Below are 288,358 nucleotides of genomic sequence, written 5' to 3' on the forward strand. Positions count from 1 at the left end.
GCGTTTGCTGCTGAGCTGCCTATCCCAGTCCCACCAGTCCCATGAATGGGGTTCTCCAGAAAAAAACATGGCACTGTGGCCATGGAATCTTGCTGGTTCTTCTTTCTCTGCTTGCCCCAGCTCCTTGCTGTGTGAGATGGGAGTACCAGCTCCAGTCCATTTGCTCAGCACAGAGAGTTCTGTACGTCTGGCAGTCTCCCAGAGCACATTTTTGTGTGCCATAGTCAGGGGCTGGGGCCAGGGCACTTTCATGGCACTTGTCATTGTCCCCGCAGGGCTGCCCCCCCCCGGGACCAGCTGTGCAGCTTGGCAGCGCTGGAGTGCAGCAAAAAGGAAAAGCCATGTGGCTCAGTCAGGAAAGTGAGTGATTACTGGCAAAGCACTTTAATCTACATTAAGAATTCTGCAATTCTAAACATACTGTGCATTGTACTAATCTCTGATATTCTTAGTATTATGTGTAAATACCTCGGGGTTAATTGTGATTTTAACACATAGCAGAAATATTTCCTGAGGATGAGAAAAGTGCTAGATTTGAAAGCCTGAAAGCTTAGTTGGCACTAAGATATGATGACAAACCTGCTTGTATTGCCCAGTGTCCTTTTCAGATTAATTGTATTGTGTGTTTTAGAACTGATTTCCCTAAGACCTCTTGTACACACTGTGGTGCCCAGTGATGAGGGTGATGCATGGCAAGGGCAGCAGAGTGACTGGAGGTCATTCACTGCTTCCCTTCTTACTTGCTATGATTTTTGGAGTGTCCTCTGGTCTCAGTCCACACTGGGATAGCTGTTCCTTCAAAACAAGTTAAGGAATTATGTTTGTAGGTGCAGGAACTTGATGCTTCTTGGCACATTACTCTGTATGAAAGATCCAGTTGGTGTTGGTTGCACATCTCAAGCATCTCCAGTCCTGTAGATGAAAAATGCTTCTTGTAAGAAAAAATTCCAATTCTATGTAGTAAACATCACCACTTTGAAGGTGCCTGCTGTCCACCTCACACTAGTATCTTCAGTCTCAGCCTACTGACAAGAATAGTGCTGGATATGCTGGGTGCATACAGGTTGTAAGCTCTCAGCCTCTCAGAGAAAAGCCTGCAAACTTCTGAAAGAGCTGTCCTGCAAAGGACATTGTGTTTTGTTTCACTCATGTCTCAGTGCTGTGGCCTTGTTCTCATCCACTGTGATTCTCTTGCCTCAGCAACCCACAGAAATGCTGCATTGTGTGTCTGATTTGGGGGCTTGGTTGCTATTTTTTAATATATATATTACTTATTCTCACTCTGCATATCACATAAAGCTGCCGGTGTGGGGTGGTTTGGTTGTCTGAGTAAGGTGATGCCAAATTCTCTTCATTTATTTCCCTTTCGTAGCTTCTTAAAGTTAAGAGGAATAAGCCTGATTTTCTATATACATCTATCCTTTGTTTTCCCAAGGGAGAAGGAAATACACAGTGACACAGATTCATCATGAAATTTTAAACCAGTAGTTCACAAATCCAGATTAACAAAATCCTCTCTTGCTTTGCTCCAGAAGCTTTTGTGAGTGAATCATACAGCTGGTTCTCTGAGCAAAAGGCGAGAAGCAAACTGAGCAGATGCAGTTCCCTTGATTGGCAATCATATATTTAAATCTCTTGGAAACACCTTTTGCAAAGGCCTCTGGAAGAAAGTCATGCCTACAGAGATAATATTTAATTATTTTGCTGGGAGATTAACAATACCCAAGTTAAAGATCTAAATTGGTATCCGAAGACCAGCAGTAGGTATATGCCTGGCATGGCAGTATGTGATGCTAAGGGGAAACTCAGAATCCTAACATTCAGTCTTCCATCTCATCTCATCCCACCCCTCACTGATTTAGAAATGTCTTTGTAATCCCTGCAATTGATTGTGGAAGCTGAGGATTTCCCTCTAGCAGATTATTCACTGATTTCCTCCTTGGCTTTGCAGATTTCCAGGTTTTGTGGTGTATTCTCTGAAACATATTTGCAGCCAGAGCGACTGCTTTTCCCAAAGCCATCTGCAGAGTTGGCTTTTGCATTTTATTCAATATTTATATGCCATTGCTTTGAGGAATTTTGTTCTGGCATGGTCTCTACTGCTCCACTTCAGTAAGACCTGCCTTCTCTTTCATGTAGTGCAATTAAATCAATTTGTTTATACAGTATCTTTCTCTGTTAGTTTCTTACACTCATTTTAAAAGTTGTGGTAATAGAAGGATTTTTGTTGCCTTTTCCCTGCTTGTGTGTTTCTGTGTTGTCAGTAACAGACAAGATTCCACAAAGCTAGAAAATTTGACTTTTGAATGAACAGCTAAATTCAAACTCGGAGCAGATGAGGGATTTCATGGGAGAATCCAGGGGCATTTTAGAAGATCATTACCCATAATCTCTGTGATAAACGTAGCCCTTTGACAGGGGTCCAGCACAGATTGCTGGATTTGAAGGTCTGTTTTGAACTCAGCTCTTTGGTATGTGCTGCAGGATGCAGGTTGGGAAGTGCAGTGGGGAGGTAGCACAGGTCTCAGTTTCCAGACTTGCACTCCCAAGTGTGTTTTGAGGGATTTGTCCTAGAACAGAGCAAGGACATCTGCGAGGCGTGAGAGTGCAGAGCTCTCCATGCCTCAGCCTGCCCTGCCCAGCCCAGCCCCGGTGCTGCTGTCTGGGATTTCCCTGTCTGCAGTTTGCCTCTGGGAGCCCCCTCGCCGAGCCAGACTGTGGTGTCATGCCCACAGGAGCAGGAATGTCGACAAAGGGCAGCCACACCGCTCAGCTCGTTTCACACACAACATGAAAGCATCCATCAAGCCTGTTACCCTGTCAGAGCTAGGAAATGTGGAAGGGGAAACACTGGGCAATGTTTAAAACCTTCTAATAGATAAAGCTTCAGTATTCTTGAAGAAGTGTCTAATGCAGTTTGCTAAGGCTTACTCGAAAAATGAAAACTATTTAAAATTGGCAGTGTGGCTGGTCCGACAGAGGGATGGTGTGGATTGCCTGTGAACAGAAGGGAAGTGCTGTGCAAGCGTCTTTGCTCACCACTGAAATATGGGAGCTGCCTGCCAAATCAGGGCTTCTGCAGACTTCAGCCTAAATGGCCAAAGTATCAAGAACAAACACATGGAAGAGGAGACACCTAGAACAGTGTTTAATAAGAAAAGAAAAACACTCATGCCTTGGCTTATATTTCAATAATCAGATGAAAGGAAGCACAGCTGACTTTCTAATTATGATGCCTATTATATCATGCAAATATGGTCTTTCAATCCCTGACAGAAATCCCATAGCCAGAGTTATCAAAAACTCAGCTTATTCCTGTGTGTGGTTTTCTTTGAGAATCAAAGTCTATTTGGTTTGTTCCCCTCAGTGTGGAACAGCTGCTGTTCCTCCATTAACTTTCAATCAGAAACGAACCACTTTCCTTCCTGGCATCTTAAGAGGCTGCTATGCTGATCTGTCAAGCTAACAATCTTCGCTGCAGAAAGCATGAGCAGGAAAAGCTCAGAGGGAATATGTGTGCAATCAATCATACTGCCTTGTCAGGTCACAGACCCGCTGGATGAATCAGCCCCAAAGTTTGATATTTGAGAGGCTGCACAATTCTCGTCCTGGTTTGATACATGAGCCCATTGCTGCCCTTGCTTGCACTGTGTTTAATTCACAGCTCTTTGGTGGTCTAATGGTTTGAAGTCTGGTAAGCCAAAAATTCGCTTTGTGTGCATTGGATGCATGGCCGGAGATGCTGCAAAAAGAAAAAAGAATAGCTCATTACACTATATAGCTGTATTTTGCATACAAAATTATAAAATATGTTGGCATAGCTGTAAAATTACATACACACCTACAGTACACAATCTCCAAACAGCACATACAGCAATCAATCGAAAATAACTCTTCCAGAAATGCAGTACTACTTCTGACACTTCATTAAAGTAAAAAAAGCAAACTCTGTAATTTAATTTAATGAATTAATGGAGCATCAAACTTTACTTTTAATAATATAACTTTTTCTTAGTGTTTCAGCTAGCAGAAGTTCTATCCTTATTTTTATTTGCATGCCAATTGCCATTCACTAAAAGCAGTTGGAAAAAAAATCAACCCATAAGCTCTTTCACATAATTGCTTGTTCAGCAACTGAGGGTTTTTGGACAAAATACTTCAACTATTTGGACCCCATACAGCAGAATCAATTCCTTTCCCTTCTTGCAGTAAGTTCCCGTCTTCCCTTCAGGCTGGTTTGTCTCATGGTACCCATAGGAGAAATTTTCAGGAAATCTGTTCTTAGGCAGGGGGAGACTAGTTAGAAAGGACCAAATATACAGCAGTGAACACACCTAAACAGCAGGTAGCCTAGATCCTTACCATTTTTTTTGGAAAAAATTATGAAAAATGGGTCTGATACAAAAGGAAAAAATATATGGAAATGATGGAGTTAGCTAGCGTCTCTTGCTTTTGATGGAAGAATTTTCAATTTTTATCAGAAGTATAGAGCTTATGTATCTGCAAGTATGTGGACAAGTGAATCACGGGCAGTAAATGATTCTGCTATATTAAACATAAATAGTGTCCTGTGAACGTCCCTGCTTTTTTGCTAATGGAGACGTATACGGGAAGCAAGAATAAGCATCATAAGGAGCATTTAAAATATTATCTCAAGATCTTATTGACAAAGTTAATTTAGTTCAAGCTGGCAACAACAGAGAGGAGACTGAAAATGGGCTGCAGAATTTTCAACACAAAGCAATAATGAAGAGTGAGCTACCAAGCACAGGTGTGGGATGAGGTGTCTCAGCAACTTTTTTCATGATATTAGATGGCAAGATAAAGGGCAAATTAATTGCATTTTTAAAGATATGCCAGATCAGGAGATTTATGAGCTTCAGTTTGATGGGGAGGTGATTCAATAGCAAATATAAGGAACTAAGAATAGTAGCAGAAGAATAAAATGCTTTGTCTATTCTTGGAAAATATAAGGTAATAAATAAAGATAAAAGGTACAGACCAAATGTTTTGGTGGGAGGAAATGTCTCAGCAAGCAAAACTGTGACTGTAAAGCCTTCAGATACCTGCTGAAAAACACACTGGTGCTAGCTAACCCTGGGTTTTGATGGCATTTAGCTGATGTTTTGGGGCTGAAACTGTAGACTTTTCTCCAGTAGATGTCACTAGGTGACATTTTGGAGACATCTTGGGGTACTATTTTTTTAACCAGTTTCAACCTATTTTTTTTTCACCTGTTTTGTTCAGACCAATGTATTTCTCTTTTTTTTTGTGTTGAAATTTCTGGAAACTAGAGAGCAGTATTGCATGGGATTGTTTACAGCAATTTGGATGGTTTTTAGTGCCTGAGGAAGGATCTGAAGCAGGCAGAGCCCAATGAAAATAACCCCATCCTGTCTGGGTCTTGGTAAAGCAGAGTAGCAACTTCTGCCAACTTCAAGCTCTGCCAATGCAGCATCAGAACCATCACCCTGATTTTTGCTTCCAAAAAGCAACACAGTTCTGCTGCAAACCCATGCATGACCAGAGAACTCCTGCCTAAACTCTAAACTCAGTTTGCACAACTGAATGCAGCAAGCAGGACATTGCTGAGGGTGAGTATCTCAATATTCACTGGTGTCAATGTAAACAGGTTTGGGGCTAGGTGGGATTCTCTTCCAGACTTGTTTTGGGCGTAAGCCACATATTCCTGCACACAAATTACTTGACTTGTCTTCCTCACTGACAGGACATGCATGTGTGCCCACAGAATTCTTGCTATGCCAAGCAAAGCAAAATTGGAAATGGTTTAGGCAATAATTCATATTTCAAGCCAGTTCTTAAATTATGTCTTGACCTATATTGAAACGTTGTGGGAATTACTTTTTTTTGTTTATAATTCCTATACAGATTTACAGCCCATTTTGTAGGAATAGAACCACTAATGTATGGCTGCATAGTGGAAGCTCATTGCAGCACAAACTGTGCCTCAAAGTAAGATGGATTGGAAGTTCTTCCTTGCCTGCATCCTGCTACTGGAGTGACACAAACACACTTTGATTTGTCTCTGTTGCTTCCTTGCTAAGCACCCTCTTCCAGGCACACAAATACATATGTATAGTGCAGTAAGTGTTTACCAAACTCATCATTATTCTGCATTCATGCACACTGAGCTGTCTTTCTCAATAATTAACTTTGTAATGATCAAAGACATTCTGTACTGACTTGCATTCCTCCTCGTTTTATTGTTCCTCCATCTCTCCTCTCTTCTTAGGTTACATTTTCAAGGTTGTTTTTATTGATAGCCAAAACAAAAAGGCAAAATTAAAAATGAAAAGCCAAAATGATTACTTTAGTATTTATTTTGCAAAGACGTATTAAAATGAACGTGGTTTTTGTTCGATGTACATTCTGTGCTTTGCTAAATAACCTTGAAGACTGTGCTGCCAAGTCAAGCATCACTATTAGCAATACTCGTTATGTAGTTCAAAAGTGTTCTGATAATTTGTTCCTCTACATTTAAACTCTACCTTTTGAGAAAAAAAATCAAACACATAAGAAGTGCTGCAGTATTGTTGACAGTGAAGCATTTGCTTCCTCTTTCACATGAGTAAATTTCTGGCAAATGTATCATATTAAAATGTACTCTGTCCTTGGATGAGGAAGAGGGCTGGCAGTAGAGTTATTAATTAGAGTTGGGTCTCCTCAAAACCCCACAACTTCCCAATTCTGGGAAGCGAGAATTTCTTTTACAGGAAGCTTAACTGCTACATGCAGAGGTTGGATTTTGCATGAAAGGCTGGACAGTGAAACAGAGACAGGTATGAACCGCAGGGATCCTGGTTCCTCAACCCCTGCCTCAGAGACCAGTCCAGTTCCCCTTCTTTGCTGGAAATATCTATGGGAAGATGCAGGTTTTGTGGAGCAATTCAGTGCTTCTGCAATCAGCAGCCCAGTGAAATGCTTTAAGTGCTCTGGGGAAGCCAGCTGTGCAGGCCAGGGTGTGAGGCTGTGAGTGGCAGTGCTTGCTGCTGCTCCCACTGGATGCTGGCTTGACAATGAAGATGTGGTTCTCCGTGTTGGCAGCAGTTGGTGCTCACACATCTGAGGGAAGGGAGACAGCTTTTCCTCGCTGTTCCTCCCTCTCCCTGTTGCTTTATGCCTTACTGCTCCTCTGAACAATGCCCTCGCAGTTTGAACTCATTTTCTTTGAACTGCAGGCACTGCATAACTCATACTTCTGCCTGCTATTCCATCCCTAAACATCTGCCATTATTTATCTGGATGGTTTAAACTCTTTATGTTCGATTTATTAATCTCTCTGAGAATTACCTCCAGTTTTGTGTGGAAATATGTTCGGCAGTGGAAACAGCTGCAGGGCTCCCCACTCTCTTGTGGCGGATTCCATTACAAGGCGACCTCCACCACTCAGAGGGTGGGTTTTGATGACTGTTCCATTTTCCTGGACAGAGGCCCCAGCCCCATCCAACACAAGCTAGAGCAATCTCTTTTACCACCCAGGTGTTGAGTGAAGGTGCCTTTAATGCAGATCCAGAGGCAAATGCCACTGGTGATCACCTTTCCTCAGTTATGCTGACAAAAGAGCTGCTGTTCTCCTGTCCTGCTGGATGTGCCACAGTGGGCTCCCACCACACAGCTTCTCCAGCATGTCTGGGGACATGGCTTTTGTGCTGCCAGCAGCTGTGGCAACTTGTCCTCACTCAGCCTTGTCCATCATGGACTTAAATGTAAGGAAGACAGAGGGGGAAGGGGTTTAGAGCCTCACACAGATTAATGATCTCTTCTTTTTGGTGTCTTTTCCCCTTACATTTCAGACTTGTGCTAGGCTAAAATGCTCGCTTCAGGGCTCCATCTTGCCCAGATCCCCAGATTTCCTTCAACTGTCAGTTACCAAAGCCCTGGTTAGGTCACGCCACATTCTATGGCGAATTAGAGCATCCACAATGTTCGTGGAAAAGCTTGATTTGGATGGTTAATTGTGAGTATCAGTTGAAAGCTGGAGGGTCATTCATTCCTTCTGCTTAAAGCTCATTGCACAAGCAGCCTTTGAAGTTCAATTACTTCGAGGCCCATATACCACCCAAATCTGTCTGTGTCTCTGCTGTAAGGTTTAAAATGCACCACAGTTTTCTATAGCATCTTGCATGCCATCTGTTTTCCAAATCACTTTCCTCAGCTGCATAATTTAATTACTGAGATAAGAACTAGGGTAGGGGGGAGGATATGGAGAAAAATGGGAAATTTGTTTGCGAAGCCTCTGTATTCAATTCTCCCTTGCAGTATGTGGGTACTAAAAGATGTAAAGTGGCACTTCAGGAGCAAAGGGGATTTGGTCACACTAACAATGCTCTCAGGTTCCCCATCTTCCTGGAGAAGGTTGATGCAGGGAACAAAGTCTCACCAGGCTGGGCTTTCCTGTTCTTGGAATAACACAGGACATGAACCAGTATCCATCCTCCCCCTACTATCCAGATCTTTTCCTTCACTTTCTCTGGTCCCTTCCTCTTCTGAGGCTGGTACCCAGCCATTGGTCATACTTGCACCCATGGGAAAGTCAGTGTTAGCCTAGCTTTTTTTCAAACCCATAATTCGTGTTCCTCATGGGGATAGCTGACAGTTTGGGGGCTGAGGTGGGTTGGAGTCTCATTTTTCGGGGACAGCCTGGAGGGATTTGTGAGTGGCAGATCATGCTTGGCCAGAGCAGCTGGACCAAGAGAGTGAGAAAAGGTCTGATAAACAAAGAAAGTGATGTCTGACAACCCATGCCCTGTGAGCATGGCCATGGCTGCATGAAAACCTCACTCTGTCTCCTGGAACAAATTGGGGAGATTAAAAATAGCTATTTGTTTTTGTTGATGACAAGGTAATTTTAACACAGGTCACTTCCCCAGTCTGCTGCACTGAGCGGCAACAAGCAGAGAGATGTGGGAACAAGTGGACAGCACAGGGGGTGGAAAGGAGGAGGTGGGAGAGAGCCACTTCCTTGGGGACAGCAGCATCCCACACAGACAGCCGCAGAGTGGCTTTCCCTGGTGAGGCTGAGCGAGGAAGAAGTGTGTCTCCCCTTGGTGCAAGGTGAGTGTGCTCCTGCTCTGCATGATCTCGTCAGCTCAGCCCCCTGCTCAGAGCACAGCAGAGACCATCCCCTGTGATCACAGCATATGGTCCTTCACCGGCTTATTTCTCTTCTGGTCTCTGACAATGTGCTGGATAGAGAAGGGGAAATAAATAAAAGATGTCACCACAATACTGTTGGAAGTCTTTGGTGGCTTTATTCTTCTTCCTAGCTGCCTTCCCAGCATGGATATATGTGTGTTTTTCCCTGCTGAAATGGATGCATCTTCCTTAGACAAGAACAGAAAAAATTCACTCACCATATTTTTTGTATTTTCTTCTTTTTCTCTTACGGACTGAGTGCAATAAGATGTTTATACCTAATTCCAGCAAAGCAAACACAAATCCATGGTGAAGAATATTGACAGGTCAAGGATCTGGAATTTTCTTACCTGCCTTGGTTCAACAACCACAACATAGTTGACACTAGCATTTCTTTTTGCTTTTTCCCTTCTCCACTTTTGTAATTGAAAGCTCTGGCATTTTAGAGGCAAGATTTCACCCTGGGAACTGCTGGAGAGTGCTGGGGGAGTTGCTTGCTCACCAGAATGTTTACAGAAAATTTGTCACAGCCTGACCAGATCTAATTGGCATGATGTGTAAAGAAACAGGCTCCTTGGATATTTTTAGTACTCTCCAACCTTTCTAGCACAGAACTGTTGGGCATTAATTAATTCCAGTTGTCTGCCAGTTCAATCTCTCGAAGTTGGATTCTCACAAATAATTTGGCTCCAGGTGTCTTTTAGTTACAATCATAAGACAACAGGATGTTGGCATTTATCATATGTGGTGTCTTGAGCATTTATTTTCTGATGTTTGATACTTTGGACATTATATATCTCTTTATTGCCTTTGCAACTATCCGTCTTTTCTTCCTAGTGGTTTCAATACTGCAACTTTAGTCATTGACAAGCAGGAGAAATGCCCCAAATTAACGCATAGACCTTTCTATAGCTGTCTTTTATTTGTTGAGCATTTTTTCCCTAGCTAAGATGCATGGAGCTTTCTGCAAATCTTCACTTTTCTTTCTGCATCCAATTATCTTTACTCTGTGTTTTTACAGTGTAGCTCCATTCATACCAAACCTATTTGGAGAGCTTTATTACAGACCATATGGCCTGTATTTGATTTTCCAGGAAGTTTGGGTGTTCTTATCCAGAATGCCCCTAGTCTCTTTTTTAATTTCAAGATTCTTTACTCTCTCTGGTATGGAAAATAGAATTGGAGGGCCTTCTTCCTGTGCTGGCCACACTACAGCCTCGAGCTCGATGTGGGCAAAAAGTAGATGCATTTATCCCACGCATCCAACAGGACTGGGAGAGATCTTGTGATTATAGTGGGAAAAGTTAATTTTAAAATATTCTATTACTAAGTTTCCAAAGTAAAAATTTCTGGGCTAGGATCTACCAGGATTTAGAGGCAAGAAAGAAGTACCAGATCAAAGCCAAATTTATGCTCCTCATAACCCAGCAAAGGTTTTTTATGAAGGTGTTATAGTAGCCTCATATCCAGCTTTCTTCTGCCCGAGTTTTGGACCTATGCATGAGGATACATTTGGACATTTCTTAGTAAAACAATTATAGTTTTAATGCTTTGTGCAAACCAACCCAGCCTAGACAGATAGAAAAACATCCATGAGATGCAGCCTCTGAAAAAGGGCTACTGTGAGACATGGACCCCCAGGAGGGGTTCACTCAGCTCACCCCTTTATACCTGCCCTATAATGGCCTCACTGATGTGGGGAGGGCAAAACCTCTGCCTTTATCTTTGGTAAGAAGTAGCTGCTCCACCTGCTACTGGTTTGATTTGGCACATCAGCAAGCCCTCACCAAAGGCAAGCAAGGACATAGTGTGTGATTTGGCATGAGTGTGCGAAAAGCTGTGTACACTGATGTCTGGCCAAGCTGCTGCAGCGGCACTTGGAGCCTGGCATTCGGCTGCTGCTCAAGGCCATGGCTGTTGCCCTCTTGGCCTGGCTCTTGGCACTGAGCTCATGCTCTGGGCCTCTGGAGTGTACAGATCCCTGTGAGCCTTGGGATGGGGGCACTGGTAGAGCTGGTGTGTCCCCATCACATGCCTCTGCATTCCCCCACAGCTCAGTGGTGAAGGCCTCGGCATGGAGGGAGGAACACACCAGTGCTGAATCCCAGCTGAGCTACCTCACCATTTCCCCTCTCCTTGAGGCCTGAAGCTGTGTGCAGCCACCTGGAGCACTCTGTTGGCTAGAACACGCTTCTGCCAGCCTTTCCAACTGGGAATCGGAGTCAGGAGGGGTGGGGGGGGCAGTCTGCAATTGGGCTTGGAGTATACCCTCCCCATGCTGGCAGTGGGGACCCTGCCTGGTCAGTGGGAGCCCTCAGGGGAATTTTAGCCTCTTTTGGGGGCCCCAGGACTTCCGCAACAGCAAAGCTGTGCGTGCTGAGGTGATGTTTTCCCTGGAGACTTAAAGGCTTTGAGGTCCACAAAACGTTTTTCCCTCTCGGACCAAGGTACCTTCACGCCTGCTCTGTGCTGCTGACTACTCCAGATCTCTGGGAGCTGGGACCATCTCTCATCCCAAGGAACACTGCTCGTGGTAGCAAGGTTCTGCACAAGGCACTAAGCACCCAGCTGGGGTATAAAGATGATGCCAGGCACCTGCAGGAGCCAGAGCCCAAGAAGCTGCAGCTTTGGCCTGAGGAGAATCAACAGTAGGTCAGTTCCAGGGGGAGGCCATGCAGGACTCGGTGACCAAACCAGCCCAGCCACGCCACTGCTGCCTCCTGAGCCCACCATGGCCTGTGCAGCCACTGCACAGCATCTGACCCTGGCAACAGCAGAAGGGCTTTTGCTTTCTTTTTGGATCTCCACAAATTAATTGAAATGCTTTTTTTGCCCCTCTTTTTCTGCTGTGGTGTTTTACGTTTGTTTTTTTTTTGGGGGGGGGTGGTGGTTGTTGTTGCGGTTTTTTGTTTGTTGGTTTTTAGGTTTTTTGGTTGTTGTTGTTGGTCTTTTTGGTTTTTTCATAGATTAGGAGTGATATTGTACCAGAGCTATGTGCAAAGCCCTGGCTAGTAACATCTGAAAGTTTCACTCGTGGCATTTGCTGACACACTAGCATTGCCACATCCTGCCTGCCATAAAACATCTAAGCAGTTATTTCTAGGTAGTGAGGACAGGCACAGACAGAAAACTGAGATTATGGAACAGGAGATGACTTTATCAGACAAAACCACCAGCTTGTAGACATGAAGCCAAGGTACAAATCAAGGGCATGTAAAAATATGAGTTAAAAACTAGATTCTGGGGATATTTTAACAGGAATCAACAACAGTGTTCTTGTTTAACTAGAAGAGACTCTTTAGTTTCCTTGCTGTACCTTGTAAAAACATTTGTATCTATCCTTGTCTGCAATATTGGCCTTGTTTCTCTTGTGTGGAGATATTAACTGTACACTATTTTATTTTTATCACTTCTATTTTGCATCTACACTGGTCTCAGGACAGAGCAGAACTCAGAGATAAAATTTTACATTACAAAGAAAAAAAAAATCTCACAATTCCCTCAGCCTTCACTACACATCTCCTCAGCAAACAGTTCACAGTACAAGTCAATAGATCATTCCTTCCTTTAAACAAACTTGTCTTAAACACTTATGATGACCAATAAGAAGTAACTGAGATAGAGCATTGGCAGTAAGCTTGTTACTGCCAAGTACCCTGACCCCACAGGTCAGTTTATAAGAACTGTGGAGAGCAGGAGGAGAAGAAATACATTTGTTAAAAAGCATGGTTCAGATCCTCGAGGGAAGGCAGCAATGGAACTGTAGTGTGGTGCTAATTGGTACAACTGCCGGGTAAAATGTCTCTAAAATAACAGGCACTCAAGTTCAAGACCCACTGTGGTTTCAAATACCCACTGCATACCCCAGACAGTATCTGGCATATTAAAGGAGGGCACAAGACCAGGGAGGAGAAGAGAACAACGGTATCTTTCCACATGGGCACTAATCTGGCCAGCTGGCAACAACAGAGCCTCTTCTCCCCCAGCAGGCTGAGGCTTCTGATGAATTTAATGTTCTCTGAAGACTGTCTCAATTGAAATCAAACTCACTTATGACCTTTTCCCTGAGCAGCAGGACAACAAAATTCATAATGCAAAGGCAGTCAAACAGAAGACAAGAATATTATTTTTTTAAATGAACGTTTTATTCATGAAGTATTTATAAAAATGTGTATAATACACTCAAATATATTTGATTTGTTGACTGTAGCTAAAAATATAAAAATATACTTAAATGCATAAATTAAATTGACAATAATAGCACAGTTCAGTGTTCACCCAGTGTTTGTTAGGAACACAATTATAAGTAATTATATTGCATACGAGCATGGAATACGTACTGAAGATGTTTTTCAGACACTTTACTCCAGGCACTGGCAAAGAATTTATGGCTAGCCACATTTCAAAATTGTGGGGTTTTCACTATAGCATACTGCCCTGCTCTGGAGAAATATATATTTAGTTTCTTAATGTTACTTACAGTATTTCTTTAGCTTTCAAATAAACCAAGAAACAACTAAACTGTCATAGATATTAGACTACCGGCATTGCTGACACTGTATCCCAATTCCACAGTTTTTTCTCAATTAACTAGTCCCTAGTCTCCAGTATTTCCTGCTAGACTTAAAAAATAATCTATATATATATTCCCAGTTTGAACCAGCTGTTGATCTGTGAGGTCGCTGATAACAGACCAGTTTGCTTTGGCCATAGTGGTGCTACCAACAGGTCAGGAGTTGGATTTCATCATTGTGAGGGAGACAGTAAAGGGCACGGGGTCTATAGCAAGTTGCCCAAATACTAGGGTGAGCACTCATTTCAGTTCAAAGTTCCAGCATCCTGGGATTATAGGTCCCAGAGCTCACAGCTCCAGAGCCCAGACATCTGTGACAGGGCCACGAGGAAGCAGTGGTCATTCTATATTGCATTTTATTTACACAAACTGTATGTCTGAAGCACTGAAAGAAATCTGAACAAATGTTAAGCACCTGCCAAGGCACTCCTTGGACATGAAGCTGTGGCTGTGGTAGGCTGTATCTCTGAGTGTCAGGTGCATTTCTCTGATCTGTGACCTTGGAGAGAGATGATGATAGAGTGCTTTGATGGCTATTGTTCTCATCCCTCTAGTCCATAAATTAAATCTCAGGCTAAGGAACACGGCTAAGTGCTCATGTACTCCTATCTGTCAAAGTGTTTAACTTTCTGCTTTCAAAGTCAAAGTGTAAATAACCATATACAATACATAATACAAACTTAAAGCTCACACATTTTCTTTTCTCTGTTCTACAATTGAAAGGAAATTCATAGTATATTATGGCACAAAGTAATATTTCTGGCATTTTAGGCATTATTTATTGCTAAATACCTATAGCAGCAGAGAAAAATGTATAAAGTTGCACTTTTTGACATCTTCACAGTATGCCTTTTTCTCTTACCCACTTTTGTGTTCCATTAGTAACAAAAAATATCATTTATCAACTCCAGCTATGTAAAATCTTTTTTTCCTACAATCGCTAGTGGATCTTGTAATTGTATTGCACAGACTAAAAAAAATATTTATTGCAATTTTTTCATTATTAAATAACTTTTAATACAAAAATTTGAATTAACCTAAAAGCCCAACCCTGCAAGTGCTTCAGAAGTGGAATGGTATTTTCTTCAGGCAAGCATTCCAGTTGACTTTCATGAAAGTACTCACGTAGCTTTGTAGACAATGCAGAGATTCGAAGGATGGGCTCCAAGTGTGCAAATCTTAGCTTATGGATCAGCAACAACACTAGCCTTGCTTTCTAACATTATTATTGGGAAACATCAAGAAGGGAATTCTGAACATCATCAAGGACATTCAAAAGATGTCTTCTTCCGTAAGAGCTGTTTTTGTTCAGCACACAAGCTCCCTCAAATCCATTCTTGCTACATTAACAATTTCCCATCAGTCCTGTTATTCAGCTTAGAGGCACAGTAAATGTAACTACTTATACTGAGAAGTAGGTGTTGTATATTAACAAAATGCTACATATATACTTTTTTTCTTTTCCTCAGTGGATTAAGACTGGTTTCATATGGGCAGAATTGGCTAGAGAGCAGAACCAGAGCAATAATGTATGTATACAGTCTCATGTGTGACCTGCTTGGGCAGAAATGTAAAGCTGCTCAAGAGCACTGTGCCAGAATGTTTAAGGTCATCTGTCATGTTATGAAGTGATGAGGAGGAAGAGGCTTGTGAACTGTGTCCATTATTAGCTGAGAGAACAGATGAAACTAGCTGTCTGCTATGACATCATCATTTTGGGTACACATGTGAACTCTGTAGCTGCAGACAGGGGAACTGAGAGTGATAAAATAAACTGCAGAATGAGGTGTGTCTTTCTGAAAATGATGAACAACTTGCATACAGAGCAGACAATCAGACTTTTGCCCTAAGATCATATAGTACTGAGTGAGCTCCATTTCCCTCAGCATTAAAAAATGACACAGTGATATGCAGTGTGAGGTAATTTATAGGGTACACTTGGTGTGTCTTAACAGTATAATTGTACTGCTGGTAACTAACGTGATGATCTTCGTTCCTCAGCTACCCCTGCAAAAAAGAAAGGACCAAATGCAGTGCATGTAACACAACAGAAGTTTTCATGATGCCTTGAGTCCAGCAGTTACTAGCACGATCAACAATCCATCTAAATAAAGCTGCCATGCTTGTTTGTCCTTCCTTGCTAACCTAGTCATCTAGCAAAGGAAATAGAGAAAAGAAGGCATCTGCAAAAACTGTGCACATTTCTTTGCAGTTTTGCCTAGACCTTCATCTGTGAAAATGTCTTCCACTCTAATGCTAGTTCCCTTCTTCTTCAGTTTCCATAAAGTGTGGTGAATTTTGAGGTTTGTGTGGTGCCAAAGAAGGATGCAGGAGGGATGAGCAGTATCTCCATATAGAAACACCTAAAAAGAGTAACCAAGTTTATATGTTTTGAGCAGATGTGACAGCTGATTTGAAGGCTGCTTGCTAAGGCATGTGAGAATATTTGGTCAAGAAAGGATGGGATTCCAGATGGAATAGGAAGAGTGACTATGAGGCTTTTACCTTCTCTCTAGGAAAACTAGAGTGACATGGATGTCAGCACAGTTCTGCTGAGTCACAGGAGTTCCTCAGTTAGGCACTTAGTTAGCTACTTACTGATCCTCAGAGGGCCTTCAGAAATATTTATTTTTCTCCAAAACAGAAGTGGAATTTAGGTACTAGTCTTTAGCAATAAGCTGCTTTCTCTACGAAAAGTATGGGTAGATATATGAAAGAAGAACTATGAACTCCTTTTCATGGTGGAGAGGAACTGTGTACTGTCTCTTCACTATTTGTTTGAGGAGCATTTTATAAAGACAGTAATAGCTGAACAGTGTTTAGACCCTTGAATGAGACGCCTCTTTGCAGAGGAGAGAGAGGCTGTGCATAATCCACTTGGCTGGGCAAGATACCTGGTAAGTGCTCTTCCATTGTCCTTCGTGCTAATCACCACATGTTTTCAGTAATGAGTCCCTGCCTGAGGGCATGGAACTAGATGATCTTTAATGTCTCTTCCAACCCAAAATATTTGATGATTCTATGATCAGCACAGCTCTGCCAGCCTACATTCCCTGATGAGCCTTTCTCCATTCCCCTGTAGTGGTGACATCAGGTAACATTCCAGTGGAGAATACTTTCTTACGCAGACATGCTGAGGCCAAACTGTCCCTTTGTGAAAGCAAGTGGCATTTGAAGGATACTAACACTTGGGGAAAAGGCTTAAGGCCACTTGTGTAAACTGTGAGATATATACCTTTATATGTCTTTGTTTCACTATGTTTGCAATCTCTCTACTTTTTTGGCTGTCACGGTACAGCATTGCTCTGTGGAAATTGCCAGACTTCATATCCTCATAGGTCTATTAACAGAAATGTCAGAGGTGTTTCCTTGAGCATGTTTCTGTGGAAGTACACAGGCACAAGCTGTGGTCTGATTCTGCTCTCTTAAACCAGTGTAAAGAAATCAGAATGTGACCTGTCTCCCCCCAAAGTATGTGGTGGGAGAAAGGTCTGCTAGACTTCAGTGCAGCATATGTTGTTTGATATTTTTCTACTATGTCACACTAGACTGAAACAGCTGCTTCTAGTGAGGTGAAACCTATTTTGCTCTGTTGTTAATGAGTTCTGTAAAAAGGTATTCCACTGTGATATGGGTTACTGCCATTTTTGTCAGATGAAAAGTGGTAAGTTTAAAGTGTAGAGTAACATTGTAATTCCTATACAGGACTACTGTTGCCTTGCTTAATAGTAGCTTATTTCATCTCACAACTCAAACACTGAAATATTTTTTAAAAATGAGGTTATCCGTATAGGACTTTTCCTGTGTCATGCCAATAGAGCCCCAGATGCAACATTCCTGTTAGCTATACAATTTAAAATAGTTTATGTAGAACAGTTTATAAAAACTGTGATAAGAAAAAATAGCATTATCTGAAGCATAATATTAATATAAACAATATAGAAAAAATACATATTTACATAATGCCAAAATACAATTATATACATTAACATCTATTACATTTAAATTATATATCTTAAAAAAATCACCAGGCCAATAAATTATACACAGTCTCAACCAAAAGGTCTGTCACCTTTCTGGTGCATGAAATACATACATAAAAAAAAACCAAAACAAAACCCCTGGTTAACAAATGTGTTCACAAAAGCAGATATCTCTAACATTCTTAGCGCCTTGAATAAACAGCATCTGAAAGCAAGGAAAACCGAGATTAGAAAAAGCAAACCAACAGAGATTCAGTAGTGATCTGAGATATGGCTGTGCGGCAGCAGCACTGGCTGGTGACTGATGCAATAGCTAAAGATCAGATCCCACCTCTGCTTTGACTCTCAGTGTGTGGAATCTGGATATTTCAGTTCTTGGCCTCCTCCAAGCCTGCTCTACCTGTTAATGACAATTTTGATTTCTACAGGCTCAAGAAAAGATCAAGAAAATTATTTTGATTTCTTATCATATAATCCTGATTCTTAATGCCCAAATTTGTGGAGCTACTGAAATTCTCCTGTCTTGACCTTAAAAACTTCTACATCCCTTAAGAATCAGCTTTACCAAGGCACAAGGTCACCACTGCTTAAAGCTTCTCCACATCAGTCCTCTGGCCATGGGCACAGGAGGCGAAGGGCAGTGCTAATGCTAAATTTGCTGCTCCTGCAACTCTAATCAACAAGGGACTGGATGCAGGCTAGGAAAAGGAGCCTACAAGGATGGGGAATGTGGAGAGATAGAACGAACATAGCCTAGGACATCTATATTTTTCAGTCCAGGCAGATTAGAAGTCTCCCAAGGCTACCTATATTGTCAACAGCAGATGAGGGTGATGCAGACAGAATTGAACACCGTGAATGTCAGAAGAGCCCAGTGAGTGCTGTCAGTGGCCCTTGCTTATGGATGGTGTAAAGACTTATAAGGCAAAACCAACATCATGATAAGGAAAGGGGTTCAGTTCCCTTGACAGCATAGCAGCCATGAAGTGTGAGACAGGGAGAGCATAAAGGTAAGGTGGGAGCAGGAAGTGATGTTATAATGACTACTAATGGAGACAATAAAGACACAACTGCAAGAAAGGAAAGAGAAGAGGGAACAAATGAAGGTCCAGGAAGTAAAGAAATATCGATGGTTAAGGATAGCACAATTCCCCCTCAATTACACTGTCAGTGAGCTACTACATTTGAAACATGCTATAATTTGATAAACTTGCAGTTACCTCTGTGATACTCTGGATTCACATTTTCATATATTGGAAATAAGGGATTTTCTTGTTCACTGCGAAGTTTTCTGGCTCTTAACACATCTCTCACACATTGATGTAGATACACATATTGACACTGCAAAAAATTTGTTTTAAGACATTGAGGAATTTTGCAATTTAATTTTCTGTACTGTGAAAAATCATTACAACCTAACTCCCTCACAAAATCAAGGGTGGTGTTAAGAATCAAAATATCATTCTTAAATTAATCTCCTTTTCACACTAGTAATATAGTAAACTTTTCTGATCACCTGTCTTTAGAAATAACACCAGTAAAACATAAATGAACACAGTGTCTTTTGACAGATCATGCCATTAGTGAAAGCTTTAGCAACTGTAAAGTTCATGTGGTGCTGTGTTGGATAGCTACTACATCTGAATGCTTTGGTAAAAAGTATATGTAGAAGATTAATATGTACAGGGCAGCATGACAAGCAATTTCCTGAATTTTCTTTTTGTTCTGAACAGAAATATTTTTCCACAGATTTTTTATAATAACATATAAATATTTCAGACAACCGTGAGAAACCTAAATCTGAAAAAAAATCAGAAAATCTCTGAAAAAACTATTTTTTGATCCAGCGTAAATTCTAAGATTGTTGCTGATTAAATAGCAAATGACAGTCTTTTCTGAAGAGTGCCTTTCATAAAATAGAGCTAAGATGACATTCACAACCAAAGTAAGGAGGGTCAGCATGTTACTGACTATTGACTACTCACCAAACTGGCTTGACAGAATAGATTATTAAACTTTCATGCTTTGCTCTTCTTTGTGGTTTATGATATGGGTCATAATAATATTTTGGTTAATGTAACATGGTACCCAAAAGTCAGGCTGAGCATGTTTATATATCAAGGCATACCTTTTTAACATTATCTCAAAAACATAATTTCTCCAATGCATGTATTTTCTCCCCTCACATCTTTGGCCATTGCTCTGTGTTTTTTTCTCAGTGCTCTGGCTCTGGGAAAGTGAGGATATCTGCCTTTATGCACATGCAGCTACTCCCTCTGTGGAGCAGAACCCTGCATCCCACCCACCAATGTGATGGAAAGTTGGCCAAGCATGGAGACTTTCTTTGGCAAAGACCATTTTCAACTGGAATGGTTACAGCTGCTGTAGCATGCTGCGTTTTGAGCCGAGGCACAGTTTTTCCTTGCATGTCTCTACTTGCAGTCCCTTGTCTTAAACAATGTTGAGCCAAGTCTGAAGCAGGAGCATTGTTTTGTTGCTGCTGTTTTTCTGTGACTGAATATTGTCAAGTATGATGGTACTGTGGCCTTTGACTTTTATGTGGCTCTGGCTGCCTTTTGACTTAGACGCCATGTGAAGCTCATGCCAAAGGCAGGTTTTACATCACACAACTTTAGTTGTCTATAAGTCAAATTTATGCTCTTGAGGTAGTTGCCTCTTTTTTCCAGCTAGGGAAAAGGAGCCACTCTCCTGAGATGTCTGTCTGCCATTGTGGACTATGGATGATGGGAATGTAGGAGGATCTGTCTCTAAAGATGTCCAGACCAGGCTGGGAATCTGTCTCCCCTCCAACGGAAGGATTTCTGCGATTAAGATATTTCCAGGAACCCCTTTGTTTTGTGTTCCCAGCTGGGCCTCTCTTTATACCCATGTAAGACCTTTACATCTATCAGAAAATGCTGTCACTGACATATTGGTTTCCAAATTGCAGCAAAGAGCTCCTTTAGTATCAAGCTACAGGCAGACCCATCAAACTTGTTCTCATTCTTCTATTAACAGTTCATAGGGAAAATGCAAAGACTACCTCCACTACACACCTTTATTAAATCAGCTCCTAAGTGTTTAGCTCCTATCTGTATAACATGATTTTCTTGCCGTTTTAAAAGCACAGAAAGAAGTACAAAACATTTACCTTTTCTGAACTTTGAGAACAAATGTACTCGCTTTTCCATAGTATGTTAGGAGAATGCCAATCAATTTTCCAAAATCATTTTAATGAAAATGACAGAGCAAGTCAATAAAACAAACTGCAAAGGCACAAGGTCACAGTGGCTAGAGTTTTAAAATTGCATATATGTAATTTTCTTTGTCCTGCATTCCTCTTTCCTATTATGTCAACCTATCTGTATGGTTTAGGCTTGTCTTCCAAACTCATCCCTGAAGGATCTATCTCCACTTAAAGCTCATTTGTGGGACTGTAAAGCAACAGTGTACTGTTAAATGTCTGCTGCATAATGCTGCTGGAGTGATTGTGGGCCAGGGCAAAAAAAAAGGAGAAATCTACAGGAAGGATAACTGCACTTGTTATGGTTTGGACCCTCTCTAGGAGAGCCAATGTAAAAAAAATCTGAACTGGAAATTCTCACATAGCTAAAATACATCTACCTAGTATTTCATGGTGGAGTAAGTACAAAGTGCTTTAAGAGCCTTTAAGATGAGAGACTGATTATTATATACTGCAGCTGTTGTCACTGCATAGCAGGCTATCCAAATCTTACCTCTGTCTGAACCATGTGAACACGGTGAAGCCTTAGATCATGCACTGCTGCATAAATGTCAACAGTATCCTTCGAATCCAGCTGTTGCAGAATTCGGTCCAGTGCAATGAATGTGCCAGTCCTGCCAACACCAGCACTGGAAAAGAAAACAGCCCAAGAGATATAAAAGAAGATGGATCAAAGCATTCACTATCTTCATGTGATACTTTTGTAAAGTTCAGCTCTCCAGGGCGAGAAGCAAATTATTCAAATAGCATCTTCGGGCCTTTATAACAATTTATAATGGAATTTATTTAGGAAGGAGGAAAGGATAGTAATGGCAGAGGTATCTCTGCTACTGCCTGCACTACCTTCTGCTTTGGATTAACCCAGTCATTGAGATACACTGAAAGACTGCATCCAACTCTAAATTTGAAACCACTTCTCTACAGAGATGCAGCTGTGGGACACAGTAGACATCTGACATGCTGCAGCATATGCTGTAGGCAGGTAAGACATGAGCCTCAGCCCATATAATGGTGGAGAAGTCAGATACTACAATCAGGTACTACCAGTGAAAAAATGGCTTTCTCAGAAGATACAGCACCAGCCACACTCTTTCTCTCTCGGTAGCCCTAAACTCTGCTGCTATTGGCTAGTGGATAACAGATCAGGAAGTTCAATTTTGTTATTTTTTATGCAAGTGTAGGGTGGGACCACAGAAGTGAGGGAAAACTGCAGCTGAAGCCCTGTGACTGCCAGGGATGGAAAAAGCATAAGAGCATGAAAAGGCAGTAAGGAAAGGGAGTCTCAGTCATAATAGGGGAAGGATGGATCTGTCAGCTAATCTCAACATCCACACATAGTCAGATTCATACTGGGTGTATCTTACCTTTTAAAACACCCCTTTGTGATTCAAATGTTGGGCCACAGCAGCAGTGCATGGGCAATTTAAGAATGCAAAAGCTTATGAGCAGTGGCAGCTGCTGACACTTTCGTGCTCTTCAGTGGTACCACAGAGACACAGTGGTTCCCTAAGAATAATTTTCAAGGCATCTCCAGGGTGAGGTTGTAGGTAAATGCATGTGCCTTGGGAATACTGCTCTGATGTATCTGGGAATTTAAGATCAGCTATCTCTCAGATGCTGTGGCTGCCCATAGTCTAACAGGGATGAAGATTTGGGATCTTCCCAAGGACAGGCACAAGGGCTCTGTGCCATTGACCTTTTGCTGCTGCACATACCTGCAGTGTACAATACTTGGTCCTGTGTCTGGGGTCCTGTTGATATAATCTCTTACAGTTCTGACAAACTGAATCAGGGACTGGGTGGTCTCTGGCACACCATGATCTGGCCATACAGTGTAGTGGAAGTGACGAATGAGCCTTGTTGAGTCAAGCTGCTCTTCCTGTGGGTCATCAGGACAAGAGAGAAAGGGATACATAAAACAGGTACCTTCAGAGAAAATGCTACAGCTTCCTCCACAGGGGAGCCAGGCATGACACAACTGTGGTATGGCAGAATTAACATTCCTAAATTAGCATTGCAAGTGTTTTAAGCCAGAGTAATCAGAAAAAAAATTCAAACATACACTGCAGATTTTAAACTCTCGTATTGTCCACTCTGGGAGCACTGATTCAGACAGCATCTCAACGATCAGGTCTCCATAGTACAAAGAATCCTGGTCATGGGGCCAGTATTGATCACACTTTACCTGCAGAGACACAAGGAAAGACAGATTTAGGGCTTGAAACAGCTATAAACAGTGCCTCCTTCCTGCACTGGCAGAAGGAAACTTCAGATCTCTTGTGTCTGAGAATGAAGGAAGAAAGGCAGCAGCTGAATTCAGAGAGAGATGCCACTCTCTGCCCTGTTAACAAACAGGGTCTGGCATGGGAATGGGTTAGCATGGGGGTGGGGAGTGGAAGTTCTCGTAATTCATTTGTGATGGGGGGAATGGGAAGCACTTCACTGATGCCCTTTTATAGGGTATATTTTCTTTGCCAACACTTCTCAAATCTCTGCTTAGATCAGAGCAATTCCTCCAGTACGCCTTCCTCACCTCTTGCTGAGACATGGCAGGAGGGTCCCATTTGGAACCAGTAAGATGCAGAAGGACACAGATCTTATTCTGTGTAGGCTTTCACCCTCGTCTCAGGAAAAAAAGCTGAAAGGAACTGACCATATATGTGCCACTAGAGGATCACTACTTCAAGTCTGTTTAATCTTCTTACCAATCTAGTCACAGTCTTAAAAGGGCACAGGATGTGGTCATACCTGGGGAGGTATGCTACACCTGCACTCAGGAAGAGTGTTAAGTGCATGAGTGGTCTCTTTGCTAACTACATCAGAGCTTATATATCAGAGATAATTTGATGTATTTACTGATCAACATCTGCTCTCCCGAGCTTGTATTTAAAGTAGAAGTTGATCAGAGGTGATGTGATAAACAGGCACTTTTTTTTGGTGGTTCTCCTGCACGCTGAAGAGAGCTGTCTGGTGAGCAAAGTCCTGGATTGGAGACCAGGAGCACTGAGCTCTGTTCCTGATTCTAGCCTTGACCTGCTGCATGATCTTGAGACAGTCTGTGCATCCTCACTTCATGTCCTTAATCTGTCTCCAGTGTTTATATTATACCTTTTCTTTCATGCTGTCTATCTTCTTGACTGGGGTGTTTTTGGCTTTAGTGTGATGCAAATAAAAAGCAAAAACTTTTAATAGATGTTAAAACAGACATTAATAATAAAGAAGAGCCACTGCTTACCCGGCCCTTCTCAACGCACTGGGTTACCATGACAATATTGTGAACATTTTGCTCCCATGCCATCTTCCAGAACTCATCTTTGGTTCCAGGCAAAGGGCCCTGAGTTGCTATGTATTCCCTGCGGAAATTATTGCCCTGCAAATAAAGAGAACTCCATTAGTTTCTAAAAAGGAGAAAAAAAAAATCTTCTAACAACTGAACAGGCCTTGGGGTTGCAGCCAGGGCTCTGCAGCAACCCTTGCTGGGACAATAGTTTTGAAAGCTGAATTGTTGCCTTGGACCTGGAAGCAAGTGACTGACTGGAACAGAGAGAAGAGACTGTGGCAGTATATTTAAATACTGTTCCTTTTGTGACAGTCAAATCTTTCCATTGTTCTTTTGTGTTCAGCACTCTCAAGCAATTTTAAAATTGCTAGGGTTTTTTTGTTTTATTTATCATTTTTAATAAATTAGCTGAGTTCTGGCTTGAAATCTGGATTGCTAAAGTCACTGCTATTGTCAATCATAACTCTTTGGCAAAGGGCATTATTTTAATTTCAGCCAGTTTTATCACCCTGCAAGGTGCCAGTGCTGTCAGGATGAACTACAGCTCCACAGTGAGGATGCCACCTGCAGTGATAGCTACAGACGTTGTGGACATTGTATAAAATCAGCGACCTTTAAAAATACGTCCTTGGCCAATTAGACTTGCTATCTTACATAACTATAGGGATGCAAGAAAGTGTCCTTAAGTGCTGGGTAAATCACTCACAGTTAACTTAATGGCAGTCAGACACAGTCTTTCAGCACACCCACAAAATGAATTCCCAGTTTTTTAGCTGAAGTGAATCAAGGAAGGGGGAGGGGAGCCTTAACCATCCAGCTTTATATTCAGCTTTAGATGAAGGAAAAATTACCACTGGAAGGAAGACTGTAAAACACCCTTGAGTCACTTACTGGTATGTAGCTTGCATTAATGTAGTCTGAGCAAGGGTCATCATCCACATTGGAAAGCTTCACTCTTGATGTATCATCTAGCAAGAAATTGATTACAAGAAGCTTAGGGCTAGGTCTTGATTTTCAGTCCCTCTAGGTACTTACAGAAATGCATTTGTGAAAGGACTGCCAGTACTATTAAAATATTTTTTATGAAGAGCTAATTTATAAGGAATAACTGCTGGTTTTACTGCCTCTTTAATCCGTGAGTGCTGTGGAGTGTTCCAGAGACCAGGAGATAAATGGGTAAGAAGGAACCAGTAAATATACTGAATTTCCTCTGCTGAGCTGCATAGGATTTGTTATGACAACAAAAGGGCCAAAATAGCATCCTCCTTTGATCCTAACAGCAGTGTGCTGTACTGGAAAGCAGCGCCCAGCTCTGCCCTTGAAAGAACAGTTGCACTTCAGTGATATTCCAAGCTAGTGCTGAGCAGGCCAAACATCTTCTGTAGGTGAAGGGCCCTCTGTACAGAGACACATAGTGCCTGAGCTGCCAGGACACTGATTTGTGAGATAATGCCATGGTGGATCTCAGTCAGGTGTCATTGCTAGCATGAGCAGGCAGGACTCAGGAGAGACAGTGCTGCAAGCACATGCCATGTCCATTAGTGGGGATGTGGAGCAGTGAGTTATGTGGTGCTCCTCCTCAGTGTTCTACCTCCAAAATGACAGGTAGGAGATTAAAGGGGGAACAACAGAGAGGTCTTGCTTGAGAAGAACAGAGTAAACTTGACACATGTGTCTTACCATGCAGAATCACACTAGCTCTACATTGCATTGTAAGTTTGCTGTGTTCCCTGAAGAACAAAGATTTGGCAAGGTTGTCAAAGAGCACTGAATGGATGATACCCCATATGTAAAAGACCCTGCTGTTATTTCTACTATCCTAGTTATCAGCAGTGACTGAATGCCCCCAATAGCTGAAGCTTTTTCTCCCTGGACTGAATGCTAGTCATTACACCTCTAGTGTGAAATTAAATTACTGGTATGTCTGAAGCCATTCAAGGCCATGCATCATCTGCCTCCTAGCACAAGAACCTGAGCTGGCAGAGATATTTCATCTCAGATGGAAAGGAGGGAAGGGATTGGCTGCACTCTTTTCCACTAGGCTTGCTGAAAAAAAAGTGAAAAATAGCTGATGTGATGCAATATTACACAACCAAAGCTAAAACTCACAGGGCAATATATTATTGTATCGATTTTTCCCTCTGTTCTCTGGCAGAAGTGCTATGTCACATGTCTGGTTTCGACCCACATCTTTCAAGTCCTGCAAAAAAGGAATAGGAATGAAATGTGAGGTAAAAATAATTAAAAGACAAGACAATACAAAGGGAAATAGTGCTCATCAGGTCTCAAAGGCCATGGACAGAAAATAGGTGTTTTTTAAAAAAAACAAACTGAAATTACATAGGTAATCCTACTGTTTTAAAGCAAGCACATAGCAGGCAGGTACTTTCCATACTTTATCACACAGATGTGCCATAGAAACAAACACTCCTGATCTCAGCCAGACAGCCATCACACAGAGGCTGCCGACCAGAAGATGCCAAATGAAGAGTTGGTTTCTGCACATGGACAAGTGGAGTTCAAATGAAATGCTCCACTTATTTGTACTTGTGTGAATAAGACAAACAAATGCAGGCCTTTCTAATACATTAACCAGTTGATTCAGTCATCCCACCCCTTCACAAGGAAAGTCCTTTGCCTAGGTTAGTATCCCACCTCATACTCCTTGGACAGAAGGTAGTTGGAGTCTGCTTGAAGTTTGGTGAAGTGTGCTTCAAAGTGACTGACTTTGATCGGACTGAAATATTCAACAGGAGGAAGAAAATCACAGGATGAATCACAGTCATTATTTATCCAGTTGGTTACCAAGAAGTTTTTTAGGTATTAATTTTTTTCTTTTTACCTGGAAGTTTTCCGGTACCTGGAAATGATTTCAAAAGAAAAAGAAACACTTCATCAGTAAGTGATCAGATTGGTCTGTTCAACCACAATGCCATCCTAAAAAACCAAACTTTTTACATTACCCTTTTTGCCCCAAGTTCAAATGGACTGACAGTGGCCTGTCTCTGCGAATGTTCAGCCTTGTTGTAGATCTCTCATGGCCATTGCTGGAACAAAAAGGAAGGTATTCTGTTATATCATTAAGTTTTGAAACTGTTAAGTGTTGGCAATGACATAACTTATACTTTTTAAAATTTCTTTTTTTCCAGTTCACTGTTTTCCAGTGTGTTTCAATTTCTGGGTCTGATCCTGTGACATTGCTCTTAGCTGAGGCACAGAGTTTTCTTGTATTTTAGCTTGGCAATAGTGATGTGGAGAGTATGCATGGCAAAGGTAGTAATGGACTCTAAATCAGTTCATTCTCTACATGTAGAGGAACATGTAGGTAGATTTTTCAGAGCTGTTAAAGGTCTACAGCTTCCAGCACATCCACTCTGCAGACCAGGTCTATAGCAGATGCCCACGTTCATGGCAGGAGTAAGTGGCAGAACCACAGCAGGCTTTGGGAAAGCCACAGAAGTGGTACTTACTTCACACAGCTAGTGCTGCCTTTCATCTTATTGCTGCCATCTCTTCCTTCAAGACACCTCCCTTAGAGAACACTTTCTCTTTATGTGTGATGTGGGAAAAACATATCAGTATTATTGCCATCCTGCTGGGTATATAACTTACAACAAGAAATCACATTCTATACCAAAGTTTATCCATTTTGACTAAAACCTATGATCAGTCAGAAAATGTTTTTTTTCAATCTGAAATTCTGGCATATGGAAAGCAAATTCAAAATCATATCAGCTTAATTAAAATAACTGGATTTCAGACTTCCAGTGTTTCCCATGCACTGGAAATGTTGAGGTTTTTTTCTAATTTCAGAAACTACAAAGAATTTCAGTCATGCAAAATGTTTAAATGGATAAAGATTTTTTCAGTTGAGATACGGTATTTTACTTTTTAAAAAGATCTAAGTTCACTATTTAAGATTCATCTATATTGTGAAATATAAAACTATCACTGACAAAAAATGAGAAGCAAAGTTTGAGCTAATCTTTTGAACACTGAGGTAAAGCCAAATCTCAGTATCTTTTAATTGAAATGATAAAGTCTAAATAAACAGTTCCAAAAGCTTCCCATCTACAATGCAGATGCACTTAATCTAATACATTTCATTTTTTGACAAAAGACATTTTTTCCCAGAAGATAAAAGTTTGAATGGTAAACCATTTTTTATTCAGAACTATTCAGAGTCCCATTGCAAACTAAAAGTTACAAGGATCCTCTATGACATAATTCTGACACCGTTTGAATTAAGTATATATAGATTTCTTAATATGCAAGTCATTAGTTGTATTCTTAGTGTGTACAAAATTTGGGGGACATAGATTTTGAACTGTTGAACAGTTCAGTGCATCCATCCAACTTCTAGCTATGCCTGATCAATTGTATTACTTAAATGAATATAATTTGACATGTCTTCAATAACAGAGACTGATAAAGGGAGTCAGCTTACCCAACTTTTTGTCTGCAGACAAATAAAGCAGTAACAGCCACCAACATCACAATCAGAAACAAGCCAGCACTCACACCTTCAATAACTCCAAAGAGAGGCTCTAGAAACAAAACAGTGTATTTATATATCTTGAGAAAAGTATCAGAGGAATCAATAACTTTCAGGGGATCTGTTATTATCAGCTGAAGAAAATGGCTAAATACAGGGAAATGTAAGGCATTAAAACACTTAGCTAAAACCTGGCCTTGATTTTCTGTGCTCATTTTTTCAAACCATTAAACAAAATGTTTCACTCCCAGCCACACTAAAAGAAAGCACAACTCCATTATATGGGAGTGGTTCTCTTGCATTTAGAAGCTTTCTTGATGATAGTCTCATGGAGCATTTTTCCTTTTCTCTACTTTCAGCACCTCTATCAAGCAGTCCTCTGAATTTTCCAGTAAAGGTAGATAAACCAAGGCTCCAGCTTCCTCTCAGAGCAGCCCTCAGGACATGCACAAGCTTTGTTCCACTCCTTACAAATAGTTCTAGATGCCAGAGTATGCTTAGGTACAATATATAATCACATGGCACAGTCACTGATAACAGCCTGAAACTAACCTGCCTCTGTAGTGATCGGTAAAGAGAAGAAGGTGTCTGCAAAGAGCGGTTTAGGCAGCTCCTTTGGGTCTTCACTGAAAAGCTGAGTAAAAGCTCGTATGCTGATTCTAAAAAAAAAAAAAACAACCAGTAAAAATGGCTCATCAGATGCTCAGAACCAACAGCAGAAAAGTAAAAACTCATTTTCCCCTTTGAGATGACTAAAACCTTTCCACTGACCACAGATAACTCTTAATACAGATACCTGAGTTAATCAGCCTTCTACTTAATTAATAATACTGAGCCCTGAGTTAAATACGGAAGCCCAGCCAGTACAGGTGGAGGGCCCTGAGGTACCCTGGCAGAGGTAACAGATGGGGCTCTGGCTGCTGGCACACACAGTCTGACCATGTCTGAAGACAGGACTAGCAGAAGCTGCAGAGGAGAGAGGAGTCACTAATGCTCCTCAGGGGGGTACACATTTTCCCTTCACTTGGCTGGGCACGACTGTACTAATGGATAAATGTCCTCTTTGTTCTCCTGGCAACGTGGGTATTTCCCAGACTGAAGTTTTGGGAAATGTGCCCTAATGAGAGCAGACTGTAGTAGGCTAGCACTGTTTTAATGATGATGAAGCTGAGAGGCACAACGGGCACTCCTTGGCATGTGCCTTCTGTCCATATGCCTTTCCAGTGAGCAGCTTGCAGATCTCTTGGGACAGTATTTGCCTGTGGGAGGGGTGTCCCTGAGCCACACTGGGGCTCATGTTTGGTCTCACAGCCAGTGTAACTGCTGAGGCTGGTCTTCGCAGTCACCCTCTTCTACACGCTACAGCTAACCTGGACCTAGCTCTGGAGCCTCAGGATGGTGCCACAGGACAGAATGGCCTCCAATGCTTGTTCCAAAAGAACAAGTGGGGTAGTTCTTCCAGACTGAATGAAGCATGCTTGCCTTCTTCTGTTAAGTACTCTTCTAACTTAGCCAATTGTCTTCAGTCTTTCCAAAGAAATGTTGAGCAGCAATAGGAGAGCTTCCAGTCAAGTTGAGGTAAATAAATAATCTTATTCACTGCATAGAGTTTTGTGCATAATTAATCATATCATTACCATACTAGTGAATGACTGGTTCTTACCTATGGAACAGGGGCATGGATGAAGCTTTCATAAATTTGCAGTGAAGTACAAAGAACATTGTAAAACACAGAAGGTTAATAATGTACAGAAGCTCAAGTGGATCAGGCACTCAGATGACACCAAGCCTAATATGCAACAGGGCACAACTACCAATGTAAGTCTAACCTATACGCAGTTCGAGGCTTTAGAGGTCCATCGCAGAATTTCTGGTGATCTGGATCACACTTTCCTCCCAGATTTTCCATTTCTCCTCCAAGCTTAATGTCAAAGCTTTTATAGTCACTGTCGGGGTTTTCAGCACAGGTACTGGCAAAATAATTTGTCTGGTAGATGCGTATAGTGTCGTTGTGTTTGTACTCCAGGTAGGAAGGTAATGGGTGCTGCTCATCAGGCTTTGGTCCTTCACTACCTATGTCATGTGCACAGAAAGACATAAGGTTAGTTGCCACAGCCATTAATGTGATGAGGTTTATAGACTCAAGCCTATAAACAGACATATTCTTATCCAATTTTCTATTTATTGGAGGCTACCTCATGAATACAAAGCTACAACGGTTAGGGTACCCTGTTTCTAATACCAACCTTTCTATTATTTTTAAGGCAGATTTCCTCACAAGTCTTCAGTGCAACTTTTGCCACAATAGGCATGCACAGGTTGAATGATATAACATTTTTTCCTGTGCTGTTGGTGGGAGTTTTTGTGATCCAGATTCCTGGATCCTACTACTAGATATTTCAAAAAGCAAATAAAAAACCCCACAAACTGACAACTCTACTGTATATAGAGAAAAAATAAAGTAGGAAATTACAAGGGTCCCTTGAATGCAAATTCACAATACTGGATAAGAGACTCATTTAGGCAAAGCAATAGCATTGAGTTGTCTCTTTCTCAAAGAGCTTTATAGTTTGCCCAAACATGACAAAGCAGACAGTGGAAATATTATCTGGGTTTTTTTCCTAAGAGCTGATGGACAGAGAGATTAAGAAACATCCATAAGGGTCACAAAATATGTCCTGGTACGCAATTAAATTAAGCCACTTCTAAAAACAAGGTATAAATTGTTGAGAACTGTATCTGATTTGCCAGACACATGTCAACAATAGGTCAGCTGTAGAAAGCGAGGTTTACATGCATGTCACAAGGACAATTTCTGCTCTGTTTTACGGGACTGCATAAAGTCATTTTCTTCAGTTAGCAAAGATCACCTGGCAGACCTGTGCCTTCTCAGCATGGCTTACTGAGACTCTCCAAAAGGGTTGCCTTTTAGTGTTTGCACCTAACATTTAAACTACCTTTTGAGATCTGTGCACAGCAAGGCACAAGTCTGTCTTGGTAATCACACTGGCAATGGCAATCAACATAAGCCTTCTACTATGGAAATGGTCTGAACATACATGGCCGTGTAATCTAGAGTACAGAAGCTAACTACTGCTTCTGTCTGAGCTCTGTAGTTGCTACAGACTTTCTGAGAATAGGACTGAGTTCCTACATCCTCAGGCTAGGGAGAAAGTATAGATCCAACACCTGTATGATATTCAGGCATTAGATGAGGAGAAGCCCCTTTGCTGTGCAGTGATAGGGACGTACTTCCCCATGCAAAATTTATTTGCTATAGAGAGAATAGCATTAAATCACGACACTTACCATCAGCTTCCCTCACAACCACAGTAAAGTACTTCACAGCTCCATTAGTATCACTGAACCAGCTGCAGTTAAAAGTAAAGTTGATGGAGGATTTGGTAATCAGCACCTCTTTTTTGTTCACCCGTATCTCTGGAGGTGGCTGAGGAGGACCTGAGTAATTAAATAAATAGAAAATAAACACAAAGTAGAGAGAAAGCTTTACCTGTGTGCTTGCTATGAGCTAGGCCTAGTAAGGAAAATTCAATTTGTAATAAATCTTGGTTGCCTGGACCCAAGTCTCTGATTCTATTCTCTTTGCAATCAAGAAAGTGTCTTCACCTCCCACAGTGAAATTGCCAAAAGACGAAAAAAGCCAGCAGTGTGTTCACCATAATAAGAGTGACACCTCCTCAGCAGGAATTCCTGCAGAAGCCCACATGGAAATGCATTAAAGTTGTGTCAAGCCTATGAAAACAGAAATTGTAGCTGCTAAAAACAACACAGGTTTAAGCAAACTATTTGGAGGCATTTAACATGCTCAGTACAGAAGTTACCTATTTTAAGCATCTGTATTTCTGCTTTCTTTTCCAGAGGAACAGCCAGGGTTAGCCAGACACAGCATTCAACTACAGAGCACCATTTTCTAGACTGACTGCAGAATTTCCATAGGAAATGTTCTTTGTATGATACAAAACTATACCTTGAACAGTGACACAGTAGAAGTAAACTGGAAGGTGAAGTATGCAGGGAAGAAAGTGCAGAAAAAGTTGGGATTTTAAGGATCTACATTGCTGATTCTTTTAAAAATCTGTAATACTGAAACTATATTGCACTTATGGGAAACAAAAATAGTGAGCAGGTGGCTAAATTTCAAAAGCTTTTAGAATGCCGAAAGAACCAAAAATTCATGCATGTATGTGCTTTTTAGCTAAACCTCTTACATCTACAAAGTCTAGCTGCAATTTTTTGTGTTCCCTTGAGGCAGGGCCTGGGAGAGCAGCAGTGTTCAAAACAAGTAAGCAACAATAAACAAACACAAACATAAACCAAATAAGAATAAACATGATCAGCAAACTTTCAAATAGGACTCAGTCTCACTTCTTGTGACATGAATAACTAGGTCTTACATGTGGATTTGTAGTATCCTTTGTGATAGAGGAAGGAGATCAAAAAGGAAATTGAGGGGCAAAGGAGAAGGTGAGTTGGTGACTGAACTCTAGCTCGGCTCAATAGCTCCCAAAGCAAACATAATTTTTATGATCTAGCATTTCACACAGATGTGGCTTTCAATAAACAACTACAGAGGCATCCCTGAATATAGGCCTCCTGGCTGTCCTCTCATTTTTGAGAGGTTAACCCCGGAATTTCTGGCCTCTGGAACCTGGAAGTTCAGGCCTCTGCATTGTGCTGTAGCACTGAATCCTGAGGTAATGCAAAATCTGGGGCAGCTCTAGGGTCAGCAATGGCAGGCTGTTGACTGCAGTGATGCCTGGCAGTGCAGAGGTACCAGCAGATGCTACTGATACACTCCACATGGGTAGAGAAATTGAAGAATCTGTTTCAAAGCACATGCTATAGAAATCTGGATCCTCCCTCAGGTAAAAGTCCTACAGGTAATTTGGTCAGGTAGCACCTCAGAAGAGTCTCTAGAAGCCAAAAGAGAATATAGTACTACAATCCAATGTCCTTATTGATGGATATTTGTGCTGAGGATGGCTACCATCTATGGGGGGAAACAGCCAGATACAGAAAGCCAAGTAGTGAGCATGAAGACAACTGAAGGCATGTGATAACATGAATGACCCAAATAATTGGGTCTGGCAATGTAATAAGAGGCAATACAGTCAAAATCCTGCATTGTCTGTCACAACAGGGACCAAAGAATGGGTTCAGTCTACTTTGGCCATCAATCCACACATTGGCAATTGTGGAGTTCAGAACTCCTTTTACTGTCTAACCAACATGAGCAATTGCTTATTGCTGCTCAGCGTCTCTCTTCAGGGAAACTCTGAATTTCACTTACGATCAATCATTGTGATGGTGCTGTCTTCAACCACTTCACTCGTCATGTCTGCAGAATGAACCTTGATGGACACCAGGTATCGCTTGTGGGGAACAAGGGTCATGATATTAAGTAGAGATTTGTCTTTTTCTATCCTTTTAGAAAATTCCACTTCACGGGTATCCATTTTCTTGCACTCAACGCTATACCCATCAAAGTCAGAATCGGGAGGAGTCCAGGAACACGCGATGGCAGTAGAGGTTTGTGGCCGACAGTGAAGGTTTTGTATCTTGTCTGGTTCTAGAGAAATGTTGAGAAGTTGAAGCTTGGTGGGAAAAGGGACAGGTGTCATAACACTCTGCTCACACTGCATCTCCTAGATTCCGTGTCAGCCATCAGATCAGAGCAGGAGGCTGGGAGTCAGAATTCCCAGCTATTCAGCAAATGCGTGCCGCCTGATTATTATGTAAGGCTGTCTAACTCATTTTAGCCATCTGAAATCAGATCTAGTGACATCCACCCCACTAGCATTGTGAAGCTCCAGTAATTAATTGTGAAAACAAGGAAGAATCTCCTACTTGATAAATTCTTAACATGAATAGAAACACCACAAAAAATGGATTTCTAGAAAGCTGTTACAACTCATTTGGAGGCTCCATATGGTCACTTAGTCAATACTGACACTGTTATATCATGACTGATCTGGTTTCCTGGGCAGCATATGATGTGTCCATATTATTAAAACATAACACAGAAATATGCTTCATCTCTGTAATATGGGAGCACCATTTATATGATATAACATGTAACAAAGACAGGATTTCACCCTTAGATGGCAGGCATCTACATTTATGTGATAATGTACAGGTAAAATTTTAATTGTTATGCTGTATTAAAGAGCTATACAGTTTAAAACATAGATGTCAATTTAGAGCTGAATCCCACCCCAAATGACATGAGGATTTCCCACGACTCAGTTATTTTTACAATTTCATGTCATTTTTTCAAATCTCTAACAACTGAGGTTGCTAGAGACAGCTAGAGATGAAACAGATTCACAGACTTGGGCAGAAATGCAGAGCAGTGAAACACTGATTCCAGTTTCAAATCTAGTACAGCACAGTTTCTTTCATCTTTCCTGTCTTATCATTCAGAAACATGATTATTTCAATATACTGCCATGAGAGAAGTTTGGATATTCAGCCTTATTTTACCCCTGAAACTGATTGATTCATGCTCTTCAACCAAATAGCTTGATTCTGGACGTGAAGATTATAAATGTATGTCCATTATCAGTCTTTAAACAGCTGACCTTGCACACAGCAAGGGCTTAGAATCTAGCTGAATTCATCACTGTCATTCATGAATTTATTAATGGAAATGACCGATTGCAGAAGGAATTGGCAATATTTTACAGTTTTGCATCTTCTTCAGCTGAGTGTTAGGGTGCAATGGAAATTTTTACTTACTTGTTCTCACACTTGCAGACTGTGACTGACTGTATGTCTTCCAGCTGTCACCACTGACAGTTCTGACACTGAACTCATACAGTCTTCCTGGTCGCAGGCCATAGATGATGCGTACTTTAGATTTGCTGCTGCTGTAGGGATTGAATACTGTGAGGGGATCCTTTGGAAGCCACTGCACCTCAAAATCATCATAGTCTGTCCAGTCTGGAGGACCCAGCCAAGTGATTGATAAAGATGTGTTTGCAACATCAGTAAATGACACAGTGTTAGGAGGGCTGGGTGCTATGCAGAAAGGGACGAAAAAAGGAGAGAAGAAAAACAGATTCTTAATAAATTTTTACACAAGACAAAATGAAACATGTATTATTTTCTTCATGCATCGCAAAGTAGCTTGTATTATCTTGTATACACAGCCATTTACTGCGCCTGTGCTGATGATGGTGACTTTCACAGTTGTAACATATTCCTGAGCCTTTGAAAAAGAAACAGTGCTGACTGCTTTTCTTTCACATTCCATTGGTTTAATACACTTAAGACTATTTTTCATCTTTATACCTTCAATGACTCTTACAATAAATCATCCCTCAGAGTAAGTCTGTTGCATAGCTGTGAACTAATGAATTCAAACAGATGGGACTAAAAAACAAATCCCATACCTGTTCTTCCTTCAGCATTTGCTGTGTTGGTCAGGTCACCACTGTGAGTCACCACAACCAAAGTGTACTTTCTGCCAGGAATGAGCCCCTGGAAATGCCACTCTTCCAGGTCTTTGCTTTGTTCAGTTTCTTTCTGTGTCCCATTTGGGTTGTAAAGATTCAGCTCGTAGAAGTCAACATCTCCTGCTGCTGGACCCCAAGTGAACCACAGACTGTCTGTCATGTTTCGGTTGGATGCCTTGAGACCAACAACTGGGGCAGGTACTGAAAAAGGGAGGAATTAATATTACTTTATGTAGAACATCCTTTGGGTGAGAAGAAGAAAAAGGGTCAAACAGATCTTATACTTGTCCTATCATTATAGTCATTTTATAAACTAGACAGCCACCACAGCTGTTTAAAAAGCAGAAAGTATATCTCAGTAGCTTCCTTTATTATTTTGAACTGCCACGGTTACCAAAAGAGGTGGCAGTGTTTATAATGGATAGTTTTGAAAATGTTAAGCAGCTTTTTCCTAGTCAGTATTTGGAAACAATAATTTCAGAAGTAGCTGAAGAAAGTGCACCACTGTGCAGACGTAGTCCCACAAATGGGTTCCTACATGACGCTGCAGGGGAAAAAAGAAAGGTTTCACAAAATGGCAGAACTACTAGAGCTGCTTAGAAAACTCTGCTTCCCACACATGCCTGAACAAACACAGAGCTGCAGTCACAGATTCCCATGGGAAACAAGTTTTATTTTACTGGTAGACAGTCTATCCCATTAACCCTACTTGCTTTGCCTTTTTGCCTTTTCCACTCAGGCCAATATTGCTTTTAGGATGGGAGACAGCCATTTTCCTGCTTAAGGAGCATACACTGGGATGTCTTTCTTCTGACATGAGCTCCTGGGAACTGTTGTAGGGTTCCTCACTTCATTTTTCCTGCTGTAACTATATAATTCATAATTTACCTTTTTATATAACTAACGCCTTTTACGTATTAGAGCCAATTTTGATACTTTCAATAGTTGCTCTAATCTAGTATGAGCATCAGACTCAGACCAGCTCACTGGTGTCCCCCAGGAGCACCACACAGGAGACAAATGGTTTTCTTAGATGTTCTTGCCTGTTCTTCCATAGACAGATGACTCGTTAGTGAGGTCTCCACTGTGTGTAACAATCACCATTCGATATATCCTGCCTTGACGCAGGTTCTGGAACGAACACTGCTGGAGATGCTGCTCTCCTGAAATCCTGTCGTGAAGGGACTTGTCTGGATTGTAGAGGAAGATGTCATATGAATCAAGCTCCCCTTGAGAGGTGGTCCAGCTGAAGGACAGTCGGTCAGTGGTGTTCTCTGTGACTTTCAGATTTGTAACAGCTGCTGGAACTGAAAAGAAGGATAAATGTGAGAGTAAATATCAGAATCTAGGCACTAAATGGAGCCTTTAACAAACTCATGGCTGTAACACATTTCAATTAAGCCACAAGTAGCTAAGTAATATCAAGAGCAACTGTCAGAAACAAGAGGAAAGCATTTATGAAATTCCACTGAGTCTCTCCAATACAATATTTTTATTTCCCAGAAGGCCTGATTCTCTAGACTCTGCTCAAACAGAACTGTCCATTAGCTTCTACAAGAAGCTTTAAATCAGTAAAGACTGCAAGCAAGACTTGGCCTTGTGTTTAGAATTGTGTATTCACATCAAATCCTGCACTAAGAACCTTGAGATTATGAATTAAAAACTTGATGACAATAAAGCATTCAGCTATTGCCACAAAAGAGGGAAGCATTTCAGCTTTTTGGTTTAATATCCTTATTAGGAACCATGGTCACATTATTATGATAATAAATTACAGATTCACATACAAAGCAAATATAAGGAAAAACGATGCATAAACAGCCAGAGTGTACCTTATTAGAATCTTTTCAGAATCAAGACATACAGATGGTTCATGTATTTAATGATATATGAGGGGAGTATAATTATACCAAGATGTTCTAATTACCTGTTCGGCCAACAGTTTCTGCACGCTTACTGAAGAGTCCACCACTGACTGTCAGAACTTGTATGTTATACTTCTTGCCAGCTAGTAAATCTTCAAATTTGTGCTGTTTGGCCGTAGCTGGCTCTGATTTGTTACTCAGGAGGATTCCTTGGTCATTCAAGAGCAGAATGTCATATCTTTCAGCTACACCAGGAGCTTTCTGCCAAGTTACTAACAAGGAATGACTGCTGTAAGCATGATGGGCTAATAATTCCTGGACAGAGGCTGGAACTGGAAGCAACAATTAAAGGCAGGATATTACCAGGTGAAATACAGACCATTCAACACACAAATCTGAATAAAGTAATTAACAGAACATAACTTTGTATTTTTTCAGGTTCATTTGTGGGAAAAGAAATGTCTGTTCATATGTTCATGCAAACAAATAATTCCTAGACATAAATACAAACAGAGAAAGTTACAGAGCATCATGGATATCTGAACTGGGAATGGAGAAGCAACAGATATATACAGACTATCATGAAAAGATGGAGAAGGAGAGTGAAATGAACTGACCGAAACAGTTAAGAAAGGAATATGAAAAATAAAGGAGTGGCAAACTGGTGCAAAATAGTAGCCCAGAATGGAAAATTAGTTAGCCAAAAGTCAAGGCCATAGATAAATGCAGGTGCTAAAGAGAGAGGATAAACTAAAAACAAAGTATTGCATTGTTTTGTATGCTCTGACACTCTGGATACTGGGGCAATGTGCTGTCTAACAAGCCTTGATCATGCAATAGGCTCTGCTAGAACACAATACTTGACTACATGGAGTGATGTGTGTCAGATGGGTACAGGCATAGGAAATGAGAGGGATCGAACTGCATTCATCCTATGAAGGAAGACACTGGGTTGGATTAGAATTCCATGCACATTCACCCAGGTAAAGCTACTGAAATGACTCATCTCACTGGTATTTACAGACCCATGTCTACATCATGACTCATGCTTCGAGATAAAAACTTCCCATGATTCTGAATGTCCCCATGCCCTATGGTACCTTCATAAACATTATTAAACAAGGGTCAGTCTCTGGGAAGATATAATGCAACTTTCTCGTTGTCTCAAGAGAAACATACTTGTTCTACCAAAAGCTGCTAAGCTGTTGTGCAAGGTGCCACTGTTAGATTGCACCACCACCCGGTACTGCTCCCCAGGTTCCAACTTGTGAAACGTGTGCTCAGAGATGTGTTTGGAGACACTCTGGGAATCAAGCTGATGGTTCTGCTGAAATATAGTCACTGTGTAGGAATCAACATCTCCACCTCCAGGGGTCCAGCTCACTTTCAGGCTGCTTGTCATGCCATTAGGTGACACATGAATGTTTCGGACCTTGCTTGGAACTGGAAAAAAACAGGGGAAAAAAAGACATCTGCTCACAAATTGACTCTTTGACTCAGGCTTCCTAATTTCTATCTATTTTATGGCCACAGAAAAATGATTCAAAAGAGAAAGATCATTTACAGGTGCAAGTAATGTCATTCATGGGTAAACACAAGTAAAACTGTAAACATTTGTGTGGGATTATGCCATTTTAGAAAAGCAATTCTGTGTGTAACCTCCCTCTTGTCTCAATGATGCATTAAAAACACCTCAAAAAGTGAAAGCTCTTCAGGTACACTCAGTCAGTTAGCCATTTTGCTGTTATCTCAATCATTCACTTCAGGTAGGTAAACAGAGGTGGAAAATAGGTAAGAGATTTAGCTAGAGACACAAAGTAAACAACTGGAATGCATGGGAATAACAGAAACCTAAATGCTGACATCTCAATACAATTCCCATGCAACAAATCAGTTTCTCTGCCAACAAGCAAATATTAGTAAACGAGACACTTATTTATTAAGCACAGATCATAAGTTGGCTGAGGTACTAGTGTGATTTTCAATGAGATCTGCTGTCTCTAAGCCAGCATTACAGGAGCTTGAATATAATCACGGCTCACTCTTGATTTTCAATGCTTCATTCTAGAGAAGCCTAAACATATTTTAAATACCACATTACTTCTTACTTGTCAGGCCTTCGATGAAAGTAGCACGCTGTGCATCTCCACTGATGGTCAAAACAAGAATTTTGTATAGACGTCCTGGAGTCAGAGCTGTGAACCAATACTCCTCAATGGTGTTTGCAAGCAAAATGGGTGGGAAGATCTTCATATCATTGAAGAGGAGCTGAATCTCATACTTATCAACATCCCCCTCAGCCTTTGACCAAGTTACCTGCAGATCTTCTGTACTCCTGTTACTAAGAGTCAATTCCTTCACTGACTCTGGCACTGAAGAGGTGAAAAGAAAGATGGGAAACTTCTCAGTACTTACTAGCAGATCACAGCAAAAAGCTAGCAGCTCTGAAGGCATGCTTCTGAGCTACAATTTTCATTAAGTTTCCTAGAAAAAGCAGTAGATTGCACTTATTTGGGTAGTTTGCACCCCATCTAACACTGGAAAGTCCCATTTCAGAACAGAAGTCCACAATCTATCAGCATTAAAATAATAAATAAATAAATAATAATGGAGCCTGCAGAGAGTTCACCTAGCCAACAAAAACTGAGTAAGATCTGCATGCACAACAAATACAGAGGAAAGTGGCCTGAGCTAATGCCAAGCCAAGGCAATACACCTGTGTGATGCAGCACAACAATGCAGTTTCCAACTTGTGCCAGACACAGGTGAATTATTTTTGCCCCATGCTCCATCTTTGTTAATAAACTGAGTTTCTCAGCATAGCTCCTTAACTCACATGCAGTGCTAGATGAAGATTGCACTCAGATCCCTGCTGGCTCCCAACTAGCCATCTTACCACTCTTGCCCCATGATCTCCAATTGCAGTGCTTGGGGTAGTTTGAATAGAGCGAGGTCTAGTCTATCTTCTTTCCTATATATTTCCATGATCAGAAAAAACTGTTCAGTGCATTCTGGCATAATTTAATTATAAATACTAAGATCACGTGGAAAACTGTACAACTCTTTTTTGGCTTCCAATGTTTCAAGATTTGCTTTCCAATTTAACAGCACAGGTCTCTTCTTTCACTACTTGTTTGTTTGTAACTTAAACACTGGTCATAAACTAAATAATGCTTTCTGTACTTGGAATAATACAATTCAAAGAATCATAGTCAAAATTCTGTGTTAAAAAATATATGTTAAAATGTTAAAATCATATGAGAATTTTCTTCCTGGGTATGGTAAAAAAAAACAAACAAAAAAACCCTGGGTGTCTCAGAATGTTTCCGGGTGCTTACTTACTTGTTCTGCCATAGACTCTTTCACTAGTTTCATATTTCCCACTCCTTGTGCTGACTGTGACACTGTACTGCCTCCCTGGGACCAGATTGGTGAACACACATTCATTTTCATCCTTTGGGATGCTTTTTGTTTGGATGAAATCATTGTTGTTCCTGATGATCACTTCGTAATTATCAAAATATCCAGATGCATGTAACCAGGACACCTTCAAGTAGTCACTTCTGGCTGAATTGCTGACAGTAAGTCCCTGGACACTTGAAGGGACTGAATGAATTAAAAAAAAAACACAGTTAAAGAATCAGAGAGCAATAACTTCCTGAAGTAACCAGAGCTGTGGTAGAGAACTACATTTGTAGTAGTTACCAGAGTTTTGTGAGGAAGTTGCAAAAAGACAACAATGTGGATTTAAGCAATAAAATAGTATCTGCAGTTCCAGGCTGCTTTACATCTTATGACAATACAATGGTTTGCCTTTCTAATTTTGGGTCTTATGGAACTTGCTCCGTTTTTGTAAAAGTAGTGAATTCCACAGACAAACACTGATCCAAAATTTGGTTCTTGTCCTTTCATAGCTGTTCCTTGGATTTTCACTTAGATCATGAGAAGACTAAATTTACACTAACTTGATACTCTGTTATTTTAACACTTCTTACAATCTTTTTTTTATTCTACTGGTTTAAAAAGTGTAAAGTCTCAGTTTTTTCAATTTTGGAGAAAGTTTTAAAAGGTTCTCCATCATTATTGCCATCCTGAGATTTCTCTATTCCTGTTATAATATCCTTGAAAATTGCATGATCAAAACCATAGACACATGTGTTACATTACCAAAAAAACAATTGACATGGGTGTTACTCATTATTGTGACATTTCACTAATATTTTACTAATTAGCCTATCCTATTCTGTTCTTTCAGTGAGAAATTGTCAGGAGATGCTCTGCAGGATATACTTGAAGGGCCAAGTAGAGGCATTAAGTGCAGAAAGACACATTTGAGCCAAAACTGATACATGATTTCTGTTCACTCATAAGGACTAACATTACTTTTATTCATGCTAAAGTACTTTTGCATGAAATAAAGCAGCAATGGGGGCATAAGAATAAAACGAAGTCTATAAAGCTGTAATTTTATAGTTTGACCCTCCAACCCCTACTCATCCATCCCAGTTTGGTCAGATATTTACAAATCATTGTTAATGGCTATACATTAGCCATTACCAACATAACAATGGCTACAGTGACTGTACTTGCCCAAAGCCTTTCTTTACCTGTTCGTTCCTGGCTGAGGGAATAGTTTTCATACTTTCCACTCTTTGTGGTTATCATCACATCATAAAGTGTCCCAGGAGTCAGGCTGTTGAAGGAGCATTCACTGAACGATTTGGAAATGGTGAGAGACTGAACAATCTTGTCATCATGAGAGAGTGTTACCAAATAACTGTCTACATCTCCAGAAGCTGGTAGCCAAGAAACACTGAGGTAGTCACTCCGACCTGAGTTATTTACTGTTACTCCAGTCACACTGGAAGGAACTGAGCAACAAAGAGGACAATACAAAAAAAATCCCATTAACTAGACAATTCTTATTGCTGTGAGAATCCCAGGAATGCCATCCCTGCAAAATAAGCAGTCTGGGACTCCTGAGAAGTACTGCACTGACTACCTCTCAGCAACATTCATCTGCTTTTTTAAATACAGCGAAGGAAATTGTCTTTGGTGGCCTGATCCTAGCACTTCTAAAATCCCAGAAGTTATCCTCTCAAATTGCCATTCCTCAGTAACAGCAATAACTGGTGAGGCTGGTAAGATGCTGAGGCCCACCGCTGAATGTTTCATTTCCAGTGGGCTCTCTGACGCCTAGTGGACAAAACATGAATGCCACTTGTTTTTCAAGCCAGCAAGGAGAGCTCAAAGGCTCCACATTGCCAGAACTATCATCACTCGGGTACAAAACTCTCAGTTATTACAGGGGTAGAACTTAGATATAATGAACGTCCAAATTTTCACTGGACCCTTCTGCAATGAACTTATTTAACTCAGCAGAAGGGCTGGCCAACAGCTGTCAGAGTAAGTTATTCTTCTCCATTTTTTCAGGTTTGCTTTGCCTTTTCACCTGAAAATAGTTGTTTTCACGGATAATATTGCAGAAAACTGCAGAGTGCCTGGCCTTTGCCAAATTCACATAATGGGTGAAATTGCACTATGTTGCCAAATTTTTCCTCTAAATATCCACAGAATTGGTATTACATGTCACGACTCTTTAAACCTAATGAATTTGATGAAACAGTAAATCTTGTTCTATGAAGTATAGAAGGACCTCATAATAACCAATTAGCTCTGGTGAACATTCTTTGATGCTGGAATAAAGAAAAAGAACGGGTTGTGAGAAACTGAGACACAAATTCACCCCACCACCTTTAGGCAGGTTCTTGGCACACATAAGGAGCAATCATCCTACACCACCACATAGCCAATGGAACAAGAAAGTCCCTTCCAAGGAGTGATTGGCCCAGCACAGTTGTTAATTGCTCTCAGGGCATATTTTTGTCTTCATTACAGAGTGATCCTGCAGTAGAGTTCCCACTGCAGTTAGAGCAGTTAGCTCTCTAAAGCTATATTTACACAAATCTAGACAGACAGTGCACACATATGGAACTATATGAATGAAACTCCTGTTTGTCTGAATTCTCAGTGCAGTGGCTTAATCACTTAGATTAAGTGATTCTTAATGACTCTCTTAGACAAATTCAGCTTTTAAGAACTACCAAAAAGCATGCTGGAGTGTTTTCCTTCTTACCTGTCCTTTCCTCTGCAATCGTTTGCCTTGAAGATATCCCTCCACTGACAGTGGTGACAACAACTGAATAGAGTCCTCCAGGTTTGAGGGGATAGAAGTGATATCTGTTGGTTTCACTGGGAACAGTTTCATTTTTAATGACAACATTCTCGTGAATCAGTAGCACTTGGTATGAGTCTACATCTCCCTGTGCTCTTGTCCAGTTAGTGAACAAGCTGTTGGTTGATCCCTGACTTGCCACAGTCAGACCTGTCACTTGGGCTGGCACTGAAAAGGAAATTGTCATACTGTTACTGAGAAGAAACAAAATAAAACAAAACAGAATCCCCTAAAGAGCACAAGTTTAGTCACACTAAGGAAGTGCATCAAAAGAACATTCCAATTTGCAGCCAGACTCAACAGGACTAAAAATACTTTAACTGGGGACTGCTTCCTGTCTAGGATGTGGTCTATGGGAAACTAACTAAGGCACAGAAAGGTCTTTCAGCCTTTAGCACAACTTTTCTCAGTCAGATGAAAATAATTCAAGATCAGGGAACTGAAAGAGATGGCATTTTATAAATACCATTAAATAAAAGTCATCAATTTAGGAAATCACTCAGGGTTTCTTTTATGACTACTTCAAATATAAGTCTGTGTCTTTCATTTTCCCTTTCCTCCCCCATTCCCAATCTTTGATTTCTAATAAATGACAGACTTGTTTGAAGAATACCTCAGGCACAGTCATCTATACTGTGTCAGACCCTTTAATTTTGGGGATAACTGAGATGGATGGTTATGGTTTAAATTTTTATATCAGAAGACCTGTGGGATAACAACTTTTATAGCATCAAAAGTTGAATTGTTAAACAAACAAAACATTTATCTAAGCATAAGCTCATGAACTTAGCCAGACAAAAAAGGATAAAGAAATAACAAAGAAATGTAATATGTAGCACAAATTTTATCCCAAATCCTCTTTTTAAAATTTGGTTTGACAATATTTCATCAAAGCATGGAAATATAATTACTTCTAAAGATTTGTTTACATCTGTTTACATGACCAAGCACAACTGAAATAAAGAAGATTCCAACTTTATAAAATGTGAATGCACTCTTCCGCTCTTGTTTTATATCAACCTTTTTGCACACATGGTACCGGTGTAGTAATCATTAACAAAAGCTAGAAAGTTAGGCATCTAGCTGAAGAAAATGTAAAGTTGACAAAAAACTCCATCAAAAATCCTTCCTGTTTTATAATGTTCTCATAACAGTTAGCTCCAACAAGACACTAAAATGTCACATTTCTGTGCTAAATGCTCTTTCAGTGATATTGCAGGTTTCACTGGAAGCTGACAGGTCTGGGATGGAAGATCTATTTCTGTCATATATACAGTAATATTTTTCAAGCCTAGTAAGCTGTTCTGCTGCAAGGAAGATTCAGAGGTTTGGAATGCTTATTAAAACCTATGTTCAAGTTAAATTATGTTTGTTCTTTATAACTCACTTTGAATGTAATATTGACACACAATCAGTGCCTGACGTGTTTTCAAGCATTGACTCATACTGGTGAAGTGGGACCTTTATGCCTGAATAGGTCCCCTAAAGGGGTGTAAGTCAGATGGAAGTGAAATTCCAGCTATCTAATAGCATAACAGAGAAATTAAAGTACAAGCTAAACTTCTAAGGCCTTGGAAGGAGTTTTAAAATTTAAGTAAGGACCACCATCAACCCTAGGCATGCTTAGATTCAGACACAAGCAGCTTGCTTTTCCCTGTGCTGTGCAAAGCCAGAGCTACATTTTAAAACTTTTCTTGCATTGAAGAATGTTTAAGTCAGTGCTTAAGCAGAGTAAAGCAGCTTGTATGGTTTAAAACTTGCACATGTGCACAAAATTAGCACCCTGTAGGGGGTGAGAATGGGACTTTCCTTGTGACACAGTCATTATCCTCAGTAACAAATTCTGGAACCTATTCTGGAATCAGAAGAGCAAAAAGATTCAAAATACATCTTCAAGGTCACATATGTTTTGTGTCTGTCAACCTTGGAATGTTACCCCTAAAGTAACATTTTCCTGTATGGTGATGTTTCTCTTTTTCCCAGATGATGAATGGTTTGTATCAAGGAAGTGACCCTCCTGAAAATACACAGTGAAAATGCTTCTTGTATGGAATCTTGTGCTAATGTAGATTGATTAGATGTGACATAATAATTCGGAAAACTGTTTTGCCAGAAATTACACATCTATTTCCCAAAAATCTTAAATAAACACTGCAAGATAACTGACAGTCAGAAATGAGAGACTCAGGTAACTTTTTTACTGAGGAACCTAATATAAGACCAAGACTTGAGATTTAGATACTGAGTTAATTAGTAAAGATTAAAACAGTTTGACAAGATGATACCTGTTCTTCCTTCCACTGATGTCCAGTTGCTTAAAGTCCCACTAATGGTAGTGATGATAGCTGTATATTTCCTTCCAGGTATCAAGTCAGTGAAAGTGAATTCCTTAGCTTCTTTTGCAAGTATTTTTTTTACAATTGGGAGATAACTGTGTTCCAGGGAAACCACATAGCTGTCCCATTCTGCAACAGGGGTCATCCACATGACACTAAGTGAAGATTCATTAGCATGCTTCACACGGAGCTGGAGAACAGGCTCTGGAGCTGGAAAAGTACACAGATATCACAACAAGAACAGGACTGTGTAGTGAGCACAGTCCTATCTCAAGCTGTTGTAAGAAATGTATTCTCTAAGACAGAAATGTGACAGCAACAGAGTATCTGTAATCAAGAGGAGATTCTTTACCTTTTTCTAGGAAGCCATTCTTACAAATCTAATATTTGTGCCCGTCTTCCAGTAAAGGACTGTTAGCAGCAGACTTCAGCAATGCACTATGGCTGTAATGCTTAGGTTTAAATTTACATCAGGATATATATTTTAGTGCAAATGGAAATGCAGGGAAGTCAGCGAACTTCCTCTTGAACTCTGGGTGCTGAACAAGGATATAAGACATTTGTACCATAAATCAGATCTGCACCAATGTACATCTAAAAAACAAGGATGCAAACTATTGGGTCCGAGTGACATTGATTTTGCATTGGTTTATACCTCAGTCAAGTTGGGAGACACTGCAAACTTACAGTGGCATAAAAGAAAGAATTCCATCAGTGAATTCCTGTGTGTGTTCATGCGTGTATCTGCCTGCACACCCAGCAAGCAAGACTTGCCTAATATAGTCCCTGATCTGATTTTGTTCCTGTCACATCAAAATACAACTCACTTTCCAAGTCTGTGGGTTAATGTAAGAGAAAACTGAGTCATGACAGGGCCTAATACCTATACTTAATAACAGACACATTATGCACCTCACAGTGGGTCAAAGACAGTCATGATACACCCACTGCTGGATATTATTTAATGGACCATATTCTCATCACAGAATCAGAGAATCACTTAAGTTGGAAAGACTTCTAAAATCATTGTGTCCAACTATTAATCACTTAGCTGAGTCAATTAAAAGTAACACCATAAACTTAAATTACTTGCAACATGTGTCAAAGTAAGGAAGAGGAGAATATATTTTGCTCTGATCAAGTTTGCTGCAAGTCAGAGAAAGCTTCAGTTCTGTAGCTTCTACTGGTCTTGCTGTTGTGCAAAATGAACAAAATTAAGTCCTCAGAGAATGACAGGTAAGGGTATAGTAGAAAAGGTAGGCCTGGGGAAGGGTGAAGATAAAGTAGAATGGCCCTGTCCTGTCTCCCATTCTTCCATGAGATAAGGGTTAGACTGGAGCCTTGCCTGTTATTCCTACTCCAAGTCATCCTTTCCTCTGAATTACACTTATTTTGCATTCACTGAGCAGGAGTTCTAACAGTTTTGTAGGACTTATTTTTTAAGTTTGAAGTAAATCAGATGTGGCTTTGACTAATACACTGCAAAAGAATTCCACTCATATCTCTGTAGTGTGCATGGATTTCCTTTGGAAACATAGACTTGAACAGACTAACCCATTTTCTTTATGGAGCACAAAAATGAGAACTGAGATATTATAGGACAGCTATACTAAGATACACCTTAGCTACATGGTTAATATTCCCTACATAGACTGGCAAGGAAACATACTGATGAACAATACAGGAAGGCCTATGGTGCTTTCTTTAAGACCTTTATAGGCTGCCCTGCAATTAGCAGCGAAAATATAGCAGTGAAATGAACATGCAATGTAACACCTGAGTTGTGGCAGAATAGTGATATAGTTCACATAGCTTTCACTAACAAAACATTTACTACAAAAGTAATCCCAAAAATTTACACAGAACTGCTAAAATTATTTCTATAGTATACAAGGAAGCTCCTTTCTACTATTAATTAATAGTATTAATAGTGACATTAATTTGTGGGTTCCCAAGTACTCTTTCATTGTTCACAGAGCTGAAAACCCTGCAGTCTCACAGTGCCTGGAGGAGCATGCTGACCTGTTCTCCCTCTGCAACTCGTCTTGCTCTGCAAATTGCCGCTCTCCACAATGACTTCCACGCCGTACTCCCTGCCTGGGATGAGGCCCGCATCACGGACGAGGTACTCGGTGGTGTCCTTTCCGAGGGTGGTGTTGAGCACCAGGGCCGAGCGGTTCCACAGGAGCAGCTGGTACCTCTCCCAGTCTCCCGCAGGGGGCACCCAGCTCACCCGCAGAGACCGCGGCCAGCCGCCAGCACCCGCCTGCAGCTCCAAAACTTTCTGGGGAACTGGAGAAGGAGAAAGTGAAAAAGCAATTCTGAAGTGGGCTATTTCTGGTGAGATGTACATGTACTGGCAAAACCTGTCTTGCAGCACAGCTATTGTACAAGTGTTTGCACCAGCTAAAGCAACATGAGTTATCTTGTTGCAAAGGTTTGCATTCATTTTAAAGACAATTTTTAGTCTTCCCCACAAAAACACTCACTTATTTTCCTGCTGGTGTCTGACATCAGAAATGGACAACTCCTCTTAGGGCAGGCAAAATCTCCCCTGCACACTTCTCAGATGCACCTTACAGTTTTCAGTCAGGTTCCCTGCTGTTTCCTGCACTTAAGCTTACTTAGAAACTGTCAACGTTGAAACTTCAATCACTATTGGCCCAGTTCTGGTATCAGCAGGAGAAATGCAAAGCCTAAAGGCTTCTTTCACAGAAACAGCTTCTTCCACCTTGTATGCCCTAATTCCTCCCTGCTCTATAAGGCATCAAGGTTAAGACAGTGGTCCATTAAAGCATCCACTCCCTCCTGTCCTTCAAGGATTTCAAGGATCCTGAATTTACATGCCTGACCTTCTCACCCTATACTCCTCACTCCAGTTCACATTGGACTACCAAAGCTTTTCTGATTTCCATGGAATAATTAAATATTAGCCAGACCAAGCAGAGATTAGAAGACAGGTACAGGCCCTTAGGAAGGATAACTCTAAGGTTCATATTAAGATACTCAGAGATCAGCATTGGAACCCTGAGACCATCCACAGTATTAGCTGTAAATTACAAAGCTAGCATCATGTTCTTATGCTTTATCTAGCTTAGTTAATAGTTAATTGCTCAATATGTAGCACAGGATTGAAATCTCTGTACCAGCATCACAAAATACTCACCAGCTTCACTTCCCATGTGCATAGCTGGATATCAGACCTACAACTCCCATATGCCAGTGAATATGGGAAATATGTTTCAATTTATGAGTGAGTGGATAAAAGCACACAGTGTATTGTTAGGAAGCACAGATGAACTTACATTATAACATATAGAGTTCAGCCTTGTCAGGCTGGCTGGACATCACCACACCTTAATGGCACAAAGTTTCAATCTCTGAGATGTCCATATTTCTCATCACATTTCTTGTCTGGTTCTGCTGCTGTAGGGACCCTCTCAATACACAGCAATTTGTGTACTATGTTCTTGGGCACCTGGCTCTTTCTATGAGTTACAGAGAGACCCTAAGAATCTAATCCCTTCATCATCTGCAGACCTGACAGTCTGGACTTACAAATTTATAGTTACTCCACAGAGCTTCTGCTGAAGTGATTGTTTTCAAAGCTCTTGATGTCTGTGGTAAAGGAAGGAATTGCATATGATCAGCACCCTTAGAAACAGGACTTCTAATCCCCAACTTTGAAAGCACTGGGTCTAAGTCACAAAGCTGGGGATCAGTGGTGTTGAGTGAGGGCCTGAAGTTAGATTGAAATGGTAATTTTAAAGGACTTTAATGGTAGGCTAAACAAAAAAAATCCAGACACACATATAAACCAGTCCAGCTTTGTACTTCCTGGATATGAAAGACTTCTAGAGCTCTTCCAGCCTGCACTGAGAATGGGGTATCAGCTAGGTATGTCAAGGATGTGACTTTCACATGAGACGTTTAGTCTTTGACAATAAATACTTTCTAAAATAAGTACTCTGCTCTCTTACACACACATTTTCTACCTTTTGGCTCTGGGCCTACTAGAAATTTATTATGCATTCTTCACTGTGTTAGACATTTTTTACCATCTAACTTTTGTTCAGGTTAGGCTGGTATGGAAAAGATGACACACCTCTAGGGCCAGTAATGCTGTGGGAGAATTATGCAAGATTTTTCATGTTCAGAACTCATACAAAAGATACCTGAAAGAAAATTATTACTTCTGGAAGAAGATAAAAAACTCATAACTCAGCTCTATCCCAGCTGCCACATGCTTTTGTTAATCCATGCTGTTTATAGTAAAGAAATCTGAGATGTAATCTTTTCTGGTTTGTAGATTTGCGTCTGGAAGAAGGAATAAGACTAGACCTTGCAAAACTACTTTAAAAACTGTTAATAATTTGACTACATGCACACTTCCCCATAATGTAACTCAGTTTATGTAGTATGCTGAGCTGAATTCAAGATAACAAAGTTGGTCAGAAGTGCAGTAGTATGCAACAGTTTTGTAACAGACTCACTCAACTATAAAGTCCAATAAAAATTCACGAGGGTTGCCTGCTCTCAAGATATGCTAGAGCTGCTTTTGGCTGTCAGATTAACTGTTGCCAGAGAGTTAGCAGGGGATATTCCTGAAACAGTATTGTGCTGATAATCTCATTTTGCCTGGAACCCAAATCATTTTGTCTCTTACAATGATTTGCTACAAGGCCAGTGTAGGCAAAAATAGCATTCATTGCAATGTTCTTACTGAAGCAGAAGACTTACATGTCCTGCCAGTTGCCATCCGATCGGTGAACAGTCCACCACTGACTGTGCGGGCAGTAACCTGATAAAGACGTCCTGGAGTTAGCTTGTCAAACTGGGTCTCTGTGACTGGTGGCAGCACAGTTTTGACTTCTTTAACTGATCCAAGATGAGACAGAGTGATATTATAGAAATTGAGGTTTCCTGAAGGTTTTCTCCACTTAACTTTTAATGCATCTAAGCTGCCATCGTTAGTCACCGTCAAATCTGAGACTTCAGCTGGGGCTATAAAAAGAAAATAAGAATGAGGATAAAATACATCCACCACAAAACTTATAAGACCTGCTGCCTCTCAAATTCCCATAGTTAAGTTTTGATTTTGAATAGTAGTATGAGATGGAGTATGAATGATTTTGCCTGAACAGTGAAAGGACAAAGTCTGGTCGCAGTGCAACTGAAGCCTGCCCTGTGTACGACATTGAACTTCTGAGAATGATGTGTCTTATGGTGCCCACTCTTTTTTCATGGAACAGAAAATGTTTCAGCTGCATCTGCACTCACACCGATCATTTTGACCACAAAACAGATCATGCACATGCTCCTAAGAAGAGATGCCTGCATACCTTTTGGTAAACATTACAGCATTACTGCAGCTATGCCTGATTTACACCAGTGTAAAAGGGATTTGAATAAGACTCCTTTATTCAAATGCTCCACCAAAAGAAAAACATAGACACCTCCAATATCTTAATTTCTCAGGCCTGGGGCACAGTAGGTACTGAAATGTAGGACCATGCTGCAAGCTATATGGAATGCTTTTATGCTCTAAGAATACTTGCGAGATTTAAAATTTTTTCACCCCACAACAAAAAGAAATAAAAATTTCTGAAGAAACAGAATTAAATTACTATAATCCCTAGAACAGCCCAGACAACAGCACTCATCTGTGCATCCTAGACATGACTATATTTTCACTTAATATTACACTATGTTTACATGATAAGATTTCTGTAGAAGAAATTGCATCTTACTCTTCTCAGAAATTAACGAGAGTGAAGGTATGACCCTTTTTTGCCTATGTGTTTTAACCATGGGACTCTAGTAGGATGTCATCTTATCATTATCTCTATGACCACAGAACTCTACCCTGAAAAATGTTCCTGAAAAAAAGATTTCTAAAACTCTAGTTCTGTGAATCAATGTTTCTTTGTGGAAAAAAAAAAATCCAACAATCCAGAAAACCCAAAATCAAACCAACCAATTAGGCAAACAAAACAAACAAAACCCCCAAATAACCCAAACCACCCCAAAGTTCTTAACTTACTTTACATTTTTTCCCCACTTCCCTTTCACGCATTTTCTACTTTCATTTTAGCCTCTAAGTTTGTTGCAGTGGTAACTTAGGGAAGTAAACAAGCTTATGGTGTCTCTAACTTGGAACATGAATCACTTATTTTTTTAAAATATGTCCAATAATACTATTAAGTTATGGCCTTAGCTTCTTGTTTTGTTGTGATGAATTCTGAAATCATACCTGTCCTGACTGTTTGAAAACTGCTGCTCTCCAATCCTGCAGCCTGGGTTATGATAGAGAGGTTATACAGGTGGCCTGCTGTAAGTCCTGAAAAAGTGTAGGAGGTCAGAGAACCTTCCTGGTGAATCTCATGAACTGTTTCATGATTATCCAGTAACAGCAGCCTGTAATGATCCACATGTCCAGAGCCAGAAGACCACGAAACACGGATAGTGTCTGTCTTGACACTGACTTGAATATTTTTCACGGGAGATGGCACTGTTGGTATAAAAAGAACACATGCTTAAGGTCCAATGGTTATCTCCATGATTTCAGCAATTTTGAATAGATGTATTCTTGGAATATGTTGGGTTTCTTTAGGGTTACTGAAAACTTAACTCCAAATACACAATAAAAATGACACTATTTTGAGCAAACAATTCTTTATGTCATTCATATTTTATTTCTACTTATAATCAATACATACTTACATAAATAAATAAATAAATAAATAGGCATGTAGAAGAATTATACCCATTTGCTAATTTCAAAATGCAGAAGTGCAGAATAAGTGTACTTATTCTGTAAGTACAACACTGTAAAACACTGTAAGTGTTTTTACTTAGATAAACCACAGGAAAAGAAGTCCTACCTGTGGATCCACTTATGTGAAGTTCTGGGGTAGTCTTATTTCCAGCAATGGCACTGAGGACAATGTTGTATTTATTCCCAGGAATGAGATTGGAAAATGTATTTTCTGTTTTTGAAATTCTTCCTGGTATGGAGACTTCTTGTATCTTTTTCTTATCACGATCAAATAATACTAGCTTGTACATGTCCACCTTTCCTGAGGAAGGATCCCATTGAACCTTCAAGCTTGTGAGTGTAGTTTTTTCCTTATTAATTTCCAAATGAGATGGTGGCAAGGGATCTGCAGTTAGGAAAAAAAAAAAAAGAAAACATAAACCATTTTTTGCTTTGAGATTGTCTGAAATTTTACACAGCAGCACAAAAAAACTTCCAAAATTCTCCCTTTATCATCATCATGCTGCCAATATTTTTCAAAAAGTTTTCTTTCTATTTATAAACACTGCATTGAAGCCAGTCTACAAGCGAGTCTTGCAGAATTCAGAAATATTACGTTTATCTATTTGTACATACTCACAAAGACATACACATAGCAAGACACTTCCACTGTGGATGTATATTGCAAGCTTAGAAGTTTGTTGATAGTAAAACTGTAACAACTTTAATAAGAAACAGTAAACATATAAACCCAGCAAATTATACTCAGTGCTTCAGTGTAATGTAGCTTTATAGATGGTAGCAACAGCTTTCACTTCCTAGCACTCACTCTAAACACTTTATCAGTTATGGGCATGAGCATTTATACAAATTTAAGGACAATGATCTTTTGCTTTTAGTATTAGCTTCAATGACTTGAAACAGATTCAGATAGAATATGCTTCTGCTCTGTTGTAGTACCCTTCATATAAACTTAAAAAAACCCCAAAAAATACATTGACTATAGCTTAAGAAACTAATACTGGAATTACTCCTCCCAACATTCATTATGTTGTTTATTAAGAAGTTCTCCAGTAAAATCACCTGTGAAATAAGATACACTCTAAAGGAAAGGCAAACTGACCAAACCTAAAGAATATGGTTGCTTTTATTCTCCAAGTATATTTCATCCCTCACAAGATCTCATGCAAACCACACAAAATGTATTACGTGTTGATGTACTAAGGTATTGATGTTTATGTCTTCCAATAAGGTTAAGGTAAATGCTTGTTAAGAAGGTATCATGAAACAACCCAAAGTAGTGAAATCAAGCCTTCATAAGTTGGGACGTTAAAGTTTCCCAACAATTTAGGAATAAATTTGCCTACTACAAGAGTATACTCTATGCTACTCTTTCCTAGCATCAGAGCAGGAGTGTAAGGTGCATCCAGGCTGAGAACTGTGGTCTCTGTATGAACAGCACCTCAAACACAGAAGAACAAGTTTTTCCAATGCAGTCATTGCTGCTTGGTTCCCTGAACAAAGGAGACCAAAAAGTGTCAATCACATAATTTAAAAATGCAATGTAAAGGCTGAAAGGATGAAGTTGAATCTACCCCCTGCAGACAAATCCATAAATAGGAGCACCTTAGGAGCCCTTAAGCTGCTTTTTCTTCAAACTCTGGGTGGTGTGGAAGGTTTATTCATTTCCTATAAAGCCCTGCTGAGAGCAGAGTAGTGCCAAGTTTTGGTGGTATACTTTGTCAATCAAATACATTAGGAATGTCAAGGAAGAATCTCCTTCCTTGGAAACATTCAAAAACTGACTGGACATGGTCCTGGGCAACCAGATCCAGGTGGCCGTGCTTGAGCCAGGGACTTGGGCCAGATGACCTCCAGAGGTCCCCTCCAACCTCAACATTTCTGTGACTGAAAAATACTGTGTCCCTTTGTACCCATGTCACTGGTTAAATTCAAATTCTTCGTTTGGACCACAGAGATGTTAGTTAATTTTATTTATTGATTTTGTAAATCAATGTGTTTAATTTTAATCTCTTTTTTTGAAGAGCACTATCTTTTCTTGACCACTTTCTTAAAGGCCAAACTAAGTCTGCTTAAATCTGAAAAAGAAAAAAGTAATATTAAAAATCAGCTCAAAGACCAAGCACATCAAACTTCAGGCCAAATAGTTAAAACTTCATCTAGTTACAGCAACTGAATCATGAGGTTTTAATGAAAAGTGTCAGGAAATCTTAACAATAGGCTTGACTACCAGCTCCACCTATAATATATACTAAGCCACTAAAGACTATTATGTTGGCAACAGTGAATAGTGGGGGTATAATCTTGTTCCTTGAAGGCAATTGTTCTAATCTGAAAGGTCAGACTTTGGAAGTCAGAAATAAATTCCAGCGCTATATATGGTCAGATGCAGGGCTAGCTGAAAAAGTTTTAATTTGACTGACATTGAGAGAACAGTCATGATAGCTGTCAAGAAGTTTAACCCTCTTTCTGACTAAGTTAGGATAAGGTCGACTGTTCTTTAGTCCTGCAAAAGTAATCACCATTGTCATCTGTATAATTTGCCAAATTTGACAAAAGAAGATATCTGCATTTTTAGAAGCACTTATACTGTCCTGGGTAATCTATCTTCTAAGGTGCATGAGCAAAGAAGAAAGTTGCGTGCCTAGAAGGTGAAGTTCAGAAATTCAGACTTTATCTAATCTATCTGGTCCAGAAAACAAAACACTCAGTGCTTTGTACATCCGCTAGAACAAAGGAACAATGAGACTGGGAAGTGCCTGGGCTGAAAGAGCCCTGGATGGAAACAAACACTTAAAAAACCATTTACATTGTTATACAAGTCTCTGTTGGCAATGATACAACACTGATATATCACAGAAATAAAATATTTTTATCAAGATATTTTTATACTATTTGACACTATACAAATGAACGTCCCCTGGTCTACAAAGGCATCTTTCAGAAGACTTAATGGTCTTTGAATTATAGAATTATATTGCAACTCCATTTTCACTTTTGGGGAAGAGGATATGCTTTGTGTACACAGCTGCTGCAGATCCAATTTACAGATATGGCTATGTCAAACTCCAGTGACATGACTACCAGATACAGCCTGTAAGCACAGAAACACACCTGCCTTATGCAGGATTAAAAATACAACAACTGTGAGGTATGAGCCCAGGACTTGTAACAGCGAGTTCCTGCCAGTCTCAGTCATCTTCCTACCATATTATCCATTTTTTTCCCTAGCTTTCCCTCTTCATAAAACAGTAACCTACTTTGTAAGCACTTTCCTGAAGATTATAAGTAAAGAGTCGATTTCATTGTCTTTACTAAGCACAAATATCGATTTCCTTGGGATGATATGCAACTTAGAGAATCTTTAAAACATGGTTATTTATTTTCTTCTTGTACTCTGACTCTGAAATGATGTTTATAACCATTACATGATTACAGATGATAGGATTATACAGCCTATAGTTAGAGCCATGTCATATGTTGTTCCTACAGATGGCTAATAAATCAAATTTGTCCCAAATAATTTGAAATTTACAGGAGTGAACACATGGCCAGGGTACGCTTCTGGCATCTAGAGAGTTACACATTACAATGACAAAACACTCCAACAGTCTGTGTCTTAAAAGATAAAATCATACCTTTTTTTCATTCAAATATTTAATGGATTTTCTAACAAAAATTTATTTACCTGTTAGTTGTCTCAGTACAGGAGGCTTGGATTAGGCAGTAACATAACATAGCACTGCAATATTTTTGTAGACAATAATTTTGAAAATGGCATTTATAAGTCTATTTTAGAAGATACAGTTGAAAGTGGAGTAATTGCCAAATTGTTTTTCGTGGCTCTCTAGACCAGTATCTCAAATCTGAATTTCAATTCAGAATTGAAAATTATAAATATAACTGTAATTTAGGATCTATCCATATACTACTCTTTTTAACTAGACCTAGTCATTTATTGAAATATAGTTATACTGGTGCACAGATATTTGGAGATTTGAGAATTTAAAATGTATCCTACTTGAAATTAGGAAAGGTAAAATCCTACCACCTTTTGCCATACATCATTTCCTAATCACAGAAATAGTTTTACTGAAAAAAACAAAGAATATAACATGGAAGGACTGAAAGGTGCATATACCAGCTTTACAATGTCAGCAGCATGCTGACTACTTGTATGGTTTTATGTGTTGTTTCATGTATATATATATATATATATATATATATATATAAAAATATATATATATGTATCTTAGAAAAACCCCAACACATTGTAAATATTAATATGAAGCAAATATACAGACTTGTGCCTACTAACATCTGTAATTTCATTTTTGCCATGGAAAATTTATCTGTAGCTCAGAGCTGATAAATGGTGTTATCAGCTTTTTCTTTCTTTCCTATTCTACCAAAATAGCACAAATGTCCCCACTGTGTGTGTTTCCATGTCAATGTATACATGGCTTATGAAGTGAATGTGACTGTATTTTCCATTATTTTTGGATGATCTATCTTAGTTCTGCTCTACAGGCTTAAATACTTGCTGTTTTAAATTGACAACCCGCAGATTAAAACTTCTTGAGTAAGTCACTTTAGAGGACTAGTGTAGATTCTTGTTCCACTATTTCACACATTATTAGACTTTAGATCTCTGTATCCACAAGTGAAATAGAAGCTGCTTCTCTACAAAAAGATTCACAAGGGTGAATTTGGTATTATTTGAGAGTTTATGGAATCTTGGTGAGCTGCAGAATTATTCTATTGGAATATCAAACTTGCAAACAACATAGACTTTGATTTTAATGTAACATTGTATACTCAAAAGGCCAATCTGGTCCTCCAAACTTTTACATTACCACTGCAACTGTGGCATGCATTATTTTATTCTTTCACCATAAATCCCTAGTCAGAAAAGACCATACTCAAAATTTAACCAAATATTTTGGATTTTATGTGCTTAGCTACTGAGGTACTTTGTAAAAGAAACTTGATGAAAACTTAACTCAGAACCGGCACACAAAAATTTTTACAGGACTGAATATAGGCAAAAAGCTAGTTTCTTAACTAGGTATATAAACAAACTTCCAATTTTCTCACACTTTCTCATGTGTATTTATGGTATCAAGATGATACAGATGTTCAAACATCGTTTTGCAAAAACAAAACATATGAGATGGGATTCCTTTCACTTCAACCAACTATACTTCAGCTTCCTGGTCTAACCTAGCCTCTTCTGACAACCAGTAGAGAAAGCACCTTCAAATAGCCCATCTTCTTTAGAAAAAGAGCTCAGGAAGGGATTCTCACTGAGTACCAAGGTCAGACATCATGGTTTTAGATGGCCCATGATAGCTCAGTTCCACTGTCATTGAAATTGGTGGAAATTTTGTTTACAATATGGCTGGAAAGACTGTTTATACTTCCATATTCAAAAGAAAATTTCCAGGAACGCATGCCTATAGACACCCAGGCTCAGTACGTGGTAAACTAAAAGTACAAGTCACAAAGGAACAGGTGAAAAACAGCTTCCAAGAAACTGGTTTAAAATGCTGCCCCTGGTGGAAACATAAGAGGAATAATCCTTCCTTGTTCTGCATTGAAAAGTTTAGTATGGACAATACAACATGGGTTATTCACAGGCATAATTAAGAAAAATTCTTTAGAAAAAACCAAAAGACAAATTTTGGGGCTAACTGTATATTTTGAACACCATCAAGAAATTCAACTCAAGGAAAGCAAGGAACCACAGAGCAATCTGAATAGCTCTCTGCAGGAAACATTCATGGCTCCTCTATTTTCATGCTTTTGACTGATCTCTGCTATCCAAAATCCAAATGTAAATCTCGCTTCAACTATGGTATACCAATTTTAAGTATTTCAACTTAAACTTTAATCAGACTTTTCTCTTTGATGTCAGCAACATAACATGACTCTAATGATCAGCTCTTCCAAACACTTTCATCTTATAGCCTTGAAAAATCTATTTAGTGATAAAAAAGTCATAAATGGCATGTACAAGCTTCTGTGTTAATGGTTACACATTAATCAAAACGTGCTCTAAAGTGGTATATTCTCTACTTCTATGTAAGTGTTCAATAATAGAACTTTACTATTCAGAAATGATGTTAATTTATACCTGTCTCTCTAATAATGGCTGATCTATTATTTCAATTTTCACATTACAAGTCACCAATATCAATATTAAAAGCAATCAGCATGATGCACAACAAATTTAAATCACTGTCTGCATAGAAACTATTACTCATTTTTACCAACTGACATAACTCGTACTTAGTGTATAGTTATGACACTAGCAGACTTATCAATGCATTTTTTTAAACTTGAGTTACCACAGCAGATTAATGGAGAATATTCAGCGCATTTGTATGGTTAATGCAGGAAAGAGGCTCTGACAGAAAGCAACACCTCTGAACAGGTAATGGTGAAATATTTGGCTGCTGTAATGTTCAATACTAATATCAAGTACCTCTCGAAAACTTAACACCTTAGGAGCAAGTCAGAGAGGCATTTAATGATGGACTTTATTCAAGACATCTCTGTTTTGGGTCTTGAACTACTACCTTTAAGAAGTTGACCAATATTATATTTTATCACCTTCAAAAAAGCACAAATACAGATAGAAAGAGGCCAGGTGTGCTACTGCAGCTGTTGTCATTCAGTGTTGTCCATTGCTTCACAGCTGAATTGTTCACATGCCCAGACAAATACGAATGCAGAAAGGGTGCTTCCCTTGGCAGCCCCCTGTCAGGCTGCTGGACCATTTCTCTGACCAGTCATGGATGTGTCACTGTAAGTGCTCTACACACAACTATATATCATAACAGCTCACTGGTGATATCCAAGGAAAACATATAGCAAGGAAGATTCAGCCTTACTTTCTAACTTTTAGACTCTGGTTAGACAGAATCAAAGTATGGAAACGGGCTGAAACCGTAAGTTATCCTTAAAGACGGTTTACCTGCTATGAAATAGATTGTATTTTAAACACGGTAAATAAACTGTCAGTTGAGGAACTATGACAACAATATGTTTGCATGAGCACAAAGAATGTTACGGGATACTAAAAAAAAAAAAAAATAAAAAATTCTGACTTAATATCCTCATAGTAGTTTCTTCTTTCAAGCCTGCTGGGTTAACTGTCGGCAGTAGCTACTTCTGATAATGGACTAGAGAGAACTCAAGCACAGGGCAGCAGCTACGTTCAGCAAACACTGTCCACTTGCAGTAGCTGTAAATGCATCGCTCTCCTCCTCCTGTTGGAGCCGGCCGAAGCAAGGGGAGGGAAAGGAAAAGCCCAGCGTCCCTCCCCGCGCACCTGCCGTGCCCGCGCCCGTACCTGTCTGCAGGGAGATGTTGAGAGCCTCGCCGCCGGCCAGCGGCTCGATGCGCAGGTGGTACCAGGTGCCGGCCTCCAGGTTCCGCAGGGTGCAGCCGTAGGTGCCGTTGCCCTCGGGGCCGGGCTGGCAGCCGGCCGCCTCCCCGTCCTCGGAGTGCCCGCTCAGGCTGAAGTTGCAGGCGCGGCCCGCGGTGTCCCAGCGCAGCCGAACGCTCTGCCCGGCGACGCTCCGCTCCGTCAGGTTGGCGCTGCATCCCGCCGCCTGCCCCGGCGCGGCCTGCGGAGAGCGGCGAGAGCGCTGAGAGATCCGCCGGTACCCCCGGGCTCAGCCCCCAGCCCCGTCCCCGCGCTGTGCCGGTGCGGAGCGAACCTGCCTGTGTGCCCAGGCTCGCCTGCGAGGGGCGACCCTACACCGCCCCCCTCCTCCCGGCCGCTCACCTTGGTCAGGGCCAGCGCCGTCCACAGGGCGAATCCCGCTCCATAGCTCAGCATCGCCGATAGTTTTTAACCCCAAAAACCCTCGCGGGGAGGGGAAAATGGGAAGGGACGGCGGGGTTGGGGGATCCGAAGAAGCGAAGTGGCGGCGGCGGGCCCCGGGGGCCCCCGCTCCCCGCCGGGCTCCGAGCCCTGTGCCGGGCCGCCCGCCTGCTGCATGCGCTCGGGGCTGCCCCGGCCGCCGAGCCGCCTCCCTGACACCGGCCTGGGCTGGGGGGGGCTGCCCGCCCGCGGCTGAGGAGGAGCGGAGGAGGCGGGGGAGGCGGCCGCGGCTTCCCACGCTGCCATTCTGACCCGGGCTGACTCTCCCGGAGCCCTTCCCGCCGACTTCCGCAATCAAGAGGCGATTTCCTCGCGTCTCGCTGCGGGGGGCGAAGCTCGGCGAGTCGGGCCCTGCCGCCCACCGGGCAGGCCAACGGCCCCGGGGTGCCGCCCCTCTCTCCTTAAGGATCCCACCTTCCTCCCAGCTCCCTTCCTTCCTCGCTCCTTCCTCCTCACGTCGGTTTTCCCCTGTGTCTTGTCATCCCAAGCGTTCCCCCGGTGCCGCTGTTGGGGGGTAACTTGTCTCCCGCTGGCTGCGCCTCACTTGGCGCTGCCTTGCCTTGTCTCATGGTTGCATCGCTTCACAATGTCTTGCCTCTGCCCCACCTCGCAGCTGCCTTGTCTCATGCTGGTCGTGCCTCATTCCCACCTCGCCTCTTGCCTGCCTTACCTCACGGCTTTTTTGCCTCCTGTGGCTCCTTCTCCTCCTGCCTGCCACTCCTCTTGCGCGCCTGGCCTCAGGCTTGCTTCATTCCATGGCCACCTTATCCAGCAAGCCTGCTCTCCTCACACCTGCCACCCTTGACAGCCATCCCACCTCCTGGCCCACCTTCCTCTTGGCCTCACCTATCAGTAACACCTATCAGTAGTCCCAAACTCTGATGTTTTTAAGGGTTAACCATGGACCGCCAAGGTCTCCATTCTCTCCCTGGCCATGTGGCACTGCAAACAGAGGCCTCGCATCCAGGAGAGTCCAGCAGAGCCCAGCTCTGAGCTCCTGCCTGCAGCAGCAGAGTCTGTCTGTAAGAAGCCAAGTTTTCCCCTTCTTCTCTTTCGACTTGTATCCTCTATACAATTCCTTCCCACATCCCCTGAATAACTCCTAAGCTAAAATTACTCACACCATGGAAAGCAAAAAAGTCTTCCTGTTTTCAGACTGCACCAATAAAGTTGTGTGCAACTCCGAGCTGGCTACTGCCAAAATGAAAACTTTCTGTCATGTATACCCGTTTCCCTCTTGTTTAAATTTCAGCCTCTGAAAACTTGGATGTAAGTGTGTACGTGGGGAGACAGAAGAAGTGTAGACAGAAGCATTTTGCACCTTCAGATATTCAAATACACAATAGCAGCCATGGAGTGAATTTAGAGGTGCACAAAAGAGAGGGAAATGGACATTTTACTTTCTTCAACGAGAATGGCCTTTTTCTGCATCTTTTTGTACTGCATTATGCATGTGGGATTTTAACGTTTAAAAGCAGTACTTCAAGCAACTTCAACACCATCTCTGTATCAATTTTGCCCTCTTGGAGGAAGAAAAAGGTTCTGGATTTACAAACATTAGCCTGCCTTTTAGGGGAGCTGCTGCTCTAGGATTTTTCTGGCACCAGACTGTCAAACAAGATACAAATATCTGAAAAACCTCAAGTCTCCTTCTTCTGTTCTGAAATCAAATGTCTGAGCACTCAAGGGCGTTACCTGCACCTACAGTAAACATAATCTGTCCCAGCAAAGCTCCATGCCTGGTCCTAGGGACATGGTGCTGAAAGTGTTGTGCTGCACTTTGCAAAGCGGAGGATTATTAATAACTTTATGATCATTGCCTTAAGTGACAATATGAATCTGTGTTGGTTATTATGGCATTCTCAAGTCCATAGAAGATCTCCCTTGGAAGAGATGCTTTACATATTTCAGACAGAAGGAGGAACCAAAACCCAAAGAGCTAGCACAGGGACAATCATATTGTTGATGGGAAACACAAGGTGTGTTTCCTAGACCTAAACTGGGACTAAAATGACATAGATGTCTTGTAATGATTTAAGATGAGAATTTTACAGCATGATTTCTTCTTTAGGTGCTCGTGCTTTTTCAGCTTAACAGCATAAACCACACCAACACTTTTCCATCACTGAAGAAGTGCAAATCTGAAGGCTTATTAGGATGTTTGGATTACTTCAAAACCCTCTCTGAAAATTAAAACATTCAGGGTTACCTGCCTTTTCTTGAAAAGGAGCTCACATTATTCTAAGGATTTTTGAAAACATCCATGATCTGAACTTGCAGGAAAGATATAATTAGGATATTTAGATGTAATTGTTTAAGTAGATGCAACAAGTGAAGGGAAAAAGAAGCATAATCAACACTGCAAACATAAAATTCAGGGAAAAACGTGGAATCTACCCCAAGTAAAACTTAAAGACTTTTGGAAATAAATACCTATTTGTCTCTTCTAGCTGGCATAAGATAGTTCAGGAAGGAAAATGATATTATTGCTTCTCAGAAGTGCTCATAATTCAGAAGTGCCTACTTTTTACTCCTATTCTTGCTATCATACAATTTTTATTTTTTTTTGTATTAGTAGGAAAGTACTGGCTTATTACAGGGTTTGACACTTCCGTCTGTATGTTATCCAGCAAAAGTTGCTACACCGGTAAGCTCTGACACAGATGCCTATGCCAGCACTGGAATAAAACATGAGGGGTCCATCATTCACTGGTAGCAATATATTTTACAGAATAGCCAACATAATGCAAGTAATTATTTCCAGACTGGTATTGAATAAATGGGCTTTTAGTAAATCAGCAGTCACAAAGCCTTTAACACTTACTGACCTGTGTGGCAAGCCAAGAAACTAATTAAACTGAAAAAAGAACTGGAAGTGAGTTTTGGGAGTTGCCGGACGTGTCTCTAATAGCAGGCTCCAAAGTCCCTTTCAGACACTTTCCCAAGGTTTCCTGACTTTTTTTTTTTTTAACACCAACCTCTCTGTCTCTCTAATCAAGAGGAAATGGGCTTTGCATAGCTTTTGTCATGGATTCAAAGTGCAAGCTGCAGTTTTACTTGAAATCCAAGGCAGTTCTAAACTAAACATTTTGTTCAATTGAAATGTCACTATTGTCCCCCCTAAAATGGGTATGTGCACAGCCAAATAACAACATGGCTTTACTTCTGCAAACAAGAGGCCCAAGCCTAGGCAAACACAGTTCATAGAAGGTATTGTCTTCCTCAAAACAATACTCAGCACTTAGTCTATGTGTTTTCAGAGTATTGTGTTAAATCCAGTTAATCCTTTAAACATCCCTGAAGTTGACAAAAAAAGTTTTAAACTCCATTCTAAAGATAGAAGAGGCAGAGATGGAGGCCAAAGATTTTAAGTTTGTCTAAATTGGTATATCTAGATTCAAAGCCAGTTGGAGGCTACAAGAGAAAGCTATTACTGATTTTTTTTTTTTCATAGATATGCTTAGACAGCTTATCTGTCCAGATATGAACCAGAATTCTGGTTTGAAAGTTTTGACCTAAGCAGCCTGCTAAGTGCAAATAATGTGATTCAGGAGGTAAAGTGGGGTAGACACACAAGAGGCAGTAGCTTCTGTTAAAATGGTGCCATTTTTTTTTTTTTTTGCTTTGACAAGATTATGTTGTAGTAGTGCTGAAGGCAGTTTGAGTAATACCTGATTTTATAAGACATTTCCATTTGGAAGGAATAAGGATTCTGTGCAGGATGTATGCAAATGAACAGAGGGCATGGGGAAATAAGCTCAGCCAGCATGGACTGAGCCAGAGATCATATTTAAAAAGAACTGCATCAGTTGTGGAGTGGGATGCAGTGGATCCATTCTTGGCTCAGTCCCTTCCCCTTATCAGCATCAGAACAGTGGTATTGGGGTCCATAAATGATCAATTTTATGGATCCTGACACTCTGTCCATAGCCTTCCCAAACATAAAACACATTTCTTAGTCTTATCCGCTTCAACACGCAGTAGTAACTGAAACATGTTTGCCTGCCCCAATACACTGAGTGTAGTGTGGTCTCCTGGAAGATAAGTCACAGGGAATTTAGAGGTTTTCAGTTCTAAACCACTGTGTGATCAAAGTAACACAGTGACCAATAATGCCCTTCATGCTTTAATTCCAACTGTCTCTACACATTTTGCCAGCTGTGATTCCAGATTTGCTCTCAGATTACTGAACTGAGTCTTGCAGAAAAGGAAGACTGGAAATTGATTTGGAGAAAATGGCCTGCCATGTGCTCCTTCTACAGCTGGGGCTGGCAGCCCCATTCACCTTCTCTGCCAAGGTGGAGCAGAGACCAAGAAATGTCTGTGTGTTTCCACTCTGCCTATCACCAGTACATAAGCTGACCATGGCCAAGGCCAGGGTTCCTCTTGAGGCCAGTTAAAGCATTTGGATTTCTCTTGCTTTGATCTGTAAACAATATCTATAATTATCTGTAAATAAGATCATTGCATACTGTAATTCTTAGCATGAAATTAGAGCTAGACCCTCACATCATGCAACAAACAATACCAGAGCCCGAGTCACTGAGAGCAGATGCCCGGGCTCCTGTGGGTCCTGTCACATCCAGGAGCTTTCCATTGCTTCCCACATATCCTGATAATTTCCCTTGAGCTTTTCCCAATGCAACATGTGCACCAGGATTGGGCTGTACAGAAGAGGCAGAATTTTTCTGCAGCTCTGCTTCTAGCAAAGGACGCTGTCAGCAGGAACATCAAAACAAAGCATCCCACCAAAAAAAGAACAAAGCTTAGTCCTGTAGCTAGTTTTTTTCAGGGTTTGGTTTGTTGTTTTTTTAAGCCCACAAAGCATCCACTTGTAATAGCTCTCAGGCTCCACAGAGTGGAGCAGGCTTAATAAAAATCAGTAATTCTTCTGTCTTACCTCTTCTGTAGTGCTAGAGTACTGAAGAGTGGTTGTTGGAATCCAGGCTGCCTCTGTTACTGCAGGTTTCAAGTCAAAGTAGAGGTTTTCAACAGGATTTTTACTGAAGTGTTCAGTCACATTCCTGATGAACATCTCTGTGCTACTCTTCAAAACATTTTCAGGCCTAGAAGTAACAGAACTTGAAGAGGGGGATGTAGTTCTAGTACTCCACAAAGAAGTGTCTGCATCTTCGAGATCTAAGACAAACAAAGGAAAATTATTATAATCAGCTCTACATTTTTACAAACAATTCATTAGATTCAATAAATGTGGCTGATACAACTTCCAAGTAGTTTAAGTGCACCTGTCAGTTCTATAGGTTTTTTTGTTTTCAGTGCAAACGTGTTTTTGCATCAATACCAAAGCCTGCAAAACACAATCAGAAAAAAAATTAATGTCCCTGAACACTCATACAATTAATTTTAAACGTAGTCTGTCAGCGATTCTGGAGGGAAGAGAAAGGTTGTACTTTGTCATTAAGGGCACAAGATTTTTCATTTGCAACTTTTCCACTTGCTTGTGTCTATCAAAATGACACACAGAATCAACCCTCTCCCCTCCTTTCTTAAGTGCATGGGCCAGATTCTTATCTGCCTTTGTTGGGGTAAGTTTAAAACATGGCTTTGTTCAGTAGAATTTTGCAAGATGATTTTTTCAATTTTTTTTTTTTTTTTTAAAACAACATATGTGTTCAAGGTAAGTTCCTTGTGCTCACATGGACATTTCTCTTGCTTTCTGAAATCAGTCCTATGCACACCCCATGCTAGTCCCTGACTGCTGCCTTCCCAAGGCTCAGCTAATGATCTATAACTTAACTGAAGCATCTGTAAATATGACAGTGGATTCGCTTTTTTAGTCACGTATCCTTCAGAGAAAGCCAAAGTTGCAATTAGAGCTCAGGAAAGATTTTACTACACATTTTTCCTCCACATTTTCCAGGTTCTTCCTCCCCATTGGTATGTATTTAATATCCTTTCTTTGTGGCAGTGAGGGCAGGGTTCAAGCTATGGTGGCCTCTACATCTGGTAGCATCACATTTCAGCTAAACTATTGGAATTACTCACTGGCCCCTTCTCACAAAAAGCTGTCCTCCCATTGCTGTAACACAGCTAGTGTGTATTGGCTCGATGCCCAAGACACTTTGTCTGTCCTTGAACTGGGGTCTACAGCACGACAGAACCTTGTTTTGCTGCTGAGCCACTGGGCTGGTTGCCATCTATAACAATTATAGCTCACAAATCCTTTAAAAACAAAGTAGTGACTGGGTTAAATTGCAGCAGAAGTTTTCAAATACAATTACTTGGTGTGCAGTTATGATGTCTTAGCTGGGCAATCTGTGATTACCTCTTACTCAAAGGAGCAGTGGGTGAGCTTCCATAAAATGAACATTATCAGGTTTTTTTTGTATATGTGTAAATATATATGTTAACATGTTTATGTAAAGAAATTTGCAGCACTCTGATTTGCTCAGAAAAGTGAGATTTTAAACCCTAGTAGGAGATATTTCCATGCAAGTGTTTCCTGTGCTTGACAGCACAGTGTGTTCACCTGGTACATGGTTCTGGCACTTTTTGAATAGTAGTGGTTTACTGGAAAGGTTTGGTATCCAGAGTAGATGTTTTCCTTCCTTTTATCTAGCTGTGCTTCTCTGGAAATGAAAAAAAAATCCAAGTCTCCATTAAATTACAAAATGTGTTGATCAAATACTTTTTCAAATCAAGCCAGTGAAAACACTACAGCTCTAATTCTTTCTTACACTTGTGCAAAGGGTTTAATGGAAACCTCAGGTCTCGTCCAACTCTGCACGATCATCTTCATGTTACTGCCTTTGCAGAACTAGAAATCCTAGCCTCGAGGACTTGAAAGAGCTCTATCCCTCTCACTATTTCTCAGTTCAGCCGGAAGTAGAACTTACTGATAACATAAAAAGGGTATATCTGCAGTCACCAATTGCTTAGGAAAAAAGGCCACACAGTTGGGTTCCTAAATATACATTTACACACCCAACATGAAAGCACACTAAAAAAAAAATCTTAATTTACAGAAAAATAGCAGTGATTCCAGCAGGAAGACGTTTGCAGCTGGTCCTCCATGCAAAGGAAGCTGGTGCTGTCAGTGATGTTTATGGGACTCAGCAGCCAGGGAATAACTGGCATTCTTGGTAGAGGAGCTGAGGGGGGAGCTTGACTGTCTTGGAAGCAAAACACTTAGTCCTCAGAAAAGTTCCACCATCCCACAGAGGTTCCATGAACAAGCATTTGGTCACTGCATGGCTCAACATTTCTTGTTAAGGTCCGGGCTATTCTGGGTTTCCAGGCAAAGGATCTTTCCCAGAAAATACTGGTTACAGTCTGTTACCTATGGATAGAAGTGAAGTGTGTATAGCACTATGCCATAGTGGAACTTCAGATATATGTACCAGTATTTTCCATATATCCTACAGTGTACTGATTAATGGAGTTCGTATCTGTTACCCACTTTGAGAAACTCAGAATCCATGTTTATATTTTAAGTAAAACCACTACCGTGATTCTAGCATAAGGATCTCATAGCCCTTCTTCAGTAGCAGACACTTAAAAAAGAAAACTGTGTATTAGAAGACTCATGTAGCAGATTTCTACACAACCTGAGTTCCAAATTTTTTAACCAGAGAAAACTCACCTACTCTCTGGACATTAGCGAAGTACGCAGAAATCTCAACAGTGGTATTTTTCAGATGTGTTTAGCATTATTCCAGGAGCCTCTTTGGATATCAGTTCTATAACTGTTCTTGGGAACAGAACAGCAGCACTGACACTGATGTTGATCACTAGTGGCTGCATGATATATAGTGTGTGAACATAATATTTTAATAATCAGTAGCACACCTAGGAGAAATGATGGTGTTCTGACTAAGTGCCTGTTTCCTCCACGGGGTGTACTGCAAACCACATCCATCCACACAGCTAGTTGTCAAGAACTGAGAACACCACAGTGGTGCTTTCAGCCTTAGCTGAGCTGGCACAGTGCAGCTTTCTGAAACAGCTCACACTGCACTGATCTGCCTACTCTGTTAGAGTACAGTTTCAGAAAACTAAGGCTGAACTGCTAGTGAAGCATAATTGAATCAGATATTTAGTGTATAAGATACAAAATACTCTATAACACTGCATCTAACTCATTGCAAGATTTGAAACAAGAAGGGGTTGCTTTAAGATCTTTTTATGTGCAGGACAAAATTAATTATCTTTTTAGCTGTCTAACTACTTGTAAATAAAAAACCCCCATAATTCAGATTTCGAGTGTATGTAAGAATATGGCAGAAGAACAAAATCCACTAAATGTCCTTTCTTTCCCGTTCAATGTGACTTTTAAAACCTGCAAAATCTGTGCTGCTTTTTACCTTCTTTATTTGAATGTTGTAGAAGTTAGTATCTCGTTTGTATCTTATGTCAGAGAGGTGGACTGTTTCCAAACTCCAGTCTAATCCTGAGCTGCTCTTTTACTTGCTTATTTTTGAAATGCTGAAGTAGCCACTGAAAGGTTCTTTCAGCATCAGTGATAGCAGAACATCCATGTAACCATGATGATAACACCATTGCTCTACCAGGCCTATTTCTGACACTATGGGTAGTTCCAGCTCACCCTGAAGCGAGATTTTGGTCACTGGAAGGGCATTTAGACTCCATTAACTCCATGGATTACACCTCTACTGAAGAGAGCTCAGGTACTCAGGAATTATGTACACACCTAGTCTTGGCTGAGTTGCCTAAACCTAGTGGAATATGAATTGCCCTAGGGCATCTGAGGCATCTGCCCAGGGCTCTCATAACACTCATGGGAGACTTTTGTCTTTCTGGGCTGGCAGCCAGAGATCAGGTGGAATATTGTGGAACACCTCAAATGACAAAAAGCACCTTGTTGAGATAAGTGAAATAATCCCTTCCTTCAGACACCTACGTTTAGACACCTACAAGTTCAAACCCGCTCCAGCTTCTACATGAAGGTCCACACAAAACAAAGGGAGAGAATGTAACCATGAAAAATACCAGTATAGTTGTTTGGAATTGGCGTCTTTGCTAGTACAAGCAGAAGATGAAATCATGAAGCAGGACTTGCCTGATTGCTCTGGGAAGCTGTGCCTATTGTTCCATTTTTTTCCCTGTGAAAGTAGCTGAGCTGGTTTTGTTCTATATTCTTTGTGCTGTGACTCATTGAGAATTTGAAAAATTACAAAACCCAAAGACTTAGGCTACACTGCAGATTTTTCCCTTTCTTTTTAGAAAATCTAAACCCACATTTATCTTTGAGCTTCTTTCAGTATGCTATTCGATTGAGTACAAGGTCTTGTAATTATGTCCAAGGATCTGACATTGACACTTCTCTTTGTCCAGGTGGAGGTCAGCAAAAGTGGTCAGCCATGTATTTCTTTGAAAGAAGATTCAAGTTATTTTTGATATTTTGATATTTTGATATTTCATAGGTTCACATAGATGTTAGCAAACTCTCATACTTACAAAATTCTATAAAATAACTTGGAGAGATAAAAATTAATTTCAGTGAATGTATTTTAGGAAAAAATGTTTTGGGTCAACTTAAAGGTGGAATGAAAATATTGTTTATCACTGTTCTAATTTATCCTGAAGAAAGTTTAAAAGTTACACACACAAAAATATTACAACCGGTAGTGAACTCATGGATGGATTATTGCAGTATCTACACACACTAAAGGTGTGGAAAGCTTAAAGCCTAAAGCTATTTAATTTACATGATTTCAAAAATAGGTAAGAGTTGCTGCCTCTTCTGTGCTTCTGCCACCTTCCTTTGGTGCTTTTCCACCTCCCCAAGAGGCCCAGGAAAATGCACGAGTCTTCCCTTCCCATGTTCTGCAGTTGCTACTGCTGGTCCAGAGGTTTAGAGCATGCTTGGAGTGTGCACTGCTCTGGTCTCTTCTGTGCTCCATCTCAGGCACTGAAGCATCAACAGTGGGATATGAACTTAATTAGAAGTTCTGATTATGAAGCAGCTAAACTGAAAAGGGGATAAAGAGAAGAAAGGAGCTCATGTGAAAGAAATGACACTGGACAAGAACCAAGGGTAGAAAAGTAGGAAGGAACAGCATGAACATCAGATGGCACATAAGACTTCCACTCATAGCTGGTATGTGGTATTTTGTCTATTTCAGGCTAGAAACAAAAAAGAGATAGAAAGATGTTCTAGTTGTTATTTGAATTCCTTGTACTACATGTTTCATATCTTTGTAGATCCCATTATGGTTCTTTAGTGCTTGGCACACAACTGTAAGTAAATCCACCACAAAATCAGCTACTTGATGCCTCGATAGCCACAGGTTTAGGGTTGTCCCTACCACGTATGATACAAGAGAAATGCTATGAAAAGCATCATATTACAAAAGTTCGTGTCACCTTCTGTATCCAGACTGCTCTACAGCCTGTGGGACAGTCTCAGTGCATAACTGCAGCATACAGCTTGGCCTTGTGTCTCCTCATTTGAAGTCATTATCTACTTAGTGAGTAATATTTGGTCAGCAGTGGTTTTGAGGTTTGTTGGTAATATTCAAGGTGCCACATAGCATTGCATCTGTTCTTAATTGGATATTTTATTGAAATTAACCTACCCAGAAGAAAAGAAGCTTGTAAGAATTGCTTATGCAGCTCAGGAGTAACATCAGTGTTAGTGTGTCAGCATTAATGGTGGACATTTGTTCCACAAGTGTTATTTACATGCAACAGTCTCTGTTCTTTTCAATTGTCCTGCCTTCTACCTCTTCACCTGCTCCATCTTTTCCTCTTTCCTGTTTCCATTCCTGTTCTTTCTAGTTTCTGAGCTTAGAGAAGCTCTGAACCCAAGAGTGGGCTGGTGAAAAGAAGGCTTTAGCATTACAGAGATTTTTTTTCTCCTCTGCCCAGAATGTCCTCGTGAATTTGGTGGGAAACAAAGTCTCACTTTCTCAAGGGATACTGATACCTTATGACCATTCTTCATGTTAGCTGTTTCAGCTGGTGGCCAGATTCAAACATGAGTTTGTGTGAGAAGGACTGTTTGCTGCTAGATTTGGAATTACCTCTGAGTGAGCAGAGATGGGTTATATTCCCAATTTGATCCTGGTTTCCACAGTCATTTAGGTCAGGACTGTTACAAAACATGTAAATCCAAACATATCTCAGATGGCTGATTTGAAATCCAAATCCAAGCTCAGACTTTCCCCAGGCTCAGAAAAATCATGTTTGATATTCGAGTAAGGTTCAGAATAAAAGGTAGTTGCAGTTATTTGGTTTGTAGTTGTACTCTATCTGGGCTGATGTTTGGGATGCAATTTAGTGAACTAGTCCTATGCCAAAATATAACTATTTTTATGAGTACTGTGAAAACAGAGGGCAAATGATAGCAAAATGTGGTCTTAGTCAGCAGTAGAACAACAGCTATTTCAGCTCCAAAGATTTTGCTCAATTTTTCACTATCTTAGCTAAAAACAGACCAAATATGTTATTTTAGGCTGATCCACTTCTGCTTGTACTGAAAGCAGATAAGTATTCTTGGAAGACTAATTTTACACATTCAGTATTGAAAATTTTGACATGTATATGGATGCCACAACCAGAATTGGGGGCATTAGATATTGTTCTCATAGTACTTACTATTATTTGAAAAATTAATCTCTTTGCACTACCTCCACTTTATGAGCTTCTTGTATTCCTACAATTCTTAGTTAGGTATTGAGGATTATAACGTTTTGTTGATTTTCCAGCAGAGCTTCCCGGAGTTGTCAAAAATAAGTAACACTCTTAGAAAGGATTTACAGGCCTGTCTACAGAGAGAATTTCAGGAAAATCAAGGTAAATTCATGTAAGAACTGAGCACAGTAAATAGATGAGAAGGTGCTATAACATCCCATGACAATTGTCTTAGTGCTTATTGCTCTTAAATTGCTTCTCCTCTGAGGAAGATTAAGAAATGCATGTAAGGTTTCTTTAACTTTGTTAGGCCACACTCTATCCAGCTATCTAAAGGAAATAACACTACTGTGTACCTCATCTGAACTGTTCATAGTGTCTTTGAATATGCAAGCCATATGCACCTCACAGGATTTCAAATTATTTTGCCTTTTTAATCTCTAACATATATGGGAGAGCTGGGATGGCATCATGGCCACTTTTCCATCCCCTGATTCTGCAAGCTGTCCTTTCATGCTTCCACTCAGGTAAGTAGTCCTGGTCCTATGAGTAGAGTTCTGCAAGTGTAAATTTGCTGAAAAAAAATATTGTATCCTGCCTTAAAATAATTAGGAGTTTAGAAAGAATGTGGATTAGGTCTAAATATTCTGAAAACTTGGCCATATGTAAGAGTTTTGGGTCATAAAATTTTTTAAACTCTGTAAAGACAAGAATTTACAGTAAAAAGATGTCTGCATGTTATTTACTATGAAGAAGTGCTCAATAGTGCACACGGACAGTACCAACAGGATTGCCAGGAAGGACTGGCAATGAGACATTGAAGAAACCACTGTACCTTCCATTTTGCCATGGATATGGAAACCCACAAATACACAGATACACTGCTACCTGTCTGTAGGTATGTGCACCTTTGCATTTCAAGGTACAATTTATTCCAAGAATTTCTGAGACTTTTGATTCAGTTCATTATTCTCGGGATTTTGAGTGTTACGTTTATGGCATCTAAGAGCAAAATTACACACACTGAATAAACATGTAAATGTGTAAGCCATGACTGTTCTAATCATGCATTTAGGGTAATCAAAGAAATAATTGGGTTTGATTTTCAGATGTCTTCTTGCTCTTGACAGACTGAATCTGGATTTGAATGATAAAATGAATGGGGAGGAGAACTTCTTTGCATCCACATTTTTGAAAAGTACTAGGAATCAGTACCCACAGTTTAGAAATGGAAAAAGGAAATGACACAATAATAGTAAGCTGAGATTACATATAAGCACATTGATCCAAAGATTGGGAGTAGACAAAAGGAGAGACAAGCTGAAAATATAAAGTGGCCTAAAAACTCCACCAGTTGTGAGAAAGACAGCACTCAGCTGATCTTTAATAGTTCTCAAAACAATTTTAAACCAAGAAAAACATTCTTCTCTATGAATAAAATATCATAATTTTTCACATTTGAGTTAGCTAACAGAGACATTTTTGTTACCAAAACTCCCAAGATATTTTTTTGAAGGAATAACTCACCTTGCTTTGAGCACAGATTTACATAAACAGGTTTTCCAGTCTCGCTGACTTTTAGTTGCATCCATGTATGAAGGTATTTTTTGCTCCACTTGGCCATTACCTTCTGACCTTGTTTTGTGAGGAAAAGAGAGCTGTTGGCCACCTTCAGGAGCCCATCCTCGTGGCAATTCCACCTGACTGCCTGGGGACAATCGACAATGATGCTGCGAGAGGACAGAGCAGAGAGTGTAGAGATGCTCAGGCACTGGGCAGACTTCACGTGGAGGAGCCTGTCATCTGCCATCCACTGCCACTTCTGGTTCAGGCTGGTCATATTGCACTTTTCCATAATGACTCCTCTCTTTTCTGAAAGACACTGCTGCTTCTGGACATGGATAATCAGAAACCCTTCTGGAAAAGGAAAATTCCAGAAAAATATTATAGATTACAAATTTACTTGACAAAAAGCAAATTCTCAATGATTTAAAATACATCAGCAAATAAATCTCTCTTCCCACTTTCTGTGTGTTGAACTTTTCATTAAATTTCCCATAAGTTGAACCTATTTTAAAAAAACCCTCCAAATACAGCACCCACGTGATGCATGTGCTGGTAATGTAAATAATGAAAATGCAAAACCCCAAGCTATTGTGTCAGGGTTATCTTGACTTTCATTATATATAAAATTAAGAAAAAATTAAACTGGATATAAAAGAAATCCAAGAGCTAGTAACTTCAAACACCAGTTCCTGATTTCCCCTGCTGGAAAGCATACAGAGATCTACACGAGTTCTCAGTCTCTGTTTCAGTTTCACAACACAGACTTTTAAAAATATCATTTACTGCCTAAAAGTTGTTTCAGTAAAATTCATAATGTTTCTGAGGGAACATATAGGAGAATATTCACAAATCAATGTGTCTCTCAGTGCCTGTGTTACAGGAATGGAGGTTCTTTACTGATAGGAAGTACATCTGTTTTACTGGATTTATTCCAATGTCTCTAGCTGTTAGCTTTGTGACCATTACAATTCACATAAGATTAGCTCTCTGTGTCACCACACTTAAAGATCAACACCAGCTACTCAAATGAAGAAAATTACAGTGCCTTAATCAAAACCTCAGAAAGTTTATGCAAAATGCATACTTGTTACAGGACACAGAACTGGTTCTTTCAAATGCAGCCTCCCAGCCATATCATGTTTAGGTTGTTCTTTGTTTTTAATCTCAGTTACTCAAACATTTCCAGCCCCATTAGTTACATAGTGCTAAACCAAATGTGTATTTATTGCCCTCAATTGATGTTGTCATCCCTCTGGTTTTTACAGACCTTTTCTACTACGCATTACAGAAAATTCTTGTCTCTGAAGTTTCATAAAATATTAATAAAAGATAGGAATATCCTTTCTGAAGGATTTTTCCCAAAACCTCAGCTCCTGGATTGTCTATCAGGAGATATTCTTAAAAAAAGAAGTATCTCCAGCATAGAAGAAGAGGTTTATTTTCCTTTGGAAAGGAATCTAAACAGAACGGGCTATGTTGGCCCTGCCCCTCATTCCTCTGGTATGAAGCCCAGAGAAGAGGTGACTCGGTTTTCCGAAGTCACTGGCTGTGCCAGAGGGCTCTGCTCAGTGGCAGAAAGAACAATTCAGCAGAGGGGAAGTGGGGAGAGACACTTACCTGAGAATGTCAAGGCAAGACAGGTAGAAACCAGGACGTGAAATAAAGAATCCATTTTCCCTCTAGCAACTCCCCATGCTTCTCTTAAAAAAACCCACCTCAGATAAGTGAAGCGAAGGCTAGGAAGGAAATGTGCCTTCATGGGGGAAAAAGTCAGTGACGAGCACTTCCTTCTATTCAATTGTTTTGGGGGGTTTTACAGCACTTTGTCCTTTTATATGATTCTTCAGTTTACTAGCTGGTTTATTTTGGAAAAATACAAGCAAAAGGGAAGTTTTCAAACACCTGGGAAATTAAAAGAGATTTTATTGAATCTCTTTAGACTAAAAGAAAGTGGATCATATTTTTGTGCAATTTGTTGCCTGTGAACTCTTACAAAATCTACAGGTCATCCAGATGGTGCTGACTAAGTATATTCTATATTATGCAGGGAAAACCATACATTTTTTGTAATTATACACAATCAAGCAAAATCTCAATATATTTGTAACTCCACAAGTTCTAAAAGTTAAGTGGAGGGTGGGGAGGAAGGGGAAGAGGAGGAGGCAAAGCTCTGGCATCTGTGCCAGGTCTTACAGAAACTCCCCCTGAAGAATCAAGTGATGCTGGGTTTGCCTTCCCATCAGGTGGTGCACCTTGCCCCATGTCAGCTGGGGATTGCCTGTGTCCTCTGGATTGGTTCCCAAGTGGTCTGAAGCCATGGTGGAGGCTGACCAAGTCGTGCTGGGCTGAGCCTGTTTATGGGGGTGCAAGAGTGTGTGTGCATGAACTACTCTAGGCAAGAACAGAGACTTCAGTTAATATTTTATATTAAGGGTAATTTATTAGCAGTATGAAGCAAAGTCAACATCACTGCATTAAAAACTCATTATACCCTGTAAACAGACCTCCCAGTGCTGTAAGTCATAATGCCAGCTTCGCATATCTCTTAAAAACAAACTTTTACAGAACAATAAAGGAAAGAGTCATAGCAGCATTTTCTTTCTTGTATAACCTGTCATGGAAGAGTCCATATCACTAAAGGCATCTATCTCTTACTGAAAGAAATAGAGCAGATAAACAACATATGCAAAAATTTCTGTATTAATAAAAGACAGACAAATATTTAAAATCCTTACCATTTAATATATGCTACAAAGTTTCTTTTAAAAGTAGAATGACTTACACAATTTACAAATACACTGGATTCAGGTCTGTAGCAGAAGCATGTTTTAAGACAATCAACAGTATAGGGTAAATACATACACACTGAATAACAGACATTGTGCTCTGCAACTGCTCTGTAAGACCTACAGTAAATACACATTTAATAGTTAATAGTATGAAGAACATATATTTCCATATAAAATATTTACTGCTTTTGAATATTTTCAAAAACAAGATTTTATTTTTTTATTATCTTCTTGTTTTAAACCATAGTTGAACACTTGCAATTTTAGCAGCAAGAATATTATGTGGCCAAGAAACAAGCTCACCACATAATCAGTAATAGCACTTTACAGTACAGTTGACAGTCCATTCACAAGACAGTTTGCAAACGTCAAAGCTTTTATACACTTGTTACACATTTCTTCTGTAGAAGTCCCAATGTCCATCTGACTGCAGCAGTAGCACATACATACATTCCATATGGCAGATATCAGCATTACAGAATTAAACCCACCTTTAGATACATACACAAAATCCATGTGTAGTTTCAGTACAGTGCCTTCTTTATAAATCATTTTTGGGAAGCTCACAATACATTCATATATAGTAAGGGTCCAGCAATCTCTGTACTTTTGCCAAACCGTCCACAATCCTTTCAGAAGTTGGCCTCAAAGCCGTCTCTCCCACTGCAGTAAACTCCTTGAAGAAGCTGCTGGTAGGTAATGAAGCAAATTACCTCAAGAGACTGACATTTGGTTCTACCCTCCTCGGCTTCACTGGACAGCTTCTGCAGAAAGTCTGCTTTCATACAGACTCAGTGCATGGTGCACAAATTCATACTGCTCGCTGGTCTGAACCATTCCACCCCTGGAAAGGAAGCACACTGCACTGAAATCTTGTTTCTTAAGACTGCAACACCCTCCAGCTCCTGCCAGCCCCATGACCACCAGATGAAAAAAGCCCTTTTCTCAGTTTTTGACGTAGTTTGCTTGAGTAAGTGGGAGATTTTCATCAGAGCAAAAATCTTCACAACTTATGCCATCCAGCACATGCCCAATATGAAAAATTCCCAGTTCCATCAGAGTAAGAATCAGAGAAGAAAACATCTGGCATTTACAGTGTTAAAACCTACGTTTCAAATTCAGTATATTCAAAGAGGATTTTGCTCAATCACTTGGGCAAGGAAGGCCAGATACATGGATGCAGCATTACCACTGATGGAGCAAGGAAGTAGAAGGATCTGGTCTTTCATTTTTGTCCTTTACTAAAAATGTAACCTTCTGTGACCTGCAGATGGCCTGTGCAGAGAACAGCTCTTCCTGCCCTCTTTCTAACGCCTACAATGCATCCTGTCTGAACAGCCACCACCTACAAAATTTCACAGTGGTGAATCACTTCACCACCAACAATGCAAAAGAGTTTAACCTAACCATAAAAAGAACTAGTTGCAGCCAGCTTGGATTAAATGCCTATATTTTATACCTTCACCTGATAACAACCATTTTTCAGGTCTGAGGATCAAGTCCCACATCTCCAGTGCCAGTCTCAAAGCGGTAGGAAGGGGATGTCCTACAGGAGGCGGATATGATAGTGTTACCATTTAGCTCTGAAATTAAACTGAGCCTCTTTCTGTCAATACTGAGGTACTTGAGGCCTCCCTTCTTATGGAGCAAGGCCTCAAGTTTACTTAATTTTACTTCTATTATCTCATCTGCCAGGGTATCCAAAGATATCTACTCTGCTTCTAGAAACAAGCCCCTGGTTCATCCTTAGTGTACCCTGGAGCAGCTTGTTATCTTTGGGATAATGAAAGACTAAATGACGTTAGTGAGAAGGAAGACATTAAAATATATGTCACATCTGGCTACAGTTAGATCTTGATTGAAAAATTTAAATTTGTAAGGTATTTGGATCCAGACGACTGTTGGAGCCAGATATCTTGCAGGAGCAGGTCCGAAAATCTCTTGAGATCCCTCAACAAATATGGTAGTAATATGCCAAGCTATTTGAAAAATGGTAAAATTTCCTCAACAAGTATTGTCCTTCAGTATTAAAGAAGGTTATTTACAACACAAGGTCCTTTTATTTTCTTCAGTGCTACTGGATGGCTAAATGGCTACGGCAGGAAAATAATAAAATAATACCTACTTCTTTAATCAAGCAACGAGTGGCCTGTGTTCCTCCAATGAGCTCAGGCAAATATAAAACACCTTTTAGTGAATCACATGGCTATTATTATATGCTATTCCTAGGAACAAAATCACAGGCCTTTAAATGGTTCCATCCAGCTCAATATTCAGCACTTACAGCTTTGCCAACAAAGACATCCACAAATTCATAACTTGGCTGCCTTTTGCCTTCAGCTGCTTTCCTCTGTGCTTGTCCCCTGCCTGGAGATGCAGTGAGATATAAAGGTGATGGGAGAGCTTTGCTCTGGTCCCCTGTGCTGCCTAGTCTCCTTCCTTCCTCCCTGCTGCTGCGTCCTGCTCTGCCCACGCAACTCCTTCCCAAACAGCTTCCCTCCCTGCCTTCCTAATCAGTGCTCTCCCAAGATGCTCTCTAAGGGAGTGCACTTCCCAGGTTAGCTCCGCTGTGTGGAAGGGGTGGAGGAAGGGAATGTGTTCAGTGAGAAGGACTTAGCAGAAAGGGCAGGTTAAAACAATTCTGGCTGCACTAGGCTCTCTGGTGGTGATCCTCACCCCTGCCTCTTCAGTGCTGAAGGACATACAAAACCCCCAAGAAAGCGTTTGTAAGACTGGTGGGGCCCCAGCCCAGCACCACGATGTCTGCCCTGTGTTAGCAAGCACAATTCAGAGGTTATGATGCTTCTGAACCTTGTATGGGCAAACAGTCCACATCTCTGTCAGCTTAAGGGCATATGAGTCTTATTCAGAGGTTCAGACAACTTAACCTTGCCAGTGCCATTATACATGGGATTTACTGAACCATAGTACCACAAAATGTTTTGGGTTGGTAGGGACCTTAAAGACCACCTAGCTGCAAACACCCTGCCATGGGCAGGGATACCTTCCCCTAAGACTAGGCTGCTCAGAGCCCCATGCAACCTGACTTTAAACAGTTCTAAGGATGGGGAAGTAAATAATTTCTCCCTAATAGCCAATCTGAATTTACTCTCTCTAAGTTTAAAATCATTACCTCTTGTCCTATCACTACAGACCCTGGTAAAAAGGCTTTCTCTGTCTTTCTTATAAGCCGCTTTTATATTGAAAGGCAGCAAGAAAATGTTCCCAGATCCTTCTTCAGGCTGAAAAGCTCCATCTCTGTCAGACTTTCTTCATAGGAGAGTGCTCTGTCCCTCTGACCATTTTCATGGCCCTTCTCTGGAACCACTGTAGCAGGGGATCCCAGAGCTGGATGCACCCCTTCCAGGTGGGGTCTCACCAGAGCAGAGCAGAAAGGCAGAATCCTCCCTGGCCCTGCTGGCCCTGCTGCTTTGGATGCAGCCCAAGATACACTTGGCTTTCTGGGCTGCAAGTGCACACTGCCGGCTCATGTCCAATTTCTCATCTACCAATATCCCAAGTCCTTCTTACCATTGTTCTTATCCAAGGCTCACATTTAATAGCAGGGGATTATCTGTGATCCCAAGACATTGATTTGTGGAAATGTCTGTGTGGAAGAGCATTTCAGGAGGAAATGCTCAAGGAGGGAGGTTTCCTCTCCCATGTCCCTAGTGCCCAGAAGGGATGTAGCCACAGCTACAGGACCTCTGGGTGTGCAGCCTTTGTCTATCTGCCAGCCTGCACTGCCAGCAATTCTATGAGCTGCTGGGCTCTCTGCTTCTTTGAGACTCTGGGCTGGTGCTTGGAAGAACAGACCCTGGTATCCTGAGGGCTCAGGGACTGTGACCATCTTGGCTTGGGTAGCAGTGGGTGCATAAAGGGTCCTTTACCCTGCCCTCTGGCTTGCTGCTAGTGCAGCTGCATGCAGTCTGCTCCAGAATGAATGTGATGCAGGGTTTGGGATTATTTTTTTTTAACCTGAGGCCATTAGTCAAAACACTTAAACAATGAATTGACGCACACTGGAAACTCTTTTCATCCTGTCTGAGGAGCCAAGAGCAAAGTTATCGGATGTCATTCCAAGAATGTGCCTTTAAGGTTAAGAATGTGCAAAGTTTCTCGATGTCACAGTAAGTCTTGAAGATGCCTCACATCAAACATTTCCTGTTTCTGTTACAAAATATTAAAAATGAACTGGGAAAAAAAGCAAGCTGAGCAGACCTCTGGGTCTGTCTTTTCACAAATTCACACAGACTATGGCTGCATTTCCATCCTGGGCCAATATTTTGAGTGGAAGGTCCATTTTCTCATATCAGCTCAGCACTGATGATTACTGTCAGATCCATTCACTCCTTAACTTACACTAAATAGCTAAGAAGGTACCTGGACATACCCTACCTAGAAACAGCTCTGTTCTGTCTCAAACCCTGTTGGAGTGCTATTTAAAACTCTTGTTTCCAGGGAGACCTACATGGGCCATTAATTAAACTATTTTCCAGCATAACTTTTTGCCACCATCTGCAATTTGTCTGGATGCTTGTTTGGTTTCCATTGAATATGCTGGTCAATAGGAATGTTCTGGTAAGTCACTACAACATCACTTGTGAGCCACTCAAGTCAGCTCTTTTTTCTTTTCCTATTGCTCGATTCGCTTTAATAGAAATGTGGTCATGGACTCATGTGATAAAAGGTCCATATGAGAGTGGACATCCCTGAGTGAGTTCATTCCATCAGTAAGCTGTGTTTGGAAGATGCAGCTCTGAGCACAAGATAGAGTCTCGAGGAACCTAGTGGTGATAGGATAGCAGGGATAAAATATTCAGTGTACCACCTAGCCAGGTTGCTGGATCCCAGGTAGTCAGATAAAAACCATCCTGTTCCGCTTTCTGCTAAACTCTCAGTTTTTTGTTTTTTGTGGTTTTTTTAGGGAAATCTGATGCACAAAGAAAAAACTGGAGCTCAGCTGCTGGCCAACATAAATGAGGAAGACAGCCTCAGCACTGATCCTGCTGTGCTCACAATTGTACCCCACTGCTAACATTGGCTGTGCTGGTGACTGCACTGCAACAGCACAATGGCCACAGCCAGTACTTGCAGCCAAGTCTAGTGGGTTCATTTAAGTTCATTTTGTCAGCTTCATGACATGTTTAATGATCCTGCCTCACACACCACCTGCCAATGACCACTATGTCAGGACTGTGACATGAGGGGAGGCCAGTCTCACTGAGCTTTGTCCATGTAACACTGACACTTGGCCACTTTATGGATCCACCATCTGATAAGGCTGGCAGTGGCTACTGCAGTCATAGGGGCTGCTAAGCTTTGACTTAATAATTGTGACTATAAACTGACTGCCAGGTCAGTGAGATTCATTCTGCAATACGGCCAATTGGAAAAAAAATGGAAAAGACAGGTTTTGGTTACTGAGTTTTACCCAGAAAAATGTCTTTAAAAATTACAACAGAGACATACTCTTTGTCTCAGGCAATGCCTGAGAATATGAAACAAGATCCCTTTAGTCTATATAATCTGAAACTTGAAAAAATATAGAAATGTACAAATCGCAATATCTAACAATTCTTGTAACAAGCTTTGTGTCATGGAAATTGCTGTTATGAATGTTATATTTGGGTCAGATTTCCATTCTTTTTCCAAGTTTATCTAGGATACTAATATGCAAAAGAAAGCTCATTAGGCAGATCCTCAATAAAATTGTGTTTTCAGTTAATAATGCTGAAAATCTGGGTTGTTTTTTATGTCTGAAATAGGGATATTAAAAGAGGCACCGGAGACCACTTCTCTATAATGGATTTTAAAAGCAATAAGAAAAAAATTCTCTCACAATAGAAATACTAAAATGGGAAAGAGAACTTCAAACCTTTCTCAGTAAGACAGACAGATATTCAGAAAAGAGGGCTGGAAATTTGCAGTTGGTAATTTAAAACAGAGTAAGCATTTTTCCCTCAGCTATTCCTTCTTATTTTGTTGCTGAGATTTTTAGGTCAGTAACTCCCCTTGGAGAATTTTACACTCCAAGTGGCTCATGTTGCCCTGTAAAGATCATATTACAATATCTAATATGATGAAGCCGTATGGGAAGGGAAGATAGAGGAGATGATCCATAAACACAGTCAACTATATGGATCCTGGTCTTTCTGCACTTCGTGGTTCCAGTACCTTTCAGAGCTCTTCACAGCACAAAAAATTCTGTATTAACCCTTTGACTTAGGCTCTTTTTCAGCATTTGCACCTTTATGGATTTTTTTCATTTAAGGAAGACATGCATGTCAGAAGCAATTAAGATACTTGCAAGGAGATTATATGACCTGTACCTACAGCCAAAGAGGAGACTCCTCTATTCTTGGTGTAATTCTGTTTATTTACTTTATACAAAATCCTGTTTCTCCAAGCAGAATAAGAAAGAAAAGTACAACCCAACAGTTTCCATTGCGCACAATACCCACATCCTCCTTTAAAACACAAATCCCTCTTCAGCCATGGTTTCACAAAACAAAGCACTCTGCAACAATGCTGGCTTACACTGTTCCTGCTCCCAAGCAGTGAATTCAGTCAGGGAATTGATCTGACTTCAGAAAAGTCTGGAACAAATGCCTTGGTATTTTCTTAGGCTGGGTAAATTTGCCAACTCAATTCAAAAGGACCCCCAGCACAGCTGAGGAAATAGCAACAGCACCAGATTTTTCTTTCTCCAGTGCTCAAAGAAACCACACACTCAGAGAGCCTGGACTTCTTTGTCAATCCAGTCTCAGAGAAAGCCTCTTGTCTCCAGATTGCCTCACCTCTCTTCTGTCCTAATGGGATAATGCAGACAGCAAGCAGAAAGTTCTAGGGAGGGAGAAATAAAAGTGACAAGTGCCAAGCAACTACAGGGTTGTCATTTGAGGTGGAATTTCATTCAATGGAAGTTTCACCCAGAAAAAAATGAGATTCCTTATTCAGGACCTAAATAAAAATGTTACCTTGAATACTCGGTTAATGTGATCATAAAAGTCAGCAAAAGCAACGGCAGCCTTTTCATGTAAAGTAACATTCAACTGTGAAAATGTTTTCAGAATCATTACTGAATCGTTACTGATCATTACCAAATTATTTTGGTAATGATTTCTGAGTCATTGACTGATTTGTGGTTCTTCTGGAACTTACCGATCCATTCGTAGCTGGCAGACAATGCTCAATGCATCTACAACTCCCTCTTCCTTTAACTGCTGACAACCAATGGCTGTGGCAATAAAACATCCAGTTCTTCCTATACCAGCACTGAAAAGAAGGCAAAATTTAATAGGGGAATGAAGTTCACAGATCAAGGAATTATGTGGAAGACACTAAATAGATATGAAAACATTAAAAAAATATGAAATGTAGAATTGCTAGAACCCACAGTTCTTAGGTGCATGTCCAGCAAGGCTGACTTCTCAGCTCACTTTCACAGAGGGAAATGAAAGTGTGCACTGTTTCAGCAGTCCACTTGTAGGTAATTGTGAGGCTTACATTTTTTCAGATTGCACACAAGAAAACCAAGCTCCATTAGCACTACAAAATCTGAGTATTCTCTGGCCCAGCCCAAGCAAATGGTGGAGATATGAACTGAAAAGGGAGAGAAGCCAACCTAAAGACAAAATTCAGTAGGGCTTTCTGTTTAAAGCCTTCAAAGTATACAGGGGTTCTGCTAACCATACCTCTAACCATGAAGGCAAAAAGGACCTAGACCCATGCTGATGAAGTTAACTCTCTCTCCTGTGATTCTGCAGGATGGTGAAGGATTTGGTGTCATAGCTCCCCAGGTTTTCTTGATGCTTGCTGGGAAACAGCCATTTTGGCATTATTTTTATCCCTGAGGCCTCATCAATTTTGAGAAACTCTGCCCCACGCTGTTTCTTGCTTAAGTAATTCAGAATGCAGTGCAACTCATTCATGCTGAATGGCAGGAAAATTGGAGGAACGTAGTTAAAGCATGAATTTGGGGTCCAGATCTTCATAGCCCTCTCAGACAAAAAGGGAAGAAACGGTCTGACTGGAAAATGGAATGTGAGATTTGTAGACCATAGTGTAGGGAATGTATAGATAGCTGGGTTATGACTGAAGAACTATGAATCTTAATCACAACTGGGATATCTTAATCACAATTGAGATGACAGCTCTCTTTAATCATCAATAAATTCCTGCCCATGCTTACGGACTTTACTGTCATATCATTCATCTCAGAAAGACATCCCATTCTTTTAAAGATTTTCACTACTGAAAATCTGTACCAGAAAAAGGGCAATCTCAATAGCCATCCACAGATTTCTGCATTGTTAGGGAAACTACAATTCCTGATAAATGCAGCTGCATAAAATTTGAGAAACCTGCTTACTCATCACATTCTAGTTTTCAAAAATATGGGTGGTTCAAATGTGTCTTCCATTTCTCTAAATCCCTTAAATATGGAGCTGGAAAGAAATTGTTCAAGATGAAAAGGTCTGATTTAATGTACTTGGATAAAAAAAAGTATTATCCCAACGCTAAGAGATGTATCATCACTGTTATGAGACAAACCAAGTAAGAAAACAATGATTTTAGTTTTATTTTTTGTTTTGCTTCATCTATTTATTTCTACCAATATAACAAATCCACTGCTACTTCCTGTTATTTAAATTGCAACATGGGGTAATGAATCAATATAAAGCAATAAAATAGAATTAAATTAGAATTATTAGAAGGACATTCTCTGATGCATTATAATTTATGTGAGTAAAATTCTATTCATGAGTACTGAATAACATTTTGCTCTTGAATATCCAACCAACTGCTTTTGTGAAAATGTCCACAAATTGTAGTACTGATGTGTTTTGTTCTCCAGATTTGTACCTGATGCTTGCTCTTCAAAAGTGACTTGCTTTGCAATATTATAGCCTACTGGTCACCAGGTACTGCATCTGAATTAGGTATGTAATCATGCAATAAGACAAAAAAGTAAGGAAATAATAAATAAGAAAGAAAAGGAAAATAATTTTTCCAGTTGGTCTTTCAAAATCAGAGTTCATTAGCAGAAACAGACAACAGTTCAGAAGAGATCTGCTAACAAGGGAATTTTCACCAAAGCTCATATCCTCAAATATGAACTGAAAAAGTCAATTAGCATGAAGAGGACGTGGGGAATTTTGCTCTTCCCCAAACACATTCTTTAAGAGGGCTATTTGATGCAGTTTGCTGTAGCCTTGCTTTAGGCAGTCACTTAAGAGGAGGACTGGCAAATTACCTGCAGTGCACAACGACAGGCCCTCTGCCTGGTGATTCCAGCCTGTCCTCTTCCACATCCAGCATGAGCTGCAGCAGAGGCTGAGCGCTGTCGGGGGTTTTGTGGTCCGGCCAGGACGTGTACCAGTAGTGCTTCACACTGCGGGACTGACTGCCTTGCTGAAAACAACACCGAGATTTTATATGAACAACTCTGACTGCCTTGCTGAAAACAACACCGAGATTTTATATGAACAACTGTCTTATTTTTATTTCTTATAATGTTATGGGTAAAAGACAGTAAAAATGTTAAGAGAGATGAAACAATTTTTTTATCAGACTTGGAGAATGTAACTGTAGAGGGAACTGATGTGCTTCCAGACACTCAGTTGTAAGAAGGGTTTATGCACCTGAAAACTTGCTTGTTTTTCCAGCTGTGTAAGTTCTGTTTTATCCATCTGACTACTGACTTCATGACTGTATTGTCAATTGGGAATTGTCAGAGGTCTGTGATATACCAGCTACAACATCTAGAGAGAATAGCTTGATGTGGGCTTCTGAATCTCTACATTATCATGTATTTCTACCTTTTAAGGTCATTATCATAAGGGTCTGATACTAAAATTACAAGGGTATTGAAGTTAAAGATGCAGAAGAACTGCCCTTTTAGATTAATAAGATATCCCAGTCTGTTCAGTTATTCTCTCCAAAGGAGTCTGCTACCACTTATTTCGACAAGGGGCTATATATGGGCTAGGGTAATTTGTATTGGATGACAGGACTTCTGCTCACTTCTCAGTGCTGGGGCTGAAACACCAAACAAATTTTCTCAATACATTATTTATTGTAATACAGCAGGCCAATCTGATAGCATGAGAATGTAATATGGGGAGTTAACTCAGAAAAGGGGCATCTGTCATTGCTCTACCTGCAAAAATTTATACCCTTTTTAAAAAGCCAACACTTTAACTTCATTTAACAATAAAGGAGAGCATTGTGAATGGTCTGCATTCTCAAATGCAGATTATTACCTTTATTGTAAGCTGTCGGACAGTGTAGTTTTTGCATTCTTGCACACTGTTAACAAGGACTTCAACCTTCCCATAGATTCCTCTTTTTTCTGGCCAATAAAGCACACATTTCTGGAAAGCAAGCATCAGTCATCAACAAACTGGATCCTGGAGTCATATTCATATCTATTTTTTATGCAGAATGTATTTTTCTGCAAAATCCAAATGAATGAATTCAACTGAAGTGTTATTCATGTCAGAGATATTCCTAAATAAGATTTTTCTTACTGAATGATTTAGGCCTGGTTTTCAAGATCTGAGTTTTACACTATAGCTCTCTTCCACAGAACAATTTGCACAGCTGTTTTTATTCTTAAAAGCTCAGTGAAGTTCAGTTATAGGAATTATGTTCCACATTCAAAATGAAAGAGTTTTTTTCCCTAGAAAACTCTAAAATTCAACTTTTGAAGTTTTGTCTTTCCAAATGGGATTTCCTTCTGAGTGAGAGATTCAGAATTTTTCCTCTGCTCACAAGACTTTTTACCCTATTTACTCTCCTGGGCCCTGATACAAGAAAGCATGTAAATGTGTCCTTAGATCTTACTAAACTCAATTTGATTTAGTATGCATGTTAAAGTATGTTGAAGAACCTGAGTTGTTTTACTATATAACTTTCTGGAAATTAGTATTAAAAATATTATTCAGTCTTGCTAGAGCTAAAAAAATTGTATACAGAATTCTCAATGAATCAATAGTGTTACACTATTTCAGCAGTTTATCTGACAAGCATCTACTAAAAAGGATATGAAGAAACAGTATTTACAAGGTAAATAATTTTATTTTTTCCCTGCAATAGTTTGCTTATCTTCCAGTCTTCAGTATTCATTTAAATTAGAATATCTCCATAGCCTATATGAAAACAAATATTTCTGTTGTATAAATACTTCTCTAGAAATGGATGCTTATTCTCTTAAAAATGTAAGGTGTTTGAAAGCCATGTTTTCTGAAATAATGCTGCCCAGTCCAACTCATTCATTAACTAAAAAGACATCCCAACACTTAAAGGAAACCTTCTGTTTTAATATGCAATACACAAGTATAAAAACCCCAACCAACCAACCAAATAAACAAACAAAAAACCCTAAAATGCCAAGAGAACAGTTCTACAATAACAGGAATCCCAGAAAGACCTTGTTTGTATTTCCTCACAAACTCATGCTGAAGCAACTGGTATACATGTAGATAGACAGTAGCCTACATTATGCAGAAAAATGAAACAATCTCTTTAATAGAATTAATTGTCATAAAGCATTACTTCCAGAAAATACTGCTAAAAATGATCCAGAAAAACAATCAGTGAAATGAAAGGCTTTACCACCTGGTGTGATATTTAAATTGCTACTCGATAACCCAATAGTGGATTGAACTGAATCACCTCAGTTGTATAAATACTTTTCTAAAAATAGATGCTCATTACCTTAATAGTGTAAGGTGTGTGAAAGCCACACTTCCTGAAATAATGCTGGCCATTCTGACTGGTTTCGTTCAAATCCTGTCTTTTGCAGAACTACTCGAACATCCTAAATTTGCTGTCTCCCCGAAGAGATCGAGAATGGCAATAAAATACTCAGAAATTTGTACAAAAAAGAGTGTTCACAAGTTCCACAGTCTACCCATGTGACACATACAGTTACTATCATCTGCCAGATCTGCAGTTCATGCCCCTCCCTGGGAGTGTAGTTTTCAGTGCTAATATGGGAAAAAGAAAAGTCTAAATACACAATTGTGCCCTAACAATCAACAATAGCTGAGCAAACTCCTGAGACTTCTTGATAAATGTGAGCATGCAATGTTCACTACAAAGCCTTCAGGCACTCCAGAATAGTATTTTTCTTGACTCTTTCCCAGAACTGGAATTGGCAACTTGTGGTAGGTGGACAATGAAATGAGACTGTTCATTAAAATGACTTTCATTTAAGTCTGTCTACATTTAGTGAGATACAATGGATTATTTTTAACACTGTTGCTGTGCATATTTTAAAAATACTATTTGTTGCTGCTTTAAAAATAGCCTTGAAAATACAGGTGGGATAAGCTGATGCATGCACTTCTAAAGAATGGGGAATTAACATGTTTTTGAAAGTTAACCGAAAAAAGGGAAAAAAGCTGGTGGAGGAGGGCTAAATATATAATATATATTATATATATTATATAGATATAAAATAATATATAATATATAGAGAACAATATATTTTATATATATATAGAAAATAATATACAAAATCTCAGGACCATAATAAAAAAAAGTAAACTGCCTCAAGCTGTTACTTGGACATAAAAGAAAATTCTTCTCTAGTAGGTACATTTTAAACCTGTTCAAACATCAGATATAGTGGATGAGGAGTCTGGTGTCCAGCCTCATGTGGGCAAGCAGTAAAAATTCACTGCACAAAGTATTTATCAGAAACAACCAAACATGGCCCCTCCTCACCCCCAACTAAACATTCCCTGACAAACAGGAAATTTATACAAGAAACACTCTCTCACATGACTTTTAATTGATTTCAGCCTTTGTCCTTCCCCCTTGGCTTGGGCTTCCTTGCACCCCCTCTCCTGTCTCCTGGCATGCCCTGTCCCATTCCCAGTGGGTGCCAAGCTCCATGGGACTGCTCCTGAGGATCTCCATGACTGAGTGGGATCTGCCCTGCCTTGGTCTGGGGCTGGCCCCTGTGATTTATCACAGTCATTGTTTTCAGCTTGCCACAACTGCGCCTATTGCAGCCTGCTCCCCAGCTCTGCCAAACGAGGAAGGCTGTCCCACATGGTATTTACTGCCTTTACATTCTCCAGATTTGGACCCCGAACAAAATTAGGTTAACAATTCTCAAATATTTGTGCAGTTGCTTTACTACAACTCTGCTTCTGGGGTATTTCTCCATACGTCTGTGCCTATAAATTTACACATTAAAGGTCCCAATAACACAACAGTAAAGAATAATAACAGCAAAGCTTCAATTCCAGAATCCCTTTTTACTCCTGCCTCTATTTACTGTCTCTACTAACTCAAGCATGAGAGGTCCACTTTAAGAGGGCTTAAAGGATGTGCCTTCATTTACTGAAATCCTCACAGTTAGCACCAAATCTTCCTAAGTTCTTCCAAAATCTATCTATGGTTATCAATACTCAACTAATAAGTAATCTTCAAAGAAGCTTATGTGAAGTCTGTAAAAGGTCGGATTTCTGAATTCCAAAATCTACTTGGCTGTACATGTATAAGGGTAGACCATATACAGACCGACTGGGAAAAAACATTACATGAAATATGACATGAGCTTTAAACAGTGAGTTAACAAGATTGTCCTAGATAATTACTGACAACAAGATTTGAATTATCTGACTAATCTGATGTATCAGGCAGTATTAGTTCTCTCTTCTTGCAGAATGCTGTACAAGATTCTTTCCTTATGCTTCCCAAAATATGTTTTCTCTTTACCGGCTGATGTTGCTAGTAAATTTTGAAGGCAGAAAATATGTTTATTATTGACGTAGTACATTGCTCGATGTCAAAAATTAGCTGATACAACATAAACTTCTCTATGAAATAATATATATCTATCTGAAACATTCTTATACCCTATGTATTTATCTAAATTCCACTGCTCAGTTGTTCTGACAAAACTCAGTAATCTATGAAAATCATATGTGCCTTGTGTCTAAAGCTTCAGAGGATTGTGTCCTAGAATATTAGTACAGAATTAGAGATGATCACCTTCAGTTAGTGATTTATCTCATTCTCTCAAATGGGATGGATCACCCTCTGGAGGTGACTACCTCTCTTCAGTGACCACAGAGAGAGATCACTAGATGAGATGTGGTTTTCCTCATACTAACCCCAAAACCATAGCCTAGTTTCCAAGTTTCTCACCAGTTATTTAGGCAGAAGCTCCTTTGCTGGACTCTCCTTGTAGGTAGATTTTCAATTTGTTCAGACATTGTGCAGTTTTGAGGCACAGGTTTTAAAAATTCTGCATGTTTTCTTTGTACAGCTGAAACAAATATTTTGCTCAGCACTCTACACTCATATCTTCATCCATCTTGCAAAAACTCATACTTAGCACAGCAAGGCTAAACCATTTTTCATCTAATACATGGAAGTAACTCTATATCAAGCTTTATGTACCATCATTTCACACAATTACCATCACTAATGCAAATTTGTTACATCAGTATCTTGAACTAGGACACTAATGTCCAAACTAATTTTTGTTATGAAAATTAAATTAATTTATTGCTGAGATTAAGGTTTTTCATATGTCTCTCATTTGAGAGCCCCTTCATTATACAATCCTTCATACATTACAGTACATCATAGCTCAAATGGAGGCTGACTGGTGTTATACCAACTGAGAAATACGGCCCATACATGAGAGTCAGCTGTGGAGGTTTATTTGTTCAGGGGTGAATGTGGATGAGTGGATAAATATTCTTGCAGGTATGAAGGTATTTGTATGTCTGTATACTGCAGATGCATCTCCCTGAAAACGATGGAAATAAAGCAGACCCCAGAAAGGAAAAAACACCAAGTGCTATTATGCTAAATAAGATCTGCTTTTGCCTTCTCTATAGAGAGCAAATATTTTAACTGAGAAGATAATATGCTGAGCATGGCCAATAAGAGTTTGCTTTCTTTTCAATGGCAAGCAAGGTTTTAGGAGGAACCTGCTGACAGTGGGAGAGCTCCTATGGTTTCTAGACAGGATAGCTTGCACAAACACAGCCTCTCTATATAGCCTGGGAACGACTTGAGATTCCTCACCCTTTCTGTGTGGAGGAAATTACCACTGCCAGGCACAACAATGCCGATAAACACCAGTGCCTAGAGCCTGTGTAACTCAGGTAAACACAGAGCTTCCTGACATGATGAAAACCACTGGGCACTTCTTTCAAGTCATTCTTCTTATGTGGTGTCAGATGTGAGTGTTTAAACAGTCAGCATTTCCTCAGTGAAATACTTACTCTTTTGGTCTATTAGCCTGGTCGATTGCTATGCTTTCATGATTAATCCTAAAAGTGGGATTCTGAACACCTTTGAACAGTCTAGTGCAAAATGGCACCTGGTGTGAGAATAGCTCTTGGGACATTTTACAGGACCAACCTACTTTTCATACACAGTTTCTTAAAATCTCCTGGATTTTAAGTTCATGTTAGAAGTCCAAACTCATGCTGAGAAACAGTGAAGCAACAGTCAAGGGCAGAAAAAAGAAGAGTATGTCTACTGAGTGCACATTTAAATGGAGCAGTGAGTTTGAGCCCTGGGAATGCACTCAGACTCTTGGTCCTTGATCACTCAGACTAGAAACTGCCTGAATAAATCTGTTGCTCTACCATCATGCATCTGAGTTTGAATAGCAGGGGTGTGAGTGAAAATAGCAGAGGTGTGAGGGGAAATACAGCCCTGCTGCTTACATGGCAGTGTGCTGAGACTTGATTGAGGCACCTACCTGGAGCTGGGAATCGTTACTAAGTCTGGACTCAAGAAAAAAGTCCATCTCCTTTATTTCTGACTCCTTCTTGTCCACAAGCCTGTAAACCACTTCTTTAACATTCAGTATTCCAAAACAGGTTTTGTGTTGAGAGAGCGATTTTTGTTCCTAATTTTTGGTATTTAGAAATATGGACTCTGGCACTATCAAGGAAAGCCTGACAAAAATTTACATGATTACTAAATAAAGATATTGAAGATATAGTTTGGAATTGATGCAAAAGTCATGGAATGCATGACAGGGAGTTAGTTGGTCATTAGCCACTAAGATGCAATTGTCAAGTCTAATTGATACCAAGGTAAAGAGTATTATTTCCATTCTGTCTAAGTTCCTCTGTGGTGTTGGCATCTGTGAGCCCAAACTGCATTTCTGGGATAGTCCAGAGGATTTGTAACATTGGGGATGGATTAAATCCCTGAAATTATAGCAAAGTGCAAAGTTCAGCTATGTCAGGAAACTGCTAATCATAACATTAACCATCTAGTCTTTATATACCAGAAAGTAAAGAGGTGACCAACAGATAAATGAGGTGTTTCTTAAAAAGTTAGGAACCCAACAACACAGATCTAGAAAATGGATTTTTTTTTTAATACATAATGGCTTACAATGGCTATGCTATTGCATTTGGCATATTTGGCTACTCCCTCATTATTTTTCACATATATTATTAAAAGATTATTTAAGAACCAGTTATCTGCTAGCTTCCTTCCATGTCTTCTGAAGTCCTTTCTATAGTGTGCAGCCATAGGAATAATTTCTCAGTTTGGCCAGTTGTCATACCTCATTTTTTTCTTTCAGCTTTGTGATCATAACAATGACAGGGCTGTCTTCTTGCCAAACCATCTGCCAGAAATCATTCACGGTATTAATCATGGGTCCCTGAGTTGCAATGAAAGCCTTCTCTTTACCTCCATATCCCTGGTTTAGAAACAGACACAAAAGCATTTACTTTAAATTCATGTGATCAATCAATATTTCAGGTGATTAAAAGAGCAGAAAGAGCAGAAAAATTAATCTGAAAAAAAATATTTTAAGTGAAAGAAGTTAAAACTAAAAGTAGAGCAGATCAGAAATTTTTCAGTAGAACAGTTTTTTCTCTGGAAACTGATTTGCTGAACCTAAATGGTCCTGAGAATACAGCAAATCCTCTCAAATTTCCCTGCTTACTTGGCTTTTTTTAGCTAATTCCATTCTTCAAGTTATTGGGACTTTCCTCATCCAGCGGTACTTTAATCTATAACTTAAATTGCAGCAGTGTTTACAAGCTAGTTTATAGTCAACAAGCCACAGGAAAGAAAAGAACTATAAAAACTGGTATCTACAAAGATTCATGACAGGAAACAACTTTAAAATACATTATTTCTTCTGGAGTCAAAGACTCTGCTATACATGTTTTCTAAGGGAGAAACATATAGAAACATGGAAGGACAACATATATAGGATTATAGGGAGTCCCAGGACACACATGAGCATTCAGAAGGTCAATGAAAGGTCAGGCAAACAGTGGAGAAGCAGAAGAGAGGGAAAGACAAGAAGAAATGGGAAAAACAGGACACATCTTCTTATTTTTTGTATGGAAAGGAGAAGTTATGATTTTGTGCAGTGACAGGGTGCCCAGCAGTCATGCAGGAGAGAGTCTGGCAATGTCTGAAAGGAATGAGTGAATGGAGAACAGCATGAGGTGGTGTGGGAGCCTCTAGCCTTGGGTCTTCCTTTTGGGAGCCTTTCTCCATGAGAGCTGTTACTCATTGCATGAACCAGTGGGATAATCCTCAGCTGCCACAATCTGTCCTCCTGCCACTCACCAATCTGCCTGAACATGCTTTGTCCAAGACAGGTCTGTCAGGATCCCAGCAAGCCCAATGATTTTGTATATATGGATGTGAAATTTCATTTCATTGCTGGGTTGCATTTTTTTCCACAGTTGCTGACAGTTCAACTGGTGTTAGTAGCAGGAGGAATCACCATATGTGAGAGAGAAGGGTGGTGGCATAAGGAAAAGGGAGACCTCAGAGGACTCAACATACAGCCTTGGCTCTTGGATATGATCAAATAGAACCACTCTGCTTAGTTACATGATGATATCTTCATAAGAAATGCTGAAAATACAGGATGCAAAGTGAGGCAGGGTAAAGGGCATAGTGCTGTGTACCTACATATTAATGTACTGTTAATTAAAGAAGCAACATCACTGTAGAGCTCTGTGGCCAGATTTCCATTGTGCTATTACCTTTATTCCAGCTGAGGGTCTGGATAATAACTCTAAAGAAAACATTTAATTTTGCAGGTACAGGACTACAGTCCTAAAATATGATTGAAGTAGTTTCTTTGTAGTCTATTCAGCATGTACTCTGTAACGAGTTCAAGAAAGCTGTGTGTGTGTGTATGTGTCTCTGTGTGTGTGATCAAGGACTATATAGCATACCTGACACTTAGAAACCCTCCTTTCCAACAGGGTTCATGCTGGTTTTGTCATTGTGTCATGTGACCAGTATAGGGAGTAAATTGAAAATACTGCTATCTGTCACTTTTAAAAGGTAACCCTCTTTTCTTTACTATAAGGCAGTAGGTCGATATGAAACAGTAAAAACCAAAGTAAACAGATAGTAATACATGTGTTTCTTAACGTTTTTTATAAACTATTTGATTTTTTTTTATTGCAACCATTTTTGCACATTCATGGCTATGTGACTGTTAGAAATGGCTCATGAAACTATTTCTCTACCACACATATGTGGACAAAAAGATTTGGAATTATTCATGAAGACAGGTAAGAATAAAATAAGTGACACCTTGGCAAAGCCAGGTATTCACATGGCAAACAAAATATTTTCTCAAAAGTACATGAAGAGTGTACATTTACTTACCCTAATGTAGTTAGCATTTATGTAGGTACTCAAGGAGTCAGATGGATTTTTTGGTTTCAAATACACTCTGCTTAGAGGATCTAAGAGCACAAGGAAGATGGAAATTAATAAGAAGTAGTTAGAAGTTAGAAGATTTCTAAAGAAAATCAAAGACTTCCTGAAGGAAAAAATCTACTGTTATTTGGGGTCTTCAAGCATTAAAGAATTATGCACCAAATTCTTCCCTCTGCAAAGGATCATGCCAAGGCACCCCTGTACTGCACAATGCTGGGCTGTGCAGAATCATCTCAGTGAGCTGTGGGCACTGCAGCAACGCTGTCAGCCCCAGGCAATGCTCAGTGAGACTGAGTCTGCCTGTGCTGCCTATCGAGCTGACCTGCCTAGGCTGTCTCTGAAACCTGTGTCCTATCCTTTTACAATGGTTCATAATTACACCAAGCCCTCTGAACTTGACTTTGGTACTTTTGCCTGAAGCTGTGTTGTTCAGTGACTGCACTGGACAGGTGGATCTAAATTAAGAAAAGATTCCTCTGTCTGGGATGAAATAAAATGTGTGTTTTATAACAATTTAAGTTCACTGTAAGGAGCTAGACTAGGTAATTCATATTCTTCCCTTCAGTCCTGTGTCCTCATCTGACACAATTTGTGACCATTTGTGTGTACTGGCCTGGAGACACAATGCCAAAATACAAGAACATTTCCCTTCACACTCTACTTTCCTTCAGTCTTGGATGCTCTAGAATGAAGTGGGGGCCAGTTCTATTGAGTAGAGAGCTGGGGGTTATTAAATCCCTCCTGGAAAGGAAGGTTTTGCTTCTTCATTTGTGATTATGTGACCACCTCCCCCCATGTAATACCATTTTGGAATTAAAGCAGTATATATACAATGTAACAGAAAGGAGGAAGCAGACCAGGAGTGAGATGCCCATGCTGTGGCTTTCTAGGGACACACTTTGACTTTCTTCACACTTTTTCTGAAAAGGTATTCTGCCACTAACAAAATGATATAGAAGTATTTCTGTGCTGAAAAAATATCTTTTATTCTGTCATTTTGCTTAATACTTAGTTATAATCAGCAGGGGCTTTTGACAGTATACAGACACCTATTGGTTTGGAAATAGTCTCTGGATAGCTCCTTTGCTGAGTGCAATCTAGGCAATGTATTTAAAGATACATATGTGGGCACTGAGCTGGAAAGAGATAAGAAAACACTGTTTAGTGTGTGGCCCTGCTGTTTACACAAAAAATATATAACTGATACATATACATATTCTGCAGCAAAACCTACTAATTTTCAGAGTTGCTTCTGGATTTCTTTTGTGACTTTTCATCCTGTTCCTAAGAACATGATAAGACCTTTGCAAATCAAAGGAAGAGGAGTGTGATCCCAAGGATACTTTATGTCCTTTTCCCGCTGAAGGTCACAGGAGCACCTTGGACAGAAGTGGAGCCTTTGTAGAACTCAGGATGATGTTTTGAAAGTATGTTTCTTAAAATATGCAAATGACTGCATGACTTCAAAGTCTGCACATGAAGTCTTATCTTCTGTGGTTAGTAGCACTATGTGAACCCTAATTAACTTGTGTTAAAATATCTTTGTATTAGCTTTCCTAACTTTTTTCACTTAGAGTTTTTTTTTTTTTTTTTGTCCCTTAACAATATGAGGACAGGAAACCTCTCATTTCTTTTCAGCACAGAGTGGTTATTAGCCATTTCCACAAATGCCTGAGGCTACTTGGCCTTGAAAAAACACCCGCTTCCTCTAGCTCACACAATGCCTCTGATTCGGGTGTCACTTGACCCCTACCTTAAAAAACCTCTTCCAAGCAGACTCAACATCCAGTTTAATTACCATGTCTTGAGATAAATCCCTCTGTTACTAGGGAGCAGCTAAATCAGCTTCACAATTTCTGAGACCTCCTTCCAACTCCAATCAATGAAATAAACACTGCTTCCGAACAGGAATCTTTTATAAATTAACAGTCATGATCACTCATGAAATAGGCAAGTGCTGTAAACTAAGCTCGGAGATGAGGAAAACCTGAGCAATGCTAAAGATCCAGAGTCACTAGGCAATCATCAGACACAAATGGAAGTCATTAGCTTCCTCCTGAATGACAAATAGCTTGGAGGTAATAATCTTATCCTTAAGGATGGCAAAGACTTGGAGTCTGAAGCTACAGCAGAAAGACAGATATTGACTGCAAGGTTGAATTCATCAATATCTGTAAAGCATCTGAAAATGGCACTGGTGCTGCGAAAAACTGATAATTACTAATAAAATATGTCTTCTATAGTTTCAACTGAGGCAAAAGTACTGCTGATTTTTTTCCATGTATCTAGGAAGTCTGGAATAGTTCTCTCAGTAGAGTAGAAGTTCTTCTAACTTCACCTTTAATAAATTAATGTTGTACTGAATTTATAACATTGGAGGAATAGAAGGGCATTAAAGGGACTGTAACTTGCCCCCATGAGAGTGCCTGGTGCAGGAAACAAGCAGGGTTATATGGTAGCAGTGCTGGACAACCTCCAATCATGCCCCAGATACTGGAGGATCATTCATGCCATGAACTCCATTGGTGCTTTCATTTGGGAGCAGAACTGGAGCAAATATGACTGTCTGTAGTCAGGACTGGGGAGTGCAAGGGAGCTCAAAAATTTCAGCCTCAAGATAATGGTTTTCCAGCATCTGTTTATATGCTTTCATAATAAAGTGCTTTGATCATATGATTTAACTTTCCCCTTGTCTTTAGTGGAATGTCAGAGCCAGTGCTATCACAAGCACTTCAAGCAACAGATTGAGGACTTCTGGGTCTGACCCCCTAAGTGGTTTCTGTCTTCATGTTAGTGTGAATCTGCCGTTCTGCCCAGGGTGTTTTCATAGACTTGTGACTTGAGGTAAGTCTTCAGAGAGGGATGGCAAACTAATGGATGTGTTGCACATACAAAGATACCCACAGAATAGTGTTAAACCACTTGTTCCTTTCTAAGCAAAAGTCCATACATACTCTGAAATACCACAGGAATTCTGCTTCTGGTTTGAGATGGAGAAGTGAGACAGGAAGGAGGAAAGATATAGGGCTGAAGAAGTAGCAGGAGATATAGGGAAGACAGTAGGAAGCTGAGGTCCTGCTGCAGGGACATGTAGTGGGGGCTGCAGGAGACAAGCAGGCAATGGTGAAGATGTGGAGTAAGAGGATGAGGAATGAGCAGCAGGGCTGCTGTTCTGCCAGAAGAATGTGGCTTGGGTGAGAGACTGGGAAATCTGTGTGAAGGATTGGAAGCCTGCTCAGAGGGTGTGAGAAATATTGTAGACTGGTGGCAGAGGGAATGCAGCTAAAGATACAGAGCAGGGTTTAACAGGAGCTGTGGGTGGAGTCACAGTCAGGAGGAAGGATGGAGAAACACTGATCTTAAGAAACTGCTTAGCCACTCGACTCTGATCCCACATTGGCCCCTCAGTAGTTGAATTAGAATATTATTGTAATGCAAATAACACTCAGAGAACTTAAAGTAGCAGCCTGGTGTTTGCATAAGTGTTGTACTTTGTAGTTTTCCATATAGAACAATTTTCAATAGGCATTAGTTGTATTTCACATGAGTGTGTCTGTCTGGGTGGTATCTGCTAAAATAAACCTGCCCTCATGCACCCTGTCACACAATTATCTCTTAGAAAATGAGAATATCCACTGCAGCATAGAGGGAGGAGCTGGCAGGACTGGGCATTTTTAGGACGTCACTTGTCATCACAGGTGTCCCGATTCAGGAGACGCACCCAGTGCTGGGAATGGAAAAGCTGATGTGGGTGTACAAAGCAGTGGGTTGATATAATCTGAGCAGGAAACCAGGAAAGCTGTTCTATTTAACCACTCAAATAATTTCCAAACCCTCTCAGACTGGGTGTGGGGTGTGTGAATATTTATTATGAGCATGTGCCTCAATCCTCAAAATATCTTCTTTGAAAAAAACTGGTGCTAACACACAACAGACCTTCTGATTTCTGTCAAGGACGGTTACAGAGTGCCTGTCAGTGGGTAGCTGTGGTGCACACCAGCAGTGTTCTTGGACTGGAAATGTGCTGTGGAGCTAGTGGCACATCCTGGCTAACTGGAGGTGAAGACATGCAGGTACGCTGGTTCTCAAAGCTCATCAGCATCAAGCATGGCCCAATTCAAAACGTATGCTGCAGTGAAATTGGACTCATTGCATTTGCAAGGTGTTGCTGGAGGTGAACCTGATAGTTGATGGGGCAGCCTGGACATGAGATGCTATGGGAAGGGAGGACTCCTTCCAAAAATCTGCCAATTAAGCAGAAGGGGGGCTGGTGATATCTTGTCTCCACTGCAGCAGATGGCAAAACTCCTGCTGTCATCAAAGGGGTCAGGATTTCACCCTCTGTGTACATCCTGCTGATGCTGGGCCTGAACCTAAAGGACAGACAATCATCTGATTGTTGGCATCTAACTTGCATTCAGTTACCTTCTGTCTTTAATTCCCTTCAATATTTCTTGACTGTACTCAGATGCACACTATTGGTTGTAATAGATAAACTAACCTTGAAAATTTTACTAGAGGCTGAAGAGAAGCAAGGACTCCACCACACAAGCTTCTTTCCCAGCTACATATCACATTTCTGAGATTAATGCAGAGGCTGAAGGCCATCAGTTTTCATTGAATGCAAAGCCTTGGTGTGATATGAATAAACTATAATGTTTTCAGGTTTGGTGAGAGAAATGTAATAATTTGTGTGAATTTGAATGACTAACATATAACACAGGCACACAAGAATATTCTAGAGAAGTTTAGAAAGCAAATTTCCAAGTGGATAGGATATGCTGTCATTTAAAAATGACAAACCTAAGCAAAGGATTTACATTCTTCTGTAGGAATGTTCTGTAATATTTTGAATCACTGAACTTTTTTACTTTGGTGCTGTCAAAAATTATAAAACCTCAACTATTCATGTCTATATTTCGTGTAATGTTAAAACTTCTGCAAGCTATTTCGAAACAGAACACAAAATGTCTAACAAAAGAAAAATGGAATATCTCATTATCCAACAATAAATGTTATGAAAATAGCTGCATTTCAGAGAAACGTATTTTGAAGGAAAACTATTCCACTGAAAAGTTTTCAATCACATCCAATTATAACAAAAGCAATTGTATATGAATTTGGGCCAATGAAAATACAGAAGCAGTATAGCAAGGCAGTAACGAGTTAAGAGCAAAGAAGAGGCAGAACTATTTCAGGAATGTAAACAGATTTCTGCAAAGCGAGTTTAGTGCGTGGAGAAGAAAAAAAGCAATCTAGAGGACCTTTAAAGATGGAAGGCCACTACAAAACAAGATAGGTTGCACTTGCTTTTTGTAGTCTGTGATTTTTTAGTCCCAAGTATCTTGACCCAACCAGAGGGAATTCAGTAACTGCAAGATGGTTCGGGCTATGGTGAGGAGCTACTGCAAGGCATGGCAGACTTCATTCTCCCCATCTGCCTGAGCTGCCTTTCAGGGAAGATCAGCATGAGCCAGCCTTGCCCTTCAGTACATGGCTGGGATGCTGCCAACCTGTGTACCCACTAAGGCATCCAGTGAGAGCTCTGCATTTGCCAGTCCTACAGCACTGAGCTCCTGTTATCTTTCTACATGGATTATAAATACAAGTATGAATGGGTACACATTAAGCAAATATAAAGAAAGATTTTCACAGCAGTACATTCTCAAAGCAGGACTAAATGTCATAGTAGGAAACCATGGACTAGCTCACTTACTTGGCAAAATTGTTTTATAGCGGTTTTTTGTTCCATGACTTGGGATGTCAATTTCTTTGGGATCCACAAAATTCATTGGTATTTCCTATAAAAAAAATAAATTAAATCAGACTGATGTTTCCAAAGGAGCCATGCAGGAAATTATCACCAGAAGGCCATCTGCTGTTACACAACTGTCTCTTAACATCAAAGTTATTAAGAAAAAAAGTGGTTCCCACCTCAAGCCTGTCAACACCCTTCCTTTAATAAACACAGGGAGTTGCATCTTGAAGGGGTGACTTCCAGGGAACACTTCTGATGAATTATTAAAAAAAAAAAAAAAAAAGTTTTTATGGGATTAGGACCAAGGTTAAAATGCACTATAGCTCCAGAAAAGTGGAGTTCAAAAGTACAGTACTATGGCAAAAAAGAGCAATACTTTTCATAATTGAGGAACTTTAAAAATAATTAAATCTTAATATATGGCAAACTTTTAAAAATTTTTGTGCTAAGCCCTTACCAATGAAATTCAAAGACCTCACTTGTCTTTAATTTAAACTACTAGAATGAAGTGCCTTAGCCTTTTGCATTTAGACTCAAATGTAATAAAAAATATGAACCTATTCCTTTTGTTTCTCATTTTCATCTTTTAGTGACAGATTTACATTGCAGATGTGCAAGTAACTAATGTGACAGTTTCCTTTAAGCTTAAAAAATACACAAATGATAAACTCCTCATAAACTTAAAATTACTGTTTTTCAAACTATTTGTCAGCATATAAAGTAAAAACCTACAAAACTTGAGTTGAACAAAATGTTTAACTCGTTTTAAGGGAGAGTAAGAACAATTTTGATTTTGAGGTCCTGAAACAATATTTCTACAGCTGAATAAAACTTTTTAAATGGCAGGATGAAACATACAGGGGTTGTTTGTTTCTTTCATGATTGTGGGGAACGTTTTACCAACTAAAATAATCTGGCAAAATCACATTAAAAATGCTTCCATTTACTCAAATCTTCGTTTTTATGCTGATTATTTGGCCACCGTCATTTAAATTGTCTTAGAGTAAGCTGAATTCGATCCTCAGTAAATTAATACTTCTACTTAAAAGAACAGTCATAACTAGAGACTTGAAAACATCATACTAGCCTAGGACACTTAGCCTAAGAAACAGTGGCATATTACATAATTACCTCTTAGAGACACATAGGAACATGAGGAAGATCTATTGGCTTGCATCACTGGAAAATTTACTTAAGGATTTTCCTCCAAAATGAGTTGGTTTCTACTCTGGAGGTGCAGGCCTGCCCAGTACTTAGAGAAGAGATGCATGGTCCCTGTCCTTCAGACACAAGCTCTGGTCCTGCCCAGCATGATTGACCTCTGCAGGGGTGTTTTTCAAAGGAACAGGGATGAGGTCTCTAACAGCTTGTCAAGCATGCACCCAACAGCAGATTCTTACATGGGTTCACCCAGCAGGGGAAGCTACCCTCTCACTTCACTGCTTGAAGAGATGGCAAAGTTCAATAAAATTTAGATGGTTCATACTGAAATGCTGTGATTTGTCTCCACCTTCCAACTTGGCTTCCAAACATCTTACTATGTGAGGTTGTTGATTTTTATTTTTCTACATTCTCTGCTTTATGCCCGTGCATTTAGTGGACCTTCTTTATTATTTCCCTCTCCCTCACTCAGTTTTTAGCTTGATCTCTTCTTGGTCTTCAGCTGGCTCCTCAAAATAATGACTTGCTGTGTCAGGCCAGCCAAAGTGCTGCTGCTAAGACACACCTTCCTTGCAGGTACTTCAGCAGTCCTTTTTCAGATGCTGTGCTGCCATCCGTATGATGGCTGTCCTAAGTACAGGATCTTCTCACTTCTAAGACTTCATTCTTGCATAAGCCTCCTCCCCACTACCTCAGGTCAAACGTGTCCTGTGTCTAATGCTGCTTCCTCATCCACAAAATGAGCTCCCATACCCTCCTCATATCCACCTCTGACTTCCACCACTTCCCAGAGGTGACCTCTGACACTCTTACCCTTGGGCTCTGAATTGTTCCAGCTGGCTGACCTAGAGCTTCCCTAGCTCAGTTTGGCTTAGCACAAACACCACCAGTACATGGCCTCTGAAAGGTTTCTGTGCTAAACTATGCACCAAGTGAGAGAGAGCAAGACACAGCTTGTGCTTAATGGGATCTCTGTCTGTCATCTGGAGACTGGAAAAAGTTGCCTGAGGAAGAATCCCCTGCCTGCCCAAGTGATGGTGGTTGGTGAGGGTCTTCCAGGTGCCTGGCTGTCTCCCTTACTATGCCTGCTGAAATTTTTAAATAGCTCATCATTTGGCGAGTTACTGACAGATGCAAAAATGCCACCAAGTTGAAAACAGAAATACATTTCTTTGGGCCAACCAGGACCATTAATAACATTAATCACTTACATCCTGTAAACACTTTCTAATCAGTGGTCTCCTCCCAGTAGTAAGTACTTGTGAGTCCAAGGGCACAGACAGAAATCTGACAATACACCGTGGATCACAGCCACAGACAAGTCACTTATTCTGAAACTGGCTGTGAGAAAAAAGAGATTATTCCAGAAAAAAAAAAAAAAAAAAAATCAGGATAATATGGCGATAACATTCCTGCTAACAGTGGAGCAAATAAGCCCAGCAGACTGCAAATAGCAGGAACATGTACAAACTAGTATACAAACTCTGTCGCTGTATAGGCAATATATATATATAATTGTTTTATTAACCATATATATTTAAATAATTGCAAATATTGCATAAACTGCACACATTCCTGTGCTCAGTCACTTGCATGCAATTATAGATGCATATGCACATTGTACATGGGCTGATTTCCCTCTCTGAGTGATACTTTCTAATAGCAGCTATTCTGGCTCACATTAGGTTTTAAATGCTGTTCATACACTTGAAGAGGTATGATTTGGATCTCTGAAAGCATTCAAGAAAGTGTGGCAAAACTCAGGAAAATTCAGGCAGGTAGTCATCCCTCCATTTTTATGAGGACCTAATTTTATAGATTTAATGATCAGGCACTTTCCCATGCAGGACTGTATTTCTTGATGTTCTGGTGTTTTGGGAATGAATTTTATGTTCTGTCACAAACTTCAGATATTCTGTCCTTTGAAGAGTAGCAACTCAGGCTATTAAAGAAAACATATATGCTGGGCAAATTATGTTTCTTCCTCTTTGCAAATCAGGTATATTCTCCCAACCAAATATACCCTTTAATTAAGTAATGTCCCTTTAATTGTTAATGAAAAAAAAATGGAAGAACTAAAAATAACCTGAACCACTCATGTTTCAATTTTCCACTGAAAACTTTGAACATTTCGCCACTTTTTCCACATTTGGAAGTTTTTCATGAGAGCTAATAATTCTAGTGTCCAGAAGACTGCCTTTCTGTATTTCTTTGGCTAGTTAAAATGAGCTGTGTGAGCAGAATGGCTGAGGGTTGTATACTGCGTTCTTTGCATGCCTCAAGTTCCTACTTGAGCTATTATCTGTAGCAAGGAACATAGTAAACAGATACTGTTCAACAGCTTCATCTTAAAACACATTTTAAAAAATGGTTTAAAAACAGAATAGACAAGTCATGACCTTTTCAATAAAATTCTGTGGAAACACTGAATGGCCAAAGTCATGTTGTGCCCCCCTAAGGGACAAATAAAATGTGACTCTGTCTCCCCAAAGCTGTGCACAACTGCTGTGTGAGACGATCTGGGTAAACAGGATTCTATGAGGTGCCAATTTGTCTGTACAAACTGTCTCCTAACATGGGGGGCTTAAGCATGATGAACTTATTTCTTCTGACTTTCTTGCCTAAGCAGCAGAATGGCAGACAACCTATGGCATAACGGGTGATAAAAGTATGTTGGATGATCGTAATTTTTTCTGTGTACACTGACTGTCCACATTGTGGTAGAAAAACAGAGGGATTTACTTTTCTTAAGCAAATGACTTTTACTATAAATCTTGGATTTTAAGGTAATTAAAAGGGCTGCTCCATAGGATGCAATTATTCATAATGAAAAGCTATTTTTAGAGTAAGATGGCACTCATCATCTACTGATTCACATGCACAAATTGGAAACAAAATGAAACGTAAGGGATCATGTACTCTGGCATGCTTTATTTTAATTCCTTCCAGTTTCTCTGATTTAGATATCAGATTTCTAGACATACAATTCTCCTGATCAATTCTGGAACTCTTCTGAAAAACTGCTACCTCTAGATCTCTGATTCCTCAGCTGCTGAAGCACAACTGCTACATTACACCTGTCCTGTTAATACATCAGTAAGTGCACATATGGACTTCTTTAGGACTCCTGGGTGACTACTAGCTTGTTTTTATTAATGTTATTGATTTGTTATAGAATCCCTTCCACTAATGCTTCAATATCAAACAGAACTTCTAGTGATCTGCTTGAACCTACCCCTGCCACAGACGTAGGAAATTTCCTAAGTTCCTCTGGGGCCAATGCAGATGCAAATAATGGAGTCACTTCTCACCTACTGGTTCAGCTTCCCCAAAGCACTTTTCTACCATTTGGATCATCAGTTGATGGTTGTATTCTTTAGTAAGCTTCATGCTTTTGATCTGTTTAAACATGAAGTTATGATTTTTTAAAATGCAAAACTTTTTTTTGCCCTGCCTTACTCAGCTTTCACATTCAAGTGGAATCAGTTTATGCTCTTTTGTATTTCCCTTGTAAAAAGTGTCTCCTTTTTTCTGACAGCCTTTTTCATTTAAGTGTTTTGCAATACCAGACTTTTTCAGGTCTTCCTAAAGTAATGTGTTTTCCCTGGCTGAATTTTTCTACTCTGATTTTTTTTCACCTGGCCACTTTTTTCATTTTAGATTCTTACCCTTTTTACTAATAAAAACACTTGTAAAATACTTCAGGAGCTTTTTTCTTGAGTATATTAGGCTGCTGTATGGCATGCTTGTTAAAGGTATTTTGGACCTTGGGAAAAAATTCCCTTTTGGGCAGGAACTGTGGGTGTCCCTATCTGCTTAAAAAAATATTTTACAGTGATTTAAAATTTAGTACTCAAATTGCAAACATACATGGTGTTTACATGGGAATAAACAAAATCTCCAATTATTACTGTGTTTTCACCATGATCTCTTTGAAACTGTCACAGTGTTACAGTTCTGACTATTTGCACTGTAGCTCTATTAAAATACTTAGCTCATCTATGATGGGACTTCAAACCAAGAGGAATCTGTATTATCCATGGATGTAACTGACTGATTTATCTGTCTTTAGTGCACAAACATAAAACACCACCTTGAAACTACCTAACCTACCCTTTGGAAATGATTTGAACCTTGACATTAAAGTGTTGCCTGATTATTTTTTTCCCCACAGTTTCTGTTGTGCCACTTTGTGTCAAAAATCCTAATTTCAAGCGTGTTGTTAAACTCACCATGAATTCTGTTTGAAGTAAATGAGAACATGCAACTGCATCCCGAAGCTGCTGCCGTGTGAGGACGCGGCCGGCTGACTGCAGGTATTCCATCGCCACTTTTTCCCGAGGGGTTGGCACAGTGACAAAAGGTTCAACACTTCCCAAGCTGCTCATATCCAAAGTCAGTGAGACATTGGATCCTCGTCTGCGTTAGAAAATAATTCAAATGGTTATACGAGCTGTGTTGCTGCAAATCCCATACTCATGAAGCTGACACTGAGTTATTCATGCACCCTGACTTTCTCTACAGTCACTGGTGGATTTGGGCAGGCAAAGACTGCAAGATTAGTTTCACTGGTACCACTGAGCAGACGGAAAATCAAGTACATCCTGCTTCTTCAATCTAACAACCAACGCTGCAAAAATGTGTGCTGGAGGCAACTATTTGAATTATTCTTAGAAGCAGAAACAGCTACTTTATTGTTATGAATATCAAATGCAAAAGTGGTATCTTGGTAAGGAAGAAATATTTCACAGAAAAAGCACAGAGGATTTATTTCTAACTGATACAAGTAACAATGTGAAATAAATTCACAGTTATGTCAGGTGTAAGTTTAAGAATTTACGGAAATTAAATATACATAATGGGGTGGGAAATTTTGATAAAAACCAGCAGAAATAAGTGAAAGGCAGTATAAACATTGTGACTACCAAGACAGTAGACAATGTCTCATATTAGGTAGAAGGGAAGGGAGAGGCAATAAACCACAATAAATTATCTATGTCTGAGGAGAAGGAATGGTCATAGACTTAAAAGGGGCTATTTGGAAGTGCCAAACATGTCCTGCAGGATTATAAAATTCGTAACACTTCAATTTTTACAGGAAACAACTTTGAGCCATGAAAATACAAACAGACCACACTTGTATAGAGCTTGGTATGAGCCCTATTCTTTTTGGGGCTTTCTCAAAATAACACTTAAGAAAACTGGCCTTTTTGTATTTTCAACCCATCAATCAAATATAATCTACTCGACCCTTAACTTTAGGCAATATGGATTGCAAAAAATCCATAGTCTGCAAATTGTGATGACTAAACACAAATCTGTAGGCATTTATCGAAGTTTTTGCGTTTACTAAGCAGCAATCAGTCCTATAACACTGACAGATTCAGCTTGCTGAGCTGGACTGCAGATGCCCAGTTCAGTTAACATTTACCAAGCAGCTGTGCATGTATGAAGATAGAAGAACACCAGTTTGATTCCTACCTCTGCACATTATTGTCTCTCCATTAAGTTGTGCTTATAAGGAATATCTTTGACTTCTTGGCTACTCTATCATGCTTGGATATACACAAACATAACATAAGATTGTCTCAAGTCTTTCCTAATAGTCATCCTGCCAGATTAGTACACAACTCTATGCCTTGCCCATTTGTAAAATCCCATATGCCAATGATTAACCATTTACTGGATAATCTATTATCCAGTGATTTCAGTTTTTCTGCTGAAACTCTGCTTGGTTGTGTGCATTTCTCTTCTGCAGGAGAACTGCTGGGAGAGTGTGGCTGCACACTTCTCTGAACACTGGACATTAAGATAAAACTGTCCCTTTTACAGTAGTATCACATTATATCATAAATATAACATAGACATCACCTGATAGTATCTGTGAGGCAAGTGCTACTAATGTTGGGGGAATGCTTTCCTCTACAGAGTCACAGAATCATTAAGGTTGGAAAAGACCTCCAAGACCAGTGAGCCCAACCTCTGATTGAGCACCACCATGCCAACTAAACCACAGCAGTAAGTGGCATGTCCAATTGTTTCTTGAACACTTACAGCAATGGTAAGTCCACCACCTCCCTGGAAAGCCCGTTCCAATTCTTGACAACCCTTTCAGTGAAACAACTCTCCTTAACTTCCACCCTGAATCTCCCCTGGTGCAGCTTGAAGCCATTTCCCCTTGTCTGTTGCTGATGGCTTGGGAGAAGAGGTTGACCCCTCTCAGGTTGTTGTAGAGAGCAATAAGGACACCTCTGAGTCTCCTTTTCTCCAGGCTCAAGATCCCCAGCTGCCTCATCAGCCTTTCAAAGGACTTGTGTTCCTTCCCCAGCTCCACTGCTCTTCTCTGGACATGCTCCAGCACCTCAATGCCCTTCTTGTAGTGAGGGGCCCAGAACTGGACACAGGATTCAAGGTATGGCCTCACCAGTGCTGAGTGAAGGGGGACAGTCACTGCCCTGATTCTGCTGACCACACTATTCCTGACACAGACCAGGATGCCACTGGCCTTCTTGGCCAGCTGGGCACATGCTGGATCATGTCATGCCCCTGTTGACCAGCACCCCCTGCCCTTTTCCACTGGGCAGCTTCCTAGCCACTTTACCCCATCCTGTGGTGCTGCACGAGGTTTTTGTGACCCAAAGGCAGGACCTGGCACTTCACCTCATTGAACCTCATACACATCAGCAGATGCTTCAGTAATTTTATTTTAAATTAAGTGATTTCCATCATGTCAGTCTACACGAATAGAAATTACTCCAGTCACTCACTTGTCACTTAGCAAAACACAAAGCAATAATGTCCAAGAGACAAGACCACCTGGTGGAATAGGTGAATCTCACATTGTGTCATTTCCTCACAAGCCTATTTCAGCTTAGGTGATGGGTGGGTGGCAGCAAGAGCTTTGCTGCCCAGGCCTGCAGATGGTAACAGTGAGTCAGCAGTGGGTGTCTGGCTGCCTCCAGGGGTAGATGGGGACAATTTCTGTTGGCACAGGGAAATGTGGGGTATGATTCTGCTAATTGTGCTAGAAGGTAGGCAGAGGTGAAGTGGCATCCTGAGCGAAAAATGATGGGTACATGCACAGACTACCAGTAGAGCTCTGTGCCTCGTGGCACAGCCTGCATGGTACCAGCACTCACACCCAAATCCAGAGCTGTGATAGTCTGGGAAGTGGGCACACCATGGTGCTGCTCTCAGCTGGACCCTGCAGGAGGGTGCTGGCTCCTATGCCCATCCCATTTCCCTGGGGACTGCCCCAGGCTGTGGGGGGGAAATCAGTTCCCAGCTCTGCACCACTTCTCAAGGAAAACATCCTGTTAGAGCCCTCTGTCACAAAACTCCTCACACACAAGCACCTCTTCTGACCATGACTAGCAATTTATTCCACAGAAAATGACAGTCCCTCAAACAGGTGGCTCTAGTGCATATATTGCAAATCCAATCTTTTGAAAACCATCCAGAAATCCACAGAAGAGATGTGCAATGAATCCCTCCAAATCTCTTTAGGGCACCTTTGGTTGAGAAATGGGTAGCAATTCAGATTCAGACATACTTCTGGGAGAGCCTACTGGGATTTCCTAATATAGAGGAAAAGTATTCCCATTGTCCAGTAACAAAGTACAGTGAAAATGTTAATATTTTCTTTGGCTTTTACATTGTTATAACTGACAGTCTTGGCAACGGTGATTTCCTTTTTAACAACAACAACAAAAAATACCTGATCTAATTTTAACTGCGAGTTTACAGCTTTTACCATTTATGGGGATTATTGATGAACACTGGTCTTGAGGATATTACTTACTCTGGAAAGAAGAACCAGTTCTTAGATGCATATTTAATACATTGAAAGGTACACATTGAATAAAATCTGAACATAAAGCAATCTTCTAAGAAGTTCATAAGAAAATAACAAACAATAGATCACAGTTCTAGAGGAAATTCTTCCATAAATATGGGTATTTCAAACCCATTTTGAAGAATTTTGAACCCTTTGGAAAAATTATTCTTCAATTAATAAAATTATTCAAATAATGCTTACATACATTAGAAATGCTCTAACCAATACTAGCATTAATCACACAGACTTCTTTATTGCATTTTTTTATGCTGAGGAATAGGACTGAAAACAGAATATTTTGCATTGTCTTGGAAGATGAGGGAGGGCCTGAACCATCAAGTGTTTGTATGTTCTAACAGAAGATGCTTATAGTCTCAGATTCTTCTCTAGACTCTTTGGATTCTCAATGTTCCTCCAAGAGTTATATTCTTCACTCTCTGTTGAAGAATAGAAAGCAAGAACTTTTTTCTCTTTTACTACCTGGATGGAAAGAGGCTACCTATTGGGCTCACTTTTTTCTGCTTTACTAGGAGGGACTGCACAAGGCTGGCAACAAGGAGGTACCACCTAAAACAAAGCCCATTTTTGGTAATTATTGCCTGTCTACATTAAGCTATGAATAAGAAAATCACAATCAGACCACTGACACTTCAATTCAGACAGCTCATTTTACTTGGAGATACACATACATTATATATATATCTATATGATATGTATGTGTTTCCTGACTGGTACTTTTCCACTGCAAATCAGAGTAAGGGACCCATACACATGGGTTTTCCCTTATTTATCCCAGCCAAGCTTTCTTTTCCCTTTTAAATAACTTTATATTCTTTATGTTCCCCATGTGAATAGTCTGGGCCAAATAAGAGAAGATTTTGTTATGATACACCTACCCCAGCATCCTCTCGAGGTTATGTCTTGATGGGGAAGAGTACCATGTGAGGAATCTGAGGAATTGTAAACATTCGTGACAACATTATATTAGAATTGTCAGGAGACTAACTCTTCCCAAGTTCCACCAGCTGGGACAGCCACCTCATCACTAGTGCAATCAGGAAACCACTTGTGTCTGTGTATTGTCTGGAATCCCAGAAGGGACTCTTACTACATACTTACAGATCTCTTTTCAGTTGGATAATAGGAACAAGTCCACTGATGAGAATCCACCAGAGTATTTTAAGTAATACATTTATAGAAGCAGATTTTATTACAAGGCATGATAAAATAAAAATTTCTAAAAGCAATGTTTGTTTGAAAATTCTTGAAAGGAAGCTCCACCTGTCCACCTTGGAGGGCCACCAGGTTACTAAGCCCTATTAAACATTAGCGAGGTCATTTCCAGGTCTTCCCTGACCCTAAAATTAACCCATAGATGTTGATTATGAAACTCCAATTTCCCTAGACGTTTTCCCAGTTGTTTATTTGAGCTGAATAATTTCTTTAAATACACCTTCTCATGTTTATTCAGCACTCCTGAAAAAATGCAACACCCATATTCCTGAGCCTCGGCCTCTCCTTCTCTCTCTAGTGGTTTTGGAAGCAGCAGTGATGTTTGCTGCCCTTCAGGAGTCATGGACCCCTGACCCCAGAATCCTGGACACAGGAGGTGCCTCCTCCTGTGCCATTGCTCCTGCAGCTCAGGAGGGAGCTGGCTCAGCTGTGGGTGAAAAAGCCATCAATTAACATGAAGAGTGCAGCTGGATGAGCTGCTGGGGAGTGCTTTGGGTGCTCAGATCCTGCTTGTAGCAGGGAATATGGCAGGGGGCTATCCCCGTGGGTTTTACTGAAGGGAAAAACAGAAATCCCCTGTGCCTTTTGTTTCTCTGGTTCCTGCAGACTAGGCATAGACGTGGGTCCTGAGTATCTCACTGAGTGCAGGTGGGGTTTGCTCTGCTGCAATTGCACTGGAAGAGCACAACCAGGCACATGGTTCCCAGCACTTACTCCCTTACTGCTGCCAGACTTCACCTGCATATCTAGTTTTATGTTTCAGTACAGCAATTCAAGGGGAAAAAGAAAATATTTGGAAAAAAGAACAATGGAAAAAACACACTTCTCGGCTTTTTTTCTGCTTTTAGCAAAACAATTAAGAGAAATCATGTTCATGTAGATGAACTAATGTGATACGTAAAACTCCAGTGAAGTGTGAAAAGTATAGTAAATTAGAAAAGGATTTAGTACTGTTAGTTATCTTCTATACCACTAGAAAAAAAAAAAAATAGAAAACCGTGACTTCATCAAGAAAAATCAGCGTTGAAAAAAGGAAAAGTAGAAAAGTAGAAGTACCGAGAGGTTAAAATAATATTTTCAAATGACTGAAGATATTGCTGTTTTCTTCCTGCCTTGGGCAAATAGTAATATGGATCATCTAATAAGCAACTGAGACATTTCTTCACAAATGAGGACTTATGATATCCATTACACACAGTCCTGAGAAGGTTAAGAGATGACTCTCATTTTAAGCAATAATTTGATAAGTTTTAAAGTAACATTACAGTACTATTAAATAGTTGCTTCTAACACATAAGGGCAATTTCCATATTTTTCCAAAAATCAATATATATTATTCTTGCTCTGTACTTGCTAGCCTGAAATATTTATCCACCATGTGCTGCTGATATTTCTAGATATCATGAGAAAGTAGGGCTGAATGACAGTATGGTTACATTAATGGGTGTGATAGCTCTTGGTTTTCTTCTGAGTATCAGCATGCTATCTCAAACAAGTCTTCTTAGAACACAATAAAAATTTATTATTGACCATCCCAATTTGAAATGTGAAGATTAGGGGTTTTTTTATGTTTACATTCTTTCCTTGGAAATGTAGAGCTCATAAGTTTCAATTTTCTGTCGTGCTGCAGCACATATTAAAGAATATTCTGATAGAAAACCCCATGAGTTCTGATAATATACAATACCCATTAAACTAATTATCCTCCTATTTACTCTTACTTTCCACAAAGGTTAATCAATATCATCAGTATTAGTCTGAGAAAATAATGAATTAAAATCTTTAGGTAAGTATGTGAATGTCATCCCAACATATAAATATTTGCAGGTAGTATTTATTGCACATACTGTTCTTTTTATTTTCACACTCCCAGGTGCCCTATGAAGCACTGATGCACAGATGCCATGCTTGGCAGACGATGAAAACTCAGTTTCCCAAATGCTCTCTGCTTTACCTGCTAACAGTTCTGGGTTTCACTTGAGCAAGAGCTGTGGCTTTCAGGAACCACTCCAACCTGAGGTTATTGACATTTTAAACAAACCAAACCTGTATCACACCCCAGACTGAAGTACTCAAAGATCAAAAGTTAAGATCAACCAAGTAACAAGGGCAAACGAGAATTTATTTTGCATTATGACCAGTCTAAATTTGATAGAACCTGATATCTTGAAGGATCTATTCTGCTCAGCTCATTTCTGGTTATTTTGCAGCTACTTTATTATGCATATAAATTAAAAATTCAGGATCTCAGTTCTACCTTCAGCACTTGGGTGTGCAGTAGGTCAGAACTTGGCCTTCCTCATTCTCCTGCTATGCCCTGACATACCAGTGCTACTTAAACCACCAGAAATTACCTACTGACTTCTTACCATGCATGGGAACACTAAATCTCTCATTTTCTACATGGTCCTGGCCTCATTTCCAAAACCTTATTCCTCTCACAGATAAACATTCATCTGGCTCTGATTTTTATTCCCTAGAGAGGAGATTCTGGAATGATAGGTAGATATTAGCCCAATTTTCCACAAACATGCTTAACAATTAAAAGGTCAATATCGCTAATATTGATATTATTTCTACTCTGCCTTGCAGATACCTGTACCTGAGACAAATCCTGTAGCCATTGGTGTGAGCAGCTCCATCTCACCAAACCAAGGACCTCATTTACAGAGGCTAATTGGATATAACACTGAAGTTAATACCTATCACCTGAAAGCCACAGATGGAATATATTTAAGCTCAGGACTCTAAGAAAGGCAATAATATGAAGTATGCATCTTCTTGGGAAGAATATCTGCTGTTTCTGTTCATGTTTGCTCTGTGACACTCCTCTCCTCACAGTATTCCAGTGATGTATTTTTATTTTTCTCTATTTGTCACTCTTAACACTGATGTTTTCTGTCTCTGAGGAAGGGGTCTGGAAATTATGACAGTAAGCTGTGTACCTACTGAAGGAAGAAGAGCTACATGTGGCTGCTGTGAGGCCGATCCTCTGTGGCCTCCCAGCTACAAGAAGTCTCCTGGCAGCATATTCCATTTCTCTCTGAGTCCACAGAAACAGATCTGGAGCCTCAGCTATGAAGTTTAAATAGCTTTTTCAAGAACTGGAGGCATTTCATGTTCTCTCCAGAGGGTCTGTCTGATCTTGTTCCCACAGCCATGAGCGAGAGGAGGCCAATACATCCAGTGCTAAATTGCAAACAATTCTCAGGACCTACTCACAGCTCAGCAGGTCAAAATGAGCTGAGGAAACGCTTTTGACAAGTACTTCTGGATTAAGTTTTAAGCAATCAGTATCTGGTTAGGACAGGAATGGCTCAATATCCTGTAGAGGAAAACAGCTGACATGAGTGTAGTTTCAACTTTCCCTCTTTTAATCAGGCTTTCTAATGTTCTGCCAATTCACTCCTGTTCTGCCCTCGATAAGGCAATGCTGCTCAACTACGGGAACTGACTGTTCAAAAATGCAAAGCTTAAACAGCCTCCCATCTTTTCCTGTAGATTATTTCTACAATCAAATTGCATTTTGTCACGCAAACTTACATCTTCAATAAAATTTGAATGGCAACATAAAGCTCTGTTTCTGCTTCATAGTCACATGTATGTATCTGCAGCATGAGTGAAAATTGAGTTAAATGTTCAGAAGTAAAAATAAATGAAGATGCTAATTTGTTGTGCTTATTTGAGCTGTTCATTCCAAGAGCTGAACAAATGTTTACCAATTTGTGGTTAATTTTCTTTAGATGGTAGAGCTTTAATTGAATGCAGTCTTGTTTATTGCTATTCTCATCTGCTACCATTGCAGCATTGCTCTGTTTCATATGGGAGGCCTCATTGCACAAACTTATTGGATGACCTGTTCTCTCTCTGATTAATGCACATGCTAATTTAAACCAGGCTACAATGAATATAAGCAAAAGGAGTTAAAAGAATAGGAAAAAGGAAAAGCAAATGGGGAGTAATAATAATTGACTGCTAGGGGTGCACATATTAAATAAATGCACAAGGTAAGGGGCTCAGATAATGCCTTTATTTAGGGTAAGCCAGCAAGGTCTGTTAAAAAAACCCCACATCTTTTGTCTGCTGTATATTTTGCTTAAAAATTAAGAAAAAAAAACAGTTTGAAAAATATATTTGTCATACTTGCATAAGTTTCCCCTCTAATCCTCCAGTTCAGAAGTACCTCTGTGAGATCCTGGAGGAGCTGTAGCTATGTACCACCATTGCCAATTTAGATCTCTTATCCAGGTGCAAAGCCAGATTACTTCTCCCAGAACATGCAAGGTTCACTTCTTCACTAAGCACTACATCATGCCCAGAGGGTGCTTGTCTGCATTACACAGAGAACAGTTTTCCTATCTAGGAAAACTGATCTAATCAGTGAGGATGGAGGTGCAACACTCCATAGCAATAGCTTCAAGGAAGTGTTTTTTTAAGACTACTTAACTGACATTTTCTGCTATTCAGCTGGTCTATAATTAAATAAATGAAAAATAGATCTTAGGTTTTTCATCTTTTAGATGAAAAAAAAGTCAGTTTGTTTTTTCGTAAGAGGAGCCTTAGGTAAGTCAATTTAGCTTCATGTATTCCATAATAATCAATCTCTTAAGCACAAATTCTACTTCCATCCTGCAACTGCTGGTCATTTAAGGAATATAATCTTACAACCCTTACATCCAAACAAGCAAATATATAAACTATTTGCACATTAATGTCCTTCAATACTCTTTTGAGACTTTAACCAAAACCAGCTGACCTGGAAAAAGACATGGGCAGGAATATTCTTAATGTAAATGGGCAGTATCTTCAGACAGTATCAGTAGGAAAAATTATTTTTTTATTGTCACTTGAAGACTAATCAGTACAATGAGTTCTTTCCTGGTGAGTTCGCCATTTGGGAAAGACAGGAAGGAACATCTGGGAAAAGAGGCGTTTACTACACCCTGTCAACCTTAAGATAATAAAAAAGCACATTCCTTGTTTATTTGACTTGGTCCTCATTATCTTTAAACTACTGCAAGTGTCACACGGAAGATTTCTAAGCAGACAAATGAATTGTCTGCACTTTGAAGAAATTACTGAACAGCAGCGTTTGTGAGGAATGCAAAGCCTCCAGACCCACAATGTTGCTCAGCAGAGCTGCGCCACCTATGGATGTTTCCAAAGGGAACAGAACAGCTCCGCTAGGTCACACAGCCGACAAAGCACCTGAGGCTGCCTCTACACACCCCAAATCCTTGTAGCACATCCCCTCGGGAACACAGCTCCATTCCCAGGGTGACTAATGAGCCTAAGCTGTGCAATGAATTGGTAGGATTTAAGCTCAGAGACAAGACCCATATATGTGCTCTTATATCTGCCCTTTAGCTGCTCCTAAAGTCTCCAGACCACACCTAAGCTATATATATAAACCTTTCCTTTTCCAGATTTTTTTTCTTGATCCACTTTCATAGTCTGGCTTTCAAGCCTTGCTTTATATGGGAAGGCTTGCTCAAGCGAGTATATTATTGTAAAAAGTGCCTGTGTTCCCTTTGAAAATAAAGTTTAGGAAATCCACTTAGGCTTGCAATTTGAAACAGAGCAATGTTTAAATGCATTTAAGACAGCTTCAAATGTCTGCATGCCAGGTGTACTTTATCTTGCACTTCAGAGGTTAGGTAGACCTTTAAAAGAGATATTGCCAGGCTGTGCAGTCCCATTTAGGGCTGAACAGATGATGAGGAACTGACAGGTAAGAGATCTGGAGCTCGCTTCTACAGAGCTCAGCAGATCCCTTCAAGTCCATGGCCCTGGACTGCCTGCCTTCATCAGAGACATTCCCATAGGGGGCTGCATAGGCAGGGCTCTACAGCAGGGAAATGCACCTGTACCTGCACTCAGTGGTGAAGGCCAGAACAAAGGCTTTCTGATCTACTCTTTCTCATACACACCATCAATGAGTCCAAATAGATTAAAAATTTCAGAGTGAAATAATAACCCTTGCTTCAGATTCACAGTCCTCTATTAGCAAAGGATTCATGGCATTTAGAAACCTAAACAGCTTGATTTAAATTTACTTCTATGAATTTGAATAAAGGAGGGAAAAGTGAGGATCCTGACAAAAGTAGTATTCCTCTAAATGCACATTGCATTATGAAATAAAGAGAAAGGACAGAAGTCATAATTGAAAGATAAACCAAAATCACTCCCAGCCTGACCTCCACCCCATTTATCTCAGCACAAACGCTTCCAACACACAGGGCTTCATATGGCTAATGATGTAATATAGGTCAGCCTAACATACATTGAAGGCAGTACTGTAGAAATATGAACATAAATTTGGTGTACTCTGTAAAGCCAAAGGTTGACCAGTATCCTGTTTTCAATAGAAAGAGGAGGTTTAGGGAAAGAATGCAAGAACAAAGCAAGCAGGAATTATTGATTACTTAATTAATACTGTTAGTTATTTTCAGTATGTTCTTCATCTTCTGGCAATCTTCACTATAGGAATGTCCTGAACCGAAGGGTGCTTCCCCATCTTTGTGCCTGGTGTTTCCCTTCTGTAGTTTTTCCTTCAGACTGTGTTCTTAGCCTGCCTTATGAACTCTGCCCTGACCCAGGACGATGTAGCTGGGAGCCAGGCAATAGTGAGCACTATACATGGAGACTCTAGGGGTATTTAAACCATCTAGATTTGTGAAAATCTTTGTGATAAAGCAGAAAACATTTATTTTATTATAATCTTATCAGTAAATTGCAAACGCACTCTGTAGTTACAGGATTAATTTGAGGACTAATTACAATACCAGCTTTCTGCTTTGCACAATGCTGCCTTCTTTTTCAAACCTATTCAGTATTGTGCTCTGTGGGCCAAACTTTCCCAGATATGTCTAGAAATCCACTGAGGCCAAACAAGCTAAACAGAGTCTGAAGTGAAACAAGCCCATGCAAATTAACTGTTGCATACTTTTCTACCATTTTGATTGTTTTCCTTCTTTTCTTGTAAGTCTGTGCTTTTAGATCCACTATCAAATCCAGGGAAAGGAACTGAAAGCCTCTGGACTATGCAGCAGTCTCCCAGGGGAACTTTTTTTATGACTCAGGAAGGATTTGAGACATCTCAAAAACAGGAGATGCTGCTGTCAGGGGATGGTGGGAAGCAGAAGAGTCAGCCCTGGCAGAGGGGAAAACTCAGCTGCCTCCTGCCCAGCACCAGCCCCATCACTTGCTGGCAGCAGTTTTCCAGGGAGCTGCCATTGGTCATCCTGAAGCACTGGGACTGAATTCCCTAGAGAAACATTGTACTTAACGACATTTTTCTGTGTGGGAATTATATACACTACTTCCCGTTCTGATGCCTATCGCATATTTGAGTGGTCATTTGAAGTTGCTGTGCTCTATTTTGCTCCTGTTATCAAATCACAATATTAACATAACATAGATCATTACAGATACCATAAATTGATAAAAATACTCTCTGTTTGTTCAGCATCAAAGTATATTCTTTGATAGAGAACATAAGGAAAGTCCCTGTCCCAGACAGAAATACGACTTTTGTAGCTTTTTATAGACTCTCCTGGTTAGGGAAATGAATGGAGAGTTCAAAGCCAAGGTATTTAATAAAGATAGGCACTGATTTGCAATACCATATTGGATCACTTAACCAATTAATGCCCCACTTGTTTTAGTCTGAAAATCACAAAAAGAGTTCCTGAAATGTCTTGGAAACTCAGCTAGGGTTCAAAGCCCAACCAAATGGATGCATCAGCTTGGATGTCAAGGCAGACAACTCTAGCAAGGCAGAAATGTCAGTGTCACATGGAATCAGCTCTGCCTCTGGGCAATATTTCTTTGACTCAGCCATTCTCATGGTATACTTTGGGCATCCTCATCTCTGCCATGATGCTATTGCTTCTCTGTTTCCTGAGGCATGTCTGATTGTCTGTATGCATTTACCACCTTGTCTGGTATCTAGAAGATAAGTCTCTTGGATTGAGGAACATTGCATTTTTGTGTAAATATGGAGTCTTGCACAGAGGGATCCTGATCTGTGACCAAGGCTCTCAGGTACTGAGAGAATGCTAAAGAGAATTTCCAGCAAGAGCTGAGAAATAGTCTGGCCCACAGATTTACAGTATTGTTTGAGCAAAGGTGTATGTGCAACCAGGAGACATTTCTGCTAGCTAGCAATGTTAAGTTTTCTGCACATATTAGCTCTGACTGTGCAAGAGATCTCTGCTGAATATCCAGAACTGGATTTTTCAAAAAATAAGTAGAATAATTCGTTAACTCTCATAATTTTGAAGAGATCTCCTATTACTGCATAGAAGTAAAATTAATTATAATTGCACTCAAAAAAGAGATCCATGGCCTGGACTGATGGCTAGAAGATAAGCTGGATGTAAGCACTGCCCAGCACATGCCTTCTTGCAATTCAAAGAAATAATTAGATATCTTTCATTGCAGTTTTGGAGGCACTTTGATTTTTCTTTTCTTTCTTTAACTGTTTTCTCTGTCTGTTCCTAAAATATTAAATTAGGGGGAACTGAACTTAGTTCAGCTTTAGGGTGCCCTGTAAAAGAAATGTCATGAACAGAGATAAATGCATTCCAAAACAAGAGGAAAGGTGAATATTTTTGTTTTAATTTGAAGCATTAGTCTTTTTCAGACATTAATGGGGACACTCGAGGAAACTTTTCTATACAAACCCAAATGAGAAAAATCAACCTTCTTTCTAAAAATCAGAACTCTGGATATCTGATATGAATGCTTCCTTCTACAATGTTTTGCTGAAACCAGTACTTGTGGGTACTAGTCAAGGGCCCAGGAGATAGTTCCTCCTTACAAACCAATCTCATAAGAAGCACAGCACTTCCAACCTCCCATTGTGGAAAGGTGATATATTAGATTGCAAATGTCACAGATGGACACATCCTGCTAAGGGCTGAGACAAGAAGCTCAGAGCATTCAAGTCCAGCTAATGTGCATCTCCTCATTTTCCCAGATGTCCCACTCTGCCTGCACTTTAGGACAGCTGGTGAAGCAGTCACAGAAACCATGCCTGGATGGTCAAGCACAGAAACAAATTAGAGGCACAGAGTAGCTGAGGAAATCAGTCACTGGAAAGCTGCATCAGAGTTTAACCCTCTGATCCCTAAACAGCACTCAAAGACCCAAAACTGCTGCTGAAAAAGACAAGGGTATCACTCACACAACTCAAATTACTCATGTGCTCAAGTCAAAACTGGTCCCTGTAAATTCCAGGCTGAAGAAGCACTTAAATATTAACATGGATATTTTCCCTTGTGCGACTTTTCAAAAGATCAGCTGGACAAATCACTGCAAACCCACCAAAACTGTCTAACAGATGGCAGCCACTGATTAATTTGTCTTAACTTAAGCCAAAAAGGAAGAAAATGTGATGGGTGGAGCCGTAAAGACAAGCACAATCAACATCCGACCAAATAGGGTTTCCTGTCACCTTGGGAACGACACTGATTGGCACTGTGGTTTCCTGTGTACAAGCTAAAACCAGTAGCAACTGGAGTAACAAGAATAAACGCCAGATAAGAGACCTGGGAATACAATAAAATTATTATAAAATTCCTCACTAAACCCCAGAGGACAGTAAAGGCAAAACCAAGGGCAGCCATAGACTGCATATGCTAAATGGAGCATTCCCCTGTACATGAGAGCAGAGGGCCACGAAGCTGCATCAGAAGAATTTCTCTAAACAAGGGTAGGCTAATCTGCCTAAATTAACCACTCCCAAAAGTGAGAGTCATGTGCATCAGAAAGCTTATTTCTTCACAAGAGAAGAAAAAAGGGATGTGGGACAATTCAAAGCAGATGGAAACAGGAGTGGAAAACTACCATCTACCCACACTAATCTGAAGTAATTTTAAGATGTGCCACAGACAGGGGAAATGGACTGTGGGTGTAAGTTTGGGCAATGGTACACATTTATTTGCATATATTTATTTAGATTACAGCTCCCTCAGAGTTTTGCTTCAAAGAGCTCTAAACACAACCAAAACAGCTTCTCATCCAGCCAGGAGTCAAATAGTTAAAATATGGATTTTTAGAGGGTCTTTGTTAGGCTGGTGACTGAGTTCACTTCCTCTCCAGAGAAAGGGGACAATTCACATTCCTGCCCTCTTCCTATACTGCAGATAAGCAAAGATGTCTGTAATGGGCTGGACAGAACAGACATTCATACAACTCAAAGATCTGGCACTTGCAGAAAATTTTTAGAGTTCCTGTGCACTCACAGAAATGTTCCACAAATGCAGATTGGAGGCACAGCATTATTCTCTCTCTAGTGAGGAATCCATGTGGTAACACAGACCTCTTGGGCATTGAGCAGCAGACCCTCGAAGCTGGATCCCATCTCATGTTCCCCACTACTTAGTTTCTCCCACCTCAGTAGCTCAGGTTTACAGTCCTTGCCTTTATTCTTCATGCAGGTGCCAGCAATCAGTGTGGCTTTCCAGCTAGTCGAGATGGCCTGAGGAGGAGGGAAGCCACAATGCAGGGCTTCAGGGAGACTCTGCACTAAAAGACAATTACCTAAAAGTCCATAAGCAACTGCCTACAATCAGGATTGCTCCCCTTTTATCAGCTGCTACACCCACTGCACACTTTGTGTGCAAGCTACATCTTGAAAAAAGAATCACAGTGCCAGGAAAACAATCCCAGGCACTGAATGACAGTGCTACATATCAATCATTGCAGCCCTGGTTTGTTTTCAGCCTTTGACAACATGAGCACTCCAAAGCAATTTACAGTTTGGGAATGAGCACAGGCACAAACCATTCCCAGGAGGCAATCTGTATCCAGTCCCTGCTTCTCTGGAGGCAAAGAGAGCTTAGCAGCATGGACACAAACCCATCTCTGCTACACAGCCTTAGTGCTATAAGTGTATCTGGGCATATCAAATTTATAAGTGGATGCCCCACCCCTGGAGGTGTTCATAGTCAGGTTGGATGGGGTTTTGAGCAACCTCACCAAGTGGAAGGTGTCCCTGCTCTTGGCAGTGGGGCTGGAACTAGATTTTCCCCACAGTCCCTTCCAGCCATTTTATGATTCTATGATCTTACACGCCAGGATGGAATATATGTGCCAAATGAGAGAAATGTATTTTTAGGTCATTCAGAAAGTGTCTGTGTGGAGGGATTGTAATTGTTTTCTCCCACTCTTCTTAAATGATGTGATCAAATAGTAGCAAGTAGGACTTTTACTGCAACACAGGTTAAAATTCTCATCTTTGCTACATCTCTTCAGATGGACACAACATCCAGCCATCCTCAATCCAGTGGTTAGGAATATGTCAGGAGATTTAAGTGCCATGCCCAGAGCTCTCTAAGAAGTTGGTAGAAGAGACAGATCAGAGCACAAAAATTCCTGCTTCCCACCTAAACCTCGGTTTACTGGTCCCTAGTGCTTTGCAAATTCCTTCTGATAGGATATCAGCATTAAACTATTCCACAGCTTGTACTTCTGTGTTGGCACATAGCTTTGCTTCAAACAATTACACTGACATTTTCCTAAAACAATCCCTTCGATTTAAATTAAGAATGCAGAAAGCATATCCAGCGCCACACAATAGGGAAAATTTATCCTCCAAATCTATGCAAAGCTACTTTATTTTAGCCAGGAAATCCAAGGCCCCTTCCTGTAAATATATTAAGTTCCCATGTTTGTGCAATAAACTTAAAAATTTTGGCATGTTTACAGTAGCCCAACTGCAAGGTGCTACCCTCTGAGCTTTACTTGAAATTATTACTCACAATGGACAGTTTGTAAAATGATAATGGATCAGCAGCACCATAATTGTATTGGCAGCGACTGTGCTCTGTGATCTAAAAAAATCAGAACAGAGACAGAGAGAATTGTTGGAAAATGTTCTCATCTGTTAGAGCAGAGATGTGGTTGAACAGTGATATCCTGAGGTGCAGCTGAGGTTATATTAATGAAGAAAAGAGCACACCAGGTTCTTTATCCTGGCTTCAATGTTTCTTATGAGGTTTTATTCAGTATGCTGTATTGTTAAGATAATGATTTATTTTAATGAATACTGCCTTCCTAAAATGAGAAAAACAGGTATTAGAGTTAGTTTTTGTGGTATTTGTCATCCACAGTATTTGTCATCCAGATGGCAATTTACAGTGTACAGAAATTGCCTAACAGGCTGAAGCTATAGTTTAATAATTCGTGTGTCTGTGCAAAATGACTAATAAAAGAGATTAGTTTTCAATATTAAGAGAAATTGTTTTCCACCTCCAAACCTGAAGCCCAAATTACAAAATATTTCCTTTATAAAGATGTGAAATACAAGATCCTTCTGAGGAAAGATGCTGAAGACAGAAAGAGAATAATAACTGCTCTCATTATTTGTGTGTGCATCTTTTGTTAATACATTCCTGTTCAAAAATTTACCTTTTGGCACCGAGTTCCACAGACTCCTATGGGTTATCTGAATCTTTTTTTTAGATTATTAAAAAATATATTGTATTTCTTTCCCACTAGATTATCTCTTTCTCATGTTACAAGGAAGCGAACAGAGATGAGAACTTAGCATGATAATGCACGTTATATCAACTTTTATTTCATTATACTTATAGGGACCTGGACTCACTGCATGTCTACTGAATAATTCTTAGAACTGGAGGAAGAATTCTGCTGCCAATTTACAGGGATCTTCAGGATGGTATGAGAAATCTCACTGGATAAAGTCTATTAACTGTGGCATAGGATTTTTATAGTATTGCTCTGCTTTGTGGAGAAAAGTAACATCACACATATTTCTCACAGTCAGAGTTCAAGCCAAACTTCACTCATCTGTTATATCTGTAGAGAGCAATAATTGATTGATTCAGGTGATTGTCTCTGTACTGCTCTCTATTCTTATGCCTACTGATTTTCTGTAGAGGTTGCAGACTTGGTTGCACATTTTGTTGAATGATGCCCATGAGCAGCCCTCTCCCCTCCAAGTTTTGCTCTTGCTGGCTCTTCCCTTTCACAGAGTATCTTCTATTTTCCTGTGTCACAGCTGTGCCTCCATACCATTGCATAATTATTTTATTTCACATTTTAAAATGGTTTATTATTTCACTTATCTGCCAGATTTTTGCTTTGTTTGCCAAAATTTTTTCTATTATCATCTTCACTCTCTTGGGTATATTTGCAGAGAAAAAAAATCAGCACAAGGCACATGTAAAATACTATCTGTTCTGAATAAGAGTCCTGTATACCCCATGCATCCTGATATGTGAACATGAGGAAGCTCTTCCTTTTAGACAGAACAATTTTCTGATGAATATGTAACAAACTAAGGAAAGACAGAACTGTGATTTTTCCTTCTGATTATTAAAATGTAATAGCCAGTTTTAGGTCTTTGTAACTAGAATGGAATATAAATGCTTGAGAAAAATTTCCAAAGTGCTGCTTGTTTTCAGCACACAGTAGAGAGACATTTTCCACATTTTCTTTTCTTCCATGTATATTTGCATAGTAACTAATTTGAACTAAACATCATATTGTCCACTGGTTGGTTAAAATGCAGTTGTCTTAGTCACAAATAACATTGGAACTAAAACTCACAGCTGTAGTGGCCACAGAAAATGTATACCCAGTTGTATTACTGTGCTGGTATTTATATCTGCCATTAATATGATTTAACAACTCACTGCTTGTACTAAGAATTTTCAATGCTTCATATGTCAGACTGAAATCTAAAATACCACATTACACTTCACCAGATTCTGCTTTTGGCTGGGACCATTCATATAAAGATGAATTTTTGGGCCAACAAACAAAATAAAAGGAAACTTTACTCTGCTGAAGGAAGAAGTATATATTATTTATATAAACTATAAAAGCCTAAGTTGAAAAGTAAACACTGATGCAATATTCATAGCTGTGCTCACAGAAGAGAAAACAATTATTTACATCCGAAAGTCAGGCATTGGCACTGTGATATTGTGCCAGTTCATCACTGAAGACACCACAGGAGAACAGCAGCTCTCCTGCTCCTTTGGTCAATAACAGAACAGTGTGGTCACCATTGGAGAAGGTTTTTGCCACAAAGGAGCAGCAGTTGTGAACACACAAAAAGAGAGCAACTTCAAAGCATTCTGCACTGAATGATCCAGAGGATGCAGTGAAGAAATAGCCCTTCACTTGCCTGCCTCAGCAATTGTAATAGAAAGTGCCTCTTTGTTCTGACAGCCCTCTCACCTCCACACCTTCAATCCCCCCTCTGCTCTTGGCCACCACTGCACAACCCCTTTCCAAATAACGTGCTGCAAGTGAGCACACATCCCTGATCAACATCGAGGAAAATCATAGAATCAGAGGGTAGTTTGAGTTGGAAAAGACCCTTAAAAGTAATTTACTCCCACTCACTTTCCATGGATAAGGACAGCTTCAATTAGAGTAGGTTGTTCAGAGCCCCATTCAACCTGACCTCAAATATTCAAAAACTTCTTCCTCTTATCTAAACTAAATCTAGCCTCCTTCAGTTTGAAGCCGTTATTCCTTGTCCTAGTGCAACACACCTTAGGAGAAAGTTTCTCTCCATTTTTCATATAGGTCCCCTTCAAGTATCAAAGGCTGCAATAAGGTCTCCCCAGAGCCTTCTCTTCTCTAGCCTGAACAACTCCAGCTCTCTCAGTCCTCACAGGAGAGGTGCTCCAGACCCCTGATCCTTTTCCTTGCTCTAACAGGTCAACATCCTTCTCATGCTGGGGCACTGGAGCTGAACGCAGGATTCCAGCTGGGATCTCATGGGAGCGGAGCACGGGAGCAGAATCGCCTGCTGGGGACACTGGGCCAGCCGAGACCGTGGCTGTGTGACCGCCTGCCCTGCTCCAAGAGCTGCAGCGGAGGGATGGCAGAGGATGGCAGAGGGATGGCAGAGGACGGCAGAGGATGGCAGAGGGATGGCAGAGGGATGGCAGAGGATGGCAGAGGATGGCAGAGGATGGCAGAGGACGGCAGAGGGATGGCAGAGGGATGGCAGAGGACGGCAGAGGGATGGCAGAGGGATGGCAGGGGATGGCAGAGGGATGGCAGAGGATGGCAGAGGACGGCAGAGGGATGGCAGAGGGATGGCAGAGGATGGCAGAGCGACGGCGGAGCGATCGCAGAGGGATGGCAGTGCTGCCTGCCGGCTCTGGGTGTCACTGTCCCCGCACTCTCGCACAGCCGCACCCAGCGAGGCACCGGCCACCGCCGCCTGCGCGTGTATGGGAGAAAAACTGCGGCATCCCACACTTCTGATAGTGCAAATAATCTGCCGGGAATCTGCGTCTGATAGAAACAGCTGAGTAAGAGCATTACCAGATGCACAGAAAAATACGTTCGTGGACTTGGCTCTAGTATTCAGAAGCACAATACGTTTCAAGAAGCTGGACAAACTCCCAGAAATATTTTTATCCATGCACAGTAGTCCATTAACAATTTGTTTGCCTCTGGCCAACGCTATTTCAAATAAAAATGGAAAAGTTCAGAGAGCTAGAGGCTGATGTGGTGCTTTGTGAAAACTCAGTTCCACTATATTTTTGCATTTAGATCATAGAACCATAGAATAGTTTGGGATGGAAGGGACCTTTAAAGGTCACGTAGTCCCATTCCCCTGCCATGGGCAGAGACAGCTTCAATTAGATCAGGTTGCTCAGAGCCCTCTCCAATCTGCCCATTAATGTTTCCAGGGATGGGGCATCTGCCACCACTCTGGGCACACTGTGCCAGTGTTTCATTCTCATTGCAAAAAAATTTCATCCTTATATCTAATCCAATCTAATCTAATCTATCTAATCTAGTTTAAAATCATTACCCCTTGTCCTGTCAAGGGTATGTTCTCAAAGCAGCATCTAGTGTGCAAAGCAAAGAGAGCTTGAGAGACAGGCATCGAATCATGGAATAGTTTGGTCTAGAAGGGATTTTTTAAGGTTTCTGTTTCATTCTTCACAGAGATTGTCACAAACTTCCCATCTAGATGGCAATGCACAGTTCACAATCTGTTGAAAGAGAAATCAATGAACCATGACCAAAACCAGGGACAGTTTAGTCTGGATCATACGAGGCATTTCATGACTATGGATCACTCTTAAGGAATCAAACCAGGGAGTAGTCTGGATAGTTAGAAAATACTGCTCAGGAACCATTGTCAAGCCATGTGACCAAAGGAATCTCCATGCTAAGTTTGTCAAGGAGCCCCCACATCCACTCTAGCCTGCCAAGAGCTTCTTCCCCTGGCAGAAACCACAATCAGCATAGCAAAAATAATTGAAAGGGTGCCCCAAAGTTGTGCCATGAGCAGGATGGGACCTCCAGGCTTGATTCACTCCATACTAACAGAAGAAGAGCTGCCATTACAATGTTTTGAGCATGGTTTGCTGTTCCTTGCAGTGTGCAGATCCATGCTATAAGGTCCACACATGTAATAAGGATGGCCCAAGGCTGCCTTGCAGTGCAAAGATTTTTTGGGGCAGAAAGGTGGAGAGGAGTTTTAAATTGACCACTTACCTAGTGACTAGATAAAATCTGAGGCAGAATGTGTCAGTGCACTATTTTTGCTTTCAACACTGCTGAGTGTTAGAATGCATACAAATTTGTTCATAGTAAAGGTTACAGTAAATAAATAAGAAATATACCTAATAATAGCTTCTTATGTCAGAGGAACAGAAAATAAACTATTCCCTAAAGCTCTCTCCCTCATATCCCCAGAACTTTGTACACTGAGCTTGAAATAAACTTAAACTACCATTTCTTAGGAGTGGACTTGGGCTGATAGAGTCTAACTGTGTTAAACACGACACAAAGAACTGCACAATGGGATGTTATCACAATGGATTTCACTTTTTCACAACGGTCTATTAGTGTTCTTTTACAGTAGAAACTGAAGTACTCAATTTCTTCAAATTCTTTTTCCTTAGTAATTACCTAAATGTCTGGTTTACTTGGTCAAACATCAGGTTTAGTTTTCTCTTTGTATCTCAGCTCTCCATTTTGTCATACCTGACTCAGAACTTTGCCCTTCCAAAGGATGTAATTAGGTTCAGGAGAATTAAATGCAGAGTATCTGTAGTTGAAATTAATATCCTAAATCAATTGTTTTTGTCTTTGTTTGAGAAATGGAAAAGTTTCTTCTTACGTACAAAATCCCCAAATTCCTTTCCCTCAATCCCTCTCAACTATTGCATATACCATGTTAGGTACTAAGTATTATAAACTTAGCTAAACTAAATCACCTATGTGATTCCCATGCTTGTGGGCTTTATTTTTAAGGTCTTGTGGAATGAGAGATACTATCAAAATGTATTTATTTGCTTCCTTCATTCCTTTTTTTTCCCCTAGAGTGATATCACTACATATTTTATGACAGCTCTGTCTTTAAGCCTCTTTTACTCACAGAAGAATCAATCCCCCTCCCCGAACTCTGTCTGTCATAAATCCATTGATAAAATCTCTATCATTGAAATCCCCATGGTTCAAGCTGAATCAGGGTTACAGCTCAGCTGAGAGTCCTCACAGACAAGGCTCTGCTTGGTCTCTGCATGGCATCTGTTCTTTCATTTTTCATCTGTGCCAGGGCAGGAGAGTTCAGTTGCACAGCTGCATGATATGTGAGCTATTCAGACCACTGATGCTTTATGAAAGCAGCCTGAAGCCATCAGACAAGAAATTATACAGGTTTCTAACAGAGGAGAGACAGATGTCAGTGTGCATTCTCCTGTGGGAAGAATAACTAGTTTTATAAAAAGAGCACTGGCCCAGTTTTTGAACGGTACAATGAGTGGCAGAATTTGGTGCCCAAGTATTTCTGAGGAACTACACACAAAAGCTGGTTTCATTACTCATCACTTCTTCCTTTTTGTAAAGCCTGTTGACTTTGCACTGTATCCTAGCCTGCATTTAAGAAGAAAATTTATCTAAAGGTGATAATGGAAACACGGTATGAGATTTCAAAAGGCACTCAGTTCATGTAAATATTTCTTCTTTCTATGTTTTCCAGATGCTAGAGACTCCCTGCAAATGAGAATATCCTTTGCTAACAACACATAACCAGCCCTTGAACTCTCTCCAGGATCTCCAGGATCAAAACTGGCAAAACTCAATGAAAAATGAAAAAATTATTTCTTTGGAGTAATTGCAGGAAACGGGAAGAATATAATCAGCAAAAAGAATGCCACTAATGCAATTAATCTCATCCCAAACCTGAACATTTTCATATGACCTGAATCTTTGGTCATATGTAAAGAAAAGGCAAGGAGAGAATACCTGTGAGATAGATGTTAACACACCAAAATCCCAGTTCTCAGATGTTTGGGTGGCGAAGTCTCCCATTCATTGACAGAAGAGAAACATATGAAATCATGAAGCACAAGTATAACAAATGAGAACAAATCCTGAGCACACCAGGCACCATCCTACCTTTCCTGGAGTCCCACAGGTTTCATTCTGAAAGGAGAGGGACTGGCACACAGGGGAGGTTTGAGCTCAGGAACACATTGGCCTTGAGGGTCCACTACAACATTGATAACCTTTGGAGCCTGTTGAGGCTGGACCATGCTGTTGGTGGTCTTATACTCAGTCTGAGATGTCTGCAGGGGAAGGGGTGAGAGGTGGATCTCCTGCTTCTTTTCCTTCTCTTGCCTTAGTGACAACTGGATCTTCTCCTTTAATCTGTACAAAACCTACAGAAATAAAGAGGACAGCTCAATCTCAATTGTGTGGTAATCAAGGCAAGGAAGGTATCACAAATGCTGGATAAGATTGCTATACGTGGCTTTCATTCCTTGAAGGTAAGTCACAAGTGCTACACAGCATTTTCCACAACAAGATAAATAATTCCATTACATAAACTGCAGAGTGTACACTGTGAGTCAGTACTTATTTGTAATACCTACAGTAGTATTATTAAAAGAGCAAATAACACAGAATGGAAATTAGTTACAGAAGACATTGTGAAGGAGGAAACACTGATAAACAGAGTAACTGTAGAAGAAATTCTAAGCATTTTAACACAAGAGAGACAATGGTACAAAATAAAATAGATTTTTATGACTTAGCCAGATATAGGTCTCTAATTACAACAGCCTCAATTTGTTTTAGAGCAGATATTCTTAAAAGCTCTTACTCATCTGGCATGGAGCTGATGGCTGAACAGAGTAACTTGACTAGGTCATTTTGGTAATAGTAGGCTGCTATTACTCTGAAATACTCCTCCAGATGGGGATAGGGTCCAATATCCTCAGAGAAACATTAACAATTCTGAAATAAAGCTGAAATGATGAGTGGCCTATGGAGTTATTTAACCATCTGTTCATAAAAGTGTGCTTTACAATGACCAAGAAATTAACTTCTGAACACACTGTAATACCAGGATTATCTGCCCACATATTGCTTATGAGTGTGGACATCAGAGATGAGTAACAAAAGCAGAAGTTGTACTGATCTCCTTCCATCAGACTACACTGATGTTGCTGAACCCTGGCTTGGTGAGGGAAGGCAAGGTAGCTTGTGCTCAGTAATGTCACTCCAGAGGTACCATGTTACACCTGTTTAACACATCTTATTTCTTTGGAGGGCAATGCAAAAACAATTTATGAGCTATAGCTGCTCCAATTCCAAAACATGCCTTACAAGCTATGAAATTTATGAGAATTGTAAATATTGTGTGTGGAGATGGAAGGCACTTATACAGTTTTTTGAAGTTGTCTCCAGATGTCCTTGAACTTTCTACTTTGCTATATCTGTTCCTGTAAAGCATTTTATTTGGATCCTTGAGTAAGACAAAACCTAGACCAGAGCATTTTTTTCTGTGCAAGTCAGAAGTTCTTTGACAGCTGTTGCCCTGCTAGCACCACAAAAAGATCTATCATAGCTTTCCAGTGATAACTGGATATATCTAAGGGGTTTGTTTGTTCAAGGATTAGCATTAGAAGTTTATCTAGGAACTGACCTAATGTCGTTAGCAATACACACATTAAACAAGACTTAGCTAGGTAAACCATCTGTTCATTCTGGAGGGTTTAGAATTGCATGGATAAGATCTCTTTGCAATAATTTTGCAGAAAAAAGCAGCCCTACTGTGAAGCAAGGGCACTGGTACCAGTAAAGAGGGACTTAAAGTATTTTAACTATCTTTTCCTCCAGTGAGTGCTTTCATCTAATTTGTTTCTGATATCCAGCTGATAAATAGTTCAGATATTCATGGCCATAACAATGCTCACCATACCTTCTTGTCACTAATATATTTTGACATAGTTTCACTCCTTGGGGACCCAAGGAATTATGGTTTTGACTTCTAAAATGTGGACAAGTATTATTTCATATACTACTTAATAATCTATTATTAGACCCTAGGAAAAAAAAGATAGCTTGACCCTAGCAGAAATTGAAAAAAAAATCTAACAAACAACTTTTGATCTATGCACTAACACTTTTCCTCAGAAAGTGTTACAGGGTTATAACAGTTTTAATGAATTCTAGATAAAGTAAAAAAAAAAAAACAGAAATGGCCAAAAATACAGTGATCAACCCAATCTGTCACTCTGAAACACATTAAATGGGATAAAAACAAACATGAGCTGTTTGTTAGCTTTACAGATTGCACATATCCCATGTATTATCAGGTCCTGGCAAAATCTGAGACAATGTCCATTTGCACAGTCAAAACAGCAGCACACATAAAGATACAGATTGGACCTGGGAAGATCAGAAAGGGGAATGCCTGCAGAAAAGACCACAGCCTAATAGCAATTCCATCTGGAAGGAATTCAAGGAGTCTACTAGTTTTCACCTCCACCCTAACTTCAGATCAGCTACACCCAATCTATTTCTGGCAGATGTTTGCCTAAAACCTTAATGGTTGAAAACTCCCAAGCTTCCTCAAGCAATGCAATCCAGGGTCTACTGACACATGGGATAGCAAAGATCTTTCTAATGAGTCAGCCAAATCACTCCGTGAAAAATTTTCTTATTTTCCAATCCCCAATGGAGAAAGCATTATCTTCTTCCTTACAGCCTTCCTGACAGCCTTTGAAATCTTCCCATATTTGAGAGCTGTCATGTTTCTGCTTGCTCCTTCTCTCTGTCAAAAATAAACCAAATTATTTCATGTCCTCTGTCTCTCTGATCACTCTTGCATCTCCTGCCTCCTATAATTGCCTGAAATTGTTCACAAATGTGGTAGAGAGAGACAATACAAAATGAGTAAGACATGGTACTACAAGCAAATAATTACCATAGCGGAGTTGAATTCAGATCTTAGAGATCATATCCTCGTTTATATATCCCAGGGTAAGAAGTGTATTTTTTGCAACATTTATGTTGCTTATCTGCTTATCTGCTTCTGTGATACTGTTCTGTGATACCACTGGAACCTTTCCTACAGAACTGTGGTTTCACAACATATTTCCTACACTGTATTGATGCACATGATTAGAGCTCTTGTCCCTGCCAAGCAGCATTCTTGGTCTTTCCCATCTTTTCTCTGGCACCCTAAGAATATTTGAAGTTCTGATACAGAATTCTTACAATTTCCAATATTGATGATACATTCCAGATCATTAATGAAAATATTGTGTGGTACCAGGACAAGGACAGCCAGTTAAATAGTCAGTAATGACCAAAATATCTCTTCTCCAAAGCAGAGAGAAGAGGAGATTTCTAGAGTTACCCTCCTCTTTTTGAATGAAATGGAATGGAGAGATGGAGACAACAAATAGAAATTAAATAAAGCAACAATTTCATGTGATAAAATAAGTGCTTTTCAAATCTTAGGGAGACTTTAAAAGATTAAATAACATTTTGTTATTTGTATAAATGTGAACATTTTAAAATAACTTCAGATTAAACATGCTTTCTGTCTTAAGGCGGTAAGTGGTTAAAGAAAATTAAATGTGTTTCAGAGCAAAATATGTGAAAAGACTCCAAGATGCTACGGTTCATAAATGCTGATAATTGTCAGAGAATTCAGTTAACACTTATATGTATGCATGACAGAAGTATCACACAATTTAACGAAGGAAAACACATAAGATACAAATTGGACAAAAATGCAAAAAAAAATTGCCCTACAAAAGTTAGTGGTGGTGTAGTGTTGTTCATCTTCTGTGATGTTCATCAATGTGACCACTTCACATCTCATATTCAACATATTAGAATTGTGCCTAATGCCCAGAACCCTGGCCACTGAACTCATACAATGTGAATGCTAAAGTTGCTCAAAAATATTTTTACTCCTTCATGTATTTACTAGTTATTTCAGTTTAAAAATTGTGTATTTGATACACAAATACCAACACACACTCTAACAACTGTGCACTGACATCAGTCTGTCAATGTGCTGTTGCTTTTGCTATCTAATAAAACTGAAATAAAGGCAGGTAAGAGGACTTCAGGGATCCTGGGACCTAAGAAGGTTGAGAAGTCATCACTCATGTCCCTACACAGTTACCCTATAGATTTAAGAACCTGCTATTTATTTCATCAGCTTCCTTCTAGTTACATTCTTCATTCAACTCAAAATACATCAAGAAATGTGATTCTTCAAACTTTGGTTTCCCAGCATTATGAGAGTGACCAATTCTTACCTTAGAGTTGAGTTTCTAACAGCCTTGAGAAAACACCTGTCATGTAAAGAATGTGTGACTATCCTTCAGACTAAGAAAAGCATGAAATAAAAAATAAAAAAAAGGTAAAAGGGAAACTTACCATTAAACAAGTCACTAGAATGACAAAGATGCTGAGAAATATGACAACTGCATAAAATCCTTCTTTGCTCCAGATTTTGTCGGCTTCATGCTGGCCTTGCAAAACATTTTTCTTTTTTAAGAAAAGAAAGAGAAAGAGAAAAGAAGTTATAGAGTGGCATGTGCAGAATAAATATCTCTCACTGGGCATTAATCACTCTCCTCAGCTTTGTCAGCACCGGAATTCCATCGCACATGGCCGGGCTCTGAACGCTGCTGTTGGCACCCCCTGCCCATGTCCAGTCCATGGAGGAGGGTCCCTGGCACGCCGTGGCTGTGAGAGAATTCTCCTCCACCATCGCCACAGGCTGCCTGAAGGTAAAGCAGACAAGCCCCAGCACCTTTCTTGGAAATCACCTGGATGGTCAGGTCAAAGGGCTGTGCTCCTGCACGGCTTTGGGAAGCGCTCGCCCTGCCTCCTTCTTCCCAGTGCTTATCTCCAGCCCCAGCACCCACGCCCTTCCCAGTGTTTACACCTGACATGGAGCAAAGAGCAGGTGACTTGCTGGTTTGCCTTCATGAGCTGGGAAGCCCTCACACTGTCACCTCTAGATTACACACACACCCACGTAAAAAATATTGATTTTGCTGAAAATAATCTCATTATCGTCTATCTATAATTCTGATTACGCTTAACCTCATTATCTTTGGATTCCTGCTGATAGAACATTTCTGAAACAGCTGTGCACACTAAAATTTCCAGAACTCCTGGAGAACTCCTGGGGATTATGAAATAATAATGATTATAAAAGCATTTATTTTTGTCTTTATTGCAGCACTGGGACTTGGTTGGACTATTAAATTACCAGAATTTCACTATATTTTCAAACAGAGATTTTGTAACAGAAACAAAGTACATGTACCCTCGGTCTAACTGCAATATATTACTTAGAATAAAGTATGTTGTCTGTTGTTTCTGGGACCACAGCTCAGTAGACATTGCCCTTCCAATTTTCAGCTACTTGCTTTTATTTTCTTAATTGTGTCTTTTCAGTAGAGTTCTCAGACTGAGTAAAACCATCTTTCTAAAATTCTGGTTTCTATTGTAAATGGTCAAGGTCTCCGTGTTTCTGTCTCACTGAAATTCTCTACTGACTTTAAATAAACCTTGTTTAATTACAAAGTTGTCTTCCCATCCCTTTTTTCCTCCCTGGGGATGCTGTGTAAGAGGACTGGCAGTTTATCACCGAGGAAAGAGTTCCTCCATATAAAGATGAGTGGCTGCTCAATGGGCCTGTGTAACTGCAGGGATGCTCTAACACTTTACATGGGTACATCATGCCCCAGGGTCTGCTTAGCCACCCATTAGCTTGCTCTTTTGCACAGCTAATGTACCTAGCCAAATCTGTCTTCCAAAAAGGTAAAGCCTCCCAAAAGCAAGCCTCTACAGCCTCCCAAACACAGAAAGTCTGGATGATGATGAATTAATGTGGGAAAGCTTCCTGAGGAGGAGGATCATGGTCTGAGGAAGAGGACAAGCTGACAAAAAATGCTGGGTGCTGGATCCCAATATAGTTTTCATGGTCCTCCTTTCAGCACAGGATTATGTGCCGCTTGTTTTGAAAAGAGTCAGGACAATGCAAGACAATTCACAGATACAATTGCCACAAAATGCAAACATTTGGAGAGGAATTTGGTAGCATGGCTAATTTACAGAGACTCATTTACTTGAAGACAGCTTTAGAACTGAAAGCATAATAAAGAAGAACTTTCTTTGGATGTAAAAGTCCTGGGGACCAGCATGGAAATCCTTCAGCACAACCACAGAAACCATTCTCATGAAATTAGTATCTTATTAGTATATTATTTTTATATTATTAGTAGTATATTTTTAGTATATTTGTGTGTGTGTGTATATAATGTATATAATCATTTCATGGTCTCGGCTTTAAAATGTTGCAAGTATTGACAGTTTAAAAAGGTTTATAAAGTGTCAGTTTGATGTTTACTGAGCAACTTAAAACCCAGGGCCTTCAAAGAGAAACTGCAAATCTTGCCAAATATTTCTGCAAAAATTATTCCTAGACATATTTAAACACTGCTGCCACTGTAGTGGGGTACAGCTCTCCGTACAATCTGCTACCTCTGCCCAGCAAGGTCGTTCTGCTGTACTCATGGCACAGGACTTGGGTCCCAGTACTGGCTCAGAGCCCAAAGCTTCTGCTGCTCCACATCCCAGACTGCTCCTGTTGAGCTTCATGGGAATTCCCACAGTGACAGCAGCAGCTGCAGCTGTGGCCTATTAGCTATAAACTCAATGTTTGACCCTGAGTGGGTTACCTGATGGCTTTCCGGTGTTTCATAGCTCTCAGGAGGAAATTTAGACAAAAAGCAGGAGCTAAAGGAGAATTGGCCGTGCTGACCTTTTGTGAGTAAATGGGATAGTTCAATACCTCTTCATTGAAAGGACAAATACACCAAAATGTAAATGAAGAGCTAATAGGACTTTTAGTCACAGTGGATGAGAGACTTAAATAAACTTTAATTCATTAATGTCACAAAACTTTTAAAACATTTTATAATAGACTTCATACACATAAGCGAGTGAAGAGACTAAAAGAAGAGAAGACTTTAAGAGAATTAATCTCTGTGATGTCTGTCTAGTGCTGTGTATGTTCAGGACATGTCTTTGCCTAATTTGTCCTTCTAACAATAATGTTCAAAGAATACTCACAAATGCTGTAAAAAAGGTAAAAAACATATACCACAACTTAAACTTATTTGACACACCGTTTTGAAACAGTTTAGTAGTACCTTCACCTACTCAAGGAAATCTCTCTCCCGGATCTAATTGGTGGAGAGCAAAATCATTGCTTACGCTGCTTTCTAATGACAGAAGAAGCTGTGACCTCCAGTAACTGAGTCATCTCACACCCTGATAAGGAATTGTTTTTCAAAACGTCAATGCTGCTCATTCAGAACTTTGTTCCTTTGTCTGGGAAAACTGATAAGAGGGATAGCAACTGCCACCCTCACTACAAATTGCTGACGCCCAGGAAAAAAGCTAATAGGATGGCCAAATGCAACACAAAAACGAGAGGATTCTTGTCCTTCAGATAGTATATTCTCCAGCCTATTCCTCAAAAACTAAGGCTAACTTCCAAGATCTGCAGCTAAAAAAGGTGAGGGAGTATCAGAGCAGGTGGAGTGGCAAGAGGATTCCAGTAGCTCAAGAAGCATCAGATCCTAGAGCAAATAGGGAGGAAGGCATAATTTCCTAGTATTTCCATTCCCTAATGAGTCTCCAATAAGGAGAGCTTTCCAGGCAGAATGAACCAGGCTAATTTAAACTGTTTGAATTCAGCATAATTCACTGTGCAGAAGAATCAAATGTATTTTTACAATGCCATTCAATCACTAACCTTACTGAAGAGTACCTGCACACAAGGATATCTGCTGAACTGGAACAAATGTATTTTTTGTCAACAATTTTTATAAACTTTGTTTTTAAAGACACTAAAAATCCACTCTGGCTTTTCTGGTCTTATTATGGAAAAATAGTGGAGTATTTCTACAAGCAAGTAAAATGAGCAGCCAGCTTTTGATAACAACAAGAGAGACATTGACCTGGAGTAGTCACTGTAAAATCCATGACTGAAAGATTCTGCTGCAGTATCGGGACCTGCCAGAAAAGGTAAATTTCCAAAGGTGAATTCGCAAACTGGGTCAGTTAACGCCAATTAGTCCCTTGGGCTGGAACACTAATCAGAGCATAGCAAGCTGTAGTTCTGAGCTCAGAGAAAAGCTTACAAGAAGCTGGGGGTAGAACTCAAGATCAAAAAGGGTTCATGGAAGTTCACACTGAATAGCTTTGTTTTCTCTGCTATTTTAACTATGTTTGCTAAGGCACATTAGGAAAGGCTGCCAAGAAATCACTTCCACCCTCAGTGAAAACACGTAGGAATGTGTGTGACCTCTCAGGCTCACAGGACACTGGATAACAGCCCTTTAACCACGTCTCCCGTGACAAAGTCTTCCCAAAAGCTCTACCTTAGGCACATGTGTGATGAAGTGCTGTGATTCCTCATCCACACTGGCAGCGTGCAGGGCTTCTGCTCCTGTTGGGCACTCTGGGCGCAGCTGTGCAGGTGTTACACTACAGCTGCCTTGCCTGATCACACGAGCAGGTCCTTGTGCTCTGCTTTGTTCCCAGGAGCCTCTGTCAGTGCAGGCTGTTGTAATTTCCAAGATACTGGTTTTGATCACTTGTGCTTACAGTGAGTTACAGTTTCTTTAAGTACATGATTGCTTCCTTTGATTTCTTCTCTAATATGTTAATATCACGTACTTCAAAGGCAACCTCTTTGTGTAAGGAGGCCTAATGCTACATTTTGGGATTGCATAATATTTGTATGAACTCTGGAAATTTCTCTTTCAGTGACACATTTCCAGATGGCAGTTAGCTTAGCTCTCAAAACATAGTAACCCTTATTTTATTTACTGTAAATTTAGTTATTTTGTCATTCAAAACTACTTCAAGTTCTCTTCTAGTAAATTCTGAAATCCAGTAGTATTTTATTTTAATACAAGCAATTTAAAGACATTAGGAAGCCAGGATTCCCACACCATAATAACACAGACTGCCTAAATCATTGAATTTAGTCCCACCATCAAGCACCAATTTGGTATTTTGCTCTGGAAAAATCTAATCCTGACTGTGGTACATCCCATGGAGCAGAACTCAATCTGAAATTCCCACTTCAGACACAAACTTTAGACCACAATAAAAGAGCAAGTGCTACAACTACAGCAAGCCATTGGAAAATCAAGGACATATGAAAGGTATAGACATTGTCCTGGACCCCTGAAATGGCAAAGACTCCTTTAAATTTACACATTCCCACTGGTACATATCTCATTCTACACCAGGCAGTGAAGCACTCTAGTGGCTCCTGCAGCAAAGATATAAAGGGAAACTGCTCTTTCAGCTACTGCAGAATAAGAAACTGGGATATAATTTTGAGACAGGCAATTTACTTGAAAATAGATCAACCAGTGATCAATGCATCAGCAGATGGGAACAAGCAAATTATTTCTGTAATGAACGGAAATGTAGTTCCAGGTACTGAAATCCACTGGGACTTTTGCTGTTTATGATACATTATGGGCTGAGACTTTGAGCAGAGCAGTTTTCCATGTGGATTTTCTTACATAATCATGGTAAAATTTCTTTGGACAGGCTAATCTCCCACAGCATTAGCCCTCTGGGGGTCTAGTTTACACTAAACTTTGTTAAAAAGGGTCAACCAAGCAATCTCAGGAGAGGTGTCTCACAGATGGGATGAACTGCCTTGTCAAACATATCTCCTTTTGTTTACCCTACAGAGAGAGCCAGCAGACTTTCAAGCCTTAGTGAAATACAGCTGAAAAAGGAGACAAATTCCAGCCCTAACACCTCTGTGTCAGCCACCCACCTAGAAAGATGAAAGTAATGCTTCTTTTGTGCACAGATACATGATAATATTGCACATGCAACAGTGGTTGTGAGACATTCATACTTTTGGCAGAAGAGTGAACAATTTTAGCTCGTGATGATTTAATCAGGATTAATAGCTCAGGAGTACACACACAGAGCATTTTACAATGGGTTAAATAATGCATCAAAGCTATGTAAGGCTTTGTATAATTATACCTTCCTTCAAAGGTTTGCCTGTTTTGTTTTGGTTCGCTGTTAGTCTGTTTGGAACAATTTGTTCTTAGAGCAACTTGAGGGAAAATAAGTGGTTAGTAGCTGACCAAGTAAAGACTGTATGTCTGGTTTTTAGATGTTGTTTCCTGTGTAGTCTTACATATGTAAACTATTTACTGAGATCCATAGAAATACCTATTAGTGTAAAGCTGCAATATTTTTCAGGATCAATGCCTTAGCTGCATAATCTGCTATCAATTGATATATTAAAATAATCTCTTGTGTCTCCAACAGTATTAGGAGTTAGAGACTGCACAGCTTTCATTCTAATAATCCTGTTCTAAATGATTATCTACATTTTTTCCCAGAAAGAAAATACAAATATCTGAGCATTCCAGATTATTGAAATTTATCTAACTCAACATGTCTTGATTTCAATGCTTGTTTTTTTCCCAGCATCTCTTCCTAGCTTGATGACATTTCTCTGTTCATTTATTATTCATATAAGTTCTTTCCCCATGTCTACCTGAAGTGTTATTTGTAACTGAAGTACTAGGAATAGATAATTGCCTATATCCCAGTCATCAGACTCACGTGCTTCAGATACAAAAGAAATTCTGACCTAAAGGAAGCTTTGCTTAGGTTGCTGATGGGTGATATAAAGACTTGATTTGACATTTGGAAACCACCGTTTTGTGTTAAAACAGCTAAAACTTGAGAATCTGAATTTTGATAATGGCAGGATGCTGCAGTAGAACTCGAATTGGTCTTGTTTTATATTTCATTTTTTTGTAACAAAGACATCTAGATTCCTAGAATATTTAAAATGAGCTAAACAATTTCTAATCAGTAGAAATACAGGTAAGCATAACAGCCCAGTGGCTCAAACAACGTCTCAAACAGAGCTTTGGATATGAAAAACCCCAGGAACTTTTTACCCATAGAGAGAAACAGAGCTCATCAGAGTATTTAATTTTTTTCCCCACTTTTTTTGGACACAGACATCTCCTCTGCCAAACTGGGAGTTTCCACTGAAAATCTTGATTCTTGACAACATGACTGAAGGTATTTGGCCCCAAACTGTATTCTGAGGGCCTTTATATGTATGTAAGGGCTTCAGGTAAGACACTAAATAAAATGAAATGTGATGTGGCCATGTCCATGAGCTCACTGGCTTTTTACTCTTAAGGCTCTTGGGTTTTTTTCATTTTCTGGGCACAATTTAAATGGTTGGCCCAGAATTAGATGTCCATCTCACTGATAATGTCTCAGACAAGCTGTGGCAATGACAATGTTCTCTCTGCTTTAAAATGGATTTTCTTTTTTTTTCCAAAAAATGGATGAAGTTCATTCAAATAACAGCTACAGGTTTTATTTTTACCCTCTTTTTGGAGCACATAAATAAAATAAATCTCTTGCCAATCCTGAAAATATAAAAAAGCATGGGTGTAATGTGCAGATTCAGTTTTTCAGAATCATGTCAGACAAGTTACATGGGTAGTAATGGTGACACCTACTATCTGCATTCCATTTATGTCTCTATTGAAATTGTTATATCTTCCTATCCCCATTAATAGACTGGAATTCCTTATGTCCACTTCCTTTAAGGCGATTAGTGCATGCTTAGGATCTAAACTCTGATTTCAGTGGTAGCTCATCTGTGCGAGGAGGACCCAGATACTAAAGAGTAAATAGCCTAATAAAGCACTACTAAAGTAATTAAACAGAAATTATATGGATGGGGCTCTGAGCAATCTGGTGCAACAGTCCATGGCAGAGGCATTGGAAGGCATTGGAACTAGGTGAACTTTAAAGTCCTTTCCAAGCCAGGCTATTCTAGGATTCTATGATAATTGCCCTACAGTAGTGATGCTATCTTAGCCTATACATTTACTGCCTCATGCTTGAGAACCTCAGCTGGAAAACTACCAAAAATTAAGTAAGTGCCTAATCTGTATCAAAATTATACAGGTTAGAAAATTGATAACCAACCTCAGGGGAGACCTCTGTTATTCCAAACTGGGATAAACTCTGATGCAAAATGTTGATATTAAGGGAACGCAGCACTTCTTCAGATGGGAGCGCCTCAGAAATTCCTGGCTTCGTGTTCAGTGGGGACACAAACAGTTCCACGCAGTTCTTCTTCCCCTAGGGAAAAAAAAAAGCAGCAAAATCATAGGAGGGGTCTGACATTAGATAATCTCTGCTGTCTGTAGATTGCAACTATAATTCCAAAGAAAAAAGCGTGGAATATAAAGGTTGCAACCTGCTCTGTGAGCACAGCATACGTTTTGCCTGTCTCTGTAGATCCCAGCAGACTGTAGAAGAAAACACAAATCCTATACTTGAGCATGTGTACTTTGTCTCAAGCGATATTGACTTTTCCTGAGTCTCGTATCATTAAACAATCAATGCAACATAGTGATAGGAGGAGCCATGGGATGGGGTCAATGGCAATGTGCCAGCAGGGATTTTAGTAGATAGTTCATCTGAGCTGAGCTGAAACAGGAATACTTAGCATAATGCTGTGATATTTGGACATTACTTTCTAGCCCCTTGTCAACACATTGCTGACACATACCACAATAAAGTCCTTTTAGTTGACTGCAGTGCAACTTAATATAGTCCAACAAAATTAAAGGACCAGGGAAGTTTTGTTAACACTTAATGGGTAACCTGAGAATGTCCAAACCCTTTATCTTAATTCTTGCCATTTGATGGCTTTGATGCAGTCCTGACAGGCTAAAAGGTTCTGTATTAGAAATGTCAGTGATGCCCACTCTGTTTCACGGTAGCAAAAGGAAAGAGAGTTTCTCTATTGTGATAGACTTGAACATCACATGAGACTGCTCTGATGTCCAAACAGGATGTGGGAACCCTGGCTCCCCAGGGCTATGGCCATCGTAGCTGACACTGTGGAGTAGAGTCCAGATCTGGGGGACTCCACACACACGAGGTAGGCATGAAGCTGCTCTCTGCACTGCTGCCTGGGCAGGCAAAAACTAGTCTGGTTATTTGTTATTCATCACTATGGGATGGGAGAGATCAGTTCAAACTGGGATAATCTTGATTTCCCCAGCGTCCTTCCCATCACCTTGAATGTGCATCTTTATCTCCACTAAGTGAAGAAAAAGACATCTTTTGCTATTCTTAAAATACTTTTGAATAAAATACTGCTTGCATTCACAATAGAGCTGCACAGAAAGGGACTCCTTCAAACATGTTTGCCCTAAATCTGTCCTCTGTGGTCTCACATGTGCTGCTGGTCCATCTGCTCAATAAGAATGGTAAGGACACTGGCTACTGGTGGCAGCTGAAAAAACTGATTTGAGGCTGTGGTTGTACTCAGTCTGACATGGCAAAGGGACTGCTGCTGCATGCAGGTCACAGGCACCAGGCAAGGCTTGGTGGGTATGCAACATTCCCAGAGTTTTGTGCCTCCTCTGTTTATGTGTTTCTCTATCCCATTAAAGGACCTTTATGGGAGAAGGATGTACTGGAAAGGTTAAAGAGACACTGGAAACACCAAGTTAATATTTCCTGGCACACTGTGTGCTGTTACATGTGAGAGGTTGGCAGGGTGACTGCTCTCCCTGTGCCCATCCACATCCTGGCTTCCAGACTCCTGATCACTTCTGAGAGCTCTCACTTGGGAGTGAGTCACCTCACCTCACTTCAGTTGTCTACCTCTGAAAGTCAGCAGAGAGAGACTGGAATCTCCAGAGAATTATTGAATCCATCCTAATATAATTGGGACGGATCTCAATGCCTCGTCTCCTACAGTTACCATCCTCTCTACTGCTTTTACAGGGAGCCTAGATGAATAGTGTAGCCTACACTGAAACAAGGCAATAAAATAAAACAAGGGAAAGTTCGCTTGCATTCTTATATCTCTGAAATATTGGCTATAGAAGACTATTGATTATTTACAGTTGTTGAAAAGACTAATTAAATAGTAGTACTTACTGTATTCTGGGCTATATGCAGGTGCAGAATGACATTATTTCTTCCCTTAAATCATAAATTAGAGAAGAAAGAAAAAAGTAGTGGAGCCAGTAGGAAAAAAACAGCATATTTCTTCTGTTTATTTGCAAAATTTCTAAAGAGCATAGTAAGAAAGCTACTAGGTGATTCAGTATGTTAAAATACACATCTCAGACTCCAAAACATTTCTTATTTAATTGTGCTTTTCTCTGAATAGGTCTTTAAACCTTTCATTTTTGTCAAGGTAGAGGACAAATGAAATTTAGCATCGCTTGTCATGAATGAGTGAAGTTCCCAAAGAACATGAAAAAGGCTGCAGTGCATTCTTATTGATCTTTCTCACTGTATTTTTTGTGAGATCTTTTCTCACATAGAGATTACTTGAAGGAATTTTATAATCCTTTTTGATGTATACAATCCTATCAAGCTTTCAAGGCAGAAAATACTTTTATGCCAAACCTGTCAGTTTTCTTCCCTAATATTCAACCTGCACGTAGAATAAAAAAGCTCTTCTTCCCTCTGCAAAGTGAATTGAAGGCTAGCAATACACACATGATGTTGGGTTTTCTTGTTTCATGGTAAAATTGTCATAAAAAGACAACAGTGTTAAGTATGCATACACAAAAAAACATACAATGACAGTTGATTAAAATAAGTCTTTTTTGTTAGAAGCAAATTTATCACCATCTTTTGCCAACAGGATACCATAGTCTACAAGATCATTTCTGAGGGCAGATTATTACAGCAGAATAACAAAGCATGCATATTAATATTGTAGATGACATTTAATTTACTAATGGAAAGTCTGAGGATAAATTGTGAAGATGTCTTTGAAAGGATGAATCACGTGTATTTTTTGAGCAATATTCAACCTTTGAGAAACAAAACATGAATAAGATGTGAACGTGAAAAAGAACTGCATTGTAAAACTAAGTGATAAGCTATCTCCTTATGAATAGGAAAAAAAGAGATTTAGCTAGCTTAGCTGAGAATGGTGTATTTTCAAAGAAAAATTTAAATAATTTTGTAATGGGGATCTATTTTTCTGTAGTGCAGTTGAAGAAATGGAATAATAAGTATTTTTCTGTTCTATTTAATTACACTCGTCCATAGTGGCAGGAAAATAAATTTAAGATAATTTAAATAAATCTTTGTCAAAAATAAATAAACTTTAATACACACAGTTTTTGGTACCTACAATGAGTCTGTTGATATGAACTTGCTGAGGTAACAGTCCCAGTGCTGCTGCCACTCCTTGGCGAAATATCCGAAGCAATGTGATATTCAGCTTGTTTACATCCATTTGCAGTGTCTGAAAAACAAAATCAGTTCAAATGAACTCCTTGCTCAAGACATTTAGTTCTCAAGATGACTGATCTCTGGGGCTTTTCACTAATTGTTGTTGGTTTTTTTCCTTGTAACAATAATCTGTGCAATCTATGTGCATCACAATATATAATAAGTCCAAAGGTACATTTAAGTACCTTAAATGGTGTTCATTAGCAAAGTACAACCTTTACCCAACTGCACTCAGAATGGGTTCCAGATGGTTTTGTCTTAATTCCTTGGACAAGTCACAGTGTTAAAGATAATGCAATTACTACCTTAGAAATGAAAGTCAAGCATTAAACATCAATGCATCCTTAAAGAATGAGATGTTGAGTTTGTACAATGAAGATTCTTTTGGAATATTGTCTTAGCATATCCCCCTGAAGGTGAAGAATGAGTCAGACATAGTGAAATGATAGAATTTTAATTCTGATTAGCAGTTTCTGAGATCAGAAATGAAGCATTCTGGATACATTCCCCATGCTTGAATTTCCTAAAGCTTCTTCATGCAAGTCACAGGATGAGACAAACTATAGCACTGAAGCATTTTCTTTCCCTGTGTTAGAATCATAGTGAAATTTAGAAGTTTTCTCAAGTTCAGATCCTTTTTGTGAAGTCAGTGGAATTTTACCCAAGAAATAATTTAGACTCAAATTTTCTGTGTCCAAGAAGACCCAGATATTGGGTCTTCACATGATGCCTGGTAGACAGTACTTCCCTGTTTTCTGTTTCTTTGCTTTCATGTCCCTTGTGCAGACAATATGTAGTGGAGAAGAGAGGAAAGATGACTAAGTCAGACGGCCACAGGATTCCAGTGCTTCTGGTAACTTCTGACTTAGGAAGTTACTAAGTTCTGCCTGAGCCAGTTGACTCGAGATAAAAAAGATTTTTATTTTAAATTTCCTATCCAGAACCATGGGCCAGCTTGTTGCTCTGAGGAACCAAGCAGGTATTCTTCCTTCCTAACCAAAACTGCATAAACAGATGTCATATCCATGGTCATATATCACATTGGGAATATGGTTATGGTTTAGAAAGAAAGGAAACATTTATCTCAAAGAAAGACAACATCACACATTTTGACTGTTGTTCTTTATCGGTATTTATAAGCTATAATGTAAAACCATAAAATATTTACTTTCCTTTTCCACTATTGATTTGATTTTTCTGTCGGTACAGATTGTTTTTCTTTCTTTTCCTCGCTTTTTCTCATTTTTTGACACTATTGGGATTTTTGGGTCTTGTTGTGTGAGATCTGCTTTTACCACATAACTGAGCTTTAATTCAACCAGAAGTATTATATGATTCTTCCACTAAAATACTCTTTGTACCCTGGTGTGATCAAAATGCAAAATCTTCTTTGCTTTACATCTTCTTGAATTAGACATCCTCAGTGGTTACAAAACTCCTCCAGCTTTATCGCTGAAATAGATGTCTTGAGAAGGGACATTTAGGGGTGTAAAAGATGTGAGCACTTTTCCTTCTTACCCCAGACTGACTCAAGGAACACCTAACAAGAATTGTTTTGGAGCTTTGAAGCTGTCACTACACCGAGACAGCCTGGTGTGAAGGTCTTGAGTAAATGAGAAAGGGACTTGCTCCTGAAATAGAAACACTGCCATGAGGGTCCCTAGAGATCCATCAGGATGGCATAAAGAGTGTCCAAGCTGGTGACCCTGAGTTATGGGGTTAGTAATAACTGTTGTTACTGAGCAAAATTAGCAGGCCTAAAATCAAAATACATTCATTTAAACATACTTGAGCCAGGTATTTATAATACATTGATAGAGCCATTGTTAAATAGGTGCTAAGACCTCACTGATCAAGACATGAAAATGAAACAGCCAGAAAAATATCCAGCTTCAGAGGAAACAGAAGATCTTAAAAAGCCTGTAAGTAGGTAATACACTTTCATAGATTTAGTATTTTGGAATTATGGTTGATCATATCCAGGGACAGTAAAATGTGATGAAAATCCTTTATCTTCAGGAGAGTCACATTTCCATCTACCAGGTCTGAGTTCGGTCCACTGTGTCCTTTAACAAATATTTATCCAATGCTGCAGTGTGTGTGTCACTCTAACAGCTACGTTGTCCTATGTGGTCCTAGGGGAAGCCTGAAGACCCCAGCTCTCTGTAAGTCTGGCATCAGCCTGCTTAAAAATCCCACCTGGCCTTCCACACAGAGATTATAGGACCCTTTTAGATAACTTCCTAAGTGGATGAGAAGAAATTTGCCCTTAAGCCTTATCTCAGGATGCATCTTCTGCAGCTATAAAGATTTTTTTTTTAACTTTTCATCCCAAAAAAACCCAAGAAATATCTGAGGAAGAAGCATCTCACATTGATTATAAGAACCTTGCTTTGCTGTCCACTGAAGGGATCTGCTTCTCCTTTTCTGCTGTCAGTGTGAATTTTAATTCCTTGGAAATTTTAGCAAACATTAAGTAAGAGTATTACAGGTTATCTTTTGCTACTTCAGACAGCACAAGGGAGTGCATTTGGCTTTTCCTGTCAAAAGGAAAGTAAGCAATCCAGAATCTGTCATTTTAATAATGGAATTTCTAACTCAGTCAGTGGAAGGTAACTTACATAAAGGCTTGATAGAATCCCAAGATCTCTAACTGTAGAGTGAGGAGAACACCACAAATGTGCTCTGTGCTCTCTATTATCTTTTTTTTGGTATTGTATTCATAGAAGCATAAAGCAGAAGTGGACTAGATTGGAAATGTATTAAGTTCATTATACTGTGGCCAACTCTGGGCACTTATGGTAAATAACAAGAACAGGGCAAGATTAGAGTCTTCCAAAGTTCCTTCTGACAAGATCACAGCTAATTTATGTCTATTCAGCACAGGCAATGGGTCTCCTCAATAACAACGTTATCAGACTGGTCTGGGATGAAGGCAACACTTGGAGGCATTATATTATTGACTCTGGCATGTGCCTCCTGAAGGTGGCTGAAATTTAAATCTGAGGGTCTGGTGTAAAATTGCCTTTCTGCAAATTCTTAAGCATAACAATTTTTGTTGAGAAAAGTTAGTCAGAGGAAAAAGAAAAGAAAGAATATAGAAAAGAGAAAGGGAAAAGAAGCCTTAAGTGTTTCTATCAGAAAAATTTAAAAACGTTATTAAAATTTAAATATTTTAATATTAATGTTCCATTCTGATGGCATGCCTAGATACTGATTTAACCATAGTCCACAAAGGTAAAAGATTAGGATAGGAAACTGCTAATGGATGAAGTACAAATGCACCAATATCTGTACTTAGATAAACAATATAAAGTGTCATTATTAAGAGAATCACTCCAACAATGAAAATCTGACCAGCCAGGTTATAATCACAAAAATGAAATCCTTGAGTTCTAACACCACCTGCAAAAAAACATGTGAAATTAACCCTTGCAAAGTAATCCATCTAAATAAACAAAACAAAGCATCAACATAGATATACAAGACATGTCTTACTGTGTTCCTCTAGCTGCTCCTTTTGCTATGGAAAAGAAAGGGCTGAAACATCCCAGTAAAACAGCACTAATCCTTTACCTTTGCTCATCTGCAGTGTTTATCATGGATTGCAACCACCTCCCCAAGGAGGTTATAATTTAGAATCAGCTGCCTCTGTTGGCAATAGCGACTTGTTGAGCCCAGAGGCGAACACCCTGTCCTGCTCATTTTCCTGAGCAATCACCGACCTGGATATTGCAACTGTGGCGACGGTTTCCAGTTTCCTCTGATCCAAGTAAAAAAGGCAGCTTGAAGTGAAGGAGTTTTCTCCTGGTAGTGGAAAACTTGGGAAGACAGTTCCAGAAAGGGAAATTCAGTCCCAATCGTTCACAACTGACATTCTACAGGGGCTTTTAAATAAAAATCTTCATGTTTAAGGGACAAAAAAAAAATCTCTAACATGAAAGGGAATGTGTAACATAGTCTGAAATAATATTTTTAGGATATTACAATAAATCATAATTTGCCAGATCAGGTTCTGCTTCTCAAGAAAAAATCAGAGAAACATCTCCTTCATACATTTTCCTTATCATCAATTATATCCTTTCTGCAATGAGCTTCAAATATATGATTCCATTTCTATGCATTGTCACTCCCCTCAAAACTCCTTCTGATCCTACCACCAAAGATGTTTTCTTAAACCTCTAGCTAAACTGATTATGCAGAACAAAATTAATCAAGGAAAAAGAAGATTAAAGGCCTAAGTATACATCCTAACAATATTTTAATGAAAAAAAGATGAAAAATTAATAAAAAAATTATATATGCTTTGGAATTTTACATGCTTAAAGGCCACTGGGTAGTGAGTTTTATTTTGCGCTAAAACAAAAATTAAAATAAACACACTGATTTAGTTAAGCCAAACAAGTGAGAAAGCTCAGAACAGACTTTTCTTACTTGCCTGTGCTCCATTTATTTATATATGTTCTTTTAAAAACCAACAAAAATGCTATAAAATGTGCAGATTTTCTGCACTAGAGCAAATACTGCACTATGGCCGAGCTGTGGGTCCCTCTATCTGAGCACCCCAATTTGCTGCCTGCACAGCAAGTGTCTGCAGTTCATCAGTGTCACAGCGTTTTATCCTGTCACCCTCATCAGACAGCCTCGGCTCTACAACCAAAATAAGGATGTATTAATCGGGGGAAGTTGAAATGTTGCAGATGTATTTGTACAGTTTTGGCGCAGGACTACAACAAACATGACAAAAAATTGTGAAAATGCCCACATTTTCGTTCTTTTTCTCTCCCTAAACACATTAGATTTTCCTTCCTGTCGCTGTTCAATATTTGAGATTGCAGCTGCACTGGGCATCAGGCGAGCCTCTTTGGCTGGCTCAGGTGCCTCATACACATCCACAGAATAGTTTTGCTTTCTAAAATTATGTGAGTCACATGTCACAGCAACTTCAGTGTCTCACGTAGTCCATGAATCACATGGGAGGCAGTATATCCCTGGCCAGCATTATGCAACTACAACAATGCATTTTGCCAAGTGCCACTCCAAAGGGACTTTGCCCTAAGCCAAACTGGTATCTGGGGAGCATTCACTTCTCTCCCATTTACCTCTCTCACTACCATATGATTTTCTCCAGGAGGAAAGACCTGCCCTTTTATGAGGTCCACATTAAACTTTGAATTATGTCTGTAAAAAAAGATAAAATTCTCATGAGTATAAAATAAATTATTCCTAGTGATTAATTAAAGTAGCTTCCCATTTCTCTGTATCAGCAGTTGTCTGCAGTGACCTACTCAAACTTCCATACGTAATACATTTGTGCTAAAACACAATATGATTAGAAATACCAGTCTTGGGATATTTAAATACTTCCAATGTCAGGGAGCAATAGTAGAAAAATTACAGGCATATGTTTGAGTTTATAAGAGCCAGTGAAAAGCAATGAGAAACACTCGACCTGGAACATGCTTCCATCTAAGTCATCCATTTTCTAATGAGGAGACCCTGAGGCTGCAAAATATGCAAATCTGCCAAACAATCCCAAATACCACATGTAGACTGCAGAAATACAAGTGCTTGTCCAAATAGTATTTGGGTGTTTGGAAAATGGAACTTTAAGTTGGTTCTGTATAAATATTAGGAAAAACTGATAGGAATAGGTTACTTTGATTGCTTCAGTCCTCAGTAGTCCAGGGGAGTTTAGTATATTTATATGTTGCTTTTGAAGATGTGACAATGTAGAATTTCACTCACATTTTTGCTGGGGAAAAAACCCAACCCACATCTGTTATGAAAAAACTTTGTTTGAAGTAAGCATAATATTTCCTGGAATTATGCATTTCTCATATAGTATTGAATAGCAATTTTGGCTCTTGATCAATTTTTCATGAAAGCATATACATTTAAATATTTATGTGTGTTATTAGCTCTCTGAAATAAATCAAAGACAGAAGCAACACTGATGAGAAATATAGGGTTAATCCAATTAGTCCAGACAGTTGTATGGTCTCCCCTCAAAGTGATTTTCAAGTGAAAGTTCATTAAAATATGAGAAAATGAAAATTTGTAAATCAAAGGAGCCTTTCCCACACTGTGATTAATCCACAGATTTTACACCACAGGAAGTTGCAGAGGCCAAAGACTGAAAATTAGGTAAGAATAGGGCTGAATGCTTATATGGGTGTTGAAAGTCACTTATGTCCCTGGAAACTGTACAGAAGACATACTACAAGCCTTGTCATACAGTTGACTATCATACTTCTATCTATCAGAAACTAAGCTGAACCCTAGTGCAACAACAGAAGAATGTTCTCAGTCTGCTGTTGCCAGGTATGAGTGCTGCCCATCATCCTGGGTTTCATTCAAGTCCTGTTTGCATGGGTAGGTACGAGCTGAAGACCCTAGAGACTGCTGCATCACAGGGTTAAAAACACCGTACCAGCTGCTCAGGTGATGCCAGGGCACTCCACTGGCATCCACTACTCAGACTGGCAAAACTGCCCTGGAGGTGGGTGTGTGATGACTAAACTGGTTTGCCTCAGCTGTGTGACAGATTTACATTTCTTTTTCCAGGGAGAAGAACCAATTTCTCAAATGAGATCAGCTGATTTGATCAATTCTGTAGGAAGCATCAACACAAGAGTGAGAAGTGTTCCATCTGTGAGGCCTGGCCCTTGGCCACGATTCCCTCAATTCCCTCACTGAGCTTACTTGCTCTTGGGCAGTGAGTCAGTCAGCTACAGGAAGACTTTATGACCTTCATTGATGATTGAAGTGTTTGAGAATGAAATTCAGCCTACTAAGGATAAGGTTTGTTAATACCCGTCTTCAAGAGGTGCACTTTGATTTCTCTCAGTCCTATGTTTTGCATTAACCTCTGGGCTTGCAGTCTCTAAGAAAAGAGCCAGCTCTTTCAGTGTGGTGTAACAAGGTAATGTGGATTTACTGATCACATCTAATGAGAAGATGCAGAATAGTCATCTTTATTCCAAAGGAAATTTCAAAAGGTATGTTATTTCATTCCCCTGGCTTCTGAGTTGTGTGGGTCATTGCTGTACCACAATGTGAGGTGGTTAGTGGGGTGACAGTCTGAAACCATGTGTAACACTGTCCCCACAATGCTCATTGTACTCACTCCCCCTTACCTCTTTCCTGTGGTGTCATTAATGCATCAATCATTAATCATATATTTGGAAGTCAGAAAGTATGTACAGGTTCCAAACTGAATGCACTGCACATTTGGAGAAACGACCATCCCACAGCCCCTACAAATCAGTAGGGGAGTAACCCTATTCAGAGCCCAGGAAAGTTAATAGCACCTTTCCTGGGTAAGGGTGTTGCAGAAGCCCATATCCTAAATGCCTGGGATGCATGCTTGCCATTGTTGAGGGACTGTAAGAGAGGGAAGGAAAAGTTATCTACTGTCCATGGGACAAAAGTTTGATGCAGACTCACCATTAAATAATACCAATACCAGCAGGTCTCTGTACTGTGGGAGCTCTTTGGAAGGGGAAAGGAAAGGAGCAGGAGACTGCAGCAGTTCCTCTTGTTCTTCATGGCTATTTAAAAAAATTTGACAACTATTTAAAAATATTTAACTGGGAGCACTTGCAATTACTGCCAATTGATTACTAGTATGGATGAGAGGCTGAAATGTTGCTATGCCTCTGGCCTTAGCAAGTCTGCCTCAGTTATATTGCTTCAGTTCTATGCCTATAAATGGGAATAATAGAACTTGATTCTTATATTTTAGTAAGATGGAGGTCAGATATGTAGAATACAACTTTTCAGCGTGTTTCACAGACAATTTTAATGTTGCCCCAAAAGTTACTTCCTGTCTCTTTTTTTTTTTTTTTTTTAATAAGGAGATGCATTTCTTCAAGGACAGGGATTTTCTTAATCACAACTATTTCAGTTTTCTTAAAATAACAGCTGAATTTCATTTCAAAGCTCTGATAGTTTTCTAGGCTTTTTCCTACATCCATCCACTTCTCCCTGCCCTCCTCCCCTATGGCAGACAGTTGCAGAGGACAAGATGATGGAAAAACACAAGACAACACAGAGATTTGGAAACACAAAGAGAGCTAGGAGAGCTCAGCTAAACACTATTTCAACCTTTTTGTTCTTTGAGAGGCATGTATAATGAGCTCCATAAAATTGTCCTATCTGTCCTTATTCAATATTGGCAAAAAATTTATTCCCTGCAATGCAAAAGAAATTCATGGTGCTATTATGTCCAGTACAACTTTTATGCACAGCATGATTGTACCAGTCACATCCTATTTCATCATTCCAAAGTCAGCTGTAATCCTGAGAGCAAACAGATCCTTTTGAGCCTGTTCAGCAAAGCACTTTAGAACATGTTTGGTTTTTTCTGTCCAATTATTAAACTTCTAGGTAAAGCCAGTGTAAAGTTCTAAATGCCAGAAACCCAGTATTGTTTCTTCTGCTCTTTTTGTAAAACCCTCATTTCAGCTATTAATTCTGTCCAATTATTAAATCTCTAGGTTGAGCCAGTGTTAAGTTCTAAATGCCAGAAAGCCAGAAAGTATTGTTTCTTCTTGCTCTTTTTGTAAGCCATTATTTCAGCTATTTTTTTCTAAATGATTTTTAGTTACTGAAGTTTGAATTCCCATTACAACTTTGTATAATGGTACTTAATACAAAAGACAGTCAAAATGCCTTCTAGAAAAAAGATGGCAGACATAAAACCCCACCCCAAAACCATCCTTTTCTTTCTATCTTCTGATAAAATTTTGTCTGTAGCAGGCATGGATATAAACATATATCTAAACTTACAAACTAATGAAGAACAAAAGTAGAAACATAAGATAAACAGCAACTTCCATATCTTTCAGGAACTGATGTGGCCAAAAGACTTGCACTGACTTGTTCATAATCTTTCTCTCTGCTTTGAAAATCAAAGTAAGATTTCAGTACTGCTGACATCCTAACTCTCTCATGCATTTATTTTCAGAGACAATTTTTATTGCTAGTTTCAGATGAAGAAAATCTACCTGAACTCAGACATAATGGGAATGTTATATAAAGAGGTAAATGCTTTCCCTTTTTTCTCATAATCATAGTTCTCTGCAGCTCCTGGGCACAGGAAGAAGAAAATTTGAAATACATCTGGAGAAAAAAAAAAGACCCTTAAAATAGATTTGACTCAACTGGAATTGAGGTATTTACATACATGGCTGTTCTTGTGAGATTCCTGAATAAGGCTCATACCCCAGGGCAGTCTGGAGTAATGGTCCAACACAGCCAAGGCTTTGAAAGTAAGAAGCAATTCTTAGCCTTCAACTCTTGAGAGATCAGAATCTCATTTTCAGGAAACAAATGTCCTAATACAGGACAAGATTTCTGACTCAACTATTAGAGATAAAGTTTTCTAAAATGGCTTTCAGGCTAATTTGGGGGATTTTTCTTTAGAGGGGACTCCACTTGTGAGGTCAAAATGAAGAAATTAGGTCAAATATGAAGCACAAATATGTACTGCCCTGTACTGTTGGATGTTATGCCTCTAAAATGACAGGGCCTAATTCATGGATCTTTGTTCTCTGTCCTTTATATTCAGACCAAGAGACCATTCTGTGTCCATCTCTTTTGAACACATCTGTCAAAGCCAAACTCAGATATTTAGAATGAGAAGAATGCATTATTTTTTCCTTTTATTCCTAGAATTGATTACCTTTAAAAGAGCATATTGAAAAGTATTTGAATATAGTCCTCTCATTCTCAGACATACACAAAAGAAAAACAATTCATAATTCTTTTAGTGAGAAATAGCAGTTACAGATTTGGAGCTTTTCTTTTCTTTTCTTTTCTTTTCTTTTCTTTTCTTTTCTTTTCTTTTCTTTTCTTTTCTTTTCTTTTCTTTTCTTTTCTTTTCTTTTCTTTTCTTTTCTTTTCTTTTCTTTTCTTTTCTTTTCTTTTCTTTTCTTTTCTCTTTTCTTTTCTTTTCTTTTCTTTTTTCTTTTTTATATTCTTTCTTTCTAATATTATTTAAACATACAAGAAGCAAACTCCCAGATACCCCCAAGTGACCAAACCAGTGCTATTTGTTTTTTGAGGGGTTCTGCTTCTCCATATGAATGCCACAGGTGTACCTTTATGCACACTTCCTGCCTCTTTCCTGCACTCTGGAAATCCAGGAGATTCCCAGTGGTTCTGTGGCTGCTGTTCTATGCAGGCAGGAAGAGATGCCTGTGAAGAAATACTCAGCTTCACAGATACTGAGTGTAAGGCTTGGATCCAGAGCAGTATCTGTTTTATACCCTTCATCTCTAAACAAAAGTCCTGCAAGTGATGGCAAGAGGACTTCTATACCTCATTAAAAAACCCAACAAAAAGGACATCTACCTTATATCCAAGGAAAGAGACAGCAATGGCATCTGTGCTTGTTAATAAAAGGCTGTATGGCTTCTATTTTGGTTGGTATATAGACAAAATGTATGGCCCAACCTACCAGTGGAGTTGTGTTACTTCAACAAGCCCACAAGTTAACTGGAAAAACAAAATGAAACAAAAAGCTACAAAGCCTCAGGAAAAGTGGAAGAGCATTACTTAAATTTGTATGTTCATGTTACACTTTTTTCATAGTATCATGCAGAGAAAGACAGGACTTTCACTGGAGACTATGGTTATTGTCTATTTTTTTTATACATAATGTCTAACTGATCTTTAGCTTGTTTTGAAAAAATATCTCAATGATCTATCCTTTAAGGTCTCATTCCCATTTGCTATGATAAGACAGAAATCCATGTTGCAAATGGTCCTAATCAGCAAAGATTTCTGGGAAGAAAACCCACTGACATTATCTCAGTGAAACACAATTTCCAGAGAGACACCGGCTGCACACAGCAGGACACAGATGTGCCAGGCCTGCACAGCCTCTGGTCAGTGCACAGGAAGGATCTCAATGGATCCAATCCATGCTGGATTAAACATGCACTGTATTTTCAAAGATGTGGATGTGAATTTACTGGAGAGCTTTAAAGAGCTTTATTTCCTGTGCTGTCCTCACTTCCCACTTCCCTGCTGTGTTTTATCTTCTCTTCACACCATGCTGACAAATCATGTATTTTGGAAGCTTTCATGTCCCATCTTTTACTCCTCCAAAAGACAGAGATATCACAGTGTTGTGCAGCAGTATAAATGTATATATTATATCCATTCATGGCCTCTCCTGTCAGCCCTGCACAGCAGAGGCTTTATCATACAACTCAAGATGAGGATGCAGTCCCACTTCACCACCCAACAGGATGGCAAGACAGAGTGCCAGAGGAGTACATACAGCAATAGGCTCAGCCCCATCTCTACCATAATTTTACTATCATGGCTTTGCATGCAGCAAATTGCTCTATATCCAGAAACCATCATTACACTACAAAGCAGCAGGGTATTGTGTTACCTCAATGAAAAATGTGGTAGGTTACTGCAAATGGGGTACCTGATTGCCAACATCATTAGGGCTGGCAGGGCTCATCCTCAGCCTGCCAACAAATCTCCCTTTCACCTTTTCTTTGAGTTAGAACTAAAACCAACAAGCATGCCATACCAGCCTCATCATTATATTGTGTCTGTAGTAGTGAAGGAATGCTCATTTCACTACCCAAAACAGTGTTGAACAAAAATAATCAATAATCAAAGGAATAACTCCATGCTGCAATGAACAAAGAAACAAAAGATTAACTAAATGGCTATTCCAGCTTCTCATTTCTACAATCTTCTCCCCATTAAATGTAAAATTCCCAGAAAAACTTTCAGAAATTGCCTGATTAAATGTGTGAAGGTGAAAGGACCTGTGTTCAGCAAGAGCTCACCTGCCCCATGAGGACTGATGCAGCCAGCTCCTGCTGAATTCCTTGGAATGCATTTCTTCAGAGGTATTTTGGACAGCTGACCTAACCAACAACATGGGTTTCTAATACACAGAACTGTTGCTATTTGTAGAATCATCTCTTGGTCATCCATATGGTGATTTTATTTCTCCCTTTACAACTGCATACATCGCATTTCTTGGGTTGGGTCTTTTTTCAGGCAGGTACAACATGGTCCAGGATGCTGCTGTTTTATCTGTTAAAGGCAGAGGTGCTTTTATTCTTTCTAAATAATTTCAACAACACCATGAAGGTTTATGTCATGCTCTGTGACAGAGAGAGCAAGAATTCATGGAGAAGGTAAACTTTAGCAAAAAATAGTAATTCTCAGTTTACATCTGTAGTTCTTTTCATATGGAAATGTAGTTCTTTTCATGGTTCTTCTAACAGGGGACTACTAATATTCATTAGGTCTGAATAACCAAAAGTACACCAAGGTCGAGTGTTGCTTATCTTAGAAACATGAAAAAATATGTAATGTCAATGCTGTAAGTAAAAAGATTTGGACACCCAACACAGAATTCTGGCCAACATCCCTTGCTATCTCTTTTTCTGGGTTTTTGGAGATATTCTTTTATATTTTATGTCAGAAAATCTTAGTGTTCTAACCCTAACAAAGGTTAAAAATTTTAAGATATATATAGATTTTGAAGTACAGAAACAGTAAACTTCCCATGTATCATTTATAAAGACCACAAAATCTGAGTTCTTTTTATGTACTACCTCCTTTCATAGAGTCACAGAATCATAGAATGGCTTGAGTTGGAAGAGATCACAGAATCAATTTACACAGAATCAACCCCCTGCCATATGCAGGGACACTTTCCCCTAGAACAGGTTGCTCAGAGTCTCATTCAACCTCTCCCTGAACATTTCCAAGGAGGAGGCATCCACAATTTCTCTGGACAACCTGTTCCTGTGCCTCACAGAGAAGAGTTTTCATTTTGATATCTAATTTAAAGCTACTCTTTCAGTTTGAAGCCATTCTCCCTTACCCTGTCACCACATGGCCTTGTAAAAAGTTTCTCTCTATTCTTTTTGTGAGCTCCCTTCTGGAAGGTCATCCTGAAACCTTCTCTTTTTCAGGCTGAACAATCCCAATTCTGTCAGCCTTCCCTCACAGGAGAGGTGCTCCATCCCTCTAATCAATTTGGTGGCTCTCTCCTAGACCCACTCCAACAGGCTGGTGTCCTTCCCGTGCTGGGGAACCCCAAGCTGTTATTTTGTGCTTAACCGTGTGTGTTCTTTTCTGCCTGTAGCATGTGTTCTATAAAGAATCTTCTGTTTTATTAAGAACTACTTTTACAGTGAACTGACATCATAATATATTGTATAGCTAATATACAAAACACAAGACAAGCATTTAAATTATTTGCATAACCTGAATGAGATGAGAACTTCATCATGTCAGCTGAATAGTGTCTTTCTTTAGCTAATATAATTTAAAACATATTTGTGATTCATAAGTCTTTTAAAACTAGACTGTAATTAGAGATTCTAAGGTCAAACCTTGCACCTGTGAAGTTTCAAAATTGAATTTAAATTTTGTATTCTGTTTCTTCTGTCTTCTGAACTAGCAATTCATATAGAGATTATATAGATCATAGAGCAGCTCACAAATGAGAAAAAATACATTTTCAAAAATATTTTTCAAAAATCAATGAATAAATAAGAATATCTTCAATTTTGTAGGAGTCCAAACACATTTAACCTTTAACTTAAACAGCCATTCTGCCATTTATGTAAGTAAAAATTCCAAATTTTCATTCAGTGACTCAAATATTTTAATTTTAATATTTTTAAGATGGTTTAGTAAAAGAAAGTAGAATTGACAGCTACATAAGAAAACTGACAATTTTTGTTATTTAAAGATGTTTTTCACAAATCTTTCATGCAAGAAAGAAACTGCTAGTTGACAGTTTGTGTCCTTAAGGAAGATGAGTTTTTGGATATATGAGACTTTTTAAGGTCATATCTATCCTTAGGATATTTATGCATACCTGTGTATTCAAACTTCAAGTACAATTGAACACATGTAGAGCTTTAATTATTAGTAAAGGATGTAGTTATTTACTTTAGATTGAAGAAGTGTTACATCTGGTAGTAAAGAGAAGCTGCATTGCCATTCTTGGTTCAAAGATGAAATAATGTGATGAGAGCTGTTTCTAAGAAGCAATAACAGACTGCCCTAGAAACTTAGAAAAGCAGAAAGAGAATTGGGAATACAGACCTAATGTCATCAATCAGCTTCCATCCCCCATGGGAATTTTACACTCAAACATTCAATGTCCATTAGGTAAACTTGATGAAAGGCATCATTTCTCGCCCAAAGTGATATTTGTACTTCTGTAGTGCCTTTAATTTGGGTTTTTTTGGACATGAGTTTGCTTGCATAAAAAGGTTGTAAATCAGCACTTCCTAAAGAGCCTTATAATTAATATGACCTTAAGCTGGGTTTGCAGTGCAAACCTATTTGCAGGCTGCTTGGAATTCTGACAACAGTGACCATGGCAGTGGCAGTGCTACCCCAGCCTAAGGCTCTTGTCTTACATATCCTGCAGATCTGGAAAAGGCAGTCTGCCCATGACAGCTCTACCTTGTAACAGGTTCTGCTGAGTATGGCCACAAATGAAAGGGAAAAAAAAAACCTTTAGGAGAAAAAGAGAAATACTTTGTGAGCTACAAATACAGTCTGGCCCTCCAGGAAGCCTGCTGTCCTCCTTTCAAACCCAGAGTGCTGATATCTGGACATTCCCCATTCATGAAAACCCAAAGTGCTTCCTCTTGCAGAAAATGGTGACGTTTGTGAAGACTAGAAACAAAAGAATAGAAATTATGCTGCCGCAAAGAAGGATAATTCTTATTGCTTTAGATAACCATATAAATACTGTAAAGTCTACATGACATCCTGGGAAGTCCACATAAAAAAAAGGCCACATGAATGGCTGGCAATGCCTAAAGGAAGACAAACTATCAATGGGTATCTAGGGCCAGCAGATTTAAATATATGTGAAGTGTTTTTGTTTAAATATCAACGGGGATACATATTGAGATGGCAAAATTTTCTAGAGAAAAGAAAGAAGGAGATTCTAGGTATCTTCTGAGGGTAAGAAATGATGTGTGTTAGTAATTTGATGTATATATTCTATTCCAGAAGTAATCATATTGGACTAAAGAGCAAATAGAAGGGTAAACCTGCAAATATGCTGGAACAGATGATCTCTTTCAGGAAACTGCTTGTAGCAATTTTGTGCCAGTCAACATGCTTATTAGAGGTCTGTTGAGTCACATGAAGTCATACAGAAATGTGATGATATGCAAAAGCATATGCAAATGCAAAAGGTTGGAGATAACTCGGAATCAGGGATCAGGAGGTAATTAGGTAGGTCAGACACACTAGGTGATTCAGATGAAGTTCACCTGAACATCATGTACTTAATATGACTAAACTCAAGATAATAAAAATCTTGGGACAGCAAGTTTACCTTCAAAGAAATATATTTTTAAAAGGAGTGATTCATAAAGTGAGTCAGGGTTCATATCCAATAAACAAATGAACAGATACTTCCAGAAAAATATGGAGGTGTTATGTGAATACAATCCCTATTTAACCTCTGAACTGACTGAATGATGTACAGCCACATCAGGGAGGTGGTAAAATTCAGTTATTATATCTTTTATCTCGGTAATCAACAGAAAAAATTACATGCATGCTGTCATTTTCCGCCACTTTTCAATTCATTAATGTCTCACTCATGCTGGTGATCAGGACCAGGACCATGACCATGACTGCACACATTCACATGCACACAGCTTCTATGGGATGTAATGATTTTGTAATTCTCCAGCTGCTTCCAGTTCTGTAAACACTTATTGACTTTGTTTCTACTAATGAGCTGAGACTTACCCGGTGACACAAAACACCTGAGGGGCAACCTGCACAGACTGCAATTAACTCTTGGTTCCTGTTTCTGTTATTTAATTAGTAACATCAATTTTGAACACTACACATACTGATCCCAGAACATACACGCAATTACCAACAACCATTAAACCCTATTTTCTAAATTACATGCCACGGATAAATGATTTCAAAATATAAAAATAATGTAACCAAAACATTTTTTATGCTGTGTCTCTGTTAGATAAGCTTAATAGTTACTCACATTACATGATTATTCCTACTTCTGTCTAGTATCAGTGGACCCAGGATATAATGATTTCATAAAAATTGTTCTCCTCTGCAGAAGTCTCAGAATGTGTTTTCCTACAGAAACATATAAAGATGCAGAGTGTGCATAGAAGTGAGTTCAGCCCTGGGAATACTCTGTACCTTTTGCTATTCAACACAGATATATGCTGAAGTGGGTAAAGTGTTCAGTGGCTATTCAGGGTTTCAACATCTCTGTTTTACTTTGGATCCTGTTTCACCTGCCTGCAGCTAATAAGCACTTCACAGCTCTTGGTCTAGAGCTGTTAGGCATAGTCCACATATGCATAACCCTGAATACTGAAGTGAGTGTCTATGCCAGAAAAAGCTCTACTTTCAATCCTATGGTTATATAACATAGGAAGCCTGGAAACCAGGTCTATGCCTACAGGACTGAACTGCCTTCTATGTTATCAAGATGAAGAAAACTGTTTCTCAGGTTAGCTCTTGCCCTTGCATCCCATAGAGTTTAGACACTGTAAATCAGCAATTGCTCCAGGTTTCTGTTGAGCCTGAAATAAGCCAGATATGGGGAAGAAGTACAGATGTCTTTAGCAGTGGCAGAGGTTTGATTCAGGCAAAAGCTCTAGGCTTCTGCTGAGCTGAGCTGACTATGATGGTGAACAAAAGGGATTGGTATTCCCAATGAACTTTAAATAGATGGAGACCCGTGGTCAGGGACCCATTGCTGCTCACACAAGCACCAAAGTAAACATTATTTCACCACTGTGCAGACAATGGCTCCAAAGCAGGTGCTGGAACTTGATGTGGGATTGCTTAGACTGGAGAAGAGAAGGTAGAGGTGCATAATTATCTGGTAGGAGGGAGCAGAGAAGACAGCTCCAGGCTCCCCTCAGCACTGCCTAGTGACAGGACAGGGAGGCAATACACAAACTATGTGAGCTTGCAGATACTGAACTCAGTAGCAGCGCCCCAGCAGTTTCTACAGTACAGACTTCAACCCTAAACCTGGCTTCATCCATTAGGAACAGGAGAGCACATGGAAGCTGCAGGAAGGCTACCTCCTTAGGTATAGTTATTTTAAAAAACCTGCTTTTTTCTCCCATAGAACTTGCTAAAGTTCAAAGCACTCTTGCAGAAGCTGTTAGATTTGGATAAGTTTCTGAGCCCAAATATGATTTAAAGTTTACCCAGTGTTTCTGGGTGCCTTCTCACTTGCCCAGTGTTTCTTTATGGCAGGGCCATAAAGGTGCCATGCAAGTACATGATTTCAGGGTTTTCCTGCTTGATCCTTTCTGAGCGAGTACCTTCCCTTTCTAGTTCATGAAATATGAAATTGAACCTAGATCTAGGCTGCTAAAGACAATTGCCTATGCTGATGCTTGTTCTAATTCAATCATTACACCAAGATTAAGTCTACTTTGTTGAACAGAGTTACTATCATTGCAGGGCAAAACATAAACATTTTTTTTCTTCTGTAAAGGGCACATTTAGGCACACAGAACTTTTGGACAAAGGATGAAGAGTCATACAGGATGTGGTTTGAAGACAAGAATTCTCCATATATGATAAAAGCTATCCCCTTATTTTGGTAGTTTCATCTTACTCTTCCTTGCCCCCTCACCAGCTGTTATTTTTCTGTATATGAAATGCATCCAAACCATTTTACACATAGAAAACCAAAAAAACCTCCAACCCCAAATCAAGTTAAGAATAGAGTAATTCAAACATATGACAACACGATATAAAAAAACCCAGTCACTTTAGTCATTCAAATGATAAGTCAAACACCACATTGTTAGAATTTAATTAGCAGCCATTGCAGAGATTGACAAATGGCACAATGGAGTGGAAAATCTTGGCTGGGAGATGATAACAGAGCTGTAGTGCCTGATGTTGTCTATCCTCTCCCTCCACATCCTTCATAACCTCTAACAACATATGAGACATCTTTCAAAAGAACATTTCTGTATCTTTAGAACAATTTGAAAATTACCCATCCACTAACTTTGAATGTTCAAAGTCCTTAGAAAAGGATACAATAATTTTATGTACAATTTACTCATCCATATTTTCACATAATTGCAAACTATTTCAGAGCGATTAAGGTGGCAACTACATTATGTCCCCAACACCACAGTGTCTTTGCAGCATCAGGGCCTGATAAAAGCTTTTTCAGCCATTCAGTACTGAAAAAATAAACTTTAAATGACATAAAATAAAATATAAGACCATTAAATCACTTCATTCACTCAGGCTGAGGGCTGCAGAGTACTCTGCTTAGCATGACACATGGAGACTTTGCAACTGGAATTTATTAGGGTAATGCTGTTTAGATTACTGTGGGAAATCACTCGTGCTTTAAATGTATAGAAAATTATTCACTAACTATATCAACATATTTGCAAAAAATATAAAATGGACGGGATAAAATGTGTATTATCTTACTTTACATAAGCTGAAGTAATAACATTTTTTTTTCATTTTGATGGTGTTTGATAACAGCACTCCATCATTAGCATGTATCTTTGTTATGGACTTATTATCACTTAACTCCTACTGCTCAGCTGTCTCTCTGTATGAGGTACATGGAACATATACTAACAAATTCATCTCTGTAACAAATAGGGTTTTCTTTCTTCTGTCAGTATCTTGGTGGGAAAAACACAAGGTTTGAGAGAGACAATCTTCAGAAATAAGTTGATCGAATCATAAAACATGAATTGAACAGGGAGAAGAGTTGAGATATTCTTTTTTTAGCAGCGGTACAGACCTTCCAACATTTAAATTAACACGACAGATGCAGGATGAGGAAAAGAAAAACAAGGAGAATTATTAAAAGAGTGAGAGATTTAATGATATAACGATTTGATTTAATGATATAAAAATTAAATAGAACTCCTGAAATGCCTTGTTTTTCTAAAACTGCAAGGTGTGGGAGGAAAGTGATTTGTGGCAAAAAGTTTCTGCCTCACTGTGACAGGAGCCTGTGATTCACAGAGATAACGGTGAGTACCTTTCATCTAAAAGGATGTTTAAGTACATTACAAACTGATTCACAAACTATACACAGAATTAATTATACAAAATTCTTCCATTTATCTCAGAAATTCAGCTATCAGTGGGAGAACAAGTAATGAAGGCAGGAAATTCAAAGCACATGCTCTCTCACCTCTGTTCTCACAAACCCACCCTCTAGGTTTTCCAGTGAATCTTTCTCTTTTTCTAATGGTCATGGTGACTAATGACCTGCAATAAAGGCAGGATGTTTAAGTTCTGCAAAACAGAGCTCAGCAGGCGTACAAGCTGCCCTCTTTTCTGACACATTACAAGTAACAAATGACAAACTGTTTGCCACATCCCCCCAGTTTGCTTTCTGCCACCAAATAATAGATGCCTGCTGTTACTGATACCATGACAGCAGTTATCCTTCCTGCTCAGGTGGAAGAGATGTACATTTTGGAGGTCAGTATTTATTTTCCAGCCCTTGCTGACTGTAGGGCTGCAGAAATACTCAGTGCTTTTATCTCTCTGACAAACTGCATCAATGAAGCAAAGCCATAAATTTTGACTCCTCATTGAAATGAAGATTAAAAAAAATAAATTAATTGCTACTAACCGACATTTTCCACTTGCCATTTCACATTTGGACACATACAGAAAAAAATAAAGACAATGAAAAAGTAGATTTGGTTAACGTTTCCACCTCTGCAGAAAGAGCATGGCAGTCAGAAGTCTCCATGGGAATTAAAGGATGTAAGGTCTGCCACTCTGCCACCCTTGTGGCTCTCTCCAGGCCTGCAGGAGGAAGGAGCCCCCAGAGGGTCAAATGGCACCCTTGGCAAAGGAAATCCTGATTTCTCTTTCAGAAATACTTTCATTTTATATAAAGCACATTCAGTCAGTAAATGGTAGAAAAACACATTCTAGCCTGGTGGTTAGGATGCTTACCATGCTTGAATGCTACAGATGCTGTTCTAGCAAATTGCCAATTAGTTCAGATTGGGTAAAAAATTGTCAAGGTAAGGCAATGAAAACAACCAATGCAGAGACCCAGAAAAACAGGCACTAACTTAAACATTCAGCTCTAGAATACAAATTAGTTTCATATCAGAAGGACTGAACTTGCAGGAAAGAAAAAAAAAAAGGGAAAATCTGCATTAAAAAAACTAGCTTTTACTATAAAATTTCTACTTCATTTCAAGATAGTACTGCTAACTTGAGTACTCCCTTCAGGTGAATTATAAGAAGTCTCTGAATAAGACCTGAAGCCAGAATATATTGACTTCTCTGTTGTTACTTAACTTCAACACTATTATCTCAGCAAGAAATGTCCCTTTAAATTTGCATGCTACTTTTATCTATTATCTTTAATTGCCTGGCTCATTTAAATTATTAGCCTATGATATTCTGGGGATATTGAAGAAGAATCTCTTAAAACAGCAACTGTGCTAAAAAAAACCAAGGTTTCCTTAGTAGTCAATTCATTAAAACCACTTCCTGTAATTATTTCATCACTTTTGACTTTGTTTTTAAAAATGTACTTTCTGGACTTACAAGGTCAAGAACAATCCCCCTCCAACATGAATGAACTTCAGATCTTTCAGAGTAGTCTTCCTGAGTCTTGCAAACACTACTATTTCTTTGGGAAACTGCTACATTTATTTTTTCAATAACTGAATAGTCATTATCATTAAGTACAGCTAAAATTTTACTTTCTTGCGAATATATTGAAGTCAACGTGCCCACATTCCTGTGTGTATTTTAGATGTCAAAACCCATCCTTCTCTTTAGCTGTTCCATAAACTCTGAGACCAGTCTGCACAACATTCTTAAACTTCTCCATATAAAAAATGAGAATGCCTTAAACAAAAAGAAATGTCAAATGAAAACAACACAGATGATGTTGTGATGATCATTTTACCCCTACTGAAGGAAAATTAATCTTAAAAAAACTGAGGATATAGTTCCAGAGTTGTCTGCTTGCTTTCATAATGTGATGTAGAATCTGGTCTTGCCACTGGCTTTCCACACATTATCTGCCACTTTGGCTACACTGAGATTGAAAGATGAGATTGAAAAAACAAAAAAAGATCCTTTCCTCCATGACTCATGAAATCTGCTCAGATAATTTGGTCTGTTCTTTGGATAGTGAAAATGGACATGGAACCATTGATCAGAGATTGCTGATTTACACTGGGAAATCCTTTTTCTTCAGTCATGCTAAAGCACAGACCATCTCAGTTAGTTCTAGGTCAGTGGGCAAAGGCACTTTCTTCCTTTGTTCTAGACATCTTCATAATCAAATCTTTTAGTGTTGATTTAATAAAAGGCATTAAAAGGAAGCTCAGACGGTGTTCTAAAGGTAAAGGTGAAAGATTTGACAAGTATGGTAATCTCAGATATGGGTCCCTGAGTGGTTTATTTACTTCTATCAAAGTTCTCCACTGTGCATTTCCTCTCTGGGCTTACCCCAATAACTTCAGACATCCTTTCTTTTTCAGCTGCAAGTGCCTGACTCAAGCTGCCAGTTCTGTGGGCTACTTCTTGGGCAATGTGTGGGGTTGTTTATTGACAACTCTAATTTAGAATTTAAATCATTTTTGCATATGTCTCCTGAAGTCTACTGGTTTCTGAGCTAAGGAATAAGTAAGAGGCTGTTGGTGGATGATGTTACACTACATGTCCTCATGTAGCCTCATGGGGCTGAATCTGTGCAGGGCTATCATCTATAATGTAAAAATAATATCTAAATATAGATTTTAGAGGAATGGGGAAAGGCTTTTCTTTAATACCCTTAACAGTGATTTAATAAAAGCAGTGTCTCTGAGAATAAAATGACACTTTTACTTAAAAGAGAGCAAGCAGAAACTCAGAACATCTTGCTAGATTCAATTAAAACCCCACAGAGGATGCGATTATAAAAGAGTTATAGACCAGACAAGCTCAATTTCTTCATAAACTGAGAGGAAAAAACAGAGGAGTGATTTTTCAATTAGTTTCAGAACCAGTTTGGAAGTTCTCTAGGAGAGGAAAAGAACCCCTCAACTGCACTGCTATTACACTGAGCCATACTGAAATGATAAACGAGTTACAAATAGGTGTCTGAAAATAGATGTACCTGTTAGGTCACCGGGCTAGATTTGTTGCCACTGTAATTTCTCTGAAGTCAATAGTGCAATACAGACATGTAATTCATTCATCATATTTTACCATCTAGACTTTATTTTTTGGGATGATCAGACATATTGTGCGTGGTGGGCATATGGTGTAGTTGCAAACCAGAAGATCTGCCCTGAAACTATTTTTGGTCATTTCCCTCTTTCCTGTCACAAAATCAGAAATCTGTAACAACAAATACTTCACTGAAAGGCTATGTCTACTGTTGTAGCAATTATGCTGAAGTAGCCAGGAATATTAATTCAGTACACACACTAAAAATCCTGTTTAGCATTTGTCATGACACTAGATGGTACTGGCAGTTCATAAAAAAATGGTTCTATCTATTGTCCTCAATAGGAAAACACAAGACTGGCAAATGATCAGGGACAGTCTTACTTACCACTGGCAAATAATAGAACAGTAGATTTTTTTTAGCCCCTGTCTAACATAAAGCAGTAAATTATCCCAACTAATTAATCATTGAAATGTGTCCAAAAAAAAAGCTTTCCATTAATCCTTCATATATCTTTTCAAATGTTTGTATTGAAGAAGGATAATGTAAAAATTCTTCTAACATGACAATTAAATAAGCACACTATTGCCAGCTACTCACTGGCAAAAATAGTTTCCAATAAACCAGAATGTATCTTAGCAATGATCTTCTGCTTAAGTCAGGGTGTTTAAAATTTTTGAGGTTGTCTTCTGAACCATAAAACCCTATCCCTGTCAGAGAGAAATTTAACTATTCCCTCTCCTTATCTCCAGCTATGATGATCCCTACTCTTCCACATTTACCTAATATTTTAATGACATCTTTGCCCTGTGCATTCCCTCTCCCCTGCCTGCTGCTTAATTGTATTTTTCCTTGAAACAGTGAGACAAAAGCACCTCTGTGCCAATTAGTTTTGCAGGCCTTTTTTGATAAGGGAATCAATGCTAATTGAAACACACTCTGACAGTTGGGTTGCAGCCAATAATGTCAACACTAAGAAGAGTGTGAGGTAACAGATCAGTCCCTACTGAATAAGCAGAGAGGCACTCTCATAATCACTCTAATAATCTAATAGTATCCCTATGCAACATCACATCATAGTTCTTCATAGTTTGATGAAGTAACTACTCTTTGCTAGTAATGGAAATGCGTGTTAGAATGTTTATCCATATTATTTATTTTAGTAAAGAACCCTACGAAATAAAGTATTCACATAGAAATTATCTTTCAACTGCCAGGAAAGGATCACTGATAAAAGTTCCTTGTCTTAAAAATGTTTCCTTACAACTCTTGACTTCTGCAAATTTAGAAAATTCTTGGAAAGGCTTAAATCTCTTATAGTCTCAGAAGAAACCAGGTTTAGAAACTGTTATAATATAAGTCAAATAATTTGTTGAAGGAGAGGCAGTTCAAGGCTACTGTCTCAGAGCTGGAAGATGTTGTGAAGGGTAATCAGAATCTCTGTTTCTCATCAATGTGTCTTTTTTTGCTTGTCATCATCTCAAACAAGATAAAATTACAGCTGAGTGCTTGATGTTTTCTTCTGCATGGGATCACCTTACCCATTTCTGACAGTAACCTAACTAGCAACTTCCAGACAAGCTCAGACTAACTTAATTTGTATTATCCTCTGATTTTTGAAGCTGTCAGTTCTGGAAGAGCCAAAAGGCCACAAACAAGTCAGGAAATGGGCATTTGCCCTTAAAGGATTTTTTCTTTCTTTCTAACAACACTCTCAGGCATAGCATGAACTCTGTGCCAAAGCAGAAAAGCTGATGACTTCTTCATGTTCCATTTTATACAGTACCATCACAGATGTTCCTATTATTTATTTAAGTATCAGGTCTGCAAGACTAGAATAACTGATAATTTGCTAACAAGTAGAGCTCATTTCATTTACTTTATTCTCTGATAATACCTGTGCCCTTCTCATTACCACCCACATTTTCTGAAGGCTGGTGGTAGGATTGCACCAGTCAGATGGGAGATACTGACCTATATCTCATTGTGAATTTGGTTTCTCACCAGTGACTTGCTCTGCCACAAGAGAAAAGAGAATTCATTCATTAATGAAAGGAATCATTTGCATGCGGCATTACATCATCTATAGAGAACTAACTTCATGAACACAACCAATACACAACCAAAAACCCTTTAAAAACATCTGAGCTCCCCTTTTTAAAATGAAACATTATAATTGATTTAATTTCCTAGATGTACCCCTTGTCAGAGTCTTATGGCCATCTTTAGTGTTTTACAGTAAGAAGAAAAGTTCAGAAGATGTTATTTCTCAGAGGACCAATTTATTGGCCCATTTTTTCCCAGGATTTTTCGTTTTTCTACAATAATATCCAGCACGTGTAATAAAGAAGAATATCTGTCCAATAATCTTGTACTTAAGATATTCTTTGGCTAACAATTAACGATTAATGGAAGTGAAGATTCAAGATTTATTTACTCTTTACATTTCTGCTACTGTGCAGTCATGATAAATTTAGTAACAAGTGAGAACAACTCAGCTTGTGCTGGGAGGCTAAGACAACTTGTAAAATGCATGCAATACATTTCTTCCTGCTAACATAGACAGGTTCAAATAATGGTGTTATGTGCCCAGTTGGGCTTCCTTTTCCTAGCAGTTAATATAACTATTGCACCTTCCTAAAGTGTCATAAAAAATTAAACCCTTTTTGGAGAAATATTTTCCCCAGCTCACTGGGGACCTGAGTGGGAAGAAGACTAGAGAAAAACCCTGTTTGAAGATGATCCTTCTTGTGATCTCCTTGATTGCCTGCCTTCACATAGCTTTAGGATATACACATACATGGGAGCAGTAAAGTAATTAATCTGACTGGTTCTTACCAAATTTTTATGAAAAAAGTGTAAAGAGAACACAGTGGTGGGTGCAGAACAACACTTTTCAATAGTAGGACACACAACATCTGATGGAAACAACAGACATGACACAATTTGGAATGATGATGGAGGCTTTTTTCACAGGGATAAATAGGGAAGACTGAAGAATGGATTTCTCAAATATTTCCTCTTGTGATGTCAGCAAAGGAAGAATCCACTATTCCCTTTCCCCTCCCTCATGTTCTATGAAATGAGCAGAAAAGAGGAATTAAATGAGGCAGCAAAAAAACCCACGAGATGAAATGCAATATGGGAGGGAGATGACAGAAAAGGACTAGAAAGATGTGATCTTTAATCAACAACGAGGAACACAAAACCAACTAAACTCCTACCATGTGATCCTCAGTGAAGAAGACAAACAAGAAATCTCACATTCCTTAAATGACAGTTTTTAGATGCTCTTTGTTGTTGTTTTTTTTCCTTCTGTTATTTCCTACCCAGCACTGCCACACAGCTTCTTCCCTGCAGTACCTGCCTCAACACCAGTTCACACCTACACATAACTCCTCATGCCAGCCCTGGAACCCAGCTCTGACACAACCCAGTGAGGGTAAGACCTCCTCAAACATCACTGGAGTGATGAATTGCTAAATAAAATCCCAAAGATGCGAGAGATCAGCACACCTTGCAGGACAGTAATTGTAGGCCAGTAATGCCATCAGGACATTTCCCGCTGAATTCAGAGAGTCATGAAACAAATCCTATAAAAATGAGATTTGTGAATGCACTTTTTTACAGAACAGCTTGTCCCATATCAGGGAGAAGCTACATCTTTGGCAGACTTACAGTAATGAAATTTTTCCATGACCTTTTACTCTGTCTCTTTACATTACAAATAAATGTTAACATCCTAGTTATTTGGATGACTCTGGCCTTCCTAGCCAATATTCTTGTAATATATTTAAAGTTTCTAAGATGACACAAGCTGGGTGGTTTTCTTCGGTCTGAAGCAGTCTATTTTCCAAATAATTATTCACTGATTCATCAGCCTACCAATGAGATAAGCATATACTGCCTGTGGCTGTTTATTTAGCTTTATTACAGGTAAAAAGGACAACAACCAGCAATAAGAGAACAAATACTTGCTGAGACTCTTATGGTTACTGCATAAGAGTTCATTATCATGACCATGAAGATATATTAACTTTAAACACATAAAGGCATGGCAATGGAGATTATATATTAATAGAACTAAATTACCCATGAGGCTGTTAATTTCATTCATAATATTCTAGGAAAATTCTAAGCATGTCTTCCATACGTTTTTTAAAAATCCCAAGATATTATTTTTCTTCTAAGAAAGTTTCACTAGAATTTTTAGTTTTCTTTAAATTTTCTGCAAAGAACTTGTGGAAGAATAGTTTGACACATATTGGAGGATAGAAACAGCATGTCAACAGTAGTAGATTTAGAGCTAGTTTAGCTACCTGCAAACTGATTTAACTACTGGCCAAAAGATTTTGCTACATTTTTGTCCTAGTTTCAGTCAAAAAGCAACCTAAAATTTTTGTCAAAACTCTCTGACATAGTAAGTCACTATTATAAAAGGCTGTTTCTATAAAATACATTGCTTTAGTAGATTCCCCCCTTCTCCCCCGTGCAAATACTTACAACTCTTAATATTATAGAGACATAATTCTTCATTCAGAATGAAAATGTCATGCTTCGACCTGCTTTAATGTTGAAGAAGACTAATAATTTTGTCTTTAATGGCTTATTTGGAGACCTCAGTCATCAATAGCTTTTATCTATGCACAGATAAAAGGCCTTGTTGAATGAGAAAACACTTTTTAGAAATTTGCTTTATATAATTTCTTCATCACACCAGATAGCTTCCAGTTTTTCTGCAACTTACCAATTATATCTACAAGAGCAGAGCAGTCTATTGTTCCCCACTGCCTTCAAGGAGGCTAGGAAAACAGCTGTACACTTTTGAGAGGTGGGCTTTGTCTAGATCAGCTCTGCTGCTGCTGCCACCGTCCTCTGGAATTACTGCAGCATGGATAACACAGTTCAATAGCCCAAGATCTAAAGCATTCATATTTTCAGATTATTTTGTTCTGCTCCACATGATTTAATGCATGAAGGATAATATAGAGGCCTTGGGGAACTCTTCTATCTCTTTGGTGCTTGTGTGATACTTGCTTTAATGGTAATGGGAGTTACATGTGTGCACTCAGGGAAGAATACACCATGATTTTTAATATGATAAACAAGGAGCTACCTAGAAATAACTCAGTTTTTACTTCAGTGCAATTCTGCAGTGTGTATTTGAAGCACATACACAGCAAAAGGTTTTTAAAAGAGTAACCACTCAATTGTGGCTGCAAAATTCTCTACCCCTAAATAATTAGGCAGTTTGGAATATGATTTGACAGACTTGTTTTATGAAAATTAAGTTTACTAATCATTTATTATTTATTATTTTAGAGACATTTAAGTGCTATTTTCTGCATGGAGACTTCGTGGTACTTTGAAGAAAACATGCTGTCAAACCACATATATGGGAAACTTCTTTGAAGAATTGTTTCAAAATAGGTTTTACCACTGAATAATAATGTGCATGTATGGGTGCATACTAGAGACAGAACATATCAAATGTTGTCTGAATTGCTTTGAATGATGAACTCTTCATCCTAGAATGCTGGAAACTGTACTTTTATTATTCCAGCATGCCTGTTTTTCAGGCATACTGACCTTTTCTAATTATGCTCTTCCAACTTTAAGTGACTATGCTGTAAATCAGATACACACACATGCACAGGTAAAACTAGAAAGCAACTGCATGTTTTGAAAGTGTTTAATACATTTGATATAAATTATAAGATAGAGAAACTCAAAAGTAGATAATACACCGTGGGGAGACTAGCTTTGTTTCAAATTCTTTCATCTAGTTACCACAGCAAGGTCAGGGGTTAAACAAGATAAAGTGACTTCCTCTGTTTCTGAGAGAATTCTTTTCTCTGAAAAATACAAGTGCATTTAATTTACTCCACTTTTAATTTCTTACCATTCTGTTAGAGAATTAGAAATATGATCACAAGGCTATTAACAACAAAATCAAAAATATTAATGATATCGTCTGCTAATCTAAAAGACAAATATGTACATTTCTTAAAAAATCAAAACTGCCTTTTCACTACACACTTTTTGCTCAAGAGATATTGGCCTGAATCACTCATGTGAAGACAAGCTGCAGAGCAATACCCTAAGTACACAATCTGCCAGGGCACATTGCTCATGGCCACACAGCAGTCTGTAACTTCACAGTGCTGCCCTTCCACTTGTAAAACCTCACCCTTGCACTGCCCTTCTTCACCACCACATTGTTACTGCAAGGACCTAGAGCTGACAACATGGAAGATACAATTAATAGTTCTTGGGAAAGGTAGAAACGTCCAGAGCTGCTGGGAGACTTAGAACTTCACTGGCTTCTCCACAACAGACTCAGTCAGATATGACACACTTTAAAGTGGTTTTTCTTGTAGCATGCTTCTTTCTTTCACATGAGAAAGCATAGAAAGTCTAATATTGCAAAGTTTGATGCAGATGAGAATATTTTCTTACTAACGGAGATTCCATTTTTAGTCCTGAACTATGCATCACCTACAAAAAAATATCATTATGTCAAATAGGGGGCAGTGCACAACAATGTAAATGAAACCTGGAAATTCCTTTTGCCCAGCTGATTCAGCTGATGATCAATAGATTGTTGGCATTGGCGTTTGTAACCTCTCAGAACTGCAGCTTGATACTTGGCAGCTTGGGGATGCTTCTGAGATCACTGCAAAGACAAGAGCTCCTAAACTTCTTCCAAATCATGATTGTAATCCACAGGAGCAAAAGAGCTGTCAGCCCCAGAAGGACTGAATGACATATTCTGTCTGAAAGTTTATCCACTGGAAAATAACATTGTCTTCTTTTTTATCAAAGAAAGCAGCATTTGAATGATATTAATATTAAATTTATAAGTAACATCCACCCAACAAACACATTGGCAAACGTGACATTATTCCAGTTGGAATTCCTACACTGATTCCACTTTGGAAAACAGAAAGTATGATAAATCTTTTTTCCCCTCTAGGTCTTCATCCCTCATCCAAGTTTTTTGCCATCTACCAGAATAGAAGAAATTATTTCCAGCTTTGCTATTTATTTTCATTTCCTTTCAAGTTTTCCTTTTTTTGTGTGTGTGTGCTATTTTTATGTCACTGCTTTTTTAACATCCAAATCATATCAAGTTTTTACGAATTACAGAATGCAAAATGGAAAAAAAAAGATGAATAAAGAGCAACCATGAAAAAAAGGACAGGTACAATTAACATAACGAAAAACTAAACAGCAAAATAGAAAAATCAGAAGATATGTAAAACTGGAAGGAGTGTTGAAAACTAAGAAAAATGAATTTTGATCTAATGAATTAATATAATTTTCTATAGAATATACAATGTTGGAGGAAGAAAGTTCCAATTTTTTTTTCCCTTTAAATAGGAAAAAATATTAAAAAAGAAAAATGGAAATCTGTTCAGGTATTTAAAAGCATTCCCTGTTACCTTTAGAACTAATATCCTTTGCAAGATAATTGTTACAATTTACTACCACTATGACTAATTTCTACAGTTTAGCATGATTACCTGTGGTGTTAACCACCAACCCCTGCAAAATACTGAAAGACATGTAATAACACAAACAGAGCCTTACCAATCGTCCCTTTCTCACAGCCTTCTCTTTCCCAAGAAAACACATTGGAGATGATGCAAGCTTTCTGAAATCAAGGTACGAAGAATGAGGAGAAGGATTTCCCTGCCTATGTAGGGCTAAAAAAAAACAACTTTGGCCTACCTGATCTGCCTTTTTTGCTGTAGTACAATTCAGTGCTGAACAGTTTGTCATTTGACAGTTCACACTGAGCACCACACATTAATCCTGACTTTTAAGTTTGGATTGTCAGAACTAAAAAAATTGTTAAATTAGATGGAAACCTGGAATTTCTGGCACTGCTTTTGCCTTACCTGCCACATCTGCATACAGCACCTCATCTGCAAATTAAGTCTTTCACTCAAAAAACCAAGAAACATATTTTTAGACTGATTCACAGTTTTACTGATTCACTAAAATGATCTCTTTGCATTGTCATAGAAATAAACGTAGATTTGTTTCTACTAGACAAATATCCCCCTATTGCATTGTGTCAGATTCTTTATGATTATATAAATGCCATGGGGCTTTCTGCAAGAGATGAATTATTAAGAAATTAGTAAGAAATTACCCATATTTAGTAGATAAAGCCATAACCAAACTAGTGGATGTGTTATCTATGACATAATATCAACAAGCCTGTATTTTGATTTTTTGTTTTCAGTGTTACAGCTTTAAGGAGATATCCTGTGTATAATGAATGCATATTTGCAGCTATCTTGGTATGTGTCAAAATCAAATAATACCCTAAGTAAAAGGAGGGGCAACCAAGGCACAGACATGCACAAAGCCCGTGCTGGAGCTCATGACAAAACCCAGATCAGTGTGGACAGTGACTGGTCTAACTCCTATTCCAGAGGTCTGGGGCAGAACTTTATTCACTTACACTTAGCCCACTTTCATAGCCAAGACAATACAAGACTTATTATACCCTTACTCCCACCTTCTAGTAATTTGGAAATTGGGGAGATAATTCAAAGTTAAAAAGATATGGTTCAAATATTGCCCATTTTACAAGGAGACTTCAGACCACATTTCCCAGGGATGAGTGTTGCCCAACAAGTCTGAGGTCATACTAGGACTTCCAGTATCTCCATCTACCCTATTGAAGTCAGTTCAGTGTAGAGTATTGAGTCAGTTCAGACTTTTGAGGGAATAAATAAAGAACAAAAGTGACTGTGACTGCAATTTAGTGACTGCTTTAGGCACAGAAGGAGATAAGTTCTGTCTTCTGTTCCTTGATTTTTATCTAGCAAATATTTAATCAGTAATTGGTATTTTTTACTTAGCTACCAACAATTAGTAATTCTTTTAGAAAATTATAACCAAACACATTAAAAGAGTACTCATTTTCATTTAAAAGCAAAAAAAATCTCCCAGTGAGTACCTCATCGCATTTCATGCTGAAGTTCCTAAACAGAATTTCATCCAATCTTTTAATTTCAGAGAATTTGGAATTAATTTTACTCTTGTACCACTTAGCACTTGTACTCATGTACCATTTAGCATATATATATAATGCACCAAATTTGACATACTGTTTATGACAGAGGCCTTATTTGTCAACTATTTTATGATCTAGCATTTCAGACGACATTTGGTGAGCACCATTCACACTTGGGCTAAGGAACCAGAAGAAAAGAGTTTATGGTCACATGGTCCCTTCCTGTTCATCAAATGTTTAGAGATGCCACCTCCTAAACCATGGCATTTTGAGGCTCAGTGTAGAGAAACCCAAATAGCTTCCTGAAGGTTACAAGTTGACCATGGTTATGGCTCCTATGTGGTGATGGCACACTGTTCCCAATACGTGATCTGGCTCATTTACAGCTAGTTCTTCATGGTATGTACCATAGATATGTCTTTATTTGTTTCTCTGGTTTCCAAGAAGTTATGTGATCAAGACAGAAATCAGGTGCTCATGAGAATGCTCTTTATAGAGACTGAAAATATGGAAGCGCTCGGGTAAAATGTCTAAGAGTGTGGTAGTTTCTTAAAGATGAGTGTACCTTGGCATATTTGCGGTTGTGTCAGAAAAAAATGTGTGTTGGGAAGTTGCCTTGCTTCAAAGGCAGAAGATTTGGAGAGAGATTCAGAGAGCTTTGACTCTCTCCAAAGATCATTCTTCTCCCTGCCTATTCCCCAGGCTGAATGAAACAAGCAGTTTGACAAGGTATTTATCCAGGTAAGCTACTGTTCTTGCTCTCTTATGTGCCACTCTCTTTGGTACCACCTCTGTCACAGGTATTCCACCTCTACTATTCTAGCAGGAGTAGCACAATCAAAAGGAAAAGGTTAAAATTGAAGTATGTGGGAGTTAAGCTTGAATGAGTGTTACAAGATAAGACAGATGCACTTTTGTTTTATTTAATGTTATTATGTGATATGGCAAGTCATAGAAAGAAAAGCAATTAAAGAATCAGGAACATTTTGTTCATTTATGCGACGCTGCTGAAGGAAAGCTTTTTCCTGGATCTTTGCCTTTGTGAATATATCACATCTATCCTGGAAATGCTTAGAGAAATAACTAATACACTAAGTTAGGAGAATTGCCTTTTTCATTGTGTAAACAACCTTCAAGCACAGTTTTGTAGAACTTGAGCACAAATGCTCTAAAATACCAGAGAACCATTTAATAGACTTAATATTGTTTGTCACTGATGGAGCCAAGCCAAATGTAAACAGATCAGTTCTCTGAAAATCTCTCAGGAGTTATGTTTGTCCTCTAAAAAAAAGGATATAATGAGTGCTATAAGCCTTTATGGGAAGAAAGAAAGGACAAGATGGGAAACAAAGTACTGTTGCATTCTGGGCAGCTCTAGTGGTCTGGAATCTCAGTCAGGGAGGTCTCAGGCAGAGCTCAGTGTCACACTGACTAACAGCAAGTACTGTAACTATCAGAAAAGTATTCTGGAACCACAGATGTAAACCCAACAGCTATTCAAAACAAAAATGTAGCTGTCCATGCTCATTGAAATCTGAAAGTTTCAAGATGACATACTCATGGTCACATTAGTAAGACTAAAGATGACAACATATAAGCAGACAGGACTTGTTCAGTCCCTTCTACATTCCTCTTGCATTTGCTGTGCTGCAATAGAGCAATACCACTGCTGGATGGTAGCTGTCATTTTCCTACATCCTGAGATCTCAGCCCTCTCCAGGCAGAAACTTACACTGAACTTGACTCTTTTCTATCAAAGCAGCAATGAACACAGTGCCATGTCCTGTGAAGCAATTTATCCAAGGCATATTCAGTTTGAGCAAGTGACTGTAGGTGCCATTGGCTCCCTTCTTTCAGTGAGACAGGCAAATAGATGCCCAAATATTTCAACAGATCCCCACAGACACAGAGCAGATGTGGGTAAAACCTAGAACAGAAACACTACAAGCCCAAGGAGCACACGTGTATTTTTCACACATCTACCAAGGAAACACCACCCCACACAAGGAAATAGTAAAACATCATCCACACCGAGGAAATCGAACAACATAGAGTCATGGAAGTACACTAAGCATGAACAAAAAGAAGTAATAGTATAAATATTATCTAATATTTTTTTCCATTTTACAAGTATTTTTATGGATAATACTTCAGGGCTGTTTTATTGTTTCACATTTCTTCTAGCCATGTTTTGACTTTATAATAGGACAAAAAATACTGTTGAGGAAATACATATATATCTACATGCATATATATACACACATATATATAGACAGGTATTAGTGTCAGTAAACAAAATTCATAGAAGTCAGAGAAGAGGATTTTAACTTCTCTAAAAAGAGTGTTAAGGAAGAACTTTTATTTTAAAAAGGCCATCGCTTCTCAACAATTCCTGAACAAAACATCCATATTTGTATGAAATACACTTTATAGAAGTTTAGCACAAGTATTGTAATATTTCATGACTATCACTGTAGAAATAATCATTTCTAGATTGCAAACTGAAATTTAGGTCATTAAAAGCACAAGAAGTAATAAGCAGCCAAGAGTCATTCTATTGCAGTATTAAGAACATATTTCTAACATAGAGCTAAGTCACAACTTGGTTATTATTACTTTTGCTGATTTTAGAACATTCATTCTGGTTTCGAGCACAAAATCTATTTAACAACTGCAAGTACTTACACAATCAAACTTCATTACTGCCTTTACAGCAGGGAGTGTACATTCCTACATTCAAATTAATAAAATTGTGTAAGAAATCATCTCTATTTCTTTTCCAGCCAATGCTTTCCTGAACACATGCAAGCAGTTTAGTAAATACAATATTTCATTAGATTAAAGAGCTAGAGATAATCTGGAAAACTGCAAAAAAATTAATAAGATTAAGTTATAAATAGCCCAGTGGACTGAAGTAAATTTAACTCATTCTGTTGAGCTAAAATGCATGTAAAAGCTTTTAGTTTCATTAAACCTTATTCCTGAAAGCTTCTTTACATTAATGTCATAGTATATCACAAACTAAAAATACGTTAATAAGTATGCCTAGGATGGAAAAAATGGATTTAAAAAAATAAATTACATTTTGATTGGTCTATGCATTTGGGAATCAGAGTAGCTTTTTCTAATACTCACTTGGAATAATCTTTCATGCCTTGTTTACAGGGCTATTGCAGTAAACACTTTTTATTGTTCTTTTGTTTGATAGCAGTTCATCAGAGACAGTAATTACAGAAACAGAAAACTTTGCAACCAGGAATTCAAATAAAAATTCTTAAATTTTCATGCAGTACACCATCTTGACATACATATACACAAATATACATAAATATAAGATATATTTTCATGTAATAAATATGAAGTGTTTCTTGATGTCTTAATATAGGAAAGGCAAAGTCTTGGCACATCCACCAAGATAAGGATGCATGCTTCTTTCAGAAGTGCCTTGTTTTCTCCAAATTAGTTAGGATTTTGTTCTCTCCCACTTCCTTCCTGCCTCCTTGGCTCCTACTGATTTTGCTTTACTTCATAAAGCTTACAGTGCTTAGGCATCAGAGGGCAGGCCTCTTCTAAAGAAAGAATTCCTACTGATTAATCAGTTGTCAGAGACTGAAATGGTTCATGCCTTAAACATTGTTATGAAGGAGTTTTGGCCATTTTAGCAAAACTGTATAAAGAATCTATGACCAGCAAAGCTCACCCCTCCCTGAAGGTGCCTTTGGACTGTGAGTTAAGCTGCCTAGATAAGATAAAGGAGACACTATCCTTCAATCATCTCAGGTCTAGGAAGAACTAAACTAGGCTGAGGGAGAAGAATGCATCCACAAGAAAGCCAAAACCAGCAGAAAATCATCCCTGGCTGGGTTTGGGGCAGGGGAGGCCATAGCTCACAGAGGCTGGGTTTGCCCAGACTTCCCCCCAGCACCCAACAAAGCAGGGAGGAGGAGAATTTGGGGTGTGGGGTGTAACCTCTGGTCAGAGGCAGTGACCACCCATCCTCCCTTACACAAACCCACCCAGCTGTGAAACCCAAGCCCAGGAAGGCCACATCCATGGGACATTCACATGAGAGGCAGCGAGGGGGTGTCAGAATCCATCAAACATCCACCTCAGGCAGGTGCCTGGGCATTCCCACCTGGCCTGGACATACATTAATCCATTGGCTTCTATGTTCTTCAAGGGGATCCTCACCACCAGGAAGACCAGATGGAGAGGATCATCGGGATGCTGGTGAGATCCACGGAGTGGTGATATTTTCTTTTATATGTCTCTGTCACTCTCTTTCTGTTCTCCCCCACCTCTTTTCTCTTTCCTTCTCTCTTCCCCCTCCCTCCTTTCTATCTCCGTCTCTCACACATTTACTGTTAAATAAAATCCATACTATTGACTTTTGACATATGGTCTCATTTGCACCTTAATTCAGGTAGAGGCATTTCTCATAATTTTAAGAACTGGACCATAACACCAGTCTATGTATCTAGTATGACAACTCACATAACTGCTCCCTGATCAGGAAAGTCGCATATAACAAAAGAAGGAATCACAAACACATTGAAAAACAAAGAAACTGTATAATTTGCTCTATAATCATTATCAGAAGGCACTATTAAGAGGCAATAAAAATTTACCCAGTTTGAATAAGGAATTTTTAGGTTTTTTTTGTTTTTTTTTTAAAGAAGCAAAAGATAACAACAGAAACACCCATAAATACATTTATGGACATTCAACAGAAATCTTCAAGGCTATGCATCTTGCAAAACTCTGTAACTACAACTGAAAAGCAGATTGGTTAAGGACATCATTAAAATCAAACATTCTAATCATGTAATATGTTGCCTAACACAGAAACATTTGGTGGATCACAACTACAACTATAAATTAATAATTCTGTAAAATTTAATCTCTATAATTTAAATTAACTTTAAGTTAAAACAGAGAAAATGAAAGGAAGACTTGGACATAGGTTCTGCCACCAGTGTTTGACACCTCTCTTTTCAAGGATATCTCACCATGTAGAATTGACAGAGTGAATGCCTGGGGTGGGATCTCTCAGCCATGCCAGGGCCTTGCTCTCAGCATGGATTCAAAAGCCCTTCTGGCAGCTTAGTTATGCCAGGGAGAAAGAGGACAAAATGTCCTTTCTGTGCTGTGGCATCACTAAAAATTCAAGTCGTGTCTTCAAATTGGCCACAAGGCTTAAGTGCACACGCATTGGCAGACCCGCCCAGGTCCCACCGTGGGTATGGTCAGGTATATATGGTTATTTACAAATTTGAGGGCAGCAGCCTAAGTCCCCATTAGTGAAGGGACACCTCACAGTCCTGCTGTAGCCACTAAAATGCATGGACAGCTGGTAGCCAAGCATTTGGCTGGAACACGCTGCACAGCAAGCCAAGGGAGCAGCTGACAGAAATGAAACACACTGAATACAGGTGCCATGACCAAAGTCTGCCCCAATAGCTACCAAAGTTAAAAGAAATCTCCACAAAAGCCACAATCCATCAACTCACTAGTTCTTCGGTTCTAGTTACTTAAGGTCTTTTACAGATGGCAGATAGATGAAAACATATTGCTCAGTAATATTTATATGATTAATGTATTTAAATGTATAAATTTTTATAAAAGACAAATAGAAGACATCAAGTTATTACTTTAACCATGCAATGAATGATAGACTGTTTTCCAAGAGAAAGAAGAGCACACAAAACTGAGATGGCAAGTAGAAACTTCACAGTGAATTCCTCTAACTTATTTTCATAACTACAGCTCTCAAATACTGCTAATTAAATTGCCAGTTATTCACGGTCTTATTACACAGTGGTTAACAGAGACTTGGGAAATGCATACATTATGTGGAAATTGCCTTTAATAAAAACAATTAGACAGTTGAATGAATATTGTCCATTACCACCTATGAGTACAGGGACATCTGGTGGACAATATTGCTACTTGATGTACTAGACATTCTTCCTCCAAAACTCTACAGAGTACAAATTCAACCTATCAATGCCTACACTTAAGAAATACTGCATATTTTTATGTTGCTAAGTGACATGTACACCTTACAACAAATTAATCTTAAATTAATATTTAGTTTAGCTGAGATAACTTTTTTATTGTCTTTGACCAAACATCAATTTAGCTTCAGTTCGCCACAACTCATGTGGCAAACATTATCCTTTCAAAGTGAAAATAAATTTTGTCAAGACCAGAAAAATTTAATCTTGGACTTCAAAGTATCTTTTTTTCATGAGTTTAAATAGGATTTTTCAGAAATCAGTTATACCATAATTTAATTCCAGGTCTGTAAGTACTTGGATGTAAGTGCTTCTCAATAATCCCTACAGCAACCAGAATCCAGAAGTCCATGTAACCCTGCAAAAGCAAAGCACCCCTATACCAATATCAGGAATACTCTATAGTTGTTTTACTCCAGCTTAACACAAGCAAATAAGAAAATAGGTGCACTCACAGTGAACCAAAGCAGTTATTTGCCATGAACAAGGTAAATTTTAAAAAAAACAAAACACTCAACTACAAAACCACAAACAAACCAACCAACAAGAAAACCAAAACACCACCAGAGCAAAAAAACTAATTAAAATCAGAGTCGAGAACAGCTGCCATATTGTCTTAGTACAGGGTGAGAAAATGGGCATTTACAGTTGAAGAAAATTTCCAATATCCATAGCATTGTCAGAGATCTGGTAAGAGAACAGCTCTGGGCAAAAAGGAAATTCACAATAAAGGGGAAGACTATCAAGGAAACTGTATTGTTTTAGGATAAATTTAGGAGGAAATATGTTGAAAGGATGTTTTTTATAACGAAGACTAGGTTTTAGTAGAATTAATTTAAATAGTTTTTAAAATAGTTTTTCTTTACATGTATTATTGGGAGAAGAGAATTTTGTGGGGCTACAAAATAGGTAAAAATGGAGAAGAGAAAGAAAAGAGTAAAGTGGTTTGAGACTACAAGACTAAAGGAAGAACCGAAAGACAAAGGTGATAAGAAAGACAGAAGAAGGTGATTAAAAAGCAAAAGCAGGCCAAGACCCTGGTAATAGCCTGAGGAAAGGGACCATACTTATGGAGTAAAAGAGTACAGCACAGCAAGAATGAGAATGTGTGAAAAAAAGTTATGAGTTCCCAGGCAGAAGTGTGCAGAAGATCAATAAAGAGCTAAACTTCCAATGGATATATGGGGGCATGACCAAGGAAGATGTGCTATTTAAAGCATTTTTCCAAGTTTGAATCTCTTATGAAATATTTTGGATAAGATTAGATATTTGCCCTATCATTGCCTGAAACCCAAACACACGTAAAAAAAAAAAAAAAGACAATAAAAGTGTTGGCTGAGGAAAGGATATGACTTGCACACAACAGTGAGAGAGAGAGTAGATGAAGGAACAGAATCACTGGGGACTAGTTGAATGGATGGTGACACAAATGTTTACACAGGCACTACAGATAATCTGGGGAGAAGAACTCCAGCAAACTTATTACAGGAATGAAAGAGAAGGGTAAAAAGGGGTAGAGAATACTGCATGGGAAGCACCAAACAGTTGGCTAAAACAGAAAATGAAACAAAAAAGGGTGTATGAAAAATGCAGCAATGTTCTGAACCATTGCTTTTGAATACATTACATGCCTGATTAACTGGAGAAAAATACAAGTTTTATGCTGGGCAACACAAAGCACTTTCAAGCAGTTAGGACCCTTATTCTCATAAGCTTCATGTCAATTCACATCAGTAGTATTAAGCTGTAAGTCCCAGCAGACTATATCATTCAGGAAAGAATGAACAATGCAGAAGTAATGTACTGCAAGTTTGGCTGAAATGACTGTCTAGTTGACAATGATTTTAACTAAACGACTCCTGAATATACATTCCATTTTTAAAAGACAGAGAATAACAGTGTGCAAAATTCAAAACAGTAAAGTTTTATTCATTCCTTTCTCTTTATGTAATTTGTCTGGTGTTGCCTCTGAAAAACAACTTCTGCCTTTCTACTTCACCAGACAAAGCACATGGACTGCATGTGGTCTTGCCTCCCTGTACAAAAACACGTCTGAATTTTTGCTTTATAGTGTTTATTTTTTTTTCTCTAGCAAGGATGCAGAAACTCCTCACTATCTACATCACGCATGAGCAACTCAGCATAAACTTATCAGGATGATCTGTGTTGAGACTAGTGCTGATACACTGCCTTCTGATTTTGTACAGACTGTTAGCAAAAGAACAACTAAGAATAGCTTCCTTCTCCTGTTCCTCCCCAGAATTTCTTCTCAGATTTTAAATTTTATACTGTTGAGAAATAATATATTGCTGATAATCTCACTAAGGGACAACATACTGAAGACCTTAAGACTGATTTACTTCAGAATAAGCAACAGATATGTGGTAGAGCTTTATACTGCATGTGGGAGGACCCAGCTCAGGTCCCTGATCTGTGTATGCTTCAGGATGAAGAGTTATTGCTTTTTCCTCATATGTCACATGATAAATTGAATTACTAGACTTCCAGACAAACCTTTTTCCAACAACACTACAGATTCCACTCAGTTGAACTAATCAAATAAAATCTAATCTGGAAAAAAGAGCAAACATTTTACTGTCTAAAAGAGACTTGGCCTTGCAACTCTCATATATTGAAGGCAAGATCAATCTCAAATGCACTGAAAATACCCCCTCCATAAGCCAATCTCACCTCTACCCTACAATGTAAATAAAAGACACCAAATAACCTGACTTGGATGATTTAACCAATTTCCCCCACAACTCTTGGCTCCTAGCAGGATGTGACAAAAGAGGTGCTGGAACTTGAGTGCCATTGTAGCCTTGAGCTTTGAGACTTTTGTGACACATTTTCATTTCCTCCTTACCTCCCCGTTAAAGGGTTTAAATTGTTTCATTTTATCCCAGTGAGGTTTGGTTTTTTTTAACCTCAAAATTGTCTAAGAAGGGAATTAATTTTCAGCCTCTGCCTTGAGTTTTTTTGACTCAGAAGACTTCATTCATTTCAGTGGTTCTTGATCAACAGCCCACACAGCTCAATTGCTACAAGGAATATGTGATCCACTCCATTACTAACGAGCTGTTAAGAGAGCTATATCATATTTCTGTGATAGAAAAGTGAAGGTATTTTTGTATTGCATCACCTCAAAGTAATTTTGAAAGAAATCCACAATTAAAAAAAAGAGCAAGAAAAAGAAAGCCAATGGTAGAGGCAGAGTCAGCCAGCCTCCAGGCAGAATAAGATTCAGGAAAGCAAAGATGTAGTGTCTATGTTAAAGCAGACTAGCCAAGAAAATTAATTGCTATGTATTGGAGCCAAAGATTATGGCAAATTCCTTTCTATTACAACTGAAGAAACTACAATAGTAGTAACATGGCCAAAAGAGCAAAGATCAATAGCAGAAGACCATTGGATGGCGAGGGTTATAACGATATTATGGCAAAGAAAAGCTAGCACCATTTGCCAAACTTTGTTTGACAAAGGCTAGGATCACTGGGACTGCCAACACATAAGACATTAATGAGGCCACATTGATTGAACAGTCCTTTTAAGCATCAGATATGTCTTTCTGAAGCATTTATTTCTTCAGTGATTGATCAGAAAATATGAATATGCAGCATGCCAAAAGAACTGGATTTTTTATTTAAAGTCTCTTACCATCAATGAAAAGAATTTATAGGGCTGTGCTCATAGTAGAGGACTGGACAACTGGCAGCCCATGAGTCAAAGAGGGCATGCAAGGATATTCTGAATAGCCCCTGAAACATCCTGTAGCTTCATGCTAAGCCTGTTTTACAACCCACTGAAAGATAATGGCAGAAAGCAAAAGGGAATTTGATGTGGGCCAAGAGGAAGCATTGAGAAACATCGAACAAACTTGGCTGGCTAGCTAAATAAACTGGTAGCATTGCAAAAAAGAAAGATCAATTACATGAGAACAAGAGAAAGAGCCTGACTGTGGCAACGACAGTTGGGAACATTCAAATCTGGCCTAGAAATACACTCCCTGGCCTGGAAACACAGTCAGTGTTCAAGTCATCCTTGGTCATCAGTTTAATGGCACATGAATATGGAGACACCAAAGCTGCTCTTAGGCATCAGTAGCTCAGGTCAAAGGGATACCATTACTCAGATTGATCCTGATGCTCCTCAAGCTCTGCAATACACTCCCCAGCACTGGAACTCTAGGGGATTTTTTTGTTAGAGATGGTCAGCTAAGCCTTAGATAGCCTAGCCCTGAAAGATGTGAGCTAATTCTGTGCTCAGTACATCTCCTTCATGTGCCTCACTCTGTACACCCACCTGACAGGAGGCTGTAGCCAGGTGAGGGTCAGTCTCCTCTCCCAGGCAACCAGCAACAGCACAAGAGGGCACAGTCTTAAGCTGCACCAGGGCAAGTTTAGGCTGGACATTAGGAAAAAGTTCTTCACAGAAAGGGTGACTGGGCATTGAAATGTGCTGTCCAGGGAGGTAGTAGACTCACTGTCCCTAGAGGTGTTTAAGACTGGATGTGGCACTCAGTGCCATGGCCTGGTTGACAAAGTGGTGTTATGTCACAGGTTGGACTTGAGGATCTCAGAGGTCTTTTCCAACTTAGTTAATTCTATGATTCTGTGATGGTCTTAATGTTCTATCATAGTTTTACATTACATTATAAGAGTTTTTTTCATTATCTACAACATTCTTCAGTCCCTTACTTTGAATAATGAAAAATCGAATATAAAAACATCCTACTCATAACACCTGAACAGAAATAAATATGGCACTTGAAAATAAACCACCTATCTCTACTCTTTCTTAGCATATTTATAACCACAATAAAGATGTAGCACTCAAACTAAATAATACTATTGTCAGACTGAATCTTGTACATTTTTAGAACCCATAGTGTAAATCCATTTTTTGGTTAAAATTTTTCCTTAAGGATTTTATTAAAGCAACACTGATCATTTTGCCATAGGCATACTTCTTTGGCAGAATAAGCTTATAACTCAAGCCTCACATTAATTTCAGTATTTATAAAATGCTCTCATTTTATGAAAGTAATGCATAATATTTATTTTGGCCATTTTACTAATGAATCCCTATTAAAGATTACAAGATGAGAGTTTAAATTATTATGTTTAAATACAAGAAAAGTGAAAAAAAACCACAAAAAAGGTATTTTCTTTAGTGTTCCCTTGTTCCTATTGACATAAAGGACTGGGCATAGAAGGAACTGCCTAGAAAAGGTCCTTGGAATCTCTGCCTTTGAAAGAGGAAACAGGCTCACTGGCAGTTACTGTAAGGAATAGATCACCTTACTTTTATAACTGTACTTTACATTTGAAGCATTTGGAATTGTCTGGGCAATTCAATAGTTAATTCTATAAACACAGTAGTATTCCATCACACTTGCTGAGCGAGTTAAAATAGAACACAGCTTTCATTGACCAGAGGAAGAGAGTAATTAAAATAGAAAAAAAACCCCAAACATTACTAAAGTAGCACTGTTCTGCAAGTATTTTTAATGGATCAGGCCCTCAGCCTTCTAAAATTAATTAATGCTTTAATGAAAGTTGTCTGTTATCTGACTAGCAAATCTAGTTTTTCTAACATCCAGCAACCCTGGACTTCAATTAAGACTCAAAGAGCCAAGAACTGCTGAAGAGGACATCATAAATGATTTATAGATGTCCTACTTTTGTGTATGGTACATTAATTATTCGACTTAATGCATCCATATGGTTTTCTAATTAATTCATTACCAAAAGCCTCACATTACAGTTATTTCATTAAAGTTTATATCCATTTTTAGGCAGAGTTTTACAAAGTATATTTTAAAATTAAAGCCACAATCAGATTTTCTTATTTAGTCTATGGATTTCAAATCATATATTTATGTAATCAATTATTGCCCTATTATCTATTTCTAGAGGAGTAAGTTGCTGCTGTTTTGGTTTGGGTTTTTTTATTATTATTAATATATTGATCAGCATTCTAGAGATTTCTTGCTATTTCATCATTTATGTGGTCTTTTACGCATACAGTTTCTCTTTCCCTCTTTGCCCAACTCCAGGCATTTGTGCCCAACCACAAATGTATACAGCATGCCAGAGTGGGGTTCCTACAGCTGTTAGCCACCTTCCCTTCTCCCACCACAGCCCTCCTTTAACAGAGATTCTACTAGGGTCACTCTAGGTACCCTGAAAATTAAGCATATGTCAGAGTAGCCAAAGGACAAAGGGGAGAGGTCTTTAACTAATGTAGCTACAGGTTAAACAGAAAACAGGGGAAGAAAGGGAGTAATTTTCAAGTTAATTTCTATTGCCCGTACACACTTTTATTGTAGCTAATTAGGCAGAGCCATGGCATTCTGTTACAACATTTCAGAGAAAGTCTGTGACAAATGTTTTGGGGACAATGTCTGCTTATTTTTCATCATCAGCTTAAAACAAAGAATATAATTTCTACACGATTTCAGCTTTACTTTGCCTAAAGAATATGAAGGCTCTAAGAGTGCAGTATTTAAGGTCACTCTTCCACCCACCCAAAACACGTTTTAACACCTGACATCTCAGAAGACTGAACCACTATAAGACTACGTGTTACAGTACCTGAAAATAAACTGTTATAACATGAAATCACTTTTCTACATGAAATTGAAATATCATATACATTTGTAAAGAGTAGCCTCCAGATCTGCGTTCCTGATTAGACAACATGCCATGTGTTGCACAAAGAAAACTTATCAGCAGCAATTTGGCTAAACAAAGCAGAAAGCTGTAAGTGTTGCCAGAACACCACAGGGCCATAAAAGAAGTGATCCTTACTTCCCTGAGTGTGTTTCCAAAAAGAAAACAAGATTACTGGTATGATTACTACCAGCAAAGAGACAACCTCTTATTCTGAAAGCATCAACAGAAAAATGGGCAAAAATATGAAATTCAGTTCAATCAGTAACATTGTATAAATTTAGTTTAGCACATTTTAAATGTAAAATTTTTCATTTACATTGTCTTTGACTTCTATGCTACAGTTTATTAACAATGACTTTTCCCAAGGAGAACGAGTGATCTCAGCCAAATTTGTACAAAGCAGACATTCCACTATTATTCTCCAACAGCTAAAAGTGGTTGAAATGTAAATCTGTTATAATTCATGTTTAAATAAATATTGATGTAACATATACAGTCAACCACCTTTCTACACTATTAAACACCATTATTTTAGCAGTCTTGATACATAGCCCCAACATTCTTCGTAATGCTCTTCATCTATCCTATACTCAATTCAAAGTGCTGTATCCACTAAAAGTATTTTCCACCAGTTTATTGTGGTGCAGAGACAAGTAAGAATTAGGTCCATTACAAATTGTCAGTCAGGGCTGACCTTCAAAGGAAGGAGGACAGTGAAACACCACTTAAATGCTTTCAGCAACAAGAAAAAAGACAGACAAAGAATTTGTACCTCTCTGCTTACTTCTCTGGACTACTCCCCTTTCCATGAACCAGTTTGATATTGAGGTGACTGAAAAAACATCATTCACCTGAGAACTGTGCTATCACATTTGAACCCCAGTATCATCTGAGCCTGTGCATTTAATTTCAGAATCATATATTTATTCTTTGCAAAAGAGATGCCAAAGTGCAGTAATACTAAACCTAGGAAGCATTTTAAAAAGTCAATTATGTGTTGAGAACTGTGCTGTGAAAGATGATCATCTTCTGCTCCAAAACATTGTTTGGCTGATTAAAATATTGTCTGGCTGATTCAAAAATTCAAAACTGTGTTTTAAAATGTCACATATTAATGTCATGATGATAGAAAAATAATGTTTTTTTTTTTTAATTTTTCAGAAACAATTTTTAGAAGGCTTAATATTTAAGGGATTACACACAGGAACACATTATGAACCACCTATTAAGGAACTTCACAGAAGCTGTCACTTTTCCTAACAACAAAGTCAGAGTGAAGAACCAGAAGGACTATTCCAGAGGCTGAACTGCCAGATCCAACAAAACATTGACTGATAAGGAAACACATGCTGTCTTGCTGTCTTTTATCTGAGCGCCCTTTATCTGTCTTTTAAATGTTACTGGGTTTTTTCAAACATAGTTCTATGAGGGTGCTAAAAGAATTTTTAAGAAGTGCTTCTGGATTCCTTATTCCTGAACATTATCAACACAATGCATAGATTTATTGTGGGAAGTAGTCACTGATTTTCTATGATCCCAATACAGCCATCTAGTTTGTTTATGATTTTGAACATAAAGTATGTGTGATTCTAGTGATGGCACCTGTATCTCTGCATGCCAGGAAATCTTCCCTTCCCTTAGTCAAATTTAGGCAGTACTAGGTTTCCACTCACTCGTAAGAGGAAAAGAGAACATTGATATAGGTAGAGCAACCTTCTGAACTTCTGAAATACAAACCTGTCTGTTCTAGGTAAGGAAATCACTGCAATTCCAACCAGTGAGGAGTTGTCTGAATGCAAACAGCAAGACACTCCAAGTGCAGTTTGGATATTGTCATAAAAAAGCCAAAGACTTTCCACTATCATCTAAATCTCTGTGTCTTTTCTTCTGGAATTCAGTACAGCATGGCACAGAATAGAAGCCTTTTTCAATCAGAAGAATAAATAGAACCATGTAAGAAACAAGGAGGGAGGGTCTTGTGGGGCTTTGTTGTTTGTTTGAGAGAAGGGGGGTTTCCCTCTCTTGGAGACCAAATCAAAACACATACAAGACATTTGTACTGGATCAGCCAACACTTCTCTGAATTTTCAGTTAGCTGAAACAATGTAATTTGGATCAAACAAATAATTTCATGTGCAAGTCAGAGAAAAGTGGTACTCTCTACCCCTTAGCTTAAGTGAAATGAGAAAAAGCTCAAATTCAGTTTCCTCCCCTACCTCATTTGGAGTGAGGCTTTGAGCCAGGTCTCCCACATTTGAAAATACAGCTTAAGCAATAGTGAAGGCTTTGATTTGGATGCAACTGTATCTGAATTTAATTTAATGAAAATGCTTTAAAAAAATAAATTATCAATCAATAAAGGTTTTTCCTAGAGGACAAAACTCACATATTTGAAGAATGGAAGAATACAAGCAGATTCTGTTCTGCTACACACTAGTTAATTTATAACTGGGATTGGCCAGTAACATCAATACACAGTTGAAAGAAATATGGAACAGCTGACAACTCCTTTAGAGATAAACTGCACAAGGCTAACTGTCAATGAAACTTTAGGCTTTAGCTTAAAAACATGTAACATGCCTGCTCCTGAAATCCTGTTTTCATTTAAACGGTGCAGCTTATGAAGAAAATTAAATTACTTCAAGAAACATCTTCCCTTCACTAAAAGTGCAGGAAAAGGAACACTGTGACTGAAGAGGATATGGGCAATTTGTGAAAGATACGACCAGCTTTTGTGCAAGTGTAATATCCCACTGAATGTTACAAAAGCATCCCCAAAGTTGCCAGCAGTAAGATAATCAATCAAAGCACTAGGTTGCTGAATATCCCACTAACATTCTTTTAACATTTTGTAAACCAGATGACAAAAAGGAGCCTTAAGGAGGTTTTAGTGCATGTTACAACCTAATGCAATCATTCCTGTTTTCCACAAAGACTGACAGTGAACACAATACCATGCTAATGGTTCAGTATGCAATTATCCCTGCTGAAGTGCACAGAAGGAAGCAGAAAGCAAATGAGGCCAACTAATGCAGACTCTCTAGATTTCTTTGTGCAAACAAAATCCAGAATGACAGAGCTGCAGGCTACTAGGTCTATTTGCAGGGCTTGCTGCAGATCTGTTATGTCGAGTATAATAACTTAAGGAGCAATGGTGAGCATCAATCTCTTACTAGAAGATTGACTTGAGTCTAGAAGCCAAATACTGTGAAGTCCTGATATTTGGGGGTCACAATGGAAAGTGTAAAAAGACACAACAGTGATTAGAACAATCACACTAAGTGTATTGATGGATGCTGCCCACTCCTGAAATGTGTGACTAACATTCAGAGCTTGTTAACAATTCAGCACTGTAATTATAATAAGATCTTAAAATTTCACTAACAGCATGGCACTTTTCCTCTGCTACTCCAAGCATTGCACAAATACATGACCTGGAAATGGAGATGGATACAGTTGATACCTTACTAGATTCTAAGCTCTCACTCCTCACAAAGCTTCTCTGAGAAGCCACTGCACAGATATGATTTTTTTATTTATGCCTCCTTGGCCTGGGCTAGTGCCAACCCCTTTCTTGGGCCAGCAATAACAGATGTTCAGTGACAAAACATGACATCTGACTTTTCGTTATATTTCATAGATAGTTAGCTTGGCTGTTTGCCTCAGCACTGTTTGACCTGTCATTCATGGACTACTTGTTCTCCTCACTCATATTTTTTGCCTTATTTTCAACCCATTGTTTTAGCCTAATATACTTTCAAAAGTATTTTGACCATCTCTTCATAAGGTCTACAGAGGGAGTGAGCTTAGGGTACTCCTACCAGCCAGGAGGAGTAGGATGCAAAAAGCCCTCTGAGCTGCAGCACCAAACTGTGCACAATCTTTCCACACACCAGGAGGTAAATGGCTTTTAGGAGTCAGAATTTTAGAGACTCGAGGCTAAGACCCCAGGGTCAGATCCAGTATTCAAAAACCAACTCCTTAGTTACTTCTATCATTGCAATACAGCATAATTACACCTAGAAATAGAACTACATATATACACATCTACATCTATCCCAGCGAAAATTAGGGCATTACTGTACAGGGTGTAATGGGATGATAAACCTACCATTTTAAATAACTTTCAAACTGACCATAGTGTAACATATCATGCAACATATGATGCAAGGCAGACAGTGCATGAGCATCAAATCACTTGCTTCAGAAACTATGCCTCTTCTTTTGTGAGAACATCCCCAATCCTCTTTCCTTCTCTAGGTCCCAAAGAAAAAGACTTTTATTCTGTGGTCTCCTAAAGGTAATCCTAAATTTCTGTCTAATGGATCATGCTTAGCTATCAACATTTCTCACAGACTTCTAGGTATGTTTATCAGACTGAGACTATAACATTTCAAGATACCTTTACTGACCTTTCAGCATGGCCTTACTGGGCCACTTAATTGGAGTTAAATGAGCCAGCAGAGCCAGCAGAGGCTGACACAGTATTTGAGAGATAGAAGAGTTCCTAGCAAAGAGAACTGAAGAAAGGAATAGACTTCATCTTATGTCAAGGTATGGTATTCAGTATCAGGAAAAAGAATAATAAGAGATTCTGGAAAAACAGTCAAGTGGACAGCTGAGGAAAAAGTGAAAAAGGCTATAAGTGAAAAAACATTATCAGAGCATCTTCTTGTCTTGGGATTCTCAGAAGGTCATTTACCTTCTGGCACACAGAAAGATCACACACAACTTGATGCTGTTACCCAGAGGGCTCTCTCTATCCTACTCCTCTCATTCAATAAGACTCAGTGACTTAGCCTTGAAAAAGAAAGCATCTTGTATTACCAAATTGTCAGTGAGAAGAAACATCCATTTTTCTTTTAAAGAAAAGTTAAAAAAAAATTCCACAAAGAGTACTCTATGTTCATGAAAGGAAATCTACATTAAATGTCTTCACAAAAGAAGCAGCTATAGAAAAACATTTTTTGGACTGAAAAGAATTGTAAGCATTGGATGCCCCCACCTTTCTATCATAATCTTTTCATTGAGTTTTTCTTATGTCCCCCCAACAAAACCAAAAAAGTCAGTGGAGAGAATTGCAATGCTCAGAAGAAAGGGAATATAGTAGTCTGGTTCCCATTATTTTGCTGGTCTTTTCAAGGAAGAAGCAAGTGGATGTCCTGTGTGCCCCTAGAGGAACTTGGAGGCAACATATCATGTGGATGCCATGGCTTCATAAAGAGTACAAAGATTTAGAAAAATAGATATTTCTGGCAGAGAAGTGGTGTGGGAAGATAAAATAAAATTTAGGAACAAGTAATATAGAAAAATTCTGGGCTTTGATGCTGGTAATTAAACCTGACACATCAGGATATGGGGAATTAAAGGAAAAATAAACTTTTACATCTGATAAGGCCATGTCAGCAAGTGAACAAAATATGCATCTTTTCTGCATATGTAGTATGAGGAAAGTTATATAAGAGAATACAGCAGCACTTGTGGGATGAATGTGACATAAGTGTAAAAGCAGTTCTGCTGTGGTTTCACAGCCACATGGTTCTCAGCTACCCAAACCCACCCAGAGGAAGCCCACCTACTTGAACTGTGCCTAGATTTGGAAAGGATTTCCACATTATTTCAACATTAAATGTGTTGTTTAAACTGGGATCAGCTCCAGATTAAGATGCCACTAAAAGTGACAGGTCTGCGTGTGTGTATATTTAAATAGGTAGTGTGCAGTTGGTGCCTAAGTACCCATTATCATCAATAAAAATCTTGTCACTACAGCCATTTGGAATTAGGGAACTCACCCTGAAGCAGATATCAAGGCTGTATTATACTAGTAGATTAAATACACCTAGTACTGTTCCCTGGCTGTGAGAAAACGGATCTGGAAATGGTCTATGTCAGTACTAATCTCCAAATCAGGATGATCACAGCTAGTCTGCCGACTGGATATGATCTCTGACCTATATTAACTCCCTCATAATCCAGAAAGTGTTTAGAAACATGCTAGATATCTTAATAGATTACCAGCTTGAATACCTGGTTCCCACATGAATATCTACTTATAGATACATATGTTGTTGTGCTTTATTCTTCCACTGAATCCCCTCTCGAAGTAGGAGCACCTGAAGTTCTTCCTTGTGCCCTTCAGCATGCTTGAAAGGAAATAGTTCAAATATTGGAGACAAAACAGATGTGATGGTATGGGAAAGCTATAGCTCTGAGGCATTCAGCCTTACACAGCCCTACACAAAATGCCATGGAAAAGGCAAAGAGAAGCTCTGCATGGCTGTCTGTGAATCATATGTCCCATTGACATTAGCTGAAAGAAACTAATTAAATCAATTCAGTTCAGTAACACACGTGAATCAAACAAAAATTAAGATATGAATTGAATTTTAGGCTACAGTACAGCACTGTGGCATTTCTAAGCAACAGAAAAAGAAACAAATTTCATGTTTATGCAAGAAGGTGTATAGTAAGAGTGAGGTGTGAAAGGGAAAATTTTGATATATTGAGCAAGTTTATTACCTTTACATTTCTGAAACACTACACAGGATGCAAGTGAAAAAACCATCTGAGTAGCTTGGTCCAATCTTGGTACAATACATTTGTGTGCCTGAGAGAGGCTTTGGACAGACTAAATGACATCAGGTTACAAGGGATGATGCTTTAGTATATCCATGAGGTGATAATTTAGACCTAGTCTGAACTGTAACCTTTATCATAAGTCCTTCTGCTTTTCTCTCTATTTCACTCCCTAGTTCAGCCCTAACTCTATATAAGTTTGTATGTATTTTGGTTTTTTAATAGGCATGTTAGATAATATTTGCTATCATAAGTGATTATCCACATTCTATTCCCCCTTTCCATGTACTGTCTTGAGCTTGGTGGTTCTTACATTCAGTATCGGAAAGACTTGGAATAAACACAAATAAACATTTTGAGAACTTGCTCACTGTACTACTAATTCAAAGAGTATATGGTTTGAGATGAAAAATAAAAGCTTACAAATAGAAAACTCAAGTATAAAAAAAGAATTATGCAACCAAGCAATTTTCAGATGACTTGGTCTCACATCATCTAGAGAGACAGCTAAACAGAACATATGGATAAGCACTTAGGCATTTATAGAACAGTCAAAATGCTTCTAAGAGCTGTGAATTGTCCTCACTTCCTTCAATAAACAAGTTCAACTAAACTCACACACACGCATATGAAAACAGACAACAGGAACTTAATATCAGGTAATGTGGTTGTCTTTAATTATATAAAACTCCCTCCCAGAAAATAAACACCTCCTCTTCCTCGCTTAAGCAAGCACTACAATATCTCTAGTTTCAGTAAAATTACTTAACGTGTTCTTTATTGTTAGAGCCACAAAACATCACTTTTTGACACAATACCTGTAGAATTCCGGGCTTCATAGCACTCTGCTGGGCATTGGCAACATTTTCTTTGTCAGATGGTTTAGTCCTTAGCACAAAATGTAACCTTGTAATAGTTCTGCATTAGGCATCCATTCACCCTACCTTTCCACCTTGATCATGAAGAAAATGGACCTTGAGTCACCAAAATTATCTTGAATTCAGTTTCCTCTCCTCTGCAGAGCCAACACAGCATTGATTTATTAAAAAAAAAGTTTCTGGCTTTCATACTAAATCACAATGTGCACCAGTCATGTAACTGGATTACAGCAAGCACTAACAGCAGCAACTACCCTTTCAAGTTGAGCAGCCAACAACATTGCTAGAGGCTGGAACAAAACGAGCTAGCCAGGGCAAAACAACAAACATTGATGCTTGTGTTGTATATTAAAAACCAGGAAACAGCAACAGGCAGTAAGTGCTAATTCAAAACAAAGAGGGAGAGATACATATGCAATTCAAAACAAACCAGATTCCCTTGGTAATTACATTAACACTACAATCTACTTCAGGTGACATTCAAGAGGGAGAAACAGAATGTTGAAATACAGAAACATGGAAGGAGCAGGGCTGTGCTTGGAAGATGGCAACCACCCTGTTATGGGACAGCTGCCCTCTTAAAGAAGGCATCTTCAAAATTTCTGATGGTGGGATTAATTCAATGTACTGCCTGATACACAGCACTTTGGCTTTAAACATATGCTTGCTTCCCCAAAGGCTTTTTCTGAAAAGATGACATTAGAAACAAACCAAAACCACTGTCCTTCAGCACATCCAGAGACAGCTGAAGAACATAAGCAATAAACAGCTTTCATGTCATGATTAGCTCATGCTGTTATACCTCCCCTTAAAGCACATATGGGTCTCAGCCAGAACAGAAGGCTTCAGAGCAGCAGCTCCATCCTAGAAATGCAGTAGCAAAGCCTCAGACCAAAGCCACTTAATGAGAACTTAATATAGATTTAATGGACCTTTTTTATGTGAATTTATCTGCCAATTGAAAATCTGCCTCATTTAATTTTAATGCAGACACAGAGCTAGTCAGCTAAAATCAGGGTAGCCCCAGAATATTTTGCAAGATTCTCCATTACTAGTTGAGCATCATGGATCTCCAAAACTGTGCAAAATCCTACTAAAATAACAGTCCATAGGTAACAGTGTCATTCAATGAAAAAAAAAAAAGCAAGGCCATGCCTATTCTGAGTTCCTTGCACTAATAGAAAGGTTTCACCTTGAAAGGAAGTGAAATAATGCTTGCACTGGAAAGAAGAGAGCAGTACCTTCACTACAGAGCTGGCTCTGCTGGTTTAGGCTAGCTCTGAGGCATAGATATATCCAGTTTGCTTGGCATCTCCTTCCCTTCATCAATATCATCCAGTACTTTGCTCTGAAATGGACACTTCCACATAGCTGAATCTAGTCCACTAACAATGCCAGCCATCTAAACTCTGATGAGGTCTTGTTCATATGGGATGCAACAACTCTAAAGCATGCTTTTTGAGCCTAGTTCCCTGACTGTACTTTTTAACTGCTAAAACTTTAATAATGGGCAAATAAAATTGCTACCTTCTTTTTATTTTTTTAATCCTGATCATTCTTTTCACTGTCACTACTGCATTTGGTGCATTCAAGAGGGCAGATCTCTAGAGTACTATACAGGGAATTCATATGGAATTCTGAAACTTAGCTGTGCTAATGCGCTCCAGTGTTCTATCCTCTTTTTTCCTTGTTTGTAAACGCCATTCTCCCTTAATCTCTCATCTTCCTCTGAAACGAGCAATTTACAGATTTTACTTTAATCTTTATTAGTTCACTCTAATGAGTACACAAGCCATTATAAGCGGCTCTTCTTCCCTCTAGGAATCAAGGAGAGCTGCCTAGGCACGGCAGTGAGGAAAGCAGTGCAGAACACACACAGACTGTGCTGTGCACCCCACCAAGGACAGCTCTCCTGACAGCAGGCTGCTCCACTGGCATGAAGGGTGAGGATGCAGCAGGGCAGCATCAGTATATGGTTAAACTAACATGCCCTTCACTGCAGGAGGGAGCACTGCCATCCATCTTCAGAATGGGAAAGGTCCAACACAGAGTTAACTGACAGTGGAGGGCCCTCAATCCATATGTCCCAGAAGTGCATACACCAACAAAAACAAAGTTCTTATTCTTTGCAAGAAACCGGATTTTTTTCAAACAGCTAGCTAAGTAAGAGTAATGGTGGATTTACCAGAGGAAGAGAAGTGCATGAAACCTTTATTCACCCTTTTAAAATCTCACTGCCTCTGCAAAATAATTTCCTGAAGTACATTTTCTTGTGACCTATGCAGAATAACTTTGAAACCCATTCAGTAAAAACTGTGCAAACATCAGTCAAGACAAGAGGATCAACATCATTTGAGGCAAAGGTAAGGTCTTTCCCTACAAAGAGGCTGTATTCTGCACTGGTTCACCACATTGTTTGTTAATCAGTGTGATTATATGATTGCAAATTCCACCAAAGTGAAGAAACTCAAGACTAGTCATTAGATTTAGTCAGTCAGGCTACCCAAAATTACAATCCATCTTTATTTATCTACAGGCATATTTATTCACAAAAAAATCCTCCAGAACCCAGAAAAAGTCACTTACCACTATAATCACATTCGTTGTAGGAATGGGAAGATTCTCCACTTCCAAATCTTGACCAGTCATTGCTAAGAGATTGAGGGATGGGTCATAAACAGACCTGGGGAAGGCTGATTTAACAATTATTGCAGGGTGCAACTTGCTTATTTTGGTGTGGGAAGAAGAATGCAAATTTTGTTTGGAATCCTTATAGCTGTCTGTATCCAGACTTTTCTCCACACTCTCCACATGGTGATAAATAAACACAGGTTTCCCACTCTTTCGCTGATGAATTGCCAAAAAGTGATCACTGTCTCCAGAAAAGCAGCCTGTAGAAAGAGAAGAGTAAGATTAGCATTCCTCTCTTGGCTATTCAGTAGATGGCACTGGAAATTCAGTGAGATCTTTAGGTTCTGAGAAATTTGGAAAAATATTTTTAGAATACAAGAATTCACTTAAAATCTTACAATGAGTTTTCTATAGCAATATATTAACAGCACTACAGAGTCTATTAAGTATGTGAATTCCTACTCTAACTTTCACAGGGCTTTTAAAACGTTATTTCTATTTTCAGCCATGGCTATATTTAAAAAATTATATACAAAAGCAGAACACATGCTGAGCCAAGTTCAACTTCTGTATTGATATCAACTTCAATGGGAAAACACATTCAGCCAACTTACTGATGTATTTTATCACCCAGTAATATCAAAGATGAGAATAGGAGTGATAATAAATAAATAAATGGGTACTTGAGGAGAAAAGGTCAAGAACCTGATCAAAAAATCAGATTTAAACACGTGAGAAAATTCAGACCAGTCCATAATCCTAATTCTGCACTCCTTGTTCAGATGCTTGTATGAGGAGACCTTTCAGCCCCTTATGCCAACTCTTGTTATGACCCAGCCTTCACTCAAGGATTGCTTGGCCAGCCAATGCAGCATCTGGCTCTCTGTGGCAGCAGATAAAGCTGTACAGGTTTGCACACCTTGGTGCTGGGCACAAAAACCTCTCTTAGATTACAAAACTGGAGACAGGGAACTCGAGCATTTCTAACGAACAGTTAGAATTGGGCTTGTTCAGCCTCCCAAAGAGATGGCTGAAAGGGGACCTCATCAATGTCTGTCAGTATCTGAAGGGGGGGGTGTATCAAGAGGAGGTTTCCAGGCTCTTCTCAGCAGTGCCCAGCAACAGGACAATAGGCAAGGGGCAGAAACTGAGGCACAGAAGTTCCTGAACATGAAGAACTTTACTGTGTGAGTGACTGAACACTAGAACAGATTGCCCAGAGAGGCTGTGGAGTCTCCCTCACTGGAGATACTCCAGAACAGTCTGGATGAAACCCTGTGCAATGTGCTCTCAGATGATCTTGCTTGAGCAGGGAGATTGGACCACCCATACTCATTCTGTGATTCTGTAAGTACATGGGTTTAACTAATTATATATTAGTAAAAAAATAAATTCTCTTCCAAAAGACAAAATACTTCCAGATGATGCCTTTATAAGAGGATCTAAGACTAAATTTTTATTTGTTTTTATAGTTTTTGTTTTTGTTTTTTTTTTTAATGGATGAAAAATAGTGAATCTTCATTGCCTTTATGCGAAACAGAATATCTACAGTTCAGCTCCCAGTCTGGAAGGCAGTCTACCTGACCAGAAAAATAGGCAAGGATCAGCTAAAAAGTAACTGTAGCTGTATTAGCCACCTTCAGAAGAACACTCGAAGAAACCCAGTGTGGTAGAAAAGGGACTTTGTGTTCTGAGAAACCAGAGAGCTCACTTTGAGCCGCCTGGAATTTCCTCTTCAGGTGCTGCTGGAGTTATTTGCAGTGTTAAATTTAAGAGCTGATTTTTTAGTTAAAAAATATAAAATCAATGTTATTTTAATTCTCATAATAAGCTATGAAGAGCAGCTTAGCACCAACATAATCTCAATTCAGGGAACAAGAAATTTTGTTCTATTCAAACTCAATTTTACCTCTGATTTTTTTTGCTTCTGTAATCAAATCAAAATAATAAGTCATTTGCACAGCTCTACCCAGTGCCCTTAGGAGGTTTCAGTGTAGGTAATTACATTCTGTTGACCTAATTTCCTAATGAAATTTCAGTTAGGGAAATCAAGGACAATACCTTATCTGTGCTACAGTATTGCTTTGCATCATTGAGAAATGCATTCTCTGAGAAAGTGGGTCCCTGTCAGTAAGCAGTGAAGCAATTTATAACACACATGAACAGAAAATCAATAGTAAAAAGACAGAACACAGATCCTCTATTATAAAGTAAAATGCTAAATCTAAGACTACTCTTTCAAATGGCTGAAACAAACACAATCTCCTAGATGACCACTGAGGTCACATGCTTTCAGCTCTTGTCAGGTTTTGCTTGGGAATACGTCTGACAGCAGGAGGAAGAAAAAAGAGAAACTGCAGAATATAGTCTTAAATACAGGTGAATTTCAAAACTTGTTAAACTTGCTGGGTTCCCATTAAGCTTTGTGGGTGTTGGCTTCATTTATAAAATCCTGAGGGCTGGTCTTAACTAGAGTTTAGAGAGTTGTGTCAGTGGCAAAATAAAAATAAGGAAGCATCAGCACTTCTCATTGTCACCTACTTCTCACAGTCATCTCTTTGTTGATTTATTTTCACCTTCACAGAAAACTAGTATTTCAAAACTAATCATAGGTAAGACAAAGGAAAGTTACCACCAACACATTTGGCGGGTCTTCTTTGCTTCCTTCATTCCTGCTCCTTTGTTTCTGAGGGAATCAAACCAACTGTGATTCTCCTTGAATTCTTTCGATTGCATTTTCTACCCACTTCAATATTCAAACTTTCCCTCTTATTTCATTATTTTCACTGAATGAAGCAGAAAAAAAATTAACTACCAGTCCAAATTCTTTCCTGAATATTTTGGATATAAAAAATAGTTAAAAGAACTACCCAAAAATCTCACTTGTCCTTGAATCTCAGTATTTTTAACAGGAGAATCACCATTTGCTTCTAAATCCCAGACTTGCTTCCATTAGAATGCTAAATATCATATCAGTAACATCAGTCCCTGCAGCAAGGGATACAAGGTCCATTGTAGAAGATTTTTAAGACGGACAACAAAATGCATTGTTTTACGTGTAGTAATGAGAAATTAAATGTCTAATTACATAACATTACACTTTATACTCACACAAAACTTTTTTCATCAGCTAAGCACTAAGATGCTCAGATATGTTCCAAGAAAATTACTACACTGAATTCGGTTATCTGACAAGTCCACATAGCCCCAGTATCTTAAGTAGGTTACAAGCATCCACAGTGCCCCAAGTGAAAAACTTCACTAAATTTACAAGCCCTAACCACTATCAGACTTTGGCTCCCAGACTGCCACGGATGCCTCAGATGACCCTCACAAATGGGCCACCCTTGATACTACAGGGGAAGCTAAACTTCCTCTCAATCTGATGAAGTGATAATATACTCCTTCTTGACCCTCCAGACTAATAAGCAATTAGTTACCAACCAGACACTTGGAGAATTAAGTAATTAGAAATACCAGTGCTTCTGCTACATAACACCGTTAAATATTTCCACTCTTCAACTCTAAAGGGAGGGAAGACTGGGATTCCTATATCAAACTCTGTATTTCTACAAAAAAAGGAATATGCATCTCTGTGGCCACCAGGGAAACTGTCAGAAGCTGTGAAGAACTGGTTTTGGTGCCTTCTAAGCTTCAGATATCCCAACATACACAAAAATTCAGTAAATATGGTTTAGGAAAATGCTCAAAAAATATAATTCCTAGAGGTTCCTCTTCCATATGCATAGCAAACTTTATCCAAAATTATGCTGTGATATTCTCTTCACACTACCTTGTTTGAACTCTACTTCAGGATGTAGAGTTATTTATGACTCACTTGAAATATTCACCCAGCGCTGCTATTATCCATTAACCATAATAACTTTATTCCTTCTCCTAAAATTGTCTCCTCTCAAGTGTATTTATAAAGAATTATAGTTTATTCTGCCTCAGTACTGAGAACAGATTAGATGTTAGACTGTGATTCCATGCTATTTCTTCTATCCAAAAAAACGCTGAGACTTCACCTATTTCTCAGCTGTAGCTATCTTCATGTAAAGGGAAATCTTATTTGTTCCAAAGTGAACAATAATCAATGGTTAATTTCAAATCCACATCAGAACTTCTCTGAGCAGCAGGTTTGTATGTACTTTTGCTCCTAGAAAACATCCAGTCCTTTCTTCATGCAGATCATCTCATGTAATAACCATTCCAACTCCCTTTAGTAACAGAAGCTGCACTGTGACTCTGTCCTGATCTGAACTGCTCATTCCGCCCTCCAGTTCTTCTGTCTGTAGTGACTGGTCACTACTTTTTATTATATTTCAGCTCCTGATGAATATTGCTATTTCTTCCTCTGTTCTTTACCTAAAGGTTAACTTTTCCTTCCTTCCAGCTCCTCAATGCTGCTGCTTTTCCTTAGATATTTTTTTAAACAAGAAAGCCTGTTTTGATCTTGCTTCCATGTTCATTCACTGTAAGCCTCTTCTTTAATTTAGCTGCTCCTGTACAACAGTATTCTCCTTCCAGATATTCTCAGATTTAGTTGCATTTCCAATCCCTGGAGATGTGCTCCTACAACCTCTACCAAGTATGACACTACATCTATTAAAGTGCAACAAGAAGCTCCAGGGTGACAAAGAATGCATACTTTCTAAATCTGAACATCTTCACTATTTGTACTAGTTTCAGTATTTCTATCATTGCCACCATTTGCCATCCTTCTGAAAGGAAAATTGGACAAATCCCTATGAAATTCCCTGTTCTACAGAATCCAATTGATCTGCTTAATGGTTCAAAACACACATTCACTTGATCTTCTTAGTTGTCTGTATAAACATACAAGATAAAAGTATTTCTGTCATAAACTAAAAAGAGAGAAAAAAAATCTAATCTACAGAAAACTGATGGAGAATGGGACAGTAGAATTCCATACAAAATATACATATCATCCCGGAATATGGGAAGCACAAAATTTCCTCATGAAAACAGATGGGTAAATCACAAGAATGCTAGATAGCACATGCTTCTGAGCCTGTCTCACTCTACAGAGTTGCATTATATATGCAGGAAGGAAAGCCTATAATAAATAGTAAATCTGATGTGCTGGATGCTGTGGGCACTTTTGACTGTTCCAGTTGGCCTCTGCATGATAGAGGAAAACCTAGGATTTCTTTAGACTGTCTTGACTCTCTGAATAGTTTCAGACAGTTGACATTTTATCATAAAGCAACCTGCTAGAAAACTGTTAGACTCCCAATTCCCAAATACCTTCACTTTTGCTAAAATGGATAAAAAGTTTCAAGACAGTCAAGATCCATTAATCAGCCAGTAACACAGCAGCATGTTTTTTATCTTCTCAAAACATGAAAATATCAGAGCTTTACAGAGATTTTATCTCGCATCCTTGTTAAGGAAACTATGACTTGACTCCCTACTTACCCCACTCTCAGTCAGACAAGCTTTCCTTGCCACCTCGGCCCCAGGTTTCCCACAGCAGAGTCTCAGACCTCTGGTTCCTTGAAGTAATTTTTCCATGCTACAACAACACAAAAGCCACTCAAGCTGGGTGCCTCCCCTTTAACATTCTCTACAGCCAGAAACCAGAAATTTATTTGACTGGAAGAGTCCCAGTGGGACATAACATAAACCTGACAGGGCCATGATAATGGTGTCTAAAGTAATAATGTGTGTCTGGAAAAACAACTTGAGGTAATTTCTTAAGTCTTGTTATTAATCTTAATCTGAACAAATTTGGTAATAAGTAATGCTCCTGAACAGTCACATTTTTCTATAATGAGATATATCTGGATATTTGCTACTTGTAAGCAGTGCAGCCACCCCAAATCCATTGACAAAACTGCTGTGCTGTATCTGACTAGTAAGTAAAATGCACAAATGAATATAGACACCTAGTGCATATAGTTTAAACACAATACTGCTTAATACTCACACTTAATACTCTAGCACTGTAATAACACTGAAGTCTTTTTATAGTTAAAAATAACTTAGTATATTACACAGCTTGAGGTTTTTATGCTAAAAGCTGGAAATTGAAGGGGAAAAAAGCATAAAATGTAGATTCAATTCATAAGGGAACAACATGCTGAAACTTGACGGATTGCTTGAAAAGATAAATTTAATTTAAATGCAATTTGAGTTACAGTACTTAATGCTTTTGCCAAGTAATTTCTCATTTTCAGTCCCAAAAATACTTACCAAATTTTGGTAATTAAATTTTGTACCCTGAGCTCCCCATGGTTTTTTCCCTTCTGTTTGGCTCACTACTCTGAAAGAAGCTCTTTGTCCTATACAAACTTCCTTCAAACCTGTAAATCAGCCCCAGACTGGACAGGCTTGGCTTTATAATCTCTTGCACCATGGTTTATTACCTCTTGAGCAGCTACCCTAGTCACTGTGAGATGCAGGTCAATGTACTTATGCAGACCAATGACAAATCCTCTCTAATAACACCAAAGTTCCCTCAGCTGGGAGATTCATTCCCTGCCTCTTTTTAGAACATTGAGATAGAAATGGACTCCCATTCAGAGCAGAGTTTGCAGTTCCCTCTTGCCTGTACAAGAGCCAAGGAGGTGCTGGCCCACTGAAAGGAGGAAAAAAAAAAAAAGCTTCAATATCAAAATGCTTATTATCATGCTGGCCATTTATGAGCATGGCTCTCACTCTCAGGAGTCACAATGGCAATGATACTAAGGGAAATGCCAACTGTTGGTAATTCTAGACATAGCATAAACACTGCTGTAGGTTTAGAAGACTTCTGTCTGTTCTGGGCTGTGAAAGTTGTCTCTTCTGGTACATGCAACAAGGCCTTCCTTTGGCTTTGCCTTCAAAAGACACAAAATCTATTGTTTTATCCCTATTTCATCTACATTACCAAGGGAAAAGAAAAAAAAAACTAAGAAAAAACCCAAACATACCAACAAGCATATTAAAAGAAATCAACATGTCTGGTGGAAAATATATAGGTTTTAAATGATGTTGAAAGCAAATATGAAAACAAAATCTGTCTGGAGGCAGTATGCTTTGCATCTGTACTGTCTAGCAAAGTCATACATCAATCAAATCCAAATCTCATTTGGATAAAGTTATGCACTTTTAGCCAAACATAAACTGTTGAATTTTAGCATAGTGCACCAAAAATTATTGCCAACAAAATGCAGTTAATACAATGGATAAAAGATGACTTGAACATTAGCTGGACAACAGAACATACTTTCAAAAGGGCTTTTGTGAGGTACACCAGGGAAAGCTGAAAAGAAAAAATCACAAACCACTTGCTGCTTTGGTAATACATGAAGTTTTCAATTGACAAAAGAATTCACCTAGGAAACTACTTTGCATAAATAACAAAGGGACTTGCAGGATGTGACTGTTCCCATCATTCAGAAATTAATGCCAGAACACAAGCCTTCACACCACTGCTTTGTCTTTAGCCAAAACCTATTAGACAATACAAATGAAGCTATTCTTTGCTCAAAGTAGGCTGCTAGACCTAATGGTCAAGCATGCTGATGTATAGCTTCTCATAGCCTCCTTTGGGTAGATGAATTCTTCTGTTATTTTCAAAGTCTTGTTTATAAACAAAGATGAAGCACACCTTATACATGTAAGTCAAGCCAAGAGTTTATTGTTAGCATAGTGAAAATCTTAACAAACCAATTCAAGAAGCATTTTTAGTCTAGATCTAACTTTTACAGAAAAACAAGGAATACAGAAAAAGTCACAATTATAGGAATAGTACAATTAAATTGTCTATCCCTTTCCCTGGTCTTACTCTAGCTCCATGCTTCTCTGGGTCCTCAGTTCAAGTGTTTCCCACTAGTTTTAGTGATGGGAATTGTTATGAGGAGTTGTCAGCACCTGGAGTCCTCCATCAGGAGGGATAGGGTGTTCATGCTGATTAATTTTTCTTCTTCCTCTCTGCTTCCTTCCTTTTTGAAAGCTACATATACTTGTGTTTTCTAACATGCATTTATACGTACTGTTTCTTCCGGTGGTCTGCAGCTCCAAGTTATATTTGAACTTACTACAAATGGTGCCACATATATATGTTAGATACTCCTTCTTTGTTTTCTTCATTAATGCCTAAAACCAATTTTCTCAAGTTCCAGGTTTGCATTTTTACCTTTTACTGATCTTTTTATAGCATGGAGTCTTCAGTGCCAAGATTGTGCCCCATCTCTTATCATCCCACACCTGCACTCCTCTAAGGAAACATCCCAGCTTCCTCTTTTCAAGCCTCTGCTGTTCCACCAAGCCTTCATTACTGCTCCTGTGTCAACTATACTTGTAGCATACACACACAAAAAATATTAAAACAGATATAAATAAAGATATAAGTAGAGAAACTGCTGTCAGAGCTAACCCAAGCAAAACAGACAGGTCAAGGAAAGTTTGGACAGAGCAGGTGTCCCGAACAAGTGTGCTTGAGATCAGTCAAAAAATCACCAGCAAGGCTATCAGCAAAAGTCACATTTAATATTAAATATGTCAAATCCCAATCATGAGGCCTTGTAAAATAAGGACAAAACTTACAACTTTGCTACTAGCAATGGCAACATCCCAGTACAGGACTACTAGGTCACCTTCCTTCACAGGAAGGGTTCTGTGCTTTCTTAGCTAGGTCCAGTAACCAAAGGCCAGGCATTTTCTAGCAGAGGAACAGTACCCATTATACATCAAAATTCAGAGCAAATAAACTACACCAGGGCTAAGCAAGAACAGGATAGGACAACTGTAAAAATTCAGAAAAATATTTTGATTTGCCCCTAAATACAATGTTCAGAACTTTTGACCAAAAATTTCAGATAAAATCAAGTAGTATAAAATGCATGTATGTATGTCAGCAGGTATATAAATGATTATGCATGTGTTTGTATCTGTGAGAGCAAGGAAGTGCATGCAAGAGGGTGAGGGTGGCATAGCAGCACTGAGGGAGGGTGGGAATACACACAAGAGAGGGAGGAAGGGAAGAGATTATTGCAAGGATTTTTGTCCCTTTCTAATAAGCAATCTTCTCAAAATAGAAACAACTGCAAATTCATTTTTGCTAAATTTGTTCTTTTCTGTAAGAAAAAGATTGCCCTGGCCAAAAATATCCACAGCTACAGTGAATCTGGATTAAGCATATGAATGGTATCTTTTTCAAGAAGACACTTTGCATCTCATTTCATGGGCCTGATACGTCAATACTGAAACTAGATACCATAGACCATTGATTTCACTAGGTCTACTCATGTGAATTAAGAGATGAGCTAGTGGTCCCAAAGGCACTTAAGTATTCTGCCATACTTACGCCTTGGCACTAATGCACCATATACACTCATGTCAGATTTTTTTTTTCCCAGAAGGCGCAAGAAACTGATACATTAATTTTCTAATTTTGTGATTGCTGTCATTTTTCCAATGAAGGTTGCAGATTAATTCTGCTCTGCATAAGATGGATGTAAATACATAGTATTTCAAAGAAATATATTGTATCTCAATGGAAATCTAGAGCTGGTATGAAGGAAAGTCAACTCCAGTCCTAAAGTTTTAGCTTTCTTTTATAGCAGTATTGTTCTAAAAAATCCCACTGAAGATTTCTGAGCAGATCCTATTAACTTCTCCAAGTATTTATTCCACAGCCATGCTGAAAATCCTACAGCACAATGACTGTGCTTTATGGAGTAAGAGCCCTATGCTTCCATCTGATTCTGCACAGCAATCCTTGTAACACCCCTGTTGAGGAGGGGCCACCACCAAAGAGAGCTACACAGTTGTGTCATTAGGCTCCTTCTAGAGAGACACAGTCCCCCAAGAGCCCAATTCATGGACTTTCAGCAACTCTCCTGCTTGGCTCTCCAGAGAAGCTGGAACTAGCCTTCACTAAGATGTTTTAGTCTTCTTTATAATACAATAAATGGAATTAGTCAGAGATTCCAAGACCACAAACCTTGATAATTTCCTAATGGATGTACTGAACATAAATCTCTCATGTCTCAGTAGATGATGTCTTTTAAAATCATGAACAGCAAAAATTTTCTCATGTAAAAATACGATGAGTCTCTTTTCCAACTAAATACTTCCTCAAAAATATGAAGTCAGATACTGAATTATAAAATTGTTTTTCCCCCAACAGAACCTTTGAAGAGACTGATGACTACCCTCTGATTATCCATGAATCCTACTAAAAAAAGACAGAAAAGTCTCTTCTAGTAAAAACACCCACTCATGGCCAGCAATGTGTTTTTAAAGAAGGCAATTATAAGAATCAGCTTCATTTAGATTATGCTAGTATATCATCCTTATTCATTTTTTAAATCAATAGCTCCTTCACTTTCACTCTAAATGTATTTAGAACCTAGAATCATTCATTCATTAGGATGGGGTTACTGAAATGGATCTGATGGCAAATGCATTTTGTGCAGACCTCACCTCGACCCTAAAACTACAGTCTCCAGATTCTCTTATTTTTGTGACAGAGTTTGTGCATTTTACAGAAAATAGGCCAGCCCAACATCTGAGTAGAAACAGCAGTGCACTCGATTAATTTCCAACCATGAGAATATCACACAGTCCATGTTTGACCAGGAAGCTGAATTCAGCAGAACTTAGTAAGGACACCCTGTGAGCTGTGTGAGAACCAGTCTAGCATATTTATAACTACATTTCTACTTATCAAATTATACCCAAAGAGTGTTAGTTTGTGGTATATAAGTATATAAGTTTTGACATAAGCAATCCTCCTATTACTACAGCATTGCCCGAAAAAGATAAAATGTCACTAATTCCTATTCCGAAGTTTAAGTGATTCTGCTGAGATGCTGGAAGAATGGATGCATCAAGAGGTCCAGACAAGCATCTACACACTTCCTCTCTGAAAAGGCTAGCAGGAAAGTATTGGTTCATATTGACTTAAGGCTGGCAATGCATGTCTTAATAAAATGAGGTAATGGAAGCTCTTGGCAAGCTAGTGTAAGGCCTTTCTCAAGAAACCATGACTTAGATGGTGTGACCAAATAATCAGTTGTTACCCTGTTGCTTTTTTAGGACCAGGATTTGTTTATCCTAAAAGATAATACTGCGAAAATGCTTTCTTAAAGAGAGGTTTTTAACGCAAGGCAGGTGATGCGTTGATAGCATGATTGTTAACTGTGTAAGTTTCTTTCTAGTCAGGTTGGTTTTCCTAGTCAATTTCACAGAATCACAGACTTACTTTTTTCCCCCACAAATTTCAAGTAACTGGATACTTAATTCATTATATATTTTAATTTTATTAACAAAATTTTCTACAAAACAAAATTAAGTGAAAGAGGTAATTCGTTCAGTAATGCGCAGGACTCAAATTGCTCTCTAATTACAAGTTAGTCTAATGCATCACTTTGTGTTTTTCCTACTACCTGCCATTCTTTTACAAGGAGACAATGCTCCCTAGTCACCTTGGGAGACACTAGGTTTTTATTGCAAGAACACGTGTATTAGATCATACATACTAAAAGAGAGTATAACCTACGCTGTCGTGCACTCTCTCATGCAATGCATAATCTAAGTGGAAGGTTCATGCTGACCTGTAATCACTTGCTACAAATTTAGGTCTTCCTGCAACAGCAACCTCTATATAGGTTGATTACTTCACCTGCTGCACTCAGCAAAAGGGCCTAATTCTGTTTTCAGAGATGCACACACAAGTGTCTTATTTTAGGTAGCAATATATGCACATACCAACAGCACTATCATATTTAATTTTCTGATAACATGACTGTCATGCCATACCGGCATCGGTATCTAAGTCAACTCACTAAAATGGTACCTTATTGAGGACATGAAAATCCCTGATCATATTTTTGACAAGAAAATTTCCTTTTTTCATACAAAATTTTACCACAACAGTAGTAGAGTTGTAGTTCCATAGGAAACCAGATTTGCTATATGAGCACTACTTAAACACATTAACTCTTTTTGCTGTTGCATTAGCTAAAGTAAATGTAGACTTATGTTTTCTCTAAAATCTATTACCACCAAGGAATATCAAGGGAGATTTTCCTAATATCTACTGACAGTGTCTTCAGCATTTTCTAGAAACATGTCTCATAGAAATTAAGCCTCAGAACAAAAAGCAAAGCAGTTTCCAACGCATAACACAAAAATTGACATTTGGAATATCATTTGTGACCTAGCAAGGAGAATGCATCTTGTGATTTCACATGAACCAAAGATTCAAAATCACTGTAAATAATTCAAAAGTCTAGGCTATACATAAAACATGTCCATAGTGGTAGCCTGTGTAAGACCAAATTTTCTACTTGTATCAGATGAAACAGAGGTATCTTAGCATGTTAAGCTTCCTTTGTTATTTCATTGTTGTGACATCCTCAATGACTTCCAACAAGCGCAAGTTGTATGCAGCCCTGCCTCAGAGGAAGCACAGCTCTTGTGCTCTGTGCAAACTGAGCCCAACCATGCAAAGGTTGGATTCAGCTCCTGTACATCCTTCCCCTTGTCTACTCTGAAATAATTATTTTCCGTGATTACTACGGAAAAAAATAGCTCCATAAAAACATCTATTTCCTCTTTTTTTCTTATGATTTGAGACGTTTGCATAATGAAGACCAAGATCTCTTTGCAAGCATTCCCAGTAAATTAATGAAACAAGTAGAACTTAGTAAGGAAAGTGAACAGCTTACTGGCAGAATATATACCCAATTTCCATTAGCAGGATAGAAAAATTAAGCACAACAAAACTAATGTAAATTCCACTGTTAACAGAGGATATACTGAGATTAGATGGCATTTTATGTCAAATAGAGGCTGTACTCTAATTTTGTACAGATGGTAAATTTAATACATGTTGTAAAAGAACAACTTAAAAGCAGCTTAAGGCTTTTATTAAAACAGATCACGAAGTGCTCCCATCTTTCAGTCAATAATCTCTTGCACATATGAATATAAGGCAAAACAGCACGAGTATCCTAACTATAGATTTACAGGAAAGAGGCTCCATAAATTTTATGAAGTGTAACCTAATATTACAGGGCAATAAAATACCAATAATGCAAACAAAGTTATTTATCCTGACAACTGTAAAAAAACCCAAATTATTTTCATAATAGATCTTGTTTGGGATGCTCATACAGTTCAATCAGTACCTGTGCATTTAATTGTAGCTCCTAATTAAACTTCATGGAACTTGCAAGCCGTTTACCACTTCAGAAGTGGCTAAGCTTGTCATAAATGACAAAACAAAGAAACTCTTCAACTTTAATAATTGAGAACTTAATTTAATTATACAGTTACCCCAGATCTTATTTCCTTCCTCTGATAATATATGCTGAAGTCTGCACAGGATAAACGGAGGCTCTGAACGATGAGCAGTTTTCCACTGCTTAAAGGAAGCCTGAGATTCACGCCAGAAATATAAGCTCTGACTACTGGAACGAAACTGGCAGTGGAACCTCATGTACGTACTAGGGCGCTCATCGCTCACTGCATTTCTGAATGAGGCACACGTTTTGCCAGCAAAGCAGAGAGAGGATTTATTAGCACCGCTAAGAGCCGAAATGCCTGCTGCTGTCGCAGCTGAAATTTCCCTTTCTAAAAACACTGCTGCCACGAGCACATACAAGTAGCGACGCCTCCTCACCAGTATCTAAAAATAAATAAATAAATAAAATAAGAAGAAGGACTACAGGGAGTCCCGATTCTCCCTCGCTGTCGTAGCCCCCGGCCAGGTCGTCGCGATCCGTGGCCGAAGCGCGGCCGCTCCGCGGGGCGCGCAGCGCGGAGCTCGCCCGCCCGCGGCCGCCGCTGTCCGCGGTGCTGACGGGCGCTCCCGCCGCCTCCGGGGCTGCCGGGGTCCCGACCCGGGCAGCCGCCGCCGGACCCGGGCAGCCGCCGCCGGACCCGGCCACAACAGGTGCTCCGCCGGGCACAAGCGGGTCCCCACCATCGTCCCGCCCGCCCGCCCCGCCGTCCGGCCGCGGCCGCCCCCGCTCACCTGCGGCGCGGAGGTGGAGCAGGAGGCAGAGCGCCCGGAGGCAGGCGGCCGCCCGCCGCCGCATGGTGCGAGCCGAGGGCAGCCGAGCGCGGGGAGCCGAGGGGAGCCGAGGGGAGCCGAAGGGAGCCGGGCAGCGCCGCCACACCGCGTCCCGCTCCCCCCGCCCCCGGCAGTGAGCATGCCTGGGAGCGCGCTGCGCATGCGCAACGCCGCGCGGGCGCGCGGGCGGCCGCCCTCACCTGCCTCCCCTCCTGGCGCGGCGTGAGGCGAGGGGCGAGCCAGCATGGGCGAGCAGGGGCCGTGGGTGCCCGGGATGCGGCGGCGTCTGACCTCGGGACATGGGGTCGCGCAATAGCCGCGGGGAGCCGCGAGGTCCGATAGGACAGGCAAGAAAAGAGATCTCCGGTTCCAGCGGCATGTTCGGGGAGGAGGCGAGAACGGATGGCGGGGGGTGATTTCCTCCTCGGGTTGCAGCTGGAGCAGCGTTCGGGGCTCCTGCTGCAGCGGAACGGTGGAGATTGCATCTCCCCACTCTTGCAGCGCCGAAGAGGCGATCTCCGGAGTTTGAGGCTGTCTGGGAGGACTTCGACCATGTGTGGGTTTATGATTGAGGTCAGGTAATCTTCAGTGTGTTGTGAAACACGTATGTAAAATAAGCAGTTTGGAAAAACTGCGTGATGAAAATCACGGCTGATACAGAAATAAAGAAATAACCACTGAACTCCAGGCAGTGGTTCCGACCAGGCTGATGCAACACCTACTCGGGAGACACTTCGGGAATTTGATTACATGGGTATTAGAGAGCAATGCAAAGAGGCCAAACATGAAGCAGCCCTGTAACAAGGTGATTTTCTAAAGTTGAGTTTAATTGATCAAAAGATTTGCTGGAGAGCAACCATGAGAGCCAGTGGCAGACGTGTCACCCAGGTGATCCATCTACAGGAGCCTATTACTGCATATGGCAAGCAGTGTATGTGCATGGTCAGGTCTGCAGCTGAAGTGATGTGCCCTAAGTAAAAAATAGTGAAGGAAATCGACAGAGCTTGCTTGCCTTTAAATGAATCTTTGTGCAGAAATTTTCTTCATACAGGGATGGGAAGGAGTGCGCAGGCCCTGATGTCTAGATGCAACTGCATGTGTGACTGTACATATGCAAACGAGCTTCCTTTGCCAGCCCCCACACGGCTGTTCACACACGTATAGGCAGTCAGGTCGTTGGCTTGACAGCAATGTAAGTGAAAAAAGGCTTGGGTTGGAGGACAGCACTCGGTCTTGAGTTCTGCTGGAAATGGGGAGTTAATATGATCAAGCGGATTTTTCAACAAGGAGTGGTATTTTAGCCCTGTCATTTCAGTCATATCTTTTGTAAGTATTGTGCCTCAGATGTCCTGGTAAGTCATGAGATTTCTGCTGCTTCCTCTACTGTGATGATAATTTGCTGTGGGTATATACAAATTAAAGCACATCCTGTTCCAGTTTAATCCTATTAGTCCTGACTAGTAGAAGTGACAGCTAAAAGAAGTGAAAGAAATAAATCTTGTCTGTATGGTGCACCCACTTGTGCCCCTATAACTTCAGTTCCTACATGCCTAGGGCTCAGAGGTACACATATAGCAAAAACTTCCCTCAGTGAGTTGAACAATACCTATTACAATTTAGCCAACTCCTAGGGAGAGATTAAAGAAAAATTTACTTTCAGTCTTCTGATGTTTTGTAATTTTTTGTCCACAAGTCCTCACCCTTGTGTGTTCTAGGTAAGGATTTAGGGTCAAATACGTCAACAGGATAACTTCACTGAAGCTAATGGTATTGATTTTTCCCCGTGTGGTTACAGATGAGGCAGCTGTGGTTTCATGTGATTGAGTGCTGTAGCAATATCTACTCACCTCACTTGCAGAACCCTAAGGCACAAAGACCAGATGACTCACCACTACCCTGTTAAGGAAATTATTTTCCACTGGGGAAATATCTTAAGGTACTGTTTTGAGCTCACATCTAAGAAAACATTTAAGCTTCCAAATCATGCATAAGCTGAATTCAGTGTGAAGCTAAGACTAGACTAAATAATTTTCTGAATTTTGTATCAATGCATCCGTTTTAAAAGATAGTCTTGTCCATGCAATATGGAAGCATTACTATGGAGTGGGAAGTTGTTACACAGAAAGTAAGCTAAAACATGTTGCATCAGTTTGAATTCTCTAGCTTCTCTGGTTTTTAAGTTTATTTCCACGTAACAACCTAGAACACTATATCAACAGAGTGGAGATCATTAGCGTGTGACTTAGTTCAACAAAGTGTATTAAGTGTAGAGCTGAATTAGATGTTAAGCTGAAAGCTGAATATGACCAATAATTCTAAGTGAGGTAAATGATGTGGGATATGGCTATATCTTTCCAATATTTTTTCCATAGTACCTTCATCTTTTCTGATATGATAAGTTGAACGTGCTTCTGAGGAGCCACACTTAATGTTGGTTACAATTAAAAGAGACTGGTCTAAGTGTCAGAGTTCTTGCTGTTTTCCTCCAATCACATTGACTAAACCATCTTCCTTGGCTGGGAATCATTTTGCACTAGGCTTTCATTGACAAATTGCTTTAAGAGGAAGTTAAAACAATGAATGGCAAATTCAAAACTGATCTTTAGTTTAAGAAGTAGCAATATGCGGATTATCAAGCAGGAATGTATCTGAAGGAGAGAGAATCGCACATTTGTCTGACATGAATAATAAGGATCCTCATATCTCTTGTCCCTTGACAAGCTTCAGCAAAAAAACTGAAGCAGTGTATTTTAATAAATGAAAACAGGTTGGAGAAGGAGGAGGAGGGGTGAAGAGGAGGCTATATGCATAGATCAAAGGATTCTTTGGAGACATAAATCCAAGTCAAAAAAATAACTACGTTTTGGTGAGTGCATGTGTGAATATATAGTAATCTCAGCAGAAGAAAGCTCATGGCATGTACAATTAGGTCTCACACTAAATGATGTTGCCAGGATGGGAAAAGGACTTCTTTTTACACATTGCAGAAAGGTAACTGCTACAGGAAATGTCAGGGAATAGCATGTGTCCTGGGAGATTGCCAGTGGGCAAAGTCATAATTGCACTGATGCAAATGTATTGTATTCCCTCATGAGTGTTGTCAGTATAGGATTACAGCCTTCTAAAGTGGTCTGAGACCCTCCAGTGTATTTTTGGCATAATCTCTAATATAGACATGCAAAACTGACACTGTCTCAGCTGCGAGTACAAAAACTTTGATAGCAAGGGGGAGGGGGAAGAGAGAGGATTCAAGGATATTTTAGTCTCTGAGCTACTAATTTGTGACTATGTGTGTAGACCTGAAACTTCAAAACCATTATTCAGAATTTTACAAGACCATATTACAATTTTTATATAACTTCTTTGAAATTTTACTAAAGTGGTTGACTATAGGTCAGATGGAAACAATTCCCTTCTGTTTGATGGAGCTGTTGGGAAATAATCAAATGGGTTCAGGCATACCTGACTGAAAGCTGCCTGTTAAAGACACAAGGCAGACAACTCTTATTCTGCAGCATGAGCAGCTAAGTACTAAATGAGGTCTGGTGTAGTCCTAACCAATACTGAGTATCTAACATACACGAGTACATGCAAATGGATTTAGCCATGGCTCTCTGTCCAGGTCCATTCAATGCAAGTATGTGGAACAGGCCAGGTACCATGCCATCATTTTCTCAGATTTAAAGTTCTTATCTCTTTTATGTTATTTATACCATAGGGTAGTAGAATTATCATCCTGCAATATTCTACAAGAGGCATCAAGATTTATAAAGTCAGGTGCTTTAAATTACAACACAGCCAGGAAAAAAGATATAAAAAGAAGTTGCAGATTATCCTGAAAAGAACTTTAGTCAAGGCCTAGGAATATCTCTCTTGAAATATACTTATTTGTATAGTCAGTTATTTTATGTCAAAGTAATTTGCTATGATATGCCTTTCTTATGAAATACTGGTAAAATACCCATATATAAGCCTATTTTACACTAATAGGCATTTAAATATGGAAGGCAGGTTACCCTTGGTTACTAATAACTACACAGTACATCTCTAAATGATGCAGTAACTAAAGCAAATTGCACAGTACTATTTATATGCTAAATGTAAGCCTCTCAACACAGAAGTAACTAAATTTGTATAAAGATAAGTGCATCAGAACTTGAGCAACTCTGATCAAACCCATGGATGTCAGCTTTAGGTTAAAGTCAGGTTCAGGTAAGGTGAGGGAATCTGGGCATTTGACTATTTGTGATATTAGCCTCAGATGGTTTATTCTGATGTTCTGTTTCAAGAAGAGTAGCATTCCTTGAAATAGGAAATAAAGGAGAAATCAGTCAAAATCTTATTAATTGAATATGCAATGTTGTGCAAAGTTGTCTTACTCAACAACTATCATCAAGACCAAACTGCTAGTCGTCTCTCAGATTGATTTAACATTCAGTGAAATCAAAAGGATTTTACTGATTTTTTTATTTATTTGCACGATTTGGTTGCCTGTTGACTTTTAACACAATGTTTCTAGAATATATTTGCAACAGGAGAAGAGGTTTCAGTGCATCAGAAACTGCTGCACCTTCAACTGGATGACAAGAACATGAACAGGAGACTGTCATCTGTCAGTATCTAATTGACATTCATGGAACATTAAGGGATAGGAGTCATAGCAGTTGTCCTCAGCAAATAACAAGTAAACATCTTGTATAATTAATATTCAGCCTAACACCATTCAGAGATTCAATGAGTAGAATAAGTTTTTCATTAATTATTTTTCTTTAGGGTATCATTTGATTAATTTTTTATTAGGCACATGACATACTGTAATTGTAAGATCAAAGTAATTGCTCTAGCTGGAAAGTTTAGATAATTGGTAGGACTCTGTTATCTGTTCATGTCCAGTGAAGTTATAAATGCCTGTGCTAATGGAGAAGGTACATGATAACCCCAAGACATCTCAAGTTGGGCCTGATTAAATCTCTGAATAAATTCTGTCTATCTCTAGATATTTTTTAAAAGGTTGGTAGTTGTTTTAAAGTATCAGATCTTCACCTTTCTACTCACACTGTTCCTTACACACAGACAACCCCCTGAAGTCCACGGGTACCCTAAAAACGTCTCAGTGGCCAGTTAAAATCAGTGAATGAAATTCCACAGGGATGAAGAGCCATTTTAGAGCAAAAGCTAATTTGCTTTCATTCCAAGTCTAAGGATATTTCTTCAACCTTCCCTTATCCAACATAAGCCCACAGAATAATGCACATAATATTTGTTCTGAAATATCTTTCAAATAATTTCCCTCTGGGACAGAAGATGGGTAAATGAAAGCTATCAGGAAGATGATAGCTATGTTGCTTAATATGATTCTGGAAGAAAGACCAGTCTCACATCAATGAATTGGTATAAGCTGAACAGTATGGGTTTATGAACTTGCAGCATACTCCTAAATCTTTAATGACATCGCATATTTTCTTATTAAAAATACTGTTTCTTGGGTGGTGGTTTATTGGTTTGGGGTTATGGGGAGGGGGGGATTTGCCTGCTTTTTTACAAGTATAAACCAGAAAGCAGCAGCCTGTAATAAATATCTCACTTTAATAGTTCATATAAAATATGTATAATATAATATTTAAATAATGTTTACAGTTAAATGTACTTTTAAAGAGAGCAATAAAGGAATCATCAAAGAGATAAAAATCTAGTGTGCTCATTTAAGAAAATTAATTATTTATAGCAAAATATTATTCAAGTTTTAGTCTACAGGTTTGGAAGTATTTTTATGAATTATGAGGACTATATGAAAATATCCTAGCAAGCCTAGATACCCAAGTGCACATAGTTTTGTTGCGAATTGAAAGTGTTATGATTCAAAAATAAAACACAATTTCTTCTTTAGGTAAGAGACCACAAATAAAAGTTTCAGAACATCTGCAATTTCTAAGTGTCTAAGATTACCTGGAATCCTCCCCTAGAGAGTGCTTTTCTTCTGCAGCTTCTCCTAAGGGCTATATTTTTTTTAAATTTTATGTTAAATTTTCCATGTTTCTTTTAAAGAGTTTGCCTAATTTTCTTCCAACTAAATTGACTCTACCTAGTAATGCCAAGTGGCACCCATTGAAATTATACTAGCTCTAATATATCCAAGTTTTCAATGGAGTGTAAGAACCATTCTGATGTCACTATGTATCTGTTGTTGTTACTGTAAAATGTTGATCAAAATTTGACAAAGTTGTAAGAACTAAAATTTTGGCCGTGTGTTCTTGAGAGTTTCTGGAGGCAGTGACTGCTGTTTGTTTTCATTTGGAAGCAAAATTCCCTCAAAATTTTATCTGCTCTGAATATTCCTCCATTCTAGTTGCTGGCTGGAATGGTTGTGGGCCATTCCATCAGACCAGAAGAGTGTAATTTATTGCAAAGGTTGGAGGCCTTCCTTTCAACTTCTGTTCTTAGCAGCAGGGAGTCATAATGTGTCAGGATGGAATACAAGGAACTTCTTCTTCTAACTATTCCTGTTTAAAAGGGAAGCTCAAAAGGAAATATTGAAACAGGTGTGAGTGAAAAGGAAAATATTAGTAACATGAGACAGAACAGGCATTAATACCCTGATTCAGTCTGACTGCAAAAGGAAAAACTGAAGTACAGCAGTCAATAGGGGAAAACATAAGACTAGACAAAAAGTGGTCAGGGAAACAGAAGGAGATGGCAATAGAAGAATGAGGGTCTGTGGACAGTAAAGTAAATATTCTAGTTTGGAAAAGAATGCAAAATACTTTGTGGGCTGAAAAAAAGTTCCAATTTGCTGAGCAGCAAATAATTTTATTCAAACAAAGAAGTAAATGAACATCCCCTCTGCAGTTTATAATCTGGAGAAATAAAAATGAGAGGCCAACATTTAGTAATTGTTTATCTTAATGCTACTTCATGGACTCCAGTCCTGCTCTCCAGTCACATGGGCTCCCTCACCAGCACCTAGGGGACACAATGATTAAAGGCAAGAAAAATATTGTGCTTATTAACCATGACTTTTTAATTGATAAAAAGAGGAAAAGACAAATTAAAAACAGAGCACAAACAAAAGAAATGGCCATTTCATTTTAATTATTTCTATTTATCATTTTGTGGAAAGGCTTTAATGAAGACTGCATCACTGTGTGTGGTCTAACCATATGGAGAATATCTTCTACTTTTGAGTAGGAACAAGTATTTTCTTAACATAAGTAACAGAGATAGCTTATAGGTGGATCAGCAATTCCGGCTAAGGATTGATCAGACTTGTGTAATGTATCATGGACAACCTAACCTGTAGGGTTATAGATGATCAATGGATAGAAACTTTAAGTCTTACAAAATCTGAAAAGTGGTTCTATAAAAACAAGTTATTTGAGTAGTTGTCTGTGTTGGTTTCAGCCAGAGTTAATTGTGTGTAGAGAGGCTGTGCCTGCCATTATGTTTCATTGTTCTGGGCTTGGTGAGCTTGTGTGCATGGAAATCACCCTCTCCTTGTACATTTTTGTTATTAGTATTGTTACTGTTACTGTTTGTTTTCGTGTCTTATGGCTGTTTCCATTGAATTATTCTTACCTCAGTACATAATCTCTGCCTTTTGTCTCCCACTGGAGGGAGGGAAGGGGAGCAGCTTGTGGTTTTCTTTTTAGTGGGAGTATGAAATTGGAGAGTGCCATTCCTAAAACAACCTTGTCAAAAATAATAATCACATAAATATATCTCACTAGTCCTATGAAGAAATAATAAGTCTCTCTAATATTCTCAGTTCCCCTTAATATTCAAATTTAAATAGTAAATCAATATCCTGGTAGGCACTTCAAAATAAGTACTTCAAAATAGTGGATAAGAAATTGGCTGGATGGTCAGCTCAAGGAGTTGTGTCAATGGTTCAGTGTCCAAATGGAGACAAGTGGCATTCCTTGTGGTTTGGTATTGGAATTAGTGCTGTTTAACATCATCACTGGTGACGTGGACAGTGGGATTGAGTGCACCTTCAGCAAGGTTGCTGACAACTCTGAGCTTCATGGTGTGGTCACCATGCTGGAGGGATGGGATGCCATCCAGAGGGACCCTGACAGGCTTGAAAGCCTGTGGGACTGTGCAAATCTTTTGAAGTTCAACAAGGCCAAGTGCAAGGCTCTGCACCTGGTTCAGGGCAATTCCAATCATAAATACAGGCTGGGTAGAAAATGGATTGACAGTGACCCTGAAGAGAATGGCTTGAAGGTGCTGTTGACAAGAAGCCCAGTGCAGCCCAGAAAGCCAGCCATATCCTCGGCTCCATCAAAAGAAGCGTGGTCTGGTCAGAGGAGGTGATTCTTCCCCTCTGCTCTGGTGAGACTCCACATTGTGAGACCCTCACCTGGAATACTGTATCCTGCTCAGGAGAAAGTGGACTAGCTGGGGCAAGTCCAGGGAAAGGCTACAAAGATGATCACAGATCTGGAGCACCTCTTCTGTGAGGACATGCTGAGAGACCTGAGGTTGTTCAGCCTCGGGAATAGAAGGATCCAGGGAGATTTTAGAACAGCCTTTTAGTACCCAACAAGGGCTACAAGAAAACCAGAGAGGGACTTTTTACTAGGGCAAGCAGTGATAGGAAAAGGGGGAATGGCTTCAGACTGAAAAAAAATTAGGTTTAGGTTAGATATGAAGAACTTGCTTGCTGTCTGTACAGTGAGGCACTGGAACAGGTTGCCCAGAGAAGTTGTGGTGGCCCCATCCCTTGAGATGTTCTAGGCAGGTTTGGATGAAGGTCTGAGCAACCTGATCTAGTGGAAGGTGTCCCTGCTCATGGCAGCAGGGTTGTAGCAAATGGATCTTTTGTTAAAAAATCATTTTTGCTCCCTTTGTCCTCCAAACACTATCACATGACTATGGCTGGCCCCCATATCCTGGCTGCCACACCATCTCACTCCTGTGTCATGTTTCCAGTGATGTGTAACAGCTCATTCCCTCCTTATAGCAAACTCTTCATCAGATCTCTGCAGAAAAACCCTTGTTCTGAGAGGAATCAGGCAAGACTTGAGAGCCAGTGTCCGTGTCAGTGACAATGTGGTTATGACAGTCGGCAGTCCTCTTCCAAGAAGTCTTGTTGTGCCTATCCAGTAAGATGCAGATGTCCACATACTGTGCTTTTCCCTGAGATAAAACAAGAAGAGCTGTAACACAATGGGGTAGTCTTCAGATTCCATTCTTGACATTTGAGATATTTGCACAAGTTGACTTCAAATGTGTGCACACTTCCAGCATTTGCAGTGAGGGAAAAAAAAGGAAAAGAAAAGAAAAAAGCCAGCACTGTAAATGCCATGACACAGAAAATGATCCAAAAATCACATTGCAGTGGGAATTTAATCTATTCAAGTAGCATATAATAAGACGTTTATGTAAAACAGACTTCTCATCCTCCAGCTTTAGAAACTACACAGCACATAATGTAAAGATATATTACCTTTAGTTTTCCACTAGTCTAGGCCTTATCATTATTTTTGAGTTTCTTCAAATGTTGGCAGGTGAATATATGGGATATAATAACCTAGGTGTAAAAGGATTCTGCCTTTTTTAAGTAGCATAGTTACAGAAGACTTGTTTCTTAGATTGCTTTACGAAAAACTGCTGAATCTGACCTAGTGTCCTTCATAACACAATAAAATATATGTAATTTATGAAATAAAATGGATGTTTACAGCCTGGAAAGGTAGGATTGAATGTAATGGTCATTTATCACACATGTGAAAGATCACCTCTCTTGATACTAATGAAGTGCTGAAAACTTCCAGTTTGGTGTGTGCATACCTCAAAACAATTTGTAAACCCTAAGATCATGCGTGATTCAGTGCAATCTGAGAGATTTTTTCCTTCATAGTGACATTTCCAATTCCTTTTGACTCCCTCTGTCTGCAGGTCCTTGGAGTATCATCCCTCTCATCACTTATTCACAGTGTTAAAATGTAAAATTAATGCAATTTTCAGTTCCAAAAGCATTTCTTTCAAAGCTCTAACATATTTGCTCCTTCATGTATGTGTCCACACACTATCATAGTCCTGGGCTGAACCCCAGCATAGGAGTGCAGGCTTTACCACATGGATAAATTCAGACAAGTGTCTGGGGAAGTCCATCTTTCTGCAAGTGGAATTGAGTATGGCTACTTGCCCTGAGATCTCCAGGAGGAGAAGGCAGCTATGAACTCTGCTGGGAGCTTCCCAGGAGTCCAGAAACAGAAAATCTACCAGGAAAGTGCTGAACTAATGAACCACTTACATTTTGTGGTTTCTGGCTGATACAGCTCCTGACCATTGATTGACAGTTTGATGCTTGTTGCCCAGGCAACTCTGCTACCACCCTAATTCCTCTGCTGCAACGAATGTGTCCCAGGCCACATAACTACATATTCCTTGCCATGCCTAAGTCCCCTCTTCGAAGTCACCCCACTCCTTCACCATACTGTGTCACAGCTACTTTGCTTTTATGTTCATTAGACCTTGCCAGAGAGGAGCAGCACATGCAGTTTAGGTTCAAGGAACTGTGAAGTTCAAATAGTAGAAAAAGAAGCGAAGTCTAATCAGAAGGCCCAGTCTTAAAGACCCCAGGGAATACTCAGTTTCAGTCAAGATGCTCACTAGGTGTCACTGTTCTCCAGAAATAAATGTGTGAGCACTTCTTTCTTGCTGCAAATATACTGGGTCTTTAACAAAGTACAGCAACTCATATTTTCAGAAACTGAGCTCATCTAAAAAACTTCCATAGTTCAACAAAAGTTTCTCCAAACTCCTTACTTCACTTGCACTGTCTGATTTTCCACTCCGGAGTAAACCAAGAACAACTCTTAAATTTGAATAGTGGTCCTGGTTCCTGGCAATAGAGGAATCCTGACATTTTTCAGTCTTTTACCTAACCATACTTTGTAATATATGACTTTAGAAATGGAGTGATCTCAAAATGAACAATGCATCCTTTTACACTGCATGGCTGCTTGTGTTCTTAACATTTTTTCACTCTGCAGATAAAGAAAATATTTTTGATGACACTTTTCTCCAAGTACTTAATTCTGGGCACTCAATTTCCTGTGTCTAAAGTATAAGTTAGTTTTCTTAGGCTTCTTATATGATGATTAGAGAGTAACTGTGTCTCCTGCTGTGGTTCAGAAAGGAAGCATAATGCACATGCTTCTGGAAAGAGCTTCTCTTTTTCCTGGGAGTACATCAGCAGCCCAGAGGAAGATGGTTTTCTTTACCCGAGCACATAAAGTTACATGATTAAAATTTGCCAGTGTGAGTGCCCCCAGACATACTGGAGTGTGTTGTATCTGTGTATTTTAAATTAGAAATTATGCTATGAGCAAGGAAACAGGTAGGAAGAAGAGACAGATGAGTTACTAGAGAGGTATTCATCTGTGAAGAGGATAATGTGGTAAATCAGTTTGTATTAAACTAGGCTCTTTGGAAAATATTTCAGAACACTGTATGTTTGCAAGCAGGCTACAGCATGGAGTCCCTAATAATTGCCAGATTTGGCACTCCTTTCTTCACATTTGCTAAATCAATAAACATTGCAGAAAAAAGCCCAGCCCACCAGTCACCCAAGTGTGTCCAGAACATCATTACTGCATAACAGCATGTTTCAACGTGGGGGGTCAGGCTGCTGACTTGAAGCAGTTAGCTTAGGTGCTCCAAGTCGCCTCATGCAGAGCCTACTGCTCTCTAGTGACTCCTTTATTTTTTATATAGAGAAACTAGGCTGTGAATCGTCCTCAAGAGTGCAGTTCAACAGCATTTTAAGCTGATCTAAATCAGTGGTGTGGCAAATCCCACCTCCACCTCCAGCTGTACATTCCTGCTCCTTCTCCCTTGTGTCTGTTAGGTGGTGAATTGGCTCTGTAAAAAAAGTCAATCCAGAAGGAAAAATCAGAGTAGTTTTCTACCTTGGATAAGCTCCCTGAAGAGATGTGATGTTTGACCACATTGTTAGTGAAGGGGTAACCTGATAAAGTGCCAGCAGGATGACAGAAGAAGACCCAAGTCATCATGACTTGGGTTTGCTCACCCTGCTGGGGTCCCTCCCCCTTGAGGAGATGCCTGAATCAGCCTGTGCCAAGCAATGGGAGCTCCACTCTCACTCACAGAATCACAGAATGTTTCACGTTGAAAGGGGCCTTAAAGATGATCTCGTTCCAGCCCCCCTGCCATGGGCATGGACACCTTGCACTTGACCAGGTTGCCCAAAGCCCCATCCAACCCGGCCTTGCAGACCCCTCTCCTTGCAGACCTTGTCCCAAACACACCTCCTGAAAAGTAAAGCTTCCAAGGCAGATTCTGGCTCCTGGCTCTAATGAGGTAACAAGTCTTGCTTCAGCAAGGCGTGGGAAGGGTTTCTGTCAATGAAGAGAGGGTGGGAGTGGGTGGAGGGCACACTCATATTTCCTTGTGAGCAAAATATTAAAGCACAGCTAAGCTGTATGACTAGGGAAGACTAAAAGAGCAGTGATTCATATTTCTGAGTTGCTACAGCTTTCTCAGGGGCGTCTTGGCTCCCACTTTGTTACAAATTGGGAAGATAGCAAATAGCTTGGAGTTATCTTTTTTTAGCCCCACTTCTAACTCAAGTCCACAGATCAAGGAACCTCTCTCTACATATTTTAAATTTTGCAAAGCAATTAGTCTTCATTAACAGCTTGTCTAACTTAATTTCAAAATATCATCCTGTTTGTTTCCCTGTTAGATGACTGAAGTGAAAAAAACCCAACAAACCCAAACAATAAAAACCAACCAACCAAAGAAACCCCTTCAAATTTGTATGTGATTGCCAAGTGTATATACCAACTAAACTCTGGAGTCATTACTACTTACCTCAGCTTGTCATTTGCTCTCATTTTATTCACAAAATTCATATCAATCTTGACACCATATTAGAACATTTCATGGATGGTCTTTTGCACTACAAAGTGCCAAGTACTATGGAAGATTGATTCTTTATTTCCCTAGAAGCAACTAGGAAACTGACAGAAATCAAAGCCCATAGCATCAAGAGTCTTGCATGAATTGAAATTCCTGTCATGTGGAATTTCTCAAATAAATTTGGAGAGTTCATTGAAATTCCTTAGGATGAAGCTAATACAGTTATCTTTAAATAAACCAGTAGTTGTCAAATTTGGATTGGTGGGTACCTTCACCAACCACCTCTAGGTTTTGTCTGCAGGATGCTTGTTTCTAAGATCACATATTTACAGTAGTATTAATTGATAGGCAACAAGCAAATAATTCTCTACTCTTCTTATCCATGTCTGTGAGCTTATGCTTCTTATTCAGTCTAGGACTGTGTGTCTCCTTGGTTACCCTTCATTGCTAAGAAATAAATGCTAAATTCAGAGGTTTTGAAGGCCTGCAAACATTTGCCAGAGACTTATAAAACTCTGTGGTCTGTGATGGAGGTATTTATCCTTGCCTGCATTTAAGAAGGCTAAAAGTCAAATAAATGCTGGGGGGTTTTTTTCAAAGTAAGCCATTTCTGGTTTCCCTGCTCTGATATCACTGTATTTATATAAAACTATATCTAATGGAATGGAAGGCACTCAATAAATAGTCATAAGGAGGGGTGGAAGGCAATAGAGATTCTGACTGTGGTTCACATTCAAAGGAAATGGAAGATCTTTCTTAATTATCCTACTCTTATTTATTCTTAGAGAGCTGGAAACTTTCTCATATTCAGGGGGCTGGAGAGTGCAGGAAATTGATAGAAATGTAAATTTGGGTCAAGATTTGCCAGAGTTCACCGGACTGGGCCTGAGAATCAGGAGAAAAGGAAGTAACATAGAAAGCAGGGTGGTCCTGGAATGGCAGCTGGGATGTGAAGATCATGATCTAAATCACTTTGGTTTTCATCCCCGTCAGGGATTTGATCCAAATTCTTCCATTTCTCCAGACAGTGCCCTGACCAAGGATGTCTTTCCTCTCTTTTGCTGAAATAGGTTATTTCTGCAAAAATCCTGCACCTTTAATGAGTGTGTCTCTCCAGGCCCTCATTTGCAAACAGAATATTTGATGGATTTTTTTTATTCTTTTCAGTTCAACATAATAAAATACATAAATGGTGTGAGTATTGAAATTATGTTCCTTACCACAGTTTCCTGTCTGTTCTTAGACTGCATTTAGTCAGACCTTTGTACACCTTGCTGTTTCAAAACTTTTTTTTAAGAAAAGCTGAGGACTTAGTTGCTGTGTGAATAAATAGCTGTTTAGCAGCCAAAGAGTTCTGCTTGTTTTCAACTTGTCATCTAAGGTGCGGTTCAGAAAGTTGAGAGGTTGTTACTGGCAGAACCTTGACAAAAATATTGCTTCAGACATCTCATAAAAAACATTTTAGAAAAAAAAACAGAGCACTGAATTTGTGAGAACTGTAGATACAGGGCCTTTAAGGCTTCGTGGTCTTCTTGTATCCAGATGATGTCATGCATAAGAGGTGTTTTTTCCTACACCAGTTCTTGGGAAACAGTCTAGCAGTGGAGCTTGACCCAAATGAAACACAAAGAGGAAAGAAGTTACCAGCTCTTCTGGAGGAGATCGTATCAGCATGGGGGGTGAGGGGCAAGAGAGATAATTTTTTGAACAACCAGGTAAGCCAAGTGGCATGTAAGGAGTTTGGTGACCCTAAGTTTCCTCTGCTATGAATGCATGAAAACAGGTACTGCTGAACGACCCTTCTGGCCATAGCTGGACTACATTAAATGCCAAAGGAGCTTCTTATTCTCTTGCTCTGACTATAGAGAGAGCTTGAAACAACCATTTTCCTCACTTGGATTCTCTGTCAGATGACAATCTACATACATTAGCTGCCCCTCAGTACTTGTAAAACAACAACTTCAAAGGGTTATTTTCTTCTCTGTAAGTATTGAGGCAAAGTGAGATTTAATAACTCATCCAGGGTCACACAAGGAGTCTGTGAATGAGACAGAAATTTAGGCAATGCAAAGCCTATTTCAGCACTTTAAAAATAAAGCGATCTTACCTTTCCCTGTAAAGCTTTCATGATCTGTTCTGTTTTATTTTTATATCACTTAAATGGAAGATTTTGAAAGTAGACTCATTTATTAGAACTCATCTGCAAAGAGTAAGTTTGACACACTAAATTAGTTTCTGAATATCGGTTTTGGTGTTTCTTATGCATTTACCATCTTAAAACTGTGGTACTACTTCACAATAGAACAAAGATTTCCTTTTTTTCCCAGTAAATCAATGCAGATGATTGCTGAGTATGTTCCATTGACATTTCCATTTTATTATGAAAATATTCATCCTTTGGTCTTGTGGGAGGAGAAGGTTGTGACTAAAAGATGATTTGCTTGGCAAACCAACAGACTCTCCATACTACAATTTTTCCTTCTTCAAGCCCAGATGCTTTTAAGACTTTACAGTGCTGTCTCACAAATATGAAAAGGCACATTCTCTCCCTATGGGCTCTTTGTGCTCCTCATCCATTGATCTAAGTATCCCTGCTCTTGACTCCAGACTGAAGGCTTCCTTTGACAGTGATTGATGGCCACCCTCTCACAGGAAGAATGACTAAGTCCAACCTGTGAGTATTGGAGGCGCTACGGAATATATATCTGCTGTGCTATTTATTTTGGGAGGCGGATGTGTGCCCAAATTTTTATTCTTGGAATAAACATTCTGACATTTTCTGGCAGGTGTGAATGCTGTAACATACCAGCAGGCAGAAAAAAACCTAAAATGACAGCTTCTAACCTCTCTGATGGAAACAAACTGACTGATACTAATGTGAAAATTGTAAACTCTCACCGGATTTCATATGAATTGTATCACTTGGAAAGCCAAATTTTGCTCTTAAGGTTCCCCTGGCAGCCCAAAAGAGATGAATACTTTTGAATGGTGCCTACTTGCTCTCCAAAACCAAATCCAAACCATAAGACAACTGCATAATGAAGTATGTAAATTTTAAACCTCAACCTGATTGTGGCAAACTTGTTTTGCCAATAGTCTGAAAAGATTATCCCTAATGTGTAAATGACAGCATGCAGAACCCTTCTGAAACCTCTTTCAGCTGTTGTCTCATCAAAAGTGCATTGGTGTAGCTGGCATGATGTGAAGGGACAATTTCACCTTCTATTTGGTTTAAGATCAGCAAAAATCAGTCTTAATTTTACATTGCTTTATTATAACATTTGCCTAGAAATTTACACAAGAACTTTTGAAACAAATATACAAGAAAACCTGTTACAGTAATAGTTCCTTCCATATTATTTAATAAGAGATAATAAAGTCTTAACTGTGCTGTCATAGAAGCTAACAGTGTATATATATATATATGTATATATATATAAAACATTAAAAATTGGAGATGGGACATATCCTTTTTACCCTGAATCCAACATAGGCATAATTCTATATTATAAATAGTAACTACTTTGATTGTCATTGGTCCATTGAGAGATAATCTCAAATTTCGAATTAAATTAAATCTTGGTATAGCACAAATCTGGTGTCAACCAGGAAAACATTCGAGACATAGAAAAATATAGGAGTCAAAATGGGAAAATTGTAATAAATTACAGTATATGGGGCAGAATAAAAAGAGTTCTGGATATATTGCAAGAAAATCTTAGATAAATTAAAATTTTCCCCTAATGATAGGCACTGAATTAACAGCTATATCTTCTCTACTACTCAAAGAACATTTTGGTTGTGAAAAATTGCAGCTTAAAAATTAATCTATCCCATATGAGTCCTGCAATATAAGTCAATAGTTACCCATTTTCGACAAGTACACACAGAACGGTTTGTCCAAGAAAATGTCTATTAAATCATTTCAGTGCTATAGCACTACCGCAAGAACAGAGTATCCTGAGAAGCCAAAGCTGAGGTGTCTAACTGAAGGCATAAAGGACTCTGTTATTAACCTGTTTCAGTGCTTCAGAAGTCACTTCACTGCTCTGTGCCTCAGTTCATTTCTGTAACCATCATGCCTTTTCACTCTAATAGTCTTCAAGACCTGAGTTATACTTTTTATCACAACAAATATCTGAGGTTTAGTTTGGGGACTGGTGAAGTCCTGTTTATATAGCATTTCTGGAACAATAGCATTTCCAGAATGTGTTGCTATTCATATGTGACTGAATAATAAATAATCAAATGTGAATAACTATGGCTGAGAACAAATGGGCTGATCTCTGCACAGATGCCTTGTTCGTAAGCAAATTGTTCATGTGCACAAATGGCTGAGAGCACAACTGAGCTGAAAAATATTTAGCATTTGAATGAGTGTAGGACTGCCAAACCACAGTGTCAGACCACCAACATTCATGGCATTGGTATAAAATCCAAATATTAAGAAATACTACATTTTTTGTTTCTTTTTATTGGTCTTCTGGTTTTTGAGCCTGACATGATCTTATTTTTTCCATCTTTCCTCAACAACTAGAGCTATTCATAAATAGAATTTCTATCCTCAACACAAAAAAACCCCCATTAAATTATTAAAAAGTGTTTTGCAATATAATATCTAAAGAAAAAATAAAAGTAGGTATGAAAACACAGGCATATTTCATTCCGATAATGTTGAAATATTTAAATAATTTGAAGTCCAGATGAACTTTTTTAACTTTATTAAAATAGGAAAGTGGAAATTATTTTCTCTAAGAAATAATCATTAATCCTTGGTGATGATTATGTATTTTCCAGGAGCAAACCATACTGGTAAATGTTTTCCTATCTATGTGCATGAGATTTTGGGGTTTATTTTTAAAAGCAAAACTGACATTTTCACTTTCATGATAACAGTCTGTGTAAATCAGAACAATTTTCCATGCCAGTGAGATCCATAGGATTGCTGAACCTTCATATACTCCAGTACTACACTTCAATATTGCTCTGAGAGAACAATTGCCACGGGGTCAGGTGTAGATATGCAATGGAGAAAAGCAATACATTCTCCTTTCCTTTCCTATTGCCATCATTTAAACATGGTGTGGCACTGTCTCCCACATCACAGGATATGTCTACAGGCTGTGCAGCTCCTGTTCTTGTTGGGAGAACTATGCAGCCAGATTTAGGAGATCACAGCACAGTTTTCTGTCAGGTCACTGGCTTGAGTGCATGATACTGGGCAATTTTCTGCACTGCCTCTACAACAGTCAGCCACGTTAATAAGTCATCCTTTAGTTTGCAAAGCTACTGGGAAGACTTCTTTCAGAACAGCAGCAAGTGTGTGAAACTCTCTTCTCATCAACCCTGTGAATCAGTGCTGCCTGCAGAGCCAATGGAGAGAAACATCTACATCTAATTAGAAGGATTGGACAGGATTTCTAAGGGCCTAGATTGTCCTGCCTTGCTGTGTTACCTCTCTCATCTCCCACTCCCCACTTGCACAGGGATCCAAATGTGATGTCCTGGAGAGTAGAAAGTTTGAATTACTCTTTGTTCTCTTTAATGCAAAATCCATGTTACTGCAAGGTAAGGTATGTGGTAAGTCAGGTGTGGGGGTCCATCTGCATACATCCTGCTAAGCCTTCATTCTCTCAAAAAAAAAGTGGAAATAATACTCCTTTCTTAAGAGTGAACATACATAAGTACACTTGCTCTGTCTATATTCTGCATGTGCTGGAATGGTACCCTGTTCTTAGAGATTATTGTCAAAGAAAGACACCCAGTCAGAAACACAGAAAGATATGTGGCTAACACTGAAGACAGAGCTCAAGCAGTTTTCCCCAGGAACAAGTTATGCCTCTAGCAGTTCTTACTGAATACTGTAAAGCAAACATTTATACTGGCTTTTCTTTTGCATCTACATGGGCTGTGTATTCTCCATGTGCACTACAGCCAGCTAATCTGAATGGTGCAAAAACATTTGTTTTTCTTCACATTTCTCTGTATACCAAGTCCTTCCAAATAAATATTCAGCTGAAACCTCTTGTGCTGTTAGGGAAAACAAATAAATCAGATTAATGAATTGATTTGAATGCCAGAAAGATCTATCATTTCTGTGTTCTAAGAATATTCCACAAACAATTAAATGTTCATGAAACAGAGGCAAGACTGATAAAATTATGAGTCTGTGGCGCCAGCAACAGGCCTGGCTGAAAGCCAGCAACAGACTTAGCATTTAAAGCCCTACAGAAAGCATAAGTGACCCACAGTGGATAAACTGAGGAAGATCTTTCCTTAGCAGTTCACCATGCTGAATGTTCCTTTAGTCTTTGGCTTCATTGCCTGGCTCAAACTTGCAGAAGAATTACCAGATATATTTTGTGGGTCTTTACAACCCAGCAAAAATTAACCAGACATGTCAATTTTTATTGAATGATTTTTGGCTTTGGAGTCAGTGTTCCTTGAACTGATAAAAAGTGATAAGGCAATGGAGAGCTGAAAATTTCCCAGCTCATCAGTAGAAATGGTACTGGGTACTGTAAAATTTATTTGTTACGCCATCTGTACCATTAGCTCCTTTGGGTCCCAAAAATGGGCCATTCCACAATGAAGCAGGAGGCAGAAATGAGCTTCTGCCTGCTCCAAGTTGTGCCGTGATTTGGCCTGTGGTCAAGGGATCAAAAAACACAAGAGATTTTCAGGGCAGAATGGATAAAAAATGATCTAACTTTTGGGATGTACAACCCTCGCTAAACCAATTTGATGTACTTTACACCAGATTTACAGGCTTAAACTTTCTGGTAATGTAAATTATAGCAAGCAATGGGATTGAAGAAGCTGTTTTTTTCTTTTAAGGAATTCTTAATTGCCCTCTGCTACCAATGGTACTATTGTTGATGATAGCTGAAGTAAGCCAAGATTATTATACTGTTGCAAAAAGGAAAAAAAATTACCAAAGGGGCCAAGGAAATTGCTTTGGAGACACTGATGGGTGCTTTGCATCCGTTGAAAATCACCCATAGTAAACAGGCATCACTTGTAAATATCCCCAGACTGGTATAAAAAAAATCTTCAATGTAGGATGTAAGCAAAACTTAATATTTTTAATATGTTCTGTGCATTATTTATACACTTGTCAATTTTAATTTAAAAAGAAAAATCACTGCTCCAGTTATTGAACTGAAACTTTAATCTCATCTGAAATGCTCTAGCTTTAGAGATTAAACTTTCTTCTACCTCTTGACTTCCTTCTTAATTTCCTTTATTTAAATGGAGCCGTCTCCCTCTTTCTCTGCCTTTTCCTCAGGAGGGATGCCCTCTGAGCAATGGGCAGGGCAGAGCATTTGCTGATGCACCCATGTAAATTGGAAATAGAGATTAAACCCTAGCACAGGATGCTACTGCAGGTTCCTTCTGTAATTCTGTGGGGAAAAGAGAAGAGTAAAATGTCTAGGCTTGCTGAAAGGATTGCAGAGCTACTGTAGTAGAAAATTGCTGAATGATGTCATCATTAATTGCACCCTTTAATTTTATGTGACCAGGGCTGTCATCACAAAAGCCATGTGTTGCCCTTGTTTTTTGCCTTCTGATGTTGACATATTCATGTTATACTTTCTCACACACTCTTTCTGATAAACAGAATTGTTTTGCATTCCTCTTTGGAGGAAGCGAGCCTTGAAGGACAGGTGATGAGGCCAGTGGAGTCAGGAGGTCTTATCATCACTGTCCAATCTGTGCCCATTGTTAGATGTCTTTAAACAGACATGTCATGTAAATAAAACTCTCTTTTCCTGTTCACCTAACTTGGAGTCAGGTGCGTGCTTGCTCTCTCTCTCTGTCTCTGTGTGCATCACCAGGCACACAGCCATGAGAGTTATGGACTCTTCAGTTCAAGCAGAGGGAGGTGCCAGCAACCTGAAACTCTGTGGCTCATAGATACCCATGCTCCCTGTAAGTAGAGCTGGTCCTGCACATCACAACTGAGTGACTTACACTTCTATGGAGCCCTGTTCTTGTAATTCTCTCTTGTCTTGACAATCCTGCCCTTTCTCCTTTCAAATACAGAATAAAGTCAAAGATAATTCTGCTGCTTCATTCACCGAAAACCTGCACATAAGAACAAGCACACAAATGCATAGGTGTTCTCCCATGCTGCAAAGATTGCTTTGTGTGATGGGACTACTTCATAATAAAATGCCTTGAAACAGTGTCTGACAAACAGAAATTATATTTTTTAATGTCCAAGTTTCATATAAATCACATCAGATGTGTTTCAGGCACTTCACCTTTGGTCTACCAAAGGTATGTTCAGGCTTCCTGTGAGGATCCTACAGCAGAGATCATGTGCCCTTTCCCTGAGGGACATACCTCTTCAATGAGAGATATGGGGAAATCTGTGTATCTGGCCAATCTGGCCATTCCTAATAAATTAATTCACAATTGTGCCTGTGAATATTCTAGGTGAAAACAATGGCTGGATCACAATCATCACTTTCTTGTTTGGTACACCCTGTTTGTCTGACAAGGTAGAACAAAGGTATTCTGGACCTTTGGAGTTGAGCCCCAGTGCTTTCTTCTCTGTGAAAGTGGAAGAAATCTTACAATTCCATCAACATTTCCTTTTTTTCAGACTATCACTTTAATTTACTTGGAGTGATTAATGAAAACCTGGTTTTGGACATTATGTGTTTACAGGTGTGTGACCGATTTGTGCAATTTTTTATCTTAGCAGACAGAAAGATAGCTGAAACACACATAAAATTCAGCAAACATCAATTTTTGTAAACCTGAGCATTAGATTTCTCCAAAGGAAAAAAAAATTCTCAATAAGTTGTTAGCTTCAGAGATGAAAGATACATCCTATATGCTGCAACTTGCAGGACTATCACCCTATGGCTCAGGTAATACCTGCTTGTAAATGCTAGTAATAATTCTTAGAGTCGTATGCAGTTAGTGTAAATGATGACAAATTGCAGAGACTTTTAAAGTAAGCTCTGTTGTTTTGTAAGAACAGCCTGAAATCTATGAACTATGTTGGCTTTAGTTTACATTAAAGCAAAAAGAAGAGGATCAATTGAAACTGCTCACTGCAGGTAGCGTCTTGGTTAGTGTCACATACTGTAACTGCTGAAAGAAAACAAAGTTTTGAAGATGATATGGTGTCCTCAGGAGTTCTAAAAGAAAGATGCTATGGTGTCCTCAGGAGTCCTAAAATAATGGATAAAGCTTCCAGTGTTGCACTGAGTGAGGCAAATCCATAAATAATGTGTGAATTTTTTTCACAAAATAATACTGTAGGGTAGAACACATGATACTTCCAGTCATCTGCAGTTTGTTGCTGCATATACTGTACTTGTTTTTCCTTACTGCCCACAGAAGTGTAGATATTGTTCATGCAATATTTAACAAGTGGTGGTGTTTTCACAAGAGAGTTGTACTTACTATAAAACCAAAATGTAGTAATGTTGCATACCCTCAAATTTAAAAAAAACCCTAAAACATAATGCTGCCTAACAGAATTGGTGCTGCTTTTTTTTTTTTTTTTTTTAATCAAGAGGGAAATATTGTTTGCAGTTACAACATTTCTTCAAGGTTATTTAAGTATTTGAGTGTTCTGTTTATTGTACTGATTATGACTTGCTTTGCCAAACCCAACAAATTTTAAGTCACTGCTTTGCTAGTCTACCATTCCTTCTGTTCGACATGTGGTTTTTCTAGCATATGGATGTAATATTTCATATTCCACTTCATGCTTCATGTTAAAACTCCAGTTCTTCTGCAAATCTTCGTTCTTTCACCTTCTATCTGTTCTGCTATATCAAATCTGGCCCATTTATGACATGTCCAAGGCTGTCATAATTAGTCTGTTCTAAATCCTCCTGTTAAACCCTTTTTCAAATCTGGTGAGGTTTTCTACATTTTTAAGAACTTATCTATGTGTGTATCAACTTCTTTCAAAAAGCATTTTAAAAAAAAGTTATGCTGGGGCTTTTCTGCCTAAATCTAGTAGGTACCATCAGTATGAAATGTGATGTCTTCCAGATGTTTTGAATTTTTTTTTGCAATTGCTGAGCCAGTTCTCTGACATCCCAAATGACAAAATCCAGGAATTCATATTCTGAATACTTCCTTGTGGCATTACTTAAGGACCTGATCCTGCAAGATATTGAGCATGTCATGAAAGGTCATAAATGCCCTGAAATCCCACTGAACTTGGAACTTTAGAATTAAATTTTGAAACTGTATGAGATCTTTGAGGTTTCACAATTTAAACTCTGGAACACTGGTAATTGAGGATACTCTGATTTGGAGACATATGTTACACATAGCCAACAACATTTGAGGAAATCAGTATATTTAGAACAGGAAATCCCTTTATTACACATGCCAATTAGATCAAAATTCTCACTGACAAAAAACATAGCTAGTTTAAGAAACATATTGGTTTCCAATGGTCTTGATTCTTGAGCAGAAACATCTGTTAAGAATACTAATCACAGTAGAAAGAACATCCTAATTAAAAATGCTTTTGACATCCAAATGTTAAAACACAGATTCTGAGCTTTTTCAATTACTTGGAAGAAAAAAGCATTTTATCCTTTACATATCTTGATTCAGAACCAAAAGCCCAAATAATTCTTTACCTTGACATGGACGCACACTTTTTTTCCTCAATAAAAGCAGAAATGAGTGGTGTGTGTTAACCTAATAAATTAAATGAAAATCATTGTGCAGTGGCAGTTGCTCCCACTTTTTTATTGCCTTTGTAGCTTTCACATACAAGGTGTAATTTTCTTACTAACTGTCCAAATTGCTGCTTCTATGTGTATCATTTAATGGCAATGTATTTTTGTGACACATATTTGAGTAGGGATAGATGCTTCTGCCATTCTCAGAGATAGGTTTTTTCAAGTGATCCACCAGAAACATGCTTTCCAATCTTTGGCCCCTGAGAGACTCTATGGCAAATTTAGTCACTTTCTGACAGTTCACCCTGAAATATTTAGCAAGTTTTTATACAGAGCAGAAAGTGGCAGGTTTTTTACCTTTTAAACTCTTCTGTGTTTGATCCATCTTGTCATTCTTAATTTCTCAGGTGACTGTAAAATCATCAGGGCAATGCGACCTGTGAATTTTCACCCCTGTGTATTCTCTCTTAGATATGCATCATAAATATTTCAGCATTTATTTAAATGATGGCTGATGTTCAACATTCTGAGCTTGCCCTGCAGGTGATTCCCTTGGTCTTCACCTATGTAAAATACAAACAAATAGTATGGTTGCATCCAGTCTTTAGTTACCTCCCAGTTTTCCTGCATATATTTTATATAACCTCATTCTTTTCTGAAGTAATTTCTAGAAATTATTGGATTTCACTGTTGGCTACTTCATTATACAAGCCTGTCAAGGTTTCTCTCTAATTGCTACCTTACATACTATGATTAAATATTATCCTGCACTATAAACTTTTCCAAAAAAGTAGGTGCAAAAAATGAGATTTTATAAGAATATGAGATTGTCAAGAACATAAGACTTATTCTGGTAATTTCCATCTCTAAAGTATGGGAGACTAAATATACTTAATGCATCCAAAGCTTTCACTACAAATGGCAAGCTCTTTGGATGTGAGAAAGACTTTTACATTTCAGAAGTGTTTCAGGTTGCATTTTCTGGAGTTTAAAATAATTTGGAAAACTACAGGTAATCTGTGGTCCTTCAATTTTATCTCTGCATTTCTTTCTCCACAGCTTTCAAGCATGAATGCCTGTCAACCTGTTTGTACACTCTCTCCTAGCTACATATTGGCAAGCTGGCAAATAGATAAAAATTTTAAGTGGTTTCCATCATTCAACATTTGTATAATTCATAAAAGGAGGAAAAAATACTTTCCCAGATGTAATGTATTATGACATTCAGATCTTTACATTATCTGAGGTTTCTAAATGTAATATATTACCACAACATGAAGTTACTTTTGACATTAGCATTGGAATCACTGTCCACAGAAAAGCAGAAAAGAAAGATGCATCACTACATTTTACTAGAACAAAATTAATCTACTCAAATGCCTGAAGCATGCAAGCTGGGGATGTATTATGTTACACTGGTAGAGTGACCTTGTACTATTGACAGAATAGTAGGAGCTCCTTCATAACATCAAACTGCTGTAAAATTAACAAAGTATATAAAACAGGATGAGAAGTGTAACTCCTAAAAAGGCAAAGCCTCAAATCATTGATCCTGACCATCTCTCTGACAGGAACAGAGCAGATCAGCCTTGCTGGTAACAGATGTGAGAAATATGATCTGCTTCCTGCTAGAGAATGGACTATGCAGGACTTCATCTGTTTTCATTTCTTCTGAGGATATGGGAAGGCTTCTCTGGCAACTCAATGAGAAATAGCCCTATGGTTTTTGTGTGCTAAATGATTGCTGCCTCCCTTTGGGTTGCAATTTTTATATGTAAAACGCTACATTTATTCAAGTACTTGCTAGCATGTGAAAAAGTAGTATAAAATTGGAAATAAATATGATTTTTTTCTCAAATCAAAGACATGCAATTTTTGTGTTTGCTGAATGTTAGTTATGGATCCTTCTTTAGGATCCACAGGATCCATTTTAGCTTCTTAGTATTTTCTTTCCAGAGACTCTGTGTCCCACTTCAGAAACAGTAAGATTCAGGATTTTGATAGACGGTGGTTATGTTTATGAAGCACTATGAGAGGGATACCTCCAGGAAGTTGAAGGACTGTACAGTAGGATTGATTAGTGCATTTTCCAGAAAAAGTCAGGAAGAAGAAAGGAAAACAAAGGTCAGAGACCTTTAGTTTTGACAATACTTGTTGCTTGCATAAATAATGTGGGTTTTTTTCCCTACACTCAAATTTAAGATGAAGCATTCAGTATTCACGGTCACATTCTTGAGTTTGCCCATGTTGTTCACTATTCATGGTCTGTTTGTGGTTCTTCCTAAACACTTTGGCCTCTCCAAACAAGGCTAATGTGACATGGCTGCCAGTCCTGTGCAGGAGTTACTGGATTCTCTGGTGGGTTGCCTTCACTGACCACTGCTTTCAGAAGCTATAACCCAGCAAGTCAAACACAGATTCAGGGAGCAGCCTCACTTGACTAGAAAAAGGCATAGTGCTGTCTCAGTTGCTGCAGCACAGTCACTTGGGACTGTCAGTACCTGTAGAAAATCCTTATTCACCTACAGGCTAAACAGGATATCCTTGAGGATCCAAATGAGCACAAGATGCCTATGTTTAGGCAACTGATTCTTTAAATATGTGTTCTCTCCTCTTCTGCAAATCTTGCAGTAAGAAATTGAAAAGTATTTTCTCAAGGATGTTAAATATCTAACTTCTACTTATGAAGAAAATATGACATCAACTCAAATACCAGAGAGGAAGATGAACATAACTTTGGCCAAAGCCTTTGGACTGGATCTCTAGCTCTTGCAGACCAGCAGATGACTCTTCACTATATATGAATAGATTGCATAGATAGTCTGGATGGGTAGATAGGCTTTGAAATACACAGTGCCCATATGAAAAGACACTTTTGAGCTTGTTTCACTGAAGCAATCTGCTACTTGGCAGGGTTTTGGCAGCCAAGGACCACAGCTAAATGTTGAGCCTCTATCACTGATCCAACCCTTGAAAAGACTTCCCACTTCTGGAAAACAAGCTTGCTCTGCTCACACTTCCAATTTATGTCCAGTCTTGGCCTTGCTGGACTCTACTGGGCTGCTTCTTCAATGCCCCCACTGTTTTTAGCATATCCATGCCTGGAAAGCTTTGGTAACTGGGGCAGAGCAACAGCTTGGGCTGATTAAATTCTCACAAATTTCTCTTGTTCACATGATTCAGCACATGAAATTATGCTGATCCCATCCTATTCATCTTAACTGCCCCATGACCAAATGGTGAATGGTGCTACTGCTACTTGCAGCCTCTGTCTCATTTAGTGAAGATAATGCAAAATATTTTAGTTGAGTTTAAATAAAACAGGACCAATTCATGACTTCAAGAGTGGGAGTGGGGGAGAGAGAATTTCAATAGTTTCAAAAAAGATGCTGATAAGACAAGCAACAGCAGCATGGTTGTGACACATCTGTTACAGGCTGGAAATACTGTATAGTGTCTAACTGATAACGCTGTTTGAAGGAGGAAGCTCCCAACAGCATATATTTTATGCCTGTAGTCCTGCTTAGTGTTTGCCCAATTTTTGTTCACATGAAATGAAGTTGACTAGGTCAATCATAATTTAAAAGATTTAAAATTCTTCCTAAATAATTCTTCTGCCAATCGAGTACTATGTTTTTTCCAGCTAATATGGACAAATAGACTGTGTGTAACCCCGGCCTTGGCTGGCAGTATGTAGCTTGGATTAATGACTGTTGATGGAAACAGAACATGCAGTAGCATCCCTATCAAAAACCATAAAGATCTGCTACTCAGTGGAATGAGCAACAGAGTAAACCATTATTCTATGCAGTCATTTAAGTGGATGTAGTGTTGTGGCTGGTTATTTGTGGTAAGCAGTTGCCTGTATACTGTGTGACAAGCTCAGTCACTGAGCATGGACAGATCTGTGGTATATGCAAAACTACTTTGTAGACAGATGTCAACTCCCTTGGGCCTCTCCTTAAGCACAGTCGTAGTATCCAAGTCACTGGGGTTTGGCAGGCTGAACTCTTGGTTCAAACAGGTCTTCAGTGACCTCTTTGCCTTCATTCTAGGCCTCTTCAATTTATTTGGCCTGTAAATTAGTACTAAAGATTTATCAGCCAGCCCTGCTAACCATTCACTAGCATAGAAAAACCTCAAAATATTATATTATTATATCCCTTTATTTACATTATTAAATAAATAGATATCCTCTATTTTCCTGGTCTGCTTAAGTATATATTCTTCTCTATTTTCTATGATCAGAATAGACATAACTGCAATCTCATTCTTTTAGCTCCGAACAAGATATTAAAGCAAGGAGAGCATTACTGTCTCTGCAGCTACTTTTATCTCCTCCCTGCTAGACTTTCCTGGGGGTTTACCAGAAACCTATCAAACAATACCACAATAACTACCCCTGAGTAAAAACCAAAGGGCTGGCTGAAAAACAGTAATTCCATCTCCTGAAACACACTGAGGTTTCAAAGCCTATTCTAACAGGAACAAAACCACTACCTTCTTTTAAATTAGGAGGAAGGAAAGAAATCCAACCCAGGAGACAAGCTGGAATATTATCTATAACCTACAGATTGGTTACTTGTTTTAGGCCAGAAAACAGCTGAACTTTACTTTCAATAAGGAACCAGGCAGTGAAGAAGTTGACTTTAAGCTTCCTTTCTTCCAGGTAGATGCTTTTCTCTCTCTCCCCTGAACCTGAGAAGCTCAACCATCAAATTTTCAGAGAATTCCAATATGTTTTACAAAACATTTTGTTTTTAATGAGATCACTGTCATGGAAGAAAAGTGCAAATTGAACCTTTGAAGCAAATCCAGCTGCAGAGAGCAGAATGAACTGCCCCTCAGAGGTTTGGCCTCCCATTCTGCATGTGGGTGTCCATGTCAAAAGCAGTCATAGAAGGTTACTGGTTTCAGTCAGACAGGCGTCAATATTTCAGGGCACACAGAATATTTGGGGCTTTTACAAGCACAAGTACTTTGGGATGCCAGCTCAGCCCTCTGCCTTTCCTTACTTCAGATTTATGGTCAGCAAACCCAGCCACAAATGAGGGCTCTTTCAGCCAGGCAAGTATTCACACCTGATGTCTCAGTGCTAAAGTACAGCCATACCTCCAGGCTTTAATTCACTTTTGACATCAGCTACACAGGAGTTCACAACACTACAAATCATTGGCCTTTTTGACAAAGGCAGGCTTGATATTTTCACGTTGTATATCTCTGTTTTTTTCCTTTTAAAAAGCTCTGGTAAAAATGGGATGACAACTGAATATTTTACAAGGTGAAGAAGAAAGTGAGAATATGGGATTCAAATTACTCCAACACAAAAATCTATCGTGCTAATAGAAATATAAAATTTACCTATCTTTATCTGATTTCTTAAGGGAGGCATGGTTCCTGGGTTCAGTCTTCTTCATTACTTTTTCTGGAGTGTTCAAACCAGTTTTAACCTAATCTGATATGAAGATAAAGATTTCAAAAGATACCTGAATATGTTGCCAGATGTAGGAAAAAAAGATCATTGTTTTGTGACTGATGATAGTCAATATGAATTTCCCAATGTGTGATAAAGTATAAACTTTTTTTTTTTTTCATGTAATTTATTTAAACATTTAGTTAGCTGTAAGAGTACAGTGATTGGAAACTGGGTTTTCACAACTCTGGCTATTAAAAACCTGTGTAGATTTATTGAGAAACATTAGATCAAGAACCCATGCATGCAAGGTGCTGCTGCACTGAGAGTTTACAGACTGTTTGCATAGGAATCTTTGATTAAATGTAAATTCTCTAGCAGGGACACTTAATATGCTCAAGGTTTGCATGAGGCATATGCCCAAGAAAGCAGGGCCAGCACTGAACTGCTTAGAGCTTTGTATTTACCTAATCCTTCAATTTATGAGACATTTCTAAAAGGAAAAAAAAAACCTATGCAAAATTATTTATGTATATATTTATGCCAGGGAAACTGTGTGACTTCACCCTCTCTATATCTGAGACTACATCTCCTGGAATGCAGGGTGGTCCACCACCTCACCAGTCCCCCTGGCTGCAGTGCAAGGCCAGAAGACAGCTCAGCTGGGGAATGAGCCCTAGTCAGGGAAGTGGTAAGTCACACTACTTTTCTCCTAATCCATTGTCTTACCTTATTTTAACTGATGCCCTCTGGTTTTGATCAACATTCTCCATACCATTCAATTTGGACATATTTTAGCAAGCAGAATTGAATATTTTTCTCTTGCACTTTTCATCAATAATATAATTCAACACCAACTCCAGATTTTCATCTGAAACAATTCCAGCAGCAAACTTAAAATCTGTCATGTAAATCAGATTCCTTAGTTTGCACTCTGAAATACATTAAAAAATTCAGGATTTTGAGAAACAATTTTTCAAATGCAAATAATAGTAACAGAAATGGGGTACAAGAAATAGAAAATACAATATAGTGTCTTGCTAGAATCCTCTGTTTTGTTTTTCTATTGCTTTGAAAAACAATACTTGTCAGCAGAAATCTGTGAATAGATGTAATTAATCTAAATTGTATTTTTAATTGGTCTGCTAAATAACTTGTGCTTTTATAATTAAACAAGTTAAGGGTAGGAAATATTTTTCCATCTTTTAAGGGGCTCATAAGGCTTTGTAATTCACAAAGACTGACAAGAATTTATGCACATTTAATTTTTATTTAGTATTTAACCTTTCTCCTTCATTCTTTAATCACATTATTTTACCAGTTTTCAATTGTATCACATTCTAACAATAAATCAAAGTAAATTCCTGACCATTATAGTTGTAAACACAGAATTTTCATGACCTGATGCATATTGTGACTTAGATTTTAATATGTAAACACAACCACCTTTACTTCTAGGTCACCTTAGTGACCAGATAAACTCAGATAAAGAAGTAGCCACTGTGCAAGACCAGATGTAGTATGCCTCAGCCTAAAGATGTCTCGAATCTCTTTGTGTTGATAGTTTATCTAAAAAGCATATTTTGTTACCTTTTTTAATTTTTTCTCTTTTTTTTTGAAATGTCCTCTTGCTGCCTGTGTTATGCAATAGATTAGTTGCTAATAAAAATGAGTTTGGCTCAGCCAAGGTGTAGTGAAGTAGTGGCTGTTGAGCTGCCAGTGAAGGCTGTAGTTCCCAGGCCTCCAGTCAGCTCAGACTGAGCAGATTAATGAGGTAAGTGGCTCAATGTCGATGAAAGGTGGGAAAAGGCCATACTGTCTCTTCTTTCCTCTTTCTAATGTAAACACCTCATATGCAACTGATAGGTCTTCAAATACTGAGAAATACAGGACAGGACATCACAAACTGTTACCTTCCTCCTTAACAGCCTTCATCATCTAGAACCAGGCTGTGTGCAAGCTTCCACATTTAGAAGTAGCTCCCTTGTTTAGTGCACAGTATCAGTGCATCAGTCCTGTTTTGTAGGAGTGTACAATGGTGAGGTGGAGTTTCCAGACTCCAGCTGAACATTTCCAAGCAGGAGGAACCTGTATTTTTCTCAGTTGGAAGCCCTAGCATGTCCTTGTTTGTTCTTGGGGATCACCACTGGTACAGCTGTGTTGGCTGCCAGTCATCAACTGCCTAATTCACAGGAGAGGGTTGATGAACTCTCTTGGATTCCATTTAAACATGAGCTTAATCCCAGCAAAGTCAGTGGTACTTAAACATATACAGAAAGCTAAGCATGTGTTGGCAAAACAAAGATGGTTACAGAAGAACTTAATCTTTTCTACTGCCTCCTGCTTTGGCTCCTCAATATTCAACCAGGTGGGTCCAACAATAGCTTCAGAATTTTTGGCCAACCCTCCATTCCTCTCTTGGAGAAAGTTCACATTTATTTTGTTTTCATTGCCAAATCAGAGTAGTCAAATTTGAAATGGCAAAGTACTACATGAAATGGAATTTCCTTCTTCTGCCCAGTTCTAATAATGACTTAGAGTTGAGTTTAAGTAAAAGATAATTATACTTTTATTAAACTAAATGAAATTTGTTAGCAACACTCAGGAGTCAGACTAGGAATTGTGTTGCTTCATGCTGCCCAAATGAGTACTAAAATGCTATTATTTCCCTTTCAAAGTGCTGTGATAACTTTTTTTCCACTCATTTATGTGGTATTCCATTACATGTTCCCTGAATGTGCACAGCAGGGTCATTCTGCTGAAATATTCTTGCCATGAGATTCCATGAAAATTCACACTTATCTACAACATAAATATTTCTCTCACTCATAGCTAAAAATTCAGTATTTAGTGCTCTTCTTTGATGAAAGTAAAGTGGCCTTGTGACATGAAAAGAATATGTAGTTGCTGTTGGAAATGTGTTGTCAGTTGAACTTTCCACCCTGATTAAGGAAATATATTTATGAATGAAGGCAGTAGAATAATATAATCACATTGCATTTCTCATCTTAACTGATTAGGTAAGAGGTCTTCAAGATCAATTATTTAAAAAATAAATATATACACATTGCTATCAGGCTATTCTTGATCAGAATAATTTATTATCAGGTAATATCAACTCCCAATCCTCATCTTTCATACCACTGAGAATGAAGTAGAGTAGCTTGGGGACTGCAGCCTAATTCAACCCAACATTTTGGTTGTATATGAAGAGTATTTAAATTAAGAAAAAGATTGTTCAGATTACAGGATTTTTTTGTGGTGGGTGTTGAATCCTCCTTTTGAAGGGAGGGAAGAGAAGAAACAGGGAAGATTGCACAACACCATGTTCCTGCAACTCAGGCCTTTTCCCTGTCTTCTTCAGCCCCACTGCTGGGACATGCTGTCCACCCCTAGAGCTGAACTGTAGTTAACCCTTTGGGACAGCACAAACCAGCTCCTGCTGAAAGTACTGTCATCATCTTTCTTTGTCATCATCTTCAGAGCAAACCAAACAAACAACAACTCCACCCCACCAACCAATCAACTAACCAACCAGCCAAAAATAACAAGACCTGTCCTTCCCAGATTTTATATATTCCCATCTTGCCTGATTTTCACACATATGAAGCAGGTTGTTCAGCTCTATCATGTTTCTGATATTTCTTGGGGTGCATAAGCAGTTACTCCCTCTGATAGCACTGCTTAACTGTTAATAAGTTTAAATATTTTCCCCCCTCCTCCTTCCATGAATGCCATTCCTAAAGGCATTTCCTAAGTTTAAAATCTATTAAAAAGTTTCAGGTAATCACATGCAGTTGTCCTTTTAATGATTTTCTTTTTGCATTCACTTTTGTTACATTTGCATTGAGTTATACATACAAATACACACCTTTTGTATTTTATTTTATTTTAGTTATTAAAAAAAAAAAAACAACAACAAAATGAAATTAAAATGAAACATCTATACTGGAGAACAACAGAGGCTATATCCTATGGATTGGTAATTCACAGATCTCTCTAGTGATACTTAGTACTCTCCAGAAACCATTGATTTAACAGCAGCACAATCTCATATTAAGTTCTTGCCAGATTTGTTGTGCAGGATTATCCCCCATTTCACCACTCTCAGCACACCCTCATGTGTCCTGCCTTTAAGCAAGCATTGGTGTTGTCAGAGATCTTTTTTCTCAATCACCCCATATGAAGCAGAGATCAGGCTTGTGGCTGGGAAAACACAGGAAACACACAGCACTGGGTCAGATGGATCTGTGGGAAGGAATGGAAAACACCAGTTATGTCACCTGCCAGACTTCAGCTCCCACAGCTGGAACATCCTATTCAGCTGGGCTTTTTTCTCCTTGCAGGGAATTTGTGCAGCTAGCACAGGGTGAAAGCTAGTAGCCAGTTTTCTGGCAAAGTGGATTTTACTTGGAAAGTGCTGACTCACCCAAAATACATCTTTGTACAGTGTGTGCCAGATTCAATGAAACAGTGATGGGGAAAGTGTTTCTGCCCAAGAATGAAATTTCTTCTCAAAACTACAGAGGACCTCCCCCGAATAGCCAAAACCTAGCTCTCAGAGTGGTCACCTACAATGTGGGAGTCCTGGGGCTAAAACTCTTGCTCCAGCCCAGGTTCTACTCACCAAGCATGAAGATTTGCAGGTCTAAAAGCCAGAAAAAGATATGATGTCTGAAAGTCAAGCATCTACTTTTCTGTAGCTTTTCATCATAGCCTACTGTAGAAATTTTTCATTCAATGGGGCACAATAATTACTTTCACTTGATAATTTATGTAAAATTTAATTTGCCATAACTACACATGCACTTGGTTCATTTGTATTAATACTTTATGTATTGATCTACAGGGCTAGAACATGCTTCCTTGTTTGGCACTGGAATGCACTGTTAAATATGAGAATATTTCTAAATAACTGGCATCATAGCAACTACATTTGGGTACTCAAGCACTGCTCCGTTTATTTGCTCTAGAGTCTTTAAAGGTATGTAAAACATACTTTGATAGAAAATAAAATCTGAAACCCCACTGTACTTCAACAACCCCGCAGACATGTCAAGCTCAACAATTTCTGCTAAATGACTCCATGGTTCCTCTGCCTCCCCAGTTTGTCAAAAGGTCTCTGGAGGATATTTGTGTGTGATTATAGCCCAGAATTACAGGCTCTAGGAAGGTAAACCTCTTTCTTGGTATGTCACTCCAGCAGTAGTCCAAGCCCTGTGCTCTCATAGAAATTGCACCACAGTGGGAACAAAAGGAAGAGACTGGGAACTCTTGACCTGAAGTCCCAAGGGGCAGCCTGCAAAAGCTTTTTGCTGCAAGTCTAGGGCTTGTTGCATCTATTGTTGTATACACTGAATTCACTTGTTGTGTTGTTGAGTTGTGGATAATTTTTTTCTCTAACAACTTCATGCACTAGAGGTAGAAACAACATCATTTCAGTTACCTTGTGTTTGACTATGAGCCTCACTCAACCTGATGTAGGTTGGACCATCTCTCTTAGTCAGTTTGGAAGAAAATAGACACATTTGCAGAATATGAACCTTTGATGAGGATGGAGCAATCTGAATGGCTAAGTCTTGTGGATATGTTTTACCTCAGCCTTGGTGGTTTCCATTTAGGGAGATTCCAATTATGTACACAAAACTGTGGTCTTTTACAAGTTTACATGTTTTTACGTGTTTACAAGAGAAAAACTCAAGAGTGAAACTCAGTGCAAGGCTGCAGGTCCCTCAGGAGTGGAGATCTGCAGTTCTTTAAAAAATGAACAGCAATATCAAGAAGTTCAGAGAAGGAGAGGTTTTTAGGCTGAGGTTGGAGCAGTAGTTTAGACTTAAGATATATTAACCCTCCAGAAAGTTTGGTTGCAGAGGTATAGCCAAGTGCCAGCTTCACAAAGGAACTTGAGTGGCAGCACCTTTATCACCTGACTTGACCCTTTCTGTGTCCTGTCTCTGAAATGCAGTAAAGTGGCTCTTGTAGATCACTTGGGAGAGCTAGTCTCCTGAGAGCAGATTTCACATGGTAAAATGGCTTTCTAACTTTGCTCTCAAATACCTGGTTGCAGACTACCAGGTTTGTGTACAGACAAGATAAAACACATCTGAGGATTAAGGGAATTGCTAACAAAGTATTCCTGCTATCCTACTATAAACTAAAACTCATAACTACACAAGTAGGACTAGAGTACTGAACTCACCAGTGGAAGGAAGAATGGGAAATTAACCCCTGGAGCTCATTCAAGCTAAGGTCTCAATTCTGCAACCAAGCTCTGTAGTGCCAGTAGGGTTTCTGCTTGCGCTTCTGTTAGCACATGGGGGCTTAGTTATACACTTCTGTTAGAATGAAACAGAATTTGACAGTGCAAACTTTTCCTTGCACTAGAAACCTAAAAATGTGTGCCAAATACGCAAGATAAAAGAATATAATAGAACTGACACAGTATAAAAATCTTTTACCATAAGCATACCTTTTTATAACTGCTTATTTTTGCAGTTGATCCCGCCCAGTCCATCTTTCTTAAAATAGTCACCATTAATCAAATACAAATATAGGCCCCGTGGGTCTAACACAGATTTAAAGCTAAGCACATGTGTGTTTGTTGGTCTGGAGTCCTGGTTTTTGCTGTTATATTTAAAAACATTCTACAATAGGTTTTTGCCTTCCACATCCCCCTCCTTCCACCCAACAAATCAAATTACAGAGGAAGAGGTCTAATAATTGTGAAAAATGTTTTCATAAATGAAATATACTCTCACTCACCCCCCTCCCAAAAAAAAACCAAAAACCAAAAAAACAGAAAAAATCCTGTTTTTTCTACTGTCAATAGCACCTACAGTCAAGTCTTGCTGTAAATCTTGCAGGTGGACAGCAGCTTCAGTCACGTGCAGTGCAGCAATGGTTACAGAGAAAACAAATTCACAAAGCATCAGCTCACACAAGTCAGAGAAGGCAGGAACAAAGATTCAGATAGGTTGCTGCTCCCTTAGGCAGTTCCTCCAAGGACACCAGAGGTGCAGCAGCCTTCTGACAAACAGCAAGTGCCTGGATTTGAGCTCAGGAAAAAGAGTCAATCTGTACTCTCAGCTGTCAAAATGTACCCCACGCATCTGCTATTGCTAGAAAAAGGCTCATTGATTTCAGACATAAGCATGTGGCTGTGCTTTTGCACAACTCAGTATATAAATGGCTTTATTCCTAAAGAAGTTTTCAGATATATGTATGTTCATATATTTAGATCCATATGTATACTCTGGTTCCATATATACATACATAAGCTACATTCACATGGATACATAGAGGAAAATTATTTCTCAAGCCACAACTACAAAAGAACAAACAAAAAGTCCAAAGCCTGATAACCCTTGGCACTCCAACAAACTCGACCTAAGAGAGCAGAAAGAAATAACAGAGCAGAATGTGGCCTTCCCCACCCATCATGAGAAGTCTGGACTATACCATTACCGTGGTTCCAGGCTGTAATAGCATCCTCAAACACAGATTTTTGTGAAAGCCTCCTTTCTGCAACAGGCTCCAACATTTCACATTCCTCCTCTCCACAAAAGAGCCTTTGGATACTCAAAACCAACCAGCCCTTGTTATTTTTCTTTCCATCTCTAACATCCTGTGACATGTATTTTGTTCCCAGCTACCCCATGACTTATTGTAGCAGGAAGATCTGCCACTTCTTAATATCCCTGTGATAAACCTTTCAGGGAACTGCATTTTGGACATTCTGTTTGTACTGAAGTTGGCTTTTAACACTTTGGGGCAAGCAAGACACCTTCATGCTACTTTAATGCAATCACACCCTTGAAAAAGGATTTGTGCAGGGAGTATTTCAGCATAGAGTAAACCCTCCACCTTTTCTGTTAGGGATGTAACATCAGATTGAGAGCAGGGATACAGATTTCCAGACAAATAACAAGTGAGTTTGCAGGTTCATGTGGTTTGTTTTCCACACACCTTGTGCAAACCTCGGACGTTACTGGAATGAAGATTAATTACTCAGGTTCTGTGAGAGCAAGACCCTCCATAAGGAAAAATTGTACAGAGGCCAAGGGTCAAGGTATGCTTCAAATGTTCCCAGTTATCTATTTTACTATGAACAAAAGACAAGAGCAGAAAAGGATTTCTTAATTCCACTCTTCTTCCCCTTTCTTGTAGTAGGGGGATTTGCTTAATTCTTTACAGCTGACCCAGCCCTTCCTTTCTGACAGTCTTTGTGCAGGGTTTACAGCATGCAGCTGTGGTCCTTCTGCTCAGGGCAGGAGTGTTAACCCTTCCCCTGACAATCCTTGAACTGGTTGTTATATACAGTTCATCACATGAATCTGATTTGAGACACTGCCAGATGGTTGTTATTTAGGTGAAAGGAGACCCAGAATAATAGTCAAAAACACTACAGGGTGAGTTTCTAAACTACTAATTTGTGATCAGAAGTTGGAAGGAAGAAATATGTTGGCATGAAGAAGGAGCATGGTTGAGAACTGTATGTTCTTTCAGCCTTTTACCTTCCTCCTCTTAAAGATCTTTCAAACTGCAGTTGAGAGCTTTTCCTTCCTTTAACTGTCTTGTTTTGGGCCTTGGGTGAGTTTGTTGGTTTTTCTTGTTGGGTTTCTTTTGTTGATTTTTTTTCTTTTAATTAGTTGTTCTGAAACACAAACCCTTTTCAGAAAATGTTGAACTTAATGTACAGTGGAGCCAGAAAAAGAGAGCCAACCCCCTGCTGGCACTTCAGCATCTGAAACAGGACAAAAATTGACACCTGGAAATGCTGACATTCTGGAAAACAAATCTTACTCATTTTGAGTACAAGCAGGATGCTGGCAAACAAGAAGACATTGAAGTAGGAGGAATGTAGGAAAACTTACCAAAACAAACCCTGAGAGGAGGTTTTAAGAACAAATAAGTGTGTTGAATTTGTATCGCCATATGTCAGGTCATGGATAGAACCTGGTAGCCCCTGCTTATCTTTCCTCATAACAGCTGTAGAGATATTAACACTAATGCCTGAAGTAGCCTATTGAAACTGTTGGGTTTATACCTGTGTGCCTCAAATCAGCAGGACAGCTCCTGTTAGGGTTTTGCAGCTGATAGGTCTGGGTGAAGAAAGCCCAAACGCTTCTTTCTCTGCATCTCAACAGAGGGTTCCTTTCTATGCTGGCATCCATACCCTCTCTTACATCCTGTGCTTCGGGTACTTTATTTGGGCTCGTTTATAAGGTGCTCAAGGACTGATTTTAAATTATAATGTCCTGTAATAGATCTATGATACCAATACAAAAAGATGTATTACAACAATGTTTGGAAAGTGAAGGCAAATAAAAAAGTCCCCAGACATTAACATATATTATTTCAAGCAGAAGACAATTGGAATTAATTTAGTTCTTACACTTTAATATATCATATATGTATATAAAAGGAATGCTTGTTGAGCAAAAACAATTTGCAAGGAAAAAAAACAAAACAGGAACAAACCTGCAGCACTCTGTACACTCATATGGTGAGTGTATTTTTGTCCCATATTGCTAACCTTGGTAGTTAGTGTTTGGGGTTTTTTTCCTTATTTTCTGTATTATTGTACCTAATTTGTTCTTTTTAATAGAAAATTCAAGAAAGTTTGGTTGTAGGAGGTTTTCCCATTTTAGCAAACAACAGACAATTATTTGAGGCCTGTCAGCCTAAATTTATGCTAGTTATTTTCAAATACACTCTTGTAAATAAACTCATATACTGCTAAGATTTTCAGAGTCTGAGCTTTTGTAGGTCGTAACACAAAAACAGTTTTTCCCTGAACGTGTTTTTGTCTATCAGGTTATTGGCATTTCATCTAGCTGTTTATGGAAAAAGTAACCAGAATCCTCCAAGCCTGTCACTGCAGACCACTTTCCTAACTCTGTTGAAAGGTAGTTATAGCTGTGAGATTGAAAATTCTGCAAGGATAGAGGCTTTGGTTTGTTTCTTAAAAGATGGGATTATAGTGGAAAATAGTGTTAGACTAAAGAAATAGCACTGGTGGTATAATTTGGCAGAAAAATAAAGGCCATCCAAACAAAAGGGTTTGCATTTCTGGAAATGTAATTTTAGTTTTGTGCCAACACAGTCTGGATAGAGCAAAAATATGATTTACACCTTTCTAAAACCTTGAACCCAGTGCCAGATGTATGTAAGAATAGTCAAAATCTTAAGGAGTAAATTTCTTGGTCTGACATTTCCAATGAATAACTTTGATAAATAAAACTTAATTTTTACATCTGCCATAGATTCTGTGGTATGATTAATAGCTTGAACATTGTGGCCAGTAGCCAATGTATGTATGTGATTACAGCAATCTTAAATATAGTACATTTTGAATAAATAGGCCAAATAAAAACTATAAAAAACACTCCATGCATGCTTGGAAAAAATCTTGTCACAGTGTCAAATATTAAATCCTTATGAAAATTAAATACCACAAGCATCATTAGGCATAATCACAGAAGCATGGGGTGCCACTAGTATCAGCTCAGCTTTAGGAGCTCAGTCATAGAACCTCCATTTCTGTTCATTTTGTTCTCTACATTTGGTTTGTGCTAATTTGCTATATATTGAAGTGGGGGGAAAAAAAGAGAAGAAAACCACCTGAACACCCCTGTTTTGCCAAAAGTACCATATTAAACTGCTTGTCTTTTGGTTACCTAAAAAAAAAAAAAAAAAGTTTTTAATCAAAAAATGATACTCTGCTAACTCAGATTCAGATTTTGTCATCAGCAGATTTCCCTCTCCTCTTCAAGGGTGTCAGAGACTGAAATGGTTCATACCTTAAACATTGTTATGAAGGAGTTTTGACCATTTTAGCAAAACTGTATAAAGAATCTATGACCAGCAAAGCTCACCCCTCCCTGAAGGTGCCTTTGGACTGTGAGTTAAGCTGCCTAGATAAGATAAAGGAGACACTATCCTTCAATCATCTCAGGTCTAGGAAGAACTAAACTAGGCTGAGGGAGAAGAATGCATCCACAAGAAAGCCAAAACCAGCAGAAAATCTTCCCTGGCTGGGTTTGGGGCAGGGGAGGCCATAGTTCACAGAGGCTGGGTTTGCCCAGACTTCCCCCCAGCACCCAACAAAGCAGGGAGGAGGAGAATTTTGGGTGTGGAGTGTAACCTCTGGTCAGAGGCAGTGACCACCCATCCTCCCTTACACAAACCCACCCAGCTGTGAAACCCCCAAGCCCAGGAAGGCCACATCCATGGGACATTCACGTGAGAGGCAGCGAGGGGGTGTCAGAATCCATCAAACATCCACCTCAGGCAGGTGCCTGGGCATTCCCACCTGGCCTGGACATACATTAATCCATTGGCTTCTATGTTCTTCAAGGGGATCCTCACCACCAGGAAGACCAGATGGAGAGGATCATAGGGATGCTGATGGGATCCATGGAGTGGTGATATTTTATTTTATGTGTCTCTGTCACTCTCTTTCTATTCTCCCCCACCTCTTTTCTCTTTCTTTCTCTCTCTCATCCTCTCACACACACACATTTACTGTTAAATAAAATCCATACTACTGACTTTTGACATATGATCTCATTTGCACCTTTATTTGGGCAGAGGCATTTCTCATAATTTTTAAGAACCAGTCTGTAACAAAGGGCCATCACGTTCTCATCTGTGCTGGCAGCAGCGGGAGGATCACAGAGATCATTAAACTCCCCTGTGCTTGCACCACTCATTTAATGGAATTTTTACCAGGGAGTGTTCACTGGGATTTCAAAAGAAATACAGGTTATCCTCTAAATTTCTATATCTGCAGGACATAGAATTTTTATTCCTTCTCTCTCCTTACCTTCATGCCATTGCCTCTCCTGCTTTTGTACTTCTGCTACTGTTGTTTCTTCCTTTAGCAGTTATACCATGCCTCTTCCCTGCAGAGCACAACTCTGCACCAGAGGATTGATTTTAGGTAGAGGCAAAAGGTATATTAAGCCTTGGAATTCCAGAGCTTAACTAAGGCTTGTTTAAGCCAATCCATAATTTTAGCCATGTGGTTTTGGAAATTTTTTTTCAATTAAAATTATTGGGCACCAGGTTTCAAGTGCCTGAATTCTGTAAGTCTGTCCTTTCTCTAAAAATTGGAAAGTAGTGTTGAACTGATTTTATTTAGAATACTTTACTGTATTTAGGAGAAATTTTAGACACCAAGTCCCCAGTTCTGAGAAACACTTCAGGGCAGAAAGCATCATCTATGTAATGGGAGCACAATTGCAAACTTAAGTTTTTCAGGGAAGGGAGAAAGCAGTGCCTTTACTAGTAAAGGTTTACCTCTCCCTACCTCCAAATGGGTGAGGTTCACTTACTGTGGTTGCATTCCTTACTAATTATGTTCTTAAACAATAATCACACCTAAAAAGGGCTTGCACTGCTCTAAGCAGTGAATTTGGAGCCAACATTTGTATTACACAGTATTGACATCCAGTGGAGAGTTAGAATAATTACAGGCCTGCAGATAACCAAGTTCTACTGTCTGGTTTGCATCCTGAGTTCAGCTTGAACAGAGCAGTCTACTTGCCTTTGTCTATCAGTACTATCTTCTTATAAAACGTAACTCTTCACCTTACTGTGTTCTCTTTGTTAGGAAAAATAGAATAATACTACACAAAGTCTCCTATTTCTCTGTGAAGCTTCTGAGTAGAGTTTTCTTCCATTTGTATGTGCTAGCTCAGGCTCCAGTGAATTGTTGAACATCTGATCTTGGTGTAATCGCTCAAAAGTGCAGAAGTATCCAGCAGCAGCAGATTTTTGGAAGCTGTATGTTCTCTCCTATTCTGTGCTTCAGAGAAAAAAAAATTAGGAAAAGCCAACTATATGAAGAAGCTATGCTCTCTAAAGTTGTTGGTGGTTTGCAAAGGCTCTTGTGACTCCAAGGCCTGTGAGGGTTTTAGTCTTGGACAATACCTTGTGGAATTCTTAATAAAATGGGATCACTGGGAAGGAAACCTCTGGTTCAGATGCTCAGGTACCCTCAAGGGGAAGGGTGTGCTCCCTTGCACTGTCCATGTGACTCCACCATTAGCAACTCTCCCCAAGGATGACCTGAATAACGCTGTGTTCACCCCTAAGCTCAAGACATTTGGTGAGATTTCTTTTTTCAAAGATTTGATAATACATGTGAAGCACTGTGCTTATGAAACCAAAAGCACTGCCATCAGGAGCACCTGCCCCACAGGAGGGTCTCATAGCAGGACCTCATCAAAGAAAAACTGCCTGCAAAGAAGAGTAAAGAGCTACATCTGCTCTGCTGTAGGGATGCTATGTGAGCTGGTAGCTCCAGGTCCAGGTAGACCATGGAGGTGCATGAGAAAGGCTGCTCACAGCTAATGTCAGGCTGCTGGGCACTGCTAGCAGGTAGTATAGGCAGCATTTTTCAAATGTGTGAGTAAAGTAGTAAAAAGGGCATTTCAAAATACTGTGAATCTTGTGAGATGCATGTAATACACACCAGAGAGACTCTGAATGTTTTGCCAGGATTTGAAGTGTGCGTTCCCATGGAAGATCCTCACTGGGGGAGTCTTTGAAAGTGAACTAGGGGAATTCTTCATAACATGCTGATATGGCCCAAACCCACTGTTCTTTGAAATAAGACCAAGTCTGCAAGATCCCTTGCACAACAAAGGGTGTAATATGTATCTATATTTATAGGTGAGTGTAAAAGGTCACTCTTTTTGTGAAATTCAAGTAACACCACCAGATATTTTCACTCATAGTGGTGTACATACTGCAGTTTAGCTCTCATGCAGTCATCTGGTGGGTTAGATCATGGCTTTCAGTTAATCATTTACTTTTTCCGAGCTTTTGCAAATGAATTGCCTGCATAATTTAATTGTTCCGTCTACCCTTTACCTTAATATTTCTTGTTGTCGCACAAAATAGCACTAATTGGTCCCTACTCTTAATTATTTCTACATTTTCTGCAAGAGAAAAGAATTCAATTGACTGTAATATATTCATTATTTGTTGCATAATTGCTGTTTTTCCCAGTTTATTTAGTAACTGTTCTGACTGCTATTGACTTCTCCCAGTTAGTAGATTTTCCTGGGACACAAGTGCACGTGACAGGAAATGCACTAAAAAGACCTGTGTTAATAGAATTTCAGGTCTCTAATTAATTTGTTACATTTTGAAGGAAAAGTTGCCACAAATTGCAGGGTTTGTAAAATACTTAAATAAAAATTCATGCAGGAGATTGTTTTTTAAAACATAGAGATATTTGAGAAAGAATAGAAAGCCACAAACTTTTTTCGGGGTTTTTTTTTCTGAAACTGATTATAACTGTTATAATATATGCACAAAATGCCAGCTAATTTTTGTGAAATACACATTAGTTAACTATCAGGAACCTGCTGAGGTCTGGCCACCACAAGAGGTCTGTATCGCTCATTACAGACCCAGGCTGCTGTGCTGTCCACCACAATGAATTGTCCTGCATGCCCTGCTTATTTTTCTAATCCTGCCTCTTCATCAGCCCTGCAGTGTGCTAGAGATTCTGACTGAGGGCTTCTTAGTGGAAGAGACAATAACTGTTTGCATTATGAGAAGCCTTTATCTCAGCCAGCATCTGCACTGATACTGCAGCAGCATGGCTGAAGAACAAGAGGCATTGCTTGCTTCCTTACTATGGAGAATTCTTAGATATTAGCAGCACTGTACTGAAAAGCCCTATGTCTGGTTTTGAGATGTTTCAAATATAAAAGGCTATATTCAGCTTTTTATATGAAGCCATTGAAGAAATATAGGCATTTTGCTTTGCTTTTGCTTTTTTAACAGCACACGTGAATCCCATTGTCTTTGCAGTTAAATATATATCCAAGACAAAAACAAAATCCTGCTTGAGTCTATGCAATTTTTTTTTTCAAAGTGCACAGATTGCCACAGTGAGAACTACCTCTTTGCTTTAAAGCATGTGCTTGTACAATCATTGGGACTGCATGCTTAGGAATGGTGGTCTATTCTGAAACCAATATTTATGTATTTCTTAACCTGTTAGCAGTTGTCAGAGATTTGGTTGTATATGACAGTATAATCTAAGTAAACCTAGGAACTCACCCTTTTGTCCCCATTGTCGACAATCATCATTATTAATAACTTACTGCTTTGGGTCAAATGTGAGAGTTGTAAGGAATCACAGGACTTCACTTAGTGAAGAAAAAGTGTCACAAAATAACTTCCCAATTCTATGTACATAAATTTCATAGTGAATCCCTATGGCAAGTAAGAGACTTGTTCACAAAAGCTAAATTCCAATATATATCACAGTCATTCAGAAATTCAGTTGAACCCAAGACACTTGGGAAGTGTTATATAGTCTCTGGTTATAGTCACTCTCTTGTATCCATTCATCTTCTTTTCAATTCTTATGAGACTAAGTTAACTCCCGAGCACAATTCCCCTTGGATTCCTCAGAGCTAGAGCGAATTTGTTCATAGTGCTGCAGAGAGAGGTTTTGTTCACTGTAGTTTCTTATTCCCTTGAAACTGAGGTCCTCTGACCTGTCTTAGACCTCAGAATTTTAAAGCACTTCACCAAAAAGAAGGAATTAAAGATTGTATTCTTGATCTCTTGTAGTCTTATCATAAATCCTGATGTTTGATAAATACTTAGCCTATTTTTTTCCTTCATGAGTCATACATTTAAAGTACCAGAAAAAAAATTATTATTCTATTCCACTGCTCCCTTGCCAGACTGTTGGAAGTTTTCAGAGTGTCTATGAAATGTATAAGGCACCATGTCTACACACAGAGAAGGATTTGAGACGCTGTCAGATTGTCTGATATAGCTAAAATAATCAAGTCATTTGATCCAGCTTCACTTAGAGACCATACAGGCAATGCAGCTTTTCCTCCAGGGACTTCTCTTCAAGAAGAGATGAAATTATATCCATAAACATAGGAAATTGTCTATAAGTCCTCCCAACATGAAAATACCACCTTGCTCTACCTGTCACTTTAGAGCCTCTGGTCTTTTGCTGCTAAAAGATGTGCTTTCAGTATTAACTATATTTTTCAGGATAAAGTCTCTTGACTAGATCTATTCAAATAAACAAGAAACAGGCAGAGCACTCCTCACTCCCTAGTTCACAACTGTGATGAGACAAGCAGCACACTCCTGTTTCTGGCCAGTGCCCATTAGTGCTGCCCCGGGCCATGCTCCAGCCTGGTGCCTGCCAGGGACCTGTCCTGCAAAGCTGCCTGACATTTCTGTTTTCAGAGACCATGGAGTTTGGGATGGGCAGCATCTCAGTGATCTCTGGCTGCCTTTGGTGGGTGGCATAAGCACTGCCTTTCAGATAGCACCAAAATATTTATAAGAAGTTACACGAGAATACATTGTGTTCTTCAAATGGGTACAGAGCCTGCACAAGTGGGGCACTGCAATACCAGCCTCACCTTTTTTTTCAACAGAAAGGATGGAAGATTGTTTTCAGCAGATTTGATTACAGCAATTGAATTGACTTATCCTAAGCTCCTGAGTTTAGATGAGGTGACCTACTCCCTACATGTAGCAATTTCTCTGCATGCAGAGGGGAAATAGCTTAGTTTTTGACACCAAGCTAGACACAGCTAGAAAAGGATCTCTGGACTTTGAAAGTAAGGAAGGAATTTGATGTTGGTGTAAATCTTTTGCAGCAGTTTAGTGATGGCACAACTGCTCACTCAGTGGGCCAAGACTTGGTGCTTGATGGTATTGTGATCTTGTTCCGCTTACTTGCTCAAAGCAGCCTACTAATTTATTAGAATGAGTGGAGTGAGGAAAAGTCTCCTTACACACCCTGCTAGAGGTTGTTCAGAACAAAGAGACTTTTGTACTTTTCATATGTGAGGCACCTTGTTAAAATTCTCTTCAAGAACTGCAACTATTACTAATTAAACTTCCTTACCATCAAAGTAGCTACATAAATCAGCCACACAATAAAGGTTCTATGAAAAATACTTTATCAAGCCTTCTGAACACACTTTAATGCAGTGCAACTGAAGAGTAACAGATCAACAACTTTATTTCCTCTGGTCAAATACTAAAACAACCAACTTAAGTTAAAAGCAACTTATGTTTAATACCTACAGCTTTGATTCAACCAACAGGCTTGAATGACATAAGTATATGCAAGTAGCCTTAACATCAGTCTTATTCCTTTATAAAAATTATGTCTTACTTTCAAATGCCACTCTCAGATGTGCTGCAGTACATGGTAGAATGAACCTGTAATGCTAGTGTTATATTAGGTGATTTCTTTTTGTTCATATTACTTTCTATCATTTCTATTGGCTGTTATAGACCTCTTTCTTCCATTCTCTTGGTTTTTATTTTTATTCACAGTTCCTGAAGATCAAAACTATATGAATTTTTCATTATACCCATTCTTGCAGAGATTTGGATTCATAACTACCTGAAACTGATATATTATTTAAATTAACATTAACTTTGCCTCTGACTCTTCTGTGGTCAGCCTGTGGCTCTCTTAGTCTTGAGCACCACCATTGTCCTAATGTTGATTCCCACTGCATGTATCTCTTGCTCCCTGTCCTGAGCTATTACATATTGCTGATCTCTCTCTCTCATGAAAAGTGGGTATAAATTAAATAAATTGAAAAACAGAATAGTTTAAATATGCCCAGAAGTATTTTATGTACCTCTACTTAAGAGCCAAGTATAAGAATGAACAAATGAAGACAACTGGGTTTTGGATTTCTTTTCATTCTGATTAATGCCCTTTCCATTTGACAGAGATCAAGGCAGCTGGTCTGGTTTCTTGTCTGCAAGACACATAAAGTATCTTAATCTTCTCTGTTACCTATTTTGTGTGGTGCCAGTGTCTGTGTCTTCTGGGGATTCCCATATGCACAGTGGTACAGTGACAAAAGCAATACTGTCTTGATTTAAGACATCTAGACAAGTACCATTTAAATTAACAAGGAAGCATCTATTCCCAGCTTGACTCTGTGTAAGAAAGTAGAGGTTGAGAAATTCTCTAGTGAGAAAATTCTTTGAAGATCTACACTCTGGCATAATATTACTGAAGGAAAGCTTAGAGCCTGTGAAGTACATGTCAACATTGTTGCTGATTTCCGTCAGCCCAGAGCTGCTTCCAGTGTCCTCAATAGAACAAAGGATTTGAGGCTTGGGAGATTTTTTTTTTTTATAATAAAAATGGAATTTTGGCTGCCTCTTCTGCACAGAGACAGTCGTACCAGCAGGTGAAAAGGAAGTCAGAACTGTTTAGTAAATGGGAAATTATACACAGAAAAGGAAAGGCTGTTTCACTATTTTCAGAGATGAGCTAGATATTTCTTGATGTACATGCAAGCTATGGAAAAGTAACCTTCTTCTTCGTGCCTTTGGATGCCATACATGTGTTGTGGCAAGAGAAGCACTGAACAGCACAGTATACTAGCTGATAGAACTGCTGAAATCAACACCAATCATTTCTGGAAAGCAGACAGACTTGTGGGATGACAGATATAACAGGGATTGCAATGATACTGATTTGATCTCCACCCATCCGGCCTCTGTAACTATAAAATAAACCAAAGGAGAAAACCAAAGCAAATTGGCTGCAAAAGCTGTGGGATTTCTTCTTTAGACCAGTGCCAGCTAACAGACCCCCACAAGAAAACAAAAGAAATTGTTTATAGCTTTAAAAATATTTTCCATTTTTGAAGTTACTCACAAATTAATTTCCTAAAAGGAGAAAAAAAGACAGAGAGGAACAGATTAGGCAAGCTAAACTTAAAGTAAAAAAAAGAGCAAAACCTCCAGCTATAGTGAGATGAAAAAAAATTTCCCAGAAATGTAATAGATTATTACTTCAGAGTGTTCTCTTGCAATTATTTCTGTAACAAGCCCATAGCCAAATCCATGGCATTTTCACCATCCAGCTGTGCTTTGCAGCCATTGGGGCAAATTTGAACATACCTTTGAGGGATGGAGTAGTACCTATATCTCACTTTTCCCCTAGAAGCATACTCTGACATTCTATCCCATTAAATAGTACTGGGCTGATGAAGATTTAAAGAGGCAATTCTTTGTCAATGGCCTAAATAATTCTAGCTAATCTGAGACACCAAGTAGACAGACCTGATTTACAGATGTCTTAAAGGCAACAACAGCAAATAGTCTCAATCCTCTCTACCTTCCTGCTGGTTGAACTTTCAGTAGCCCGTTCCTCTCTGAAGTTTCACACTTGAAGTACAAATGCCCACTTTTGCCTTGAGTAATGACCACAAGTAACACCACTCACTGATGGTCCTATCCATGACTACTGTCTAAGGCCCCACACATCCTACGAGGAATTCCTCCAGTTCTGTCGTGAGGTTAACTCAAAATGCAGCAGAATGAGTATTTAAATTAAAGGAGCATCTGAGCTAATGGAGCCTCCTTTACTTGGGCCACAGGATTGGTTGCTTCCTGTGTTTATGAAGATGTGGGTTCTGCTACAGCTTTCTACACATTCAGGGCAGTCATAAATCTCTCTCTCTCTCTCTCTTTGTGAATTCTCAAAGGTATGTAAGCCCTCAAGAGCACTGAAATCAACCAAAATATTCAAAAGATAGGGAACAAAAAATGCCCAGTGAGCAAGATTATTAACCCTGTTCCTTCCAAAAACTTGACTAAAAATGTTTCCCTTTGAATGCACTGAAAAATACATTCGAAGAAGGACTTCATTCTCATTGCAACACTTTGCTCATTTGTACATGCTTAGGCTGCAGGTTAGGGCACTACCCCTCCTGGGCAGTGTACCCCACAGGCAATCACAAGTGATTTCAAACTGCAGGCATCCAAGGGACTGAAAGCCCCCTTCCTGCTGCATGGCATGTGCTGAGCCTGGCACAGCGTGAGACCTGCTGCTGCCACTGCCTGCACCCCGCTTCTAAAATGTTCTGGCAGTTTCTCAGATTTCTCTTCAATAGATCTGATTTTTTCCACCCCAAGGAGCAGAGAATGATCAAGGGAATCATGTTTCTTTGAAAAGAGATGCGATTAGTCACTCAGAGAGGAAAAACTCTCATCAGGACTCATTCTGTGCAGACTGGGCTGCATGCCAGACTGCTATTAATTCTACCTGGAAACAGATTAAATCCTAGGTCACTGTTCTGGACATGGAAACCTTTTGCTTCTTCCATGTTTTTAGCAGGGCTCTGGAGTTTTTGGCAGGGTTTTGAGCATTGTGCTCTATAAAGCAGTGTTAAATACTGCACGTTTATAGTCAGGAAACACCTCAAAGTCCCCTAATGTCAATTAGCTACTTCCTCTGCAAAGTCGTAAGCAGATGCACAAGAGCAGCTCTACAGGAATATATTTGCTAACAGGTGCACTATTAGGAAGGAAAGAAGGTTGTTTATATTAATGGGAAGGAAGTCCCCTTCAAAATTGCTCATCCAGTGTATTCTGGCTGCTTCTGGCCCTGCTGTTGCCTCTCACTTTTCACCCACATGTGTTGGGTAATTAGGGGTTCAAACGATGCATGAAGGGCCTCTGCTTCTAGTGACTCATAGCTTCAGGGATTATCCAAGATTACTAAATGGCTTATGATTCCCTTATGGTGTGCCTAACACATTGGTCTTCATAGATGCTATAAGATTAAAATTACAGGGACTCCTGACAGTAATGATAAATTACACCAGTCTTCCAGTGGTATAAAATGGGGCAACTTCACTGAAGGCAGCAGAGCTTTGCCAAATTAACCATGTTGATGAACTAGCCCATTGCAAACAACTGCTGCACAATGTTTTCTTTCCACTACAATAATACTGTTTCTTTCTCACTGCTCATCTCTCAAGATACAGAGGGCCAGTTACAGTTTTATCCCCTAGCTTTAGATCACCAAACTCATAGATTTATGCAAACCTAAGTCAAAATCCCCAGCTATATTGATTTGGACTCATTTTTTATTGAGATCTGTTTTGGCATGGGACCAACAAACACACATTCACAATCCACCCTTACATTTTAGTACACAAAGTCCACTGAAATCATAGATGATGTTCTCATACCAAAAAAAAATCCTATTTCTAGCTCCACCATCAATAGGTAATAAAGCACTCAAACTATTAGGGATCCATTATAAACATTGCTCTTGAAAAAACAAACCCTGGGTGAAAAACAGTGCTTGCAGGGAACTCTTTCCGAACTTGGAGTAAATTGGTGTGAAAAAATGCAGCTTGCCTCAAGATATGCACTGACACAATCCTCTGCTCTTCTGAGGAAGAGAGGGACATTGTGCCTTGGTCTCATTTCACAGAGACAGTGAATTAAAACAAATGAAAATGCTTGTACTGGCTTCAAGTTGCTTGCTGGAGATATCTACACACTTATGCAAGCAATTTGAAGGTGCATTTAGAATTAGAGAATGAGTTCATCTGCCAGCCCAAATGATCCAAAAGCCTTTTAGAGACGGCCATGGGTGCACAGAACAAATGCACAGGCACACAATTTGATCCTGTTACCACTTTTGTGCTACATTAAACATACAGCATGGATGCTATTCTGTTGGATTACTTGGCCCTTTCCCTTTAGGGATACAGCTTGTATCATATATATATATGATATAGCTCTCCTCATTTGAAGTATCCTAACACACTGCATGTTTAATGAGAAAAGGCACCGTGTGTCAGAACCATACCAGATGAGGGCTTTCCTTCAAGGGCAAACATTTGGCACTTGTGTTTCCCATGGACATTTTGCAAACTTCCCATTAAATTAGGAGACTAGGTCCCATTTAAAAACTGACTCACAGTAGATCTACACCATGCAAGAACACACGGTGCACAGATAACAAAACCAATACTCTCAAACTGCAGTGCAGAAACCTGTGTGAACACCAGCCCCAGTCTCCACCATGCTGCAGCCAGGTCAACAAGGTGCAGCTGAGCTGAAATGCTCTGCCCTGAGCTGGGGTGCAGCACAGATGAGATGCCCAGATTCCTGGTGTGCTGTCCTGAAATGGTCCTGGATGTGTCCTGAAGTGGTTTGCTTCCCACTGTGTTGGGTGTCTGCTCATCGTTCTGTGAGGATGACACAAGCGTAGCCTTAGGCTTCTGAATTTCAGGGAAGTGGTCGTGGAATCACCACCATGCTTTTGCAAATGTTATTTTTCTGCCTTAATCAGGCAATCTCTATTACTGCTTCAGCAACAGACATCGGGACTGAGTAAAGGAAGGAATATGGAATTTAGCCCAGAGCCCTTTTAAATGCACTTCTACGTGTAATTTAATAGCTGTATTATAAACGTTAATGCTGGTATAAAAATCTGGGGAATTTCAGGCCCAAACTGAGTTAACTTTTTTCTTTTACCTTCTTTCCTTTTGAGAAGCTTGTTTTCTTTTTATTGCATTCCAATAACGAGAGACCATTTCACACAGGTACATCTGCAATATGTTACAGGCAGCATAGAATATTAAAACAACCTGTGCTACTGCTAGTGAAAATAATAAGGGAGGTAAAACTTTTCTCAGGCTGAGAGGAAAAAGGTGCCTATAGCAGGAACTCCATTAGCGAACTCCATTACTGAAGGGACTGCACTGAATGCTGAAGTAATTTCTAATTTAAAGTCCTGTTTCAAACGGCAATTCTAGTACTCAAAGAGGGGAGCTAGGCTATGGTGAAGTGGTGGTGGTGGCCAGGTAGTTCACATGAGGTTGTGTTTAGATATGGATCAGGGGTTTAAAACAAAATGGCAAGTTAAGATAATAAAACCAAGGAGACTATAAAGCAGAGAGAGAGGAAGTTTATGCATTAACCTTACTTACTTCATAAAGAGGGGAAAACCTGTCTACCCTAATCCTCTGAATCGACATAAGTGTGAAAGTTCACCTCCAGTGTTACTGAGTTCATGCTCAGCAAAAGATCAGCTGTGAAACAGATTGCAAAGCCAGGAGAGAGGGAGAGCACAGTTCAGTTGAGAAATGGAACAGTAAAAAGGGAAAAATGAGCAGAAGGAACAAAAAAAGGAGAATGGGAAGGGTAGCTGAGTGAGAGAAGCCAGAGAAACAGAGAGGAAGAGCCAAATGGAAAAATAAACAAATAGTTTCTTTTTTGGTTAGGGCTTAGGAATTCCTGCTCCACAGAAAAATTACCATTTCCAGATCTGATTTATTTTTTATTTCAAATTGGAAAGAAAAGTCAGAAAGACAAAAGAAATGTATAATGGAATATATATTGTGGTTCTGGCCACCCACCTTCTTACCAAACTGGCTCCCAGCACAAATTCTGACTGAATCAATGTATTCCACCAAAATGTCACTGTCCATTGGACAGTGGCTCCACTGGAAATCCTCCATTCAGCTATATAATCTGTCACTGCTTTTTTAAGCTGTATAGATATCCAAGGGCAGCTTGTCTTCAAGAATAATAACACAATATGGTATGCTAGTGCACATAATTTTTTCAGTTTAGATTTCAAAAGAGAAGTTACTAATGTGCAGCAGGTCCTTCCAAGGACAGAAAAAGAAAATCTATTTTATTGTTGTACCTCAACTGGTGGAGGAAGAGGTGGGGGGGAAATGTGGAGGAAGAGGACAAGACAGACTCAAGTTTATGGAAATAATTTGTCTCTGTGTGTGAGAAGAAATTCGCTGAAATTTTCTGTGTCTCCACAATAGTCTTATAGCTTATATTTGGTTCTCCCAAACCCAGCTGTCCTAGACGTTGTTATATTTACTGTAAGTTTGGTAATAACTTACTATTAACAATTTATTGTAAGTTTGGTGAACAGCTACTAGTTCTTTGATGGTGGACTCAAGTCTCAGATAATACCCTTGTAGCTGGCTCCTACTTCATGTTCTTCCTCCATGAAACTGGTACCTGACATATTGGGAGAGCCATGACATCTTCCCAGTTTTTGATCCAGGGCAAAGTCATGTGTCTCTGCCACACCTTGCACCCTTGGAATGCAGCTCTGGAAGGCTCTTCATGGCTGCAGACTGTGACCATGTTCTTAAAATTCCACTGTTTCTCCAGGGACAATCAGGGTGTGGAGGTGACACAGGAAGAGAAGTAGTGGATGTAGACAGAGGTAGGGATGGAACAAGTCTAAGGAGAGGGATGGGATATCATCCCATAAACAAGCTGGCTTTACCCAGGGGACATGCATGGGCAGTAGGAGACCAGGCACAAGGAGGTCTGGAAATACAGATCGGGATCATTTGCAGATGGTGATGAGTGAGAGGGGTTAGAGACCTGCAGATTGAAAGGTACTGGAGGGATGGGGTTGAAAAGGTGAGCAGAAGAGCACTGGGTGAGAAGAGGTGGGAACTTGTGGTGGGCAGGACTGAGAAATAACATGGGGCAGTTTACCACCACCCACCACCTCACCATATAAGACTCTGTTACTTTTTCTTTACTTCATTCCTTTTGTGTTTAATTTTCAGGTAATTAAATTAAATGTCAAATCCAGCTGGTCTGCTTGATCTTAAATCTGCCAAATTTGCTACTCAGGCCTGAGGTGTCCTAGAGCAGGGGAAAGGCTGTGGCCCAACACTGTAACCTGGGCCCCATATTCAGAATCTGTGCCCTTATCATGTGGCTCATCAAAGTGCCTTCTCACATAGCTCCACGCAGATGTGGCTGCTCTTGGGGAAATTTGTACTAGTGCACGTGCAACTAGAGGGAAAAAAAGTATCTAGCTACAAAGAGGGTCACATTACTTTGACTTGGGAACTGCATCCTTGCCTCTGAAAGCAATCCAGGATCTGTGAATTCACTTGCACATATAGATGTTTGGCAGATGCATCAGAGAAAAATAAGTGACTCCACTATACATCATTAGTAGGTTAGTTTATCTAAGGTAAGGGACACAATACTGGCTAAGAAGGCCTTTCCATTCTGTATCAGTTCTTTGATTTGAAAGCAATTCAAGTTTTAATTCAGACTCAGTGTTCATTTCCAATAAATTTATTTTCAGTGCCCTTTGTATTTATGCTTCTTTCAGCCTGTTTTCCTTCCATTTGGCAATCTGCATATGCAAGACTAGCTGTTAGTTTTTGGACCTGGTTGCTGCAATTGGAACTGGCTGAGGTCTTAAATTATGTTTGAGAGTTTGATCCCACTTGAATAAAATCAAAGAGTGCTTTCCATTAAATTTAACATGAACAGCAGACAAATCAGAAATGAGGACTATTTTACTTCTTTAAAATATCCAGAAATTTCTACAGCTCAGAACTTCAGTGGATGTATACAGACAGGATGCAAAGATGGGATATAAAGCTGATTTGTCAGAATCCAGACTTTTAAATTAAATTAGTGGATATATTACCATCAGCAGGACAAATGCTACACTTTAACACATATTCCTCCTTGCAAGTCTATTGCACTCAAATTTTGCACTGTGTATCAGAACAAACTACAATTTGTTAGGGTTTGTCTTCTTATAATTCCCTTTCTCACAGCTCTAGAACTTCTCAGGTGCCATTTCCAAACAAGCATTTTTGCACAGATAATGGGTGTGTTCTGGGAAAATTGCCTCTCTGTGCTAACAGAACAAGTCAGCGACACCCTAAGACACAGGCTAGTGAAATGTCCTTTTGTACCATCCTGCTGATTTGCACAAAAAAAACCCCAAACAAACCAAAAACAACAAAAACCAACAACAATAACAACCAACCAACCAACCAACCAACAACAACAACAAAAAAAAAAAAAAAAAAAGAAAAAAAAAAGAAAAAAAAAAAACCAAAAAAACACAAAAAAAACCCCCAACCCAAACCTTGGCTGATTCCCTTTGGATTTTTTGACCTTCAGCTGTGAAATCCCTGGAGGCAAAGACCTTCTCCTTTTAACTGTATGGAAACTCGTAGCCCAAAAGAAATGCTACTATGAGCAAAGGACAATTTTGAAACTTTGAGAAGCTGCAAACATTAGGTAGCAAAGCCTCTCCCTGTGGTGATGTGTGCTTTCTCACACAAATAGTCCCCCCAAAAGTTGGCTGGACTCCTGCTGAGAATAAATGTGTACCGTTGCAAATAAAAACTGTGATTGAGGCCTTAAAGCTTTACTGTTAGCCAGACAGCCAATAATTCATTTGTACTTGATTTTTCATTAACTCCTTTTTTGCTGTTTAAGGGAATCTTCCTGGGGCTTTTTCTAGCTGTAGTAACCCTAAGATCTTTATCTTCCATGTGCTTTTCTTCTATATGAAGAGAAAAAATGAAACCACATGAAACCGGGCAATGCACCAGAAAACATTTATGAAATTTCTGGTGAAGTGTTTTGGCATTACTACATAACAATAACATACTATTTTCATTAACTTGAACAAACAAACCCAATAGATTATTAAAAAACAAAATGAAGAAGAAAGTACAGATGCAGTGTAACTTTACAATTTGACAATGCAGAGGACAGATTTACCAGCTTATTTACTGCTTCTCTCCACAAAGGAGAAGAGCTAACCCAAAAGCCATAGGCAGGATCTACAGCAAAGAACATGGGGGGAAATGCCAGATGGTCTAGGTCTCAATGGTGACAGTAAACTAGCACGATTCACAGCACTGTTAAGGATACAGCATTTGCCATCTTTTAACTGTCATCTGTTAAGCTTAGTGACCATAAAGGTAATGGATGCTCAGCAGAGCACTGAGTGCTTCCAAAGAGATAGGAATGTGCTCCCCATATATGTTCCTGTAAGCATGGACTAATAATTGGTCTAGAAGCGTTTTTCTCTCATTTCTTTCAGAAATTACATGGTTACTTAATAGCATAAGAATCACTTTGGTGTCATACAGCACACAAGACCATATGCTCTGTGCAGCATTTGGAGAAACTCACTTGAGTGACTGATCAGCCCAAACATCCTCCACTGCTGAGCCGAATTTGAGTCATGTAGGGGGTGTTACACAAATCACTGCCATGCGAACAATCCGCCTTGAACACAAGCAAGCTAGCTTGGACATAGAAGTAGTCAAGCCCAATTAATATTGCAGTTCAAGGAGATTATTTTATTGTACTTTGAAGGATAAATGTATCTTCAGGGAAACACTGCAGGCTGATTTATTTTGCAAAGACCTCTGTGCTGTGTTGCCTGTGCTTAGTAACACACAGTTTTCTCAGACCATCTCTTTGCAGGAACACACTGTGGGACATCGTAGAAATATCCTAAATGTACATGCTCTCCTGGAGAAAGGATGCAGCAAACAAGAGGTAGAAGAAAGAAGAATAAAGGAAGAAGCACCAGCTCCAGACTGGCCCAAAGTCACAAAAGGAAAGGAACTAGAAAGAAGGATAACTAGGAGTTACTTCAAAACTGTTTAGATGAAGGCTAATGTGCCAAATAAATGACAATTAAACTGTTCAGAGATGAATGCCTCACAGTCATGCATAAGGGGAGAAAAGAAACCCTGAGGGTTACGGCTCATCTGCTGTTAAGTAAGGGGCAAAGTACCCACCTCAACCCACCCAGTAAATCCTTCTCAGAGTTTTGAAAGACATTTATTTATGCTTGTTCAGAGTATTGAGTCTCATGAGACAATTAAAAAAGTCTTACAGAGTGCTTCTAAAAGTCCAACAGCTATTTCAAATATGAAAGAACAAAGGGTAGGCTGGGATTCAGGGATCTCACAGAGTAAGAAAGCATTCACAGTGAAGGAAGAGCAAGTGGGCTGTGTTTGCTACATTAAAGTGGATTAGTTGTGAAAGAGTGAGGGATTTTGTGCATTTTTGATTTCTTCTCGTGTGAACTTGTACATCTGTTAGGCGTTTGTGTACGAGTTTATAAGTGGTGGTGCTATTTAAGCTGGTAAAACATACAAATACCCCAAAGGGAACAAGTATGTTAACATATACCCCTGTTATGAAACTGGCATTTTCCGTGCTAGGCCAAAGAATTACCATCCTTGTGGCATTTTCACTAATTCAGAATGAATATAAATGTTGAAAATATTGTTTTATTTCTCATACAATACAGATATTTTTCTCTTTTAAATACAGATGGTGTTAAGCTCACCATTGTGCTTCATTCCAGTGGTTCCTCCTGAGCAAAGTCTTATATTTTGTGGAATACCCTGATTTGATCCAATTCCAAGGAATAATTTCCCATTCTTTTGCATGGAGGTATTTTGGAAGAGGTTTTTGTTTTTCTTTTAAATGCAGTCCTGCTGTTCCCGCTTATGTTTTATTTTCCCTATCTGCCCTTTAACTAATTACTGTGTTGCAGAGCCTGGTGATGCTTGACAAGGAACTGAAGTGAGCTGACTATTGTGAAGGAAAAAAGGCTGACAACAGTAGATAATGTAAAAAATGGTAATGCCTGAGGGTGAGAGGCAGAAAAAAGCCATGGGCAAACTTAATCACCAAAGTCCAGCACAGTGGGTGCTCTGCCCTCTCCTTTCTAACCCAAAGGGCATGCACTTTTCTCAGTGAAATTCAAGAAAGCCTTGCAATACTGTGAAAGAGCAAAACCTGTCCCTTAAAACAGAGGCATGCCTTAGGCTCCTGAGTATAGTTCTTGGACTCTGAACCCCACCTGTGCAAGCAGGATCCCTCTGCAGGGCCATGGTATCCCCCACTATCCCACTAGGATGCCACATGGGCTGTGGCCATCCATGCCCTTACAGGGTACTGCTGGCTGGGACCCCTGCCTTGGGTTCATGGATTCCTCTTCACCCCAGTCCCTGGCATGGCATCCTGATGCTCAGCCCCTTGGTGTACTTGTCCCAAAAAGAACTAGAAACCTTTTCACAGGGGTGAGATTCAGAGGCAAATGTAGGAAGACCTGCCCAGTACTTATAAGCTTTATCAGGACTTGTGCTGTCTGTGGTGGTCTCCTATCCCAAAGGAAGAGCCTGCCAGCTGGTTATAGAGATGTGCAGAGAGGCTCATCCTCCTCTGCTGAGGGTTTTCATCTCTCAGCATTCATTTTGTCACCAGCTCAAGACTTCGAAACTAAAGCCCTGAGCTCCTGCCTTCCTCATTAATGGGAAAAGACAGACAGTTCTGCAGGGAGATTTGGCTCACCTGAGGTTGTGATGGATTTGAGCTGAGCAAAGGCCAAAGCTCCAAGAGCCATGGTTTTCCTTTGGCCTTTGCTATCAACAACTGGCAGGGAACAGGCAGCAGGGACCACAGGCCACAGGGTAACTGGCCCCTGCCAGATGAGTTGGAAGAAAGTGAGAGATTTTGTGATGGAAATTTTTCTGCTTCCCAGCCATTCCCCAAAAAAATTAGGCCATCCATGTGGAAAGCTTTGCCTGTGAGCAGTCAATGAAGAAATATGTCATTGAGTATGTTCTGTTTGGGCTTTATTTGCAGTTGTTGTCCTGAAATTCAGCTTTTTTTTTAAATTAATTGGAATAGACTTATAAGTCTGATGTGGCAAGTGGGAGTGAAGAACTTAATTGTCTGAGCTTGCCTTTATGACTTTTAACTCCTGACACTCCGATAAGTTATTGGGACCCCCCTTTTCTATCTCTCTGCTTCTACCATTCCCCATTTCCATCTGTGGACTAACAGATTTCTGTAAGTGGGAGATGCTCATCCTAACCAAAAAAGAGATATCAGAAAGAAACTGGAATTATACTGAGAAGGGGAAGTTTATTTCTTAGGAGATGCTTGTGCTTGTCACAGTGGAATTAAGAAATCTTATTCCTCTCACTTGATATATGGCATAATCCTACTCCTCCACATCTGTCCGGATATGTGCCTAAGCAGCACACTTTCAAAGTGTCCTTAAGAGTGGCTCATCTTTTGTGCACAAGTTACAGGATGATAAAGTCTCTGTAATAATCATTTATTGTTTCCAATTTCCATCTGTATCCGGGTGTAATGTTCACAGATTCAAAAAGCTGGAACAGGCAGGTATTGGGTAAGTAGCCCACCTGGCTCCACTTATCCTCCTTTCAAATTAGAGGCAATGTAACCCAAAACCTCTATCTTCTGCTTTTTAACATTTCACACAAACTCATTTGGGAAATTTATTGTGACTTTAAAAAGATCTGACTTTTTTATTTGGTGCGTCACACTGCAAGAACAGTACAGTACCTGTTAGCCAGATGGTACAGGAATAACATGCCAAAAGGTACCAGATTTCTTATTTAGAGTCTGCTGTGAAACATGCATATCAGATTCAGGTGATATTAATGAAAAAAATAATGTTGGAAAAGTTACGAGCCATTATTCCATACAGAAATGGCATTTTTTTCCTTTTACAAGCACTCTCGAGTTAAATAAGCTTTGAACTTTCAGATCTTTCTGTTTGTGGGGGTTTGCTTATAACAGTCATGTAGCCAATATGACGACAAGTTTGGAACAGGCCCAGGTATTTTTAATCAGTGAGACCCTGCTGCAATGTATGAAACAGATTTAAACTGCTTTTGCCTTTACATGAACAAAATTTTCTCTAACTTAATATAAAATCAATGTAACCAACTGACCAAATTCCCAGAAAATTTACTACTCCTCAGCAGGCTTGGCTGCATTATAATTTTAATTGTCAGTCCTAATATGATCTCGCAAGGGTTTTATGAAAACCAATTTAGTTTGAGAGATTGTAAATGGTGTGGTGGCTTTGTCAGCATGAGCACTATCAAACTGCTTTACTATCATATCAAAATTAATATCCAGTTTTCTTTCTTGTTGGTATTAAACCAGACCAGATGTTTGCTCTGGGTTGGTAAACCCCTGGTAACAGTGACAAACAGGATGAAAGTTATAGGGGAAATCAAGGCCAGTGCCTGCACTTGGAGCCAGTTGGTTCCCACCCCACTTTGCTCCCCACGGTGCACCAATAAGCCATCCCTCCCACGGGGTTGTTTGCTTGCTCATTCAGTTGTTTGTTTGTTTGGAGGGAACTGGGTTAGGGTAGCTCAACTTCAAATGAAAAACACATCCTAATCTAGCGGGACCTGCACTGGAAATTATGCATCAGAGCATCCTGGCCCTTTTTGAGTCCTGCTCTGCACTAAAGCCTGGCTGCTGGAGCTGTGCTTCAGTTAGGAGTTTCCAGACTTGCTGACAAAGTCATGCCAGCAGAGCCCTAGCTGTTTCCAAGGATCTGCTTGGAAACAGCTTGTTTTGGTCATCTTGTGTAGTTCTTTTGAGGAATGCTCTCTACTTTTCTACTTACAAGGGCTTATTTCTTTAGACATGCCATCAGATCCTTCCAGGCCTAGGCAGCACCAGGGCTAACCATGTCCTCACCCACTCTGACTTTTCTCCCCTTCACATTCATGGTGGCAATCCCAAGTGGCATGATTAGATGCATGGAGTCACATCTTCTGATTGCAAGGTCACACTCAACCCAAGCTCTAAGGAGTTTTCCTGCCATGGCTGCAGGGTCCCTAAGAAAAGATGACAAAGGTGCAGAGAAATTTGAAACTAGGAGCTTCCTCCTTAGGTAGATCTGCTCCAAGAGGTTTGATCCTCTCTTATGTCTCCCTCTCTCAAATAATCCATCCCAACACTTCATGCAGGGGTGTGTGAATATCTCCAAACTACTGGCACCATTTTTTGCTTCCTTTCTCCTACAGAAGGCCTTTGGCATTCAGACTCCCAGTTCAGTATCACCAAAAGGGACCTGACTCCCTGTTGGTGATTCCAAGTCCCTCAAAGTCTCCATCCACTGGAACTCATGCCCTACATGGGCAGGTCCTCCTCACCACGGGGGCTGACCAACCCCTCTCAGGTCCTTCCCTTCTCTCACAGGCTCCACACAAATCTTGCTTTTTGGTCTCCAGCAACATTCACCTCCTGACTGAATTCACCACTGAGGAAGCAGCCTGTTGCAGGTGAGGCACACACATGTGTAGGACTGTGAGATTTTTAGGGCTACCATAACAAATATAAAATTAAATGAATACATAAACCTACCCAATACCTCACTTAATAAAAAAGTTGACTCTAGTGATGGTAGAGGTATGAAAAATAAAGTAAAACTTTATTAAAAATAACTGCAAAACTTATCATAGAAGGAGGAAGTATACAGCACTCCTGATGTCAGCTACCATTTAGGTCTGTGTAGGATATTCTCACTATGAAACATGGAAAATTGTAATTCTGATGATTTTCCTGTTAATTTCAGTAAGGACAAAAGCATATCTCCAACTGTGAATTAATAGTGTTTTGCAAAATTAAGACAGGCCACTTTAAACATGGCCAAAGGAAAAACAAAAAATGGAAAAGTGTGCTTTTCTAACTTAAAATAATATTGACATAATTTTTCGGATTTTTGTATTATTTTGAGTTGGCTTTTAAAACAGAACTGTCAAAATGTTATTAATGAGATGTAAAATGTCTCATATGTTAACTTTCTTCACATTTCATTGCAAATTTAAAAACAAGGAAAAAAAAGAAACCATTTCAACAACATAAATTTAGCCTAAGTGTATTTTTATTTTTTTAGCAAAATGGGTCACTGGCATAACCTGTGAACATTTCTTGGTTTGTCATGGTTTGATGAAAATAAGACATATTACATTAAACTCATGTGATGAATATACAAAATCATTTGAAACAGAAAGGAAAAAATATATCTGAGGAGGCTTTTTGCAACAAGATTTAAACTATACACAACTTCAGTCAGAAAACTTGGAAGGCAGCTTAATTTCTTTGAGCTATGAGACACAAGGGCAAAGCCCTCAGCACAAGTAAATTGCTATTGCTCCACCGAACACATTGAAGCCATGCTAATGGCAAAGGAATCATGCTGATTGACATCAGATGAGGATTTGGCCCCATTTTGTCTCCTGGGCAAATGAGATTTTTGGTGTTAAAGAGAACATTATTACTCCACAAATGACACAGCACTGTTGCCCTAAACACTAACTTGCTTTTGTAATCTGTTGATTCCCAAAGATTCCTTAGTCTAAATCAGGGTAAATAGAACAAAACAGTTTTCTGTTTTCTAAGATTTTGATGTGGTGTTCTTTGTTGCTACTCTGAGCTTGCACAAATTCACTGTATCTGCTTGAATGTTGATTCCTGTCTGTGAATGTTGTCAGGTCACCAGGCTGGTACTCTTCAATTTTTGTTAGAAAAAATAGATATATTTTCCAGAAGCTTGGTGATTTAGCAATTTAAGTGTTTACAATAAGCAAGTACCATCCTCTGCAGAATTCTGCAGTTTCAGCATAGAATAACGAGGTGGTTTAAAATAACAACATGGTTTAAAAGTCTGTGAAAGCATGCTGTTATCTTATCAGTTCACTGTTGTTCTGAAAATCTATGTCATCTGCTACCACCTCACCTGCCTCCCCAGAGTCCCTAACTCTTAGTTCTGCTCTCTAATCTTTGCCAAATCATATAGAGAAGTAAAAATTATAAATTATAAACTGACTGTGAAGGCTTATTTTCCATGCACTGTGCTAATCCATACTCCAGTGGGATGGACATTCCTTGGCTGCAGGCAGATGCTAAACTTCAAAGTGTGGCTCAGGTGCTGAGCTGTGTCATGTGCTTGTCAGCAGGCTGCTGACACAGAGGCTGCTGTAACCCGTATCCTTTGTCATGCCTTGCACGCTTTTCAGGCATCTGGGCCTTCAGAACTGTATAAATCCTTGCTAGAATTTGTCACATGCTAGGTTATGTGTGACCCTCGAGCACTGCAAAATGTGTAGCTACACATTGGCCAGAGCAAGAAGACACATATGACATACAAAATATAAGCTAAACATGCTCCCTGGAGGGGCAATAGAAAGTAGTATCCTGGGGCCACAGTTTTTGTGTATTCTGCAGTTCCAGTGCCTGTCCTCAGCATGTGGACAAGCCTTAGAACAACCCATGAACCTTGATTAAAGTAGTGCTTGCTGTCTTTCTTTCTGCTATCACCTCTGTTTCAGACTGCCCAACATTTTCCATATCAGTATAATTTTGCTCCCAGGTGCATGACGAAGTCTCGGAAGAGGAAGTGTAACTGAACTGCACTTTGCAGCCTTAAAATATGTCAGTTATTCCCTTCTTTGCAGTTTTATTTTCCTTTTTGCTGCCTATGAAATTAATTTACTCATAATGCCTGTGGCTTTGCTGATTCCATGTTGCTCCTTCACATGAACAAAACGCTACGTCCACAAGGTCCGCAAGAGCTTTTTTGTGACTTTTCCTTCTTGTAGTTGGCTCAGCTACTTCAGAACACAGGCCTGTGTCTTATTTCCAGCATGCTGTGAAGCCACTGTAGCTCAATTAGCATTCATAACAGTAGGCTACCTGGGTATCTAACCCACAGCAGCATTTTGACACAATCATTCTCTTTCCAGCATAAACCAAACTTTTCTAGAGTTCTGCTTTTAGAATGTAGGCTGCCTGTTGCAACAACCTTCATAACTGGTAGTCAATTGATAGAAAATATTTTCTAGAGGGAAAGAGATAAAATCAAGAAAGTTAAAGTAAATTGTCTCACTTTAGTTCTGCAAAGGTGGGGAAGAAACCCATAGAGGGCTGCAGATGTAACACAGGACAGAGAGTATACATGGTCGCATCAAGCAGCATGGGAGCCCAAGCAGAAGTCTAGAAGACACAAAATGCATTGTTAGGTGACTGAATCTCCCTTAATTTTCCAATCTTAATTTGATAAACAGATCCACTAAAATTCAGAACAGATAAGATAACTTCTGTATTTATTCTTTGTGGAGACTTGAGCATATGTGTGATGTGATGGTCAGGATCTGTAATATGCATGGTACATAAAGTTTGCTACCCTGTGAAATACTCTCTAAATATTCACTCTGGTTGCTTGCGTTTCTTGAGAAAAATGCTAATTTTCATTTCTGTGTTCATCTCTTTGTGCACATTTTTAATTTCTGCCTACATAGTTCCAGACTCTCTAATACATTTCTATTCCAATATAACTTGAAGCGACAGTCATCAGACAATAGGCATAAATTCATATCAGGAATCTACAAGAACAGAAGGTTTATACTAACTTTCTCACCTATAGTTTCAAGCTCCAGGAATGGCTGCCATATGACCAGAAATACCTCAAGTGTCCCTCTTGGAAGATATAAAATCCACTCCACCTGCAAACAAAATTCTCCACACCAGTAAGAAGTTCATGGCAGTTGTTCCTTTTACATAATATTGTTGTGGTTATTGCAGTTAAAGCCACACATTATTAGAATTGACTTGCATTATTAACATCAACTTATGGTCACTACCATCCAAAGAAAATTAGTCTTTCAAGAATATTTGAAGCAGAGCCAATTTCAGCTTGAAAAAACTGCTCTTGAAGTCTTTTGTCCACAGCTTTTCTCATCTGTAGCACATCTCTTATGTTAAAGCCACAGGCAATTTTTTTTCTCAGATGGTTTGTGTATTTCTTTGTGTATATATTTTTAAAATAATGTTTAAATAATTTCATCACCATGTGCTCTAGAATGGCCTCTTTATTCTATTGATTCAAATCCTTTTTCCACTGGCTGAAAGACTGAGGAATGAGAATATGAGGAATATGAGAAAGGTAATAGCAGGAAGTTCCCCATGTCACTCTAACAGTCCATGTGTAGAATGAGAGCAGAATCTTAAATCACAGGCAGAAAGTAATTCGTCATAATGGTGCTACAGAGTATTAAGCATATCAGAGATAGCACATCTGGATATTTTATACCTTGACCACAGTACCCAAACTCATATCTGACAGACAATTTCCTGTACTTAATGTGATGAACCCTTATACAATCTGGAATATCTCTTAGAGCAGAGGACCATTTTGAAATCCAACCAGTATAAAACAAGTCCTTGTTTCCTTCCTCTTTCAGCACACTCTGTTGTTTTGAGTAGTCTGTAATTTCCCATTTGTGCTGACAAACATCCCACTCCTTGATCAGTTGGCAAGAGGCTGCAGGGATCCATCACACTTCCAATCAGGTTGGGTTGTAAACTTGTCACCCCTACTGCACTCCAGCTCATGTAATACACATTCTGGCTCCCTGAATTCCTCTCCCAGTTGCAACTAAGTATGTTACAGAACCACGGAATAATAAAAGCATAAAATCATTTAGGTTGGAAAATGTCTTTAAGATCAGCGTCCAGCCATAAACCCACACTGCCAAGTCCACCACCAAACATGGTCCCTGAGCCTGCTCATCTTTTAAATATCTTCAGGGATGATGACTCAGCCACTTCCCTGGAAAGACACTTCCCTCTTGTTGCTTGACAGCCCTTTCCATGAAGGTTTCCTAATATCCAGTCTAAATGGCCCTGGCACAACTTGAGGCCATTCCCTCTTGTCCCAAACTATCTCAGCTTTGTGTCTCACCTGCCCCTTTCAGCTGCTGCAGTCATCATTCACTTTTGTTTCTGATGTTCTGAGCCTTGTTTCCACATGATCCTTTCTCTTCCCTCTGTCTGACTGTCTATAAACATGTACAGAAGTGCAATAGCCAGGATACCAAGGCAGTGTGCTCCCAGCTCCATTCCTACAGCAACAGGAGAAGTGATTGTAATTTCCTTCCTACACATCAGTGCAGTGCTGGTGTATTGCTTTGGTATATCCATCTCTATTCCTGTTCACACCATTACTATATAACTTCTAGTAAACTTCCTCAGTCACTGGTTTTTCTTGAAAGAGTCTATTTTAATCCTATTTCAAAGGATCTCAGTAGTCTTTAAAGTAGACACTTGTCCAAGCAGGAAACAGAAGTAAACATTGGAGATGCCAATGAACAGCAAACATTCATTTCCATGCCTCCACGTCCCAATATTTGTTACTCTTAATACACTCCTAATCAATGACAGAGATAATAAGCTTTGACAAAGCTATGTTATCAATGGTTTTGACAGAAACTTTCAGACAAAATTAAGTACATTCTAAAAGATATATATTTTTAACAGAGACAGTAGAAAGTGCATTCAAATTCTTTCTCTTCCCTAACAAATCAAATCTACAAAAGATCCTCCCTGGTCTGAATTAACCGTAATAGCAAAGAACTTAATGTCAGGATGAATAATGATAGACTCAATATTTCAGAGAGTTGCTGCTACTTTAACTCATGTAATAGGGTTTAGGAAACATTTGAATTAAAACGAAGTAATATATTCAGCTGAAACTTTAGCAAAACAATGCACTACAACAGTGAAATTGTCAGTATTCAAATATCAGCCTGGGTTTAGCTGATCTGACAAATCTTTTAGATAACAAACAACATAACACCGTTTGAAATAGTTTAGAAACACATTATTTTCACTTAATAGCAAATGTGAAAGAGTATACTGACACTTGGGGCCTTTTACTACAACCCCTGTTAACCACTAATTAATCTTCTTACTTTAGCAAGGTCACAGACTTTCAGTGTAAAAGGCTGATGCACTGAAATGCCTTGAAATTGTTTTATGAAGTTGTCTGAGAGTGCTCTTATGTTTGTCCATAGTTTTTTTTCTGGTTATTTTAACCAGTTTCTTCCATAGCCTTGTGTGTGCAAATCTGTTAGCCCAGTTTACTTAAATTTCCATGAAAATACAGGGCAAACAATCTTTCCCAGCCTTTCACAGTTAATGCAGATGAAGTCTCTCTAAAGACTTATATTAGTTGAATTTGAGCTCCTCACAGATTAGGAAAGAGTATTATATGTCTCTTATCCCTCTTAACGCACAATGACCTCACTTGCCTCTTATTCCTCCATGCATTTTCTATGTCTCTGTTTCCTGTCTTTTAAAGAATTCTGGACTGCTCAAACAAATTTTATAAAGTCTAGGAGTAAGTGGAGACTTGTATTTCTCTACAAAGAGAAAAAAAAAATTGTGAGCAGATTTGAGACAGAAAGGAAGAGGAATTATTTTCCCATTCCTCCCCAGTGTCCAAGTTCAGATAGATAAAGGATTCAGCCTTATCAAGTGGTGAATTACATCACCCCTCTATCTCCCCAAGAAACTCAAGCAGGTTGAGCATTTTGCAAAACACACCAAGGGGTCAGCTTTCAGTTAAAAAAATAAATACTTGAAAAGAAAAAGAGGAACTTAATCCAAACCACTGCACAAAAAAAGAGATTCTTTCAGTGAAAGGATGAGACTATTGCTATTGACAGGGGTGGGGAGAAAATTTACCTGTTTACTTGGTATTATGAATAATCAAATTGCCATGGATGAAGCTAAGAGATCCAAGCCTCCCTTTGGTCCCTGAATGAAGTCCTAATGTACCATTTCCCCATATCAGCACATCCCATTTTCTTCCCAGAGGAAAAATGTCCAGGCAGATTCTCCAGCCTGAATCTTTGCAGGAGTAGGTTTGATTCTGGTCTGGAGTGACGTGTTTGCTCTCTAACTGACCTCCCCAAATAACCCAAAGTCAAACATTCCCTCAGCTGAGGAAGGCTGAATCCAGTCTAAATCAGAATTTCTCCCATGCCAGAAAACCTTAGGCTAAGCAGTTAGGACAGGTCTTAGAGCAGAGCCAAGAACTGGCTTTTAATATTGTGGTTTCAATCCTATTTCAAAACTTAAACTGATAACCCTCCATCTTAATTTAAAAATAAACCCTGCTGCCTCACTTAATCATGTCTCCAAAAATACTTTGGCCAGATCCACAGCATCCTGGTGTCCTTTCCAGAGGGAAAGCCAGCTGTTTCACCTCCTTGGTTTCATTCTCCAGGCATCCCCAGAGGCTACACAGCTACCACAGCTGTCTCTTGGTGTACCCTTTGGCTACCAGCTATGCTCTGATGAGTCCCAGCTTCTCAAAGGCCTGGCTAGCCAGACAGATTTGGGGCAGATTTGACACTGATTTAAAAACAGGTTGAATTGGCTTTCAATATGGCATCCAGGACACAAAAGTGGATTGGGGCCAAATTCTCCTCATGCTGAGTTGAGTGCAGCAAATTCTTGGATCTTGATAATATTTAATATTTTCTTTGTTTCAAGTTGACCTGTCCTGTTTTGCTTCATTCTTCTTTCATTTTTAAAAAATCCTATTTATTTTTTTCTATTTGCCTCTGTCTTTTTCTTCCTTATTTTTTGTTTCCAGTAACAGGCTTAATAATAATTTTCCCTTCATTGTTTATGACATCGCTTTACTGACTCATATTTTGCCATAAGTTATAACTTTTTTTTTTCCTTTGGAGACATTTTGGCCCAGGTATGATGTCTTATCTGTTGCCATTAAATACATGCTTGGCTTTGACATGATAAACCACCAGTGTGTTTTAAATAGGCTTGGTTTTAAGGTAGAATTTAGCTCCATTGGCAAAGGCAGGGACACATTGTCTTTCTTCTTACCACTCTTTTTTATACCATTTAAGACTATAATGACATGCTTTTTCTCCCTTTGATATTTTAAAGAACTAAGGTCTTGGACATGTGTCTTTCCTCTGTATGCCTGATTTTATTGGGTAACATTGAGATGAACATAACCTTGCATGAGATGGTTGTGAAAAACCAAAAAGAACGTACCCCAACACCCCACAAAACAAAACCCTTATGGTTTTATTGTTCTGTCAAGGATTTATTGTCAAATTCCATCTCAGCAATTCCAGACATCAAGATCAAAAAAATGTTTGTGGGCTCAGAAAAGTGTCCCATTGCTATTTTGAGTCAATAGCTAACTGTAAATGTTCTTTGATACGAATACCAAGAGGACTTCATGAAGGAATGGTGCTGGGACCTCTGTTACAGCACTGTGCACTCCAGATGAATTTTATCCTACCAGCCTAGGGAATAGGCAGGGCTCATTTCCTAGCAGGCTGCATTATGACTGAGCAAAAATGTCAATGAATAATCAATGCACCTTCATGGAATATCATACTAATGCTCTTTCTTGACTGATCAGTGCTTCTAATATTTTCAACATGTTCAATATTGTGGGGTGGGATTCATTCACTTCAATTTCACCTATTTGCAATGAAAATCGCTCTCCTAACCTCTTTGGACATCTATTTTAGAATAAGATGGCTCAAATCCTAGATGTGTTTATTCTCTTCATTGATTTTAGACAGAGTTCAAACTGGTAGCTCAGATATGGCAGTGTGGGTGCTCTTAAAAGGTACCTTCCAGTCCAAACCATTTCATAATTCTATGAGTTTCTACTCTATTGTTTTGTAAATGACCAGATGAATCTTATTGAGACAGATTTCTTTTTGCTTTATGCTTAGCATTTTGCTGTTTCTATTGAAAAAACTAGGAAGAAAACTTCAGGAGGCTACAACACATGAGAAGAAAATAAGTTTTGCAACCTCAAAGGCAATGGGCATATTTCAGCGGCAAACCCACTTCACCAGCAAGCTTATAATATTCTGCATTTCTTCAATGGTTCAATCCCATTTAAACAGTCATGGTAGCATATAATTATAGTGCTTTACTTTTATTCCTGAGACCTTTGTGTAATAAAGACAAAATGCATAAATAAACAGAAGAACTGTTCACCATAGCTCCAGATAAAACTCCTGTGTCAAAGTTCCTCACTGAAGACAACATTTTGATGCTGGTTTTAATATCAACAGTTTTAACTGTTTTAACAAAAAGTCTAATATGTCATACATCATTAGTTTGATTTAAGCCAAAATTATTTTGAGGATTATATCCAAAACCAGGCACTAGACAACCAAAATTTAGATGTATTAACAGCTTGGTTTTAGATATCTGGGTCCCCAGAGCAGCATACATGACCAGACTGGTGTCTGAGCCAGTGTACATTGTCAGTCTCATCTCAATGCTCATTACAAATCCATGCCAGCAATACTCAAGTTTACAGCTGCCTTAAGTTGACTCCTCCTGGAAGCAAGAGTGAGCTATAATTTCCCCTTCATGTCCATCCATTAGGCATCCACAGCTCTAAGACCACTCTATGGGAGTCCCTCTTGTCCTTCATTCAAATAGAACAGTCCTTGTAATGGGAAGGAGGAGGAAGAGGAGGAAGATGCAATTCTCTCGCCATGTTGCCCTTATATTTCCAATTTTTTTCTGTAGTGATAATCCAGGATTCCAGCTGCCATAGCATGATCTGGGTGATTCGGGCTTAGCTCCCAGGACTTCAGATCATGGATAAGATATGCATAAAAAAAACCACACTCGGGGGAGGAGGAGGAACTAGAAGCCAGCATTTCTTTTTCTAGTTAGTACAGCTGTGTTATGGAGTCATGGTTCTTCTCTGATCCAATAAAGTTTGAATTCTTCTGGCACAACTTCTGAGGTTCTGCAGAGGGCGGACAAGTGCCAGAACTGGCTGGTAGCTAGATGACTTTCCTAGGAGACAAATGAATTACTGAAAGCAGGATCACTGCTTGGCCTAATGGTCTGAGTGCTAGGGATGGATGGGGGATGGGACAGAAACTTTCTCTGGTTGAGTTTTTAAAAAACATGATTGCTGCAGATGAATTTTACCTGAACCCAGTTCTGCTGGAATAAGACACGGACAAAGGTCTCTATTCAAGGGAAGCTTTTAATGCATTTGTAATCAAGTAGCATTGCTTTGTCAAGATGGGAGCAGTCAGGGTGTGCTTTGAGACAGTCGAGGGCACCTGAGGGGTCTTTAACTAGAGGAGCATGATATGTGGTTTTCACTTAAGACCAGCTCTGTGAGGTGTTTAAAGTTGCTCCCGTTATGAAGATGGGGATCCAGCAGAGCTGGACAAATCAGCTAATCCCAACACACAGCAGGGAGGCCATCAGCCTGCTGTGTAAAACCTCAGCAGGTCCCTGTGGGCATCATTAGACATCCTCATACCTTAAAAATCTTGTCCCTGATTCTGTTTATTTTCTCTTAGAGGGCAACCTGGGCCAGCAGCTCCCCAGGGCCTGGGACACATGGGTTCCACTGGGGTGGCAAGGCAGAGCCTGGCCCATCCCTCCATCCCAGTCATGAGTGGGGCAGTGCAGGGCACCAGGGCAGCCCCAGCCCCTGGCATCATGCTCTTCCTGGGGATGAGCTGAGCCCACACCAGGACACATGGGCAGACCCAGCTCGGTGGGACTCCATGGCCAGGCAGGGGAGGTTGAGATCAGCCCATTGGTGGGGCAGGGACCAGCTGGCCCAGGAGGCTGATGTGGTGTCCTTGCCACGGGCAGTGTGCAGGGAACCCGGGCAGCTGGACAGGGACACTCAGGGCTGTCAGTACTCAGGGCCCAAACACTTGCATGCACTGGTCAGTCCCAAGGCAGGCAGGCTTTATATGGCTGCTGGCTCTGCTGCCAGCCACGTCCTGTGTTTGTCCACCCTCTTGCCTTAGCTGCTCTGGGCAAAGCCTTACCTGTGTGACTTCTGTGTATGCCTTGCCTCCATGTGGGCTTGAATTTCACCATTGATGCTTGTTTGCAAAACTCATGCCACTAAATCCAGCTCATTTGGGCCCAAGAGCCATCATGTCAGCTGCCAAGACACTGATTTAAACATCCCTGAAAGGAAACGTGGCTTTCCTATTTGGTTGCAAGTTAGTTGCCCTTTTCATAGCTAACAAAACCCCGACCCACAACTCTCTTAATGAAAACACCCTGCTCCACAGGCAGAGGTGCCCATGGGTCTGAGTTCCCTGGAGCAGTCAGCCCCTGCATGATGGTTTGCAGCTGTTTATGGTGACTCTGCTGTGGGTGGTTTAACATTCATGAGGGCACACCACATGGTGAACTCAGACTCTCAACATGACATAATTGCTGTCTTTGGACAAAATAAACACCTCAGAAACATAAACAAAGATGTTTATTGCAAATAAAAAATCATATTCACATCATTAAGTCTTATGAAATATAAAGAGGTCATTTTGTAAGTTGTCAAGCATCCATGAGCATAAGGGCTGCCGTTTTCATCAGAACAGCTGCCTGGGACATGCATGTATTTATCTGAATGTGCCCAGCCAAATCTCTAGCCTTCTTTCTAGAAAGGTCTTGATTTGACTGGTGATATCATTCTGGCATTTTCACAGCTTCATTTTCTCCCGATCTGGCAGTAAAGGCTCATAGAAAACACCAAACCAAGGATCTGGAAAACAAAGATATTGCTGGCATTACTTGGCAGTTCTGGAAATCCCAGGATACAAGTGATACACAGTGGGAGTGTTTTGTTTGTAAATGTCTTGGATTTACATGCAGGCTAAATCTGCTATGGAGAAGATTTTTTCCTATGTGGCTCTTACAGAACAGAAGAATTAAATCAGTATATATCACAGGTAAGACTGCCAACACCATGGAGAAGTGTCATTTGTTTAAAAGTTGGATTGCCTCTCTGCATGAGAACTCCTGTACCTCTATGTTTAAAATGCATTTGTTATCTGTAATGGAGCAGAAATTACAGAGAAATTCAAGAAATTTGGACAAAGATTGAGCATTTTATTTTCTGATAAAGTTAGAGGAATGTTCACTGTGTATTCTAAGGGTTCTCTCATTTTGAAATCTCTCTTCTTTTCCACTGTCACTCTCTTTTGTGTAACCATATGTGTGAAGCGTATGTATAGAGGTATACACATACATGTGTGTACTGTATACAGGTATACATCTATAAACCTACTTCACTATTTTGAGTTGCAAATGATCATGCAACAAATATTTTGTATTTATCAGTAATGGACTTGGGATAGAAACAATAGTGTGTTCACTGAAGAAGCTGTTACTTGAAATAGAAAATTCAGTAGGGTCACCTTCTGTATGGGAAATTACTGGGTACAATTCCATGACCCATGGCAGACAGATGGTGAGATCAGATCAGAAAGCTTCCTTCTGGATTTAAAGTTAACCAGTCTGTGAAGGTGTTCCACAAAAGTGGAAAGCACCCAACAGACACCTTTGAAGCCATGAATGCTGACATACTTTATTTACTTAAGGAAGAGACAGAGAAGAACATATGTACTACAGAGGTACAGCTAAGACAAAGGGATGGACCCACACTGGCATAACCTGACAGGGCTTCCCTGACATACGATGCCCACATTTGCACTTGCACCTGAATGAAACTGGGCCCTTCTTATCTGTATAATTTTCACAAGTAGGGTGAGCTGAAAGCAGTAACAGCTCACAAGTGGCACAATGAAGCAGGCAGAGGGGGAAAGAGCACTTCTTTTTATCTGGGATTTCCTAGAGCATAGAGGTGGTTAAGCAAGTGGCCTTTGATTTGTGATTGCTTGAGTTAATATGGAAAGGCTAAATGTTTATCAAATGTAAATTGCCATCTGACAGTTTGTGCTGAGCCTCATATTGTTAATTTATGTTGTTTTCTAATCCTTTTATGACTGGGAGAGGCAGCCAGTACCAGAAATGCCAGCTGGAGAACAGGAGAGAATGATGGCCAATGAACTAAGGGCTACAACTCACATAACTGCAGTAACTAGAGCAAAGTGACTTATAATTTGCCTTAGGGATACAGATGTAATTTTACCCTTCTATTTTAAGGCCATTTAATATTGGTGTAATTGACCTATTTTTCCCTCAAAGTAAACATATAGATGAGAGACCTGACCACCTACATATAGCTCCTCAAATACCAGAGAGCCTGTGCTGAGTAAGAAGTTGGTGACCTGTCCTCTTCCAGTGCTCAGCTACGTAATTCTTCACCACTTATTACTCTTTTCCTGGAAACACGGTTTGAGTTGGAGCTTTTTCTCACTCTTCTACCATGAGGAGCAATCTTCTGCAAATGATGTTAAGAAATTTTTGATTTTCGCTTTGACTGAACTTTCCACAGCAATCTTTCTCATTTCTGTTTTTCCCTCAGACATCCACTGATGGAGAGCGAGGGTAGAGAAAACCAAAAAGGAAGAGCGAAAAGAAAAAAATTTCTGAAAAAAGCCTCATGGTGAAATCCCACGTTTCTTTATTATTATCTCCTATTCAAATCAAAATCAAGTAGCTGACTGGATAGCGTCACTTCTTTTCCTCCTCTCTTCAGAGAAAATCTTGCATGTTATTCGTCAGTGTATGGTGAGGAAATTAAAATAAACAGTTCACATACTCTGTGGTTTTTTACACACAGGAATATTTGGAGCATCACACGTGTGCACTCAGATACATTCATGCATCATCTTGATGCTTAAAGTTTTAATGCCTCAAAATTATAATATTTTACCAAAACTTCGTAATGATAAAAATATGTAATTTAGGGGCTAACTTTTCTTAGGAGATGGGTTTTTCCTCAAGAAAATATGAGAAAGAGAAAGAAAAATCTGGCCATTCTTCCTCATGTATCTGACGCTATTTATCTGCACACTTCTCTGTACACAGGGCTCAGTGTCAAGGGACAGCCTGGTTTCAGGACTGGCAATTTTTTTAAGAAAATGTCCCATGTGATGCACTTATACAGGCAGCAGGGTGGTCTGATCTCACCTGAAGTTTGCAGCTCAGCAGCCATATACTTTAATGAAATATATTTATATGAAATAACACTAAGATTATAGCTAAGGTGAGAGGTGGTTTTCCCTTGTCTATTAATTGAGCAAGCCATGTGTTTTAATCCCATTCCCAATGTATTTCCAAGTAGAACATATTGCTTGTCAGCTACTAAGTATTTTAACAGTGTACACTGGTACCTCAATGGCAGCAAGCCCAAAGGCGATCCCCATAATTATGACCAGATTGTCTTTAATTTGTTGCATAATCACATCTCCACAAGGCTGAAAAAGAAAAAAAAAATATTAATTATAGGTAAGCAATATTACCCTATGGTTATATGGGAAAGCATCTTCTAAAATAACTCTCAAACTTTTTCTCTTTAACTCTGTGCTAAAAAAAGGCTATTTGAATTTACTCTGGCTCGTTGCTAATGAACACAAAACACACAGCTATGTGTACCTTGTACTCTGTGAAAGTCTT

At 39.3% G+C, this 288,358-nt stretch overlaps 3 protein-coding genes across 3 annotated transcripts in view; all 3 read right to left on the bottom strand.

Annotated features, from left to right (window-relative positions):
• Positions 1-13,279: 13,279 nt before the first annotated feature.
• PTPRB (protein tyrosine phosphatase receptor type B) lies at positions 13,280-76,171 on the bottom strand. Its single transcript, XM_014879588.2, has 34 exons — positions 76,117-76,171; positions 74,461-74,850; positions 66,218-66,456; positions 60,781-61,057; positions 53,530-53,808; positions 52,899-53,156; positions 51,386-51,649; positions 48,668-48,937; positions 46,595-46,855; positions 44,211-44,477; positions 42,682-42,945; positions 41,417-41,680; positions 40,183-40,446; positions 39,254-39,517; positions 38,137-38,406; positions 37,253-37,516; positions 36,147-36,410; positions 35,491-35,772; positions 34,043-34,321; positions 32,041-32,190; positions 30,561-30,804; positions 29,284-29,390; positions 28,684-28,783; positions 27,200-27,283; positions 27,079-27,096; positions 26,892-26,973; positions 26,346-26,436; positions 25,128-25,204; positions 24,192-24,326; positions 23,019-23,141; positions 22,672-22,835; positions 21,450-21,585; positions 18,933-19,053; positions 13,280-17,917 (listed from the first exon to the last, which is right to left on the bottom strand). The coding sequence occupies exons 1-34, from the start codon at positions 76,169-76,171 to the stop codon at positions 17,895-17,897; spliced, it is 6,630 nt and encodes a 2,209-aa protein (XP_014735074.2). The 3' UTR covers positions 13,280-17,894.
• Positions 76,172-76,913: 742 nt separating this feature from the next.
• Positions 76,914-213,865, bottom strand: PTPRR (protein tyrosine phosphatase receptor type R). The gene is made up of 14 exons (XM_014879615.2): positions 213,677-213,865; positions 199,636-199,940; positions 145,542-145,655; positions 142,352-142,507; positions 134,693-134,803; positions 130,406-130,668; positions 107,151-107,337; positions 101,716-101,800; positions 95,946-96,025; positions 93,859-93,996; positions 87,557-87,667; positions 86,548-86,705; positions 84,453-84,566; positions 76,914-78,132 (listed from the first exon to the last, which is right to left on the bottom strand). The coding sequence occupies exons 1-14, from the start codon at positions 213,738-213,740 to the stop codon at positions 78,039-78,041; spliced, it is 1,980 nt and encodes a 659-aa protein (XP_014735101.2). The 5' UTR covers positions 213,741-213,865; the 3' UTR covers positions 76,914-78,038.
• A 71,378-nt stretch (positions 213,866-285,243) lies between these two features.
• The window catches only part of TSPAN8 (tetraspanin 8), a 17,264-nt gene continuing 14,149 nt past the window's right edge, over positions 285,244-288,358 (bottom strand). Inside the window, exons 8-9 of the mRNA XM_014879560.2 lie at positions 288,076-288,159; positions 285,244-285,539 (exon numbers count right to left, since the gene is read on the bottom strand). Of these exons, the coding sequence (XP_014735046.1) occupies positions 285,486-285,539; positions 288,076-288,159 (138 nt within the window). The 3' untranslated portion in view covers positions 285,244-285,485. The remainder of the gene's footprint in view (positions 285,540-288,075; positions 288,160-288,358) is intronic.

Source organism: Sturnus vulgaris, chromosome 5, assembly GCF_052056855.1.
Source record: "Sturnus vulgaris isolate bStuVul1 chromosome 5, bStuVul1.hap1, whole genome shotgun sequence".
NCBI classification, from domain to species: domain Eukaryota; kingdom Metazoa; phylum Chordata; class Aves; order Passeriformes; family Sturnidae; genus Sturnus; species Sturnus vulgaris.

What these genes read in the sequence shown, in the direction of transcription:
- PTPRB (XM_014879588.2), bottom strand. Translation starts at nt 76,171, where the DNA reads ATGGATTCTTTATTTCACGTCCTGGTTTCTACCTGTCTTGCCTTGACA. An exon ending in ACTCTAGCACTACAGAAGAG is followed by an intron (nt 61,058 to 66,217) that starts GTAAGACAGAAG and finishes CGCTCTCCGCAG; the next exon opens with GCCGCGCCGGGGCAGGCGGC. An exon ending in AAGAGTCTATGGCAGAACAA is followed by an intron (nt 40,447 to 41,416) that starts GTAAGTAAGCAC and finishes TCACCTCTTCAG; the next exon opens with TGCCAGAGTCAGTGAAGGAA.
- PTPRR (XM_014879615.2), bottom strand. Translation starts at nt 213,740, where the DNA reads ATGCGGCGGCGGGCGGCCGCCTGCCTCCGGGCGCTCTGCCTCCTGCTC. An exon ending in TACTTCAAACAGAATTCATG is followed by an intron (nt 101,801 to 107,150) that starts GTGAGTTTAACA and finishes TTTTTTTTATAG; the next exon opens with GAAATACCAATGAATTTTGT. An exon ending in TCCGACAGCTTACAATAAAG is followed by an intron (nt 86,706 to 87,556) that starts GTAATAATCTGC and finishes TGTTGTTTTCAG; the next exon opens with CAAGGCAGTCAGTCCCGCAG.